This window comes from Rattus norvegicus, chromosome 16, assembly GCF_021556685.1.
Source record: "Rattus norvegicus strain SHRSP/BbbUtx chromosome 16, alternate assembly SHRSP_T2T, whole genome shotgun sequence".
Lineage (NCBI taxonomy): Eukaryota > Metazoa > Chordata > Mammalia > Rodentia > Muridae > Rattus > Rattus norvegicus.
The window spans coordinates 85,692,501-85,897,500 of NC_141549.1; the positions used below are offsets into that span (position 1 = coordinate 85,692,501).

The 205,000-nt window shown below is 49.5% G+C and overlaps 3 protein-coding genes across 14 annotated transcripts in view; all 3 read right to left on the bottom strand.

Moving 5' to 3' along the window:
• Nucleotides 1–19,389, bottom strand: part of LOC102553495 (uncharacterized) — a 510,601-nt gene extending 491,212 nt beyond the window's left edge. Inside the window, exon 1 of the mRNA XM_087589474.1 lies at nt 19,095–19,389. The gene's annotated coding sequence lies outside the window, so the exon portion shown is untranslated. The remainder of the gene's footprint in view (nt 1–19,094) is intronic.
• Nucleotides 19,390–58,594: 39,205 nt separating this feature from the next.
• On the bottom strand, nt 58,595–72,292 carry Tex29 (testis expressed 29). 2 transcript variants are annotated; one of them, NM_001415041.1, is made up of 7 exons: nt 72,149–72,292; nt 71,938–72,020; nt 71,733–71,826; nt 66,507–66,617; nt 60,784–60,853; nt 59,511–59,844; nt 58,595–58,694 (listed from the first exon to the last, which is right to left on the bottom strand). In NM_001415041.1, the coding sequence occupies exons 3-6, from the start codon at nt 71,788–71,790 to the stop codon at nt 59,535–59,537; spliced, it is 549 nt and encodes a 182-aa protein (NP_001401970.1). In that variant the 5' UTR covers nt 71,791–71,826; nt 71,938–72,020; nt 72,149–72,292; the 3' UTR covers nt 58,595–58,694; nt 59,511–59,534. The 2 variants fall into 2 exon arrangements, with proteins under 2 accessions (NP_001401970.1, NP_001017508.1); NM_001017508.3 differs by having other exon boundaries at nt 58,595–59,844.
• A 6,849-nt stretch (nt 72,293–79,141) lies between these two features.
• On the bottom strand, nt 79,142–190,626 carry Arhgef7 (Rho guanine nucleotide exchange factor 7). 11 transcript variants are annotated; one of them, NM_001113521.3, is given in 22 exon segments: nt 79,142–81,320; nt 82,225–82,279; nt 82,521–82,620; nt 89,269–89,445; nt 91,866–91,955; nt 94,656–94,749; nt 96,400–96,624; nt 99,204–99,343; nt 99,503–99,581; nt 102,513–102,599; nt 104,868–105,014; nt 105,577–105,636; nt 106,219–106,357; nt 110,370–110,492; nt 115,462–115,557; nt 115,782–115,876; nt 123,273–123,361; nt 131,750–131,951; nt 135,053–135,183; nt 136,531–136,615; nt 157,934–158,020; nt 190,058–190,416. In NM_001113521.3, coding segments are annotated over 22 exon segments (2,589 nt in total). In that variant the 5' UTR covers nt 190,223–190,416; the 3' UTR covers nt 79,142–81,197.
• Between the last annotated feature and the right edge of the window lie 14,374 nt (nt 190,627–205,000).

A 205,000-nucleotide genomic window follows, 5' to 3' on the forward strand; every position in this document is an offset into this window, starting at 1 on the left:
TCCTCACCAAACAAGTGGAATCTTCATTACTAACAAACGGTGGCGCTCATCAACATGGCACACTACCAAAGTCTAATGTTCTTTCCCTAACTCTGCCAAAAATAAATAAATAAATAAAGATGGAGGAAAGGTGGTGTGCATGCAAATTAAACAACACTACCATTGCTATGGAAACTCCAAATAAAACCAGAATGGGACATTACTTACCGCTGAGAAGATGCCAATCATTTAAAAAAAGTAACAGCCAGACAGAAAATGACACGCCCCGTCCTTGCCACCCATTCTCCATGACTTTCATCAGCTTGGGCAAATGGGTCTAGGGAGGAACAGCCAGATCTCCAGTGCCAGAGGGAAGAGAAGCCACTCATCCACTTACTCCTCTCCAAGGAGAGAACATCACCTCAGACCCCAGGAGACCAGGACCTCCGTGTGAGTTACTTTCAGTCACTGTCTCCTGTCTGAACCCTACCCAGTACACTGTGGGGAACATAAACCTGCCACTCTTCTCTGTCTGAGTGGATGGTGAGCCACCGTCCACCAAAGGGAAGCATAGGACAAAGGAAAGGACTCCTATTCAGACCAGGCGCTTCTTTAGAAGGACACCTTTGTCTGCTAACCACCAAGCAAGCGCAGTAAGAACCCCTGCCTCAGCTCTACCAGGACAGCACCTCTGCCAGCCCAGACACAGGCTGTAGATGTGTGGGGCCCTAGGAGCAGTGCCTGAGGGATGGCTTTCACTATCCTCCTTCAGGCCTCACTTGTACCAACCTGAGTGAGACCTTGTCCCTCATTAGGACACTGCGAAGCTTTGCTTGATCTTCTTGAGTCACACAGAGGACCCTTCCTCAGGCTTCCTGATGCTCTTCTTATGTCTTTGTGATTGCACTTCACTGTCGTGCCTGGAAAGGCTCATCCCCACTACCCCATCCCCTTCAAACTGAGTGCTGCAGTGGTTCCTTCCCACCAGGAATGAGCCCAACCTTTGCAAACTCACTGAAAATAACATCTATGCTAGACTTTCCGAGAGAGGTCAAATCACACCATTCTAACATAAAGAGATTGTCTGGAGCAGAGAGAGAGAGAGAGAGAGAGAGAGACAGAGAGAGACAGAGACAGAGACAGAGACAGAGACAGAGAGACAGAGAGAGACAGAGACAGAGATAGGAGAAAGAAAATGTGATAAAAATATGTATGCATGTGTCTGTGTGTGTGTGTGAGAGAGAGACAGAGACAGAGACAGAAACAGAGAGACAGAGACAGAGATAGGAGAAAGAAAATGTGAATAAAAATGTAAATGCGAGCATGTGTATGTGTGTGCGTGTGTATGTGTGTGTGTGTGTGTGTGTGTGTAAGAGAGAGAGAGAGAGAGAGAGAGAGAGAATTGGTAGAACACAAAGTCAAGGATTCAGTTCCTAGAGCCACACAAAACCAGAGTGGCGGTACATACCAATATCCCAGTGGCACTTAGGAGGTAAAAGCAGAAAGATAACAAAGTTCAAGTGGATTTGAGGCTAGCCTAGGCTACATCACACACACACACACACACACACACACACACACACACACACACCACATAATAGGTGCGAGTATCCGAAAGCACTGGGACACTTTGAAATTGGGCAAGCAGCAGCATTAGGTCCAGCTAGGAGAGAAGAACTTGGCCCCGATCTGCAGGTAGGTGACAGACACAAAACTTCCAGTAGACAAAGGGAGAGCAGCTCAGACAACACCAAGGAGGAAGCAGGAGAGAGGTGCCCTCTGGGCAGCAATGAGAGGTACAAACTATAAGACTGGGGAGCCCACCGTGTTCCCACACACAACCTGCCACACAGGACGCTTGGAAAGGTTTTCCCTCAGAGCAACAGAGAAGATATGTAGACATTCAAACAGGATCCCCATCAGCAAACCATAGTGGTCTGGTGAATGGGCTGGGCACAGCACTATGGGAGTCATGTGTGAGGCAAACAGAACTGTCCAATGCAGAGAGGAAGACAAGAAAAACCATAGGAGAGGAAGGCCAAGAGGGAGATGAAGGAGACCACGTTTGTGTGCAATGCTAAACTTGGACGTGTTTGTCTGTGTATCATGTGCCTGTCTGGCACTCAGGAAGCCAGAAGAGGGTGTTGGACCCCCCCTGGAACTGGAATTAACAGATGGTTGTGAGCCACCTGTGGCTGCTGGAAACTGAACCCCAGTCCTGTGGAAGAGCAGTCAGCGCTCTTAACTGCTAAGCCATCTCTGCTTCCCCAACTGACATGTTTTTCAGAAACAAAGGCAGGTCTCTAAAGATAAGGGAAGACAGAATGTTGGTCCAACCCCTGTGGGGAGAACTGAGGCAGAAGGGGGAGGAACAGAAGTGGTTCACAGCAGGCAGAGACAAGAGCTTACCACCACAAAGTCCATCAGAGAAAGCTACCTCTGCTGACAGTACTGATCTTACGTTTAAGTCAACTGTCTCCAACCACAAAACTCAAGAGAAATTAGTTTCTAAAGTGAGCCCTGGCTGTTCACACTTCTGCGTCTTGGAGCAATTCAGTCAAGGTAGTTTGGGTCCATTTTTGGTTCAAACATGGCTAATGTTAAGTAACAAGGACAAACAGTTTACTTTGACCCACAGACTGAACAGTCACTCCAAGCCTAGGTGAGGCCTTTGCAGCTACATCAGGACAAAGATGGCTTCCCGATGGCAGCTGGCATGCCAAAGCAGCAAGCAGCGGGCCAGAAGAGACCAACTCATGCCCTGGCCTTTCTCTACCACAACCTCACTGTTCCAGTCACTCCAGGCCTGCAAGGACTGCTGCATGGGTGGACATAAGCTCTCAGGGCAGCTCTGCTGATGACATAGCTCTCCCCATAGGACCCACTTATCAGCTCTCTCGCCTTCTCTGAGTAAGAGTCTAACTTCTAGCCTTGAACCTCTAGCTTGCCCAAATGACCTCAAAGACCCTTGCCAAAGGCAGGTACCTGGAGAAACACAATGCCAGGACAGACATGGGAATTATTGTTCAGAAATAAAATTTTATAGCTGGAGTATACTCACTGACGTGGTTTTATATATAGCCTTTGGCAAGGGCTCTGTCACCCCAGGACTACCTCCTACAAGGGTCTGGCACCCCAGACCTGTCCTTCAGAGCCGTATCTTCCTTTGTTTCAGTGACCTTTGTCATAGAATTATAATTTTAGCCACAGCAGATTAAAGTTCCTAGGACCTAGACTGAAATGTTAGCACATGCCAACCAAATGAGGGAAGACTAAACCACAGCTCTCAACCTTCCTCTTGACAGCCTTTGGCTGCTTCTAGGAATTTGGCATTTGTCACTGGGCTTGGACAAGGAAGTAGGCTCAGGTAAGAATATTAGAAACAGTGTCCATGGGCTTTGTTTACTGCTTTGCTGAATTCCTTCCTTACGCGATCTCTTTGCTGACTACTTTAGTCATTACCTTGTGTGATCTCTTCACTTACTGCTTTCTAGTATGGTCTCCTTGTTTACTTCTTCGCTTGATTGCTTTGTCTTTGATCTAAGAACTGACCTCATGTTTTGGATGTACCTAGAATGATATAAAAGCTGACTGGGAATAATGAACCCACTTCAGCCTCCATGGCTGGAGTCATGTTATAGTCTTATCTAATTGTCTTTGTCTTTTCAATCCTCACTCCTTCCCTGGAGGCCTGGCTGACTGACTGAGCTGGCTTGGTCACCTTCCTAATGTTGCAACTCTTTAATACAGTTACTTGTGTTGTGATGACCCCCACCCCCCAGCTATAAAATTATTTCATTGCTACTCCATAACTGTAATTTTGGAGTGTTATGAATCATAATATAAATATCTGATATGCAGGATATCTGATATGCGACCCCCAAAAGGAGCCGTAACCCACCGGTTGAGAACCACTGCTCTAGAAGTACGAGCTTCTTGTGTGAAAGGCCAGGTAAAATAGAGGCACCACTACCTGATACAGTGGGTAGGAGACTATCAAGCTGGGAGGGGAACCAGAAATTATTCACGTCCATCACTTATGGGTGTCAAGCGGAGAAGGGGAAAGACACTTTGATGCTGTCTCAGAAGGTGACAACTCCACTTCAAGCTGGCCTTTTGGGAGACATTAACCTGTAGCAGAAAGACCCACATGATGGGAGCAGGGGGTGGGGTGCAGGGTGAGCAGGCCAGCAGGGCAGAGGGCTGCCAGGCCCGGGGGCATCTTGTGCACTGAGAACAGCACTGGAGCACTGAGCTAGAGAGAATGACCCATGAGATCAACTGGGTCTGCGTACTTCAGAGTGGGGGACACAAGCAGGATGATTGGGAGTGTTTGGGGGAGCACAGCAACAGTAAAATGGCCTTCTGGTTAGGATGGCCTTCCCTAGGCTCAGCTTCAGGCATGGCCATCCAGATACAGCATGACAGCTCCAGTCACCTATGACAGAAGACCTCATAGTCATCTGGCCACACAGCTCAGGGTTACAGGTGAGTTTTGCAGCCAAATCTGAAACAACATGAATGTTGACCTGGGTGCTGTAAGGGACTGTTAAGTTTCTAGAGGAGAGAGAACTGGGCATCCATAGACATGAAAATATAAAGAATTTGGGGAGAGAATCAAGCTCTTCCCCACAAAGGACCGCTGCCTGTGTTTCTCTTATGCTCCATTATTCCCTATTGTGTTTTATCAACCACATCTGGAAGAGCATCTGGGAAATAGACCAAAAGAACGAATTGTTAGAAACATCGGCGGGATGCTGAGATGAGAGGTGAAAGTTGAAGGAGAAACACAATGTTTCCCCAGTCTTCAGTTGTGTCTCTACCAACAGTTTGCGACAGTAAAATGTCGCCTTAGAGCAAAGAAACCCGACAGAGCCTCCAACATACACAACCAAGGCTGACATTTCAGCATCAAGGCCATTGAATTCAGTGCTTTCCATCCAGGGACTGAGCAGATCCTGGCCTTCAGCCACAGCTCTGCCACTGCACAGACTAGAATATAGCGGACCATCCTCTCTCTAACATCATCCAGGTCAAGCAAGTCCACAGCTGAACAGCGGCCCCCAGGTGGGAGGACAGGAACATGACAACAGGATGAGAAGGGGTCCCCCCAGTACACCCGAGTGCTGTCATCAAAGCCACCAGATGACTTGGGGACTGGAAAACAGGCCCAATGGCCCTCCCCAGCTCCAGACATGAGGTCCACAGGTTACCAAGAGGTGCTGGATCCTGCTATCTTAGGAACCCACCTTCAGAAGCAGTGGTCTAGCCCACAGAACTGGGCCCCCAAAATTCCCCAAATCTAATCAATTATGTGTATGTAAAAAGATGTCTGGTTTCCCATTGAATCCCATATGTTTTGAATGTGAGTGTATGCATGTGTATATGTGCACGTGTGTATGTGTGTTTGCATACACATGTATGTATGTGTGTATATGTGTGTTTGCATGTGTATGTGCTTATGTGTGTGTTATGTGTGTGCTGTGTATGCATGTACATGTGTGCATGCACGTGTATACATGTGTGTATGTGTATTATGTGTGTTGGCATGTGTATGTGTTTATGTGTGTGCTATGTGTGTGCATGCACATGTATGCGTGTGTGTGTGTGTCTGTGATGAGATGGAAAAGATGGTAAACAGATTGTGTAAAACACAAGCAGCTGGTCAGCCCCCCTGAGGGCTATAGGGCGCCCGTGGTTTCTCCTCACAGCGTTAAGTTAGAATTCTAGCTCAATTAGAACTGCCAAAAATATCTCACAGTAAAGTGCTGCCCTCCCTACACTTCTCGTTAGTACTGAAACCGGTTGCCTTCCTGGACTCCGCAGCGTGTACGGGGTGGAGAGCTGGCTTGTACACCTCACCGTTCACAGAGAACTATATAATATGCAAGAAAGTCATTACATCTGTGAACAAAACGGAGCGCGCGAGTCCCTTTTCTGAGGTCACACTTCTGAAAGCCGTAGAAGCATTGGAGGAAATGGTAGAAATGTCTGTAGTACAGAAAATGCTGAGGAGTCCAAACAACACAGCCATCCTCACTCCTCTCCTGGGGTAGTAAGAGCTAGGCAGGAAGAGCTCAGAGAGCAGCTAGAATTGGGCAGGAAGAGCTCAGAACATCACTGGACCACACAGAGGTTCCCAGGAGCAGAAGTCCAATGAGCCAAGAGCAAGACACCATCAGAGGTTGGCATTCGTGAATATTAAGTTCACTGCTAAGACTCAGTACTTAGGATAGAACCAACCACATGTGCCTCTCTGTAAGGCACTACAGCCTTCTCAGGCTTGGGACATAGCACAGGTGCATAGGAACATGAGGTAAACAGAGAAGATTTTTAAGCTATGAAATTCCCACTTTAAAAAACTTGAGAGGCTTCTCAATGGTTAAGCACACTTGATTTTGTAGAGGTTGCCAGCACCCACATGAAGGCTCACAACCATCTGTGACTACAGTTGCAGGGGACCTGATGCCCTCTTCTGGTCTCCACTGGACTGCATACCCATGACATACACACATGCAGGCAAAAAAAAAGAAATTTAATACAATTTTAAAAGAAAAAATTCAACCCCACAAACATATGGGAAATGAGTGTTAGCTACTTATATTGCTATGTCCAAACACCTGATAGGAACAGCTTAAATGAGAAGCTGTATTTTGGCTCACGGTTTCAGGGGGATTGCAGCCAGCCACAGAGGTGGGGGCATAGAGTGAGGAATCTCACAAAGTGATGGACAGAAGCAGAGAGCAGAAGGCCAGCCTCCAGGGGTGGGCACAACTTTCAAAGGTCTGCCTTCCACCTGCTAGGTTTCTCCTACTCTAGTCCCACGACAAGCTGGGACTGGGAACTCTAAGCATGAGCATGTCAGTGTGCCAGAGATGTCCAGGCTCAAGCAAGGTCTTGATAGCAAAATGGCACCAAACAGATCACAAAGACAGAGTGTTAACCACACAGGAGCTAAATCAAGAAAGCAGGGGGCACTCTACCTTGATCTCAGCTAGATCACAGGACAGGAAGCTGGGGCTCCACTCCACCCACACTCTGAAAACCTACGAGTCTGGAAGTACTCACTTGGGAGCTACAAAACCACTTTAGAGAGCAGGAACATTTGCCAGTGCAGAATTCAAAACACTGAAGATCAGTCCTTTAGTATTAACACTAATACCTAAAATACAAACACTGAGAACCACGGGCTGGGGGTCCTTATGCAGAAGTATTCAGAGCACATGTTCCCATCACGTTTTTAAAGGAGGAAGAGAAAATGGCGTGAAACCATTGCCAAGACACCAAGAGGCTGAGTGAGGAAACACAACAGCTTGTTCAGTCTCCCTGCTCAAAGTTCACGCGAGTCTCCATATAACCAACATGGCCTCTGAGCCCCCATTCCTGGACCACGGAAGAGATAATCACTGAAAAAAGAAAGGAAACTACACCTCCCCTGCTGCCTGCCACCCTGACTCCAAGCCCAGGGACATGACCAGGTAAACACAATGTAGGGTCCAGTTAGAGCACCCTAGGGAGAGGGAGACTTCTAGACTCAGCTGCCAAAATCACCTTCCTAAACATTTCAGACACACAGAGTTCAGTCTCTTGGGTGAGGCATGAGTGGGGTGGGGGTGAGCATGGAAGCCCTCTCTACTACATTTCATCAGAGCGCTATTGTAGGGAATGGGGCCATTGGCATCAGACACTTCAAGTGCCACCTATGCCCATCAATGGTGTGGCATGTGAAGTTCCTCCTTCCCTAAAACTGACTAATCTCTACAGCTTTTCTGGCTTGTCCCTTTGCTCTTACTACAAATGCCCCTGTGGTATGCATAAGGGGGAAAAAGATAACACATACCACACACACACACACACACACACACACACACACACACACACCACACACCACACACCGCATACACCACACACACACCACATACACACACCACACCACACACACACACACCACACATACACACACCATATACCACACCACACACTCCCCCCCATGCACACACCATACACACATACCACACACTGCACACACACCACACACCACACACCACACACCACACACCAAACACACACTCACATACACACACACAAGCACACTCACACCACACACACACACATACACCACACACCACACACACACTCCCCCCAAATGCACACACCACACACCATAAAACACACACCACACACTGCACACACACACCACACACCAAACACACACATACCACACACCACACACACACTCACACGCACACTCACACACACCACACACACACATACACATACACCACACACACATACACACACCACACACACACATACACACACACCACACACACACCACACAAACCATACACACACACCACACACACACACCACACACACTCACATACACACACATACTCACACTCACACACACACCACAAACATATATACACACATACACATACACCACACACACACCACACACACACCACACACACCACACAAACCATATACACACACTCACATATACACACACACTCACACACACCACACACACACCACACAAACCATACACACACACCACACACACAGCACACACACACACACATACACACACATTCACACACACACTCACACACACCACACAAACCATACACACACACCACACATACAGCACACACACACACTCACACACACACTCACATACACACCACACACACACATACACCACATATACACCACACACACTCACACACATACACACCACACACACTCACATACACACACTCACACGCACACTCACACGCACACTCACACACACCACACACGCACACACCACACACACACTCACACACACACTCACACACACCACACACACGCCATACACACACACCAGACATACACACACTCACACACACACACACCACACACGCACACACCACACATGCACACACACACACTCCCATCTTCTGCTGTCTGCAGCAGAGTGTGGGCTTCCAGGAAGAAAGTGTGCAGACGACGCTGTTCACCTCAACAACAAAGGTGCTAGAAGGGCTCGGGTGATGCTTCTGCACATGTTCTTTGCTGTGAACTTACCACCTTCCATTTGCTTCCTCTCTGTCACTTCAGCTGTCAAACAAGCTAGGGCAAAGATTCTCTGGGGAGACAGAGCTGGGAGCCCCACAGGGAGAGGCGGTGCCACCTGAGGGTGCTGCCATCTTGTGGCAGGTGCCTGCTCCTCCCATCGGCTCTGCTCTGTTTACTGGGAGCTGCTCTGAGCAGCTGTAGGGATCCCTGGGCTCCCACAAGCACACTCACTCTCCATGGCTGAGACTCTTGGGAAGAGGGAAGTGGGGGCTCGAGGCAGGGTTGGAACATGTGGAGGAGCCAGCCATGCTGTCAGCTGTGACCATAGAGCACTGGAGCTGGCTACCTTAGGCTTACCAGATGTGCAGTTGTCTAGGGCTGTCAGCACGAATCCATCATCCCCTCAGACTTTCCAAATTGTTGTCTCCCACCCAGCGCCTTGGAGCACTTGCTCTATATCCATAAATATGTCCCCCTGGGTCCACATGCACCACTGTGGGACAGGCCAAGAGAGGCCCCACATGTAGAGCTTTGACAGTCCACGGACAGAACGCCTGTGAATAAAGGGTTAATGGGGGCTGGGGGTGGGAGTGGGGGTAGAACATTCCTCATGCCTCAGTCTCATAAAAGCCAGCTGTGGTTTTCTGTAACGGTCTCTGTCTGCTGCGAAGAGAAGTGTCCTTAGTGAGAAGTGAAGACTATATTTACCTGTGGGTGTGAGGACAGATGCAGTTATAGACTGTGCAATGGCTTTGTCCTTTTACCATGAAGTGACAGAACATATCCAAGCCGAGGCCAGGAGGTCCACTGTTACCTCACACAGCCTATTGTGTCCACAGGTACTGGTTACAAGCCCCAGTAGGATAGACAGGCAGCCTGCTATGGTGGCATTCAGTCCTGACCCTAAGGGCACGATCAGCTATTTGAGAAGCCTGTGGCCTTCCAGTGCAGCTTAAGTAAAGTTACTCACAGGGTGAGCATGGAGGGAAGCTTGCACACAATCAGCATGCCCACAATAAGCAGGCCTCACACCAGTGACAGGACAGTGTTGCAGACTAACCATGGTGACAATCCTTCAGTCCCAGAACTCAGGAGGCAGGGGAATTGAGAATTTGAGGCCAGCCTGGGTTACATAAGGAGATACTGTCTCAAAAAATAAAAGTAAAGGGGAAAATGAGGTGGAGAAAAACATCCAGTCCCTCTAGACCAAGGGAGAGCATGAATGTCACTCCCAATCAGGGACAGTGGGCACACAGACACAGAGACAGGATGTCCCTCCCCTCTCAGCAGCACTTGCCATTGGCTGTGTGTCTCTATAACTTGAGGCAAAGAGAGGACGACAGCTTAAAAAGTCCTAGGCAAGTCTCGTCCAAATGGAATATCTGCTTTTGGACTGGGATGAGTTGAGGGGTTTTCTTACTATTCTCATGCAAAAGCAAAGACATGTTTCTCAACACATGTATAAAATACATGTTGAAAGTAAGAAAGACTAGAGGCAGAGATAATCTTTGGGTGGTTTTCTCCCTCTCATCCTGGGATAGTCTAGGGCCTCACACATGCTAGGCAAACACTGCACCTCTTAACCACACGTTCCAGCCCTTGGGTGATCTTTATTATTAATTTTTCTACTTGTCTAATTTTAAAATTTATTACAATGAGCTCATAAAGAAAAATAAATTGTTGAAATTAAATGAGTGATTCTTATCTGGGAAACAAAAAGACGTTAATGGAAAATTACCAGCATCTAGAAACCATACAAAGCCACGCCTGGCAGAAATGAGATGCTGCCTCCCTCTGGCAGAGACAGCAGGCCACCCGCCACTTCTCTGCAAAGACACAGCACAGTCCTCAGAGCCTCGGCACCTGCAGCTCTGCTGGATCAGGGATGGACTTGGCAGTCTCCAGCAGCTCTTCCCAGCTGGTCCAGCTCATTGTGCAAGAGCCTTCCAGCCCTCTCACGGGCTTTCTCTAACCCTCCTAGCATCCTAGGGGGGTCGGGTTGGCTACATACATCCTTCTCTCCTGCCACCATTTTATCAATGAGTTTAGAAAGCCTGGAATCTGTGCCTATTTATTTATTTATTTATTTATTTATTTATTTATTTATTTATTTATGTGAGTACACTGTCACTGTCTTCAGACACACCAGAAGAGGGCATCAGTTCCCATTACAGATGGTTGTGAGTCACCATGTGGTTGCTGGGATTTGAACTCAGGACCTCTGGAAGAGCAGCCAGTGCTCTTAACCACTGAGCCATCTCTCCAGCCCTGCATGCCTCTTTCTAAATATCTGTTGTGGGGGACCATTTGTCCAATGGTCTCACCTTAGATAGCCTGATTCATCACCTGTGCCCACATGCCATTCTTCCCAATGTGACAAGGAGACTGCTACCTAATAATGTGCACACACATACATACACACACATACACATTCACATACACACCATACACACACATATACACATACACACACATGCACACACACACGACAAGGAGACTGCTACCTAGTAATGTGCACACACACACATACACACACACACACACACACACACACGCACACACACGCACGCACAGGCGCACAGGCGCACAGCCTTGACAGGCTCAGAGCCTTTGCTCTAATCCTGGTTGCTCACACTTTGTCATTCACAATGCCTTTTCACCCAAGAAACTTCTGGGCAACCCCAGATATGCAGTTGTATAAAATGTGTGCAGCACAAGTGCATGCACACAGTTGTATAAAAGGCACACAAGTCAAACAGTCATGGTAGCATGTCAAAAGGAACTTAAATTAGTCCCTTCATGTACATGTAATTTAGCCATTTATTGACGATGAAAGCAAATTTGCATAGTGATAGATTAATGTCTGTCTGTTTGCACAACACAATGCAGTTCAAGGATAAACTAACTTGATGAGAATCACAGGTTGAGGAACTGGAAAATGCTGTCTTTATTTCTCGTAACTAAACATATGTTTGTTCAGAAGCAGAAGAGTGCAAACATTCAGCAAAAACAGCATGCGGTCATCTTGAACGTGGCCTGAGCTGCTGCAAGCAACATTTGCAGCAGGGTGATATCATAGAAGAACACGTGTGTGTGTGTGTGTGTGTGTGTGTGTGTGTGTGTGTGTGTGATGTGTTCAGAACCCAAGCTGCAGTGAGGTTCCAGGATGCAACACAGGTGTGCAACACAGGTGTGCAACACAGGTGACCAACACAGGTGACCAACACAGGTGACCAACACAGGTGTGTGCTACCAGGAACACCTCAGATTCATCACACATTTGGTCTGAGAAATATTTTTTGGTACTTTCACATATAAAAATCCTTACTATTGCCAAATGTTTGGTGACTCCTCATTCAGTTACTATCTGAGGGTCATGACTCACAACAGAAGGAGCTTTCCTCTAGCCCGGGGTTGAGTGTACCTTACAATGGGGCATCAAGTGCTGTGTGCAGTGTGAAGAACACTGCACTGAGCCCGACTGGGGTGGATACAGTTTGTACCACTGTGAAGGCAGAACACACATGGAAGGCAGTTCACACATGGAACTGTCATGAGCCCAGTACCACAACACACATGGAAGGCAGTTCACACATAGAGCTGTCAAGAGCTGATTACCACAACACACATGGAAGGCAGTTCACACAAGGAACTGTCATGAACCGAGTGCCACCACACACATGGAAGGCAGTTCACACATGGAACTATCATGAGCTGAATACTACAATACACATGGAAGGCAGTTCACACAGGGAACTGTCATGAACCGAGTACCACAACACACATGGAAGGCAAACATTCCTCTGGTTCCTTCCCCAATGAAGTCCCAAGAAAATGGATTCTGGCTGGCAAGTTTTCAGCAATAACCAACCCAGCTACCTTTCCCTCCTCAAATTCCAAGGAATAATTTCAGTGTTGGTGAGTAGGCTAGATTAATACATTGAATCCAGGCTGTTTGATAAGAAAGGGAATCCTGATTTCCAAGATATCAACATAGCGAAGTTTGTATTAGGACCCATGGTGGCCAGCAGTTCCAACAGCCACCATTTAAGTACCAAGTACTACCTGTGGCTCTGACTCATTTACTCATTGTCTGGGCAGCTAGCTCCAGGGACTTAATGACCCTATCATGTGTCTCCACATCCATGAAGGGATGGGCACTCAAGGGCTGTACTCTGCCTCACTTCTGCATCTCCTTACTGAGCAACAGTGTCCAGCCACTTGTGAAGTTCAACAAATGCCATTTGAGGACCAAATGCCACAGGGAGAATGGAGAAGCTGTGAGTTAGATGAATAAACTGGGAAGAATGTAACGTCCAGAGAAGATGCAGTCCAGGAATCATGGGTTACTTGTCCTTGGATCTGAGAGGTGGAAGCTTCCATGACACCCTAAATTCACAACCTACTGTTCTGATGCCCTCCTGGCCCAGTGGGTGATGACCCAGGCTCCATGTTCTCAGATGGAGACCTTATAGCACATTACAGCACCCAGGACCTAGGATTCTCCACACAGACTGACAAGGACCCCTTTCTAGAGTTGTCCTGGGTATCTCCTGGGTTTATTTCAGCTGTCTATGAAGAAGACATGACTAAGATTCATATTCCAAAACTGGAGAACAGTGTAGGACTGGCTTCAGGGTCAAAGTCCTACATGGAGGTTCTGGAAGGCAAGACAGACACTTAGACCAGGCTATGGCAAGAGACAAAATCTTCACTAGTCAGCTTGTTTCAGGGGCTTGGGGCATTGGTGCTCACTCACTGGCCCCATGTGAGCTGTGCATGTGTTGACAACTGTCATGTGCTTCATGGTGTTGCTGGGCAAGGTATTGCCATGACAATGCACGTGTGTGGAGTTAAACAAGTCAGAGGCTCAGAGAAAATAACTTGTTTTCTTAGCACAAGGTCCCAGGAATGAGAAAAGAGGTGATTCCAGATAATGAACAAAACCCAAAAGAAGGAAGAAGGCCACACTTTCATGCAGAGGTAATGGCTGCTTTGAGAGAAAATGACCAAGGGGGAAGAGATAACCACACTGTAAGACACAGACCCAAGGAGGAAATTACATCTAATATCAACAGTGCTAAGTGTTGCCCATTGTAGGTGCTGAGAGGTTTTCTCTAAGTTAAGTCTTTTCCCCATAAACAGAGATTTCAAACTCTCTGCTATAAACCAAGAATGACAGCCAAGATACTTATAATAGAACTCAACTTCCATTGTTTTTAAGCAAAATAGCTGGAAAGGTGGTTCATATTCTATGCATTTCAGTGAGTAAACAACACAGAACAATGAGTGCATCCCAGAATTTACCTTGTGTCGGGTGTCATAAGTCACTAGAGAGGTCCGAAAGCATGCAGAATTCATGTGGAGGTCACTTGCAAACAGCACACCAGGCAGGGCCAGGGACTCAGCATCCATAGACTTTGGCATCTCCATGGGGCCTGGAACCCATTCCATAAGTGCCACACCCCATTAGAGCCAGTGTTGGTTTTCTAGAACCAACAGACTGTGTAATACAATGACTTGTGCAATCTTTAAAGATACAGCAACACTGAGGGGGGAAATGATGATAATTCCAACCATTGCCCCTAGAAATGAGTATGGTCATGAGGCATTAAACCACCATCACAGGGAACCTCAAGGACGATACATAATCATTAGTCTCCATATTGAAATTCAGGGCAGAGCCATACTTGTGGACACACACCTGTAATCCCAGCACTTGGGCTGGAGAGGATCTCAGTGAGCTCAAAGCCAAACTGGTCTACACAGGGTGTTTCAAACCAGACAAGCAAGTAAACACATGCACAAATGCACACATATACACACACACGTGCAAACACACATGTGCACACATGCACACATACATTGTGTGCACACACACCTGGACACATATGACACACACTTTGCACACACATGCACATGCACAGACATGTGCATGCACAGATGCACATACAGATACACATCAGTTGTCTCTAAAATGATTGAAAACACCCTTTGGACTGAATACTTTCTCCCAGGGGCCAAGATTTTTTATGGAACCATTGTATTCCCAAAAATATCACTTTTAACTTTCAAAAAGAAATCATATGTTAAGCATTGATCCAATACCTCCCACAGATACAGGAGTCACTCTTTCCTGCTTTCTAGATAAGTCCTGATTTAGAATACTTGCAACAAGCTCTGTGGAGCAAAACCAGAACTGTGATAAAGCCTTCCCTTCTGCATCTGGCCTCTGGGTAAGCTCTGTCCCTCAGAAGCAGCTGCAGAAAGCTCCAGCCATTGAGCAAACCAGGTGACCTCTATGAGTCTATGCTGGCCAGGATGGAGGCTCATAAGGGCTGATTTCCATCAAGGGGGCAGGGCAGTGGGAGTGGGGAATAGAAGGAGTGGTGGCCTGGAATCTCCAAGTGGTGACAGGTTTTGTTAGATCTTTGAACTTCTGGGATCCAATTTGCATACCACAGTGGAAAGGCATTTACCCTAGGCCTGAAGCTTCAGAATAGAGAGGTCAGGTGGGTCAGGATCAGAGGGTAAACAGTGGAACTTCACAGCTTTCTCGGGGGAATAAAAGGTCTGCAACCACCAGCATCACTGTCCTTGCTAGTGCGAAAGCTCGCCCCAGCTTCCACATCAGTGCCAAAGTCGCCTACAGCCTTCCAGCAGCCTAGTCCTTCCATAGTAAGCACATACTGGTAGACTGAGGAGGAGCAAGGGTTGGGTCGGGAGGGGATGGAAAGACAAATGCCACTGTGTCCACACTGACCTTAGTATAAAGTTACCACACTCTAGCCTCACTCTCCAAAGTCGGGCTAAACCAGGGGACCCTTACCTGTCAGAAATAGCAAAGTGACCTAGGCAAGTATGTGTCCCCTTTACAAGTATTAGTAGTAAAGCTACTATATGCCCAAAGATCATAGGACAGGACCCCCCATGGAAGGCACCACCACTTCGGTCCCAGAGCATGAGGTAGAAGCCTGTCAGAGACAATGTACCCTGACTGACTCCAGACCCTGAGTGTCGGGGAAAGTAAAGCTCTAGCCAGGTACAAGTGTGACCTCTTCACTCAGGATCATGGTGGGTACAGAGCCAGGAACCCATCAAGTTCTTTCACTGGATCACCTAGGACACCTAGCACCCTGCCTGTCAGCGTGCACCCCGACTTCCATGTTCTCAAGTCCTCCCTGTCTATGGTGGGATAGAATCTTCAGGAAGGCAAGTAGCCCTTTCCCGTGGAACAGCCTACCCAGGGGCACCCGCTGCGGGCCGCACTGGAGGGGCTTCCTCACAGCGCAGGGGCTTCCTCACAGTACACGTGAGGGGCAGACTGGAGCAAGGACACCAGTCTGAGCTGAAGAACTGACTCAGTAGGATGGGACCTGCAATCACGTTAAGATTTTAAAATTCGCTAACAATGACTGGAGTGGCAGCTCAGAGGTAACCACTTGCTTAGAATGTGCGAAGCCCTGGTGGCGTTTCATCCCAGCACCAGAGGTTTTAGCAGACATTTTAGTAGCAACAAGACCGTACCCATCTTGCTGGAAGATTCACTTCCCACTGGGAAGCCATCTTTAAAACCTCATCTGAAGGACCTTCGGATTGAGTAGTCCTCTCTCCTGAGGGATCCTGGGGGCGGGGCAGAGCTGTGCCCAGGGTATGTGAAGATCCACAGCAGCGCATGCTGCGGACCCTTTCGCCAAAGGATGGTCTGCCTCTGAGGAATGTATCAAGGGACACTTGGACATCCAGAAGTGGACAGGAGACTGGGGGTGTGGCTCCGTGGTGAAGGCTGCCAAACATGAGAAAAACCCTGGCATCCATCTTAGCACTAGGGGCTCGGGGGAGGAAAGAAAAGAAATCGCCAAGTCTTCAAGACAGAAGAGTGCGCACAGCTGCTTTTCTCTTCTTAGGAACTAGAGAAAGGCTTGGGCTTCCGGCCAGGGACCTCCAAATCACGTGATCTTTCCCAGACACTGCCACTGTGGCTCGAGGGCTGCCTGCCTGGCCTCTGCCATGGCACTCAGCTGTCCCCATCAGACATTGCCCTGAACCCCCTCTGTGTGGAAACACGCAGGCTTCAGATGAGAGCCGGCCCACGCACACCAGAGTCAAGATGACGAAATCACAATGTCCAGGTGGAGACTAAGTAACAGTTTTCTCTAACTAAAAACTGTTTTCCGCTGTTCCACAGGGAAACCGCTCCATGAACTTTCCTCCCTAGTTTCCATTACAACACACTGAAAGGTAATTCTGACAATTAGCAATCTTGCCTTTCACATTACAAGAATAAAAAGCTCGGTGCTTGCGGCTCTGCCAGCAGGAGAAGGAACTGGGAGGGGGAGGGGAGACGTTGACAAAGTGCAGAATGAAAGCCAAAAGAATTCTGGGTTTTCTCCCCCAAAATGAACTCGAGATTAAATTCAAAATCAGACCGCTTGAAGGGGATCATGGCCATGGCGGTGAAAAGCCCGGAATAACAAGAGCAGCAGGATAAAACGCATACAATTAGAACCTTTATTTCTGAAAGACTTTGATGAAAGTAATATTTGCTAAGATTTGAAAACACAGAGGTGTGTTAAGTACGGTATAAAAACAACCTTGTGTTAGCTAATTGGATAATGACACATGTTACCAAACTGTCAGCTTCCACTGTGTGCCTTTAAAAGTTCCGTTTATCAAGCGTGCAATTTCATTGTTCAAATACCCAAACCACACAGAAGTGCTCGATAACCAGTGTGAACCCAGCACACATCCCTTATGCAGCTGGGAACACGTAAGCCCTCCTGCTCTCAACTCCCGGGGTGGGGTGGAGGCAGGCTCACCCCTCGATGATCCAGCTCTGGTGGAAACTGTCAAAGTTTCTTGTCTTAAAACTGCACAGCCGGGGCTGGGGATTTAGCTCAGTGGTAGAGCGCTTACCTAGGAAGCGCAAGGCCCTGGGTTCGGTCCCCAGCTCCGAAAAAAAGAACCAAAAAAAAAAAAAAAAAAAAAAAACTGCACAGCCATAGATACCATGGCTCTCTCGTCAATGTCTCCAATTTTTAATTCAAGGAAGGAGTTTGATGAGACCTTAGGCTGAACCAGAAAGAAAAAGTAAAAATCACTCCTGGTTCCTCTGAAGCCTCAGAAAAAGGTGACGCAGGGTAAGACCTGAAGCAGCAGCTATGAAATCGCCAACCTTTACCCACCTGTGCTCCCTCGGCAGCTTGGGCAGACTCCGTCTGTCCCCACTGCCCCCCCCCCCAAATCCTACCTCAAGCTGAGTTCTTTTACTCTTTCTTATTTGTCCACCGAACCTAATTCAAAGCCAAAAATTTAAACAGCAACCGAAAAGTACTTTCAAAGTGGCAGTGTCTGTGGAATGGCTGCCCTTTCTGAGGCTGTGAGCCTCGGACGGCTACACACTCATTTATACTTCGAACGCCATGGACCCAGTAACAGAAAACGACCTCAAAAGATAGCTCCCCTTTATCTGCCTGCCCTGCCCTGGTGCTGGGTCTAGGAACACTGTGTCTGATTCCATGATCCGACCTACAGACAAGGATGTCACACATGTCTACAATCACCAAAGCACAACTTTCTGCCAACTTGAGAATCCAAGTCTGGGTGGCCCACATCCTGCACTGAGAGAGACATCTTCGGCACAGTAAAAGCTCCCCACAGAGAACTCCCAGATTGGGTCCAGCAAACACAGGTCTCATAAGGACACCATCTGCTCCCAACACCGTGGGTCTCTAAGGATCATTAGATCTAGGCTGTGAGAGCAAACACCTCCAGGGACCAGAAGACACAACCTTGGAGTCCCCTCAGGAGGGTCTGTCTCATCCAGAGCAACCCCACAGCACAACAACCTTGACCCACCTCTGATCTGGGTTCACAGCTACACACATGTTCCCCTTTGGTGACCCATGTCTGCCCCCCACCCTCAACTCCCAGAGAGGACTTAGCTAAAGACTCATAGCAAGTTGACCCTCAGCAGTCGCACACCCACATCAGGGCCAGTCGAGCCCTAGAACATCTTCTCAAAACTCCAGAGGAACCAGTCACCTTACCTGGTGCCAGCCCGCGTCTGCCCGTGGACTCCTCCATCCCTGTCAACGCAGAGTTGCTCCCTCAGAAAGCAGGTTGCCAACTACAGCCAACGGCAGCTTTCGCAGTGACGAGCGCAGCTTGGGGCCATCCACAATTAACCCGAATGCTGTGTGGTCACAGCGAATCAGCCACCGGAACCCAGCACACGCACAGAGAGCCAAGGAGGCTTTCAGAGGGACCCGGAGGTGCCGTCCCCAAATGCTACACTTCTTCTTCAAGATCGTTCCAGCCAGCCCCTTCTGCTATTTTTACTGTACCATAATGCACTAGGTCTGGCTTTTACCCTATTGAAAGAACATGAATATATTATTATCCACACAAAAGAGCAGGTTATTGTTTATGAATTACCAGCCTTCCCAGCAACAAAGGCTATTTTCATAAGAAAACTCAATTTCATTTTAGCTCCAATTTGATTACCAGCTGAAGAAAGGAGGCTCTGCTCTCAACCCTCAAAGGGTTTTTATTCATACCATTGAATGGGCTTTATTGCTTCCCTTTCAAAACTGACGTAGAAAGCTTTTAGAGTAAAACATTGACAAAAAATTATTGCGCTGCTATTTCATGCAATAACAGAGCTGAAGAGGGCAGTGATTTCTCAGCCATCCTTCACCGTACTTCAGAATGGTGCGGGCTGGAATTAATGACAGGGAAGGGAGAGGAGGCACGCTAAGGTCTCACAATGCTCGTCAAATCTAAATGATCACTATACATTGAAAAGCCCCCAAAACGCCCAGGCTGACTGATTCACGGCTTTCACCAGAAAGACAGGCTTGAAGAGTTTATTGCACCACAATTTGCTCAGAATTATCATAAAAATGAATGTGGAGGCTGAATGTCACCCAGCACGCTCCAAAAACACACACCCGGGGGACAAAGTTCACACAGGAATTAGCGCCGCGCTTGCAGGCTGCCAGGGGTCGGGGTGCAGGATGGGTCGGGGTGCTGAGTGGCAGTTATCTGGCTTCCCTCAGCCAGGCTCACCCAGGGCACGGAAGAGAACATTCCTGCCCTACCTAGCGTTCCCATTTACTGAAGCTTAAAGTAAAAAGAAAAGAAAAAAAAGCTACAGCCGCGGCCAGCGGTCCAGCCCAGAATGTAACCGGTGCCCAGTGCCCGCACCAGGGCTGCAAGGCTGGGTGTCGGGGGAAGAGCTCTTGGCTTGTTTGTTTTCCTCCCGCAAGGGAGAAGGAAGTTTGTGGGGACTCGAGTGCTCCCTGGAACAGTCCAGGGGCAAATGTTTAAATAATATGGATAGTCATTGTTAAAATGGCTCGCACCACATGCGCGTACGTCTCCTTTCATTAAAACCGGAGCAAAAACAGCTAAGCTCACGGGGTTGCCAAAGAAACCTGCACTTGATATTATGCAAATAGAGCCTACGGTAAAATGACTCGATGCTGGGGCCGACAGCCGGCCCGTTCCAGCGTGTCAGGCAAGATCAGACTGTCTCGGTCCAGCGAGGGCTGACAGCGTCTCCACACCCATTGGCGAAGTGTGATCTTCACTGATTCCTGCTAATGTTTATTTCTTGTTTTTTTTTTTAAGAAATAAAGCTCATCAAAGCAAAGATAAAGGTGCCCTGGTTCTAAAACTTAAAGTAACTGAGCTGGTTCTCTGTTAGGAGCCTGTCCTCTACTGTCTTCAAATGCACCTAACCAGACACAGGTGAGCCAGCCCTTTCCCGCAGCCCCAACAGATAGGATAAGTTACCTCAGATGGCCTTGAACTCAAACCTGACAGTGCCCCAGTAGTCCACCCATCACTCAAGACTTCCTTTGGGGCATCAGTTACCAGAGTAGCTCAAGTGATGTGAGAGCCAGTGTGTTCCTCGATCCACACTGTGTGTCTTCCTTGATCCACAGTGGGTGTGCTCCTTGAACCACACTGAATCTTCAGACAACATCTCTGAGGTCACTGTCAGTGACTTCCCTTCCCAGCTCTGAAATGGCAGCTGGTCATGGTCACCAACCTGGCCTCAGTAGTGTCAAGGCTCAAGTTTGGAAATCACTGTGACTGTTTAAGCACAAGAATGTGGTGCTATGCCTGGGAGACTAGGATGTGGAGGAGGGGGAGAGGGGAGAGTAGCCTGCATGGAGCATCCACACACTTCAAGCATGCAGTGTTCGTCACCGGTGTTATGGTACAGGCCATGTGGCTAAAGTAAAACCGACTTGGTTGGCTTTGCACACTCAGCCTGCTCCAGGGCGGAAAGGGCAGAGTCTGCAGCGGAACCACCGAAGACCATCATCACTAACTCAGCAAACCCCAGGCATTAGTCCCAGGAGAAAGATATCTGGTCCTGTTTTTGACAACCGACTAAATCCAAGACCTTGGCCTGTTTCTCTTAGATGGTTTGGTTTCCTTCACAGAAAACCACAGCTGCAAGCTCTCAAACCAAACTCATGCATGTATTCTCCACTGGCCACCGTGGCCTTCCTGAGTGTGGGACGCCAGACTGCATGGTCACATAGCAAACTGCAGGGAGCAGAAGCTTCTTCCCGCTCTGCTAGAACAACTCGCCGGACGCTACTCCTATTCTTCACTACTCCAAGCAAACCCTGCAAGAGGCCTCAGGGGTGTGATATTGATTCAGGGGTTAGAGATTAATTTTGGCAAGTGAGGGAGCTCACAAATACAGAAGCCCATGAATTCTGAGGACAACCTGTTTTCTGCTTACAGCTATTCGATGTGGCATCTAGAGTAGTGCTCTGGGGTGAACTATGGCCCAACTTCACATGTTAGAACCCAGAGCCCAGGTGATGTCTTTGGAGACAGCCTTTGGGAGTCATCGGGGTTAGATGTGGTCATAAGAGTAGGTTCTCATTCAACAGGATTGTGGTCTCAAGGGGAAGAAGAGACTAAGTCCATCCTCTAAGGACACAGTGAGAAGGTGGCCATCACAGACCAGGATGAGCTCTTTCCCGGAAAGTTTGGAAATCACTATGGCTGTTTAAGCACAAGAGTGTGGTGCTATGCCTGGGAGACTAGGATGTGGAGGGAGGGGAGAGGGTAGAATAGAGGTTCATGCCCCTCACCAGTGACCACCAAACCCCTAATGCCTGTCAGTTCATCACCAAGGACAGCACAGGAGCTGGTCAGAGCTGACCAGAGCATGAAGCACCGTGAACTCTGAGATATTATCATGAAATCTGGGGAAAAGTCTGAGTTCCAAGAGAAGCTGAAGGGAACTGGTTCTGAGGAAGGAAAAACACAAGTTCCCAGGCAGGTCTTGTCCCTGCCTAGGCGAGAGAGGAGCACAGGAAATATGGCCGCAGGGACACTGGCCAGGAAGTGGGCTACTTCTCCAGACGTGGCCTTGGATCCCAACTTCACGATCACCGGGAGGACGTCAGAGAAACAGATCCCAAATCCTGCATCGGTGAGATGAGAAACCTGTTTAGGGCCTAGGAATTTGCTTTCCTAACCTACTACCCCACAGAACTCCCCGAAAGTGCAAGTATCCTTAGCTGTAAGTCTTAACTTGGATAATACTTATGGCAGACAGGGAGTGCACTCCTGGGTCAATCAGTATATATGCAAAAGTGTCGGAACAAGATCCAAGAATGAACTCTTGGGACAGGAACTGGGTGCTTGGGAAAAAACTCCAAGAAACCAAGACAAGAGTCTTGTGACCTCAGTTTCCTCAAAACCACAGAATTGTTCTTGGACGGTGCTCTCAAGCCCCTCCCAGGTGTATCAGATAGGAGCGAGTTCTCTGGAGTTACTCATTACACCTGGTGATTATTTGTTTACACACTTCTGTGGAGAAACGTGGTTTTGCCACGTATGCACTACTGAGGAGATCTTTCTTAACCATCAGGGTATAAATTGTCTGATGCTCTGAATAAAGCTGGCTATCGCATGAGACTTTAGTCCTCCTCATTTCTAGGCTCCACTCTCCCAAGTCCAGAGAGTAGACTCTAGAGTAGTAAATACACAATAGAGAGGAAATTTCCGAGCTGTCATCGTTTCCAAAAAGCTAGTGAACTCAACTACGTTCATTCTGGTGACCCTCAGGGGCCTCTTCAGAACCTTTCTGTCTGTCTGTCTGTCTGTCTGTCTCTCTCTCTCTCTCTCTCTCTCTGTTCCTCATTATCTCTCTCTATGTCTCTCTACGTATCTCTGTCTTTCTGTCTGTGTCTCTCTCTGTGTCTGTCTGTGTCTCTTTCTATCTCTCTTTCTCTTCTGTCACACTCACGCACACACACAGGGCTAGGGACACCTGTAGTGCTTTTAGAACCCCAGATTGTGCAGCTTGCAAGTCAGAGCAGGCTAAGAGTGCTAGCACATGCCTTTGACATGCTGTACTTAGGAGGCAGAGATCTTCATGAGTTCCAGGCTAGCCCAGTTTACACGGCAAATTTCAGGTTACACAGTGAGTCCCTGGATAGATAGATAGATAGATAGATAGATAGATAGATAGATAGATAGATAGATAGATAGATCGATAGATCGATAGATACATAGACAGACAGATAGATACATAGATAGATACATAGATAGATACATAGATACATAGATAGATACATAGATAGATAGATAGATAGATAGATAGATAGATAGATAGATACATAGATACATAGATACATAGATAGATACATAGATAGATACATAGATAGATAGACAGACAGACATAGATACATAGTTACATAATAGATTATATATAGATATATTAGAAAATGGGACTGAGCAGTTCATGGGCCAGCCTGAGCTCTAAAACAGGAAATCCTGGGCATTGAAGCAAACAGCAGATGCTGACCCAGACAGGCTCGGTGCTACAAGTAAACAAGAACCCGTGAATGAATTCAAAAGTGTGTTTAACTGTACATATTAATGTTAAAAAGATAAGATGGTAATAAGATATTAGTGCAAGACTTCCATTTCCCAGCATCTTAGAAGTCAGCTCACAGACCCTTTGCTACACTCCTCCTGCTTCTCATCCACACACAGGACGATCTGGCCTCTGACGGCGGCTTCTGCCCAGACTTCCTGAATTTAGAAGCACAGACACAAAAGCATTGTCAGGCAAGAAAAGAGTGGATCCTGTGAGGGGCTCCATCTCCATTTTGAACTAGTGATTAAAGAACCTGGGTTCCAGAAAGCCAATGTAGCCTCCCAGGACTCCACAATCATAACTCTGCCCGTGCTCCACAAACGGAGAGGAGAAGCCTTCTCGGAGCTAAGTTTTGTGCAGATTCTGAGACTGAGAAGACACGAGAGTCACAGCGAGGCAAGCACCAGACTTTCCACAACCCACACTGAGGGGACGCAGGACCCTTTGGGAAAACAGCAATACTTTACCATGATACATCCAACATGGCAGCAAGTCTAGCTTCCCCAGGGGCCTCATTTCCTCAACAGTGACAGGAGGAGTTCCATCTACAGCAGGCAGGGTTGCCTTCCAAGCATCACAGAAGATGCACAGGACCAGTGAAAGGAGGTGAACCCACACCACCCCTCCCCCGAATAGGGAAACTGGCAGAAGCTTGCTTGTCTCCTGGGCAGCCTTGAGGTGAGTCAGCAGGGGGTGATACTGTCTGGTCTTAGCAGCAGGCAGAGTCCAGTCCTCCCACCGTGTTCTTCCAGCTCATTCTCTTACACTGTCACCCTACACATCTCAGGACATTAGACCTACAGCCCTGGGCTATGGCACCATCACCGTCTTGGCTCATGAGAGACACGGACACAGGACAGCTATATGACACTCCACAGTGGATATCGCAGGGAAGAGTCATATGACCAGCTGCCCCACAGACCCTTGCGTTCAGAATCTGACTCAGCAGTCACCACTCTGGTTGCACACAACCGCCATATCTGCCACCAGTGACTGCTCCACTCAGACCCTGTCTATCAACCTTTCCATGGTCCATCAGCTCCACTGGAGGACGTGACCTTGAGATCTCTGGTCACCAGCCCCTGTCAGACTTGGAAAGGTTACCCAGGGCCCCTCAGGCCCTGTAGTTGGAGTGGCCAAGCTGTTGGAGTGCGGTCCCAACCACCACCAGAGGGGAGGGCATCTGGTGGAGATAGAGAGGAGGCCATGATACTGAGAGCCTGGCAGGCCTGTCATCTGCTTTGGGGTTTAACTGCCCAGGTCACCGGCTTTTTCCAGAGCATAGTGGGTGGGGCATGGGCACTGAGACCAACAGAACGAGTCTTGAATCTGAGCTTTGAAGCTGATGAGGATGGCTCCAATAGGGCTGGGGAGGCAGCATCTTCCACAAGTCAAGGGCACCCTTCTTGTGGGAAGGGATTCCCTCTGCCCCCTCATCTTCCCTACATTGTCATTGCAACTAGACGATCTCAGTGCTTCTTGGCTCCTATGGGCACTCTAACCAGAAAAGATTTCAGCACCCCACCCCCGAGATATCCATTCTCACCAACCTTTCCTCGGAAATCGGAGCTCCGGAATGGCATGGGGCATACACCCTAATTCCTGTGTCACTTCTGAGTATTGGGATCTTCAGTCAGGACATCTGACAATGCTCAGTCATCACACATCATCTTCTTTTACAGACATTTGATCCAGGTGCAATGGCACATGACTTTAATCCTAACACTGGGGGGAGGGGGAGGGGGAGGGGGGCAAAGGCAGGTGCCCCTCAGTGAGTTCTGGTTCTAGGCCAGGCCATCCAAGTTTGCAAAGTGAGACCCTGTGTGGAAAGAAGAAAGAAAGAAAGAAAGAAAGAAAGAAAGAAAGAAAGAAAGAAAGGAGGAGGGAGGGAGGGAGAAAGGGAGGGAGGGAGAGAGGGAGGGAGGGAGGAAGGAAGGAAGGAAGAAAAAGAAAAATACATGAGCAAATCAAAAAGGATACGGATTTGGAAACACAAGCATTAAATGCCAGGTGAAAGTAGATGTTGATGTGTTCGAGAAAGGAACGCATACAGTCTAAGCAAGACAGGGGAGACAGAACAGGCACAAACACATGCAGTGTATGGCTAAGTGTGTGTGTGTGTGTGTGTGTGTGTGTGTGTGTGTGTGTGTGTGTGAATGCACATGCTCCAACACATGCACATATGTGGAGATCACAGGACAACTTAGGGCGTCTGTTCTCACCTTCTGCCTTGTTGAGATAGGTTCTTTTTTGTTTCTACACATTCCGGGTTAGCGGGCCCACAAACCTGCAGACTCCCTTGTCTCTGACTCTGCTCTGGGCATAGGAGCACTGGAGTTAAAGACACCTGTCAACACACTCGACTTTTTAATGTTTTCCAGGAATCAAACTTGGGTCATCAGACTTGAATGGCTGGCATGTTTACCCACTGAACAATATCACCAGTCCAGAAGGCCCTTCCACTGTGAGTAGGGTATGTCCTGATACCAGAGACAGATGAGCCTATACCCCCAGTGCTCTGATTTCCCCACCAGAAAGTAAGCAAAAAGCACCCAAAGTCATGATCACCATGCACTCAAGAAATCACATCGTGTTAGCCAGCGTGGAAATACCTGCAACTCGTATTGGTGTTAAGTTCACTTTCACGGCACACCTATAGGTACGAGAGAGAGAGAGAGAGAGAGAGAGAGAGAGAGAGAGAGAGAGAGAGAGAGAGAGAGAGAGCTCACTGTGCTTAGAAAGCAGTGGCAGAAGTACCCTGTGCAGCCAAGGCAAAAGCAAGGAGATAAATATGGTGGGTGGTGTTTTAACGTGAAGGTTTGGCTTTTGAAGAGTGTCACACATGGCAGAAGACAAAGTCCTTTCACAACTCGGACAGAGAGAGACCATCATGGGTCAGAGAATCCTAAAGACGAAGAGGGATGAACAGAGGTGCTCAGAAACCCAACCCAGACCATGGTGCATGTCCCCAGCAGGATGTGCACGCGGGGAGGTGTGCTGGTCTGAATGAGACTGCCCTCCACAGGCTCAAATGTTTAAATGGTTGGTCCTCAATTGATGGAACTGTTTTGGAAATATTAGGAGGTGTAACACTTGCGGTGGGCTTTGAGGTTTCAAAAGCTCACACCAAGCCCCGTCTCCCTCTCTCTGCCTGCTACTTGTGGATCAGATGAGAGCTCTCAGCTACTCCCTCAGTGCCATGCCTGCCCACCTGCCAGGGCCCCCACCATGATGATGATGGACTGCAGGCGAGCCGAGCTGACAATCAAATGCTTCCTTTTGTAAGTTGCCTCGGTCATGGTATCTTCTCACAATAGAATAGTGACTAAGACAGAAGGTATCTAAAGATGACAGACATAGGGGAGGCCTCCTGCCTAGGAGAGCTCAGCATGGGGCCAGAGAGGACCACAGAGTCCTCCTGTTACAGGGCTCAAAGACGATCAGAGAACCATTGTCATTGCAGGTCTACCCCAAAAAGGACCTCGGCCAACTCTCTGTGCCCTGGACTTCTGTCTATCGGTGCGACACTAGGGCCTGACTTTCCTCCCAGCTCTCTGTGTGAGCTCAGATGAGAGGCAGTAGTTATCTCTACCTAGGACCACACCCCATCCATGATCCTGCGTCTCTCCTTCTCAGGCTTTTCCTGAAACTTAACTGCACAACCCCAGCTCTGGGTCCCAGGCAGAGGCTCTCCTATGGAGCATGCCACTGTCTGACTGAGGGGCTTGGCAGCTACGGTGACCATTCCTTCCACCTCTAGGCTGGGACATAGTAGAGTCCTGAAAACAAACGGGACAGACACATATCCACATGACTGGGCACACGGGGTCATGGGAACCCTGACTGCAACGGCTGCCTCACAGCCTCAGAAGTCCTCTCCTGCAGGCCTCTATACTTGGCTCCTTTCCATTGTCCTTGAGTGCAGCTTCGAGAGGATTCGCAATGGATGTGTGTGGGAGAGAAAAGAACAGCACTGCAATAGTCCCCAAGAATCCCAACAGGTCTCCTTGCCACCCTGCAGTCCCTGGAGCTGAAGCAACAGGAGAAGTATTCACAGCCACTTAACATGGCTACTGCTTAACCAGAGTCGAGACATCTGAGTTAAGCAGGGCCTCTGAGAGTCCTGGTATTCTAGCTGTCTCCCCTGTGGCAGCTAACCCGACAGTCCCGGGTTTGTGGTGGTGGAAGACTGTGACGCTGGCTATGATCATGCCAGGTGGCAATGTTTGGACATCTTAACACCTGGCACCGCTGCCCTCAGTGATGGCCACACTGGGATGAGTCAGAAACCAGGCAAACCACTGGCTGCCCCCCACCTCGTGACTCAGAGGCTCAGATCTAAGCACAGTGCTGTCTGGACCACACTGCTCAGCCAGGCTCCAAATGCCTCACAAATCAGGGGCCAGAAGAAGAAGACTGGGCCCAGGATGCTCAGCCCCACCTGGCTAGTGTTGGGCTCCGTGGTCAGCAGCAGGACTGGAAGGGAGTAGAGGAGGGTCCTGTGCTGGACTAGAACAGCCGTAGCTCTACCACATTGTTAGACAGAGACACCCACCAAGAAGCAAGAGCTGGATGTACAGACCCAACTTTCGAGGCTGAGACCAAAAGAGGGGTCAAACAGGAGCTGGGGCCATTCTGCATTGGACCAAATAATGTGGCAGAGGCACCTTTTGTGAGGCTGCTTCCTCTATGGGACCGGAGAAAGAGCAGCAGCAGGGCTGGCTTTGAAAGGGCTTCCAGTTCTCAATGGTTTAGAGCTGGGAAGGGAGGTTCTTGCAGAAACCGTTGCTGGAAACCAAAATACAGCCAAGGACTAGGGAGATAACCCAGTCTACATGCAAGCACGAGTGTGGTCCCTAAAACCTAGGTAAAAATAACCAGGATAAATGGTGCATGCATGTCATCCCAGCTCTGGGGAGGTGGACGCAGAGGTCCCCGTGGGTAGCTAACAGCTTGGCCTAGCAGAGTTCTATGTTCGTGTGACACTGTCTCACCAACAGGTCAGAGGTTAGGAGAGGTCACTGCTCCTCCAGAAGATCGAGGTCTGGTCTTCAGCACCCACACCAGGAGACCCACAACCACCTGACTCCAGTTCCAAAGGATCCAATGCCTGCTGCCCTCCACTCTGTATGTGCTGGTTAGAGACTCATGGAGATATGCACATATACATAGATAATACGTTTCCTAAGTACACACACACACACACACACACACACACACACACACACACACACACACTTACCTTTCTTCCTTCTTGTTTATGAGATCAGCTGAGTAACACCAGGGCAGTTCTCATTCCTCTTTGCAGAGGCTTTGAAAGGCCACGCCCTGGAACTGAATTTCCCTGGTAACCTCCGCACACAGCCTCCTGGACAATATAGCAAATATGTATTTCTCCCAAATCCATCCCCTTTGTCGGGTATACGGGGACAGGCTTTCCCACAGAATGTAAGATTTGGTCTTCAAGACCAGAAGAGGCCTGGGTGGATAGGCTGGGAGGATAGAATGGCACTGGGGAATTCCCCAACATTCTTCAAGGGCAGGAGCCTCTCAGAGCCAAACCATGGTATTCTGTTGCTTTTGAATCCAACCTTCTGATGGCCGGAGCTCTCAAGAGTAGGGCAAGCTATTTTAGCCTCGGGTAAAACAATGCTCTTCATTCATTCCGCTTTGCATTCAATTTGAATAAACCGGATTCTATATGTATTCAGCCGGAGAGGAGGCGGGCTGTGGGGGTCCTGTTGGCATGCCACGGACAGTACCCACTCCCCATGTGTTAACGACACCCAACCAGAGATGTGGCCCTCCTAAATGTCAGAGTAAAATTACAAGCTAGTCAAGCCCTGTGGGTGCAAGAAAATATACCTGCGGGCCCTGGGCAAGAGTATAGGCTCCTTCCTCAACCTTCCGCCCTCTGCCACTGTCCTGGTTTGTCTCTGGACTATGCTCCTGGGCACTAGCAGGCTGCTTAGAAAAGCATCCCTGAGACTCATCCACTCCTCCTTCCAGATTTCTTCAGTAAAGTGATGATAGTAAAATTCTACACAAGCTGACCATGTCAGCATGCAGTTGAGGGGCTCATAATGCCAGAAACCAGCCCAGGTCTCTCTGCTGAAGCCCTTGGGGCCTCCCAGAAGGGACTCTGACCAGAGGGTAGCACAGCAGGCTCAGGGTCGTCCATCACAAGCTCAACCCTAGAAGGAGAGTCACCTCTCGCCGTCATCTCCCAACTGAGAAGAGATCATCAGGACCTGGGGTTTTCACCTGAGGACAGGCCATGGTGGTGCTGGAGGCCTGGCTAAGCCACTGGAGTCAGTAAACCCCCCAGCTTTCAAAAGTGTGTCCTGGGTCCTGGAGAACACAGGACTTAGGAGACAGCTTGTCAGTTCTCCACCATTTGTGAGGTTGTGCTGCGTTGACAGTGAAATAATCCAGTTTCTCAAAGGCCATGAGATCATCTGTCCCATCTGGACCAGACCCTCTTCACACCTAGCATGGGTTGAGAAGCCTCGGGAAGGGTCTCAGGTGTTCTTCCACTCCCCAGAAATGTCACTCAGACAGAGTGGAGCATCTACAGGCGTGAGGACTGTCTGACAGACCCTCACAGGGTGAAGGAGATGCAGAAGCGTGGGCCTGGGCTTGACATGATACAGAACGTGACTCCTTCTCTTCTTTCTGTTCCTAACCCCGCTCTGTCATTTGCGCGTGTGTGTGTGTGTGTGTGTGTGTGTGTGTGTGTGTGTGTGTGCACGCACACTCTCGGGTGATTACACACAAGTGTGGGTGTGCACAGGCCATGGCCTTGTTTAAGGTAACTCTCTTGCTCTTTGCAGCTGTGTCTGTCAGGCTCTCTGGCCCCAAGCTTCCAAGGAGTCCTATCTCCACTTCCCACCTCTCTTCGCAAGCACCGCAATTACAGGTGCACACCCTGCCTCTGGTCAGATGTGACTTCTAGAGATCCAAATGCTTCAACATCTAGCCCTTAGCACTGAGCAATCTCCCCAGCCCCGAAACTCTCTCTTTAAGCATACCTTGGAGTTGATGGCCACGGGAGTTTTGGGTATCTGTAGTCCTTCAGCACTTAGGCTGAGCGATGATCAGTCCAGAATAACAGCCACGGCACCTGATTCCCATGTTGGGAACATCCAACCTCTTCTCTACAAGCTATTGTGAGTTGGTTGGTGTTGTCAATCAGACATCAGCTTGCGGAGACCTCTCTCACTAAGCCCAGTGCCCATTGACCGTCCTCCTTCCATTCCTCCCTCCCCACCCTCCCAGGCCCCTTCGTCAGGATCCTAGCCGCTGTTTAAGATCAACTTCAGTTTCCTCATCTAGGCGGGAATGCACAGCCGTCGCCTTTCTGTACCTGGTCTATTTATTCAGCATGATGAACTGCAGTCCCTCCAGGCTTCTGTCAGTGACACATTCTCATCCGTTTTGTGGCTGAGTGATGCTCCACTGTGTGTGTGCGCCTTATGCTCATTACCATTCATTGGTGGGCCTCGTTGGCTACCAGACAGTACTACCAGGGACGAGCAGACACAACTCTTTGTGGCATACTGGTCTCAACGGCTTTGCCATATGTGCCTAGGCATGGTAGCACCATTGATCACATGGGGGTTCTTAATCCAGTTTTGTGAAGAATCTTCATACTGTTTTGCTGACACCACACTGACGCTGTGTGAGCATTCGTTCCCTTCCCTCACACCGTGGCCAACACATTGGCTTTGTCTTTTTGACGACCATCCTACCTTCAGTGAGGTAGCATTTGTTGTGGGGCTTGACGGGCATTCCCACAATGATTAGTAATGTCAAACATTTTTTCGTAGACTTGTTGACTACCGAATATCTTCTTTTGAAAACTCTCTACAGGCTTTTATCCTGTCCCCCCACCGGCCCTGCCACACCCCACCCCACTCCAGAAAGGCTTGTGAGATTTTCTAGTCAACGCTCTGTTCCTTCTGTGTTCTGGAACTTAATCACTTGAGCGCAGAGTGGTTTGAGGGTAACCTGTCCCATCCTGGAGGCCGTCTCTTCTCTGGTTGCTACTTCAGGTGTGCAGGGTGCTCTGGTTTGCTGTGTTCCCTGTCAGCCCTGTTGCTTTAGTCCTCTGTACTCTGGGAGTCCTGTCCAAAACACCTCAGCCCTAACTAATGTCTGGAAGTATTTTCCTTCATTTGTATCTAGTGGATTCACGGTCTCCAATCTTACATATAGGTCTATGCTGTTTCGGTTGACTTTTTACTGTAGGGAGAGGCAGGAGACTAATGTCTCTAGCACATGGGGATTTCAGTCTCCCCACTGCTGACTGAAGTCATTATTCCTTACCATTCTCGAAAGTCTGCGGTTTTATAGGTTTTCTGGGCCTTGGTTCTCCTTTGGCCCACGGGTCCATTTACACCCACACTGTGATGTTTGGGTGACAGTTGCCTCCTAATATGAAGTCAAGAGGTACTATAGGTGTGTTCTCACCACAAGAAGGAAAAACAGAGATGAGTCTCACACCAGGTGTGCTGGGCGGCGCTGAAGGTCGCAGCCCTCTGTACCGTGCCTGGGGTCTAGAAGGACGGTGGTCTTCTTTCCCCGACCTTTCTCGGTGGTAACTGAAGCTTATCCAGTGCTCCTCTAAAAAGAGATAAGGGAGAAATAATGGAAGATAGGGAGGGCTGGGGAGTGTGGCGTCTGAGGGGTCATCCCACCACTGTGCCAGCACTGCCCTAGCAATAGTAAGGGCTACCTCTCCATCCCTAGATACCCTGACTGTCACGTCCCAGGACCCACCCTGCTCTGTTCAGTGACTCCCAAGGCACCGCTGTTGATGCTGTTGATGAATTCTGGACAGTCCATCCTCTTTGGATGGAGATGAACAACACCCCTGTCTGTGCCTTTATGTTCCAAGTTGCCCATCTGTGGAAGAAATGCACTGCCAAACCCATCCTCCACAGCAGACCAAGCAGCTGGGCATTTGGAAGTGAAAGACATCACAAAAGCAGAAGGTGGTATTGGTCCTCGGGGTACTTGGGTTTCAGTTCTGTACTAGGACGGATGAGACCTGTGGGGGCGATGGGCATACTCTCATCCCAACAGGACAGTGGCTAACAGCTCCATTTCAATGGTCCTCTGTGTCGCTGGCATTTGCTCCTGCAGTACAGAGTGTTCAGAGCCACATGAGGCCACCTCTTGCACACAGAAAGAACTGCTCTAGCCATCCACAAACTCCAGGATCCCTGGTGTTTTCTGAAGTACACTCAGTACAAGGTCTATGAGGGTCTTGTTTAGACCTCCAGAAGATAGAAGGACTCCAGGAAGGGGCCTCACACGTGACTGGGAAGGGTTTTGGGTAAGCCTGGGAGCTCCAGGGTTGTCACCCTGCTTTTCAGGTCTGTGTGTGTGTGTGTGTGTGTGTGTGTGTGTTATGTATGTGTATATATGTGTGTATGTGTGTATGTGTGTGTTATGTATGTGTGTTATGTGTGTATGTGTATATGTGTGTATGTGTGTTATGTATGTGTATATATGTGTGTATATGTGTGTATGCGTGTGTATGTGTGTATGTGTATGTGTATGTGTGTATGTGTGTGCATGTGTGTGTGTGGTCTGTGTGATGTGCCTTTTGTATTTGTGTGGTGTGTATGTGTCATCTGTGTGAGTGTTGTACATATGATGTAGGTGTTGTGAGTCATGTGTGTGCACTGTATGAGTGCTGTATCATGTTCTGTGTGTATGTTATGTGTGTGATGTATCTGTGTTTTGTGTGTGGTATATGACCCGTAGAGGTTAGAGAACCTAATAAGCTCTCTCACACTGTGTACTCCAGTCTCGGCACCCTCTCCAGTTTCCAGGCGATTTCCTGTCTCCACCTCCCATCCCTCCACAGGAGTTCTAGGATTATAGAGAAATGTGCAGCATCACTCTGAGACAGTTGGGCTTGCTTGAAAAGCTCTTTTAGCAGCCAAGCCCCCTCACTGGCTCTGCACTTTAGATCTTTCTTACCTCTCTACCACCTGAGCCCTCTGGAGTCATGGAGAGACTCCCAAAAACTGGTATTTCTTTTTGGTGTTGATCTCCCATAAAATACTTGGAAGAAGTTACCCCTCCCTTGCCACCATTCCCCAAGAGCACACCACAGACCTACTCAGCAAACCTGGGGAGTCAGAACTGAGCCAATCAATACTTGAGGGAGTGGCAAACCTCAGCCTCATCCCGGCATTTCCCATGGACTCATCTCACCATGGCTTGTTGAACTCTTTCCCCTTTGAGTCCAAGAAACTTTTATGTAACCTGGGGTATATAAAATAGACATATAAATTAGACATCTACTTAATAAATCGTAACTTTGTTTAAAACAGTCCTTGTTGCAAATACAATTCAACCACTGACTAAAAGGCAAACAGGTTTGCACACTGATGAGACAGGTTTGATTATCTGCCTAGCACCACACAACTCCAAGTTACACTAATTTGATGCTGGGGAATGATGGCAGGAAATGTTAACAGTCCTGTTTGCTGTAATTTAGCAGCCGTGTTTCTATAGAAGCAGAAAACCTTGTGGGTAGGGTTAGAACACTGCCCTCCACAGCACAGCTGACCCTGAATCTGAGTCAGGTGTGTCACCAAATGTTTGTTTCTGTGCAGAGTGCACGTGTGCTCAGAACCCGGCTGTTGTGAGGTTACATTATAGCACACTGGCTAATGTTACCAGAAACACCTGGGGCTCACTATATGCTTGATTTGTAATTGGCTTTGGTTATTATGTATACAGAAACCTTTACTGTTACCAACTGTTCCTCAAATCCCCATACTCTGCATGGGTCTGGACCCATAGTTTACAAGAATGCTCACTGCTGGGAGGGGCAGGAGCTCAGGAGGCACTGAAGCCATTTAGAAATGGGGGAGGGGCACATGAGCAGAGCAGCTGGGTGTGAGTGACAGCTGTCACTTGCAGCTCATGACATAGCGACTCTGGACCCAAGCTTGAGCCCAGCAAATCCTAAGAGAAGCCTGACAACAAAGTCGAGCAGAAAGTAGGGGGATCCTCACCTTCCCCAACATGGGGTGTCTGAGCATACCTGGCACACTGAGACACCAGAGCCAATGGCTCACAGTGGCTTCTCGGAGCTGCACTGTCCCCACGTCTTGACAGATGTCCTTTTGTCACAGCTGCAAGCCTACATGGAATTCCTGCTCATCCCCCTGTCATCCCTACCCAACTCATCCTCCACCTGCTCATCCCACCATTCAGTTGCTCCCCTGGGGTGACCACGGGCGTTTTCTCCACGCCGTGGTATGACTGGAATCCTCCTGCAGGGCCTGCACACTGGCCTCTAGGTCTTAGAAACAGGCACCATGTGTGCACATCTCCCATGCAACCACTCATGGCTCAACACGCCTTCCTTTCACTCTGGCCCAGCATGTTGCTGTCTGGCTGCTCCTGAGACTGCGGCAAACCTCTCAAGGGACACATGGGCACAGAGGATTTTTGAAAAATCAACTATCTAGAGTCAAGCTTTATTTGTTTATCCCACTCCCACCTCCTCCCCATCCCCTGCGCACAACTGACCAGCTGGAGGGTGACCTTGAATTCAGGGTGGCTCACAAACTCTCCAGCTTCCCCTCTGCTCCTCCCAATTCAGGATTTTTCATCCCTCACTAGCTTTAAGAGACAAGCAGGCCTCCAGAGCAGAAGCCCACATCCTGGTGCCCCCGAAGGAATCTTAGTTGGACCACTGTGGTCACCAACATCATCACCTCACTGACTGACATTTCTATAGCATTGTACTGTGTTCTAGAGCCACTTGGGCCAGTTGTAGGCCAGCACAATCAGGTCCCTGACACCCATGAATGACAACGCCTGCACTGAGAACTGTGTGTAGGCCTTCGAGATTTAAGAAGAAACACATACTTGGGTCATTCGTGTTAAAAGAATGCCATCCAGGCTTTACTGAGATCTCCTTATATATCAGAGGCAAAAGCCATGGAAAAACAATAAAGCAGGTGAAAATCTCCAACCAGGAAAACAGGAAAAATCTGCATCGTGGAAAGTCCCAGGTCCAAAACAGGGGTGTAAACAACTTCTTAACAACAAGAAGCCAAAAGGCTCAAAGAGGGAGAAGGGAAACACCCCAAAGTAGGACCCAACACATGAGGAGATAATTAACCATGATCGTATTAGGGTAGGTATGGGACTGGTAGCAAAAACCAGTTCAAAGCCTACATGGCCTACCTGGAGCTCCAACTCTGAGAAGGGCACGGGGCACAAGGTCATCTGTTATGGAAGTGCTTGCTTGGAAGTTCTGGGTTCACTTGAGTTTGAGGACAGATTTTGTTGTTGTGAGTCTGGTCTCAGACTCTCAGTTCTGCCCCAGCTTCTCAGATGCACAACTGCAGTCGTGCTGCCACCTCTAGCCTATGTCGTTCATAGGGCAATTGCTGGTAACTGATCTGGTTTCCTATCGCTGTGGACAGTGGGAGTGAAGGGCTCTTCACTGAGCAGCTGTGTGTCCCTGGGCAGGTCACTTGTTTCTCTGTCTTTCTGTGGACATTCTGGATTGCTGGGGCTGACTAAGATGTGCGTGTGTGCACGTGTGCACACACACACACACATACACACACACACCCCACACACACATACACACCCCCCACACACACACACCACACCACACCACATACACATATACAGACACACAGACCACACATACATGCAAACACACATATTACACACACACACCTCACATGTACACACATACACACACAGATCACAAATACATCAAACACACATGCAAACACACCACACACACACCACACACCACACACACACACACACACACACACACACACACACACACCACCACCACCACCACCACCACCACCACCACCACTTGTTTTAAAAGATATGTTGCCATCCTCTGAGATATGAGCAGCCTGATGATGGGAGAGGCGTGGGAGAGCCACTGCCTGCCCCTCACCTGATATCCTTTCTTCCCAGAGCTATCCCTCCACTGATGAGGGGGTCTGTTTTGTTTTGTTTTGTTTTGTTTTGTTTTGTTTTGTTTTCTTGATGGAGCACCTTCTGTCCTTTCTTGTGTTTCTTACCAACTCCCTTCTGAAGGAGAGGCAGATGGTCACCAGCCCAACAAAAGGCACCCCTCTGTGACAGCCATCACTGGTGAGCACAGCTCAGCTTCAGCCTCTCTGAGGAACCCAGCCAGAGTCTGTGAGCTATGCAGGGCTCAGGTAAGCCGGATGCTACTCTGGCCATCACTTTCTCCAGAGTCCCTGAGCCTGCCACAGAGCCATGGGCACCCAGAGAGCGGGTACATGCCCCGTTGCCATCTCCACCCGGCGGCCCCCTAATTGATAATGTAATTATCAGGAGAGGTATATTGCTGCACACACAGCGTCTTCAACCATTTATCACAATGTTGATCTTTATTTTAAATATAAATCAGGCAATCATTTATGTCTTTTATGTTCTTTGTATTTATTCAAGAATATTTAACTGTAGACAAAAGGTGACTTACTCATTATTCATCCTGAACAAGGCGAGTGTGGCAATTTGAAAAGGCTGACATTTGAGCTTTTTGCCAACACTAGCGAAATTATACCCTTCCTATTGTAAATCAATGAAGTAGAATCATTGCGCACAAAGGAATTAAATTGCCTTGTCACGTTAATAAGGCCACCTTATATACAACCTTCAGCCAGAGCCATTGTGCCTGGAATCGCAGCTCCAGAGCCTGGCGCCTTGGATCTCAGCTGGCTTCCCAATTAAATGAGCATCCTCAGGCTCCTCCACGCCACCCTCTCCTTTTTGAGAGACAGTGTCAGAATGTCCCCGAGAAGCTCCATATCAGTGGCAGACACCCATCGCAGAGAGTTGGCACCCACAGCGGGGCCTGACTGCAGCTCTTCCCCACCCTGTTCCCTGGGTCTCTTCCGTGAGACCCTTGTGCCAGTCCAGAGTGCACACATAGACCTGTGGGTACCGCTCTCTCCTTGGGAGATGAGTTCATGGATTCGATTTGCTTCCTCTGAGAGGGAAAAGGACGAAGCCCCCAGAAGGAAAATTTGTGTAGCAGCCAATAACCCCTCTAGAATGCAATCATCTCAGGAGGGCGAGCTGCAAGGACAAGACAAGCATGCATGGCTAAGGGACGGGAGTGTGAGCGGAGACCAAGGGCAGCGGTGCACACAGTAGCTTTCACCCAGACCCAGCATGAAGGAGGTCCTTGCCTGTTCCCTCTGCCCTGCACTATCACAGTCGAGGAGAAAAGACAGAGAATGCAGCAAGAGTAACAGCAGGGAGGGGCATCTTGGGACATGTTGTATCATGGAGTCGGTTACAGTTGCAAACCAAAGGACGGTCATAAATCAACAAACGTGTTTGCCACTGGTGGGAACGTCAGGCGTGAGGCTACAGCAAGGCAGGGGAATCTCTGCTCCAGGCCTCAGATCTCAGGGGCTGAGGATATCCTTAGCTTTGGGGTTCAAGGGGTCTATCCCAAGCTAAGAAAAAAAATACATCACAAAGGTTTTCCCTGATAATAGGTCAGACAGAGGTGGGCAAGGAGCAGCTACAGAGAGGACTAAGAACAGCCTGAGACACTTTGTTTCTGAACCTGAGTGCTCCAGCCCTCTACCATCATCAGCCTTGTGGACTCTCACGCAATGGGTGTGGCTTCTGCTGGGAAGTATGGCTTACACTTGGAAAACAGAAAATATGAGAAAAAAACTATATTCCCTGTGGATGCTGCAGATGATAAAAATCATCAGAAAAAAATGAAAAGCAAAGACAGAAAACCACAGGGAATATTCTAGAATAATCCTAAGACATTCGCCAACTGCTTTTGAGAAGAGATGCTGTCTTTCCCCTTGAGCATCCTGGCTTTGCATCGCCATCCCAGGTGGAGCACTGATCCATTTGCAGCAGGCGCTGAAGCCACTTTGTACCCTGTTCGAGGACCCCCCCACCAGGTATCTCATGGCCTTCCAAGCCTTGTGTGCCAAGCTGGAAACTGACCTTTGACCTTGGCAACGAACAGAGACTTCCTATTGAAGTGGGGAGGTGGGAACTGAACAGATTCCTCTAAGAGTTATCATCTCCCTTGGAGACCAGGATCCGGCATTCTCAGAAAAAGCATAACTGGCCCAGGCCAGCCGTGATTCAAATAAGAGCCAAATCCTCACAGAACAGACAGATCGGAAGCCCAAATGCAACTGTATTTGTACAGCCCCAGGATATCTATCCCAATCCTACAAGGCTGCCTCTTTCTACAGCAGTGCCAGGAGACCACCCTGACTCCACAAGTCTGCCCTTTCCCACAGCAGCCCTAGAACAGCACTCTGTATAGAGTGCCCTGCTCAATATCCTCTTTACCTCATGGCTACACACTATGACTGTGCCAAACAAGCTTCCTTCTGCTTTGAACTGATTGTTTCATGGAAGGAAGGAGATGAAGGCCATGGGGCATACACCTCTCCTTATGTCGGTCAGGAAGCATGCATTGTTAGTGAGGATAGAGGGGCAGGGCATGATCAGCTGCCTCCACACCCTGCCATCTACAGCAGGCAGCTCTAAGGCTTACTCTGCAGGACCCTTGGGTCAATCATGTCTGACAAGATCAGATGAGGAGAGGAAAGAGGAGCAGCCATCTTCATTGGTTGGAGAGCCCTGCAGAGTTTCCTCGGGGAACAGCCTTGCCGTCCCTGTCCTGCTCACCATGCTACAGAGAAGACCAGGTACACATGGACTTCCCAGCCCAGAGAACTCAACAGGTCTAAGACTTCCAATCTCTCTGCTGTCTCTTTTTCTTCAGGGCTGCTTGAGATAGGAAAGCAAGACAAACAAATGATTATTGAAAGAACGTAATGATTATAAGCAACCAAGCCATGATCAAGAGACCCAGGTCTGATCAACTGCTGTGTGGCATGGATCAATGTCCATTCTTACTAAGTTCACAGAGTCTCCCATTACAGATAGTTTGTGTTAACACATATGTAATGGGAAACATTTAATGGGGGCTGGCTTACAGGTTCAGAGGTTCAGTCCATTATCATCAAGGTGGGAACATGGCAGCATCCAGGCAGGCATGGTGCAGGAGGAGCTGAGAGTTCTACATCTTCATCTGAAGGCTGCTATGAGAAGACTGGCTTCCAGGCAGCCAGGATGAGGGTCTTAAAGTCCACGCCCACAGTGACACATCCACTTCAACAAGGCCACACCCTCCAATAGTGCCACTCCCTGGGCCAAGCATGTTCAACCCACAGCATCTTTATATCTTTATTTTATTTTGTTGCCTGTTGTAGTTTGTTGTTATCAACACAGACGTTCTGGGTGCCTAGCTCTGGTATTCTTCCTGAGGACTCTTGCGAGCATCCAACGTCTTCTTCACTGTCCCCCTGCCTGTGTCCTTCCTTTCTACAACATTCCCACATTCTTCATCCTTGCTTCTAACCTGGGACCTGCTGTGTCTTCAAGAACCCTTGGGGTGGAGGATGGTATAGCGCAAGCTGGTACAGCCATTCTGGAAATCAGCCTGGAGATTCCTCACAAAATTGGACTTAGTACTACCTGAGGACCCAGCTATACCACTCCTGGGCATATACCCAAAAGATGCTCCAACATATAACAAGGATACATGTTCCACTATGTTCATAGTCACCTTATTTGTAATAGCCAGAAGCTGGAAAGAACCCAGATGTCCTTTAACAGAGGAATGTATACAGAAAATGTGGTACATTTACACAATGGACTACTACTCAGCTATTAAAAACAATGACTTCATGAAGTTCATAGGCAAATGGATGAAACTAAAAAATATCATCCTGAGTGAGGTAAACCAGTCACAAATAGCACACATGGTAGGCACTCACTGATAAGTGGATATTAGCCCAAAAGCTTGGAATAACTAGAAAAAAATTCACAGATCACATGAAGCTCAAGAAGAAGGAAGACCAAAATGTGGATGCTTCACTCCTTAGAAGGGAGAACAAAATACTCACAGGAGGAAATACACGGACAAAGAGTAGAGCAGAGATTGAAGAAAAGGTCATCCAGAGACTGCCCCACCTGGGGATCCATCCCATATGTAGTCACCAAACCCAGTCACTTTTGCTGATGCCAAGAAGTGCTTGCTGACAGGAGCCAGATATGGGCATCCCCTGAGAGGCTTTCCAGATCCCTGATGATACAGACGAGGATGCTTGCAGCTAACCAGTGGACTGAACAAGGAAACACCAATGGAGGAGTTAGAAAAAAAGACTGAAGGAGCTTTGCAACACCATAGGAAGAACAACAGTATCAACCAACCAGACCTCATCAGAGCTCCCAGGGACTAAACCACCAACCAATGAGTACACATGGATGGACCCGTGACTCTAGCCGCATATGTAACAGAGGATGGCATTGTCCAGCATCAATAGGAAGAAAAACCATTAGTTCTGTGAAGGCTCATTTCCCCAATGTATGCCAGGGTGTTAGGATGGGAGTGGGTGGGTGGGATTGGGTGGGTGGGAATGGGAGCATTGCCATAGAAGCGGGGGGGGGGGAGGAGGTATAGAAGAAGGGGGAAAGGGGGTAACATTTGAAATGTAAATACATAAAATATCCAAGAAAAATAAAATTTAAAAAAGAAAGAAATCTACAGTCTGGGAGTGGGATTTATAGATAATAGATACATAGATACATAGATACATAGATATATAGATACATAGATATATAGATATATAGATAATGGATACATAGATATATAGATAATAGATACATAGATAGATACATAGATATTAGATAATAGATACATAGATATATAGATAATAGATACATAGATACTAGTAGATACCAGTGATGAATCTACATAGCATTGCCCTTTTAAATGTATAGAGTTAAATAAGAAGCACACCTGTTTACATATGTACTTAGAAAGCAATTGGGGCTGGAGAGACGGGTCAGCAGACAACACTGGCTACTCTCACAGAGGACCTGGGTTCCATTCCAAGAATCAACACATGATGAAAACACACGAAATGCACTGATGCCAGACACCAAGAGCCTGAAAAAAGAGGAAATGAAGAGGTGAGAGGAGGAACTGGGCTTCTGTGGCACAGAATGGCACAGCACAGCCAATAAGCACACAGCACTGCCTGCTCAGACACCATCCACAGAAATAGCAGAAACCAGCACCCCAGGACCCCGGGACTTTTTGTAAGTTTATCCCTACTAATGACACCAGGGCTGTTCCTTCCAGGTCTCTGTGGGTCAGACGGAAAGAACTTCAGTAGGCTTTATGAGAGGAAGGGAAGCTTCAACCAGAGCTGAGGGCATCCCACTCCCCTCTTGTCACGCTGATTGAAGAGGCTCTGTGGGCTCTGGAGACAATTCCATCATCAGCAAGAACAATGTGTGAACTGGGGCATGAGCTGCAGTGGCAAGCCCTTGAATCTGTAATGAACTGTTTTGTTTTGCTTTGTTTTCAGAGTGGCAGGCGGTGTGGAGGGGAGGTATTCTTTCTTTCTCTTTTCCTTTTGTGAGAGAGGACCCAAGCTATGACCCTAAGCTTGCTGGGAACTTGCCGTATACCCCAAACTGGCCTCAAGCTCATCATCCTCCTACCTCAGCCTCCTGGGTGCGGGGATTGTTAATCTGCACCACCACACCCAGTGGAAAGGTCATTAATTGGGAAGTGATCAGATAACCCATGTGGCCAGACAGAAATAGAACAGCCTATTCTGCAGCCTTGAAGACTGCAATCTCTGACTGGGCTATCTCACAGTTCACCCCAGCATCCCACAGAGCCCTTGTTACTTCAAAAGAATAAACAGCTTCCCAGCAGAACTCTGTCCCCCATCTTACCCAAATGATCACATCTAGGAAGGAGGTCACATATCCTCAACACAGTGACACAGGGGTGCAAGACATCACCCATAAGGCGTCCTATAAGATTATCACCCCAAAGAACACAGGGCAAGTGACATGGTTCAGACCGCAAGGGAACCCCGTGCTGCTGATTGAGAAAAGGCAGCAGCACTCTGTTAGACCATGAATATGGAGACACATCTTAAAGCATGACATGGCTTTCAACCGCTCCTACATGGGACAGAGCATGAGGAAGGCATTTGGGGACCACAGAATAAGCTGAAATATGACATGCAGGGAGGGTTGAGGACAGTGACGGTGTGGTAGTAAACTTGGAGGTATTTGCAAATTGCTCGTGAATCATTTGTGTAACAGTGATAGAGCGGGGCAGATAGATAGACAGGGAGAGGAGGGGACAGAGAGGGAGAGAGGGGTTTACTGCTCTAGTTCACAGCAAGGACCTGTGAGAGTAGGGCCTCAAAATGATGAGGACTAAAGTCCCATGCAATAGCCAACGTATTCGGAGCATCAGACAATTTATACCCTAAAGGTTAAGAGGAGTTACCTAAGTAGCATGAACAATGAAAAGGGCAAGCCAACACAGCGAAAACATGTCCTCCCACAGAGGGTATAAACAAATAACAATAGTCTAAAGTGAACTCACTCACTCCCATCCACCACATGTGGGCAAGACCCAGAAGCATCATCTAAGAAAGCTGTGGTTTTGGAGAAACAGAGGTTACAAGACTCTTGTCTTGGTTTCTTGGAGTTTTCTCACATGCACTCAGAAATCTTATACAACTCCATTCTTGGACAATGTTCCAAAAGAGAGGGAGGCAAAGGCAGAGAGAGAAAGAGATGGGGAGGGGAGATGAAGAGGGGGAGAGAAAAAGAGAGGGAGAGAGGGAGGAGGAGAGGGAAAGAAGCAAAAGAGAGGGGGCAGAGAGGGAGGAAGAGAGGAGGAGGGAGAGGGAGGGAGGGGAGAGAGGCAAGAGAGAGAGAGAGAGGAGAGTGTGACTACACACAGCCCCATCCCCACCCTGCCCTGTCCCTCTAGGTGAGCACAGTGTGACTGCACACAGCCCCATCCCCACTCTGCCCTCTGTCCCTCTAGGTGAGTACAGTGTGACTGCACACAACCCCATTCTTACCCTGCCTTCTGTCCCTCTAGGTGAGCACAGTGTGACTGCACACAGCCCTATCCCCACCCTGCTCTCTGTCTCTCTGTTCTCTTTATAGGATCACAGTAGTGTTTGCAGTTTATGTCACAGCGTGGGCCTGTCCCACTCTGTCCCCAGTCTGCTCCACCTCATAGCTTCACCTGTGGCTCAGCTCCTCAGCCCTGATTCTCCTCGAGTAGCCACTGACTTGCTGCAATGTCTCTGGCTTCCACCTCAGGTCTAGGTTCTTCCAAGTGATGTGTGGGCTCTTCACTCTTAAAGATGGTGTCTTTCTTGCTGTCCAGGCTGGTCTCAAACTCCTGGGCTCAAACAGTCCTGCCTCAGTGTTGCTGACGTCTGGAGTCAGAGGTGAGCCACCACACCTGTCACTTTATGCTTGATCCTTAGTGCAGTACTGTGGGATTCTTACAACCCAGAGAGGAACCGAGCCCCAGAGAAGCCAGCAGGGAGAGGCAGGCACAGGGCCTGGGCCCAGGGAGCACAAGCACTGCCACCCACATCTCTGTCCTCCAGCCTCATAATCACTTCACCTGTGACACCTTCACTGTCACAGCAGCACCTGTGACATCTCATTGTACTGCTGTCTCCCTCCCCCCTCTTTCCCCTCTGTATCCCTCATCTCTGCCCTGCCCCTCCCTCTGACCTCTCTCTAACTTTCTGTCTCTCATTCTCCACCTCTCTCCATCTCTTCTCCTCTCTGCTCAGTGGCTACTCGAGGAGAATCAGGGCTGAGGAGCTGAGCCACAGGTGAAGCCATGAGGTGGAGCGGACTGGGGACAGGGTGGGACAGACACACTGTGACATAAACTGCAGACACTACTGTGATCCTATAAAGAGAACAGAGAGACAGAGGGCAGGGTGGGAATAGGGCTGTGTGCAGTCACACTGTGCTCACCTAGAGGGACAGAAGGCAGAGTAAGAATGGGGCTGTGTGCAGTCACACTGTGCTCACCTAGAGGAACAGAGGGCAGGGTAAGAATGGGGCTGTGTGCAGTCACACTGTGCTCACTTAGAGTGACAGAGGCCAGGGTGGGAATGGGGCTGTGTGCAGTCGCACTGTGCTCACCTAGAGGGACAGAGGGCAGGGTAAGAATGGGGCTGTGTGCAGTCACACTGTGCTCACCTAGAGGGACAGAGGCCAGGGTGGGAATGGGGCTGTGTGCAGTCACACTGTGTTCCCACAGAGATCAGAGTGAGGATGCAGCTGTGTGCAGTCACACTGTGCTCACACAGAGGGCAGGAGTGACACAGGGCAACTCTGTATAGAAGGGACCAGAGACACAGAAAAAGAGCCAGCATGCCTTGAGGCCTCTGCCTGTCCCCTGCCAAGCAGCTCAGGATTCCTCATTCTCAGACAGAACCCCACAGCCAGAGAGAGAGCCTGCCAGAGCCTGAGGTTCAAAGGAGAGAAAGAAAGGAAACATACCACCGTTGACCCCAGGAGGCCAGAGGCCCTCACACCCGTGGTCAGTGTGCCTGGAGCAGTGCTGTGTGAGCCAGGACCTCTGCAGCCTCTTGTCTTTGAAGTCTTGGAGGTCTTTGAGCTTCTGACCTCCATGACAACTGGGCATGACCATCTCATGTCCCACGGGGGACAGGCTGCCAGCCAGCACAGCCAGGAGCCACAAAGGCTTTCCCTGTGCAGACCACAGCCAAGACGGCCCTTTCCTTTCTCTCCGTCCCCTCTGGCATCAATCAGATTCTATTTCCAATACTTCACCATTTTGAGTCTCCTGAAATGACAGGAAACATGGACACAGAACGATGCTCAGTGCCGAGAGGCCTGGAACCAGGAACATGGCTGGCTTTTCTGGAGATGTTAGCACAGAATGACCGACCTCTCTCTGAAGGGTATTTTAAGGAGACAAAGCAATTCCCTGTAATGTGGTTTCCATAGTGATTGGCCCTTTAAGAAGGCGGGGCGAGAAGCAGCACACACCTGCCCTCAACACCGCAGCACAGGGTTTGATAAAGGAACATCAGGGGATTCGTTTGAAACAGAGGAGATAAATGAATGCTTTAAAAACCACTTGGGGGTGGGGGGGTTGGGGATTTAGCTCAGTGGTAGAGCACTTGCCTAGCAAGCGCAAGGCCCTGGGTTCGGTGCCCAGCTCCGAAAAAAAGAAAAGGAAAAAAAAAAACCACCTGGGGGCAAGGGAGACGCCCACAGAGCTGGGGCTGCGGTGATGGGCAAGGCCTTCCTCCAGGGTAGCTGGGTAGCATGTGAGGTGAGGTGTGTTCCCAGGGTTCTAACACCAAGTTCCAGCTGTGCCAAGAGTATTGTCACCAGGGAATTAGGAGAGAGCATCTATATTCCCAGACTGCTGAAGCGAGGCTCCAACTCAAGCATAAAGGTAGGTGGGTCAGCAAGATGGCTCAGTGAGTAAAGGCGTTTGCCACGGAAGCCTGGTGATGTGAGTACAATCTCTAGAACCCACATAAAGATGAAAGGAGAAAACCAGCTCCATAGTCTTCCTCTGATCTCCACATACATACCGTGTCGTGAATGGCCCCGATGATGATGGTGATGGTGATGGTGATGGTGGTGGTGGTGGTGGTGGTGGTGGTGGTGGTAGTGGTGGTGGTGAGAATGATGGTGGTGGTGGTGGTGAAGATGGTGATGGTGGTGGTGGTGGTGGTGGAGGTGATAGTGGTGGTGGTGAGGATGGTAATAGTGGTGGTGGTGGTGGTGGAGGTGGTAGTGGTGATAGTGGTGATGGTGGTGGTCGTGGTGATGGTGAGAATGATAGTGGTGGTGGTGATGGTGGTGGTCGTGGTAGTGATAAATGAGAAGACCAAGAAGACGAAAAAGAGAAAGAAGGAAAGAAACAAAAGAAGTTAGTAAGGAAAGAAGAAAGGGGAAGAAAGGAGAGAGGGAGGGAAGAGGAAGAAAGGGAGGGAGAAGGGAGAGAGGGAGGGAAGAGGAAGAAAGGGAGGGAGAAGGGAGAGAGGGAGGGAGGGAGAAGGGAGAGAGGGAGGGAAGAGGAAGAAAGGGAGGGAGAAGGGAGAGAGGGAGGGAGGGAGAAGGGAGAGAGGGAGGGAGGGAGGGAAGGAGGGAGGGAGGGAGGGAGGGAGGGAGGGAGGGAGGGAGGGAGGGAGGGAGGGAGAAGGGATACCAGCAACATGAGCCAGGGTCAACCTCAGAACTGAAGAAGTGAAGAAGCCAAAGGAGAAAGTAAAACATGACACAGACAAGGAGGCATGAACCAGAGACTCAAAGACTAGCTTGCCTGACTGAGAAGAGAAGCTCATTTTCAGTGGAAGTAAATAATACGACCAAGATATCTACTCTGCTCTGGAACGTGCAGGCTACTGGCTCCGGACAAACACCTCCTACCCGTTTCTCGAGCTTAGCTTGCCCGTGTGGCAGCCAGCTCACTTGATGTCTCACACTCTCACCCCGGCGACCTCTGGGGTGAACAGGAGCCGGAGTGAGCCACCTAGGCTGTGCCCAGTTGTTCATTTCCAACCCTGCGAGCACTGAGTGCCAGAACTTGGTGTGTTCGGGGCATTCATGGTGTTCCTGTGGTCCTCGATATGGTGGAATGTGGCAGTGAGCCTCAGGCTTTCACAAAGGGGCCCTCTGTGAGCTTGGTTGGGTACACAACGTACCATGTGGGAACTGGGAACCAGGCCCTGCCAACACCACATCTGCAAGTGCCATGATTATCAGCTTCTCAGACCGCAGACCATGAGAACGAACGGCTGGTGTTATAAGTCACCTAGATTGGGGTGTTTTGTTGTAGCCACTCAGGCAGATACCAACTCGGCTGTTAACACTCTGGAGAACCAGCAAAGGGTCTCCTGAAGCATCTCTACCATTTTACATTCCCGTCAGCAAGGAAGGGAGTTTTACCTCCTACATTCTCGCCAACATTTGCTATTGACTATTTTCTGGCATGGCCATGCCCTCGGGTGTAAATCATGTTTTAACTTGCATTCCCTTACTAAAGAAGACACACATACACATTGGTGAGCACAATGGCATGGGTACGTTGTCCCTCTGTATAATCTCCATTCAAGTCTTTAAACCTAGTAGTTTTGTGCCCAATATCCAAGAGCACATGGTGACCTTGCGCAACCGTACCCCTAATCTGGCCTTTTGGAGCTGGCTCCAATGGGTATATCACTGTTGCCAAAAGTCTCACAGTTCAGCATCTCCAGCATCCCAGAGACTCCACGTGACTTAAACTTGACCTGCAACAGTTCATACAAGCCCTCCAGGGGACCCAACAATGCCCTTACTTGCCTAAAGGTTTTGCTCAAAAATCTTCATGGATACCACTATGGCCTTATGACTTGTTTGTTCTCCGTGGCTGGAAAACCAACACCAAGCTGTGGCCGAGACCTTGGGTCGCAGATGCAGCGGCCTTTAAGGGCCTATGTGACAAAACCCAGGAAAATACTTCCTCCTGCAGCCTTGCGTGAACGGGTCACTCTCTTTTAAAGCCTTTCAGATAAATCTAATTTTACACCCTGTAGCTTGCAGTAGGCTGAGTCTTTCCGATTCCTTCCCTGTTTTCTGAGCTATGCTGCTCAGTTTCTTTGCGATGTGCTAACTCTTCTGTCCATGACCTTGACAGACTCTGTTACCAGTCAACTTGCACATTTTCCTGCTTCAGTTCAGCTCCCAACTCTTTTTTTTTCTTTTTCGTTTTTTCGGAGCTGGGGACCGAACCCAGGGCCTTGCACTTGCTAGGCAAGCGTTCTACCACTGAGCTAAATCCCCAACCCCTCAGCTCCCAACTCTTACTGTAAACCTGGCTAAATGCAGCTGGTGATGGTCGTACCTCGGCCTGAACGGTATGGTGTTCTGTAATTTCCTCTTGCCAAAGTAAGCGACCCCTTTCTTTTTCAAGTCAGCTTCACTTCGTTTTAAGAACATGGGCAAAGCAGATTCTTTCCCAGAATGCAACCCGGTGCCCAGTGTAGTCCCCGGTGAGGTCCATCTGAAAGCGCATGTGGGCGGGCTTCACCATCATGTTTGTACTGGCATCCCAGTCTCAACTCCTCACCAGGATTTACCACTCAATTCTGTTCACCACATTCTGTAGTTTCTCCTGTTCACACCACCAAACCCTCCCAGTTCCTCCATCCAACTGATTCCAAACACGTGAGACCCACGTCATCGATTTATCATGGCAGCTGCCCCTCTTTGCCGGCACTAACTCTTTGTCTTATTTATTCTGCATCACTGTCACCAGGATGCCTGACAGGAACAATTTAAAGGAAGAAAGATTTGCTTTGGCTCACAGTTTTGATCCCGTGATGTCCATTTTGAAATTCTTGACCTCGCTGCTCAGTTCACACGGTGGACATGTGTAGCAGGGGCAGACTGGTCACATCACAGCAGAGAACACAACTGGGTTGCTCTCAAAGAACCTCCACAGCGACCCACTGTGCAACTGGTTCTCCTCTTCCTACAGGGTCCACAGCAATCCTGTCCCAAGATGGCACCACCCGCAGAGACACTTTTTTGTTTCTTTTTTTCGGAGCTGGGGACTGAACCCAGGGCCTTGCGGTTGCTAGGCAAGCGCTCTACCACTGAGCTAAATCCCCAACCCCGCAGAGACACTTTTTATATCAAAGTAAATATCTCAGACTGAGGCTACAATAAACTCTGTCACAGCCACCACTCACTCAGATTAGTGTGAGATAGCCCACAGGTTGAGCCACAGATGACAAGGACATCATGTCCTATCACAGTGCTGTGCAGAGCCATGCAGTGGGCTCCAGAGCAGCCCAACGCAAGGAACAGGTCAGGCACAGTGTGTGCCTTGGTTAGGGTTCTAGCACTGTGAGGAAACACTGTGACCATGCCAACCCTTATAAAGGAAAGCATTTAATTGGGGCTGGCTAGCAGTTTCAGAGGTTTAGTCCTTTATCATCACGGTGGGAAACATGGCAGCATATAAGCCAACACGGTGCTGGAGGCAGAGCTGAGAGTTCTACATCTGAACCCACAGGCAGCAGAAGCGACTGTGCCACACTGATTGTAGCTGGAGCATAGAAACCTCGCAGCCCACCCTAACAATGACGCACTTCCTCCAACAAGGCCACACCTCCTGATGGTGCCACTCCCTATGGCCAGGCATTCAAACACATAAGTCCACGGGGGTCCATAACTAACCAAAAACACCACACTCCACTCCCTGGCTCCCATAGGCTTGTAGCCATAACATGGTTGTCTTAGTTAGGGTTTTACTGCTGCGAATAGACACCATGACCAAGACAACTCTTATAAGGACATTTCATTGGGGCTGGCTTACCAATTCAGAGTTTCAGTCCATTATCATCAAGGTGGGAACATGGCAGCATCCAGGCAGGCATGGTGCGAGAGGAGCTGAGAGTTCTACATCTTCATCTGAAGGGTGCTAGAAGAATACTCACTTCCAGACAGCTAGGATGAGGGTCTTAAGTCCACACCCACAGTGACACACCTCCTCCAACAGGACTACACCTTCTGATAGTGCCATTCCCTGGGCCAAGCATATACAAGCCATCACAATAGTCCTACTTCAAAAGTTCCCGTAGTCCATTACAATCTCAAACTTTAAAAGTCAAATGTTCAAAGTCTTTTCTGAGACTCATATAATTTCTTTTTTTAATTTATTTATTTTATGTATGTATAAATACACTGTAACTGTCTTCGGACACACCAGAAGAAGGCATCAAATCCCCCGTTACAGATGGTTATGAGCCACCATGTGGTTTCTGGGATTTGAACTCAGGACCTCTGGAAGAGCAGTCAGTGCTCCTAACCGCTGAGCCATGCTCCAGCACTCATATAATTTCTTAACTATAATCCCCTGTAAAATTAAAATCAAAAAGCAGATCACATACCCCCGGCATACAATAGCACAAGATACACATTACAAAGGAGGAGGAAAGGGGCATAGTGAGGAAATGCTGGACCAAAGCAAGACAGACACCCATCTGGGAAAACTCCAAACTCTGCATCTCCATATTTGATGTCAAAATTCTTTTCAGATCTCCAACTCTTTTCAGCTTTGTTGACTGTAACACACTTCTCTCTCTTGGGCTGGTTCCAGCCCCCATTAGAGGCTTTCCTCAGTAGGTAACCCATGGCTCTGGCATCTCCAACATCTTGGGATCTCTAAGACAGTCCAGGCTCCACCTTCACAGCCTTGCACAAGGGCCTGTCTGGGCCTCCATGCAGGGACATCTGGCCTCAGCAACTTTCCTTAGTTGCAGAGGGAGATTCCATAATCCCTTTCTTCTACCTTTGACTCTAAAGCCAGAACCACATGGCCAATGCTGCCGAGTTCTGCTGCTTGCAGGGGCTGGAACATGGCCCCCTTGTTCAATTATATTATCATCAGCTTCAATGATTTCCTTCACCGCCTAAGCTTGGCTGTCCTGCAACTTGCCTATAGACTGACCTTGAACTCAGATCTTCATGGCTCTGCCTCCTGAGTGCTGGTATTGAAGGTGTGGACCATCATTGCCTGGATCTAGGCTTTTTTTAACTACTTTTCACATGAAGAGAACTTAGCTGGGCAGGGTCTTCCCTCACCACTCCCTTTTCTCCATTTCTTTATCTGTTTGTCTCCTTGAACAGAGGACTTAGCTCCATTCCACTCTTGGTGCCTCCTTTCTCCCCAGTCTGAATATTTTGTATTTTTCCTTACTTAACTTACTCCTTTTCATCAAAACATTATCCATAAGGGTGAACCACACACCAGAGTCTATACCAAGCTGTTTTTAAATCTCCTTTTCCAGCTGTATTAATCTAAATCTCTTCACTTTAGAGTCAAGCAGTCTCTCTGGACATAGGCAAAAAGCAGCCACATTCTTCACCAAAATATCACAAGAACAATCTCTAGGCAACATACTGAAATTCTTCTCTGAAACCCTCTTGAGTGAGGTCCCCTCACAGTTCAAATGACCCTCAGGACCACTATCTTCCATGCTTCTTCTAGTGTGACCCATTAAGCTCTACTTAAAGCATTCCACTGCTTTCCTAATCCAAAGTTCAAAAATCCACCATTTCTCCAAACAAAAGCATGGTCAGGACTATCACAGTAACACCCCATTCCTGATACCAATTTCTAGTTAAGGTTTTTGTTTTGTTGTGTTTTGTTTTTCTTGCTGTGAGGAGACACCATTACCAAAGCAGCTCTTATGAAGGAAAACATTTCATTGCGGCTGGCTTTTGGCTTCAGAGGTTTAGTCTTTTACCATCATGGTGGGAAGCATGGCTACATGCAGGTAGACATAGTGCTGGATACATAGCTGAGAGTTCTACATCTTCATCTGAAGGCAAAAGGAGAGGCTGTTGCCACACTGAGTGTAGCTTGAGCATAGGAGACCTCAAAGCCCACTGCCATAGTGACACACTTCTTCCAAGGCCACACCTACTAACCGTGCCACTCCCTCTGGCCAATCATTTAAACACACGTGTCTAGATTCAAACCACCACAGTGTGAGAAGTCACCAGGCACTGTTTATGGGGGATTATAGAGACTGAAGATATAAAGCCGTGTCCCTTCTCGAAGAGACAAAGGTCTAAAGTGACAGGCACAATTCAGGCCTGGAGTTGCAGGTCCAAAGGCCAGGAGATCACGTTAACCACGTACCATCCTCATAGGATGGCCAAGACAAATCTAGCACCAGCAACCCTCATCTTCAACCTGCAGAGTTTTAAGTGCCACAGGCAAGTGAAGAGCAACACTTGGAAGTAGCCTTGAGCTTCTATAGGGCAGAATCTATCCCTCTGGTAGGTTGCTGCCATAGATGATCATTTGAGCATGGAGATCTAAGACTCTCAGAAAAGGTTGTGATGATGTAATATGGCCAGGATAACACAAGGAGACACGGACCAGTTAGTTGATGCAGACACATACTTTCCCTGTCTTTCTGGTCTTTTCTGTTCGCTCATTCCTGAAGTCACAGTGTCTTCATGCCTGGCTGAGTGAAGAGTTTGTGTGTGGGTCTTGGGGGTGGAGGCTGAGGTTCTGTTCTAGCTGCATGGCTCTGGTGATGGCCGTTAGTCTCTCTGACCTTGGGTTTCCTTACCCATGCCTCTGGCAAGCCCCAGCAAGTCTCTCATGGCCCTGACACTGCTAATCTGACTGTGCTTGGCCCTCTGGTGTCTTAGATAGAGGTGTCAGTTTAGCTCCACTCCCCGGTTTCATGGCATACCCTTCTGGCCCATTACAAATACCCATTGTCCGATTACAAATGTTCTTTACAGTGTAGAGGTTGAAGCCCTATTATACCATCAGAGTGCCTTTCCTTCAGAGACTCTAGGGGACAACCATTTCAGGTTAACTGGCAGTGGCTCACATAGCCTCCTTCTCTGGCTCTTTTTTAGGCTTGCCCACCCTCCTGCCCAGAGCATGAGGAGGGATCCTCTCTCAGAACCCCAGAGGTTGGCCCTAGCTGAAAGGCCCAAGATAATTACCTATCTCAAGGTCTTACACCATCTTAACTACAGAAGCAGAATAATTGCCACAGGCCATTCTCGCCCCATCCCTAGAGCTCTGCCCTCCTCCCCTGTTGGTGGCTTCCATACCATATATATATATATATATATATATATATATATATATATATATATATATATATATGTGTGTGTGTGTGTGTGTGTGTGTGTGTGTGTGTGTGTGTGTGTGTGTGTGGTGTGTATGTATATATAGTGTGTGTATGTATATATTATATGTGTGTGTATATATATATATATATATATATATATATATATATATATACTTGCTGATGGCTTTTCCTTTCTTCATCTAAAACAACTGCCCAGGTGTTGCCTAAACTTCCCTCAGTGACCAGACCAGAGCAAGACTCTGCTCCCTTCTTCAGACCCCAAGAGGCCACATGTCCTTGACCATGCCACTCACAATACCAGTTCCCTCTGTCATGATGGTATGCACTACACAAGCCTGTGGGAAAAGGATAAAGGATGGGGGGGGCAGTCACATGATGAATCCCAGGAATCAGACTCCAGAGACAAGCACCAGGGTGCAGATCTGAGTTTATTGTGCAGCACATAAGCTTATATATAGTGTTTGAGCAAAAGCCCAAGCTCCTAAAGCCTTGGCCAATCGCATCTCACCACATCATGGCCCTGCCCCAGTGAAAGCCCTGCCCAGTGAGGTCAATCAGAAGGAGTGGGGGAGGGGTGGGGGGGAGAGACTATTATCACTTGCTAGGACTTCCATGAAGACAGGGAAGCAGCGGCCACCTCACCTTGGTTCTTTTTGCTGTCTCACCCCTGTTCCGGGAGCCATCTTAGATCGACTGCTGTGTGTACAACAGAGCAGGACTCTGAGGAGCCACAGGAACCTGTGGTGCCTCCTCTCCATCCCATTTTTTCCTTCACAAAGTCGACCTCCACACATACACACTCACATACCTCTATCATGCAGCATACATCCACACTTTACTCACTTTCTTAAATCTCACAGATATTTCCCTGACAGAGTGACAGGGCCTCCATTCTGTATGGCCCAGGAAGAAAAAGCCATCAGGCATAGAGACTGTCATAGTTAGGGTTTTACTGCTGTGAACACATACCATGACCAAGGCAACTCTTATAAGAATAGCATTTAATTGGGTCCGGCTTACAGGTTCAGTCCATCATCATCAAGGGAGGGGAGCATGGCAGCATCCAGGAAGGCATGGTGCAGGAGGAGCTGAAAGGTCTACATCTTCATTTGAAGGCTCTAGAAGACTGGCTCCCACATGGTTAGGAGGAGGGTCTCATTACCCACCCTCAAAGTGACACACTTCCCACACCTCCCAAAAGGCCACACCTCCTAATAGTGCCACTCCCTGGCCAAGCGTATTCAAACCACCACAGTGACCTTCATGTACCTTTAACTCTAAGATCACTCCAAAGGCTGGAGGCCAGGGTACCTTTTTGTAATCCACCTGCTTGTAATCCTGAAAACCACCTAAGGAAGCAAAGGTCCTCAGATACCAATATCCCTAGACCACGAACCTAGAGCTTGCCACACTGTCCTGAGGCAGGTTCCACATCCCAGGCATGAATCCAGATGGATCAGCACGTTCGTTCATTATCTAAAAATAACCCAAGTTTCCTTCGCTTCATCAAAAGATAGGATTATAGTGTGTACCACCAGAATGAATGCCTTCATTCCCTGACAGGTAAGGACAACGAATCTGCCAGGTACTCTGTACCTGAAAGGATTCTTTCCTTACCTTGAGGGTTTTCCAGAACTTCCTTCACTGTGAAGCCTCAGCAGACGGCAGCAAGGGTCGAAACTTCACGTGGCACCAGGTTTTCTCCAGGTACTTGTGCTACTCATGCAGAAGAATGGGGCTGCTTCTGGGACAGAGTTCTTGGCCCCCTTGCCCTCTCCCTCCCCTGCCTACCCCGTCCATCAGTGCATAGTCATCCCTGCCCACCTTCCCAGTGCCTTCTCCTAAGGGAAACTCTGAGAATACAGGGGCCATGTCCTCTGGGAGCTGAGTAAGAGGCCTGATCACTTTGTGGTCTGGAACATTTTGTGCAGCGGGGAGAGGGGGGATATGAAGGAATTCAAAATCCAATTCATGCAGCATAAACGTCATCCTCGTATAGGGTTTGTACACTCAACACGCCGTGCCTCTGTCAACACTGATTTCAGAGCACTTCACAGAGAGAAACCCTGTACTCATTAGCAGTTTGTTCTGAGGCCAAGTCCTTTATTTCACAGCTCGAAATGTCACTAGGAAGAAGTCCCATCTGTGATTCCAGCGGTTTGTGTGCCCCCTCAACAACCTTGTTCATCATCTGGGAAGATGGCTTTGAAGGTAGTGTGCTTACTGTGCATGCATGAAGGCCCGAGTGTGGGTTCCCAGAGGGTTCCCCCAGAAAAACCCAGGCGAAGTGGAATATATGTGTAACCCTCACTGTCAAGGCACAGGTAGATCCTCAGGTGGATCTTTCTGGCTAGCCAAATCAGAAAGTCCAGGGTGAGTGAGAGATCTTGCCAGAATGTGGAGGGGTTGTGTGCTCAAGGCTATGCCATTTCCCAACCCATACACAGTGGTTAAGGTAACATGGCACCCTCCCATGTATATTGCTACACTAAACTTCCTAAGACTATTTAAATCAAACCACCTTCCTAAAATTATTTAAATAAAATCAGGAATTCCATAAAACCATTAATTCACCTAAACAACATTATTTCATAGGAGTTCTCCTTGATGTTGATCTGCAGGAAATAGAGAGGGAGACAGTGAGAACTCAGTCCCAGGTGTGCCTCTGTTGCACATGTAGGAGCTAACAGAGACAAAATTCTCATCACACATCCCTGCAACCTCTCTCTTCCCCCACCTACCCATCCACCTTCACTGGAGCCATCTCCTACACGGTGCCATTTCAGACTTCCCCTGAGGTTCCTGAGCAAAATGTCTCCCTGGGATTGCGAGTCACTAGAGGTAGACCTTTGAGAGTGATGGTCTGGTCTCACTTCTGGCCTGAGCTCTCAGATTGCTAACCTGTTCCTGAGGCCTAATTTGCAGCTACCAACTGCTGCTAACTTAGCCACCACTACTGTTATGACAGAAGAGTGGGCACCAAGACAAACACGCCCCATCTCCTGTACGGTAGTTCGTTTACAGCAAGGAAAAGAAAGCAACTACCGTGCTGATTTGGGGGATACACAAATGCTTCGTCATCACCTGGTGCAAGGCTAGCGTCTGTAAAAGTCCTTAGAATGTCTACAAAGGAATTACCCAGGAGTCCTGCTTGTTCTGAGTCGCCCGGGAATAATTTTGGAAAGAAGTCAAACCAGGAACTACTGGACTCATCAGAAAATGTCCTTATGGAAAAATAGGGATGATTCTCCTGGGAATATAGCTGAGAAGTAGGAAGGAAGGTGACATGCAAAGGGTGGGGCATGTTGGGGGACATGGGATGGGGCGAGGATGGGCATGGGGTAGAGCCTGGGGTCGGACATGGAGTGGGGATTGGGTCAGAAATGAGATAATTATGAGGTAGGGAAGAGGAAGAGATAGGATGGGGATGAAATGGGTCACGTGGTGAAGAACACTCCAGAGTTCATGACTGTGAGGTTTGCATATGCTTGGCCCGGGGAGTAACACCATTAGGAGGTGTGGCTCTGTTGGAGTGGATGTGTCATGTGTGTGTGGGCTTTAAGACAGTCACCCTAGCTGCCTGGAAGCCAGCATTCTGCCAGCAGCTTCGGATGAAGATGTGGAACTCGAAGCTCGTTCCCTACCATGCCATGTTCCCGCCTTGATGATAATGGACTGAACCTCTGAACCTGTAAGCCAGCCCCAATCAAATGTTGTCCTTACAAGAGTCGCCTTGGTCGTGGTGTCTGTTCACAGCAGTAAGACCCTAACCTAAGACAATGACTCAAAAGAAAAGAGAAGCGGGGACGGGAAGGAGTCTCGAGCATCCGCTAGAGTTTGCCGTTTTAATCATAAACCTGGTGAGAGCAGAGTGCAGCCCAGGAGGGACATGAATGTCATCCATCCGCCCAGAGATGCTATGGCAGTAAAATAGGCTTGGAAAGGAGAGATAAGATTCTTCAGTCCTTAGGGAGGAAGATTTGGGTTCCTTCAGCATTAATGAGCACACAGTGGAGAAAGGCCACAGAACAAAAGAATTTTTGCATAGGGGCCTCTGCTCTTTGATACGAGACTCTTAAATTTTTCTATTTTTATCAGCTCCGTCAATATGAAAAGATAGCATGAACGTAATTGGTGCAATAGTCGTAAATGTGCAAAGCTTTTTTTTTTTTTTGTTCAAAATTGGATCACCCTGAAAAGAAAGCACAAAGGGGAAGACGCAGGCTAATTAAAGGAGCCCGAACTACGGAAGGAGCCCAGTGTCTGCCTTGAGATCTCTTTGTCGATTTGGAGGGAGGGAAAAAATCACGTGGATAGGGTAAAAACAGAACACCACTCAGGAAACACAAAAGGCACATGCTAACCATCAAGTGCGTGCCAGCCATCACATGTGTCTGCATGATTTCCTGGAACAGAAACGTAGTGCAAACCCGCACTGGTCACAACACAGCAGTACTCCTACCACATAGGATAGTCTGAAAAGGGGACTGTATTGGCTGGTTTTGTGTGTGAACTTAACACAAGCTGGAGTTATCACATGATATCACATCTCCGTGAGACCCAGCTGTAAGGCATTTTCTCAATTAGTGATCAAGGGTGGGAGGGCCCATGGTGGGTGGTGCCATCCCTGGGCTGGTGGTCCTGGATTCTATAAGAAAGCAAGCTGAGCAAGCCAGGGGAAGCAAGCCAGTAAGTAACATCCCTCCATGGCCTCTGCAGCAGCTCCTGCTTCCTGCCCTGCTTGAGTTCCAGTCCTGACTTCCTTTGGTGATAAACAGCAATGTGGAAGTGTAAGCTGAATAAACCCTTTCCTCCCCAACTTGCTTCTTGGTCACAATGTTTTATGCTGTAATAGAAACCCTGACCAGGACAAGGACTATGTGTTCTGTCTGTGTCCTTGCCTCATGCCAGGCAGAACTGTAGAAACTAATTCTAGTTCCTGCCTGCACCCAAAGGCCCCCTCTCTCTCCTAAGTGGAAGCACAGCCAGGCACGGGGCAGCAAAGAGCGAGAAACACTCAAGAAAATGCTTTTATTTTTTTTCCTCACAGATGCTCTCTGTCTCACACACTGAAGGTGCTCACCGGGACGCGGCACTGCCACTGTTGGTCGTTGGGGCTAGATTACAAGGGGGGTGGAGGGATGGGTCTGAGTGTTTCTCTGATGAGACATGTAGCACCCTTAGGAGATGTTTGCAATGGCTCAGAGTAAAATAAACATATAACGAGCGTTTTCTTAGAAGTCAATTGGTGAGAGGCCTGTTGTTTCCCAATACATCAAGAGGACTGAAGCCTCAGGAGGAGGCCTTCGTATCCCCTGTCAACCCAGGAGGCACCAAGGAAAAGATAAGCTTGTGTCCTGCAGGAAGTCTTAGATCCCCAGACTAGCAGGAAAGGCTCCTCCAATCCCACTTGCCCTTGGGGCTTCCATGAAGCCAAAGGCTTGAGCATGAATGTTAAGACAAGACAGATCTTTCCCCATCCCACATCCCACAACAAGATGCCGCCTTTGGGACATCCTTTTCTCTAATCTGGACCTTGTTCTGGGCCAGGAAAAGCAGCAAGAGGGTCTGCACAGCCCTCTGGGAGTCACTGACAAGCAAATGACTTTGCCTCCCTTGAGCCAGAGCAGGCAGTGAACTGCTGTCGCTTCAGCCATTGCCTCAAATGACAACGGCCACACTCACTCTGCAGTGGCTTCAAGGGAGGACACCGATAAAAGTGAAGGTGTTACTGGACTGTTCCCAGGACTTGCACTGACCCAGCCAAGCAAGGTAGGAAAGGAAGGAGGAGTCTTCTTGTGGACCTGACCCTCCACAGTCGGGGACATTGGAATCCTAGTCTATAACAGTGTTTGCCATTCCTGTTGAGGGCCATCAAAGACAGTGAACATATGCCACAAGAATAGAAACAGACACCATTCACACCAGCCTACCTTCTACTTGCCCCTCAGTCTTCTTCATGGAGGGTTTTCAGAGGGGTCTGTAGGAGGGGCTGTAGCGGGGTCTGTAGCGGGGTCTGTAGCGGGGTCTGTAGCAGGGTCTGTAGCGGGGTCTGTAGCGGGGTCTGTAGCGGGGTCGGTAGTGGGGGCTGTAGTGGGTGCTGTAGTGGGGCTTCTAGAGGACAATGTAGAAGAAGTTCTAGAGGGGGATCTAGAGGGGGCTCTAGAGGGGTCTCTAGAGAAAGGCCTAAATGCCGATCGTTTCTTAGATGCCTTAGGGGTGGAGTTCATGGAGAGCTTCATCTGTCTTTTAATCTCCTGTACAATCCTGAGGAAGAAAGGCCTCGTCACAGCCAAGCAGCTAGGAGACAGAAGATCCTGGCCCTGATTGCCTCCTTCCCTGTGCTCTGTATACTACACAGACTCTGGAATGAGGCCCAGAGCCTGTTCCATGGTCTCAGCTCCATCTTGCTAAGGCAAAATCCAGGAACAAAGTTCACACTGTGCTGCAAGACAGGCTGTGTTGGCCACACTAAAGGCTGGAGCAGGTGCTAGGTGAGGTGTGTAAATCCTCTCCGTGGCTTTGTGCCAGTCACAGGACAGAGCTATAAGAGCATCGGGTACACCAGAGCTGGATGCTGAATTGAGTATCAGCCCTGCTCTGCAGACAGAACCCAGCATTGTGGTCTAAGGCTTCACTCTGTCCAGGACAATGACAGAAAGGGTGTCCCTCTGAGTGTGTCCTGAACACTGGCATGCCACACACAGTACACAGACTTCCTCGGCCCAGATTTTTGAGTGTTGTGTGGGGGCAGCCGACAAAGCATGTTGAACAGAACCTCAAGATTCGATTCATTGGGGCAACCAGACCAACCTTACCTGCCAGCAACACCATCCTTCAGGCTGAGAGGAAATACGCCCTTCCTCCTTTAGGTGGACTTTTTAGCCATTTTTGTCACAACAGTGCACAAGGATGAAGGACAAAGGGCCCAGCTGGCCCTTAGCATGAGCCATGGGACCTCCTAGGTACTGTTTTTTAACACCGTCACCATAGCAGACGATGGTCTCAGGACCCATGGCTGCAGAGACTGACAAAGCCATTGCACTAAACTCTTGGGGCCTCAGACAGCTAGCGAATGCTGGGGACTCACTTTTATCACTAAGGGAAGATGTACCCAGAGCAGCAGCAGATGCGTGAGGGAGGCAGCAGGGATCATCTGCCTGTCCAAAACCATTCCTCCTCCCACACAGAATTCAGAGCACCCACCTGTAAATGATGGTGATGATGATGATCCCGGTCACAAGCACAATCAGGGTGGAGAACATCTGCACGTAAACTGGGAGACAAGCCCTGGCTTAGAATCTGGACCCAAAGTAGTCGAGAGGGGCCAGTCCCACCCAGAGGGGTCCTGTGTATCCAGTACAGCTCACTGTCATCCCGCCAGTCCATTAACCCACTGGATCAGGAGAACATTGGTTGGACATGTCTCCAGAGGGGAAAATCAATGTTATAAAGTCTCACAGTCAGGAGGAGGCTCTCTAGCTCCCAGCATACCTTGCCTCCACAGAGTTGGGTGAGGTCAACGTTGGCAGCTCACGTGGGCACAAGAGTCATTGGTGCTTTAATGATTCTCTACCCTATTTCCCATTCATTCAAGGGCAAGACACTATCTTACTGGTAACATCCAACCCAAAGGATACAACTTGATTTGAGCCCCTACCCTTACCTCCCTCTGAATGATTTTTAGGTATCCCTAACTGAACGGTTTAAGAAAAAACAAAAAAGCAAAAACCCAAGTCTGCTGGATTTGATGTCCTTCAAGGACATTTCTGTAGCTCGGGCCCTACAGCAGAGCAGATGTTTGTTGCTATACGGGGTCTGGAACCACGAGTAAAAATGAAGTCACCTCCCAGACCTGATTCCCACCAAAGGCTTCTAGAATCTTCATCCTGCTTCATTATGGCTTCCGGTGGTTTCTGGATCTTTGGCTCCTCTCTATTTCCATGTCTTTTCTCTTTGAAGACATCTTGCCCCAGTGTGACATCCTCTTTACTAACCACACCTACAAAGACTCTTGCCCTAGTTAGCATTAACCATCAATTTGCATAGCCTAGACTCATCTGAAGCAAGAGTCTCAACCAGCTAACTGCCTCTATCAAGGTGGTCTGCGGGCCCAACCAACCATGGGTGGTTCTCTTCGCTAGGAAAGAGGTCCTGGGCTGTGTTAAAAAGCTAGTTGTGTGTAAGCCTGAATGAGCCGACAAGCAGTGTCCTTCCACAGTTCCAGCCTCTAGGTTCCTGCCTTGACTTCTCCAAATAACGGATAACAGCCTGGAAGTGTAAGTCAGATTGACCCTTTACTTCCCTATGTTGCTTTTGGAAGATGCTTCATCTCCTCAATAGAAAAAAGGACACTCGAACAGAAACTGGCACCAGGACTTAAGCAGTATGTTGCTGTAAAGGACCTGACCATGCAATTACGTATGTCTTTGGACTGGTTTGTTGGAGGATCGTAGGTGGTCTTGGAACTTTGGGCTACAAAATCCAGTGAGTGTTCAGAGCCTAATGAGCTGTCGCTGTGGGAGCTTGGAAAATAATGCTGAGACTAACACAGTGTCCACAGAGGAGGCCTGGCTCGGGAGGCTTCAAATACTCCATAGGCACAATTTGTGAGAAAATTTGGATCGGGAATCTGTGATCACTGGAAATCATTGGCGACAAATAAGAGATCGGCACCCCACTGAGGTGAAAATGTCCATGGTTCTTTGGTGCCATGGAAAGTAATTCCCCCGAGTCAACGCTTAGATGTTAACATCTAAGAAGACCAAGACCACATCTCACACAGGAGGATGAACTTGGCAACGGGTAAAAGTCACCCACATTCATGCTGTTTTGAGGGCATGAAAGACGCAAGACTGAGGGACTGGGGGAGACCAGCTGAGGTCTGGTACCACGCGGACAGGTCGGAGTCCCCGATGAGAAGGCAAGAGAGACCACTGCGGAAGGTGCATCCGTGGCAGTGAAGTCCCCAGGATATTGGAGATACCAGGACCATTTGGTGTCCACCAAGAACAGCAGCAAGTGTGGACTGTGACTGACTGGCCTGAACATTCAAGGCAACCTTCTGAAGATGACAGCGCTGGGGAGGTGTGGCCGCCCAAAGCTTTGGAAGCCAAAAGACACAAGTCCACAGTTAAGAGACCTCAGAGCCTTTAAGAAACCTGGGAGTCTTTTAGATTGTTTTTATAAGTGATTTGCCTACAAGTGTGAGTGTGTGTGTGTGTGTGTGTGTGTGTGTGTGTGTGTGTGTGTGTCCATTTGAGAAGAGGTGGACTGTCCTGGTTAGCTGTCAACTTGACAGATTAGAATCACCAAAAAAGAAGTCTCAACTGAGTAACTGTCACTGTCAAGTTGGTATTAGCATGACTGTGAGAGATTTTTCTTGATTGTTCATCAATACAAGGGAGCCCAGCCCACTGTGGGTGGTACCATCCCCTGGGCAAGTATCCTGGACTGTAAAAAGATGCTAGCTGAGAATACGCCTGAGTGAACCAGCAAGCAATATCCCTCCATGATTCCTCCCTCCATGATTCCTGCCTCTGGGTTCCTGCCTTGAGTTTCCTGGGTATGTGACCTGGTAGTGAAAGGCAAATATTCACCCTTAAGCTGCTTCTTGTTAGCATATTTTGTCACAATGACAGAAATAAAACTAGAGCAACTCTCTTGACAAGATAGAACACATACACCAGCCTCAAAAATCATGCTTTGGACAGACATAGAGTTCAATTCACAGCACAGCTAGAGAGCAAGTTGTCCCCCAGGCAATGAGCAGGATTCCAACAGGATCCACGAGCCCTAGACTACTTTGAGGTTCCCTAGGAGGTGGTAGAGGTACAGGAGGGTGGAGCTTGAGAGCTGAAGGAGGGTTGAACCCAGCAGCTCGTGATGTTAAGCGAAAGCCTTTCCATCTCATACTGATGTGAGCCCCAAGGCAGATACCAAAAACTGGCCATACCAGTCTCACCAGAACCAGAACCTTCCAACTGATAGAGACTATGACGACATAAGCCTGGCTGCTATGTTTGCCGTAGCACCCAACCGCAGCCCCAGGGAAGCCGATGAGCTGTCACTTTGAGCCACTGCACTTTGAGGGCAGCTTACTATAGCATAAAGTGATACAGCACAAAGTGTGTCACAAGGGGCCCCCTGTTCCAGATGTTGATCACACACAACCAAATGAAAAAAAAATGTGTTCGTGGCTGAGTTAGGGGCTTTCAAGTAAAACCCCACAAGTTCTTGAATCCCAGAGTCTTTGCATGTGATAAAATCAGAACCCTACGTGAGCATGATGCATATAATATTTTCATGTTTTATTACCAGCCCCTTCCACATGTGTTCTCTCAACCCTGCTGTCAAGGTAACAAAAGCAAGAGACAGGACTTTGTGTCCCTCTGCACAGCATCGGGCTGTGAGAAGCCGCCTGTGTGGTTTGTTGGGAGTCAACTATTAGGACTGCTCTTCCCCAGACAGAAGAAAGGGTTATTTTCCCAAGGGTAACGTCTCCCCAGCAGAGTTAACAAAAGTTTTGAAATCATCTCAGCAAGTCCCAAGAAGAAACTGAAGTCAAATACTTAGAAGAAATGACATATTAAATAACGTGCCCAAATCAAGACTGAGGAATGAAAGCAAGTCTTCCCCTTCTAGCTCCCAGTTCCTTTTTGAAACATCTAATGCTAATTCCCCAAGTTCATATTCTTAATAATACAGATTATGCCATAACACAATGTGCACTTCAAACCAGCCTATTTAAGAAGTTGGTGAAAGGTTTTCATAACATGGAATTATATGCACAAAGAACTCATAATACCCTGTCACTGAACCCTACAACTTACACAGCACAAAGCTTCATTTGCTGCCTTGAATGAGAAAGATGTCAAAGAAATGAGAAATAATTTGAGGGCACAGTGAGAACCCAAATGTAGGGCTCACTGCCCAGAATCTTCCTACAGATGGCCCCACCTCTTAACACCAAAGATGTCAGAAGTTAAGAAAAAGTAGCGCCCACGCATGTGTTTACTAACGGGGAAGATGGACAGAGGGTCAGTATCTGTTGCCATGACATAATGTTGTGATCCCTTGCCAACAGAAGCTCCTGAGAGTCTGTGCTGTTTTCTGGACTCCTGAAGGAACCCACAACTAAAATGCTACAGGGACCGTGGCTTGTTCTCAACTGAGTGGTTGGTTAGGGCCCCAGTGTAAGCCATGGGTGGCACACGCACTCACAAAAATGCTAGCGTCTTTTTAAAAATCACCAGAAGGTTGGTCCAGAGTACACCAGAGTGTGCCTCACACGCTCACGTGGAGATGACTGAAAAGTTCCTCTTAAGTGTCCTGCGGATGGTCCTTCCTCCTACTTCTCAAGAGCTCCGAATGCAGGGCTTCCCAGACACACTCAGTAGCAGAAGGACACTTAGCCACTCTCCTGCTGCTGGGACAAAACACCCCAACTATGCGACTTAAGGATTCATTTCCGCTCACAGCTCAAGGGTGTCGCCCACCATGGTGGGGAAGTCAAGAAGGCAGACGTGGTCAGGCTCCATCCACACCCAGGAAGCAGAGAGAGGTGAATGCCTGTGGTCAGCTCACTGTCACTGTCCCATGGTCCAGGACCCCACCTCGGGGAACAGTGCCACCCACTGTGGACAGGTCTCTCCATCTCAGTGAATGTAACCGAGATGACCCCCAGAAGCATACCCGGATGCTATCATCCGGACGAGTCTAGAGCTCATCAGGTTGACAACGGAGTGGCCTGTCACAACTGCACTTGTCAGCTCGATACCCAAACACATCACCCTAGACCTCACCTTCTGCTTCTTCTCCCCAACGTCTCGTTTCATCTCGGAATATAAAATACAATCCAACTTAAAAAGGCCCCATGGTCTTTAACAATCACAGAAGCTTAAAGTCTAAATAAAGACCGTCTCATTTCAAATTAAAGGCAATCTCTTAACTGTGAGCTCCTATAAAGTGAAAAAGTAAAATTACTTACTTCCAACATACAACAATGTCATTCAGAATAAACGTCACACAGAAAAAATACGTCCATTTTGAAATGGAAGAATCTGGGTATAACAAGACATGACTAGACCTAACCAAGATGAAATGCCAACAGGGCAAACACACAAATCTTGCAACTCCATGTGCAGCATCTGGGACTCGGGATGCAACTGGCTGGCTCTAGGGAATGGGATAGCCTCATCCTCCAGTTATGTTACCCAAAACATACATGGCCTCTCTTAGGCTACTTCTATTCTGTGCCTAGAGCTTCCCTTGGCCTCAGACCCACAATCCTGGCATCTCCGATATATACTAGGGTGTCTACTGTAACCTAAGCTTTGCCTGCAAAGCCAATAACCATGTGGCTGATGAAGGTTTGGAAGTGGCACTTTAGAAAATCCTAGAGAATCAGAAAGCCCAAGTCCCGACATGGAAAAACATCCCAGAAGCAGAATGGACACAGCTCTTCACTACAACAACCTGGTTCTCTATGGTCCCCCCCACTCCTTCCCACTCCTCACAGATATCTAGGATGTGTAGAAATGGCTCTTCAGGAACCAGGCAGGTGGGTGGGACACAGTAAACAGCCAACCCTGCAGATCCTTGGATATAGCCCAAGCCTGATCTCAGAACTGTATTGTGCTTTAGCGTGGTGCCAAAATGATCTCAGGAGAAAACCCAGTCACGTCATGTCCCCACGGTCCTCGGCTAGACACCACCGCCCGACCAGACTGCTTCAGCCGGCAGCACCCTTTGTCCAGCAGCCGTCTTGGTAGGGACAGTCTCATACCCAGGCTTCACCATCCCGACATTTTCCTGGAAGGAGAGTAGTGAGAAGCCCCTCCCACTCAGCCCAGAGCAGAGGTATGTGAGGTTGTGGCGGAAGGGACACGGCACAAACAATGGCCAAGGAGCAGGACTGGAGCACTCACTGGGGACAACCTTCTTGTAGCAGACGCCCTTGTAGAAACAGCATCCGAGCTCCTTGCACTGGTCCCTGGTGACGTTGTAGTCACAGATGTCATACAGAGAGATGTCACAAACTGCAAGGCACAGACACAGCACTGACTTGGCAGAAAACAAGGCAGGATGTGGGGGGTGGGGTGCGCCGGGAGTCTGCCAGGTTGAACCAAGGAGGTTTTATGCTTTATTAATTATTCATTATGAGAATCTCGCTCTGAAACAAGGACGAGAGATTAAAATTCTGAACAAAATAATATAAAGTTAATTACTGAGCACAATACAAGGGCCGCTGGGGAATAGGGCGATAAGGTATCTTAGCAGAGACAAGCCAGGCACGGGCTCCACCCAGGCATCAGAGGGGGCTAACACATAACCCGGGGTGGCCAGGTCACTTCGCACAAAGAATGGATTCTAAAGAAAACTATAAAAGATGGAACGGTGAGAGTTCTGCCCCCTCCCCACTGGAGGGGACATGGTGGACCAGTGCTATGAAGGAGATCAAAGACCCAGGAAAGACTATTCCCTCGCACTCTGATTCTGACCTGGGAAATGTGGTACTTCAGTGATGGTGGCGGCTGACTGGACCAAATGGTAAACAAGCCACACAGGTCCAACGTCCAGCCTGAAGCCAGAGGAGTGAGCCCTACTCTAGGGAAGACAAAGGAGGGGGAATCCTAGGGCTCACCAGCCAGGTCTGAACTGATAAGACCCAGGCACACGTGTGTGCTCACATGAACATACACTGCGGTGTCTCCTTCGTTAGAAGTCACGGACACAGGTGCCAGAGTCCGATTCCCCCAGAGACGTCATGTGTGTGAACCGCCCTCCTGGATGGACCTCCAAGGGCACAGAGCTGAGCTGCAAGGCCAAGCTGGACGCTCAGGGGACCGGGGACATGGAAGGTCACTGTGTTCTGTGTGTGTACACTGTGTCTCTCTGGCTCTGGACAAACCAGTTAGGTCCACTTTACTTACCACAGGCCTCCGATGGCATAGACAACAGTGTGCAGCCATTTATAGAGACAATTTCATTGTCATGGCAACATTAAAGGAAGCAGCATTAATTGAATATGCAGACCAACTTAACAGAAAGGTTAGACTCACCAGGCAGACAAAGGCTAAGCCGGAAAGAGGATGTCCATCCCTCTGCCTTGTCTCTGGTTGGCTTCCCTATATGAATGAGAGCTCTGGAGGCCCTCTCTGCCTGGCCTGTCTCAGGAATGCCTGGTCGCCACTCCCCAGTTTCCCCACTTTGGGCAGCCATGCACAGTGTAGCTGTAGGACCTTGTCACAGGACCCTGCCCTCAAGCACACAGAAAGCCCACCTGAGGACCACAAAATGCTGTGCCTGGACAAGGGGGTGGGACTTACACCCATCAGGGGCAGCGGGAAGATGCAGAGACCCCCCCCCAGGGGATCCATTCCTGGCCTTGCTCTAAGTTACTTCATGTTTTCTCAGACTCCCTTGCCCAGAGAGAGTCCATTTTACAAGTGACTTTTGACTCCACTTGGAGGAGGGGAGAGGATCACACCACTGGGCAGAGACACTCCACACACACAGTGTATACTGACTGACTAAGGACTTAGTCCTCAGAAGGGAAGGAGCGCCATTGGAAAGCTCACTGGGATGAATCTGAGACTGTAGGGACCCGTGTACATGTTAAAATCTTACCACAGAAACTAGGCCCCGAACTTACGGGACATGCTAGACCCAGGGAATGGCATTAACTTCCTTCCCTGCACCCCCAATGAGAGGGAGATGCTATACCCCAATGGCCTGTCAACTGATACCAGTACATGAGTTAGGACTGACTGGCAGGTCCTGTCCCCACACGAGGTCCTACTCAATTGCTGTCTGTCCATCCGCCTGTTTACCCAGGTGAGCTAGCTATGTACTCAGTGCCCAGTCTGTCATCCGGACAGGGTCTTCCCCTCTCGCCTCTGCAGCCAGACTCCACTCCACAGCTCAGCTCTCAAGTTCGTGACCCACAGTGATCTGACCCAGTGCAGCGGCTTCTTCCCTGAGACTTGGGTTTGTTATCCACATAGACTGTACCTACATTTCCATCGGGCACTCTGGAAACTTCTGGAAACTCTGCTACAGCCCCTTTAACCCTTAGTATCTATTCGGTGACCGCCCCCCTCATGCATGCCATACACAGAGGCACGGTGACGTATTTGCTGAGGAATGTGTGGTGTGAGGGGTGGCTCGGGAAAGCCGGATCTGGTAAACGGCTGCCATTGCAGCTACAACATAACCTTGTGGAATCGTCAACCGATTCATCTGACTTCGTGGAAAGACACCAGCGTGTGCGGCTGTTTCGAAACTCATCTTAACTCCTGACAGGGTGGTCTAAGAGCTGGCTAGCCTGTGCGTACTTGGCCTAGAAGATGCTTGGCATGCAAGGGTCTGTCTCACGATGCTGTGAGAGACAGGCAGGAGGCCAGGCTGGGCAAAGGTCTAGAAGAACACGTACAGGGCCAGTGTGGACTGGCTGGGTGCTTCCCTGCCAGCCTCTGTGCCTCCACCTGGGCTGACATCCGGCTCTGTCCAGCTCTGGGTTTGCCCTGCCCTGAGAGACTCCATGTTGAGGATGAAGGGAGACGATGAATCAGGGAGAACAGCAGAGCCAGATGGCAGGAGCCACCCAGGCTGGACAGACTGATTCACCCCTAAAAGTAGAAAGGACACTGTCCTGTTCATTTTTCAAAATAAACAAGATGAGACCGGGGGTGTCCAGGGTGCTGTGTGCAGCGACTATGGCAGAAACCAGGGTGAAAGGGATGCATGATGCTTGCGGATCAGACCAAGAGCTTACTGGACACACCACAGGGAAGGTGTAACACCACTCAAGGACACCTCACACTGTGGCAGCAGCAGAACCACTGGCCTGCTGCCTGACCACCCCAGCGTGCATCTGGACCAACGGAGAACTCCCAGCAGTCAGTCTCAGCGGCATTGGCTCAGCTGGGTGCCGACTGATGATGTCATCTCAGCTGTCAGGTGCCCGTTCAGTGTCACTTTTCTCTGTTCCAGTCTCCCCCATACCTTGTCTGCAGCTCAACTCTGCTGCTGTAGCTCAACTGTACCCCGGCCCGGAGCCTCTGCATCTCTCCCAGTAACCCAGATTCTGCTCTCATCCCTCTTCGGAGGTCCTCAAACTCTCCTGAGCCCCATGTAGCCCTCAGTTTCCCCCTTCTGCAATTTACATATTAGTATATATTAATGTATGTTATATTATTAATATGGTTATTTTTATTTTATAATTTATTATATAGTAATATAATTAGCATTATCAATATGTAATAACAAATATATAATATTCACAGAGATGTTTTACTGTGTGATGTTAATTTATAGATAATTTTATATAATTAATAGTAAATTAGCATATCAATATATAATAATAAATAATGTTATATAATATATTCAGAAATGTTTTACCATGTGGTGTTAATTTATAGATAATTTATTATATAATTAATGATAAAGTTAGCATTATCAATATATAATAATAAATATTATATAATATTTTCACAGAGATGTTTTCCTGTGTGATGTCAATTTATAATTTATTATATAATTAATAATGAAATTAGCGTATCAATATATGACCACAAATAATATATTATAGATTCACAGAGATGTTTTCCTGTGTGATGTGTGATCTGAAAACTGGTATTATAAGAACCTGTGCTCAATTAGCCGGGAAAGCGAAAGTACTGGACAAAGTCTGCCAGCAACTGTTGACATGTAAAGGTATCCCTATTCAAAAATTCCGACACTGCAGAAAGAAAGCCTACCTTCACCTCTCTCCATCTTCCCCAAAGCCTCTGAGGCTGAAAGGGGCAACAGGCATGTGGTCCCATTCACCTCTCATGGTCCAAGCTAGGTGGCCAGCGGACAGACAAAGCATGGGGCCACAGGTTGGGAACCACCAGGAAATCTGGACACCAAGTGGGGATCGTTTCCTGCCTCTAGGCTGCAGGTCAACAGTTCTAGATGCCTTACACACCCCTAAGACAGCCTCCTACCCCAGGACACAGCTTGCCTGCGTCCTGAGGTCTCCTCTCACCTGGCCCCTGAAACCTGGAGTGGGGCATCCCAGTGTCCAACAGCTCCCAGAAGCCTCCTGCAGAGGTAGGCGGGTACTGATGCCCACCCCATGAAGACAGTCCCCTGGGGCTCATGGCTGCAGACAGAGACCAAGAAGCTGCTCACAAGGACCTTAAGGACAGGGTTCCTCCACCTTTGTTGTAGCTTCTGTTTCCCACTGGGAGAGAACAGAGTCACTTGATCCTGGCCAAACGTACAGAGCATTGGCTCAGCAGTTTCTGCTCCTCTCTGTGGCCCCAATCCAACCACATCTCCATGTCTTGCTTGTTCTGAATTGGAAATTGCAACCAGTCCTTTTAAGAGTCTTTGTCCTGTGGAGGTGCCTGGGCCCAGCATGGCGTAGTGCCTCCCCAACCCCACCATGACTGAGCCTCTCCTCACACTCCCGGTCCCTGGGGGAGAAGTTGGCTTTCCTTCAGGGAATCCCATAGAAAAGCTCCTGGCCTGCCTTCCATGGGAGACAAACAAAGGATGGACGCGTTTCCTCTCTGCTCCTGCGCGCCATGCAGCACAACAGTAACGCATGAACGCCTCCTCCATGGAGGAAAAAGGAAGGTTCAAACAGTGATGCTTGGGAGGGAGGGGAGGGGACGGCCCCTTCTTATGAGTCCCCATTGGCCTAAGGCTCTTCCTGGGAAGCACGCATCTCTAGAAGGTTCTCCTACCTGACTTAAAGTAAATGTAATTATACCATGTACAGTCAGTGTGCCTTTGAGAAAATCATATTTTTTGTGTGGCTTCCATACCCAAGGGTCAAGTGTCTGATGCCTGCTTACAGACCTAGTGGGGAGGCAAGGTGTGCTTCTTTGTCGAAGACAGAACTTATTCTAGAAAAGCCACTTCTGAGATAAGAGTTTTAAAGTACTGAACAGTATAACCAACCGAAAACCCCGAACTCCCTGTTGTTTCTTAAGCTGATGTGAGAAACCCACATGAGCTGCTCAGTAAGGAGACTCAAGACTCAGAGATCTCACGGTAGCCCCCTGGGGTGACCTGGAAACACACTTCCCTGCCTCCCTCCGTCAGATAAGCCAGATGCCACCGAGGGTCAAACTCTCCATGAGCTTCTTCCATGTTACCTGCGAACGTCTTCAGGAGCTGTGGTGGGGACTTCTTGATGTCTGTGGTGTATCTCATGGTAGCAGCTGACAGGGATGTGAGGATCAAAAATGCCTGAAAGACAGTATACCTCAGCCCAAGGGGCCCCAAGAGCATCCACACCTGGAGGATGGGATAGCCCAGAATAGAGGGCCCTCCAACACCCAAACCTGAAAGACGGGATACCTCAGCACAGGGAGTACAGGATTTGTACATCTAGAAGATAGCGCAGGACTCCTCAGCACACGGGGGCCTCAGAGCGTTCACACCTAAAGACGGGGCAGGACACCTCAGCACAGGGTGGCAGTGTGGCCATCTTTTGGGTGTATTGTGTGGTACTAGAGAACGAACAGGTCAAGCTTTTCCTGGCCCCAGGGAAGAGGGTGTGGCCACCAACCTGTCCATCCTTTCCGGAGCTGAGTCCTCTGTACTGCCTCTCTGGTAGCCTCTAAGTAGGAACAATGTTTTGATTAAACATTAAACTGGCTACCTCCTCATCTATGGTTCACGGGTAGCTGTGAGGGAGGCAGGAGAAAAGCAGCCCCTGCCTATTGTGACATCATTTGGAAGGTCGAGGTCACGAAGGCGTGACAGCACCTCACTCTATGAGAAGTCCCAGCACATGAACAGGCCGGGGAAAGATACCCAGTACAAGGAACTGTTCCGAAGCCTAAAGTTAGAGTTCAACTCCCTCCTTCCTGCAAGCCGCACGCACAGAATCCTGACCTTGGCTGCAGGATCAGACTTTTAAATCTTGCCATGTTCCCCCCCCCTCCAGGAACGTGTTTTTGCAGACACTAGGAGGGTGCAATGGTGAACAAAACAAAGGCTCCCTCTGTCTGCAGGAGATAGAACAAGGCACTGTGGACCCTATGCCTACATCCCCAGAGTGGGTCCCTTCAGCTCGCCACTGGGCATCCATGTCCTTGGAAGGGAGCTGTGGACAGTGACCACTGGGTCACCTGATCCTTGCTGGAAACCTCCATGTTTCAGTATTGCCAGATGTTGTAAGAATCCTAAGTGGGTCAGGACCAGAAGTGAGTAGATGGCCTCCTTTCTAACTGCAGTGTTCGGCCAGGACCCCGCCTGCAGCGCACCTGAGAGCCAACACCGCGCTGCTCTAGTCTCTTGGTAACGTAGATGCGATATTTAATTAACTCGGTTTTGTTTGTAAACAAATGTGGTTGGCATTTAATAACCAAGAGGATGTACATAAGAAGTAGCTCTTGCAAACATGGCAACTTTACTGAATTAAAAGCAGGTGGTTGCACAATATGAGGGGAATTAATTATCCTGGGAGCTACTGCTCCCTGGGAAGAAGCTGTCACTTAAGAAGTGAGGGTGGCTAAGTGCAGAGGAACCATCAGTCTGCCTTGCCGTGTGTGGAAGGCGGGAAAGCAGGAGTTGCCTGGGTGGAAGGCGGGAAAGCAGGGGTTGCCTGGGCGGAGGGTGGGAAAGCAGGGATTGCCTGTGTGGAGGGCGGGAAAGCAGGGGTTGCCTGTGTGGAAGGCGGGAAAGCAGGGGTTGCCTGTGTGGAGGGCGGGAAAGCAGGGGTTGCCTGGGCTCCCCTTCTTTCAGTTTCTCAAATTCCCAAGAGCAGAACCCTGCCACAGAGCAGAGCTGAGCTGCAGGAACATCTGGACTCAGCAGAGGTGGGGACCCAAGTCCAAGACAGCCCAGGTCTCAGGTCCCTGGTGTGATTGGAGGGAAGGTGTGTGGATGCTCCCAGCCCGCAGTGCCACCAGCAGAATGAAGACCGTGTGCCCACAGAGCATCCTAGTCATCACTCAGACCAGGTCTGTCACCCATGTCTGCCCTTTGTTGGAGGCTCCTCCATGCCAGTGGGGACCAGCGTTGACAACTTCCTAGTGTGCCCCTCTTCATATGGTTCTTGCACACTCTTGCTAATTCCCATCCCCTCACAATCTGCGGAACTTCTTCTCTGACATGTAGAGCAGAAGCGACAAAACACAGGGCTTCCTAGGCAAGGCATGAAATAGCTTAGCGGAGTCAGACCCTTGTAGTCTGGAACTCCAAAACCAGCACCACAGTCATCTGCCTCAACCACCAACCGTCCCAACACCCTTCGGTCTTCAGGTCTTTCCTCTTCCACTTTATTTCTACTTAATGTTTTCTGTTATTAATAAAAATTGATTATCTTGTTCCTGACCTATTGAAAATTGATTTCTAGAGAAATATTCTATCTTGCACCATGATTTTGAATACACTTTTACATTTTTTTTTTTTTACACAAACAGTATTGCTGGCAGCAGTGAGTGTTCCATTGGGGTTTCTCTCTGCCATCACGTGCCAGGCAGACACTGGATCAGTGGTGAATGAGGCCCTCTTTACTTCTGGTCAGAGATGCTTGTCTCTCCATTGTCACTAATGTGTTGTATGTTAGCCCCAAACCCCAGAAGACAGCCACACACCCCTGCAGAGCTGAGCGGCTAGTTAGAGCAGTGAAGAGTTGGAATGTTTCAGATCTACATCCAAACAATCCAGGGCTGGTATCAGTCCTCTAACAGCCATTCATGCCCTATTTCTGAGTTAAACCTAACATTTCCCTGTATCTGAGGTAAAACCTTTTACATTAGCACCCACACAGCCAAGGGCTAAGGGTGTAATCTCATAGCATCTGAAACCTACGACGAAGCCCCCTGCTTCCTAGTTGCCCCATGCATGCTCCCATCAGTACCCCTAAGGGCATTAAGTTGTGATTGTCTCTTGGCTTGTGGCTGTGGATAGTTCCAGGTCACCCCTGTTTGTTTCTGGAGGTGGGGGCTGACACTTGCGTCTGCTGTGACCTCAACAGCTTCTGGAAGATGGGGGTGTCCAGACCACAGGTGTGTTAAGCAGTACACCGGCTTCATGCTCATCTGGCCGTCACAGGACCTCCCTTCCACACTCCTGCCCTCAGCACAAGTAATCTAGAGGACAGAACTGTCCCCATTTAAGGGGTGCCTAACGGCGAATTCTGACAGGGACCCCGAGGCCTGGCCTGGAATTGGTCACAACATGGACAGCCGAGGAGCCTCAACAGGCCAGAGCAAACCTTCCCCAACAGCACCCTGGGAGAAAGGCACCTGCCCCCCCACCCACAGTTCCCTTCTGGGAGGCAGCAGCTGCAGGCCCCAACTGTATCATAGGGAGCTTTGCACTTCCACAAAGCGACCATCTACTACTGTCACTGAGGGGTGAGTAAGGGCAAGGCAAGGGAGGGAAGGGCATGAGGACAGGCTGGGTCAGAGTCTGAGAACAGGACTCCTCACAGACCACGGACAAAGGCTCCCCAGTGTTGCTGCGGGGGCAGGTGCTGGGTGCTGGTGCAGACGCCAGGCTGGGAAATGGGGAAGCACTGAGAGGTGAGAAGAGGCAGGCTGGGGGCAGCAGCAGAGTGGGGAATTCAGGCAGATGCAGGTATTTACAGACCAGGGACTGCTGTGCAGAAGCCCCTCTATTGTACGCTATGGTTACTCATGTCCGGAGCTGTCCAAGTCCTGTTCAGAAAGCTGCTCTCCACTTGCCTCTCCGAGTATAAATAAGGTTTTAAAAGTGCTTGATCCATTTGGAGTTCTTTGAGCAGCTTCCTGGGTTCTAGGTCAGCACACCACGGACATAGCTGCTCATCCGTGTTCCCTGCTGCATGATCCGTGTTAAGAAAGTGAAGGAGTCAGTCTGGGTGTCCCTCAGCAGAGGAAGGAAGACCACATGCTACGTCTGCAGTGGCGTCTTCTTCAGCCATAAAGCACCAGCTACGTCACTGGCAGGGAGACATAGCATGGGAAACTAGCACGTTGGTGGACGAGAGACAAACAGGCCATGTTTTCTCTCACATGTGCAACCAAGGTTACATGTGTGTGCACACGTTACATCAAGGTAGAGGGGGGATGATATGGGGAGGAGAATAGCAGTTGAGGGAGGAGGGCAAAGGCAAGGCTAATGGGTGCGATGTGTTCACAATGGAAATACCAGTGTGAGAGTCATTGCCTCATAGAACACTATTAAAAAACACAGGAAGCCAAGGCTCCCGGCACTTAGGGACCAGGAGGAAGCCAAGGCTCCCAGCACTTAGGGACCAGGACAGGAATGCTGGCTGTGACTTTCAACACCCTGGATCTGGGCTGGGGCACAGGCAGTGACTCTCAGACAGATCCACACTGCAACCCTGGCTGCTGTCCTCCAGGGACCGTGCCTAGACAGCAATGACCTGGAGCGGCTGTTGTCCGCCCTCCTGCTTGTCGTCTGCTCAGTCTGCCATCAGGAGCGGATGGAGGAGGGCTGTGTGTTCAGGGATGAGGGAGGGATGGTTACAATGGGAACTCAGGGATGGGGTAGGAAGGAGAGGAGGGAACAGGGGTGGAGGAAAGGACGGGTGGACAGGCAGCAGGCCCTGGTTGTGAAGGCAGCTGCTCCTTCCCAGCACACACCTTCCCAGCCTCAAGCCGAGTGGGACTGAGACTTGAGGTCCCATCTGAGGGTCTGAGAAGCCTCATGTCTGGCCACCGCTCATCACCAGACTCACAAGCTTCGAGACGCTGTGGTTGTGCTGGGCGGCAGCTCTGTCTTGTAACCCACTTACCATCCATGATCTGATGGGAAGCTGGGTACAGGGCAGGGTCCCTGGCTCTGAGAAAAGCTGCAGGCCATGGGGACCATATTAATGACCTACACTGAGCTTCCAGCTGGTTCACTCTGTGTATGCCCTTTTCCTGGAGCCTGACTTTGCTACTGTGTTCTTTTAAAGAGAGTTCTCAAACCATGTGAAAAGCTGGCCCTGGGGGCTGACAGAGCAGCATCTACCCCAACCCCAAGAAGCACCCAGTGCTTTAGAGCACTGGAGAGGCTGAGACTGGAGAGGCTGTGCAAGGACTGACTGCACAGGCCCACAGCTGTCTTTTCCCTAGAGGGATGAGTGCTTCCTTCCACTCGGTAGACCAATCTGTGAGAGCTGCCCAGATACGGGAGCCAGATAGGGACAAATCACAGCGCCTGTGTGGCCCGCGGCATGGCAGTCCAGGGCACAGCTAAGAATGGAGAAAATGTTTTAGATAGCATCTACGCCTCTACTCCTAACAACCATGAAGGCTTACACCTGCTAATTCCGGCTCAGGAGGCAGAGGCAGGGGGAGTGCTATAAGTCTGAGGGCAGCCTGGGGCACAGAATCAAGCATCTGTAAAAGCCCCAAACCAAAAGGTCTATGCACACTAACTCCAGCCCCTGAGGGCAGAAGCAGAAAGACTGCTGCAAGCCAGAGGCCACCCTGAGTGACTCAATCCTGTGCGTGCACAGCAACATTAGGACTGCAACACTGCCTAGGGCCACGATACACACAGGAGAGCGGGAAGCCCCCACACCCTATTCTTGAGCATCTCTGAGAGCATGGCTACTTGCTAGCATGCTTTCACAACAGCAAGTGCCCCTACCCCAGGATGCCATCTGCATCCCTCAGGGAAGTCAATGAGCCAGACAGTGTGGTTTATTTGGGCAAAGAGATGGCACAAATGCACACCCCAGCCTTTGGCAGGGTGAGTAGAGCTCTCGTCCGTCTTGTCAATCTCTCTTGCAGGTGCCTATGACTTGTGTCCTGCCACACTGCTTGCATTTCCTTGAAAAGTAGGGATTCTAGAATTTAAAACCATTGCAAAAAAGGCAAAGGTGTAACATTTCTTAAACCAGGCCACTTCAAACAAGTGTGCAGAGCACGGGGCCAATGAGAACACAGATCTCTAGTCATTTTCTCTTGAAGTAACCAGAAACCCTTGAGAATCTAGGTTCTGACTTGCTCCAGGTTCTCTCACCAGAACGGTGGCTGTTCGGGTACTCCACATGGCTGCCTTGGCAACTGGTGGCACTGCCCACCAGATCAGAGTCCTGCACCGCCATGGAGCCTTTCCAGATTGGGCATCATCACTGTGTCCCAACAGAGTGCTCACTGGAGTAGCTGCTCCCCCCAAACCCAGCTCATACTCCTTCCTAATTGGGCTTGGACTGAGGTCTGCCTCAACCCGTGCGGGGTGCACGTCTGGCCTACTTCTGTATTCACGGCTTGCAGGCTCGCTTTCTGGATGACAGAGCAATCTTGTGGAAGATGCTGAAGACCATGGGGGTGGGGGTGGGGGCAAACCTAGGAAGGCCCGCTGTTGCTGCATCTCTGAAATCTGGCCCAAAATTCCTAACAGGTCTCCTGATCAACTCCTTCAGTCTACGTTCCTGAGGTGAGCAGCTCTAGTTTGAACAGGAGCGGTCCCCGCCAGTGCTCCCCCTCCCCCCCGTTGGTGGAACTGTTTAGGAAGGTGAGGTGAGGTGTACTTGGGGAAGTGCCACTGGGGGCATGCTCTGAGGTTTCAAAAGACTGGCTGCTCTGCGTGTGCCGCGTGTGCTCTCTGCCTCCCACTTGTGGTCGGACATGAGCTCTCAGCTATTCCTGTGATGGGACTGCCATCACGGATTCTGTCTGACACCACAAGCCCAGTTAAACACCTCCCTCTGTAAGTTGCCTTGGTTCTATCAGCAACAGATAAGTAAGCAACCTACCAGGTTAGCTCACTTTCCCTGGGCAAGAACAAGGTTTCTGAAAGAAAGCTGGCCCATGCTACAGTCTGGATCCTTAGTGACACCAAAGATCCTGGCGCTGAAGGCTTGGTAATACTGGCAGAAATGTGAGCCATCAAAGGTAGGTCAATTGGGTGTATCCTTGAAGGGGACTATTGGTCCCTGGCCCTCCCGTCTGCACCTGGCCTCCATAAGTGAACCCTTCACATCTACCACAGGCCCCATGTGACAGAGCTAAGCCACCTCTGAAACCATGTGCTAACACAAGCCCAAGGCCTGCCTCCTTCCCTGAGCGTCCAGGCACCATGTCATAAATGTAAGGCCAGAGTATCCCAGGCCCGTGCCTGCAGCTCCTAGCTTTGCAGTTCTGACTGGCAGCTTTTCCCAACGTTGAGGGTGTCTCCCAACCCTCTGGACTGGAGCAAGAGACACGCTCACCAGGGACACGCCCAGCCTCCAGGAAGTGTCAGAGAGCGCTCTGACCTAACGGCACACAGTAATACTCTTGTCACAAGGCGATTCTTGTGACACCAGATTCCTCCAGAACACGGAATCCACGCAATGGCCCACATCCTAACTGCAGTTGTTATTCCAACTTGATGGACCCTTAAATACTCCCACAAGATTTCAACAGTAAGGGGTTAGGGATTTAGCTCAGTGGTGGAGCGCTTGCCTAGCAAGCGCAAGGCCCTGGGTTCTGTCCCCAGCTTCAAAAAAAAAAAAAAAAAGATTTCAACAGTATTTTCCTGCATTGAACACATGAGGATTTTCAAACCTAAAAAGCCAAGATACACACACACAGGGAGAGCGTCTCAAGGAAGATGGAGCAACACATTGGTGAGATAGGAAAATAAGGAGTTTAATAATTGGAGGGGGCAGCACACACACTGCAGCAGTCACACCGGTGCGGTCTGCCAGCACCGGCTCCTGCAGTGTCGCAGGGAAGGAGGGGTTGGCATGAGGTGCACAGGGAGCGTGGGCAACAACTGGGAGGGAAGAGTGGAGCTTCAGAGGCTGCACGCAGCAGCATGGTTCAGAACGGAAAGTGCTTCACTAGAGGACAGGAAATGGCTTAATCCCCCTCATCCCTCACAGAGCGCGGAGGAGTTGGAGTTGGTGAGAGGCACCCTGTGCTGTGGGTGTCAGAGCTCCACCGCAGAGATGCAGGAGGAGAACGGGGTGTGTGCCAGCTTTAAAAAGGACTGCTCCGGGTGCAGATTCTCGCTCCCTGAGAGCCTGGAAGACACTGGATCTCAGAAGGACAGGGTGGCGTGCTGACACAACGCTACCACCCTGTCCAGGGTAGGGATACTCATGGAAGTCTCCAAGCGAATCATTAAGGCAGGTCTGTAAAAACTGTCCTTGGGGCCTGCACAGCCACCTCGGCGGGGTGAGGACCGCGTCAGAGATGGTCTTCGCTTGCTCTTGGCGGAGGAGCTGTCCAGCAACCCCAGGCACCAGTCGCCAGCAGTGGAGTTGCAAGGAGCGTTGTTCCTGAGGTGAGGTCCACTGTGACAGCGAACACACTGTCCTCTGCTGTAGTGTCTTTTGGGTCGGAGAGTGCTTGGGAAGCAGGGCTTACCAAAGAGAAAGAACACCTCAGCTTTTCTCACCCGGCACAGACTGGGCTGGTAAAATGCTAACAGGAGCGGGAGGCTCTGGTGGATCCTGACAGACGCTGCACCCAGCCAGAGTGTGGAGGAAGGAGAGCACAAAGGGCCTCCACACACCCACTCAGAAACCTGCACGGAGGACGAGCGGCCAGGAGCTGGGTCACAACCTAGGCTATGCTGAGGCCCCAGCCACACTGCTCCTCAGTGTTTAAAGACAAACACCTTTCTATGGGGAAGTATCTCTGACTTCAAAACAACCTCTTTGGAGAAAGGAAGGGGACAGCTAAGCTCCTGAGGTCACTGTCACTGTTGCCAAATCAAGGGCAAGCCTGGCCCAACAGAAGCAGGGCCTCTTGGAAGCCACCAGCCTTCCAGGGCCCATCTGGGCCTGGGGAGGCAGCAAGGGAGGGCGGGGGCACAGCACTGAGGCTCTCCGCGCTGCTCCAGTGCGGTGTGTATTGCTTTAGTCTTGCTCAGGGTTAAGAGGGCTCTCAGTGGCCTGGACAACGCTGGCTGCAGCCAAAGGCAGAGCAGAGGTTGTGGATGAAAACGGCCTGCAGCCAAACCCTGCCCGGCAGCACCGGCTAAAGAATATGGAATAAATAACACAACTATGTACAGGGCCAAGATACACCAGGCTAGCCCACTACTCCACACTGTGACCCAGGGCCCAGGCAGGACAGCGCAGCAGAGGCGGGCACCAGTCTCACCCTCCTAGAACCCATGGTGCCCTGGGTACTGCCGTAGCTCGGGACTGGAATACTGCAGTTAAAAGAGACACACAAATCCACTGTGCCTGAGTGCCTGCTCCTGATGGCACCAAGGAGCCTACACTGCACACGAGTCAGATGCTGCCCGGGCATCCCTTCACCTCTCTGCTTCCAACACTTTAGGAACACAACTTCAGATCCCTGTGGCCAGAAAGGCTGAGAAGGAAATCCTAGCAAGAGGGTTAGCCTAGTCACCTCTCAGGTACATGTTCATTCAGATCTCAGTATTTACAAGGAGTACACAGGTAAGCTATTTATAGATTCAACTCAAGTCCCAAAGCCGAGGACTCTGGTCAGTCACTGCAGGGAGAGGTGTACAGCGAGGTGCTCACTCAGCCCAGGCCTCGGTGTCTAGAACTCACATGTAGCTACTTCAGCAACAGCTCATCACTGCTGCTTGCCTTTTGAAGACCACCTCCTTAGTCCTGAATGTCACTGTGCTGGGGACCAAGGGCCCCAGCCTTGTCCAGGAGCTGCTGGTCTTCAGCCTATGAGAATGAAGTCAGCCTATAGATTGGTCTCATCCCAAGCAGGGTCGTTCATGTTCTTTAGAACCTTCCTCACCAGCTTCTCTAGGTCCTTGCGGGCCCTCTGTTCCTCCTCTAAGGATTTCTTCATCTTCTTGTTATCCTGTAAGGCAAGCAGACGAAAGCAGGCTCACTACCTCAGCACCCACGGCATCCCTCATCCTAGCTCAATCCTTAGGTCGCTAGGTTGGGGGGGGCGGGCTGGCCAACGAAACTGAACCGTGAATGTACTCTGAAGAGTAACGGCCATCTCCCACTTACACGCATGAAGACAACTTGATAAAACTGCCTGCCAGAAGGAAGGGGCTGGTAACAGTGTCAGGACAATGTTACTGTTACCATTTTTAATTCCTATCCAGCCAAAAGCAGAGCAGAAGCCCCAGCAACTGAATGAAGCAGGTCAGGAAGGAAGGACAGCACGCTGCCCCAAACGTGGGGAAGGACAGACAGGCACTGCCAAGTGTGTCCAGTTACCCCACCCTCAGGACATCGCTGCCCTGTCCCTCCAAAGCGCCTGCACTCCCACCAGCGTTGAACATACACATCACACAGTGGTTCAAGCAGTGAAGATGCTTGCAGGGCAAGTCTGACATCCTGAGTTTGATTCCAGAACCCACATAGAGTGAAGAGAACCAACTCCACATGTGCTATGCCACATGCTCCACCCATGTCATACATACAAAGGAATAAAGCACAACTTAAAGTTAGGCAAAAGACTGTCACACACATAGCTGGCTAGGTACCACAGTGGACAGCATCCTACATCACTCCAGCAAACCCAAAAGGCAGCAGTCGATACCCCAGGATTGGGGTGATAAGCTGCCCTGTGGATGTCAGCTGAGCTTGGACCTCACCCGCTGTACCGTCTCTGCAGCCCTCGCCCGTCACTGCTCGGAAAGGCAGTGGACTTTGTGGTTCCGTTTAGTACACAAAGAGTTCCGTGTTAAACAGTTCCCCTTTTCTCCTATTAAAACCAACTGATTAAAAGTAAAAACTGGTTGGCATACCTGTCGTAACTCTTGGACTTCATCCTTTAGTGCGTACACGGTATCCACGAGGCTCCTGGAACAGGAGAGTGAGTAAGCACACGAAAAAAGACAAAGGGGCAAAGACTGGCCGGGACCAGGGCCACCTCGGGCAGCAGAGAGCCCAAGCTCTGCCTACTGAGTCCCCTTGTCTAAATCTGTAACTTCAGAGAGGAGCCCACCTGGGTACCTCAGGCTAACCCCAAGCCTAGACGTCACCCATGGGATGGACTGGGGGCGTGGGGGGGGAGCCATAATGGAACAGAAAGCCATCTTACTTTTCCTCTATCACTGTCTGCCCGTTGCTTTTGGTTTCTTCGACTATAATTTTCTCTTCTTCTGGAAGCAACACTTGTGGAGCAGACTCTTTGCGTGAACCTGGGTCATTAAGAAGAGAAGTCCCATGTGAGTGCCACTGAGGAACAAGAAAGGGCACCTATGTCACTACACACCACTTACACAGCACCAGTGACTACAGTAAAGTTTCTGACCGCTTTCCCCCAGCTGTCTGCCTGTCGGGTGTGGCCAACCAAGACATCACAGAGCAAAGGAAACAGCAGAGGCGAGCTGAGTAAAAACGGCCTCTTTTGCCAACTTTTAACTTTTTAGATATGTTAATCTCCAACAGCAAGAACCAAAGGTCTGACCACACTGCACTCAGCACACCAAGTTTATTTAAACCATTCTAACACAGCAGCAGCGCTGGGAAGGCCAGACCGTCAAAGAATGCATAACTCTCGTGCTTATCAATGAAAAAAGTCTGGCAACTGAAGAAAGTTTCGGGGCTGGAGTGGTAGGTAGCTCAGGGTTAAGGGCTAAGATTCACAGCTAAAACATCAAGGACAGGCTGTAAGCGTACAGCAATGTCTTAAAAAAAAAATCGGTAACATTGTAACACACAGGTTTTTTACTGACTGATCACCCAGTGAAAACATTCTCAGGCCCCCTGATACACACAGGACACTACCCACATCATAGCAGGCATACATACGGTCCTGGCACAGAGGCTGACTGGTGACCACTTCATGTGGCAGACACTGGCCTTCGAATGGCAGATACCAGGAGGAATTGCATGGGTGATTATTCTTATTGGTTTTGAGCACCAGATATACACTGGAGCAAGGACGACGGGCTCTATGTGAACATGGACGCCTGCTGGGGCTGGGCTCGTCTCAGCTCTTCTGAGGAAAGCACATGGTGTGAGGTAAGATGAATGTGGAAAGGGGGTTAATTTGCTTTTGTGTTTCTGGGGTGCCCTTGGTATGTCTTTCTGAAAGCACATCAGATTTTAAGACGCACTTCTTGTGCACCCTCGTTGGCATGGAAACCCTGGAATAGTGTTGGAGAGACAGGGCTGTGAAGAGCAGCTTTGCATACGATTTAACCCAAGCCTGTGCTTCTCTGAATGAACTGAGGTTGAGCCCCTGCTGCCTAAGCTTATGATAAGTCCCTGGCATGTAGGGATGGATAGCTGTCCCCTGGGGCAACTATGGGGCCTGGAAGACTGGCCTCAGGTACATCTCCCCAGGTCGTCCTCTGAGTGTCTGCAAGCTGTGCACCGAAAAGAGCTCAATCAAGCCCAGAATGACAGTCTGGAAATACCTTGGGGAGTTCACAACTTTGCCAGTAAAAGGAGGGGTCTGTATATGGTGAGGCACTCCTGACTTGAATCCCATGTGAGTAGGCAGAAAGTTGTCAACATCCTAATTTGCTCGGGGTCTATTCCTTGTGAAAGACTGACCCACACAATGGGATCCCAGTCGGGAAGGGCTGCAGCTACGCGCTCTAGTGAGGACAAACCACCTATCTTCTCTCTGTCTCAAGTCCTAGGGAAGAACATGCTTTAAAACCCCCAGCATGCTGACAATATCAAACCCCTGCCTCAGCAGGGTGCAGCTGACAGCAGATGTCCTTTCTGGACAGCCTCCCTGAGTTAGCAGGAGCCCACTCTGAAGCTCCTCTCCTGTTGGGCACTGACAGACACACAGGTCACACAGGGAAACACAGAGAAAGCACCACGTGGGTCTGTGTGTGCCTCCAACATGGGGGCGGTGTCTTTAGGGGAAGTCAGTGCTGAAAGTGCCCAAACATGAGGATCCCAAAGACTGAGTGTTTGAGCTACGGACCCCAGCTCCTGGGTGAGGAGGTGGGACCAGGGGACAGCACTTGGGTTGGCTCTCCAGGCTTCCCACAGCTATTCAGCAGCCAAGTGCTCTGCTCAGGCTGACTGCTGATGTCTGTGTTAGCCCCAAATTAAAAAGTCTTGGTGACTAACTTCTGTCACATTAAACTTACTATGGGCTTGAGAAGGACCAGCAGGTGAGGCCCAGTGAGGCCTCGTGTCCTTACCAGACCAGCATGGTCCCGTGTACTTCCCCTCGGCTCTTTCAGACTTTTCTCCCTTGAAAATCTGCTTCTAGCATTAATGCTTCAGACTAGGTAACTGACGAGTGGGGCCCCAGACTCAGCACGGACACTTTGCTGAAGGCTGTCCTCTAGTTAACCATCAAGCAGCTAGTCAAAACTTGGAACCAAAGGGGCAACCTTCTCGACAGAGCTGTTCTGAGAGGGACAGAGTCTGGATTTGAGGAACTAAACTGTATGGCCCCAGTTGTCAGTGGAAAACACGTGACAGGGTCCTGGATGTGAAACTACTGTGTTGTGTGCAAAGGGCACCCAAGAATCCAATCGAAGTGTATGGTGGGACTGAGCTCTGGGTTGTCCCAGCTGAGACGGGCAGAGGGAACTGCTGTTGGAGCTGATGGTGGCTTACGGGTCTGATGGCAGACACCTGCCAGGCCACTACAAGCCACCCACCTTTCAACACAACGTGCATTTCTAAAATGACTGTACTTTAATGTGTAGTTGCCTTTCAACCAAACAACGAAGGACAGCAAGGCTGGGTTTGTAAGTTACTATTTTAAGAACAATAGTTTCTAACACACATACTTAACACTCTAACTGAAATATTACTATGCTTAGTGGTATCATAGAACTGTTTTCTTGAATACCTAGGTTGAGGGAAAACGTCATGTAACCACAGAACCAGAGAATATTCTAGTACTTTACATAAAGTCCCATCATGGGAGCTTAAATATGTTAGCACACTGCACAGTAGGGAACTGTCTTCCTCACACTGTGGTCCCTGGGGCGATGGAGTCAAGATCTGCTGCTGCTTTCCTGCAAGACTGCATGCAGCCTCCCCTGGATGTTCATAGCCCACTTCTAGAACACTACAGGCTTGGGGAAGGCAACATAGACGTACCCCTTTTATTATAATTCAGTCCATCCAAAGCCCCTCATCTAAACAGTGGACTTCTTAAACCTTAGGATGAATAGCAACTGTGGTTTCCATGGGTAACAGCATGAGAAGTGCCAGGTGGCCCCACAACCCCTACAAAAGCTATCAGTCTGCCCACACCCACCATATGACCTCCGTGTGCAAGTGGAGACACGTGAGTAAGACAGAGTCCAGTTTACAGTCAGCCCCAACCTGGCACTTCTCATGCATACTCTCCAAGAACAAACAAACCTACAGATGTGTCTTACCAACCTCAAGTCCTGCGTGACAATTTACAAGGTCATTCTTTGGGGTCACCGGCGGGCTGGGGATGCCCGCAGGCTCTAGCTCCTATGGTAACACCCACCCACTCACAGATGTGATTCACGACAGAGGACATGTCCACAGCAACAGAAACACGAGCCAAACACTAGCCGTCCGGGAACCCTGCCCGGCATTGTTGAAGGCCACCAGGCTGTGGGTCTCAGCTGAGAAACACAGATCTGCATAGGCTGCCATAGCCAAGGCTCTCCCGGGCTCCTCCCTCGGCCTGGGACCAGCAATAACCAAGTCCACTGCCCAACTCCTCATACCCTGTGTACGTAAGTATGTGGGCACACACATGTGTGTTTGTCTGTACCCAAAGCAGTAACTAAGTCTGTCACAAAAGAGCGTCAGCCCATCTGGCCAGTGGCCTGACACACTGTGACACGCTCCTACATTACCATTTATACACTGCTGATGCTACTCTCAGGACGAAACTAAGCCCTGCACTTAGAGAGCTCTTCAGGAGCATCCAAGTTTCACAGGCTACACTGTCTATGGCTCTGGGATTTGGATTGGATTTTCCGCCCTAGAAAAAGGAAGGGCTGTCACCAGGAAGGACTTTCTCTTCTGAATTAGGCACGTGCTTTGCAAAACAGAAGGGAAATTCTGACCCTGGTCCCAATGAAGGACTTAGAAGCTGAGTTTCTTTTCACCTGTGACAAGGGGATGCTGCTTCTGAGGACAAGCTTTTCAGTAACAGGGAAACAGGAAAAAAGCAGCTAGGCCTAGGGACACACACCTTCCATCCTCCCTTCCAGGGAAGAAGTGGGCAGTGCTCTGTGAGTTCCAGGCAGCTGGGACTACATAGAGACCCTGCTGCCTTGTACTATTTAGCATACATCCCACCTAAGAGAGTGCCAGGCCTCTATCATGGCAAACAGATGCTTGCCAGTGGACCATGCCAGCCTCAGAGAATTGGCCATGGGACACTTGGCTTCAAACTATGCTATGCCCTCCCCCATGTAACAAATATTAAAAGTCAAGGGCTAGCAAATGCAAAATTTATTTCAACTGTACAGAACAGATGTCTTTTAAATATAAAACAGACACTTCATTGCCATATGCAACCACAGACAGTAAGTAAGCATACTGTACAATACAATGCAACATTCAGATATACATCCACGTGAGCTTTCAAATGGGAGTCTTGTACTAAAATGGCTTTTCCCATTCACAGATAAAGAGCACAATATATAATTTCCCCAAGATCTTATACCACTATATACATATTATTGTGTTTTGGCAATTTTATGCCAAACACAGAGTTAGTGTAGCTTAATAAAGACTTCTGGCGAGTACCAGTGAGACAGGAACACTGTCGGGCCACCTACAGAAGGCCCAGGATGGCTTGGACCTACCTTCTCCATCAGTCTGCATCCTTCCGCTTAGCACTCACTGAGCACAGGCTGCACAACAGAGCGGCACAACTGTTAAGTGCTATCAGCACAACTACATCCCACAAATATAGGAACGACGGCCCCTCCAATGCTGTGTCCCCTCTGCCACATGAGGACCATCTCCTGTGCCTGTGGCACTGACAAAGTCCTAACCAGGTCAAAGAACTAACGTCAGACATCCAAAACAAGGGCAAAAAGGTTGAGCTGTTGTTTCACAGCGTTGGCCTCAACAGAAATTGCCACCCAAACAGCTCTGACTGGTAACCGAGAGCAAGGGCAAAGTGTCAGGACCAGCTCAGCAACGCCGACAGCAGCGTTCTTGAGACGGCAGTGCCATGTGACTTAAGTGTCAAGAGAAAACCCCAGTCCAGCAGTCCTGCCTCGCTGTTGGCCGCACAGCGTACGACAGGCAACCCACACTAAAGTGAGGCAGGAGCAAGAAGCCTGAGGCAGAGTCAGCAAAGACAGCCACCACTTGGGGTGGGACAACAGAGCTGCCTCTGTCACTGCAGGAGACTGAACAAAATACAGGTGATTCATGTTTTGTTTTGTTCTTCAAAGGTCCCATTTGCTATTTGGCTGAATCCATACAACCTTATTCCTACTGGAAATTAATACTGGGTGCAAGTTTTAAAGGCTTGCTCCTTGACTTTCTTATAAAAATACAAACTCTTCAAGGGCAAAGCCACTCCACAGCCACTGGGAACAGACAGACGGGTGAGAGCAGCTGTGCTGCCCCAGAAGTTCCAGGCCAACCCTCCCTCCATGCACATGCTCCTCTACTAGCAGCAGCAGGACCTCCCAGGAGAGGGAGCAAAGGGGTCAAAACACTGTATCCACTAGTTTGACAAGGGCCAGGGGTCAGAGGTCATGGCCACCAGAGCTCCACACCCTGAAGGATGGAAAGAGCATTATTCCCTATGGACACCTGGCACCGTTCCTAAGGCAGGTGTCCACTAACACTTAAAGTACAACCCTAAGGTTACATTGTAACACCACAGTGTGCAGGGCATGCTGCCCCCAAGCAGCCAGCTGTGCTTGTCTGCTCTAACTGATGCAACCTCGCATTCAGTTCTTCTCAGGGCCAGCAAAACTCCTTACAACAAACCCCAGGGAGCATGCTCAGTCTTCCAGACAGTGCTGTGCTGAGTACAGGGCTGCAGGGATAGCTTCACCGCAACTGGTGTTCAAAGACACAGGTGCTCATGGCTCTCACAGCACAGGGCGGATGTGAGGCAGCCAGGCTGCAGCCAAGCCAAGCACTCAATCAAACATCGCTGTGAATGCCTGGTGGTACCTCCCACCAGTCATCACTGTGGTTCAGGGAAGTGTGGTGCAACGGTAAATGTCTAAGCCTTCACAGTGAGAGTTCTCACCTCACAGCCATGCCACACACAGGAAAGGCACAGAGCAGTGGGTGGAGACAGACTCCAGACTGCTCTCAACACCCAGTGGAACCAGCCCCGGTGTGCATTTGCCCGGCACAGAGTCCATGCGGTCTTCTGCACCAGCACCAGAGCAGCTGTCAGCTGACTTGGTGCTTCAGTCACAGACAGTCCTCCCAATCTCTCCACAGCTACTTGGTCAAGTGCATTGTACATTAAAAAAAAATTAGATCCCTGTGTGTAAGGCTAGTCTTCTCCGCTGTGGCACTTGGACGCAAACCTATGCGGCTGCATAAAATAGAAAAGTGTCCATACGGCTCTATCCAAAAGGACGTGAAACAGCTGCTACACAGAGCTTGTAAAAAACGCTCCCTGCTGGGAAAAGCCCGTCAGGTACTCACTGGACTCACCACCTCCCTCCAACGGGCAACAGTTTAAATTCATTCTTAGATTGGCAATTAAGCCTCCACTAGGTACAATGGGAAATACCAAGACACTCTCCAGAGTTGTTAAATATCACATAAGAGAGACAAGGAACAGCAAGAAACGTCTAAGAAAAGCAGGCTGCAGTACAAGCATTGTTAGAAAGGCTCAGTGCGTTAGTTCTGGTGAGAGATAGATGAGCAGCAGCTCTTACGGGATGCAGAACCCATTCTGTAACTATGGGCTGTCCATAGACTGTCATACTCAGAGTCTTCCGAGAGGTCTGAGGGCTCCAAACGAGAAAGGCTACTGCGACGACCCAAGGAGTCTAGACTTGATTGGTCGTCATCAGCCAAGACGTGATTATGCATCAGGTCAGTGCCTTGCCATGCTAAGACGGGTGAAGTGACAGGTGCGACAGGCAGAGGGCAGGGGTGAGGAGGGACGGACAGGAGAGCCACAACCAAAACATGGAACAAAAGCAAAAGGTGATGGGAAGAGAAGGGAAAGAGAAAATATTGTTAAAAAATGGCAACATGTCTGCTTCTCCTTACTTATTGCTGGGCTTTCCTAATGAACTTAGCACAACCCTCAGAATAAACCCAATTCTTTCTAAGCCCAAAAGTCACTGTCCTGCTTCAAATAGCTACCTCTGAAGATACCTGGAGACCTGGATACCTGTACATCTCAGCTAAAAAATCTACACATTCACTCATGGCCAAAGCATGATTCTATAGACCCTTGGCAATTAACCAGTTCTAATGACAGTTTATTTGGGACACAATTTGTAAAAAGATACTATTCATGTTGCTTTAACACCATCTCCTATTTTGTCTCACTTCTTCAGTTACGTCTCTGCCAGGATAACACCCAGTGGCAGGTCCTAAACTTACCGTGTGGCCTCAAAGTCTGCGTGTGGAGAGAGGGACAGAGTGGTCCCGGGCTCCCCACCCCCAACCAGCCCTGGAAGGGTGTGTTCCTATGTCACCTCCCCGGATGTGGAACCTTTACCATCAGAGAGTGAGTACAGACTGGCAATGCCACTGTGTGGAAAGGGAGGTGACAGGAGGCAGGGGCAAGGGAATGGGGCAGAAGGAGCTGCATGCATAGTTAGCAATGTGAGCGTGAGCCAGCCAGTGGCTAGGAAGGCATGCAAGGCTGTGTGGGGCTCCTGTGGGGAGAAACCACAGGTAAAGCCTCAGCAACCAAAGAAGACTGTGTTCCACGTCTGTGAAGGCCACTCCTCCTCTGAGACAGAAAACAATGCCAACTGTGCTTAGCTTGCAAAGTTCTGTTGGCATCCAAACAGGTACTGGACAGAGTGAAGCTTTAGGTAACAATATAACAGCATTCTCAAAACATTTTGCCAGGCATTTATGTAGAAATGTGCTCACTACGAACCCATTTCCAAACGCCCGCATCAACTGCATCACCTGTATAGCACAAACTGTGCGTCTGTCCCGTTTCTCAGAGCTAAGAGAAAGCTATGTATGGCCGTAAGCTCCGAGGCCCCACGAGGCCAGCTGGGACATAGAGCATCAACTGAATGCAACACTCGGCACGCTGACGTGCTTTCTGCACGGAAGGAAAGGAGGAGAAAGCATGGGCCAGGCGAGGAACAAAGGCTCTGCAAAGACTACAGGCCACCCTAGTCCTGCACCACAGCTCACCCCAGGGCACTGCTTTTCACCCAGAGGGAATGATGGCCTGTGTCTGTCACATGCGGGAGTTCACAGAGCAGCCAAGGTCACCTGGGACTATAAGCTGGGGATTCTCATTTCCCTTCAAGCACTGAAGTGAGATGACTAATTAAACCACACATCTAAAATCCATGAAAGTGCTGGCTATGGCTACAACCTATCAGAATGCATCACATTTAATCATCCAAAGTTGTACTTATGAATCACTCTTCAACCATTACTCTGTGTGTGTGTGTGTATTGCACAGCTTGCTCAGGTACCCAGGCTTCCTTCCCCTGTCTCTCCTACTCCTCTCATCAGTTACAGCCCATTCTTCCTTAGTCCTTAGACATGGTAGGGACAAAAGCAGACTTCACTGGCCCTTAGCTCCATAAGCAGAAGGCAGTGCAGAGCTGCAGATGTGACGAGTGGAAGCAGAGGCCCTGCCACCTGTAAATGCCGCCTGGAGCTGAGCCTGCGTTTGAAACCTGCTGGCTAAGCTGTAGGCTCAAGTGGCTGGGAGTCCCTCCCACCTGGCCTGTCTGTTAAGACGGGCAGGATGTGAGCTGAGCCATCCATCACCCTGAAAGTGTTGTTAAAATGTGGAGGTATCTCTCCAAAAACTGGGGTGGAGGAGGAGACCGGGTAGGAGATCCACAGCAGCCAGTTTCTATGCCACCTCCAAAACAAACAGGGGAGGACTGCAGAGCCCCTGCCTGCAGGTCAAAAGGCAATGGCCTGAGTCAGGCGGTGCTCCTGGCTGCTACGATGCAGACTCCACCTGTGAGGAGTTAAGAGAATTTACCTGGCATCCACCAAAGAAACTATCATTGTTTATTAATGAATATTAAAAACAAAATAAATTCAAATATGGTAGAAAGATGGATCTAGATTTAAATTTTAGATGATTTTTAAAAAGGGGGGGGGGGAGTCCCAGTAACATCAAAAACAGCAAAGATAAAGACCCTCCACTGCCTTCTGCATGCAGCTGCACAGTTACAGCTTCATGGGGGATGCTGGCCCTCGCGCAGTACCAGGACACACCGCTATACTACTCGCTAAGCTCCAGAAACCTCCCCCTGAGGAGCAGCTGCTTGTAATCTGTGCCCACACAGAGTGAACTGACACTCACTTGAGTTCAGGGTCTGCCTCGTCTTTGCACTTGTGCAGTAAGCTTCAATAACCTTCAGGATCTGAGCGTCTTCCTCCAGAGCGGCTGTGCCTGTTGAAAACACATGAGCCCATCACCACTCAGCATACACAACAGAGCTACGCAGAACAGGTTAGATGCCACTCTTCCCTTCTGGTGGACTAATATTTAGGTTCTCTAAATAGTTATAAATAGGTACATTCAAGAGCTTTTAAGGTTTGAAATTTGCACACGACGAAGGGTTAGCGTCATAATGTAAAGTCCTAAGTGCCCCAGTCTCAACCCACACACCAGACAGCACAAGACTAGAATACGCCACCTACAGGAGACAGGAGCCGTAAAAGGACATCAAGTCTCACAAGAACAGGAAATGAGTGAGACTCAGCTCAGTGCCCCAAGTGTCACAGACTGGGCCTTGACAAGGTATGGTGGGAGAGCTGTGGGCCACAGCAGAAGACTTCTGGAAAGGCGCCCGATCACAGCCTTAAAGGGGCGAACCCTGACTCAGGGATTCTTAGACACTAACGTAACATATTTACCAGGCCAAGCACACAGTGCTTCAGAGCTCTGCCTTAAATGCTGCCCAGCCAGCTGGGTACAGGGTTCATCTCTAGGCAAAGGCCAGAAAAAGGGTCAGGCAGTGGGACAACTCACAGCCCTCAGCCCCTGTGACATGTGGAAATGAGCTACTTCTATAGTCTTCTATACTTTCTATACATTATAAAGATACTGTCGGGATGGAGGGATGGCTCAGCGGTTAAGAGCACTGACTGCTCTTCCAGAGGTCCTGAGTTCAAATCCCAGCAACCACATGGTGGCTCACAACCATCTGTAATGGGATCTGATACCCTATTCTGGTGTGTCTGAAGACAGTGACAATGTACTCATATATAATAAATAAAATCTTTAAAAAAAATAAAGATACTTTCTATATTCTCTACTTCTATAGTCTTCTATACTTTCTATATTACATTATAAAGATACTTTCTATATTCTCTACTTCTATAATCTTCTATACTTTCTATATTATATTATAAAGATGCTGTCTATATGCTCTACTTCTATAGTCTTCTATACTTTCTATATCACATTATAAAGATGCTGTCTATATGCTCTACTTCTATAGTCTTCTATACTTTCTATATTATATTATAAAGATGCTGTATATATTCTCTACTTCTATAGTCTTCTATACTTTCTATATCACGTTATAAAGATACTGTCTATATTCTCTACTTCTATAGTCTTCTATACTTTCTATATCACATTATAAAGATACTTTCTATATCCTCTTCTGGTTCTGCCTGAAGTTACTTAGCTGTATTTTTTCTTTTCTGTTTTAAGGCCACCTATTCTGAAACCATGAGAGAATAGAAGGCTGCTCTTCTCACAGCTATAAATAATTATGCCTCAGTCACTTTTATGATGTATTTATTTCACACAAGGTCTCACTATGTAGCCTTGATATTACTAGAACTTGCTATGTAGCCAGGCCGGCCTCTTCCCTTAGAGATGTCTGCCTCAGCCTCTGGGGTGCTGGGACTAACGGCAGGCACCACCATGTCCACTCTCAGCAGTATTTTAAGACAGTAAATGTATACAAGGCAAACCAAGTATGTACTTCAGGACAGAGGACTGCAGCCCTGAGAGCACCCAGCTCACCACCTGTAACCAGTCATTAGGCAGGTCCCACAGCATGTGGCTTCTTCAGATGGCAGGAGACTGCGAGAAAGGCTTCGCCCCTCTGGGCAGCGGCAGCTACCTTCACTCGGGGTGCTCTGTCTGGTGCCTAAGCAGCTGCTCTCCTCACACCGGGGTGAGCACGTGTGTACCACACAGGGTAGGGAGAGCCATGAAGCCAGCAGCACAGTGCAAGCTCGCTGTGTCCACAGGATGCCAGCTGCTCTCCTCACACTGCAGATGCTCTACTGCTCTCAGGGTGGACCCTCATGGACATATAATGGCCTCGCCTTCCAAGCTAACACAAGTCATCCAATTACAGAAGCCTTGGAGAGATCAGGTCTGCTGAGCGTCTGCCTGTCTGGCCCCCGCTGCTGAGTGGGGTCTGTAACATAACACTTCTCCTCATCCCTTGCCCTTGGTCTCGCAATCTCTCATCCCTAACCTGCTGGGACTTCTGGGTAAGGATGCAGTACTAGACTGCCTCTCCTGTGAGCTCTGAGTACACACAGCTTTCAGCTGGTGCAGACGTCTCTCATCAGAACCACAGGCCTCGTACCACTCAACCCTGCCTCCTGGCTTATGTCTCCCCAGTTCAGGCCCACCCCGCACCCATTAAGACAGCTGAGGCCCCCTCAACAAATGACCACCGTGTCTAGGAGGGGGTGCTACTGCTACCAGTGTCAGCCCTGACCAGGCTGCTCCATAGCGGCCTCCTCTCAGGGACCCAGGGACCCAGGCACCTGGAGCAATGCTTTTACACATTGCTCCGACTCCTGGGGTAAACATGCCCAGCCAAAGACCAGTGCTATGAACTTGGTCTCACAGTTGGACACAAAGCAGCATTAACGTCTGCCAGTTCTGAAGGTCTGGCCAACATTTGGGTTCCAGTACCCATCGGCCAGTCCTGTGGAAGGCACATGGTAAATGCTTGTTCTATCAGACCACCAGGCACACCTGAGCCCAGCCCTCAGCTCTCCTAACACACAAGCCAAGTGCAAGTGAGGAGTCTGGGTCTGACTCAGGTCATAGGTCTGCTGGGTGGAGTGAAGGCAACAGGAAACCACACCCCTCGGTGAGGTGGGCACTCACTCTTGCGCACAGCGAACTCCTCGTCTGAAGGCTTGCGCTCGGGCTTGCGTTTTGGCAGCAGCTTTTTCATGGTCTTGGGACTCCTGCTGAGATCCTAAGGAGACACCAATGAAGAAAAGTCTGACAGACTGGGTGACAACGCCAGCCGGCCACCACACACCTCTCACCCCAATCACCAGCTCTTCCGTGGTTCTCTGCCAATGCCAACACGAATATAAGCCAAGAGCCAAGCATTCCACCATCCCTCACCAACAGGCCTTGCTAACAAAACTAGACCCCACGAGCATACACGGCAATAAGGTCTGTGCTGAGAAGCTCACACGCTCCGCATAGCCAGGGCAGAGGCTGTCCATTCTGGGGTATGGGGGAAGGGAAATTAGTTTAATTTAAAGGAAGGAGAAGTAAAGATTCCTTCAGCAAAGTACACATCCCCAAAGCTAAAAGCAAAGGGAGCAGGTAGGGAACCTAGGGCTATGCAGACTCCTAGACAGGGCTTGCAGGCTACTCTGTGCAGGCCCATGTCCCAGCTCTGAGCAAGTAGAGACGGTGGCCAGCAACCATCTCGGCCTCTTCCTTGAAGGTAACAATGGAGTATGCACACAGCACGCTGCATGCAGCAGGCACAGGAACCTGCCTGCACACAGCTGTTATTACAGGGGGTGAGGCACTTCCACAGCTAGCTCAGAGATCCTCCTGTCTCCGCATCAAGGGTGATAGAAGTAAAGAAGGAGTTGGCCAGCACAAATGGGCTCTGTATTTTGTTGTCTTTAAATGTATGCTTGTTTTTTATTTGTCTTACTGGTTTTTGTTTGTTCTGACTTTTGTGTTTTTGTTTGAGAGTGAGAGAAAAAGAAGATGAAGTTGGTTAGGTAGGGAGGTGGGAAGGATCTTGGAGAAAGATGGGATCAAAATGCTGGACTTGGTTTCTGAAAGCTCTTTCCTGTGTTCCATGCTGGCCTCAAACTTCCTGTGCTATAGAGAACCTTGAGCAGAAATCAGCTCAAAAACATTGTACTGTGGGCTGGACAAAACACCCCTGAAACCCAGGAGCACCTACCCAAGGGACCCTGCTCCATCCACTCTTTCTCAGTGTGTGTCCCGGCCACCACGTTCAAGCGTACATCAACCGTAACCTGGCTTCTCACACTGAGCAATGCCGAGCGCCTCGGGTGGAAGCAGGGTTAGGTGAGACTTAGTGAAGATACAGCGCACTGTGGCTGCACTCATGCAGGAGAGCAGGAGCGGACTGAGGAAAGCTGCTGCACCTCCCCACAGGCCGAGGAGGCACTGCCTTCAGGGACTGCCTTTTCACTAGGGAGCCTGCTCTTTACTTCCAACAGCCTCAGGGCTGCGGGGCAGATCTGGGGCACAGCAGAAGGACATGCAGGAAAGGTGAGGCCCTCGCAGCCTGCATGTTCAGGAGCACCTCAGGCTCAGAGCCTCCTGGTACCACTCGTTAAGTGAGGGCAGAGTGCACAGAGGACTGGAGGGGTGCATGCTCACTCCATTATGTTTAAAGGTGACACCTGGTCCTTGCAGCAGAAGGGGATGACACAGAGTAAGGGCAGACCCTGTTGGTTCTGAAGACGTCATGCGGCAGGGTGGGATTTCAACCATAAACAGAAATACAAGACTCGCACTTCTGAAGCCACCACATTGACTACTGGGCTACGTGCAGACCCTCACACTCCCGACGTCAAGGCGTGCTCACTGTGCTGGCAGTCTGCGTGCTGCAGGACCTCACCTCCTTGTAGCAGAGAGCAGCTGAGGGCCGGAGGGGAGGGGCAGGCCGCAGGCAACTCAGGCTCCAAGGCTTGGGGGTCTTCGGAGGCTCCAGGGGTCCCCAGCTGATGGTGGTATGTGGGGTGCCATGGTGAGAGGGGTGGGGGAGTGTGTGGTACGCAGGCGTCAGTGCCACAGGCTTGCTGTCCGCGTGTTTGCTGGATGGAGTGAGAGGATGGGAAGGAAGCTGCCAGGCACAAAAGCAAGAGCAGAGAGCATGAGATGGGTAAGGCCGCAGAGACGGAAGGCCCTGACCACACGGCTTCCCTCTCGCTCGCTCACTGTGCCACGCTCCAAGGGATGGAGACTCAACTCTGCAGAGGTTCACCAAAAAACAAAACAAAAACAAACCTTAAAAAGCCACCAGTGGTCCCCGACTGGACTAAAGTGACTGAGATGGGGCATGCTCCCTGGACATACACTTCCACCTGTTCACACGAACTGTCCCTTGTCAGAGGGGGGAGGAGAAACCTCCCTCAGGCTGCTACAGCCAGGCCTATCCCACCCATCTACGCCCTTCCTGCGTGGGCAAACCCAGTTGCCAGAGCTGTGTGACGCTAGGAGTATAAAGCACTTGGCCTTTATGGGAAGATGTTAACATCTGAAATCAAGATATGTTTATCTTAAAACCTCAGCCTGTTCAGTAGAACAGAGTAATCTGAGATCTGATTCTTCAGTGGGGGATGTCACTAAGAAGGGTTGTATTCTAGAAATCCAAACGGATCACACTGACAACGAAATGAAAACGCTGATGATTCGGATGAGCTCCTCGGTGGCGAGCACCAGCCTGGGACTGGGGTGGTTGGTAGGCACCACACAGCCGAAACCAGGGCTCAAAGCTCCCGCTCACCCACTAGTGGCCGGCTCGTGGTATACTGCAAAACACTAGACTACAGAATAAACTTCCTCAAACCAAGCAGCCTACACGTGAGAAAGCTGTGTCCCGCAACCCTTGTAGCAGTTATCTGGTAATGATTAAACACTGGCTTGGTTCTCCTTCCTTGAAAAATAAGAGCTATGCCAATACTAAAATGAGAGTTAATTGATGTGGGACAGAACTGGGTCCCAGGCAGAAAGAACATATAAGCCACCGAGGAATTCCAGGGATCAGCAGGGCTTCTCACACTAACAGGGGGACTGCACGGCTGTCCCTGGCAGGCAGGGTCCCACTACAGAGATGGCAGCCCACGTACGCAGCAGTCTCTGTGACAGGTGAGGGAGCCTACCTTCAGATTGTTCTGCACATATGAGGCAGCCTGTGTCCCTGGGAGAAACTCAGTTCCACAGAAGCTAGGTTTTCCTTTTTATTACTTTGGTGGCACATAGATCAACCCCAGTACCTTGCACATCACGCAAATGCTCTACCACTGAGCCACAGCCCAGGTCTCCAGGACCCTCTGGAGTAAGCAGAAATTATGGCACACAGCCATGTAGACTGAGGTGGTGGGCAACAGTGCAAGACTGCAAGGCATCTGAAGCTCCAACTGTGAAGACAGCACAGCAAGACCAGAAAACTGGACCCACGCCGTGTGAGGCAGAGTGGACAGAGAACTGCATGGTAGAGGTGTGCTGCTGAGTAACTATGGTGACCCTTGCCATGACAGCACAGACGGGAAAAGTGACCTCCACAACAGAAAGTATCCCAAGAGGCACATGAAGAAGGCACATGAGGAAAATCTATAGCCACAAACTGTCATCAAAGTTTACTTCTAAAGGTCTAAGTCTTTATGTGAAAATGGTTAAGTTTTAAAATAATACTAACTTCTCGAGCACAACTGGAGTTCCCACACCAACGCTAACCTGTTGAAACCTATGTCTCTAAGAAACCAAAGTGCCCTGAGTTCTCACAGGTGAGAAATAAACAGTGCTCTGTTCTGCTTAAAGTCAGCTTCTCACACAGCCCAGGCTAGACCCAACATATAGCCACAGATAACCCTGAACTTCAAACTCTCCTGCCCATCTCCCACGTGCTGGGAGCACAGGTATGTGCCAGTGTACTCGGTTTATGCTGTGGGTCCTGGGTTTCCAACTCCGTGCTAAGGAAGAATCTACCACTTAAGACCCATCACTTCTTTTTTTTTGTTTTTTTTTTTGTTTTTTTTTTTTGTTTTTTTTTTTAAATGGATAAACATTACATCTTTACTAGACCATTTCTACCTCTAATCCTTCAGACGTGTAGAGATTTAGAGTGTTCTTACATTAATTGCAAGAAAAAGGAGAAGTTCCTTTGAGATCACAACTATGAAGTCATGTGGTTATACAAATCCTGCTGCATTGGTGTGCAAAACATGAAACACATTTACCTGTCCTGTCAGTCACTTAGCGAGACTTAACAGATATACCTTTCTGTGAAACAGACTAGATGTGTTTCTGTAACTTCAATAACCCCAGCACTACAGTAACAAGAGATGCAGTAACCTTTTGCTATGGTTCCAGACGAGACCCATCACTTCTTAAAAGTAAATTGGGAACTGTGTCGGACACCATTTCAATAGCCTTTACACTTCTCTCTTGCTTTTTCTGTTTATGAATGACATATGTAGAGTTTAAAGTTCTCAGAGAGAAAAATTCACTGACAGGGCTGGTGGCTTCTAGGGGTCAATGGGAACCCTCTGAAGTAGCTCAAAGCATCACTAAGATTGAGAGCAGACACAAAGTGTCTGGGGCAGTTTGCTCTGTGATGACACCTACAGGGGCAGGAGGCAAGGGTTTAACTCCTGTATCCACTGACAGTCCCAGCACAGGCCATGACTGTGAGAGCCTTACTGTGTGCGATGGCACCGAGTGGGGCTTGATGGTGGGGTTGCTCACAGACGTGACCTTCGTCTGCCTCTGCAGATGCTCCACCCATTCGTGCAAGTCCTGTTGGTTGTTGCAGGACACCAGGATGCGCTCGATCATGCTCCCTAGAGAGGAGCAGAGACACAGTGAGTGCACACAAGAATGTGTACACACCCAGAATCCAAAGCCACCTCACACGACCTCGGAAACACATATGGCTCTACCCGAGGACAGGCTGCCTCTCCTCCCACGACATGGCGCTGGTCCAAGTGTAAACGTATTACCTGATATCTCAAATGCATTCCTATGGTTCTCACTGTCCTCGAGTTTTGTGATTGTCATTCCTGTTGTTGGCAGCTTTCCCTACAAAAGACCCCAAAACAATGTTTTCCTAATAAAGAAGGTGCCACACATACTAAATGACTTTACACACAGCAGCAGAATTAAGTGTGCAAAAGAGCAACCACCTTAAACAACAATCAAACCAGATCAAGAACCCAAACTGAAGCAAAGCAGGGCCTTGATCCAGTGGGTGGTTCTAGGAGAAGACAGAAGACACAGCCAGGGTGCACAGTGGCTGCTTAAAAGGCATGAGAAAGAGCTCACTGCCTTACAGAAAAAGGCAGGGTTAGGGGGTGGAAGACCCAACTGATGAGAAACTGAGACAAGAGCACACACTGAGACCAGTGTGTAGAACTCCGTCAAACAGAAAATACACTGTGATGTCAGACGGATGCCACAGAGTGCCCAAGTGGCAGTCAATCTGTCTGTAAAATAGGAGGAATTCACAACAAAGCAAAACACATCAGCTGAGAACAACAGTAACATTTAAACAGTAAAACCCAACAGAAAACAGCTTTCCCTGGGCCACATAAATGGTGACAGCTGCTGGCCAAGGACCTCATCTTTACAGGCTATGGGTGTTTGGGGACCAGGAAACAGCCGAGGCAAAGGACGGGCTTTACCAGCAGGCAGGAGACAGTACGCATGCTGATGAATTTTTGTCCACATGACACAGCTAAAGACACCAGCAGGAGAAAACCTCCAGCCTCCGAGTGGCCACAGACAAACTTGCCCAGGCACTTTTGATTAGTGACTGATGCTGGAGTCCCAGCCCACCATGCAAAGTGCCACCTCAGGGCAGTCTGAGGAAGGCAGCAATCGGCAAGCAGCATTCCTTCCTATTCCCCTCTGCCTGCTCCTGCTTGTCCTGTACTTTCCCCAGGGATGGACTGTGACCTACACATGGGAGTCAAACAAACCCAACTCCTCACGGTTCTTTGCTTATGACGTGTAGACAGACAGCAGTCCAAAGCCAACCAGCACAACTGCTCACAATGCTTTCCCCATCATGTGCCCCACTCCAGGCAAAAACAAACAACAAAACAAGTCACCCAGTCCAAACAGCGGGCCAGGCTGGAAGCCTGGCAGACTGCCTCACACGCTCGCATGCCTGTAGCTGAGGATAAGAAGCTAAGCTCTGATGCTGAAATGCTAGTAGTAAGTGAAAAAGCTATGGCTGAATCCAGCGGACCCTGTTATCTCAGTGTTCTGAAATCCCCTGTTCACCACCCTTCTTCCTCACTCAGGACCCATCAGCTTAAAATTTAGCTGATAATACTTTGTCTAGTTAGCCAAAAACGTTGTACCACTTCACTGCTTGCCTTCAAATTTTGAACTTTTATTTTGTTATTTTATAAAGAGCTTTCCAAGGACAGACTGGTGTCACAATTCCTTTTTTCCTTTGGATGTCCAGTATTATGGTGTACATTTAGTAAACTATTCTTGTCAGACATGGTGGCGCATACCTTCAAACTCAGCACTCAAGAGGCAGAGGCAGGAGGATCTCTGTGAATTCCAGGAGAGCCTGGTCTACAGAGAAGCCCTGTTTCAAGGAAGGGAGGGAGGGAGGGAGGGAGGGAGGGAGGGAGGGAGGGAGGGAGGGAGGGAGGGAGGGAGGGAGTCAATAAACTTCTTGCTTAACTGAAAAAAGTCAAAAAAACAAAACAACAAAAAGAAGAAAAAGAGGAGGAGGAGGTGGAGGAAGAAGAGGAAGAGGAGGAGGAGGAAGAGGAGGAGGAAGAGGAGGAAGAGGAGGAAGAGGAGGAGGAGGAGGAGGAGGAGGAGGAAGAGGAGGAGGAAGAGAAGGAGGAGGAAGACGCTAAGCTCCCAGAAGTCCCACAGCGAGCAGAGTGTGTGCTCTCCCTGGAGCAGTTTATCTTCAGCTTTGGCACTGTGGTCCCACTGCTGCAGCAGGCGTCCTCAGAGCCAGCAGAGGATTCTTGCTGTGCAGCCCTCCCGGGCTGGGGCTGTGTGCACACAGCTTAGCAGTAAGTGCGCCCTCCACAGACAGAAACTAGCACTGGAGGTGATGAGCACCACGGGAACAAGACGGCCCTGGTACAGAGATGATGTCTCCAGGGCACACGGCAGCAACAGCAGACACAAGTACCAGCCTAGGTTGAGGCTCTGGGGTACGGAATGGAGCCAGGAACAGGCACCTCTCAACACTAGGCTGCCACTCTGGCAGCTCAGCCGCCCAGAAGACCTCACCAATGGAAGCCTCGGGCTTCTGAATCTTCCCATGCATGTTTGCTCTGTCATCTATCTATAAGGTTCCCTTGGGACAACTGCAGTGACCAGCCCTCCTAGGGGCAGACCAAGCCTCTACTTTCCACTAAGGGCTCTACACAGGACAAAGCAAAACACACATCAGAGAAGAGCCAGGTGCAAGTAAGCAGCAGCTTCCCCTAGAGCCGTATGTGGAGGCTGGCCAGTCCCTGAGAGGCTCCCTGAGAGCATCTCCCAGACCCTACCCAATGCCCCACCATCAGTCCCTACTGGTGGGGACTAACAGAAGAGTCCCTCACACTCTCTCCCACAACCAACTCTCAAACGTTCTTCAAGAAACGGTGACAAACCAAGACAGTAAACCAAAGTTTACTAACAGGTCAAACAATCAGGTTCTGTAAAGTTCTGCCTCTTACAGAAGATCTTAGCCCACAGCACCTAGCTGAACCTACCTTGGGCAAAACAGAACATGAAAGCCCAGGGAAGCAATGTGCTTTGCAGGGGACAACGCAGTCAATGAGAGATGGGCATGGGTTGCTCACTTCTCTCCAGTCACATCAAAAGAAGTGAACACACAGAGAAGAGCTCACAGCCATGACACGGGAGCCACATACAGCACATGAGCAGGTGAGTCCAATATTAATACATACATTCAAAGCATCCTGAAAACAACCCTCACCATCCACCACAGACAAAAGCTAAACTCAATTTAGCTGTGTTTACCTGATAGATGAAACCGCTCATCCTGGGACTGGCAGACAACATGAGCAGAAGGTTTGGGAAGAGCAGGAGGTACCTCTCATTCTTCTCCTAATAGTAAAAAGAATCTGTTCACAAATGTGTGCACAAATCTTTATAGAGACCCCATGGGACCTCTGACCCTATTTTCTATTTGAGATTTCTAGCAAACTATATCGGCAGTACTAAATGACTGGGGAATATAACCAAGTCCACATTAAACACTGGCATACAGTCCACACTGAACCTTAGCAGTCATAGAACCATAACTGGAAATAACCACAAATTACTAGACTTTTACAAAACACAAAGTACTCAATGATTCAAGAGTCCTGAGCTCACGAGCTCTTTGTAAGTTTTCTTTTCTAAAGGGTTATTTAGCCAGATATCATGTCGCAAGCCTTTAATCAAGGTAGGCAGATTGTCTGTCCATGCCTGTGTTCTATATATCGAGGGCTAACACAGTAAGAGCTATGTACCAGAGACTCTCTAGGAAGAGAGGGATAGAGGGAGGGAGGCAGGGAATGTAAAAGTTCAGGGTATATTTCTTTGTATTGCTTATATGTTTGAATGTCTTCCTGCATGTATGTCTGTCCACCACATGTGAACAGAGCCCAAACATACCATGAGAAAGTGTGGGACTCATGCCCTGGAACTAGAGTTATAGATGGCGTGAGCTGCCATGTGTGTGCTGATTGTCAAGCTCAGGTCCTTGGGAAGAACAGCCAGTGTTCTACCCACTGAGCATTCTCTCCGTCCCTATGTGGAGAATCTGTGACTACTACTTGGTAACTGTACGTGACCCAGAAGAAAGAACTTAGAAAATGTTAATGAGGGATGCAGACAGGTGGATTCTTCAAGCTACAAGGAAAGTAGGACAAAATGTTAACTAAATGTTGTTCTCATCTATCTAATAAACCTTCTTTAGCTTACATTAAAATATTTCTTATATTTTTGGTTGTGAGCCTAGCCTTTAACGGCTAAGCCATCTCTCCAGCCCTAAAATATTTCTTGTACATTAAAAAAAAACACCATTTGCTTTGGGCTGGAGAGAAGGCTCAATGGTTAAGAGCACTGAATGCTCTTACAGAGGTCCTGAGTTCAATTCCCAGCAACCGCATGGTGGCTCGCAATCTGTAATGGGATCCAATGCCCTCTTCTGGTGTGTCTGAAGGCAGATATAGTGTACTCATATACATAAAATAAATAAATCTTTAAAAAAAAAAGACTTTAATAAAAAAAAAAAAACAAAAAAAAAAAACATTTGCCTCAAAGTAACCAAGTCAAAGCGAACACAGAGATCTAAGAGGCGGAGTCCAGAGACTCTGAAGGACAGAGGCAGGCGTCCATCAGCATGAACCACTACCTTCAGATTCCCACGCACGCTCTTCACAACACCACATTCACTCAGAGGCTAGCCGGGATGAGGAAGGTGTGGATCCTAAGAAGCTGCTGAAACCTGCTGTGCTCTCTTGGAGGCACACAGGCATGGCAGCTCGGACTCTCTTTGGAGAGACGCCCACCACTGCTATGGAGACTCAGCACTTGGGAAGCGTCGCACAGTGATCTAATACAAAACTTAAGAGTCACTTATTAAGGGGCTGCAATGGCTCTGTGGTTAAGAGCACTGACTGATCTCCCAGAGGTCCCAAGTCTAATTCCCAGGACCACACAGCAGCTCACAACTGCCTGTAACTGCATTTCCAGGGGCCCAGACATCCTCTCCTGGTCTCTGTGGGCACTGCATGCACCTTGTACAAAAACATGCATGCAGATAAAACACCCACACACATAGAATCATTTGATTAAGGAACACGTTCTGAAAGGTTGTAGTGTTTCAGGTCAGTGTGATAACAGAATGGGACAATTTCTTCCAGTGCCCACACTATAATGTAGTGGGGGGTTGGGGAGAGGACTCTGAGCAAATTCTGTTTCTTCTTCAACCATTAAAAGCTAACATTTGGTGAAGAGGGATGTCACTTAACAAACCAGCAACAAAGCAGTGATCCCCATTAATAGACACCAGAATACACACAAGCTTTTCTGATAGGAAAAGCCTGAGCCAGGGCCATGCCAGTGTCTGTATAAGACACCTGGACACAATGAGAAACATACCAGTCTCTTCCGGTCTTGGGTGAACACGCTCTCAGTTCACACAGCTTTGGAACAAGCTGATCCTGGGGCATGGGACTGGCAACTGGCCCATGTGCTGTGAACTTTCTACCCATACCACAAGTTCCATGTTTGTCAGGGATAAAAAGTGGAGCACAAGTGACAGGCTCCTATATACACAGCCGCACGACACTCCTCTAGACCTGGACTGAAGGCGGGCCTCCATACCTCGCTTCCTGCACACTGAATTGTGACTTGGGACATGTATGTAACACTGCCCAACGTCTTTATGTCATCCCCCTCCCAGCTCCTGATGGGCTCTGTCAGGATCTGCAGCTCCAGCTCTTTCCTTTTTCGTACTTCTTGACACTGGGCCTGTGGGACACAGAACACAAGTGTTCAGAGATAGAAGCTTCCAGAACCTTGTTTTCACCACCCTGCTTCTGCTTATACAATTGTATTGTTCTGCACCAGCTGAATGTCTGCTAATTAAAGTCAGGCCAAGGGAGCGACACGTACTCCTGCTCTGGCTCCTTAGGCTTTACAGGCCTTTCTGTTAGGCTCGGGACAAGCAACACACAGTAAAGCAGGAGAGCACCTGCTCTGGTTCCATCAGGAACTGCCAGCAGAGAGGAAGGACAGCACGACTGGTGTCCTGGATGACTGAAGCACCCTGGACTTGGAGGCAAGGAGTCAAATGGGTTCACACATCTGCAGCACGAACTGCACTGTGTCCTCAGTTCTGGCTCTGGGGCCCGCAGTGCACTCGAGTGGGAGAGGTTCCTGCTTGAACGTTGCTATGCATGTCCTCATATCTCAGTAAACACTGCGCTTAACTCACAACTCACTCGTTACTGTGCATCCTTCCAGTTGGGTGCTAACCCAATATGCATTCATCATGAGAAGGTCAGAGAAAGTCATACGCTTAACCACTTACTGAAAGGTTTTTGAAGGCAGTCATAGATTTCTGAATATCTTGTCTATCAGGATGATAATCCTTTGGATAAAGAAAGATAGGATTAACTCTCACATCGAAAACACCCCACAGACATTTTGTTTCTCGGTGTGAGGCCTGTTTATCTTTTAAAGGATTACGGTGCCTAAAAGACTGGAGGGAAATTAATTTAAAACAGAACTTCCAAGAAGGGTCAGCGAGCCACGCTGTTTGGTAGGAGCCTCCCGAGGACATGGCCCCACAGTGCTTCCATCTCTGACAGCCCTGCCCTACAAGGCGGAGCTGAGAAACAGCATGAAGGCGTCTGCAGACACCCAGGAAAAGCAGCAGCAGACGTGCATGCTCTTAGCCCACACACAATCAGTGCCTCCCGTGTCACTCAGCATTCAGCCCTACTGCCTGTAACTAAATGCTGCGAGGACACCCAGCTCTATTTGAAAACTACGCTCTGCAGCTTTCTGGAGCCTTTACACGAGAAAGTAAAAAGACAGATCTTACTCCTAGGGCTGGAGGAGAAAATCTCCATGCTTAACAAAGTCCCCCTGAAACACCGCATTATGAACTCTGGACAAGCTCTAGGGTGGTTTCACAGACATAAGGGGTCAGATCAGAGAGCAGCTGAACCTCCATGTGTCTCTCCAGCTCCTTCAGCAGTGTGGGGTACTTGTCCAGGCGCATGAAGGGCTTGCTCAGGCCGGTAGTCAGCACCAGGATCCCAGGGCTGCTGGCACCTTTTGTCTCCATGAACTCTCCCAGGTCCTCACTGGGCAGCAGGGGCAAGGAGGGAGAGAGAAGAGGCTCCAGTTAGGAACACAGAGCAGAGCTCTGCTTCACAGCCAATTTCCTCTAAGATAAAATGGCCTGCTGTAATGGCTACAGCCAGATGTGCTGGTTACCATACAATGTGAAAAGTATCAAAATCACTCTCCCCTCAAGGCACATCTTTACCCTGGGCATGCCAGCTTCATGGAGACCATCACAAACTCAGAGGTCTCCAGAGAGCAAGCTGGTAAGAGCTGCAATAAACTGTCCCTGAGCCACAGAGACCTGTGTGAGGGTCGCCACACCCCAACGTGAAGCATGTGTGAGAGCTGGTGAACTGACACGTTCTCTGGGAGCAGCAGCAGCACACACAGAGCAGCACAGTACGACAGGGCTAGGCACACAGGCTCTGGCATGGGGAAGCCACGTCGCAGCACCACACCGTCTGCTCCGCACACAATGCACATGCCCAACATGTGGAGCATTAGTAAGTCTTCAACATTCTGCTCCCTTTTCACAGCCATCTTCAGGATTCAGCTGATGCTTTCTACAACAAGTTTCAACTGATAACCATTTCCCAGCATCCTTCATTTTTGCTGAACCCTTGACTGACGACATGTTTTCTCAGAGCTCACAATTGGGTTTGTTTTAGGTTTTGAGTCTTACTAAGACCGTTCTCTCCATCCCCATCCAGTCATCTTAAAGCACTGTGGGATGACTGAGATAAATACCTATTTACCAACTTCCTCTGAATGAGCAGCTGGTGGGGCACAGCCTAATAGAGGCTCTCCCTTTCAAGGGAGACACGTACCCAGCCATTACGTTATTCCAGGTTTACTGAAACGTCACAACCTGGTCACTGCAGGGAACTCACAGTACCCCGGCTCAGAACTCCTAAGAATGAGATGAAATTTAAAAGAGCCAAAGTAACTGCCTGGGATCTGCACACAGTGTTCTGGTGCCAGGAAAGCGAAAGTAACAAACCAGTGGAAAATATGTTCTAACAGAATAACTTATAAAATCCATACAGAACGGCTGGCCCCCAAGGCCATGCCTACTGTCCGTACAAGAAAGGAAAGGTCCCATGGGTGGACTCTTACACGCGCTGACTACACACGTAGGGAGATCCATCCTCAGGGGTACAGCACTTCTGACACCTAAGAATGCAGAACCAAACCAAACCCAGGGCTCGCATATTCTAAGCAAAACTTCCCATCAATAAACTACACCCGACTTGCAAAAGCAAAGCTTTCAGACTTGAATAAACAACCTTTTTTAGAAACTCAAAAACTAGGCTCAGGCATGAAAACAGACTCTACTGAGCAGGCACGGTGTGGCAGCACAATGGGTATCAGATCTAGGAAAGCAGCCGAGACTGGCAGCCTAGCATCTCAGTAGAGGAAGCTGCTTTAGGAAGTGACCAGGCACAAAGAACTCATGGCTCAAACCACCAACTTACGCCTCAGGAGAGGGACGGGATCTGTGGGAGGCTGAGGGGAAACCCTCACAGCTCAGGGACCTCAGAAGGGCACACAAACACCACATCCTGCTGTATCTGCTGGCTCGGAAGGATGCTCCTCTCTATGGCTCAGAACCACACACCAAGCTGCTCCTGGCTTTCAGAGCGGGCTCTAAAGTTCTCACTCCACATTTAAACATGCCACGTTGAGCAGGCAGCCCGGACACTCCCCACGTAATACCTCATCTGAGTCCTTCCCCTGAGTTATTTTAAGAAGTGCTTGCCTTTCAGACAGAACTCAAATAGTCCCTGGGGTAATAGCAGAGTGGAGATGAATGGACTGTACACGGTCATGTCCTCAGCTCTGCTGCTTCCCACAGAAGTTAGGCAGGCTCTGCCCAGGACTGCCCACCCTGCCACTCCTGTTCCCACTCCACCCTGTAGGACCAGGCACTCTCTCCACTGTGTGTGTATGTGTGTGTGTGTGTGTGTGTGTGTGTGTGTGTGTGTGTGTGTGTGTGTGTGTGTGTTGTGTATATCTGTGTGGAGGGGGATGGAACAGAACATATCACTTGCCCTTAAGCTCCGACACAAGCATAGTATCTGTGTTCTGTTTTTGTAGAATTTCATAACTTGCAATGAGTCAATCTGAAGTGTAAGCTTCATGCTAAAGAGAGGGAGAGGCTGACCCAGCCCAATCTCAGGTAGAAAGAAGGACCACAGTGTGCCAAGGTGCTGGCTTCTACTTCCTCTCTGACTGTGACGCCCGCTTCCCTGCACAGTGGTCCAAGTTTACTGACTCCACCCAGAATTGTAGGAGTTAGACAGAGGGTCAAAAACCTGAGTACACCGAGGAGCAGAAAATGCCTGGGGCCACTTACTTTTCTTACCAAAGTCAGACAACAAAATAATGGAGCTTTACTGTGTCTGCCCTTCGGTGTCTGCCCTTCGGTGACAAATGCATGCACGGTCTGCAATTGCTATCACAATCCTATGAGCAGGGACTGGCCACTCCACCTCTAGGTATTGCAACACTTCTAGGCAGGCAGGCAGGGTAGACTCATCCAAGGTATTTACTTGTGTCTCAGTAGTTTTACATGCCAGTGCTCAGTTAGGAAAATACTAGAGTCATTTAAGTCAAAAGCACAAGGACAAGTATCTTGATGCTGATGAATACTTTTCCATTAACAGCTCTGAATAATACTGAACTGCTGTTTATAAATGAAACCACATAATTTCTTCAATAGTAATAAAACTGGTGTGTTAATCAAGAGTGCTGGGCCTCTTTTGGCATCAGAAACCATTCCTGAGTTTGCTTGTCATTTGCTCAGTCACTTGACACAATGCCAGCTCTCAACTCCCAGCACACATCGTAAGGGGTCTCCCAAAATACCTGAAACAACCCAGCAATCTCTTTACCAAAGCAAAAGATATGGCTGGCAACACACAAAGCGAGTGAAATCCTGCACACTGATTTTGTTTCTGGTCGAGAGGCTCAAGCTAACAGTGTGCAGGTGAGCACTCTGCCTACAAAGCGCTGCTTCTCACCCCTGTCCCATGCTCTGAAGCCTCAACGTGGCTTACAGGACTCCCCTAAGCAGACGTCAGCTCCCTCCAGGCTCTCAACAAAGAAAAGGCCTCAGACTAAAGTTCAGAGGGATCCTCTTTTGTTCTGCCTTTTCCCCTTGTATTGGTGTGTGTGTGTGTGTGTGTGTGTGTGTGTGTGTGTGTGTGTGTGTGTGTGTGTCAGACAGACAGACAGACAGACAGACAGGCATGTCTGCTGTGGCACACATGAACCAGCGAGGGAAGGATATTGGGCGTCCTGCTCTATCCGACATAACCTGTGACACAAGATCTAAGCTAACGCCAGTCTAGCGGCCAGCAAGCTCTGGCACTCCTCCTGTCTCTGCCACTCAGAGAAGAGGTTACCATGCTCCGCATTTCCAATGTGGGTTCTGGGTCCAGACTCAAGCTCCCATGCTGCCCAGCAGGAGTAACCAATGAGCCATCCTTCCAGCCTGTAAGGCTCGAGTGAAAATGATCCCCACAGGATCATAGAGAGCAGCATTATGGGAGGGGTGTCTTTATTGGAGGAGTCTGTGTGTAGGGGTAGGGGGAGCTGAGCTTTGAGGTTTCAGAAGTACAGGTCAGACCCAGGGTCATTCTCTCTCTCTCCTGATGCCTGAGGATCCAGACATAGAACTCACAGTTACCTCTTCAGCACCAAGCTTGTCTGGGTGTCACCATGCTTCCCACCATGATGATAACGGACTGAGTCTCTGACCTGTAACCTAGCCCAGTTAAAGGCTTTCCTTTCTAAGAGGTGCTGCTGTGGTGTCTCTTCACAGCAGTAAAACCCTAACTAAGACACAGCCTCCTCAGAACCCTTTTCTTTCACAACCACATGGACCAGCTCGTGACTGATGTTCGGGCACTCATTTTGAGGAAAGCAAACTTACCCTTGCTATGTTTGAACACGCTCCATGAAATACCTAGAGGACAGAGATGCCCACCCTCCTTCCCTTCTGTCCCAGATGGCTTAGCCACAAACCTGTGCTCTGTGAGGACGCTCACAGCAGATGGGTGGTTGGCACAGTAGGCAAGGTACAGGGTCCTCATCTGCGGCATCAGGCTCAGGAAGCAGCCACCGACTCTCTGCTGGGCTTCAGGAGACCTGTACGCAGGACAGACACCATCAGACAGAAGACCAGCAAGTGGCAGGCGCTCCGTGATCTCTTCTGCCCGGTCTCTGTGCCTTTCTGACCCTGCCCCTCCTATAGGCTGACAGGCTAACCTTCTAGTGTGCAGAAGGCTAGGTCTGACATGCCACATGCCTGACCAACCTAGCCAAGTCCATGTCCTGAAGCCTCAAACGCTGTATACGAAGTTAGAAGACACCAAACACGACTGTCTCATTGCAGACACCAAACACGACTGTCTCACTGAAGGAAACAAACACGACTGTCTCACTGAAGGAAACAAACACGACTGTCTCACTGAAGACACAAGCACGACTGTCTCACTGCAGACACCAAACACGACTGTCTCACTGAAGGAAACAAACATGACTGTCTCACTGAAGACACAAGCACGACTGTCTCACTGACGACACCAAACATGACTGTCTCACTGAAGGAAACAAACACGACTGTCTCACTGCAGACACCAAACACGACTGTCTCACTGAAGACACAAGCACGACTGTCTCACTGAAGACACCAAACACGACTGTCTCACTGAAGACACAAGCACGACTGTCTCACTGAAGGTAACAAATGCTTCCTACCCACGTGGTAACGAGGGTGGCCAAGAGTAAGTGGCAGGCGCCTCCCACTGCAGGTCAAGAGCTGGAGGGGCAGCTCTTCCCACTCCCAGGCATTGGCAATGGGACACAGGAGTCTAAAGCTTAGAGAAGAAACAGTTAACCAGAACCCACTGTGGAGAGGGACAGTAGACCTCAGTGGTGAGAGTTGGGTGTGCCAGCTGGCTGGACACAAATAGGGTCACATTTGGGGTCACTGGGAGCCTGACGTGCTCTGCCTATCTCGCACAAGTGTAGGCTTGGGACAGGACACCATGCTACATGGGCTGAGGGGACACCCCACCTTCCTGTGCCCCGGTAGTGCACATCCACCAGATTCCTAGCACACAGAGAGCAAAGAGGACTTCCCGTGCCTTGGGGACTCTGACCCAGAGATCATAGAACCAAAGCTACTGATGCCAAAAGTCCTCCCCAGCGCCACTAGAGCATTTGCCATGTGCTATCTCCGCTCTAAGCAGCTGCTGGCCAGGCACAGGTCAGCGTAATATCAGCTAGAGACATCTGGAAGGAGAGAGCCTCACTGGGCTAACAAAACCCTCTTTAGGACTGGGCTCTAGAGTGGCCTATAGGGCACTTTCTCAGTTAGTGATCAGTTGTGAGTGGCCTCAACCCCTGGGCTGGTGGTCCTGGGTTCTAGAAAAAAAGCAAGATGCACAAACCAGCAAGCAGCACCCCTCCATGGCCTCTGCATCAGCTCCTACCTCCAGGTTCCCACCTGGTTTGAATTCCTGTCTTGACTTTGCTAAATGGACTGTGAATCAGGACATGTAAGCCAAATAAACCCTTTCTCCTTCCCAAGATGCTTTTGGCCACAGTGTTTCATCACTGCAACAGTAACTCTAATTAAGACAGTTGGCAAGGAAGACTGATGGACGGAGGAAAGAAGGAAGGAAGGAAGGAAGGGAGGAAGTAAAGGAGGGAGGGAGGCAGGGAGGCAGGGAGGCAGGCAGGCAGGCAAGGCAGGCAGGGGAAAAAAAGAAAAGAGCAAAAACAAACAAGATGAAATGGGGTTAGAAGGGCAGACCAGACTATGTTCAGAAAGCATCAAATCTGAGAAAAGGAACAAGACTACTGCCTATCTAAAATATATGACAACTGAGGACTTCAGCAGAGTATTTGTGACCTAGGCCATGGGCAGAGAGAGCATGCATTAGGCACACTTAAGGCTCTGAGATCAATCCCTGCAGTGCAAATAAAATACAACACAATGCAGTGACAGGAAAATAGAGGGTAGACAGTACGAGAATGGAGTGCTAGAAACCCAGAATAGAAAGCAGTGTACACGATCACGGCATGTACACCACTGTGCACACACCAATGTTCCAGAATGGAAAAGGCACATGCATAGGCAAATCAGGAAGAAGCAGGTGTCCGTACAGGAAGTGGTTCCTACACTGCCTGGGTAAGCCCTAACCCAGACAGCACAGCAGCGAATGTAGGAGGAGCTAGCAACAGCACCAGAAGCTGAAGCTAGCTTCACAGAGGGCTGAGCAGCTCAAGACTCCCTCAGGGCTACATGGACAACACAACAACATTAAGGTGGCACAAGCCTACCACTGGAGGCCAGACCTCGGCTGTCTGCCTGCCCAGAGTGCACACCCCTTTAGAAACAGTCAAACAGAAGAAGACAACAGGGCTGACCCAGAAGGAGGCAGATGGGCCCTGGGAAGAAGGCTGGGCCATCTTTGCTCTGCTACTCCCTCATGAACCAAGCCCAGGCCACTACAGAAGCAACGCGTGTTTTAACTACTGAACCACTTCTCCAGCCTTGGGTTTGCTTGCTTGCTTGTTTGTATGTGGAAGCCTTCACTGTCCTTGCTGCAGAGGAGGCCATGTACTCTTAGCCAGCATCCCGCTCTGGACAGGCCCTGGGTCTCATGTGATGGTGGAGAGCAGCAGGCATGTTTTAATCTTTCATCAGCCCCACGACAGTTATCTGGAGGAGGCTGGGCCGGGCCGCAGGGCCATCAGGAGATGTGGCTGAGGCTTGGTTTCCAGCACCATGGAGGCTCAGACCTCTGTACTCCCAGGTTCAGAGGCTCCAGAGCCTCTTCTACTCCCACTGACAACAGGCACATACCTAGAACACATACATACATACATGCAAGCAAAACACTCATACATGTAAGTAAAATCTACATTTCTTAACAAAATAGAAACCTAAAACAATAACCCGAGTTTTATTTACAAAACTCATTAGATCACTCAAAATTCATTCACTCTCTTCCTTCAACTGACTCAGGGCCAGATACCTGCCTGACAAGAGAAGAGGAGAAGGGAGAAACAGGTGGGAAGCTGCTCAACACAGACTTCCTGCAGGCAATATCTGGAGCAGAGGTGACACCCAGTGGTGACAGCCTGCAGGCAGAGGTAGCAGCACAGGAAGCACGGACCCTCCCAGGCCTGCAGCCAGCTGTCCGTCACTGACTTCATAAGCAGGCAAGGAGAGGAGACTGCAGGAGTGTGAGCACAGACCCAGACCCCACAGAGGGTCTGAGCGAGCACAGCCACAGTCCCCACAGAGGGTCTGAGTGAGCACACAGACCCAGTTCTACAAAACAGGATGGGGGAGGGGTGGCTCTAAAACTCCAACTCCAGACCCTGGTGTCTCTTCCAAGAGGCTGTCTCTACAGCCACCCTGCCTTAGGCCACACTCCAGGCCCAGCCAACAGCAGACTTGTCACCCTGCCTAAAGACAAAAACAGCTCAAAACTGGGCTTGGGACCTCACTCCAAATCTCTGCCTTGCCTTCCAAGGTAGCAGCATCATGAATTCACCTGATGCTACACACCTATGATCCCATTCACAAAAGCCACCGAGACAGCAGAGATAGCCTGGGCTACAGAGAGACTCAGCTCCGGCCTGGTACCTTGTCACGATCTTGTCTCTTGTTTTTCTGGGGTTTTTTTTAAATATATGTATGGGTGTTTTGCTGGCGTATATATGCTGCCTGTGGAGGCCAAAAATTAGGAGTTGGATCCCCTGGAATTGTGGCTACAGATGGTTGTGAGCTGCTGTGTGGATGCTGGGAACAGAACCCAGGTCCTCAGCAGGAGCAGCCTGTACTCTTCAGGGAACAAGAGCTGGTGAGCTGAGACAGCTTTCACATTAGGAACTCAAGCTATTACCACACCAAGTATTTTACCTCAGTAACGTTATCCCCAATCCCCAAAGTGAACAATCTTCGAGGTTCAATTTTAACAGAATGTGAAGTTGTTTTTCATAGTAAAATACAAGGAAATTCTAAACTTCTATACGTCTGATTTGAAGCCGTTTAAGACACAATGAAGATGCTCAGAATTTATTTAAAAATGTTTTCACACTTGCGCATACCCCAGCCCCTGTGGACAGAACTCAGGTCCTCTGACTTGGGTAAGCAGCTTTACCCACCTATTCTCCTCTGTGGCCCCAGAGCACATGTTTTTATAGATGCAACTGATAACCACAGCTAACATTCCCATACCAGTGTGGCTGGTACTGAACGAAAACCTCGTCCCCTCATCTAGCAGGAATACAGTGGCTCATCAGAAAGGAATCCTGTCAACTGAAACAATACGTAAAAGGAGAGCTTATGCCAAACCCACTCTCAGACGCTCAAACACCAAAACGGAGTGAGAAGCAGCTCCAGAGACTCTGGGGGTGGGAGGGGGTGGGGGGGGGATTGGAGTGGGGGTGGAGGATCGTCTCAGAATCAATGGACACTCCCTACTGTGGGGAGGGAGGGGGAAGAGGGAAGGAGGCAGGCCACTGGCCTTGCATTCTAGTCCACTACTCTCTGTCCCCGATTTTATCTTAAATCCCATCTCTCTCAATAGGTCACTTAAAGGAGTTGATGAATTAATACAACTGAACATGGAGATCACTGCCTGGCACACGGGGTTAGGAACTCAGTAAACAGCGGGCACATATGAAAGTGACCCTGTGGTTACTCTGTAAGCCCAAGGCATGCTGGCCACTGTGGTCATTTGCAGGCCAGAGGAAGATGACTACAAGGGCACACTGTTGAAGAAGCTGCCCTCCACAGCGCACAGCATGCAAACAGCTCCATCACTGGTCGGTCACCTCTGTACCCGCCTCCATTGTCAGCTTAACCCTCCATCTCCTGAAGTCTTTCCCAGGCTAAAAACTGTGTCATAAAACCCAGCCAGCCTAATTCACAGCTTTTACTACCAAACCACCTAAAGGAGAAGAAGACAAACCACCAGCTTCTACCTTCAGCACTGTTGACTCACATTATTGTAAACTCACATTATTGTAAACTTGGTGCTTTTGATACCAACTGAACACATTTATATTTGTAAGCTCTCAGTCGTCTACTTACTTTGTGCATTCTTCTAGGGACTGTACAAGCACTTGCTGGAAGGAAGATATTTCCTCTAGATTTCCCATTAAATATGAAGTGTTTGCTGAACTCAACCTAAGGCCAAGAAAAACCAAAACAGAGGACTGTCAGTGGACTGACTTCAGTCCCGACTCCTACCACAGAGCTTACTGAGGCCCGATGCACTGCTGTGCTTGCAGCAAGCAGGCACGCCGACCTCCACCCACCACCTCAGTCTCCCCCTCTGCAAACACAAGTACAGACTGAGGGGACCAGCCAGCAGGAAGTCAACACACGCACACACGTTCTGGCCAACTTACTTCTCGCTGGTCTGCAGCGGCCGCAGGTAGGTTGACAGCACAGACTGCAGCTCCTTGGAATACTCATGCTCTGTTTCCAGGATGTTCTGTAGCACCTGTGGTGAGTAACACACGGTCACTCACATGGCAAGAGGCATCTGACACAGGGTATAAGCCAGGAAGCCCATCCCCACGGATCACGTCACCCCTTGTTGCTGACATGCAATACTAATGCACTCACTGGCGTTACTCTTGTGCGGTATAAATCACTAACCCTAGATGATGAGTTATGAAGGCCGAGGTCTGACTTTGTCTTACTGACAACAGACATGCCTAGGTTTTGTGAAAGCACAGTCCATCCTTGGACAAGCAAGGCCAGGTCTACTTAAATCACAAAGGACAGATGCAGTCTCAAATCACCTATGTGCTTCTAGAAGATGTGCCTCTAAAACGCTGTGTGGTACAGAAAAAGCCACCAAGTACCACACACAAAAATCACCCAGTTAGTCTAAGAGCAGGAAACTAACCTACAATGACAGGCAGAGGAGAATGGGGACCAGAGTGGCTCTGAATTCTAACTTGGGTATAAGGTACCCAGGTCAACACACTTGCTGAAGCTCACTGAACTTCCCTAAGCAAAACAGCCCAAACCCAAAGTGATCAGGAGTCTTAAACTGTCTGAGCACTCCCACAATGCTGTAGGGTTTACGCTTTGGACCATTTCAGTATTTGAGTTTAGGAATGTTTGACCAGTGAAGTCTACACAGATATCCCCCAAACTCCAGAATCCGACAGAATTCTGGTTCTAAGCACTGAGGTTATGGACACGTAACCTGCATGTAAGACATCTCCCAATTTAATACATGAACATTATCCTTGACTGACTCTAAAACACAGGAATAAACGCGTGGGAACAGACTTTCATTAGACAGAGTGATATCCTGGATCATCCCCCACACAACATTCATTGACGATAAAAAAGGCCCACAAAAGCAAAAACTTCCTTAAACAGACATTATTCTTACCAAGGATAGTGAAGTAAGTATAAACTAACTCTAAAACTTAAAAAGTTCCAAACAGCATGTCAGTATAATACATTTAGCAAAAACTACTAAAATTCTCAAAGTTCCAAACACACGAACTTAAACAAATGCTTCCCCCAGAAACCGTCAATCGCATAGGCACCTGGCCAGGCAGGACGGAAGGGACAAGAGCCACAAGCTCTGACACCCAGGCAGCAGACACCTGTCCTTGCACCTAGCCATTGACTTAGGTACAGTAGGCTTCTACCCCAAAGCATGTCCTTTATCTAGGCCTGGTGCACACACCTATCTCTCAGCCCCTTAGGAGGCTAGTGCAGGGCAATTACAAAGGTAAGGGTTGCCCTACTCTGAAGCAAGTTCAAAGCCAGCATGAGTAACAATGGGCAAACAGCATATACTGTTCCCAAATAAACGAGAGAGAGAGAGAGAGAGAGAGAGAGAGAGAGAGAGAGAGAGAGAGAGAGAGAGAATATGAGAATATGAGAATATGAGAATATGAGAATATGAATATGTGTAGAGAGAGATGGGGGCAGGGGGAAGCAAGAACTAGGAACACAGTCTCTGGTAGCCACAGACCCTGAAATCAAGATCCAGGACACCTCCCCAACTCACTCCCATACGTACACACAGTTTCCTTTTCAGAGCAGTAAGCTCCTTTCATGTTCAACACCCAGTGAACTGCAGAGCCACAAAGTGGCAGTGGGTCTGACCTTGCCACTGGTCCCATAGGCATTCAGGGCTACAGGGCAGAGCTCAGAGATAGATCTACACACAGGGCTAGATCTACATACCCAGCCCCCCACCAGAGAGGGAGACCCTTTGCATCCCACCCTCTGGACAGCCAGGGCTGTTTAACCAGGTCACACAGTGAGCACTTTCCGAGCACTTCCTGAATCATGTGCCTCACAAAGCCCACACTTGCCTCGACTCATCACAGGCTGCAAAGGGTAGTCAAGGTGCCACCACTTCCCTTTCTGACCAGGACTGGATGAGCTGACTGGGTTTAAACACTTGAGCTGAACTTCACTTGCACCATCGGACTGCTCTTCAGCTCAGTGCTGTCCCTGCAGACTCTAAGGAGCCCTAAGCAGATGAAGCGTACAAGCAACTTACACACTCAACCCCAAGATGAAACACCACAGGCTCTGTCTCCGTGGATGCCCAAGCCTGGCTTCCTCCTGAATGGACTTATTCATGGAGAGAGCTTGGGAGACAGCCAGGAGGGGGAGGGACCACGCAGGGAGTTCATTCCTTTGTGGGGAAATCTAGATGGTACACCCAAATTGACAATGTCCTGCTATGACACTCGCTGAATCCAAGTGTCAAAGGTCTGGTGACAGACCTGCAGACTGCAGACACTGCTCCAGAGATAGTCATGTAAGCCAGATGCAGTTCTCCAAAAGTGACAGAACAAGAGGACAGCCACCAGCAGCCTAGGGTCTGAAGAAAAAGGATTGTCCCAGGATGCTTAAGGGAAGCTCTAAGCCAATGCTGCAGCACAGGGAGGAGGGACGGCTGGAGACCTGAGCAAGGCACACCCTCAGAACCTAACCTTCCCAAGGTGATGAGCAAAGGAAGAACAATGCTAGAGAGCCCTGGTGCAGAGACCCCAGGACTCTGCGCCGTCCTCAGCCACAGCCTGGACACAGCTGTGCACATGCAAGGCTTCCCAAGGGAATGTCACAAAGCTCCCCACAGCCCCACAGAAGCAAGTTCACCCTGCCGCTCCACTCCAGCTCATGACCAGTGCCACATACTCCGTTCAGACACCTACTGAGTTTTCAACACTCCCCAGAAGACAAGGCAAGACATGCTGGTGTCTGCACAGGAACACACACCACATGCCGTCACCGGCCTACAACAGTGCCACCAACCCCTCGCCCAGGGGGCTTAAGTGCTTTCTGACCTAAGTAGCCTCGTCACCCTACCTGGCCTGAGTCTGCCAGTCACTAGCCTCACCTCTCCTCCTCTCTGCGCCTCAGACACATGCTGGCTGCTGCAGGACCCCATGGACCTCACCCCAGTGGACACGGCTCCATCACACCATGCCTGGGAACCCAGAATATAGCAGTGTTCAGGGAGATGCAGACTTTGTGACCCACAATGCTGAAGGCCAAAGGAAAAACCCCAGGCAGCATGGCTGGCTCTGAGTCACGAGACACAGAGCTATCCAGTCACATAATAGTGCCACCCAGGAGGGCGGGCACCCTCAGCAGCCACACAGACGTTCCTAAGACCTTCTGCCTTGAAACAAGCCAACTCCCACACTGTGCAGACACAGACGCTGGCTTCATGGGGATCGGTTAAAGGAATACTTGGCATCTCAGACTTGAGATGTCCTGTGTGTCCCTTAAAAATAGCCAAGCTACAGGGCTGGAGGTGTAGCTCAGTGACAGATGCCTCCTAGCATGTGTGGGGCCCTGGGCTCCCTCCTCAGCACTGTGAAAAAGTTGAAACATCTATAAAGTAACTGACTTACATATAAGAACACAAGGCATTAGGTCATTGCTTTAAGATTCCCCCAAAGATCACCATACACCAAACCCAAATGTTCACAGTACAAGCCTAGTTCACGCACGGGGCAAGTAAAACGGTACACCTATCCTATCCTGAGCAGTCTCCACTCTGCCAACCGTCCCAACTGCATGCCGCCACGGAGTTTGGCCTTTTGTGTTTGTGTGAGTGAGTGTGCATGTGTGCACATGCATGAGTTTTCCTCAATCACTTTCCATTTTATGTTTTTGAGATCGGGAAGGAACCTGGAACTCAGGCAGGGAGACTAGCTCATTGGTGAGCTCACAGGAGCAACTGTCTGACCTCCTGGGCACTCCACTCCCTGGCTTCTCCATGGATGCTGGGATCCAGACTCAGAGGCTCAGGCTCCCACAGAGTTTTCCTGCCTTTAACAACCTCCTGACATCTAGAGTCAACTTGACTGTTAGACAAGTGCACTTTAATATCGACAATGCCAGTCCAGTCTATCTGAATTTTCAAATGTGAATTCCCAAGTTGGACTCTAGTCACAATTTAGCATTTGACAAGCAGTCTGTGTGCAGTGTGAGCAACAAAGTGGTGGGGAAATAAGCAACTGCAAAGGCTCCTCTGGCTCTGTAATTCTCGGGGGACAGCAGGGACCCCATTCTGACATTACTGACTGAACAGTGTGAGGGTTACTCTCAACTGTCAATCTTGACAGAATGTAGCATCCTGGGAAATAAGCTTCTGGGCTTGACAGAGGGTGATTATCATGACCGGGCTAACGAAGTGGGAAGACCTGCCCACTGTGGGTGGTATCAATCCCTGAGCTGTGATCTTAGGCTGTACATGAAGAAAAAATGAGATAAGCACAGGCATTCATTGTTCTTCCCTGAGAGCACAGTAGGCTGAGCTGCTTTCTGACTCCCCACCAAGGCAGGCTGTAGGCTGACACTGTGAGCCAAAATAAGCCTTTCCTTGTGCTTTTGTCCGGCATTTTACCACAAGAACAGGGAAAGAAACTGAGACAATATCCTGATTTACACTTGCCTGACATTGCGACCCACTTAACTGACAGACAAGTGTGTTAATGTCTACCTTTTAATGTCTACCTTTTAAAGCGAATAGTTGTGCTACTGTATCCCTAACTCAGGACTCTGCTAGGTTTGGGAGAGACATTTCTTGTAAATGTTAAAGTTTGACTAGATTGAATGGGCTGAGAGATACAGCTCAGAGACTACAGCACTGGCTGTCCATCCAGAGGACCTGGGTTCAAGTCTCAGCATCCATCACAATTGTCTGTAACTCTGGGTCAAGGGAATCCAACGCCCTCACACAGACACACATGCAGACAAATAAAAGAATATGCTTATAAAATAAAAATAAATAATTTTAAATAAGGAAAATAACATTAAAAAAATTTACCAGACAAAGTGGGTCCAAAGAATCCATGTTAAAAGAGTAGTGATCAGGGACACAGCTACCCACGCCCACGCCGACGCCCACACAACCTCTGCCCTGCTCAGTTAGGCACTAGTTATGCGGGCTCATGCACAGCTGTGCTCCAGCCCTGGCTAGGCAGCTTATAGCTCTAGCTAGATACCCGGTCTCCTGCTCCTTCTTTCACACAATGCAATCTTCTGGGTTAGGTAGTAGGAAATGCTGACTACCCATCACCTAACACACGCAGCCACCAACACTATCACAAGAGGCTTCTCTTTGAGGGACTTTTTAATGTCTCTGGCATTCCCTGGGGTTAGGTTAACTCACTCACTCCCTCACTCACCATGCTGGGCTCCTGCTGCCACCTGAAACTTCAGTCTGTGTCATCCTGGCCCACATAACACAAGCAATTACATAGAAACAGCAGGGAGAAAATATACCGGAGGAGCTGAAGATGTCCCACTTCCACAGAAACTGTGGCTAGGACATAATAAGTGAGGCACTCCTAGGAGAGGCAGGGAGTCATGCTGCAGGTCTCCCAAAGCTCACCTGTCAGACTCCCAAGGTATATTATTGGGGGCAGGCAGGCTTTGAGGTTCCAGAAGGCCATGCCAGTTAATGTGAGCCTTCCCCACTTCCCCCCTCTTCCCCTCTCTCCTTCTTGAGGATCAGAGGTAAACACTCAGCTGCTGCTCCAGTGCCATGCCTGCCTGGCTGCCTGCCACCATGCTCCTCGTCATGATCATCACAGACTCTAGCCCTCTGGAGCTAGGAACCCAGTAAAGAGCTCCCTTTGTAAGCTGCCTCAGTCAGTGTCTTTTCAAAGAAACAGAAAAGTAACTAGAGATGTGGGATACAAAAGAAATCTTAATCAATGTGAAAGGCAAAAGAACAGATGAAGCAAGCCCTGGGCTAGCAGTGTGTGCACCAGCCTCTCTCTCTTCTTTGGCCCTAGCACTCAAGAGGCTGCAGAGAAGCCCAAGGCCACTGGGGAACATAGGACAAAGCACAGGAGTGTCTCGTGTCTGACAGCTGCATAACGCATGTCTGCTTCCTATCACTCAGCCTGCATTAAGTGTGTCAAGCGAAAGCACCCTGTGTTTTCTTTTTTTTTTTTTTTTTTGGTTCTTTTTTTTCGGAGCTGGGGACCGAACCCAGGGCCTTGCGCTTCCTAGGCAAGCGCTCTACCACTGAGCTAAATCCCCAACCCCCACCCTGCGTTTTCTACACTAGACATTAGTCACTTCCTTTGGCAACACACGTGCTCAGAAGGAAAGCCTGCTAGGTGAGCAGACCCCAGTGATGAATGGGAACACCAAAGACTGGCAAGGGTCTGGAGTAGGACATCCAAGTCCTTACTGGATCCTAATGGGAAAATGCCTGTCATCACGCTATGGGTGGAGCCAACAGTTTCACTGTCAGGATACATCGAGTTTAGACATAGGTCTTGTCACAGGCATGCCTCTTCTAACTGCATGACCTGGTCACTAGGATCTCATGAGCATCCTTAGAGACAACCAGGACACCTGCTTGCAAACAGAACAGTTCCGTGACATCTGCCATGCATTTTTATTCAGGGTTTCTACATGTGCTGCCCGTACCATGGAAACCGCTACAGGTCCTCAGAAGGCACCCAGAGGCTAATCGCAAGCTCTCTTCACATTACCTGACCAATGCTAGCAGTGTCACATCATACTGCAGTCGTCACTGCTCCAGTCGCCAGAAGTTCATCCCAACTACTCCATGGCTAACAACAAGGGCAATTAGAGCCAGAGCATGCGCCTTCCCACTGCACACCAGCAGCAGCAGGTAAGGGTGCTCAGGCAGCCAGCTAGGCCAGCTCAGCTAAGCTGCCAGCATCGGGACATGCAGTGAAGAGCTGAGTGCATGGGGACAGGCTTCAGGTGCAGGACATGTCAGGACAGGACCCTGACATGACAGCAGACAGCACTTATCACATGTCAGCCCGGGCAGCTGAAGGCCAGCAAAACCAGAGCAGGAGAGTCAAGGGCACCACGTTATACATAACACCTGTCTTTACTGTTCAGAGACTCTAGAGCAGGGTCCTCAACCCTGTAACACAGTTCCTCATGATGTGGTGATCCAACCATAAAATTATTTTGTTGCTACTTCATAACCAGTTTTGCTGTTATGAATTTAATGTAGGCATCTGTTTTCCAATGGTCTTAGGTGACCCCTGTGAAAGGGTCACAACTCACAAACCGAGAACCACTGGTCTAGGTGATGCCTAACTCCATGTATGTTGATACAGACACAGTAATCTAGAGAAAGACAAGAGCAAAGAATGAAACAAACCCATAACACTAAAGGCTATCTACTCCATCCCACGCAGTCCTGGTGGCACCTCAAGTGCGGAAGGACTTTAAATCTGGCACTACACCTTTTCAACACTGAACAGTCATAGCCCCAGACTGTGACAAGAGGCGGGAAATCCCGACTCCGTAGACGCCCCTTCAGGACAGCAGACCTGTGTGCCTGCAGCCCTTGCCTTCCTGGTCTAGGACGTGTGAGACATTGCTGCGCTACTCACCACATTGTAATAGCTCTTGTTGATGGCAGTCGTATCGAACCCTTTGGGAGGGCTCTTCAAGGTCCCTGATTTGGGTGACACAGGCTTCTCTGCAATTAAAAAAATAAAGGACACTTTATTGGTCAAAGCCAAGGTAAGAATCACACCAGGCCTACATGCCAAAGCCTCACCTAAAACCAACCCAAGAAGGTAAAGGAAGGGCCTTGCACAGCCCTGAGGAGCAGACCACTTCCTCACACTGGAACCCAAGGCCACGGGGTCAGGGGCTCAGTCACTGCACACCTCCACCCGCCCATTCTCCCAGGCGGGGAGAAAGCGTCTGAGAAACTACACTTGGCAGGGCCAGGAAAAGTTCAGTTACAACTACAGCTTCACAGGGTCATAAATATAAAATGTTCCCAAAAAGAATTAGACAAGTGTTAGCAGGCATAAAAGGGTCTCAAAACACCAAGACCCACAGCTCTGGGAATTCCACGTGTAAAACAGCGGCCGGTGATGGGCTTCTGAACAACCAACACGAGTGCAGACACAGAGGGAAGAAAAGATACACTCAGCAAGAGACCCTGCTGGGGCTGCAGCACAGCTCTGAATGGTCTGCTTAGGGTGCTACCCCGACACCATCCACAGATCTCCACTCTACTGGGAGAAGGCAGGCAAGCATCAGTGTTCCGTGCCGTCCACTTGTCTGTATCTAGCAGGGTTTCCATGTGCATGTCCCTTACTTGCTCTGTGGGATGGGTGGTGGGTCTACCTGCCACTGTTTCTATTGGGGTTGATGGGCTGTGGTGGATGGTCTGCCTGTTGTGGGCTCTTTGGGGTAGCCAGACAGCACATGCAGTCCAACACTGGCTCTGAGGTCCATCTCTCCATCGACTCTCCGGGTCAGGATTTTCACCGCAAACACTAAGATTACTGCTGCCCTGTAATAATCCTGCTGTGTGAACTGTGGTCACTAGGCAGAGGGTTCTTTCCCTGAGTGTGAGGAGGCACCTGTCCAATCCTCCGATGGCTCTCTTATTCTCTCCCACACCTCTTCCCACTACCATCTCATCGCACCAGGCTCTCAAGACTATTTCCAGACCCAACATTCCCAGGCTACAGACCCTAAAACCAACTGCCTCCCTGGTACCCCAAGTATCTTTTCAACCACAACAGTAACCCAAATGCCCAAAGGGAACTTGCGAGCTTTGACTTTAGGCTCCCCACCATGGGGCTGCTTGCCCAATGTACATGCACTACCTCGTTGTCAAGTTTTCCCAAATAGTGGAAAGAAACAACAAAGCGGGTGTCCTCTAGTTGAAGGAGCTCGATCTACAGGACGGAAACCCACCCAAGAGAAGCGAATCACTTCCTATGTGTACGTAAACAACAAAGGGGAGCCCCGGGACTTCTGGCAGAGACTTGTTCTTTCCGCCTGCAGACTCAGACATAGACTGGGAGTCTCAGCTGTGAGACTCCTTGTGTCCATGGTAGCAGTGATTTAAACTCCTGGAAAACCTGGAGTTTGGGGCGAGGACACAAAGTGGTAACATGCAGCCTCTGATCCTGAACCTTCAAAGACAGCACAGCTGTGTGTGAGCGCATGGAGCAGCACAGAGCCTACAAACTGAACAGCAAAGCAAACAACTTCTAAATTCTCTTCTCTTCTTTTATTTAAACCTCAGAAGGCATCACCTAGTCAATAAAATTCAGTATTTACTACAAGAACCAAGAGAAAGTTCTTCAGAATGAAGTTTCAGGCTATACTGTTAAGGAACAAGAACCACAGCAGGTTGGCTGTCTTCTCCCTCTGAGGAGTGCTACAGAGCACAGGTGGATGGGAAGTCTGTGACCATGTGCCCTAACACATCTTACTAACAGCTCTCAAAGGCCATTTCCATGGAGCCCCCATGGCCAGAGACTGCAGCCAACCTCACAAAGCCTCTGCTAAAAGCAAGCAGGTCTACAGCAAAAGAACAGAGCCACTCCTCACTCCAAACACAAGTGTCTGCACACTCAGTATCAGCAGGGATGGATGTGTGAAAGGACACGGAGGGAGAGTCCCAGCCAGTAGAGTTCACAGCATTCCTGGGAGAGGGAAGGGCAGACCCATCCTGGACCCAGTACAATAAGCAAAAAGGGCCTTCTGATGGCAGCAATCATGAAAGGCAGCCTTGATGCTTCTACCAACTGGCCACTGAGCACACGCCCACTACACAGGGACAGAATCCCCTTAAAGCAGCTCAGCTGCACAAAATGCCACCTAACACTAGACCTCTAAGCACCTGACCACTGATGTGTGTCTTAGCAGCCCACAGAGCCCCTAGGATGGTCATCTGTGGCCACAAGCACAGAATGATGCTGACTACACATGACTTGTGCCTCCACATTCATTCGGCAACAGCAAACCCAGTACCACTGGCCCCCAGAACCTCCTGTCCCTCCTCCCTTCTCCCTGAACTGACGGATGTATGTGTTAATCACACACTGCCTGTATGGGTAATGCACAGTAGAAATCCATACACATTACACATCCCCAAGCAGTGCACATGAAAGCTGCACAACAACTATGCACTGTACTCTGGAGCACTGTGCTCTGGAGCACTGTGCTCTGTGACACTGTACTCTGTGACACTGTGCTCTGGAGCACTGTGCTCTGGGGCACTGTGCTCTGTGACACTGTGCTCTGGAGCACTGTGCTCTGGGGCACTGTACTCTGGGGCACTGTACTCTGGGACACTGTACTGTATGACACTGTACTCTGTGACACTGTACTCTGGGGCACTGTACTCTGGGGCACTGTACTCTGGGGCACTGTACTCTGGGGCACTGTGCTCTGGGGCACTGTGCTCTGGGGCACTGTGCTCTGGGGCACTGTGCTCTGTGACACTGTGCTCTGGAGCACTGTGCTCTGGGGCACTGTACTCTGGGGCACTGTACTCTATGACACTGTACTGTATGACACTGTACTCTGTGACACTGTACTCTGGGGCACTGTACTCTGTGACACTGTGCTCTGGAGCACTGTGCTCTGGGACACTGTACTGTGTGACACTGTACTCTGTGACACTGTACTCTGGGGCACTGTACTCTGGGGCACTGTACTCTGGGGCACTGTACTCTGTGACACTGTACTCTGGGGCACTGTACTCTGGGATACTGTACTCTGTGACACTGTACTGTGTGACACTGTACTCTGGGACACTGTACTCTGGGGCACTGTACTCTGGGGCACTGTACTCTGGGACACTGTACTCTGGGGCACTGTACTCTGGGGCACTGTACTCTGGGGCACTGTACTCTGTGACACTGTGCTCTGGAGCAGTGTGCTCTGGAGCACTGTGCTCTGGGACACTGTACTGTGTGACACTGTACTCTGGGGCACTGTACTCTGGGACACTGTACTCTGGGGCACTGTACTCTGGGGCACTGTACTCTGGGGCACTGTACTCTGGGGCACTGTACTCTGGGGCACTGTGCTCTGGGGCACTGTGCTCTGGGACACTGTGCTCTGGGGCACTGTGCTCTGGGGCACTGTGCTCTGGGACACTGTGCTCTGGGACACTGTACTCTGTGACACTGTACTCTGGGGCACTGTACTCTGGGGCACTGTACTCTGTGACACTGTACTCTGGGGCACTGTGCTCTGGGGCACTGTGCTCTGGGACACTGTGCTCTGGGGCACTGTACTCTGTGACACTGTGCTCTGGAGCACTGTGCTCTGGGGCACTGTACTCTGGGGCACTGTACTCTGGGACACTGTACTGTATGACACTGTACTCTGTGACACTGTACTCTGGGATACTGTACTGTGTGACACTGTACTGTGTGACACTGTACTCTGGGACACTGTACTCTGGGGCACTGTACTCTGGGACACTGTACTCTGGGGCACTGTACTCTGGGACACTGTACTCTGGGGCACTGTGCTGTGTGACACTGTACTCTGGGGCACTGTACTCTGTGACACTGTGCTCTGGAGCACTGTGCTCTGGGACACTGTACTGTGTGACACTGTACTCTGTGACACTGTACTCTGGGGCACTGTACTCTGGGACACTGTACTCTGGGGCACTGTACTCTGGGGCACTGTACTCTGGGGCACTGTACTCTGGGGCACTGTACTCTGTGACACTGTACTCTGGGGCACTGTGCTCTGGGGCACTGTGCTCTGGGGCACTGTACTCTGGGGCACTGTGCTCTGGGGCACTGTGCTCTGGGACACTGTACTCTGGGGCACTGTACTCTGTGACACTGTACTCTGGGGCACTGTACTCTGGGGCACTGTGCTCTGGGACACTGTACTCTGGGGCACTGTACTCTGGGACACTGTACTCTGGGGCACTGTACTCTTGGGCACTGTACTCTTGGGCACTGTACTGTGTGACACTGTACTCTGTGACACTGTACTCTGGGGCACTGTGCTCTGGGGCACTGTACTCTGGGGCACTGTACTCTGGGGCACTGTACTCTGGGACACTGTACTCTGGGGCACTGTACTCTTGGGCACTGTACTCTTGGGCACTGTACTGTGTGACACTGTACTCTGTGACACTGTACTCTGGGGCACTGTGCTCTGGGGCACTGTACTCTGGGGCACTGTGCTCTGGGGCACTGTGCTCTGGGACACTGTACTCTGGGGCACTGTACTCTGGGACACTGTACTCTGGGGCACTGTACTCTGGGGCACTGTGCTCTGGGACACTGTACTCTGGGGCACTGTACTCTGGGACACTGTACTCTTGGGCACTGTACTCTTGGGCACTGTACTCTTGGGCACTGTACTGTGTGACACTGTACTCTGTGACACTGTACTCTGGGGCACTGTGCTCTGGGACACTGTACTCTGGGGCACTGTACTCTTGGGCACTGTACTGTGTGACACTGTACTCTGGGACACTGTACTCTGGGGCACTGTACTCTGGGGCACTGTGCTCTGTGACACTGTACTCTGGGGCACTGTGCTCTGGGGCACTGTGCTCTGGGACACTGTACTCTGGGGCACTGTACTCTGGGGCACTGTGCTGTGTGACACTGTACTCTGGGGCACTGTACTCTGTGACACTGTGCTCTGGAGCACTGTGCTCTGGGACACTGTACTGTGTGACACTGTACTCTGTGACACTGTACTCTGGGGCACTGTACTCTGGGACACTGTACTCTGGGGCACTGTACTCTGGGGCACTGTACTCTGTGACACTGTACTCTGGGGCACTGTACTCTGTGACACTGTACTCTGGGGCACTGTGCTCTGGGGCACTGTGCTCTGGGGCACTGTACTCTGGGGCACTGTGCTCTGGGACACTGTACTCTGGGGCACTGTACTCTGGGACACTGTACTCTGGGGCACTGTACTCTGGGGCACTGTGCTCTGGGACACTGTACTCTGGGGCACTGTACTCTGGGACACTGTACTCTGTGACACTGTACTCTGGGGCACTGTGCTCTGTGACACTGTACTCTGGGGCACTGTACTCTGGGACACTGTACTCTGGGGCACTGTACTCTTGGGCACTGTACTCTTGGGCACTGTACTGTGTGACACTGTACTCTGTGACACTGTACTCTGGGGCACTGTGCTCTGGGGCACTGTGCTCTGGGACACTGTACTCTGGGGCACTGTACTCTGGGGCACTGTACTCTGGGGCACTGTACTCTGGGGCACTGTGCTCTGGGGCACTGTACTCTGGGGCACTGTACTCTTGGGCACTGTACTCTGACACTGTACTCTGGGACACTGTACTCTGGGGCACTGTGCTCTGGGGCACTGTACTCTGTGACACTGTACTCTGGGGCACTGTGCTCTGTGACACTGTACTCTGGGACACTGTGCTCTGGGGCACTGTACTCTGGGGCACTGTACTCTGGGGCACTGTACTCTGGGGCACTGTGCTCTGTGACACTGTACTCTGGGACACTGTGCTCTGGGGCACTGTACTCTGGGGCACTGTACTCTGGGGCACTGTACTCTGTGACACTGTGCTCTGGGGCACTGTACTCTGGGGCACTGTGCTCTGTGACACTGTACTCTGGGGCACTGTATGTACCAGAAGCTACAGACACTATGTCCTGACAATTAAAGATTCTTGCAGACTCCTGAACAGGCGTGTGCTAGAAAGTTGGTCAACCTGACACAAGCTAAAGCCTCTGGAAGAAGTTCTCATTAAAGAAACCTCCATCTGCTGAGTAAGCGGACCCCTCCGTGGCCTCCAGGTTCCTTCCCTGTTTGAGATCCTGCCCTAAGTTTTCTCTGATGGACTATGGTTAGAACACAGCACAACAGTCCTTTACTTTTGGTCTTGATCAGTGTGACCTGGGTTCAAAGAGAAACTACTGAAAACAAGCCAGGCGTGGGCGCCTCCCACACCAGGAGACAGTCGGTGGTTGGCATCCTTTCCCAGAGAGGCAGAAGAGCTGAGGGTGAGGGAGAAAACTTCTTTCAGAAGTAGCCTTTGGCTTTTTTGTTTGCACAAAAGCTGTAAATCAATCCAAAACAGGATACAAAAGAAAAAGGTTCAGCTGAGGAAATGGACTCAGGCTTTTGTTTAGTGAGGAATGGCCCTCATGAGCTTCAGGCAGGGGGACTTTCAAACTGACAGCTTTGTGCTCAGAACACTAAGCAATAACTATAAATTACAAAAGGAATCCAATCCCATAATTACAACACCAAGTAAACTACTGGAAAATACAATACCAAAATGTGACTGTTTAACTCTGAGATTCAACTACTGGCTACAAAGACGTTGTTGAAATGTTTTTTATAATGTGTTTTCACACCATTCTGCCTGAACTACCAATATTTGGAATCAGACTGGCTTAACTTTTCTTACAATCAACTCATACTAAGAGAATACTGTATGCAGGAGCTATTCCCAAACGAGGCTACTCTCCTGTCTTATTGTCAAGTAGAGAACATTCAGCATAGCACTAATATACAAAACTGTGGTATTTCTTATATTTAAAAAAAAAAAAGGAAAAAAAGAACCTGTAGGTTTTTGGCACAAAAACTATGAATTCATCTTGCCTCCCTGAAGAAGAGTACTCCTGAAGAGGGTGACTGTGGGTCAAACCCAGCGGTCACACATTAGGTATGTGCTCCAGCACAGAGCCTCATCCTCAGTGCCCAGAAGATGTACGTGTAAGGACGGAGGGCAGAGCGAAGGAGTTGGCACTTACACAGCACACTGGCCCTTCCTGAAGCGCACTCCTTCCCCTCCCCACACCCAAAGTGCAACAGTAACCTCACATACAAGGAACCCTCTAGGGCACGCTGCCAAGAGACACCACTAAATTTATATCTATGTCAAATATTTCCAGAAGACATGTGACGAAGACTCTGGGACCTCCATGCCCACGTACTGGCATTTCTTATGCTAGGTAAACTAAAAATTCTGCAAGAAGAAAATCTGAGAAGTAAAAAATGTCACGAGACACTCCTGCGACAGGAGTGTAGAAGCAGTTCAAACTAGAGACTGCAGAGACGGCCACATGACTCAAGGCGAACCAGGCTGAACGACTACCTCGCCTGAGCAGGTCTCTCCTCCCAAGGGACCCTGCTTACAGCGTGGATGACTCTCACTTATGACATCTGTTTACTTGTTTTGCATTTTAACAAGAAAATCTTAACCAAGTGTAACAAGAAACAAGATCGCACGCGTGCTGTACAGCCCTTGAAAATGAGTAGCCGTCTTTCCTAGGCTTCTTCCTGACATAAGCAGTGGCCTGCTACGAGAGAATAAGCAAGGAATGCCTGTATCAGGAAGGACAGCCCTGAGGCTCAGGAACAACGAGACTCGGTACTGCTGCCCAAGCCGCTGAACTCCAGGACTTTCCCAGCCTTGCACTGATGACAAGTATGCAATTAAACCATTAGCTCCAGAGGGCGTTCAACTCCAAGACACAAACCACAGCTAAGCAGCAATGGAAGCCGGCTGAAAGCTGCTATTGCTCCTGAAAGATTTGTCATGAACACATTGTCGATAACAGGGAACAAGAAAATCAATACATTTTCATAGAAAAAGAAAATGGCAGAAATTACCTGCCTGTGACCAACTGGCAGTAATAAAACACAGCCTGGTGCAGGCCATTAGAAAGCACCACACCAGTTAAAACAACGCAGACTGGTGACAACAAAAGCAAGCAGTGGGGGCTGCAGAAGCACAAACCTGTGAACCTGGTGACTCAAAAGGCTGAGGCAGGAGAATCACTTGAGCTCAGGAGTTCCAAGATTACCTGGACATCATGTCCATAGACTCTGTCTCAAAAAGCAAGAGACAATAATTAATAGACCTAAGAGGTTTTTCTTTGGAAAAAATCTGGGAAATGCCATGATCTAATGCAAAGCCAGTTTATAATTATGGGGGCTTTATCAAGCATCCTAAGAAACAGAACTGAAGACACCATTGAAGACCAGATGCTTTCTCTGCACTTAATGGAGAACAGGCACTCAAGAACATTCACGTCTTTGGCTTCTCTCACAGTCAGGTTTAGCCACTCACCACTTGGCTTGATCTCTCGTACGTAGTTGCTGGGGAACCAGCCGGTCCTGCCATTGTGTGTGCCTTCCCACCAGCCTCCTTCCTCCACTCGAGTGACATGGATGACGTCACCCTTCGAGAAGGAGAGCTCATCTTCATTGGTCTGCTGGAAGTTAAACTTGGCTCGTACTACCAGTTGGCTGTTGGCGTTATCAGTCATGTCCTAGAAGACAGGTGGGAAGGAGCGAGAAAAATTTCCATCAAGTGTAGTTTACTTTCCTATAAAAGTTACACTTTACCGTCATAGATGGCCAACACATTCATATAAATGCTCCAAATTCCATCAGCAGGAAAGCACCAGGCATGGGGGTGCACGCCTTTAATCCCAGCACAACGAGACAGGGCAGAGCTGGGGCAGAGCTGGGGCAGAGCTGAGGCAGGTGCATCGGAGTTCCAGGACAGCCAGCGCTGCAGAGTAAGACCCTACCTCAAAAATAAGCGAGCAGCAGGAACGTGTCTTTAAGATGCTTAAAGCTCCTGGTCTCCCTGCACACCTTGACCTGTCAGACTGCAGCAGTCCAGGAAGGAAGAGACCCTATACTACCACTCCTGCAGGCAGGCAGCAGGCAGGCGGGCAGGCAGGCAGCAGGCAGGCGGGCAGGCAGGCAGCAGGCGGGCATAGACCTCTTGCACTCACTCCCTCCCTCCCCTCCTCCCTCCCTCCCTCTCTCATCACTTTGACTATCTCTACCTTGAAAACTAATCTCTACACTGTGGGCAAGCCTCCAACAGTGTCCACTTGAGCCACTAGTGTTTAGGTTATTCCCAGTGTTTGTCTGTGTACTCCACACAGTGTTTCTTGTATCTTACAAATGGCTCCGTTAAAAATATTCATACATCCATTTCTCATTGCAAATGTAAGTCTTTATGTTAAATTCTAGTACTGGAACATTCATAAAACATTTAAACTTTAACGATATTTCTAAACTGATCTCCAAAACAGTTGTACAAACTTACCCCAAGTGACATGCCCATCAAGACAAAGACCCTTATTTCATCAGACTCGCACCTATGCGCTAAGATTCTAACAAGCATTTACTCTGGACACAGTAACAGAGAAGTAACACCTCACATCCTGGATAGTGCAGTGCTCAGAGACTGCACTTGCAGGTCTCTGAACAGAGAAGGTCCGGTTAGCAGGGGTGGGGGTGGGGATGGGGTAAAGCAATCACCTCTTCTTCACCCAGGTTGGTGAGGCGCTGGAGAGGCTGAGAAATATAAACCTACCATCAAGGGACCAAAGCGACAAAATCCTAGACCGGCCTCTCCCCACCACCACAGAAACAGTCAATCCACAAACTCTGCATCTACATTTCTAGGACCAGATAGCATACACCGTCTACTACACTGTGGGCTGGTTTTACCTGCATCTTGGGATGAGCCAAGGCCAGGACTCCTGGTCACCTCCCCACTGAATAGCAGCAGGTGGCCCCAGGTGAGCACACTGGTGTTTTCTGGCCCTCCACCCACCCGGACAGCAGACTGACACAGGACTTCGCAGGAACCCTTGCCACAGTGTCAAAGACACAACAGAAGATGTCCCCCATTGCACAGCAGACTTCATTCCATTCAGGAAACTCTTGACAAACAGAAAAGGGTGCTCATGGATGACGATCAGTGATGAGCAACTCCAGACGAAAGGAAGCAGACAGAGCAGAAAGAGCATTTGACTCTCGGATGTCCCAAGTGGTCTGAAAACGGCCCAGGGGGATGAAATCTAACGCACTGAAGCAGCTTGGCCATCTTCCACGGATGCTGTACTAATAAAACATTGTGAGAGGCTTTGGCATAATTTCCTACAGCCCAGCTTGTCAACTTGGAGACTGTTACCAGAGCAGTGTTAGGGAAACACCGGAGTCTAGGGTCCCCAGCTCCAAGGAGAAAATATCATTACAATCTAGTCATTCCTCCCAGAGATGAGGAAACATTGGGAGCTATGCTCACACTAACCCTGCCAATGCTGAGAGCCAAACTGAGGACAGCCACACTTAGGTATCAGTGGACGGACACTCAGACCCAGACATTCAACAGCATCAGTAGAGTTCAAAAGACAAAGCACAATAGTGCATCTTGCACGTAGGGAGACCCACAGCACACGCACAGCCAATGCTGAGAGGAGCCTACACAGAATAAACTGGCTTTTAAAAGCATAAGAGGGAACATGTCAGAAATCCACACTTAGATTCTGAGCAAGAAACACCTGTTGTCCCTTTCACCATGACAATGGTGGGTCTTCTTTTTCTGAGACGTTTTGTATCTCCTCTTGGGGAACGAGGGCTGCCATCCCCACCAGCAGCACTGGGACAGGTTAGGGGCTGCAATCTCCCCCATATACCTGCTGTCAGCCTCCCTGGCTTCCTCCACACTCTAGCTTTTACTCACAAGTTTTCCTCCGAGGAGGGGGAGGGAGGGAAGGGGAGCGGGAGGAAGGGGAGGGGAAAGGGAGGGGGTGTCGCCATTCTCAGGTCCAGGGCAGCCAGAGCTGACTGAGGAAGACTTAGGGGGCAGGCTTTAGGCAGAGGAAGAGCTACCTTTAGTCTTCTGCTCTAAGGGAGTTGCACCCATTAACAGGTGTCCCCATCATGCAATCTTTCCAGCCAGTGGGATGGCAGTCCTGATACCCCAAGAGTCTCCATGAAACTGGAAGCTTCCTGCTGTAAGTCAGATGAGCAAGTCCTTCCAGAGACTTAACAGGACCTCGGTTTTCCACGTGCTCTCACTCTCAAAGGAAGTTGTAGGTTTGCTAACGGACTGAGGGTCCGGTGGCTTCACAGGAATGTTAAAAACAGAGGCAGGGACCCAGGTAAACACCCTGAGCGTTCCTGAGCAAGCGATGTGGTCCTCAGTGCAGTGCCTGCCCCACCTGCTCTCCCGGCAGCACCCCTGCTCTCCGGGCGGCAGGCTCCTGCATCATCCCTCGTGTAGCCGGGCTTGGGCATGTGTGTGCTGTTTATTCTCCAACTCTCGTGCACAGTGGCTTGTGACTGCCTGAGGGCTGGACGTCAAAGCACTCACCGCTCTACGTGAGCAGCTGCAGCCCTCGAGATAAACCCAAACAAACAAGTGTCCAGAAGCACTCGGCCCAGTATCAGGGAATCCAGAGAAAAGCATGTGCTACCACACACAGCAGGAGCCACCCAGCAATGCCAGGACCCCACGGTGTTCCACATTCCGTCTGCACAGGCTCAAGCATCCTCCCAAGCTCTTTTGCAGACCCTCGTGCCCAAAATGCCGTTGAATCAAATAATAAGACATCTTACTTACCAAGCTTCGGTACTGGCTCTGCAGCAATTTTGAAGTCCTACTGTGTGAAGACTGGGATCCCAGGGAATCAAAAGACTTTATCCTATGTGACGAGGGCCGGGCACACACAGAATCACTTCCTAGTCCAATGTCTGAAAAGGTGATGCACACAGAGAAAATGCTGAAGACCCCGAGTACCACGCGCCCTCAACCCGCTGGGTCTAACACTGGGCCAGGATGGAGGGACACACCATAACAAAGCCAGCCATTTACACGTAACAAAGAGCAGATTCTTCTACTCCACAAATGATGTATTCATTCCCCAATCAGCTCTCCAGGAACAATGTGGAGACGACTCACTGGTTCTCTAGAGCAGTCCTCAACAGTTAGCAAACCGTTCTAGAGAAACGGGCTCTTCATCTGGAGAGCAGTAACTGCTCAGCAGGGAACGGCCAGGCACTCAAGTCTCCAGCACACAGCACACAGCACACAGCACACAGCACACATGCCCTTATCCAAGACCGCATGCCTCGGCACGGAGGCAGGGATGGACAGCCACGGGTCATATAATGGTAAGCTAGTACTTTCTGAAGACCAACAGCACTGAGACTGTGTCAGGTGCAACAGCACACACAGAAGCAGCTGGCAGAGCCTACCAGAGTCCAGCCCACCACTGACCAGTCATGGTGGGACTCAAGGTCACACTAAACAAGGAGCTTGCAAACCAACTGTACTGGCTGGTTTTGTGTGTCAACCTCACACAACTGGAATCATCACAGAGGAAGGAGCCTCCCTTGAGGAAATGCCTCCATGAGACCCAGCTGTAAGGCATTTTCTCAATCAGCGATCAAGGGGGGAGGACCCAGCACCTTGTGGGTGGTGCCATCCCCGGGCTGGTGGTCTTGGTTTCTATAAGAGAGCAAGCTGAGCAAGCCAGGGGAAGCAAGCCAGTAAGTAACATCCCTCCATGGCCTCTGCATCAGCTCCTGCTTCCTGACCTGCTTGAGTTCCAGTCCTGACTTCCTTTGGTGATGAACATCGATGTGGAAGTGTAAGCTGAATAAACCCTTTCCTCCCCAGCTTGCTTCTTGGTCATGATGTTTGTGCAGGAATAGAAACCCTGACTAAGACACCACCATAGTGAGTGGTGAGGAGTGGGAACCTACTACATCCTCTAAATCTTAACCCTGTACCATGAAGACACAGCCACACTCCAGCAGTGGCACACCCCAGTGTTCTGAACCAACAGCCCCCACTCCTGCTCTCAAGTCAGAAGGCAGGAGATGTGGGGCTCAGGTAAAGGGCAGTCAGCGTGTTGAAGGCTCCCTGCACCGGGGATTGGTGCACTCACAACCCCAGACTCACAGAACAGCATCAGCAAAGGGGGCAATGCCAAAGGAGCCTCTCTCTCGATGCAGTAATGCTCATTTACCTTGAGGTCAGAAAACCAAAGACATGAACCTTCACATCCTCACCTTGAGGACACTTAAGAGTCTTACCTGCTGTCACTTTATTTAGTGTCACCAAGGAGCTGAGGACCTTGTTAAAGTTCTGCCCCTGATACAAATCATTTGCATCAAAAGTCTGAAAGAAGATAAAACAAGAAAATTAGTACCAAGTTCTATGCTAGCACAGAATAAACAAAACTCTCCCAACAATATGAGGTTTCACATGGTCAGCACACATGGTCTGAAACACCCAAGAGACAGCACAGCCTCCCGGAAGTTCCCTGAAAAAGGAGCCCATTGGAATTCCCTTGTGAGGCATTCCTTATGGGGTATCAAGCCCTTGGGAGAGCTCCAAACACAACTCTGCTCCCTTTTCTACCCAGGTAGGCAAAAGCCAGGATGTGAGCCAGGAGTCAACAGTTAAAAGTACCAGTAAAGGTTCACACTGGCTTGTAATCTCCCTCCTTAAAAAGACTATAAAAGGCCATGGACATGCCAAGGATGTTCTCCTCTAGCATGGAAGGATGGTAAAGTAAATGCACCCCATTGCACACAAGGCACATGCAGACACAGGAAAGCACAGAGAACAGTTGGGAGATAAAGTGAATCCCAGAAGAGAGACAGAGGAAAGGCCTCTGCACAGAGTTCTGAAGAACTCAGACTGTAAGCAGCGCACACTGATCCAGAGCTCCCTAACCACTATGACCTCAAGTCAGTCACAGCACGAGATTAAGACAGGAGAGAAAACACATGAGTTAGCCTGGGTATAAGACATCTGAAAACCAAATGTGTGAACATAGTGTATGTGTACCAGTGTGTGAGCATTTGTGCATGTGTATCAGTGTGTGAATATATGTGCATGTGTATCAGTGTATGAACATATGTGTATGCATATCAATGTGTGAGCATTTGTGTATGTGTACCAGTGTGTAGACATATGTGCATGTGTACCAGTGTGTGAGCATTTGTGTATGTGTACCAGTGTGTGAGCATTTGTGTATGTGTACCAGTGTGTGAGCATTTGTGTATGTGTACCAGTGTGTGAGCATTTGTATATGTGTACCAGTGTGTGAGCATTTGTATATGTGTACCAGTGTGTGAGCATTTGTGTATGTGTACCAGTGTGTAGACATATGTGCATGTGTACCAGTGTATAGACATATGTGCATGTGTACCAGTGTATAGACATATGTGCATGTGTACCAGTGTGTGAGCATTTGTATATGTGTACCAGTGTGTGAGCATTTGTGTATGTGTACCAGTGTGTGAGCATTTGTGTATGTGTACCACTGTGTGAGCTTGTGTGTGTGTGTGTACCAGTGTATGAGCACTTGTGTGTTATGTGGATGTACCACCCACCTAAACCTAGGAGAGAAAATGTACAAAAGATCACCCGGTTGAACACATCAGGCTTTTGTTTTAAGGAGTGTGTGCACGCAAGTGCCTGCTTACAGATATGCTGAAACACAATTCTTATACAAATTAAGTTTGATAGCCAAATCATTTAATATTGTATCCTTGAAAAACCTCACTGGTGCAAAGTATAGGGAAAAAAAGCTTAAGATACCAAAATGTATACCATGTTGTTTCTCTCTTGACTCTGCCCTGGGATAAGCACCTATGGGCTGGCCCTGCACCTCTGCCCTCCTCCCTCCTTCTGCAGCCTTTCTCAGACAGTGCCAGGAACTCCCTCCTCCGCCCCTTCCTGCCTTCCCACACCCTCCCCCCTTCCTGCTGAGCCTTACTCATCTTCCTTCCTGAAGGAGCGTGCCTGAGCCTCACTGAGCTCCCAGAAATCCCCCAAGTACATTTATCACTAGGAAAACTTCAAGGGCCAGTGTTGATGTGCGTTCCTCCCTAGAGCGTCCAGCCCAAGGAGGCTGGCCAGACCACACATCTCACACTGCCTAGTTATGTATACTGGACCAGGACTGAAGGGATCTGTGGGTCACCCATCCAGAGTCAGATGTATCGGAAGAAAGAGGCTGAGAGTCAGAGCAGTTCAAAAACAGATGTTGCTGAAAGCTCCAAGAACCAAACAAAGCATAAAGCCCTACAGGCTAAAGTGATGTCTGCCCCAAGGTCTCCTCGGGACAGTCTTTCTCTGACCCTCCCACAGAGCCCTCAGAACTTTCATGGCTACGGTTTGATGCTCAGGCTGTAACACCTGTGCCTGACAGAATGCCAGCCCAAATGGGAACTCCAAGCTCACCTCCAGGCTCCAGTTTTTAAGGGTCACATATGGGTTAAGTTATATCTTTTAAAGAGTGAGATTGTGCTGCCTAGGCCTGTTTCCTCCTGCAAATGTGAAGCTCCCTTAGTTTTACATGTGGCACTGGTGAGCACCCTTCAGCTCTGCTCTAGCCCTGCGCCCGGGAAATTCAAGCTGCAGCATACTCCCCAAGAAACAGACACAAACGTCCACTCTCCTTCATTATGGCTGCAGCATACTCCCCAAGAAACAGACACAAACGTCCACTCACCTTCATTATGGCAAGACAGCAAGTCGCAAACCCCAGAACAACAGGATGTGAAACATGGGAGCTTCCTGTCATTCCCGGACTATATAGCTCTCCTACCCGGATGCCACAGAGCACCTGACTGACTGCATCTGCTGCCAATGAATGGGCTTCGGCATGATGTCAGAACTCAGTGGGCCCACCGCTCACTACCTTCCTGCTCAGGAAACCCAACAATGAGATGAGACAAACCAGAAGGCACACTCTAAGCCTGAGAGCGTTCAGACAGGACTGCTTTTCCAGGGAGCAGAACAGATTACTTTCCCAAACAGCAATCTAGACAACAAAAAGCAAAAGTCCTTTAATGCAAAGAGTGTTCGTGCCAAAGGAACTAGGAGAGAGGCCCTGGAGCTTCCCTGAAACACCTCTCACAAGCCAGTCAGTGACACGTGGAAACTGCGCCCAGAGCCATGAGGTGTCTAGGACAGAATGCACACCTTAGACACACTCTGGGCTTCACCAAGAAGCCAACCCCCCAGGCTGGCGGGGAGGTTGGCTTTTACAGTACTCGGAAGGAGTAGGCCACTGTTGCCATGCAGACCAGAGGTACATCTGCTTCAGGAAGGTCTGCCTGCCCATCTCCTACCATGACGGTCCTTCTATCCAGGAGTAGCAGAAGCCTGGGACCATGGCTCCTCAAGCCACCGAAGACTCTACAATGCCACTTCCTGCCACACCTTCTTCTATATCTCTAAAGTACTCTGCCTGGGCATACTCCTTATTTTATGGTTGTTAATGGTATGCAAATGCAGTGTCAGGCTTAGCTCTTTTACAAATACATGAAACAGGAAAAATTTGGTATCAACTGCCCAGTGTCTGCCTAACAAATTGTCACCATCAAGGTGATCCTGTGAGCGGGCACGAAGGTACCTGGTCACCTGTGGCCCCGGATACAATGTTACAGTTCTGAACAAACTGTAACATTGTCTCAATCAAAAGAACAGAAGGACAAACAAAAGCCTACCTAGCATAGTTGCTAAAAACCAATCTTACCCAGAACTTTCCTATCAGGACAACTACTACAGCCAGAAGTGGTCAGAGAAGCCTCTGCTTAAAGACGGGGGTGGGGGAGGGGGTGTACACAAGCAGTGTCAGTCAGCAAGGTGAGACCTTCCAACTCCAAACACAAAAAAAACTTTCAGAAACATCAGACCACCTAGATCAAAAGAACTTTAACATAGTGTCTCCTACTCTCAAGACGCTGTGACTCAAAATAAAGGTGATTTTGAGTAAGTGCTTGTCAAACAAGGGTCCCCTTCCACCGCAAATCTAAAACACAGTACTTATATAGTGTTGGCAGCTAAGGCTTCACAGACATTCAGAGGATACTAATCTGCTGTGAGGAGCATTCCTACCCAGAGGACCCCACTGTGTCCTTCAGTAGGTGACAGATTGTGAGGCAGAAGAGGACAAACAACCCAGGTGGACTCTTCTACCCTGGCCTATACTGAGCCTCTCCACGGTGTCAGCCCTGGGCAGCTGAGGAAGCACACGTGCCCACAGCCACTCTCTACACTCAGGGCATGAAGAGCAGAGCCCCACAGTGTCACATCTGTCAGCTTCCAGAAGCAGCTTGCTGCATGAATGTGGGTCACAAGGGAACACCACTGCAAGGGAGCAAGCGAGGAAGCCTGGACTCCCTGTGTCCTCACTGCAACCATAAAGCTCCCTGGTGCAAGCAACAGGAAGCCAGGGCCGCCTTTGGAAGCCATTGTGCCATGTATTTATTAGGAGTCACCAGTGACGTCCACACCAGCAGACAAGAGGACATTCCTCCTTCTTCTTGAGGGACAACAGTGCCTCAAGACTACCAAGATACGAGCCAAGCTAGACAGAGGAAGGAGAGCCATAAAGGAGCCAACACCTACACACAGCATATAATTTAGAATTCAGAAGATTCAGCAGCAGCAGCAGCAGCAGCAGCACATGCAAACAGAGCCCGTCCAGACTGTCGTGCGCGGATATCCTGACCACACAAACATAAACACCACTGGCCACGAAACTGATGCAATGCACCTTGAGATACTGAACTAAAAGCAAACAAAGCAGTGACTCAGACCTAATGACGAAATGGTGTCATTATCTGGCTACACCTAGAAAGTGCCAGGGAGAGGAGCCTCTCCCCCCACCATCTCAATAGGAAGGAAGACCCTGTTACAGGACACTACCCCAACACCTTGACATCAACCAGTTCCACTACAAGGGTTTTATGAGGAAGCTATATTTTCTCACACTTACACACACACACATCATGAGTCTTGGCAGATATTTCTGGAGTGTTGCTTGCAAGGTTTAAAAATACATTCTTGTCCCATCATATTGTCAAGTAGTGTCTGATTTCAGAACAAGAATGACTGATGGTGAATGGTAAGTGAGTGCGCTATTTAAAGCGCACTGCAAATGTCCACACTAATCCGTGACATCCATCCCTGCTCCTGCAGATTCTGAACTCAACTCCACCTACTGCTCCTCAGGGATAAAAATAGGGCTTCACAGGGCTTTAGCAATCACAACACTTTCACCTAAGACGCCCCTAAACAAGCTACTTCCCTTTAAGATAAGAATCAACTCTTACTCCGTTTGTGGATCTACTTCATCAACAAGTCAACATGCAAACACCATAGCAGAGAGGACTCATCTACACTTTGCTGGCTTTGCACCCTTCCCAAGCCTAGAAGAAACCTTCATAAAGCACAGCTAGGGCAGTGACAGCATCCAGTCAAGGCAGAGTGGAAATAAACTTGCTGAGGATAAATGTCACACCAGTGCATGCACAGCCTAGACCTTCCTGTTCAAACCGTCTTACACACAGGGGAAATAAAATCTGACTCAGACTCCTTGAACTCTGCCCGGAACAGTAAAGGAGAGGAGTGCGATGCTTCAGACACCAGGAGACTGCAGCCACACAGGCACCCACACAGCTGGCTCTCAGTCTTTACCTCTACTTGGCAAGGCACAGCCTGCCTATCACTAGACCTAAACCCAACCACAGCAGAACCTGAACAGAGACATGAACACCTGCCTGGGCTAAACCCAAGGGAACTGACACCATCTACAGCTCTACAAGGCAGTAAGAGCATTGCATTAACAACCAAACTAACAGCAAGTAAAGACTGCAAACACCTCTCCTTCCTCCTCCAGCACACTCAAGTGAGAAGTGAGCTAAGTGGGGGAGGGAGGGAGTCGGGCAGGAGGGAGCAGGGAGGGGCTGCAAGCAGTAGGCATCAGATTTTAGAAGACTACTGGGGGAAGCAGATGGATTCTTAAAATACTAACGGAGTTGGGAACAGTCCCACGAAGCCATGTGATATCAAGAACCACAAGCAGCTGCACCTGAACCCAGAGCCCTTTTCCAGAAGGTGAGCAGCACCTGACCCCTCTTTACACTGGCTCCTACGAGCAGATCAGCCTCAGGTGTCCCTGAGCTCATGGGAAAGACACTGAGAGGAAGAGGGGATGGTAATCCCATCCCGGTGAGCAGAGCCAGCAGAGCCGAAGCGCAGGAGCACTGATTCAGGAAGGAGGAGAGGGTGTGAGAAGCTCTAGCCAAGGCCCTGCTCCTAGACAGCCCTCTAGACTCTCCACCAGCTCTTTCTGCCCCTACATGATGGCACAGACATGCAGGCTAGTCACAGGGTTGAGCCACAGAGGGCTGAGGATGTGGCTCAGTGGTGGAGTGTGTGTCTGTCAGACCAGGGCTGGATCACCAGTACCACATAGAAAATGAATTGACCAAGGCTCACCTGTGAGAAGCAACTGACAAGAGTACAGCTAAAAGGCACTGTCAGCATGAGGCTCAGAAGGCAGGAGGAGGCCAACTGGCCAAGGTCTTGATCTGAAAGCAGTCCACCTGCACTGGTGTTTATGCCTTAGATGAAACCAGGTGCTAAAGCAGCCATGATCCCAAATAAAGCCTGTTCTTCCAATGTACCAGGAAAGGGTGGGAGGTGAGGTGGGAGCACTGACGGGGGCAATGCAGCCCTACCCCTCCAGTAAAGTGAACCAGGGAGCTGGGACAGCCACAGTAGGCCCTGCAGCTAGCTCCCCAGGAGCAACTACAGTAGTGATGTCCTTACCCTTAAATCAAGAAATACAGGTTTCTGGCCTGGCATAGTGCCACACAACCATAACCCCAGCTACACAGAAAGCTGACACAGGAGGAAGGAAGGGTCACAAGTTCAAAGCCAACGCGGGCTCTATTGTAGAATGAAACTATATCTCAAAAAAGTAAATAAAATGACAATGATCAAGGAAGCAGATCCGTGGGAGAGCACTTGCCTGTCAATGTTTAAAGAGGCCCTGAGTTCAAACCTTGGTTTGGGACGGGGGGTTAAGTGGGGGAAAAACCCACAGACCACAAAACACAAGATTGTCTAGTATTGCCACAGAACCGTACAGATGGAGCAAAGAGACTGTGGAGAGGAGAAGCTCAAATGTCTGTGAGATCTAAGGAGACGGTGGTAAGGAAGGAGTGTGCAAGTAGAGCTCACAGGCTTCCTGACAACTGGACACAGCAGTGATAAATAACTCAAATATCACTTTAACCAGACTCCACACAAACTCCAAGGGAAGCCTGTGAGCGGAAGAGTAACACATAAGTCAAAGGGAGCATTTCCGTGCAGCACTCTGTAAGCCTTGCTGTCCTGCGCCAGCCACCTGGTCTCCAGTCCCAATCTGTGCACACCTCACCGTGCTCACCAGCAGGGCTGAGCACAAGGTCTGAGGACAACAGACCCTAGCAAGCAGCCTTCAAAAGGACACGGATCAGTAAGAGAAGCCAGCAGCTGTGAGTGGGGGCTTGGATGACCCTCGAGGATGACTAGGAGATCCTCATGTACATCAGCTTTTATCTGTCTCAGACCCCAAGCCCGGGAACCAACCTGTCCCTCCCCCTCACTTCTGCCCAGCCCAGACTGGATCTTTATCACCTAGTCAGGGATAACTTGGGGCGGGGGGGTTATACAACAAAAGCTGGGGTACATGAGGAGATCCTCATCCTTGAGAGGGCAACCAGTTCTTGGAGGAACAGAATTTAGCATTTGAATACAAGCAGCACCAGACCAAACCCCTAAAATTCAGCACTTCCAAAGACAGAGGGGTGGACACTAAGTGTCCTCTCACAAAATGCTACGGGAAATTAGAATACCTACATGCAGAATCCTTGCCAAAACTGTTTAACTAGAATCAAACTATGACCAGGTGCATATGTCACAGACACACACCTACCATGCCAGCACCTGCAGGAGGGAGAGTGACAGACAGGAGCATCTCACACTGGAGGCCAGCACGGACTGGCAAAGGAACTCAAAAGAAAACGGCCTAGAGACAAGCAGCAGCTATGCGTGGAGTTGCCCTCCTCCTGGCTGGTTTCACAGAGATGCTCTCTCATCTGGTGATGGAGAAAAGCGCCAACAGTCTGACCCAGGCGTAGACCTTGCTAGCTACAATACCAACCTGCCCACACAGTAACGACCAATTGTTTTCTGCCTGGGTTTTAGCCCCCTTCCAGGGGGAAGAAATATGCCTGGTAGTGTAAACCTGGTCAAAAGTTTATGGCTGGATGGTCACAATGAACTACTGTTGTCTTGCTTTAAGACCATGGCATGAACCTGCCTTCTAAATATGTCTGTACCCAAGGACAGCACTCCTCAGCCTTGTCTGTAGCCGCCTCGGCTGTGTACAGTAGGGACCACTCGCATAGAGCCTGGTAACTGGCTGCAGTGCTAAGAATAAATGGCTGAGTGCTCAGCCCTAAACAGAAGCCCCACATCATCCCCCAGGGCTCAGGGAGCACTCAGGAGGAAGGAGAGCTGTGAACACATCTTCTGGACACGGCAAGGCTGTCTATATGCATGAGCTCACAGCAGGCAGCTATGTGTACAAGCCTGGACCCCCGACAGACACTGCGTCATGGGGAGGAGAGATGCATGTGGGCCAGCCCTCCTGGAGGAGTTATCAGCAGTAATGTCTGCTAGGGGAGGGTGGTACAGTACAAGTGACGCCTGCTCACATAATGCTTTGGCCACGGTAAGTCACACCTGCCCACTTAACTCCCCACAAGGGCATAAATTTGTAAGGAATAAAAGTCAACGATCCCAAGTCATAGATGCTGACGGTGAGGGAGCAGATCTTTGTGAGGCACTGACGAGGCCTGACAGTGAATGAGCATTCCTCCACTAAGACGGCTCAGAAGAGGAATGCCGCATGTCACTCAGAGCACATCTGAACACCGACTAAACAGGCAGTAACAGGTTTCCATGCTAAGAGCCTTGAGAAAGTATGAACGCTAACATCTGTATGCTAACATAGGCACGGAAGTATTCAGAATTATTACGAGGTCTATAAAGTAGTTTAAATGCTTAGCAAAATATAATTTAAACAAAGTATAAAGATTTGCAGAGATAAAACTCGGTGCAGAGTATCAGTCCTGGACCCAAGGTGTTTTCTATGGTGGTCTTTCAGACAGTTTCCCATATAAGGAAACTCCAGGCAGAACAGGTCAGGGAGCTCTCTGGCACCTACTCTCCTCCCCTAACCTTGGGGTGGGAAAATGAAGGCACCCATTCTTCAGCTACAGGAGGCGGTGAGCAATTCTATTAGGCCCTATGGCCCTTTCCAGAGAGCGCAACTTCAAAGCTCACAACCCTACAATTTACACAGCTGGGCAGGCGGCAGGTAGGCCCAGTTCTGTGGAACTATGGCTGGAGAGAGGCGGGTTCCTCATACCTGCTCTTGGCTACCAAGTCTTCCCATTCTTCTGTGCTCCTGGAACTCAGCTGTCCCCTCCCCAGCTGGGTAACAGGCGCCACCTGCCATCCGTGTCCTTCAGCAAACCAAGTTCAACAGAGAAGCTGGCCAGCTCCAAACACCAAGTCATCCGCTGTTCCCAAGACCCAAGAGTGTCTCTGTAATGTTCCCACACACTGACACCCACAGGGGTGAGCCCCCTTACTTGTAAGCATCTACAGAGGGCAAGACCATCATCCCTGGGGGCAGAAGAGTACAGGCCACAGGAATGAGTCAAAGGCACAGAATGGAAAAGGAATGGTTATGAGAGGAAGGAAACACCAATTCAACCTAATACAAACTTGGGCAGAAATGCTTACTCTGGGTAATTTTACTTCTAACACACACTCAGTATATATAGACTTCACATCCAAACACAGCGCAAGGACTTGGGTTTTGTTTTACTTATTCAGTGGGAACCTGTCCCCCGCTGGTTCCCAGAACACAAGGGACACTCAGAGACACAAAGATGCAGGACAAACAGCTGTCAAGAGAAGAGAGGAATTTGCCATCCAAGCAGACAATGGCCTCCATTTCTGGATCTGTTTTCAAAGGAAATCAGAAAGATGACTAAAGGACAGCCAGAAAGAAACCTGTTGCACTAGACATAGGAGGGGAGGGAAAGGGACCTAATTCAGCAACACAGCATCCACCTAGCTGGTGCAAAGCTCTGGGCTCCATCCCAGATGTGTGTGGTGTGGTGTGTGTGTGTGTGTGTGTGAGGGGGGGGGGGGGGAGGACAGAGACAGAGAGATTAGTAAGCGGAGGGAGGCGAACGGTTACTCTGAGTCACTGCAGGATCTCCACAGAGACAGCAGTCCCTCTGTCCTGTCCCACACTCTCAACCACGCCTGTACATTTCAACCTTCACTCCACACTACTCATCTGTCGTGGCTGTCACTGTTTCATTTTCCACAAGGACTGAGAAGAAAATACAGCACAAACGTGTGACATTCTAGCCCTGAGCACAGGACAAAGCGCTCTGGATACAGAACAACTGGAGGCAGGTAAAGCGCACGTCACACACTGGGCCTGCTCCTCTTCCTGCTCTGGCCGGGTGGCACTGAGACTAAGGCTTCCCAGCAAGCTTCCCAGATGCACATGTCAAATCAGTCAGGTCATACAAGCCACCCTGTCAGAAGCAATGTCACCTAGGGTGACAACCACTGCCTGGCCTGGAATCTGCACTCTCGCCTGGAGGTTCAGAGGACACCCCGTCCTGTCTCTTCCACAGTACACATCTACTCAAACCCACCAAACGCCACATGTCCATCCACTAGACACCAAACTGAACTCGGCGGGCTCCCTGCAGGATGCAGACACAGGATGGCAGTGTAGAGCTCTTCTCAGACGCCTTCACCTTCACAAACCACCCTTCCCAGGATCCCTCAAGCCTCCCACTGTTAGGACTAAAGGACAACTTGCCCCTGCACAGGACCTGAAACGGCTCTGGGCATTCTCGTCACCCCAGAGCAGAAACACACAGGCCAGAGAAAACGGATGCACAGTATGTGGCCCTCCGCCCTGTGGCTGCCCCCAGATGGCCTCAGTTTTTCTTCCCCTAGAACTGAAGAGACATGCCAGGTACCATTCCTAACTAAGCACAGGGTCCTATGATTCTGAAACTTCTACCATGACCAAGTCTCTAGGAGCTGGGCATCCTTCCACTGAGCACTGCCACAGGAAGTCAGCACCAAACCAGAAGTCAACACCAGTCAGCAAGTGGCCCAGAGCCATCTACCAACCATCTGTCCTCTCAAACTGATGCCCATATGTCAGGGCTAACAGCACCCACTGGCTACAAGTCAGAGTTCATATAAGCCATCTGACATAGAGACACAAAGGCTATGCATCCTACTACACTGGATCTGCAACAGCTCATGCAGCAAGGTTTTGAAAGGGCCAAACAAAAAGTTCTGAGGATGAAATAAAGGTATGTATGGGGAGGGAAGAAGAGAGAAGCTTGGGGTCTTAGGTAGGGACCATGAGGAGAGCCAGGAGAGGAGAAAGGAGGAGTAGCCATGGGGCAGCATGGACCGTGAGCATATGGCAAGTTGTATCTCAGGAATTTTGACAGGGAAACAGACAGAGTCGATATCTGCTCAGCTCTAGTGTTATATGGCTTGTGATAAAGTTTAAAGGCTCTGTCTTTTATTTTGGAAATGCTGTCTAAAAAGCTAACTAATTAGTAACAACAGAATATTTAAATCATGTTATATCTACTATTTGTCTTGGATAACAACCTAAGGCCCTAAATGGGCCCCATAGTTCCTGAAGGAAGCCTAAGGTCTCTGACAAGTCGCCTGGTTGGACACCCCACCATCCACCTAGGGGTTCCACAAAGCCTCTGGACAGACACTTTGGGGAGTTTTTCTAGTGCAACAAATGTCTACTTGGTGATCCACAAGCATGACAGATGATCAAGGAGTCACAGCCAAGCAGACAGTCCAAAGCACCCAGAGTGAAGGGAGGCGTGGCACTGGAGACAGTTTTCACTGGCCCAGATGACAACTCTGAAAATGAGACAGAACAAGGCACATTCTCCAAGCACAGGTCAGTCACTCACGGAAAGTCAGTCAGTTACCATTAGAGCATCTCCAGCAGTTGGACATACTAGAAGTACAAGCACAAGGCACAGAAGTCAAGACAAGGAGATGCTGTTACAGAGACCAGCCCTCTAAGGCTTGGATAGGCACATTTCCCTGGGTCACAGTTGGCCAGGAGAGTGGCAGAAGTGACAGGTCCAGGCCAGCAGAGCACTGGACCAGAGTCCATGCGAGCCGGTCATCCCATCATGAGCATAATGAGGAGGCAGGAAGCAAGCTGTGGGAGAAGAGCCCATTGAATACGCACGCCTTTCCCAGGACAGACACTGTCCTTCAGACTTCAGAAACAAAAGGCAGAGTTACAGCAGCACAGGTATCACCCAGCACCAAGACAGAAGGCCAAGAACTAAACTCTAAAGGGGCCAGGGGCAGCAAAAGCCAATCCGTGGACCAGACCACAGCATGCCCATCAGTTAGAATAAAATTCATACTTCCAACCCTGGCTTGGCCCTTAGGAAAGAGGAAGGAGTCCTAAGAGCAAAGCTTCAAGGCCAGCCTCTACCTGGCCTGGACACGCTCAGGGCCTCGATGCCTCATGCCTCATCCAGGCAGGGACAGCACCCTGAAAAAGGCTGCTCTGAGCACTGAGACAACTGGGTGCAGAGAGCCCAGATCAAGCATTCTGCACAGGAACAGTCAATGGACCAGGAGAAGCCCACACAGGGCTCACCCCCAGCCCTCCCAGACACACTCACTCCCTCTCCTCTAGCACTTAGCCCTTCCCTTTAAGGCAAAGGTTATGGGGAAAGTCCCAGGCCTAGGCCCTTACCTAGCACCTAGCCACTCCCCAAATCTTCTGCCACCCCTCTGCTCCCCACTGTTTCTCCTGCCAACTCCTATCATCATTGGGCTCTCCCTGCTAGTTCTGTTGAGCAGCAGCTTGCTCTTGGAGGGAGATTTATTAAGGCATGGGCATACAAAGAAAGTGAAACACCAGGATGTTTAGGACAGAAGGATTACAGGGAAACAACAGGCTCTTCTAAGGGGAAAAGAATCACTCCAGCCTGCAGGGAAGGTCAACTAAAACAGGAAGTAAACAGCTGTAAATAGCTTCAGGAAGTCCCTAAAATTGACCACATTCACCAGGCTAAAGGTATATTAGCAGTAAAGCAGGTTATGAGTCATTCTCAGACCAACTAAGCAGCCTGGAAGAAGCAGAGACCAACTGAACTGCCCGGAAGAAACAAAGACCAGGCGAGCTTTCTGAAGAGGCTAAGGTCAACTGAACCACCCAGAAGGGACTCTACCTGTTGAGCTGTGTGACTATGCACTGTGCTTTACATCCCCAGCTCTCATGACAGTCACTTCTGCTCCTGCAAGTCACCCCTTGCCCACACTCCTGTAAGTAACCGGAGTAAAATTACTGCTTCACCAACCTACACTTACTTGGTCGTGATCTCTGTATCTGCGATGAGTACCCACCTGTGTGTGTTGTATCTGTCCAGGAAAAGTCTGTCACACACAGTTTTGTTTACTCTGAATACCCCATCAGTGATGACTTTGTAAAGCTGCTAAGACAACCAGCACTCAGAACAAGTAAATGATAAAGTACACAGAACACAATGGCTCTCCCTTAACCTCTTAATTCTAAGTTTACCAATGTCTGACCTGAATATTGCCTATACAACACATGTATAGTGTCCCAGGAGGCCATAAGAGGATGTCAGATCCCCTGAACTGGGGTCACAGTGGTTATGAGCCACCATGTGAGTGCTGGGAAACAAACCTGGGTCCTCCACCACAGCACCCAGGGCTCTTAACTTCTGAGCCTTTGTCTCTCCAGCTCCTATCCACAGGCCAGCAGCAGTCCCAGAGTGCTAGCTTTACTTCTGGTGCAAAGATAAAGACAGCCTGACAAAAGCACCTGAGGGGAGTGTGGTAGTTTGGCTAGGAATGAGCCCTCAGGCTCACAGATCTGAATGTGCCTCTTTCTCCCCTACTGGCCTCCTGCGGCCTGAAGATCCAGAACTCTCAAGCTACTTCCCCAGCACCAGGTCCGCCTGCCATGAATGACAATGGACTTAATATCTGAACTGTAAGCCAGCCCCAACTAAAAGTTTTCCTTTCTGAGAGTTTGCCTTGGTCACAGTGTCTCTTTACAGCAATAGAACCCTAAGTAACAGAGAGAGCCACATCACATACACAATCACCAGCAGAGAGAAAAAACAGAACTCGCTTGGTGCTGTGCTACGCCAGCTTTCTTCAGTCACAGTTCAGGGTCCACATTCAACTGGCTCTCCTGATTTCTATTAATAACCCAATACCCCCAGAGTCACACTCCAGGCCAACCGAACCTAGGGAATCCCCACTGACTCTTCTCAGATGATTTTAGGTTGTGGGATGTTGATGTCTAAACCCAACCAACCATCACACCAAGGAAGACCCAAATACTCTGTGCAGAGCCACAATCTAGTAACACCACAAGCTCACACTGTGAGGATAACACAGAAGGACAGCTTGGGAGGGGATACATGGGCTCTAGAAACCCACAGACAAGAGATTTAAATTCCACCAGAAATGTACACGTGCATGCTGGGCAAAGCCATCTCAGAACTGTCACTGTCAGAGACCAGGTCCATGGTGGAGCTGAGGCACAGCAAAAGAACAGATGAGACTCACAGAGTGACCCACACGAAGGAGTTGAGAGAGGGAACACACTGCAATCCAGCAAGGTTCTTGTTTTGTGGTTTTGTTTTGTTTGGGTGTTTTTGTCTTTTCCAGACAGGGTTCGAGCCCTGGCTGTCTTTCTCTGTGAACCAAGCTGGCCTCAAACTCACAGCTCTACCTGTCTCTGCCTCCCAAGTGCTGGGACTAAAGGTGTGAGTTTTTTGAAACCTCAAAGCCCACTTTTGGTAGCATTCTTCTTCCAACAAAGCCACACCTCATAATCCTTCCCAAACAAGAGTTCCACCAATTGGGGACCAAGTATACAAACATAGGAGCCCATGGAGGAGAGTCCCACTCACGCCATCGTTGGCAGCAGTGTAGGAAGTTCACAGAAACACACACTTCCTGCTCTGTCCAGAGTCCCAAGCATTCTCACCCTCCCAGAGAACAGTTGAAAAGTGCAGGGCTGCCTCTGGCCAGAAAGTCTGGGCCCCTTCTCCATTCTCCCCACCACCAAACACTCATAAAACAACCTGCGGGCACCTCAAGTTCTTCATGTTCAGTCTAGACTTACTGTAGGCCAAGGATGAGCTTACTCTTAAGGAAAAAATGTTTAGACAGAGATGAGCAATTTCCTTTCTAAAACCTCACTTTAACTACCTAAGTCACCCTGGCTCATTTCAACACTGGAGACTGAAGTCTTCTGGAACTCTCTCCACACTTAGGCAGGAATTAAAGCCTCACTCAAAGGAAGCTCAGCCTTCTCTCTCCCTTTCAAGCAGCTGCAAGCCTGCTTTCAGCAGGAGCTCACCCTGTGCAAAGTGCTTCTGCCCTAGTTACAGGTACCAGGCTGGAAGGAAGCGCTACAGATACCCGGCCCGCACAGTGTACCAGCCAAGGCTGCTCTTTCAGCCTCACAAGCTCTTTCCACCCCACCTCAGGGAACTGGGAATGCCTCACTCCTACCTCAGATCACTGCACCCAGAAAAGGAGCACATCAAGCAGGACACATAAGGATAAGAAACACTGTATTGTGGAGGTCTGAGGGAAAAAGACTTCTAACAGGTACAAGCAGTTGCAGGGCAGCCCAGGAAGATACCTTATGTACTGTTGCTAACAGACCATGACATAAGTCAACAGAGAAGGTGGAGGCAGCTGTTCAAAGCCTGTATGAACTCACACCTTTAGCCTTGCTGTGGCCTTCACTGTTTACAGCAGAGGAAACTGAATCCCATGTCCACATTCCACAGGATTTACTGGCCTCCAAGAGGCAGTCACTGAATCAAGAGACAAACACGGGGCATGAAGAGATGGTGGCACTGCTACTGTACTGTGCCAAGCTAAGGTATGTTACAGAAGTATATGCTACGGTGTCACAGGTATCTACATACGTGCAATGGGAAAAAGATTAAACCACTGACATGGACATCTAGCCACAATATCTCTAGATGGCAGTGTCATGTAGTTTTTTTCTCCTACATGTCTCTACTTTCTGAGCTTTATGTAGCAAACACAAACCACCAGGCAACTGAAAAGCAGAATAAGCACCGTGGTTTAACACTAGTGGTTTCAACAGGAGCTGCCTGGCACTCGCTGTGGTGTTTGTTGCCAACCCGTGTTTCTTACAGCACATACAAAACGCAAGCATCAAAACACCCACTTGCCAACTGACAGAGAGGCTGGGAGAGAGGGAGGGAGGGGGGAGGGATGGATGGAGGGAAGGAGGGAGGGAGAGAGAGAGAGAGAGAGAGAGAGAGAGAGAGAGAGAGAGATAACCATGCATCTGGAAAGAAGCTGATGTCCAGAACAAACCAGGAAGTTAGGCCACTGCCTAAAACCTTTATTCTGTAGCCACTTCTCAAAAGGCCTAAGAATAACCAAGAGCTATTTTTCATAAAGTTCAATATCACTAATATCAAAGTGTAAAGCACAATGAACTATGGCCCCGACCCCTTAGCATGTCTACTGTCAAAACCACAAGAGACACCTGCAGGTAGGATGTGAGGAAATGGAGTCCTCCAACACCGATGGGTGGGATATAAGCTGGTCTATACATCACAGAACTTATAGAGTGGTGACTAAAATTAATCGCCCTGTGCTCCAGCAATCCCACTAACAGGTGTATAGCCAAAGAAATTCAGACAATGCTGAAGAAACACATGTTCCCCATATATTGCAAGAGTGTTCACAACAGTCTCAAAATGGAGACAACCTGAGATGACAATGTCAGAAAACACGACACACGGAAGCACCGGGTCACAATGAGTGTGAAAAGGAGGACTGAGGCCATCAGCACTGGCAGCTCGAGTGAACCTAGAGAACCAGCAGGTAGCGTAAGCCAAAAAACCAACAGCACACAGCCTCCCTCACAGCCCAACAGGAACTGGTGAGCGGCAGTCACTGGGGCTGGGAGAAGGACAGGACAATAGGAGATGCCCGGTCACAGGGGACAGTGTCAAGGTAGCCAGTGGGCACTGCACAGTGGCAGCTACAGCTGGCATCATGCGTGTGAAGGTGCTATAAAAGAACCTGGCGTGTTCTCATTGCAGAAGTCTATGATGGCAACAGATGGAGACTAGCTCGATATAATCATCCCACAATACAGTCACACGTCTGATACGCCACACTAGGCCATATTAAGAAACTAGGTTGTGAAGCAAACGTTACGTGGACAGTTAATATCTTAATCTCTACTGAACTGGAAGACCAAAAGTACAAGCCAAAAATGCCCAAGAACAAGGAAGGGCAAAATACATTTCTGTTCTGAATCACCAAGACCTTTGGATGATGGCTTCTTCACAAGACAGTGAATATTTTAATTACTGTTTTTGACTAAAGCAGAAGACGATGTTGATACTATCTGGTGTATGAGACGGCAAGTGGGAAGACTGTAGCCCTGGGTCATCATCCCTTCCGGGTCCCACATGTGTACCAGAGCCAGCTGGCTGGGAAAAAAAGAGCTGTGGTTTGCGTCATTTGACAAAATCCCAGAAATCATCTTGGCAACCATGAGAAATCACATCCGAATCTTGTTTTCCTTCCCAGAGCAGAGATGCTATATTGGAAGCAACATTAGTTCTTCAGCAGGAGAGCCATGGTGCCACGCTGCTCTGCCAGTTCCTCTCTTGCCTTGGAAAGGCCAGTGCCATCTGGGCAGAGGACTCTGCCAGGATCGCTCAAAGCCAACATGGCTCCCACTTCATAATTTCAACTGGGACTTTTGAAAATGACCTGAAGTACACCCATCTGTAATAGTGCTAAATTCCAACTTTTCAAAATTCATGACAAAAAGAATGTGCATTATTACATTTGCAAATATGTAATAAATAAAAACACTTAGAACAACAGATATTTCTCTGAGGAATCAAAGTTCACTGTGCATTTCATAACTTTGCTGCTAATGTCCCTGATGCTGTATGTCATGACATGGGCTAAGCTTCGTACGACACCAATGGAACTAGATTCATATGGCCTTAATTTAAGGGGTCTTGTTCTATTACTATTTCATGTTATTGGGCGCCTTGCCTGCATGCATGTCTGTGCACCAGGTGTGCGTGCCTGCAGAGGCCAGCATCGGACCTGGAAGTGGAGTTAGGGATGCTTGTGAACCACCATATAGGTGCCAACACTTGAACCAGGCTCCTCTGGAGAGCAGGCAGTGCTTTTAACCACTGAGCCATTTCTCTAATACCAAGTTTAGATTCTGAATAGAGCTACTACAAGCACCATGGGAGTGACAGGAAAAACCAGTTTTTTCAAGGAAGGCAGTCTCTGCTCTGGATAGCTGCAGTTTGAGTTTCATTCATACAGGTGCTTAATTAACATTACTGGGTAAGAAAATCTTGACAGTTAATATATTGTGACCATCAATAAATATATCTAATATAATTTGAGAACAGAACAGCAACAAATAAGAAAACACACTGTCCCCAGCTGTTTCACCTGAGGCACTGCAGACAGAGGACTTCATGACTTGTCTCTCAGTTCACTAAGGTACTTATGTTTGCAAACAATACTGCCAACATCATCATCATCACTTCCTTTCTTAGATACAAATGGATAGAGACTGGCACTGCTGTGCCCAGTTTTCTACACAAATCAGAAAATAAAAATGCATGTGTATATATGCATGTGAGAGCATGTTAATGTATACGAGTTCACATACACACATGTACACGTGTGGGCATGCATGTGGAGGTCAAAAGTAAACCCTGGTTGTTTTTATCAGTCACTTTCCACTTTTTTTTTTTTCTTTTGAGGCAAAGTCTCTACTTGAACTTGGAGCTTGCCTGACTGGCTAGCCTCTCTAGGCGGCAAGCCCCAGGGAATCCGACCATCTGAACCACATCACTAAGATTCTGAGCACCACGCTTGGCTCTTTCTCCGGTCCTCATGCTTGCACACCAAGCATTTTACCGAATAAACCATCTCCCTGGCACCTACTCCAAATATTTCAAGGCAAACAGTTGGTTGAAAAATAAGTTGTAAAAAAATAAAGAGGCCAGCAAGATGGCACAGCAGGTAAAGTCTACTGCTGTTAAGGCTAAAAAAATTCCATCCCTGGAACCTACATAGTCTGGGAGACAACCGTCAGTTTCTCTGACCTCTGAGCAAGTACTGTGCACACTGGCACACACACAAACACATTCGATAGAAGCTTAAAAATAACTGATATACATGGTGACAGTGATGGTGAGTTCTTTTCTTTAAAGAAATCATGAGGAGCTGAAGTGGAGCAGGCCAGTCTTTTTTACTAACACAATTCAGTCTGAAGCAACACCCTGGGAAAAGCCCCTTGGTATTAAGTACTAAGAACAAAAGCTAAGTTAGAATTTAGGCTGTTTTGTTTCCCCATCAATTTTAAAATGTCTTCGGCCTCCCATTGTAGGGAGCGGCTAAAGATGGCGCCGACATCCGGTGGTCGTTTGTGGTAAACACCTACAGCACATGTGTTGGCAGACCCCCAGCACCTACAAGGCCAGGGTGATATTCATGCTAAATAGGTATTTCATGCTCCACCAATCCCCAGTGGACAAATTTACAGCCACAGCCTGTCTTGTATTTAAGGCGAGTGCCTTTGTTCCCCGGGGTCCCCGTACTATCAATTAGGTGTTCCTGCAATAAAGGCTGATTGAGAAAGATTCAACGGTGTTGCGTCTTCCTTGCCGGTTGAGGTGGGCGCGACATCCCATCTTTTGAGAAGTTGGTGACTAAATAAATGTGTCAGTCCTACTGTTGCTTAGAGGTCCAAGGCCCTTCCCTCAGGGCTTCTGTCTGTGGAAGACTCAGTCTTCCCCTGAACATGACTCTGATCTGACACAGTTACAGACTGATGGATGAGTTAAAGCCATTCCTTTCTCCAGGAACTTCCTAAAACATGATGGCTGAACAAACTGGGGGTTTAAGTATGGTATACTAACCTTGAGAAAAATGTTGTACTTTCCCCCACTGTACTTTTAAGTAACTGGAAGAGATATTTACTCTTTAAAATCAGCACAAAATAGGACGCAATTGGTCTTTTTTTTTTTTTCAAGGGGAAACCTATTTGCTATCACAAGTGTAACTTCAGACTTGTCCTCTTAGTAACCAATCCTTAGCAAGGACCTGCTTGTGTGGAGGGCTGCTCTAGGTGCCCAGGACAGGTCCATGTTGGGCTCTGACAGCATCTCTGGCAGACTCAGTGCCATAGAAGCCATTGCTGTATGAAACGGCAGCCGGCACTGCGACCTTTGCAAAGCTGCAAAGGGGCAACTTTCACTTTCCTTTAAAGCAACTTCTTACAACAGTCAGTTCCCTTAATGTGTAGGGTAAGTCTGAAAGAATACTGTAATGTAAAACCCAGGTGTATGAGAGTGGACTCCTATGACAAAAGTCAGACAAAGTAAATCTCCCAGTCACTAAAACCGCAAGGCTGGTGCCACCAAGGCAAGTCAATACCCCATTTTTTTAAAGAGCTGTGAGACTTTCTGAAATCACCCAGCCATTCTCCAATTATCTGCATCAATTTCCTTTAAGTCATCAAATAAATTAACAAAGAGACGGTAACACTTAGATCACTACAAACCACTGTCTGTCCAATTTCAATTAAATACACTTACGCAAACAACTGGGTTGGATGGCTTCTACAATTAATTCATCTCAAGAAACACAAAGTCAGACTGTCCTACCAGGACTGAAGTGGGTGTGACATTTCCAACCCTTCACAGGGTGAGGAAGTGACTTCGAAGCTCATCCACCTGAGCTCATTCCCAAAAAGCAAAGCCAGTTTTCTAGATCTGCAACACTGCCCCAGGAATAACAAAAGGAAACAGCGACATCCCTGGGGAACTGACACTGAAGGACCACAAAGGGTCCATGCACCAAGGAAAAGACAATCCCGCGGAGTTGTCCCCAGAAGCAGGTTTTACAAACCCCGTTTTCAGGCTCGTGAGTTTTCTAACGTAAGCATTATGGGTGGAGGATCCAGCCACACCGCCGAATTTCGGGCCTGCAGAAGCAGCATATGAGGACCAAGAGGGGGTTGGCCCTCGACATTTCAGCTTGGACCTTGCCTGACCACCTGCTGAGGGCTGGGTCCGACCTGAATATGATACTGGGGAATCCCAAAGGGCGGTTTTCAGGAGTGGACAGATGTCCCCGAGCAACGGGGACTACCAACGTGCCACCTGCACAGGAGCTCGAGAACCACAGGGTTCTCGTGGAGCCAGCACAAGGTGTGGGGTCCACACGCCGGCCGCGAGGAGACGTCGAGTGGCTTCTTGTCCCGGGATGAGAAGCCCCGCTCCACAGAGGCGGCGGTGAGGAGCGGTCGCCCCAGACAGCGTCAGCTCCGGCGACCCCGACCCGACTCCGGGCCACCCTCGACCCCGGCCCTGCCTCCCCCAGCCCCACCAGACCTCCCGCATCCCTGCCCGGCCCGGCCCCGCGCTCACCCACCTCCAGGCGCAGGGACGCCCCGCAGGCGCGCAGGAACTCGCGGATGTTGCTCAGGCACTCGCTCTCGTTCCGCGGCTCCGGGTAGACCTGCAACACACAGCGGCGCTGAGCGGGCCTGACGCTTCATCCGCTCCCCTTCCTCGGGGCTGCACCAATCTCCGCCCCTGCCCGCACCCGGAAGCGCGTCCAGAACCGGAAGTGACGTCGTCAAACCGCGCCCCCGCGGTCTCTTCCCGCGGGTGCTGCGTCTTCAGCTGCGGGTGCTTCTTCCCATCCCTGCTCCAACCCTGCTAGTGCTCGTCCCGGCTCCCCTCACCACGTACTCCATGGCTGGGGTCCCTCTACACGCACTCCACTTCCTGGCCTTGCTCCGGCCCTGCCTCCTGCAGACCTCCGCTTCAAGCCACCTCCTCCAGGCCCTGATCTGGGCTCCCATCCCGCGCGCGCCGCCTCCTGACCTGCATTCTGCTGGCCGCACCTCACTAATACACAGAACTCTGCCTCTGCTGCTCGAACAGTCCCAAGAAGGTTCGAGAGAACTTCCCTTCTTCCTCACCTAGGTTCCTGCAAAGTGCAGTTTTAGTTCTAAAGCCATGAACTAATTAAATTAATGAGCAGCTTAAATTCTGCAGGTCGGCATGAAAGTGCCCAGATTTCTTTTCCCAAACACAGGCTGTGTGCTTTGTGATTGATTGTGGGTAAGTAAAGCCTCACTATGAGCAGCGAAGGAAGATCTGACCTACCACCCAGTGCTTCCGTGAGGCATCCTGCCACACTTGCCACATGTTATGCACCCGACCGCACCAGACATTAAGTGAAACAACAGAATGCGTGACTGGAACACTGTAAGAAAGACCCTGGTATATCAGGGGGAAAAAATTATTTAATTCTTAAAGTTTCTTAACCTAGACGTTTATAAAGAACAGATTTTCTAATATGGATTGGACGAACTAAATGTTGGCGTTTAAATCGTCACCCAGAAACACTGAAAACATTCAAGATTTTTTTTTTAAACAAGGAGAAATCTCAGCAAACATCTACTACGCTCAGGAATCCAGGTGGTCTCTGCAAAGTGCTTGGGTCTCTAAAACTGGCAAATGTTCAGAAACGCTGAGAGAAATGAGCCTCCTCCCTCAGCTGAAATGTCCTTAAGCTTATTGTCCCTCCACATTGTCTTTCTTTTGCAAAAGACCCGTTCATAAGGTCATCACAGGTTTATTTGTAAACTTCCCCACTTAACCCCAGGATAGATATAGCACATTCCCTTTACATGTGCGGCCTGTGCTCTAAATGAGCAAAAGCCACGCTCAACTGCTTTAGTTCTCAAAGCTATAAGCAGGTTCCATCTCTCATACTTAGTACCGTGTTTGCCTGCCACGTAATTTTAGTTGGTGGTTTTACTGTTTGGATGTCCTCCGAATATGCTATAGTTCCTAAGGGCAAGGAGGTAGTGATGTGTCCTACAGAAAAGAAAAACCTTGATGTTAGATAAGCTTCACTGGGCCATGCATTACAGTGCTGTTAGCTCTGTGTGAACAGTACAATATATCCACAAGAAAAAAAGATTCATCAGTGATCCAGGCTGCTCCAGAAAATTGCTAAGGCAACACCGAATCCCTCGTGAAACTGTGGAGAAGATGGGAAAGCAGCAAAATGTGTATTCATGAGATGGTGACCAATAAAGGAGTTGACAGCATTTCTAGTCTGAAAGCAAGTGTAATTTACAGTTATATTATTACCTGGGGTCAGAAACACAAAGTTTCCTCAGCTGGTTGTTAAAAGACTGATTGCATCACGAAAGTGTCAACTTTAGGACAGACTTTGTTATCTATAGCTAGTTCTGTGTTGAAGAACAAAACGAAACAGCATGTTTTCCATGAGCATCAGAAAACAAAACTTCGTGATGGAAACAACTTCTCAGACTCTGGGAGATGCTTCAGAGACCACGCAACCTTGCTACTGTGTGTCGATACCAAGGGTGAATTATAAATATAAGCTGCCCCTAATGGGGTACAGAAACCAAACCCAGGGCCACTTAGGACAAAACACCTCAACTGCATGCTAGGTCACAGGAGATGACAATAATGGATGATAGCATCCAGAATGTTTTAGGATTGGTTCCACAATTGCTTCATCCCAATCCATGAATACTCTTCCAGGACAAAACCTACCTCCTGGGTTATTAACTAATGTCCCTATTCATTTCTGTGAAGAACCTGAAAATGTTCGCCCCTGCACAAATTCTTCTTGTGTCCCCAAACCATCATCTCTGTCATCCAACCCCCTAGTCAGGGCACAGTACAAGCTTTTAAGGCACGGTGCCTAGGTAAGCTGTTCAGTAAACCTTTAACACTCAAAGGCCCCCTGAGGAAACTTCCAGTGAGACTACTGGAAACCCATCACCATGTGCAATGTCAGCTATATTGGCAAGCCTGAGGCAGCAGCAAGTAACTGGCTATCATCAGTTAACTATCGGAAAAGGGTTCAGCCAAGTTCCCTTAACGACTTTGAAAGTATGACCAAATATAAGTAATAGCATCAAAACTATAATGAATACTGCCCAGCAAATGAATGGAGAATGTTTGGCAAAAGGAAGGAAAACTAGAGGAAATTTGGGCTGGGAGGGCAGTAGAAACCACTGGCCAAGTCCTGGAACTGATTAAACATGGCATCAGAGTAAATACCATCAGTAAGACAACACAGTGTCCTCAGGGCAGCTAACGTAACAATCCAAGTCTGCCTTGGAAAAAATATCCTACAACACTGAGATGTGAGCTGGTGCTTAAGCACAGCCTTGATTCCACTGCATTTGTCCCTTAAGTCAAAGACTGGATTGGTAACAAGCCAAACAGACAAGACTAGGCAATGTTTCAAGCCTTAAGCCAGTCTGATGGAGTCTATTAAAAAAAAAAACAAAAACCGCCAGTCTTGTAAAGGAGAGCCATCTTTATCTACATCTTCCCCTTCTGCTGAACAAATTTCAATCCCTCGCAAGGTCAGAGGTCAAAGCACATTCATCTTGCAGCTAGCTCCCTCTACAGTGCGACTGTAACATTTTCATGAAGCCAACCCCATGACCTTTGCATAGTACTTTTCTCAAGACTTGCTTTGCACTCCTACTACACAGCGCCCAGTATATGTGCGTGGTGCCGTGTTTACTGTCTGGTTATGAATATTATGTGTATGTGACAAACCAGTATAGCCGTAGTATGATATATTACACAGTGCTGTATTTGAGAGGGTGTCTTACTGTAACGTTTATAGCATCCATTCTCCCAAAATGCCCATAACGTAAGGTCACGTATTCACCGGTTGACAGACTCTTGTGACCAGCCATGTGCACACACGCTCACATCCACAGGTACATGTAAATTAGAAATAAGAGATCTGCGCTATGACCAGGGCCTTTTGGTTTCCTAGTCCTGTATTTCCCCAAGGACATTGTTGCTGTTCATAGAATGTAACTACATCTCTCCTTCTTCTCTACATTTGATTATGAAACCACAGGCTAATTGTTATCTGCTTTCCGTGTATGGTGAGTGTATAAAATAATGGAAACAGCACACATTAATCTTGATAATCGTTAACTATAAAAAGCAGAGCTACTCGGGGATCTATATCTTAATGAGAAATGTGATATTTAACTTACACTTACTTGTGTGGGAATGTGTGGGATCAAAAGGACAAGTGTGGCAGTCAATTCCCTTCTCTCACCATGTGGATCCCAGGAATCAAACTCAGGTCATCAGACTTGGTGACAGACACCATTACCCACTGAGCTCTCTCCCTGGGCCCAGACTGTTTTTCATCTGTGGATTCTATCACTTTGCTAGGATGAGATGTCCACCTCCAACTCTCTTCCAGACTGTTCTCTCCGTGCATGTGCTGGTCAGGCATCCATAAGGATGAGCACAAGGAAATGAGTTTTCTAATGGGATTATCCTTTGACACCTTATGAGTGACAAGAGCCAAACTCCAAACGTGGTCAATTACACATTCTGACACTTTGAAATGTTAAACGCTTCATTAGAGCCGCCTATAATCTATGAAAACAAGGAATTAGAAAACATAGAGTCACAGAGTCCCTGCCACTGGGGTCACTGAACCCAGAGTCACAGAATTGCTGCCACTGGAGTCACTGAAGTCTTAACACCCTGGGTGTATTGCTTCATTCATTCTTGTTTTCTTTCTTATAAAGCATGTTTGTGATTGTGTTTAAGTAACAAAGACTTTCATCTTTTAGCAGTATGTCTGAGGAAGACAGAAAATGAGTGGCGTAAGCAAGGAATGTTATGAAGAGGAGTAGGGACAGCTAAACTGGCTATGTGGCCTATGGTCACAGGCTCCTTTCTATGGACACACAAGTTGAGGCTCTTTCCATGGGTTACCTTAAAATATCCTTGCCCACATAACTCTTAAGTCAGGTTCCTGTACATGGGTGCATGTAACTAGAACATCAATAAACAAAGCTAATCAGAAAACTGTAATGGGTCAACATACAAGTGAGTAGCTCTAACTATAACAAACATGTCACTAGGGGAGTCGCTTGACCCCTCTACACCTATTTCCTTATCTCCAGTTGAAGGCCAATAGCCTAGCTGAGTTGTTGGATCAAATAGATAATAAATTAATCCAGCAACATTTACTGGGCCTCAAGTTCACAGCAGATCATATCATTTAGAAGTGCAGTCCCAGCTACTTGAGAGGGGGACAGGTATATCACTTGAGCTGATAAGTTGATGTCCAGGCACACAGCAAGACAGCATCTCAGGGCAGAGGGGAAACACCTGTGGCATTTCAGAAGTCCATGGTGTTTTCTAAAATGTACATCATCAAGGACAACAGAGATTATGGTGTGATTCTAGGATTATTATAAGGTGAAACCACATAGAAAAGTCCTTCATGATTCTCTAAAGTCGGTCTGCATGTAGTCAATGAATAAGTGAAAAACTGACATCATCAGGTGTCAGGGTACACACACACACACACACACACACACACACGCGCGCGCGCGCGCGCATGCATGCACATGAGAACATGTTAAAAGTCCAGCTAACATGGCATGCCTATCAGAAGGAGAACAAGGAGAATGCTCAAAATGTCAGAGTCAACAAGGCTGCAAAGCAACCATGAGCCTGACTTGGGAACCAGTGCAACAGGAAAATGAGCAGTTTCTTCCACAGTAAAACTTGTTTCTACCCTAGGACCCAGCCGTTGTTTGCCCAGGAGAAATCATAGTCACCAGAAGCCCTGTGTTCACGGCTGCTTGCTTTTGATTAGCGAGGCCACCAAGCAGAGGGCTCTGCATGAACTCCAGAATGAAAGCAGTGGCCTGATGACTTCCTCTGCCCAGGCCATGTCACAGCAATGATGCAAAAGGTCCTCCACAATAGTAACTTTCAAGCTTTCACCAGGAGCTAATCAGGACTAGAAATCATCTCATAAACCTTCCTGGTTTCCATAGAAATAGCTTTTATGCTTGATAATTGATCAAAGTGCAACTGACAGAAAATTAACCGCCAAGTAATGCTGACACCAGAGTCCAGGACCTTCACAGCTGTCCAGTTTCTCCTCCATTCTTTACCAGCTGCTCCTGGCTGGGGCAGTGAGTCCCCTCCCCAACAGGCTCAACAAAGTGCCAGTGAAGGCAGCTGTCTCAGACAGACAGCTGGACAGCTTTTAAGGAGTCTGCAGACCAGCTGTTTGTGAAGAAGGCAGGGTGTGTGAGTCAGCAGGGCTGTGAGCAGGCAGGGCATTGCCACCTGAGCAAAGGAGAGAGCTGTTCACGCTGCAGCAGCATGAACCCACCGCCCAGCATCTCTAGGTTCTCACTGCACAAAGCCTGAAACCCCACCTGGCTTGGACATAAGAACTGTCAGAGGCTGACAGAGTGAGTGGATGAAATAGGGAAGTGAGCTGTTGGGGAAAGAATATTCCTGTTCTCTCCCACAGGGAGAGTCTCTCAAGCTCCCAACTCCAGAACAAAGGTCCCACTCTGTCAACAATAATCTTGCCACCCACTGGGGAGGATCACTGTGTGTCCTGAGCCCTGTGCCTCTCTGTGCCATCCACTACATGGCAGGACCTACTCGAGCACACCTCAGCCCCGGTGGATATCAGCCCTAATGGCAACCCACTGGTGCGGCACAGTAAGCAGCCAAGCTAAGTGGGCACCATGCACCTGGAAATGTGGCTGTGTGGGCTGAGGCTTCCCCAGGCACGGCTGCGGAGAACAGCAGAGGGAGCTCTTATTTTACTCAAAGAGGTGCCAAGACTTGTCCCAAACTATGCTGTGAGCTTCATCAGCCAGCTGTGTCTGCAGAGACATGGTCTCTCAGGCTGCCCATTCTCTAGCCTTGAGGGGGTTCAGCCTGTAAGACACCCTGGCAGGAAATAGGGAGACCCTTCCCTCTGGACACTGGTGGTACTGGCTACATGGTGTGCTGGCACTATGTCACAGAGCTGTGAGCATCTCACCCCAGCTCCGCACTTAGTGACATCACACTGGTACCCAGGAATCAACAAACACCAGAACTCAGGGACTCCACCCAAGAAGCCAGTTGTTAAACAGTCACACCACACACTAGATTTTTCTTTGAAGCCCAGCTTCTACTGGAAGTCCCCTCTCAATGACAACAGCTCTGGAATCTATTTTCAGGCTTACTCCAGGAGTCCTGCACACACACACACACACACACACACACACACACACACACACACACTCAGGCTTACTCCAGGACTCTTGCACACACACACATGCACACCCACACTCAGGCTTACTCCAAGACTCTTGCACACACACACACACACACACACACACACACACACACACAGGCCTATGGGGAATAATGATCTTGTGAGCACAGCCTCATCTCTCAGCTCACAATTGGGCTCTTTCAGCCTCGCCCGCCCATTTAATGTTATCTGTTCTCTACAGCAACCGACCATAGCCTGGAGAGCTTCCCAGGGACAGCTGGAATCAGATAACTGGAAAAGAAATCAGTAAAAACTATGATGCTTCCCCAAGATGGACCACCACCGCTCAGCACCTAAGAGTCTTGCTGTGATGGTGTGGGCCAGTAATGGCCGGACTCATGAGGTAAAGGCAGAAGGATATTTAGTTTAGGGTGAGATAGGTGTATACAACGAGGTCCTGCTCCCCCTAAGCCCCTGGCTTTCTTTATATAACTGACCAGAAATATGGAGTACAGTGTGGCTTTTCTAATAAGGGGGAGGACAATAACTATCCCCAACCCGTCACCCTTCCCACAGCTCAATATGTCTTGCCTAGTGCACAGCCCCTCATGTAGGGGTCCCTGCAGTACACGCCTTATTAAACCACCACAGCCAGCCCAGTGATCCAGCATCCCACTTCTCCCAGGCATGCTGTGCTTACTGTGCAGCACGGCACAGAGTGAGCGTGTGTGAGCGGGGCTCCCAGCCGGTCTGCAGACAATTCTCCCCAATCCACTGGACAGCAAAAGAGGCAGCGAGCAAAAGTCACCAAGGTTTGCTGCCAACTGTTAAATAAAGTCCTTCTCAAAGACACATGGCTTAGTAAGAAAACTTACCGGGGGAAAAAATGTAAGCCTTTAATAATGTCTATTTTTCTTTTGCTTTTCTTGTTCCCAACATCCAGCTCCCAGACAGAATGCCACGGCCACCAGGAGGAAGACTAGACATTTTCTGATTGGATAAAACTGGTCAGACTAAAATGAGCAACGGCAGACAGAAACATACAGCCGCCACTCCCACCACAGTTCAGAAACACTAGAGTCATGACCCAGGCTAAGCTTAACTTAACCCACATCCTCCGGGACCTGGTTCCCACCAACTCTACAAGCATGTCCAGCCCAGCAGAGAGGAGGCCAGCATCCCAAAGGCATGCCAGTGCCTAAAGTGGATAAGAAAATATTTAGAGAGAAATCATGTGAACCAGAAGAGCATTTTCCCAGGAGCGCCACATAAACAGGCCATGGAGTGGGAACTACCGAATGAAAGCGACTTGGAAAGGGCAGGTATCCTACTCTAATACCCAACAGCGTGGGCAGAGTAAGTCACTCCACCCCTCCGAGGAAGCCACTCGTGTAGCTTTAGACAGAAAACCTGATGAGAGTCATAGCTCAAACTGAGTCTGTGTCTGGTGGCTTCCCTTGAAGGTTTAATGGCTCATGTTGAATTTTGTCATCTCTCTTTGTGGGTTTGGCTTAGTGAATGCCCATCAATGGTGGGATGGTATCTTGGGAGCCTAACTGGCTGACTGCTTCCTCTGTTTAAAAGGAGACGTGTGTTTTCACATGCACATGACGTGTATGTGTTTACATGCATGTATTTACATGCATGTGTTTATATGCACCCTGCCTGTATAGGTGCCTTCGGAGGACGGAGGGTGTCAGATCCCTCAGAACTAGAGCTTCGGGTGGTCATGAGCTGCCTGGTGTGGGTGCTAAAAATGAAATCCGGGTGCTCTGCAAGAGCAGTCAGTGCTCTCAACCTCGGAGCCACCTCTGCAGGCCTTGCTGCTTCCTCCACCTCTGTGACATTTGGGTCCTTTAGCGTCTGTTTCTTCTGTTGCGCATCGTATCTTAAACTGGCACTGACAACATTTTCAGCTCTCTGACTGATGGTACAGAAAGAAAGCCTCTGCTTTTATTATCATTATTATGATGTATACGAGAGGGGTGTGAGGGGGAAAGAGAGATGGAGAGGGAGGTTTTGCGTGTGTTCTGAAATTGCTCAAGAAGCTTCATTCGTAGCTGATAGACATCGGAAAGCCACACCCAAGGAGGCGACCTCACTGTGCCTTTGCTTATGGGGACCTGGGAGGAGCAGTACACAGAGAGGGCAGGCATGCAGTGGGCAAGAGACAGCGAAACCCACAGAGCCCCTCAGGAAGCTGGCTGGCCATGAGTTGGGAACAGCTGAGGGCGTGCAGGGCAAAGTGCAGCTCTATAAATAGCGGACGGCACCCATGCTCAAGGAAGGCAGGACAAGAAGGGTGGAGTGACACTGGCCTGCATGCTTGCAAACTAAACCCCTGTAGGACATCATTGAGGCCAGCGGGGATCTACTAGTGTCAGGGGTGACAAAGAGATAAAAGGCCCCTGGCTCCTGAACTCAGCACAGTGTAGCTGAAATAAAACAGGCACAGCTGAGAGAGAGCTCGGTGTGCAGGGCAGCGTCCTAGAGAAATACTTTTTTTCTTTTTGAAGCACACTTTGAAAATTTGACCTTCGGTGGTTAAAAATAAGGTTCCAAACACACACATGAGCTATTTCTTGCGTCCATGTTTCCATGACTGAGACATCCCGTGGCTTATAACTTGATGTCGCCCTCGCTCCTCTACTCAAAGTCTTTTAAGGCTCCCACAGCTCTTGAAGAAAAAGCCAGAATCCTTTGAGAGAGTGAAAGACAAGCCACAGACTGGGGAAAGATATTTGCAAGACCCCAAAGACCTCTATTCTGGGGTTGGAGAGCATTTTAAGAGTACTGACTGCTCTTGAAGAGGATCCAGGTTCGATTCCCAGCACTTAGAACCATCTGCGGTGGCTCACGACCACCTGTAACTCTGGTTCCAAGGGATCCAACACCTGAGATTTCCTGCCTGTAGGTTCCTGCCCTGACTTCCCCCAGTAATGGAGTGACCTGAGAGCTGTAAGACAAATAAACCCACGTTGTAGATCACAGCAACAGGATCAAAGTAAGAGTCCGCCCTGGAAGACAACAGGGAAAAACCACCATGCATCCATCTAGGCCATGTCCACAGACACGATGGGAACTACTATAGGAGGATGGCTTCGAAGCTGTGCCCTTTGATGCTGTGGAGTGGACGTACACCATCACACACTTGTCAAGACTCAAGCTGAGAGGAGCCTAGGAAACTGGACCTGGGTGACTAATCACTATTATCTAAATGTCCCTGCAGCTCATGGTGATATCCGACCTCTTGAAAAGCTAACAGCCACAGCAGGAGGGGTGTCTAATGAAAAGGGGGAGCCTGGCCTGCTTCTCTCTGCCCCTTAAGTGCTCACGTGCCCTTCTGCCGTGCTATGACGTGACACCAAAGCTCTTCCCGAGGGTGGCTCTGGTATCTCCACCTTTGTGGCCTCTATCCCTGGGGTCAGCAAGCTCTGATCTCTGATCTCTGCTGCAGCAGAGGGAAACCGAGACAATAATCACATATCAATATTCACCATTATTTGTACCGAGCACATCATGCCTATAGGGATGCTGGCACAGGGAGGCTGTGGGGGACAGAGGGGTACGATACAGGAACTGGTTGCACTTTGTGCTCAATGTTTCCGGGAACCTCAAACAGTTCTGATCACGGCCATCTGCTTCGGCCTCCTCAGTCACTTCAGGCTCCCACCCTAACACCATCAAGCCAGCTGCTGTCTCACTCGTGTGAGCCCTGCTCTTCCTGGGCCTGGTCAGGCCTCTCCTACCTTAAGACCTTTACACTTGCTATCCTCCCAGCCAGATCATTCTCCTCCAGGGTGTTTGGACGGGTTTCTGTTCAGCTGACACACCTCAGGAACAGCCACCCTGACTTCCTGGTGTAAGCTGCCCCACTCCCCACGCTCCTCCTCCCCCTCCCCCTCCCTCTCTCCTGTTAGGCCTGTTTCCTTGCCTGCTTCTTCCTAAGGGTGAAATCTCATCCGCATCCTCTGGTCTTGGGACTCCTCATCCCAACCACCAGGACGATGGGCCTAAAACTTTCAAATGTACATCTCAGATTAAAAGATTTTTTTTCTCTAAACTCCTTAACTTTACCTCTGTCTCTGTCTGTCCCACCAGACTTCAGATCAACTACAGACTGCTCCAACAATTCCAGGGCCAATCACCAATCGTCTCCTCAGAATCTACATCCGGGGCCCACCCTCACGGAGTGCACTTCCCTAACCTCAGATGGTCCCATGGAACCTGGATATCGACTGAAACAGCCTGTTCTTCCCGGCCTTGACCAGCTGCAGAAAGCAGCCAGAGAGAATGACGCCCACTTGCCCAATACCTAATTATAAAACTCAATAATAAAACAAAAGATGGGTCGGAGGGGCTCCAGCAGGGACGGGCACACTCTGGTAAGCCTTGCCCTTCCCCCACTCTCTGTGCCTGGCTAAACTGTTGGATTCCATTCCTAAAGCTACTCACCAAGGTCTGTTCCCTTATTTGGCTACTGCCTCCTCCTGAGACTGACCACCAGGTCCAGCTGTCAAAGCATTGAAGCCTAGCAATCAACTCCCCCCCATTGGCTCACCTGATTAACATGCCTAATGAAATTAAATACCTCATACTAACACAAGTTTCCCCTTTCACCCTCATAGCATCGGCCATTTTCCCATAGGCATGTCTGTCTCCTCTCTATCCAGAGGCAGTCCTTTGTCCCTCCTGGGCAAACATCCCTTTCCCCTTTCCTTTGTTCCCTTCCCCTTCTCCTTTATCCTCCATCTCCTGTCTTTGTCTCTTACTCCCTACCCCTCTGGGGTAGATAAATCTTGTGCTGAGAACCTGGGGTGTCTTGTGATGATTCTGTCCCTTCATTTATCCCCCTGAGCTCTTCGGTAATAAACGGCTTGGGAACTCTCTTCCTTATTGTTCTACTGCCGTGCAGAGACACCAAGACCAAGGCCATTTATAGAAGGTATTTGATTGGAGACTTGCCTACAGTTCCAGAGGGTTACAGTCCATGGACATCATGGTGGGGACCATGGTGCTGGAGCAGTAGCTGAGAGCTCAGTCAAAGCCCACGCCTCCTCTAACAAGGACGCACCTTCTAATTCTCCCTAAACCGTCCACCACTGGGAGCAAAATAAAGACAGAAGAGTGGAGACCGGTCTCATTCAAACCATCAGAGGGACAAATTTAAGCAAATATGATATGTCTAGGCGCTTGATACTTTTTTCAGTGAATTAGTAAATTAAGGACCCATGTCTAAAAACCTCTAACTGCCAATGTTGCCTTGACTGTAGCCCCAAATATGATGCTGATGGCAGTTATAACGTCTGGTTCCAAAAAGTCAACAGTCCTGGCCCGTAGCCTGCGACACACCTCCCGTGACTCTGTCCTTGTCTGGGCACCAGTGTGCACTTGCACCAGACAGCCATGAAGGGACGAAGCAATGGATGCTCACCCCAGGGCCGCTGGGATGCATGGTCCATTATCCACCCAAACTGAAGCTTAGGACAGACCATTCTGATGTAAGACTTAAAACAACCTTAAACCGTCTCCTTGGAAACAGAGAGCAAATGTTACAGGAAAGAACCATCCTCTTGGCTTTACCTAAAGACCACAACTCTTCTGGGTGCCCCTGGCCTGTTTCTGCTTCAGGCTGCTGCCCTAGGGCTCCCCTGCTCTTGGCATGCTGCTGTGTGACAGTTGCCTCTGAGATTGCAACACTCCATCCGGCAGGGAAGCTCCTTAAGCAGGAAGGTGATCGACTCAGAATAGCTTCAGGAAGTCCCTTAAACTGACCAGATTCAGCAGGCCTGCAAGAGTAAGTACTAGAAGCTGGGAGTCCCCCTCAGACAGGTGCAGTTAATCTGCAAAGGAGACTCTGAGGCCAGACCAGCAGTCTGGAAGAAACTAACGCTGCCAGGAGGAGGTTTTGAGGAACCAAGGCACCTGGGAAGGACACTCTCCAACCTGTCGAGCTGCCTGAAGGCTGTGCACACAGCTCCAGGTTCCTAGCTTGTGAACTCCCACCCATATGAGGTGGGCACCAGTGATGTCACCGGTGATGTCACCGGTCAGTCATTTCTGCATCTGCATCCCTTCATCCATATTCCTGTATCAAAACTCACTGCCCCACCAAATTGGGTTTTAGTGGTATCCATACTTCTGTCTGTTTTGGGCTCCCTATCTGGGGTGGGGGGGGACAGATGCATATGTGTGTCTCCCCAGGAAAAGTTTTGTCACACAACACATGCGCACACTGGGTCTGGGGGATCCACTTCCTGCAGGTGTATCAGGGCATCGACGTAGCCTCTGCTGCCAAAGAGGCTCTGGTTTCAAAGCTCGCCCCTCTATCACTGAGGGAAATCGCTGGCCCCTTCACCTGCCTTGATGTGGCCGCCCCTGAGATCTGCGTGTTTCCTTGGGCTGTGTTACATGGTCTCCTAAGTTTCATGTGAGGACTCTATGTAGACCTCAACAACTCTGACTTTTCAGGAGAAACCGACTTTAAAGAGCAATGAGGAACCACAGAGCCAGGCTGGACCGGAGGCTGACACAGACAGAGGGGAAGGGGCGAGCAGGGCGGCTGCCCACGCTGACCTAGGCACCAGCTCACAAGCGCTGGCTCAGCTCAAGGTAGCTCCAGGGGAGGGGGACAGCCTGGCTACTCTCTCAACTTCCCTCCTGCTGGGCATATTTGCAGACGTGTCCTTGGTTTAGCACCTCTGCCTCCTCCATCATCCCTGCTTACTTTTTGTCTATTTAAGAAGAGTTTTACTGGGGGCTGGGGATTTAGCTCAGTGGTAGAGCGCTTACCTAGGAAGCGCAAGGCCCTGGGTTCGGTCCCCAGCTCCGAAAAAAAGAACCAAAAAAAAAAAAAGAAGAAGAGTTTTACTAATGTGTTAATATTTTGGCAACATTATTGCAACGAGTTTAAAAGGCAGACAGACTAGTCTAGACTTTAAAGGAACAAATGAGGGTTGTACAATTAAATTATTACACAGAGCTAAGGAGTTTACTGAATCACTACAAGGCCCAGAAAACAAATTAAATCTGAAACATTAAATCCAGTATTAGCACCTACAATATCTCTAAAAATTCAACTTGTAACTGCTTTGTTCATTCCTTATGTCTCTTAACTTCTCCCAAACATGGTGCTCTCAAACTCCTAAAAGAAAGGACATAAGAAATTCCAATACAGAGAGGACAGAGATAAAGAAGAGCTGGGAAAATTAACTTGGGTCAGTTCCCTAGGTGGCTTTATAATTCCACAAGTAGTATCTTAGCTCAGTTCTTCCCCAGATTAGCAACAGGCTTCGAGGGTGTGTTATGCCTGTGGTCCCGCTAACCCGCTGCCCGGATTCCCCGTGCTACCAGCCTTGGTGCTCCAGCTCTTAAGACTGATTCCTACCGTTCAGTGTCAGAAGCTCCTTGAGAGAATAATCCGTACTTGTTTCAGTATTGCGGTCATTATTAAAGCAGTATTTAATATAGTTCTGGTTATTTCTTTGAAGCCATTTCTGTTAATGTGCATTACCTCGAAATGTTGGGGAGATATTGTGTGTGTTGCTTGTTCATAAGATACATAACAGAGGACTGGAGAGATGGCTCAGAGGTTAAGAGCACTGACTGCTCTTCCCAGCAACCACATGGTGGCTCACAACCATCTATAATGGGATCTGATGCCCTCTTCTGGTGAGTCTGAAGATAGCTACATTGTATTCATATATGATAAATCTTTAAAGATTCATAACAGATACATAAGCCAGACACCCGGCCACCAGATACCCTGCCCCAGCTCCGCCCCAGTGTGTGATGAGCAGGCACCTTAAACACCTAATTCTAGTTTTGTTACAGATGTAACTTAGGAGAAAAAAGTGATAGGAATAACACTGTATGTTGCTAATTTGTAACCTACTGTGAACTCTGATTCATAGCCTCCTCACATACAGTACTTGGGGCACAGAAATCTTTCCATTGACTGGGGTAAGTTTTGGCTTCCCTGCTTACTTCTGAGCCCCTGCCAGGAGATTGACCTTGGTGGTTCTTTTCTCAGACCTGAGCCATCCACCGGTCTCTCTTTCTGCAGTCTGGTTTTCTGTGGAGATGTTCTTTCTCTTCCATTGCTGTTTCTCAAAGCTTCCTCATGATGGCTCTCTCAGGATTCCCCGGGGCATGGCTCTAGAATCATCTCAATAGACAAAAGTTGACCACAGGACTTCCACAAAGCCCCTTAAGACTGTGTGTGTTGACCGGAGCTAAGACTCGAGGGCCCCAGAGGGTCCTATGCATTTCAGTGGTCTGTGGTCTGCTGGGACAAGTACTGTTGGTTCTCAGCAGAGGCTGACCTATAGCCTACGAGGAGCTAACGTGACTACCAGCTAGTCTCAGTCTGTGTGGAAATGGGAAGTCTAGCTTAAACCAGGCCCCACTAGCTTCCTCAGACAGAGGACTGGGATAGCCCAGAGCAAGGACAACCATTCTCATGTCCCTAGAGGCAGTGTGGGAGCACAGGAAGCCTGCCTATGCATCACAAAGAAAAACACGTCAAAAGGAGGCCAGTAGACTGGTACAGTGGACAAGCCACAGCCACACCCAGGAGTTTGTTTATGATCCCCCACAAAGCCTTGCTAGGAGAGAATCCAGGTAGACAGATTCTGTTGTTTGTTTGGGGGCACTTCTAGAGGGCCTTGTCTCTCTTGGTCCCTTGGCCCTGAATGCTGAGTAGACTCCATCACAGACCCCTGGACCAGCGTCCCGAGTGTGGTCTCTCAGCAGATGGTACACCTCCCATTCCAGAGGAAGTTTTTAGATGCACAGACACATATAGGGACTCCTCTTCTTAAACAAGTTCAAAACCCCTATCCAACCCAAACAGGATTTCTTTCCCCTCTTCCTGCCTCCACATCCCAATGCAGCAGAAGTCAACCCAGGCAGACACTGGGATTCCACTGTCTAAGCACAAAAGACACTAGGAAGGAACTTCTGGGCATTGAGGAGCCCCTCTAGGGTGGCCATGCAGTCTATTCACCTGGGCAAGAGTCCCTATGGCACATAGTCCTGGTACTTCACGATTTTTTCAGTAGGCTGCTCATGGCTCTCAACTGAGGGCCCCCAGAGCATCAGCCTTCTTTCTGACCTTGGTGAGAATGCAGGTTCTCAGGCCTGGCCCCAGCCTGTGAGATCTGGAATTCTGTCGGTGAGAACCAACAGTCGAAGATTTCATGAGCCAATGTTGGGGTTTTTAACCCAGAACCAACTTGAGCCAAAGGTAACAGAAGTGACCAACCATGACAGAGGAAATGCAAACCCCGTGATTCCTAAGTGACACTGGAGACTGCTGACATTTTAATATGCTAGGCCACCTCTGTGGAGAGGAGAGGACGAGCCGGCCAGCCAGGAACCCAGTAATGAGATACCTCTGCCATGCCCACTGTGACTCTCCTCGAGGCCTCTCGCGAGAAGGTGGAAAGCAGCGAAACTCGAGGCATTTGTTTCCTCAGTCATGGAAACGGAGCTGGACTGGGTTGGATCAAGCTGGTTTTAATGCTTCAAGTTGGAAAAATAATCCCCGAGAGACTCGCTCACATCGATCGCATGGTATTCAGCGGTGCTGATCCGACAAAACAACTTGTTGGTTTGCTCCCCTCCCTGGTTGCCATGGTTATGTGACACGCTGTGAGCCCTTACTACGTGGAGAAAGAAACAAAGCCCAGGGGTCCACGGAGAGATGGAATTGTAACAAATGACCTTCACCTTCAACATGAGCTTGACAGAAACTCTACACTGGCATCCATGAAATGCTTGACGTCTCCCAGACCCAGACTCTGACGTGTCGACTACAAGACACACACTGCAGACAGCGTTTTTAGAGCAGGGTCAGTCTTCCCTTAAAAGCCACCCACTGCCTAATGACACAGCACGGGTATATTCGTGAGCTGAAGGTGACCATCTTGGAAGTTCTCAGGGCATAACTGTTTACAATCAGCACAGCACATGCTGGACTTAACCCAAGGACTCTTCACTGTGAAGAAAAAGGGACAGACTTTAAAAGATGGGACACAAAAGAAACATACCCTAGGCATATGTCCCTGGAGCTGCTGGGGCAGAGTACAGTTTGGTAGAGCACCTACCTGGAGAAAAACGTACCCGAGGGTCCACTCCTGCTGACGAATTCCCTACACGGTTTATGAAGGCGGGGCTTCCAGTTGAGTCCGCCACAAATGCTGTAAGTTCCCGCACCTGCTTTCTGCAGGCATTCAGATATTTGAACTCTTGCTCAGTGAGACCAACATACTCTTGCACCTCCATTTCCGCCCGCCATGCCCTGCTAGCTCCAGGCTCTCTCCTTCAACCCATCTCCTCAACACAGGGCCTTTGCCAAGGTCACCAAGATAAGTGCGGCCCTAGCCAGTCTGACTGAGCCTGAGGACATTGAGTGAACACAGGTGGGGCACCCTTCCCTCATGGTGATGAGTCTTTCGGTGACACGCCTCAACCTCCCAGCAGCATTCGGCTCTGTTGCCCTCCACCTTCCAGCCATTGGCCTTTGCCTGACTGCCCTGGGCACGGTCCTTGGTCTCCTGGTCTCCTAGGTACTCTCTGGCCGTCATTCATTTCTGTCGTGGCCTTGGGCCTTCCCACACCTGCAGTGTATAATGGCCCCTGTGAAATCTCATCTGCCTACAGCTCCAAGCCTTGTCTCTAAACTGTCACTCCCAGACTTATAACTGGCCATTGCCCCCGTCCCCGATGCCACAGCTCTGCAGACACTGCTACCAAATGCCCCATATCACACTCATGACCCCACGGAGCAGCCAGGGCTCTCGTGGCTGGTCCTGCTGAGCTTCCACAGATCAATAGGGACTGGAAAGGCCTTTCCCAGGTAGCCTGCATCAAGGCCACTACCGTCTTCTCTTGTTGCCCTCTCACCCTGCCCCTCCTCTGTTTTCTACCCTATGATAGGAGTACTGCTGTCTAAACACTTAGCCAATCGTGATTCGAAGCCTTGAGAACGCCTGGCCCAGCAGGCCCTCTGCTGTCTTCCCTCTCTATCCCTCAGAGAACACTCTGTTTCAGGCCTGGACCATCCGACACAGGTCTAGAGAACCAGGTCACCCTGGGCCAACCAGGGCCTCTATCTAGTGCATGTGTCCCCTGCTCCACATAGCCACCATCTGCCAGGGCTCATTGTGAGGCTGCAGCCTTCCCTAAGCCACACCTCGGTCCCATCTGCCAAGGGTCAGCCGGGTCCTGCTCCTGTGCATACTTGGAAATCTGCCTCCTGCGGTCCGAGCACATAGCTCCTTCCTAGAACAGCCAGCTCACACCGTTTCTTCAGTTATTCACACACACACCCCGCCCCCACGGCTCTTGGAACATAGTAAACACTCACACAAGATTTCGTGAGAAAGACACAAATGAACGGGGAGCCTCTCTGCCTCAACTCCCCACCCCCAACATAATGCAAGTACGGTAGTCACCTTGGCCTTTAAAACTATGCACGTCTTCTGCATTCCCAAGGAGACTCAAACGTACAGAACAGCCAGAGTGGTGAGCCAAAGTCCCATTCCCCCTACAGAAGCGGGTGATGGATACTGTCCCGTGCCACTCATTGTGACATCCATGGGCAGTGTGATGGTTTGCATATGCTTGGCCCAGGAGTGGCACTGTTAGAAGGTGTGGCCTTATTGGAGGGAGTGTGTCACTGTGGGGTGGGCTTGGAGACCCTCCTCCTGGCTGCCTGAGGATGCTCAGTCTGTTCCTGGCTTCCTTCAAAGGAAGATGTAGAACTCTCAGCTCCTCCTGCACCATGCCTGCCTGGACGCTGCCATGCTCCTGCCTTGATGATAATGGACTGAACCTCTGAACCTGTGAGCCAGCCCCAATTAAATGTTGTCCTTATAAGAGTTGCATTGGTCATGGTTTCTCTTCACTAAGACAGGCAGTATCGATGAAGACAGATCTTTGCCTTCTCGGGTTTATCGGTAAGGTTCTCCCCGACTCCAACTTTGGTTTTCCTTGTCCTTTCGCTGTGGATGGCAACTGACACTTTTTATTTCAGATTCAAACCGTTTTTTGCTGAATACATTTTGCAGGAATACAATTGTGTTTTGTGTATACGTCCTGCTAAACTCCCTTGTTGGTTCTTCTGGCTGTTTTATGGTACACATCCAACTTTCTATACAGGCAACTACGTGGTGTGGTGTCTATGTAGAAAGGAAACCTTACCTCCTTTCCAGATGGGCACTGAGGCCTCTTTCCTTCTCAGACATCATGGCAGGGTTAAGCAGGGGGGAAGCAGCTCATCCCCTGATTACACCAGTGGCTGTGGATCCCACAGCAGCCCCTTCTGCAGGCCAGGTCACCTCTCTTCCTCACCCGAGTAGCCAGCAGGTTGTCTCAGAAATGGATGATGGATGACTCTGGATGCTTTTCTGCATCTATGGACATAATCCTGTGGTTTTTCTTTTGTAGATTATTAACATGGTCAATTATATTGATGGGTTTCCAGCTGTGGAACATGATTCCCAAGACTGGTCCCTCGTGGTAATGAACATACATAATGCTTAGAGGCTTTTTTTTTTTTTAATGAACATGGTGTTTTGCCTGCATGTGTGTGTACCATGTGCATCCAATGCCTACAGGGGTTAGAAGAAAGCACCGGACTCCTGGGGCTACATTATAACCAGTGCTCCTAACCACTGCACCAGCTCTCCAGTGCTCCTAACCACTGCGCTATCTCTCCAGTGCTCCTAACCACTGCGCCATCTCTCCAGTGCTCCTAACCACTGCACCAGCTCTCCAGTGCTCCTAACCACTGCACCAGCTCTCCAGCGCTCCTAACCACTGCACCAGCTCTCCAGCGCTCCTAACCACTGCACCAGCTCTCCAGCGCTCCTAACCACTGCACCAGCTCTCCAGCGCTCCTAACCACTGCACCAGCTCTCCAGCGCTCCTAACCACTGCACCAGCTCTCCAGCGCTCCTAACCACTGCACCAGCTCTCCAGTGCTCCTAACCACTGCACCAGCTCTCCAGCGCTCCTAACCACTGCACCAGCTCTCCAGTGCTCCTAACCACTGCACCGGCCCCCACTAGATTCATTTTTTTAAGCTTTACCCTTAAGTTTATGAAGGTCATAGGTTGATGATATCTATCCTTACGATATCTTTGTCAAGTTTGTCCTTAGGGTGAGGTTCACTGCTTAGGATAATGCAGGAAATATTCTTTACCTGGAAGTTTTGGAAGACTTTATGAAGAAAAACTGGCTTTGTTTTCCCCCAAAACACTCGGTAAATCATCCAGGGACATTATCTCACCCGGAATTTTCTTTATGGGAGGTGTTTTCCTCTCCAAACCTGATTTCCAGACAAAATGTAGGACTATTTGGGTCATTGGCTTCCTCTCGAGTAAGCTTGGGACGTTCGTGCTTTCCAGGGGCCTTGTGCACTTTGTCTAAGCTGTGGAATTTACTGGCAAAGGAGCAGTACCTACTGGCACAGCTTCCCTCCTGAAGCAACGCCCACCATGAGCCCTCTTACCAGTGGGCTCTGCCCACGCCGCTGGCTGTGTCTTCTCTCCTTTGTTCTCCATCAGGTGCAGCTTCTCTAGGACTTGTTCTTCTGTAGGACTTTTATATTCCATGATTTCCTTTCTGCTCTTTTTTTTTTTTAAGGGCAATCTAATAAATACTTCTCTATGACTGCACACGGGGTAAGGCCGCGCGGGGGTTCAGAAAGATCATGGCGATGGTGTTTTCCCGTGTACTCTTTGGTAGTGACCGGAGTGACATGTATGAAGTCACTGCCATGCCAGCAAGACCGCATTTATGCACCTGTTGTGGTAACTTGGGCACACTTTCCCCAAACCACCCTTCCTCCTGTGTCACGAGGCCCAACTCACATTCCCTTAGTCCCTGCGCCTTTGGTCATCACGCCCAGAGTTGTATATGATGGGGACAACGGACTCTTGTTCACACCACGCAAAAGGTGGCCTTCAGCTCAGGGTGTGTGACACGGGCTTCTTTGGAAATGCAGGCCCACTGGCCTAATGAACCTTTCGTATTTAGGTGGTTTCCGTGTCAAACCATCACCAACAGGGCAGACTTTAGTAACTGTCCTCTTCCAAGCCTTCTTCTCTCTTTTTCCTGTTTTAATAACTTTCAATACTTCTGTTTCTCCCTGGGCATGAACTTTGGGTAGAGGGACCTCCATTTTCCCGCCTTCTCTTCTCATTTCTTCTTAATCCTGTTGGAAAGTACTTTTGCTCTCTGTCCAGCAGATAGGCAGGGACTGCTCCCTGTGGGATCTTCTCGTCATTCCTCTGCTTGGTGTTTCTCTTTCCATGCGTCTTTTAATAGTCTTTTTCATTTGGTTTTGAGTCATTTGTTTTGTTATTTCATGGTGGGCGGGCTTTTTTGAATGTTCACAGGCCTTCTGACTTTCTTCCTCTTTTTCTCATCGTAGTCTCCAAATGAAATCCATATCATTTATGCTGGGACTCAATATATTCACGACACGATGACAGTCAGGGAGCAGGCGTCCAAGACCTCCCAGGTGCCAAGAACCTCTCAACGTCTGGGTCTCGCTGGCCCACAAGCTAACTTCATGAAGCCATTCTGGTCTTTCTCACCCTTGTTCCCTCCCTTGGTGTAAGTAAGTTCGCTTATTCTAGTCTCCTCAAACCGAAGCCCCCTCAGACCGCAGGAGACCATCCTGTGTGTTGGGCACCTCAATATCTCCCCAAGTATAACCTCACATGATGAAGCTGTGGTCACTCCTGGGAGAGCTTCCTCCACGAGGCTAAGTCCATGGATAAGTTCGCCCGTGTACTTGTCAGCAGCTGATAGTGTCTGAGGACGCTAATCCCATTCTCCTGTCCAGGAGCAATGTGGCATCTGTGACATGGCCTAGAAGTCCACCCTTTGACACGAGTCTATCCCTGTGGCCATATGCTTGTTTTCAAATCACTGTACCCGGAAAGCATGTTTCTGTGTGGGAAAAGCCTGTGACCCACACTGGTGTTTCCTGAGATTAATTATACATCACAGATCTTAAGTAAAGCAAGCTCTTCAACACCACCGGGAGATGGCTCAGGAGAAATCAGGGCAGCGGGGATGAAGTGTCCTGAGTGTCTCCCTCCTCCTGTGAGCCTGCAGCACAGGCGATCAGACCTAAAGCCTGTTTCCCAATCCCTTCCTTTTCTGTCACAATCACTGTGACGTCCTTACTCCAAGTAACCGACGAAGTCACTCTTTAGCCATGTGTCCAAAAAAAAGCAACCGGCATTTTCTGAAAACCTGTACTCCTAACCAAAGAGCTTTTTTATTTTTAAATGTTTATTAACTTTTTGTTTTTTAAGAAAGGAGTTGCTGCAGCTTAAGCAGGCTTCACGCTTGCTGTGTGGCTGAGAATGACCTTGCATTTCTGAGCATCCTGCTTCCGCCTTCCTCCTGCGGACACCACAGGTCTACACTCCACACCTAGTTTCATGGGGTGCTAAGGATGGACCCCAGGGCTAGGGCAGTCCATCGCCCAACTGAGCCACTTCCCTGGCCTGCAGCTCATAGTCTTCACAGCCTTACACACATGCAGGTGTGTTCCGGCTCTGACTGATCAGCCTGGGATGGCCCAGATGAGGACCACTGGGCTCTTCTCCATGTGACCCCCAGCCCCCAGCCACTGTCCTGTGCTCGTCTTCTCGGTGGGCCAGAGTCTCTGGGGAGCAGAGGAGCACAGACCTAAGACAACCAAGCAAAGAGCCAGCAGCAGATGTTACTGCCCTCCCACAGGCCAGGCCCCATCTAGACGGACTCATGTTCAGATGAAGAAGTCGGTTTCACCTCTTGACCTAAGTAAAGTCGTCTTGGCTTAAAAAGTCTGGAACTCCTGACGACAGGAGTGGGAGTTTCTCTCTTCTCCTGCTCTCGGGACTCTTTTCTCCTGTTGGGCTCCCTTGTCCAGTTTCCACAGGAGGCTTTTGCTTTGTCTCACTGTATCTGGTTTTGTCCTGTTTGGTTGTTGTCTCTGGGAGGCCTGTTCTTTTCTGAAGAGGAAACAGAGGTGGGGCAGGTGGATCTGGGGGAACGGGGAAAGAGGCAAAACTGTGGTTGGGATGTGTTGTATGAGAGGAGAATCTATTTTCAATAAAAACAAGTAACTAAAAAGAAAAGCTGCGGTGGTAGAGAGGCCGGAGACTTGGGGTCATTTCCTGAATCCCCCACACCCATCCTTGCTTGGCGTCCTGAGCTAACGTCCTCCCAGATCTTTACACGAGAGCGACTTATAGCACAGTCCTGTGGGCGCCATTTACTTAAGACTCCAGTGTGAGAGCAGTTCTCCTGAAACTGAAATTTTCCCAATGTACACAGTTCTCTCTGCCTACCCTCAGTTAGCCTGACTGTGTAAGGAGACATCTGGGCTGCATGACTTCTGCATCCTTGACACAGTGGGCTCAAACACTCCACACCTAAGACCGAAGCAGGTCGCCCATGATGTCCTCGAAGAGGCGGTCCTCTGTTGCTAGCATGCCTGTAATAGAAGCCTGACAAACACATTATGTTTGAATAATTCTCTCTCTCTCTCTCTCTCTCTCTCTCTCTCTCTCTCTCTCTCTCTCTCTCTCTCTCCCCCTCTCTCTCCCTCCCTCCCTCCGTGTGTGTGTGTGTGTGTGTGTGTGTGTGTGTGTGTGTGTGTGTATGTGTGTGTACAGGCACACACAGGTATGTGGAGGTCAGTCAGAGGTCAACATTGGGTGTCTTCCTCAATCACTATTTTTTGGGATAGGGTTTCTCATTGACTGTGGAACTCACTGATTGAGCTAAGGCCCCTCCAGGTATCCTCTGGTCTCCAGCCCCCATCCAGACCTTGGATTACAAGTAAGTGCCACCGTGCCCAGTTTTCACTGTAGGGCTTGCAGATCAGAACCCTTTGGGCACGGCAAGCACGTTACCCACTGAGCCACTCCCCCACCCAGATTAACTGAGCCAGTCCATTTGGGAGGGGTTCTGTCGATGTCCTGTGTGAACACCTCACTGCCCTGGCTGTGGGACTGCAGCACAGTGGGTTAGCAGCATCAGCCCGGCTGGGGAGGCCACAGCTTAGGGCAGAGGCTGAGAACACAGTTTCTTAAGCTGACTGGCAGTGAGGGAGGACAGCAGGAAGCCACAGCAGCCCAGAGCCCTCTCTCTGTGGCACAGACAGAGCTGCCTGCCTTCCTTCCAACCATGACTTATGGCCTTTAGCCTGCGTGAAGCTCGATCCGGGAAGCCTGAACTGCAGCAGCTGGGCATCCAGCAGCAGCTGCACAGGGGCCTAGAGTTGAATCTTGTGCCCTTCCCCAAAATGACAGTGGTCTATCCAGGAAAGGCAGGGAGGCAACCCCCATCCTCCAAAAGATAAAGTTACCAGAATCCGACCCTTAAGAGAATAAAGCATTGTTTCTGGATTTGGGTGGTTCTGTGGTTACACCCTAGATTCTAGCTTCAGGGACAGAACAGCAGTTTCTCAACACCCAGCATGTCTTCTCACTAGCCCTGGGGACACTCTGCTGGCCCCAAAGGCCACTCCTGCCCATAAGGGCTGTGCAAACTGACACACAGTAAAGGCGGACAGAGGACCTAAAGTCATGCAGCCCAAGAACTACAGCATGAATCCAAGTCTCCCTGGCCCTGGAAGACCTACAAGAACAGACCTTACAGATCTCCAGGAAGGGACAAGAGACCCGGGGAGCGGCAGTATCTGGCTTCCATGTGGCAGAGTTGCATACACAGAGCGACAGTGAGCCCTCCCCTCCAGCAATCTTCCATGGAATCCTGGTTCAGAAGCTAAAAGTGACGAAGGACACACAGCCCTGCCCAGCCCCACACTGCATCGCACAGGGACCAGTTATGTGTGAGCAAATAAACTGCTCACCCTCACGCCACTCCAGCCTCCCCTCGGTTGCTCACACCCATGTGTACACTCGTGGTGGTGCAGAGACTCAAGAGCCGCTGACACGATGTGCAAGCTTCACAGCAAGACTCAGACTACAGAGTCACTGCAGAGCCCACCCTCCTGGAGTCCATGGGAAGGGGAGCCTGAGAGGACTGACACAGGCCTGCTGCCGAGGAGACACAGCCAAAGGATGTACCCAGCAGGGCACCCCTACCATCAGGCTAGGGCTGCGTGCAAACTGCACGAGAAGCCATGACGCTGGCCACTGCTGCCACGGTCCTTCTGTAGGCCTACAGTGTTGCCCTTCCCTCCCCTGACCTCACCTGAACGGGACAGTGCCACAGGACCTAATTCTTAGGTCAGACCCAAGGCACTCTATGGTGTTCCAATCTGGGTTGCAAGTTCCTGAAGGCCGTGACTATTGATCTCCCCTGAGACCGGGCAGACTCTCCCTTCTTCTTTGAAGCTGGGTGACCCGGGGGAAGATGCCTGCCATGCCAGTGTCCCCTTCTACAAAGTGAGCCCTCTCAAAGGTGCACTGAGGAAGTAAACGAGACACTGCGATTATGGGCAGGTGCTTTCTTAGCCGTAACGAAAGTTAAGCAGTTCTTGCAGACAGAGTACAGCAGGAAAGCTCTGGTCATTCCTGATGATGGAAGGAAGGATCCTACCAGGACAGCACACGAGGGACCCAGGCTCAGAGCTCTCTCAGCGACACCCCTGGGGGCACCAGTAGCCATGATTCCCACTCGCTTGTCCCAAGCTGGCTGTGTGTCCACATGTGTCCACATGAGTGTTCACACCTAGTGAGCATGCATGCACCTTTATGCGTATGTGCATATGTACATGTGTGTGCTGCAGCAAGCTCACCTGCACACTCATGTGCACATGTGTGTGTGCACCTACACGAACATACACACGTCCAGTGAAACACACACACCTTTGTACATGTACATTTATGTGCGCTGCTGTGTGTACTGAGTTTGCACATGCATGTATGCATCCCACGTGGGTGTGCTTGGTGTGCTAGTGCGCATACATATACCTTTATGCATGTATTCTGTGTGTGTGCGTGCTTCTGTGTGGACCTATGTGTGAACATCCTTGTGTGCATCTGTGTGTATATACATGCACATGCACACCAGCAAGTGTGCATATAGCTTTGCGTATGTGCACATGCATGTGCGGCTGCCCATTCACATGTAGGTGGGTGTGCACAGCACATGCCAATACAAACACTTCTTTGTTTTCAGTCAGGAAATCTCTCCAGAGTTCCAGAGTTAAACTGAATTTAAGTGTTTTGGTTTGGTGTGATTTTTTTTTTTTTTTTTTTTGGTAGAACAGGGCAGTTCCAGTTCACTCATCCCCAGGCCTGAAACCCAAAACCACCTGCTATGTTTGCTGGTTCTGGGCTAAGGCAGCACCCTGAAGTCACGTGCTGTTAAAGGAAACAGTGTGAGCTATTGCAAAGTTCAGCATGCAAGACTCTACTCCAGGCCAACTTGTGGCTGAGCTCTCATTAATGATGGTCTGGATGAAGTCTGTTTCCTAACTTTCCCCGAACGAACAGCCAGTCAACTGACGTGACTTCATGAGAGTCACCGTGCTCCTTGTCTTCGTGAGAGCGACCATGCTTCCCGGCTCCATGAGAGCCACCGTGCTCCCCATCTCCATGAGAGTCACCGTGCTCCCCATCTCCATGAGAGCGCCCATGTTCTCCGTTCTACACAACCTGCTCTGAGTGATCAAGTCATTAATAATGTCACCACAGCCACCACTGAGCATGTGCTTGCTCGGTGACCATGCCCAGAGGGAGTGCCACTCTTGAGTGGCCATTTCTATTGTCTGCTCACATACCACAGAGACTTTCTCTTCCTAGCCCAAGGGAGATAGCCTATCTCTTCCTACCAGCTCCCAAGGCTGACCCAAAAGCAAATCTTGCATCAAACGAAAGAGCAGGCCTTTGAGAGGGTTCCTGGCTGCTGTAGGAACAGGAAGCACACACAGTCCAAGTCACGTGTCGGGAAGGTCAGGCCAGATGTCCATCTCGCCCAACAAAACCTGTCTTTCTGCCTCATACTGTTCTTCCATTTAGCGGTGCCTCCTCTTGTTCTAGACCCTTAAGGAAAACCTGCTATTTCAGATGTCGAGCCTGGTGCCTACATAAAGCCTTCACCCCTAAGTTCCAGAGTCTCTGGTACCAAAGAGATATGTGAACGAACCAGCCATGAACACGCCCCTTACAACGGTACCCTGCAAGATGGGCTAGGGCAATGCTGGCGCCACAAAGCTTGTGTGTGTAACCAACCAACGTCTGATCTGATTTAAGGCCCACGCCAGGAGATGGAGCTCAAACTGCTTGGGTGACCAAGAACCTGAGACTAGACGGCCCAGGGGCCTAGGGTAAAAACCAAACACTACTGGTCTAAACAAAGAGGGGGGAAATGTAGCCATTGATAAAATGACGCCTGGCGATACTTTTGTCGTATCCATAGATCGGATTTCTTGTTGAACCAACGCTAGAGAAGCTTCCTCCTGCAGCAGAAGGGAATGAAGAGAGAGCACCTCATCCTGCCATGATGCAAGGACTCTGGAACACTCATCTCTCGGTAGCTGGAATGTCTCCATCCAATCCCTCTCCCTCTCAGGGCTCAGGGAACCCTGCAGAAGAAGATGGCGAAGACATGGGGAAGACAGGAATGGAGGACACCAAGAAAACACAGTCCTCTAGGTCAACATAAGCAAAGCTCAAATGAACTCAATACTGGCGCTGCATGCGTGGGGCCCATGCCAGCCTACACCAGGTCCCTCCTCTGCTTCTGTATTATAGCTTTTCCTGTCATCTTCATGGGGCTCCGGGGTGCTGGGATGGGCAGGTCTCTGGCACGGGACTCTTTTCCTTCTGTTGATTTGTCTTCTCCAACTTTGATGTGGCAGCTTTTGCTTTATCTAATTTTAGTCTATATTTTAAGGGAATGAATTAATGAATGGATGAAAGCCTAGCAAGTAGGGTAAAGGCTAATTAATTAATGAAAACCTAGCCAGAGCTGGAGAGATGGCTCAGCAGTTAAGAGCGCTGACTGCTCTTCCAGAGGTCCTGAGTTCAATTCCCAGCAACCACATGGTGGCTCACAACCGTCTGTAATGGGATCTGATGCCCTCTTTTGGTGTGGCTGAAGACAGCGACAGTGTATTTACAAACATAAAATAAATAAATCTTTTAAAAAAGTAAAATCTCACATGAAAGCTCAAGGAAAAAACAGATACAAATAATAAATTTAAAAAAATAAAAGCCTAGCCGCTGGAGTAAAGGTTAACAACTGAGCTGCTAGGAAAGGGGAAGTCAGTTCTCTCCAATGGAGTGACACCAGGTACATCAACCTCTCAGGGCAGGTCGCATGTCCAGGAGTAGCCGACCAACATATAACAGACTCTACCGTTTTACTGTCTGGAGCCCGTTATTTTGTTTGGTTACAGTTTGTGGGGTTGCCCTGCCTTTGAGATATTGTTTAATTTTGTTTTCTTAGTTTTTTGAGGGGAAGGTGAAGTTGTTGTGCTGGGGTTTTGCTCTTGGAGAAAGGTTTTAAAGTTGGGGGTGAGGATCTAGAAGGACTGGGGAGAGGGAAAGGGTATAATTAACATATATCTAAATTTAAAAACTGTTTTAGGTAATTAAAAATGCCAAAAGTTAGCTCCCACAATGTGAAGTAGGTAAGAAAGTTCTTCACAGGTTGATTGAGGTAGACTGTGGTTTTCTACCTCATACATGGGGGGTCCCAGCCCCCAGGACCACAGAATGTGGTTTTATCTGGTGATGGTCATTCCGGATGTAATTGAGGAGATGCCCTCATACTGGGTAGGGTACCTAGAGTAGATCTGGACAGAACAGATTTGGCCACAGAGAGAACTTCATCAAGCAGTTGTGTTTCCAGAAACTAGAGATCTCTGGCCATGTGAGGAAGGCCTGGGCAGGTGCCCCAGCACATGCAGGAAGCACACGCCACACCTTGATCACAAACTTCTGGCCTCCAGACCATGAGACAAATGCATATCCCGGGGGGGACCCCTGATTTCAAACACACTCTCAAATCCTGGTGACTCCAGATCTCCCACAGAGAACACCATGTGCCCTGCATACAGTTTCCCTAACCCACTCAGGGTCACACAGTAGGAACAAAGTTCCCTGGAGGTTTTCATGGCAATTAAGTAACTTTGCACACTGCATTCACAGCAGAATTAAAAGAGCATCTTAGCATATGCTTGGTGGCTTTCTCTCCTCTAAAATCCCTGCATCTAGGGTGTGCCTCCTTTGACAAGATAACCCAGAAATGTCTGAAGGGCGGGGGGGGGGGTGTTGCCAGGATGGTGCTGCTGGGGCTCAGGGACATGGTAGCTAAGGCAGGATTGGGATCAGAAGAGGGAGGGAACGGGATGTGGGACCAGCTCAGGGTCTGGTTCTCCCCAGAACAATCAAAGAGCAAGACCTTGATCCCCAGAGTTGAGGTGACTTGCCAATCCCAGCTTTCCTCTTTCCTGCAACCAAGAGCTAAGGCAGGCAGCAGCAAGCAGCCTCTTACCGCCAGTCTGGAGCTCTCCCCCCGCCCCATCTCCAAAGAGAAGAAGAAACGCAGAGGCTTCCAGGAAAGGGACCCTGACCCACCATTTTCTTTGCCTGAGCTGGAGCCTAAAGAATGTCCCGTCCCCGCTAGCCAACCCCATTGTGAAACAGAACAGGACGTGCTCTTAATAAAAGACACATGGAAAGTCTTCATTCTGCACGCGTTCCCAGGCCTGAACCTCATTTTAAACTTATGAACTTGCAAAAAGGAAGTCCCACACTGCTCACAATCTGCCGGTGTCAGCATGTCCGAGTAGCAATGGGTCCAGCTAAGACCCTTGGAGTGCCACACCAACGTTCAGCTCCATCTCCTTTTTAAGGAGAGAGGCCCTTCCTCTTGGCATTCCGCCCTGCGAGCGAAAGCTGCCCCACGCATGTGCTTTGAGACAAATGTGATTACACAGGCACTGCTAAACGCAGATGACTTCATGGCAGATGCAAGCTCATGGAGTCCAGTACTTCAGACACTTTACTCCCTCACCCCAGAGCCAGGGAGTATCTGTACGGGGTCATCAGCCTTCACAAAAGGAGACAAAACACCAACCCAAGAAATTCCCACTCGGCTGTAGTCTCAGAGTGTTTGGGGCCACCGGTCTGGCTGCCGGAGGCTAACCTCTTTTATTCATCTCTCTGTCTCTCTCTGTCTCTGTCTCTGTCTCTGTCTCTGTGTCTCTGTCTCTCTGTCTCTTTGTCTCTCTCTGTCTTTCTGTCTCTCTGTCTCTTTGTCTCTCTCTGTCTTTCTCTCTGTCTCTGTCTCTGTGTCTCTGTCTCTCTCTGTCTCTCTCTGTCTTTCTCTCTGTCTCTGTCTCTCTGTGTCTCTCTGTGTCTCTCTCTGTCTCTGTGTTTCTCTCTGTGTCTCTCTCTGTCTCTGTCTCTGTGTCTCTCTATCTGTCTCTGTCTGTCTCTGTCTGTCTCTCTCTGTCTCTCTCTGTCTTTCTCTCTGTCTCTGTCTCTGTGTCTCTGTCTCTCTCTGTCTCTCTGTCTCTCTCTGTCTTTCTCTCTGTCTCTGTCTCTCTCTGTCTCTGTGTCTCTCTCTGTGTCTCTCTGTGTCTCTCTGTCTCTCTGTCTCTCTCTGTCTCTCTCTGTCTCTCTCTCTGTCTCTCTCTGTCTCTCTGTCTCTCTCTGTCTCTCTCTCTCGTCAGAAATGAAAGAGCCACTACAGCTTCCTTAGGAAACCTTCCTAGAATTTAAAACAGAATATGAATCTTGAAGTTTGCCCGACCATATTAATGCTGCAAACACGGCAAGTGCGGTGCGGAGTGACGGGGACATGTCTGTTGACATGGCCCAGGAATCTTGTTACAGCTTCACCTCGGAAACGGAGCAGGGCTTTCTTTAAGCCTGTTTTGGAGAACCTTAGCATGTATCTCACTCAGACATCTGTCTTTTATTATCAAGGGGCACCAACAGCCAGATGACAGCAGCCGGGTTTTCTCGGTGCCTGGAAAGTCAGACCCTTGCTCTTCAGTCTTCCCATCTTAACTCAGTGATCTGCCTCATTGATAAACAGCTTTTCCCACATCAGTTAGTCCTTCTTAGATGCATGTCCTTTTCATAATAATGTTCAGGAAAATACCTAAAACCTGTGGTACCCATGCAGAACTCATGTTAAATGTTTTCTGACTGACACTGCAGCATGCCAATTTATGAATAAAATTACGATGTCTGCTTTTTCAGGTCACTTAATACACACTAACAAATTGTCCTGCCTAGGGCCTGGGCGTGTGCATGTGTGTCTGTGTGTGTGCGTGCGCGCATGCGTGTGTGCGTGTGTGCATGCATGCGTGTGTGTGCGTGTGCATGTGTGTGCGTGTGCATATATGTGTGTGTGTCTGTGCGTGTGTGTGCATGTGTGTGCGTGTGTGTATATGCATGTGTGCGTGCGTGCGCGTGCGTGCGTGTGTGTGCGTGTGTGTGTGTGTGTGTGTGCGCGCACGCGCGCTCCATTAAGGAATGCTACTTCTTCCTAATTATGGGGAACTTCCATTTCTGTATTCAACATCTTTTAAGTTACTAAGGATCTCAAGTTTTCTTGTAAACTGTGTATTGGCATAATCTTGGACACGGGACTTTAGTATTTTTTTTTACTTTGACCTATAAAAGCTGGCTGTTCTTAGAAGCGCTCCCAACCCCTGACCCTGCCTGCTCTGTGAGCTTGCAGATGAAAACAAACTTTGGTCACCCAGAGCTGCGGTCAAGGTTCACACTGCAGCGCCAGGGAGCCACCAGCCTGCAGCAGCAAGTAGACTGCTCCAAACATAGCAGGCACTGAAGATGAAAATTCCGATCCATCCCCCAAAAAGTCCGGGCTTTAATACCCTGTGTGCGCTGTTCTGCAGGCTTGAATGAGTGAGGAATCCCCTTGATAGGGAAAGCGGTAAGTCATTTAATAGCTCGGCCCTCGCTTGGCTTTTGATGCATCCTTTAAACATGCCCAGCCACCGGTCCATTCAACGCAAGGGTGAGACTGCAAAGCCAGCGACGAAAACCGTTCAAACAAAGCCATCGCAGAAAGCTTCGCGGCACAGAGATGAGGTTTTCTGATCGGTGTTGGCGAGGGGCGAAGCCGACCTCCCAACTTCACATTAGGGTGGAGCAGAACCCTACCGCCGCCCGCACAGCCAACTCTCCTTCTCGTGACCCCGAGCCGGCCCCGAGCGTCACCGCGGCCCCCTCTGCTGTCTGTGCTCACAGGGCGGGTCCCCTTCCCGGATCCCCGCACACAATGGCGCCCCGAACTCCCGCCGCCGGTCCCCGCGCCTGGCGCGCCGCCGGGTCCGCGCACAAAGGAGGGCGCGCGGGCCCCGAGCCGGCGCGCGCCAGGTGCTCCCGCGCGCCCCGCCGCCCGCCGCCCGCCCGGGCCGGGGACCCACCCGAAGACCGCGCCATGGCCACTTACTTTCTCGATGGTCCCGGGCAGCAAGCGCTCCAGCAGCCGGCATAGGACCACCCCGTCCTTGAGCGACGCCTGCAAGAAGACCTCCGGGTCCGAAATGGTTTTCTTGGGCGACTCCAGCACGCCCAGGGTGATGAGCCACGTAACGGTCTGCTCGGCAGAATTCATCGCTGCGGCGGCTCGGGCTGCGCGCACAGAGGGGGCGCCGCGCGCGATCACCTCGGAGCGGCCCGGGCCGCGGCCACCCGCGCCCCCGCCGCCTCCGCGCCCATGGGCGGCCGCGCGCCGGCGATTGGCCCGGCCGGCCCAGCAGGTCCCGCTCGGCTCCGCGGGCTCGCGCGCGCCCTGGCCCGCTGTCAAGTGCCTTTTCATTAGCGGCGCAGGAACCTGCGGGCGCCCGGCACCGCCCCCGCCGCCGCCCCCCGGCCGCGGCCGCCGTCGCCCGATGACATCACCGGAGAAGAAAGACGCGGCGGCCGCCCGCGCGCACCCCGCGCCAGCCCGGGCGCACGACAGCTGGCGCGCCCCCCGCTCACCTGCGCCGCCCGCGCGCCCCGGGGCTGCGCGCCTTTGTGGGTAGGGCGGCGCGCGATTAGTAAGCGCTTCCCAGAATGCTCTCTTGAGCTTGCCCGCCGACTGCGGGGCGCGGGCGTCTCTTCGCCACCTCGCCAGCCGGCGGGGATGGCACGCACATGCTCGTTAGATCTGTGACCAGATGGGTCTCACTCTGGCAGGAGCGAGCGTCGGGGACGCGGACGCGGTGCTGCGCCGCTGGGTGCAAGGCCACTGACGGCGGGGTGGGGGTGGGGTGGGGGTGGGGATGGGGGTACGGGGAGGAGCGGGGACGGGGGACGCGGGCGACCTCGGTAGCCAAAAGCCTTTCATGATTCCTCGTGAAATTGACGGTGACGTGTCCAGCGATCAAGAGCACACCGCAACCTCGGGTGGGTGTGCGTGGAAAGGGGGAGCAGCGTCTGCTGGAGAGCGTGCTGGCCACGCTTAGGCCCGGAACTTGGGCATCCTCTTCCAGCGCAAAGGATGTGACAGGAGCCTGGGGGTAGGTGGGAGCTCACCGTCAAACGATATGATATGGATTCCCATTTACTCCAGCCCATGGCCCTATGCTTTCCCTGCTGGCTGGCACTCCTCCATAGTTTAAAATAGAGCTTGCAATGTCCCAGGAGACCTTTCCCCTTGAGCCAGGCACTCACCCTGTAACTTCACAAGGCTAGAAGCCAGGCGATGCTGTCAGAAAAGGATCGCAGGTTCGACCCTCTCCTCTGTATTTTCCCAGGTGCATCCATCACCACCATCGATTGCACCTAATAGCATCTTCTGGCTAAGTGACTATGTTTCTGTTCCAGACCCAAACAAAGCATTAAAATGGTGTGATGTTTGTTGAGGGCCAGCTTCTCTGTGATGGCAGCGGCCTTCAGTGGAGTGCTGGCCAGCCCTAACCAAACACTGTTGTCATTTCGGTGTCTTTACCACCGACAGACCCAAGCCTCACTTTTTGTCCATTTTCCTCGTTACATATGACACAGACAACAACCCTGAGTCTGTCAACCAGAGCTGATCAACCCCGAAGAAACATTCCTTAGTGCTGAATTTGAAAATTAGCTCTCGGGCTGGAGAGATGGCTCAGCGGTTAAGAGCACTGACTGCTCTCCCAGAGGTCCTGAGTTCAATTCCCAGCAACCACATGGTGGCTCACAACCATCTGTAATAGGATGCTCTCTTCTGAAGTGTCTAAAGAGAACTACAGTGTACTAACATATAAATAAAATAAATAAGTCTTTAAAAAAAAGAAAAAAGAAAATTAACTCGTTACCAATTTTAAATCCTGTTAAACGAGGTAGGGCCTTAACATGCAGTACAAAAGATAGCTCCGTATATTGACCGTCAAGTGGCCCTAAGGAAGCCAGGTCGAAGCCGACTTAACAGACAGGAAGCTGGGAGCCAATGGTCAGAGTGGACCACTGACTACACCCACTCATTTTGGTAAAAAGCCCCTATGCTGCTAAATGATATAGCCTTACAGATTGCCTCCTCTTAACCCGAGTACATGCTAATCTCAAACCATGATCTGGAGGAGATCCTAGAGAGTAGCACTGCTCACAACTGAATGTTTTTGAGGTGCTTCACTGAGCACTTCTGGTGTCCAAGGTGAGCACTTGGTCAAATTTCCTCTACATTTGCTAAGTCCCTGCCCCAAGACCGAGGAGAGGAGATGTCCCCTGCATGAGTAGAGAAACACCAACTGGAACGTCAGCAGCCCTCACTCCAGCCTGAGCCACCTGGGGGAATGGATTAGCCACCTTCCCTACACACCTGAGCCAGTGCCCCATAATGACTCTCTCCTTAGACAAGCAGCTGATTGGCTGGTAATAGATGATTGACAGACAGGTGGCAGATGACGGGTTGATGACTGTTAGCTATGGACACGTAAGCCTGGACAAAGACCCTTCACTACTGTGAGATACTCTGTGGCTCCATTTCTTTGGAGAACCCTAACACAGTCCGTGATACAGCACAGCACGGAGTCTGCTGACGAGAGTTGTGGCTTCAGGCTCCTTTCTTGTGTGGCTGCTCCCCAGGGTTCCCTCCGACATGCCTGCCTCAGTCCAGATTCACAGAGCGTCAATGCTGGCTAAACAAGGACATGGGAGGGTAGGATGTGGCTGCGGTGATAAGCAGCCATCGGTAATATCATAGCTTTTGCTCCTCACCCGCCCATCAACCCCTGGGTGTTGGTGTGACCCCAGTGGGTCCTGGGCTATTTCCTGAGATTATCATAATCTTTAGGAAACGGAGTAGCTCAAAACAACAACAGGAAGAGTTCTATCGTAGTTCAGAGGCTAAAAAACGCTGAGGGGGAGCATCTGTGTTGCTGGTCCCTCACAGAGGTGAGGGGGGAATCTGTCCAGATCCCGCCCCCTCTGATCCAGGATGACTCCATCTTGATGACACATAGAGACCCTCAAATAAAGTCCCACACATGGGTACTGGGAGTTATGGCTTGTTGGGGTATACCAACCCCAAATCAGTTTCTCTGAGTTGCCTCCAGCACCCCACCTCAGGGGCATTCCACTGGAGGAAGGGACCGAGCTTCCCACCAGCCCTCAAAAGGCTATGGTGCCTAAGGACACTCTGATATGTGTCTGGCTCTATAGGCTCTGACCTGGAATCCTTCAGAAAGGTGGCTCCTTTGGGAATCCAGCCATCACCATCTGCGACTCAGGGAGTCCCCATGAGGCCCTTGTGTTGTGGTTCCAACAGAGAGATCAAGGTGAGACCGCACCTCCTCCTGTTGTGCCTTAGTTTCAGCATCATGAGCTGCGGAGGAACATCCTGGACTCGAGGACTCTGAGGGACCCATGTGTCTGCCCTTATTCCCTCTTGCTTTCATCTTTTCTGTTTGTTCCCTGAGACAGGGTTTCTCTGTGTGGTCCTGGCTGTCCTAGAACTTGCTCCGTAGTCAAGCACCACCACCATCACTGCCACCTGGCTTCCTTCCGTCCTTCATTTGTTCATTCATTCACTGAGACGGGGTCTCATGGAGTCCAGGCTGCCCCAGAACTCCCTATAAAGCTGAGAACAACCACGAACTTATCCTCCTGCCTGTTTTTCTAGTGCTGGAATCGCAGGTGTGTGCCACTATCCCCAGTTTCCTGCGGTGCTGAGAATTGAACCCAGGGCTTTGTGCATGCTAGGCAAACGCTTTACCAAGTGAGCCACATCCCCAGCTTGCTTTTCAATGCCTGCTGCAGGACGCTTACTCACAGTTATGGGCCTCTCATCAGTGACATCGCAGCTTTTGCCTCTCGCCTGCCAATCAAAAAGTATTTCCCTTGTGGACATGAACCTGTAATCCTACCTACTACTTACTTGGGAGGAAGAGACAAGAAGATCAGGAGTTCAAAGGCAGCTTGGCTACCGACACAGCAAGGACATCTCTCCTCAACACCTCCCCCAAAAATGTTTAATAGCACAGCATCTGCTGACCCTACTCCAGCTCTGAAGACACTGGAGGGAGGGGCAAGATGCAAATCTGAAGCTCCCGACACCTACAGAGAATGACTCTGAGGTCCTCTATCTGAAACCCAGGAGTCACGCTGATCCTGCCAGCAACCAGACTCCTGGGTAACTGCCCTGCCTGGACAGGAAGCTGAACTCTCAGCCCCCTGCAGGTCCTCAGGATACCTCACTTGTTCCAAGACTAACACTCCACCCTTTTCCCCTCCCATTTCTGCTCCCACTCCCTCTGGAGAGAACCCTCACTGTGTCCCACGAGTTCTATAAGAGAACACTTCCTTTCTCACTGCTTCCAAAGGGAGTTATAATTTCCCTCCGACTCTCTCCTTCACCGCCAAGCTGCAGAAGAATGCGCTTCTTAATAGCCCAGAACTCGAGGCTGCTAGCCACTCCCGTGATGAGCCAACTGAGCCTGTAAACACCGCTTTCCAAAACAGGACCGTGAGCACACGAATGCGTGTCCACTGTTCGAGCGAATGTGCGTTACATAAACCTCTGTGCCCAAAGAAGAAAAAAAAAAGTCCATGAAACACTTGTGCACTCACAGTATGTATCAAGAATAGTTCCCCACACCCGGGATGCTCAACCATAACCACCCACACAACCGGAGAGCATTTTCAATACAAGCCTCTTAACTAAAAGTGGGAATCGAGTAATGAAACCAGATGTAGGATGTGGCTCTCCTCAAATTTTTACAATGTATGTAAGGGACAACGTATGTAACGGGGGAGGAGAGAGGGGGAAGGTTGGTAGGTATGTACAGTGGGTGCTGTATGCGTGGTGTGTATGGGGGAGCTGTGGTATGGTGTATGGTGGATATGTGCTTGAAAGGATATGTGCTTGTAGAGGTATTGGATGTGTGGGCATGGTGTGTTATCTGTGTGTGGTATGTTGTGTGTGAGCCAGGTTATCTGTTCTATGGGTACACTCAACTCCACAATGTGGCTGTTGCCTTGTTCCATCACCACAGAACCTGGAGCTATACTCTATGGCCATGCTCTGCCTACTGGGTTTGTTTCTAAGTCCTTTCTGGTACCCTGGAGGCTGCCATTCCAGGCACTGTGAGCTCCCTAACATGGCTGCTGGTAACCGAACTCCCGTCTTCTACAAGAAGAGCCATGTCCCATAACGGCCGAGTCATCTCTCCGGCCTCATGCAACGACCATGTCTATCCTCTGCCCTCGGAGGTAAAGTTGGTCCTGCGTGGGAAGTTCCTCTGCAGAAGCATCCTCATTGTTGTGGAAGATGATGTATGATGATGTATGAAGATGTATGATTTCACAGTGAGAAGCGTGCTCAAATGGCCGTGTTCTGTCTCTTTGGCACATTCTCGAAAGAAGCTACAGCTAATGATTAGGCTTGGAAGGTTGGAACTCGACGTTAGAACTGATAACTTAAGGAGGATCCAGCACTCCGTTAAGAAACACGGCTTCCTAGGCTTGTCCAAGAACTAAATTTAATTTCAAGTCTGTCTAGACAGCATTAGCAAATGCGTGTGTAGAGGGAGCCCTGCCCTACCTTCACCGGTCCAGAACAGAGCTCTGGGCGGAACTCCCTCAGCTCAGGGACCAGGGGTCACGATTCAAAGAAGAGACAGGAAACAGGGAGTGTTGGCTTAAGATAAGGTCTTGCTACATAGTTCAAGACTCTCCCTGCTCTCACGTGTTGGGATTGTAAGCATGAATCACCAGACCAGGTTTACCTAGTGCTGGGGCTAGAACTCGGGACTCTGTGTGTACTCGGCACACGCTCAGCTGACTAAGCACACCCCCAGCCTGTTACCTGCTATTCTAAAACCTGGTACAGAAACCCAGATAATCTTTCCAGAAGGCCTCTGTGCCTTCAGGGTCCTCCGGCCTAGGTAAGAAGCTGAGGGAGAATAAGGCCACCCATACATTCCCGAATCCATTGAAACCCAAGATGTACAAGGAAATGGTGGACAGCCTGTCCTCAATATGCAGAATCCCAGCCCTGAACCTGGTCAGGACCCCGAGACTGAAGCACCAGGGCAAGGTCAGCTGTTCCACTCTTGCGTCCTCGGTGTTAGCGCCTGTTAAGTCTACAGGCCGCCCTCTCTCTAATTCCTATTAGCACCATGTTGCTTAGGGACCCACCTTCTAAACCAGGAAGCTACACATGAGTCTCTGCCAGCTTCATCTGTACTGAGCTCCCAACCAAACAGGAACCCAGAGAGCCAAGACGGCCTACATCCAAGGGTCTGCATGTCCACCGTATGTCCCTCCTTCCATGTCGGTGATTCGCTCTGTTGAACCAGGGGTGGGCAGTAGGACCCACCCCAAGAACTGGTTCCTATGGGGTACCATGACAGGTATCTTAGCTGTCTCAGAAACAGGGCACACCAAGGAAGGTGACTCAGCTGGGATGGGGGTAGTCATGTACCTGAGGCCTTGACTTGACCCTGTAGAGGATTCTAAGAATTGCCTCTGAGGCAACTTCGGGGGAGTTGACCTCCTGAAGGGGAACTGGAGCATCTCTGATGCCCAGAGGCTTCGGAATTCATCTCCATATGACAGGAAGAGCCCACCAATGAGCAGAGCAAATGGCTCAGTTAGTAGACCATTCTGACAGAACCGGAAGACAGTATGCAGCTGAAAGAGGAGGCTCACTCACATGTGGACTTGGATTCCAGGGCTGGCTTCAGCTTCTGGAGACCCCAGTAAGGGACACTATATGATGTCTGCTGAAGACAGATCTTATACTAGCCAGTGCTGGCCCAACGGAAGCCCCTCTCCTGAGGACACATCACAACGTCTCCACCCAAGGGGGCAGCTGTGCTGGGAGAAGGCTTCAGGGGCCAAGCTCTGCATCCTGAGTTCTCTACATAGGTTGGTGATCTGATGATCTTGATGGCACAGCAGCCTCTTACTGATTTGGTGCACAGAGCCCGCCTGTTCCTGTGCACTGTCAAGTTCGAATCTGCACCCTTGCAAAACTGATGCAAAGCTTGGAAAATGTTTCTATAGTAGGTTACCACTTGTGTTGGGTTGGTTGTTTGGCTGGTTGTTTGGTTGATTGGTTGATTGGTTGGTTGTTTGGTTGGTTGGCTGGTTGTTTGGTTGGTTGGTTGGTTGACTGGTTGGTTTGTTTGTTTGGTTGGTTGGTTGGTTGATTGGTTGGTTGGCTGATTGGTTGACTGGTTGGTTGGCTGGTTGGTTGGTTGGTTGGTTGGTTGGCTGGCTGGTTGTTTGTTGACTGGTTGTTTGTTTGTTTGTTTGGTTGGTTGGTTTGTTGATTGGTTGGTTGACTGGTTGGTTGGTTGGTTGGTTGGTTGTTTGGTTGGTTGGTTGGTTGGTTGGCTGGCTGGTTGACTGGTTTGTTGGTTGGTTGTTTGGTTGGTTGACTGGTTGGTTGGCTGGCTGGTTGACTGGTTTGTTGGTTGGTTGGTTGGTTGGCTGGTTGATTGGTTGGTTGGTTGGTTGGTTGGTTGGTTGGTGGGTTGGTTGGTGGGTTGGTTGGCTGGTTGTTTGGTTGGTTGACTGGCTGGCTGGTTGGTTGGTTGGTTGGTTGGTTGACTGGTTGGTTGGTTGTTTGGTTGGTTGGCTGGTTGTTTGTTTGGTTGGTTGGTTGACTGGTTGGTTTGTTTGTTTGTTTGGTTGGTTGGTTGATTGGTTGGTTGGCTGATTGGTTGACTGGTTGGTTGGCTGGTTGGTTGGTTGGTTGGTTGGTTGGTTGGCTGGCTGGTTGTTTGTTGACTGGTTGTTTGTTTGTTTGTTTGGTTGGTTGGTTGGTTTGTTGATTGGTTGGTTGACTGGTTGGTTGGTTGGTTGGTTGGTTGTTTGGTTGGTTGGTTGGTTGGTTGGTTGGCTGGCTGGTTGACTGGTTTGTTGGTTGGTTGTTTGGTTGGTTGACTGGTTGGTTGGCTGGCTGGTTGACTGGTTTGTTGGTTGGTTGGTTGGTTGGCTGGTTGATTGGTTGGTTGGTTGGTTGGTTGGTTGGTGGGTTGGTTGGTGGGTTGGTTGGCTGGTTGATTGGTTGGTTGGCTGGCTGGCTGGTTGGTTGGTTGGTTGGTTGACTGGTTGGTTGGTTGGTTGGTTGGTTGGTTAGTTGACTGGTTTGTTGGTTGGTTAGTTGGTTGGCTGGCTGGCTGGTTGTTTGGTTGTTTGGTTGATTGTTTGTTTGACTGGTTGGTTGGTTGGTTGGTTGGCTGGTTGGTTGGTTGGTTGGCTGGTTGGTTGGTTGGTTGGCTGGCTGGTTGGTTGGTTGGCTGGTTGGTTGGTTGGTTGACTGGTTGGTTGGTTGGTTGGCTGGCTGGCTGGTTGGTTGACTGGTTGGTTGGTTGGTTGGTTGGCTGGCTGGTTGGTTGGCTGGTTGGTTGGTTGGCTGGTTGGTTGGTTGGTTGATTGGCTGGTTGGTTGGTTGGTTGGTTGGTTGGTTGGTTGGTTGGTTGACTGGTTGGTTGGCTGGCTGGCTGGCTGGTTGGTTGGTTGGTTGGTTGGTTGGTTGGCTGGTTGGCTGGTTGGTTGGTTGACTGCTTGGTTGGTTGATTGGCTGGTTGGTTGGTTGTTTGCTTGTTTGGTTGACTGGTTGGTTGGTTGGTGAGTGGGTTGGTTGGTGGGTGGGTAGGTGATATGCTACAGATGGAGGAGCTTAAACAACACGTTTTTATTTCACAAAGTCCTGGAGTGGGAGTTCAGGTAAGATCATATCTGGGTGTACCTGGTACCTTCACATTGTGTCTTCCTAGGGTGAGCATCAAGCTGCAGATCTGGGTTATGGCCCAGCACTTACAACAACCACCAAGAAGCACAGTTCCAGTCTCTGTGGTCTGAAACAGTCCCACTCCTTTCTGCTCCATCAGCTCAGCGCCCTCCTGCATGGATGGAGTGGCCATAAGATGACCCTGTGCTATGTCTGGTGGCCATTAATGAGGTCAAGATGTACCAAACAGGGGTTGGGGATTTGGCTCAGTGGTAGAGCGCTCGCCTAGGAAGCGCAAGGCCCTGGGTTCGGTCCCCAGCTCAGAAAAAAAGAAATTAAAAAAAAAAAAGAAAGATGTACCAAACATTGCCCTGTGGGGTTTTGGCTGCTTCCGATGTTTCCTCAGAGCATTAGGGACTCAGTCTTATTCTCAAGTGCCATACACAGATACAAGCGGGGACCGGCAGCCGTGCCCACATCTCCATCTCTCCAGGTTGATGATCACTGGGAAGAGAACGTGTAGCCAGAGACACTGAACCTAGTGGGCTTCATGACTGTTATTGTTAAGTGGACAGAAGTGACGTCCTCAAATCCCTACTGACAACTGCCCAGAGGTCAGGCATATCCACAAGTGGGAAATATTACCTTGTGACTAAGATAAAATGCTCACTGTGGGGAACTGTATCCCACAGCAGTAAGGGATTATGGGTAAAATCCCGGGAATTAAAGGCATAAAAATGCAAAAGGAAGAAGCCAATGCTAATTGTTGGTGTGGAAGTATATCCTCCCACAAAAGAAAAGAAAAAGAAAACAACAGAATGGCAGGTAAATCCAGACTCTCCGTGAAGGGAAAACCATAAAGTAACAATCAACCTCACTAAACACCAATAAGCACAAACCAAAAATGTCATCATTAAAATAAAAACAAGTATAAGATATGAAAACATTATCAAAACTATAACACAAACAAGTGGAAATTAATTTTAATTTATTTTTGTGTATGAGTGTTTTGTCAGTGGGTATGTTTGTGTCATGGTGTCCTCAGAGGCCAGGATAGGGTATCGAGGTGCCCTGAAGCTGGAATTAGACTACTGAGCTGCGTGTAGGTGCTGGGAACTGAACCTGGGCCTTTTGCAAGAGCAGCCTGTGTTCTTAACTGCTGAGTCACAGCTCCAACCAACTCCACAACTTAAACTTAAAATGTCCCTCAGGATCAACGAGATAATTCAGTAGGTGAAGGTGCTTGTGGACAAGCCTGGTGATCTGAGTTCAAAGTCCTGGAACCACACAGGGGAAGGAGAAAAGTGACGCCTGAAAGATGCCTCTGTGGCACGGGTATGCACAAGCACACACCCAGAGAAGGACAGAGAAACAGAGTCAGACAGAGACAGAGACACAGAGACAGAGACACAGAAAGGCAGAGACAGAGAGAGACAGAGAAACAGAGAGAGACAGAGAAACAGCGAGAGACACAGAGACAGAGAAAAGGAGACAGGGAGAGGCAGAGAGAACACAGAGGAGAAAGGATTGAGAATAAACTTTAAAAAGATGACTCAATAGAGACTCAATAGAGACCTGCTGTCACTATCTGTCCTCAGACTGGCTCACAAAATCACTTTTCCAGTTGGTACACTGTAAGAGTTGTGTTGACTAGAAGGGCAGCATGTCCAAGGGAGACCATGGCAGGTCAAGAACTGACTCAGGGCTGTGATTTCTAGTGGAGTAGGACTCAAGACAAACTCAGATCGATGGGACTTGATGGAGGTCTAAGAACCACATCCATGAGTGATCCCTGGCTTACTGCAGAGCCACAATCCCAGGTCAGCAAAAGAGGGACATCCCCATGCTCAGCACACGATGACCAACAATGATGTTCTATATGCAATCAAGCCCCGCCGAATTCTTTATACAAAACCCGCAATTCCTGATGGTTTGGGGAACACCGGAGATGAGCAAATCTGAAACTCGGAAAGTAAAATCAACTGCAGAAAACAGGTGTGTGTGTGTGTGTGTGTGTGTGTGTGTGTGTGTGTGTGTGTGAGAGAGAGAGAGAGAGAGAGAATGTGTGTGTGTGCGCGCACGTGTGCACACATGCGTGTATATATGTAACAATATTTGGAATATAAATTCCAGAGAATTTGAATATGAAAAATACATTATGTAGTGTTACTGAATTAAAAAAATTCTCATTCTCATAATGGTATAATTGTCACACAGATGAATATCCTCAGGAAGGAGTAGTATTAGAAAACACGCCCCTGGAGTGTGTCATAGAGCTGTGGGTGCTCCTATGCACTTTGAGAACCATCTCCAGGGGTCAGGCATTAGGTGGTTTCAGAATCTAGGTGGAGGACGCATGTTGTTCATTGTAAAATTCTTTTAACTTTTCCCTACCTTTAAAAGTTTTTGCCTCATGCCTTTAATCCCAGAATTCAGGAGGCACAAGTAGACAGATCTCTATGAATTCGAGACTAGCTTGATCTACAAAGCAAGTTCCAGGACAGCCAGGGCTACACAGAGATACCTTGTCTTAAACACACACACACACACACACACACACACACACGAAACAAGGGAGGGAGGAAGGAGGGAGGGAAGGGAGGAAGGAAGAAGGAGAGGGAAATGATGGGCCAGACAGCTGGATGTGACTCTGGGCAAGTTGCTCAATACGGAACAGAAGGACACTGCTCACTAACAGATCTGCCACACCAAAACCTATCGAGGCTGCAGCTCACTTTGCAGACATCCCTGGCCCCAGGCTTCGTGCAGCCCAGCTGTGATGACTGTTCATTGCTGTCCCTTAGGGGTGAGCCCAACAGACACCACACTTTCCTGGATTGTTTAGTCATGGTCATCCAGGCTTGGAGGCTACAAAGAGCTGCAACCTGCTTCATTTGCCCCATCAGAAGAACACCCAGAGACCAGAGGTGCCCCATCAGAACACCCAGAGACCAGAGGTGCCCCATCAGAAGAACACCCAGAGCCCAGAGGTGCTCCATAACAAGGATGTAACAGAGACCAAGCCTACTGTGGTCATTGGAGCTGTTCACTGAACAATTCTTTTAACTTTCCTCTACTTTTAAAGGTTTTTTTGCCAGGTGGTAGTGCCTGACTTCAGACTTCAGGGACTCCCATGAGATCAGCAGAGGCACAGGGAGGGGCTTCTGTATTGTTCCTTCTCCATCCTTCCTAACATTCTGAGAAGCCTCCACACAGAGTATGCGTGTCCACAAACACACACACACACACACACACACACACACACACACACACACACACACGGAGGAGGTACTTCCCCTAAGTTGCCAGCCTGCCTTAGTGACTGGGCCTGGCACCTTGACTGGCACTGTGACAGCCTGCTCCCTCCCAGATGCTCTGGTCACTGGGGCAGAGTCAGCTGCCTCTGCCACCCTGGCCTACGTTATATCACAAGAAAGCAAGAGAAACTGTGACCTCTAAGTGGCCAAGCCTGATAACAGCCTTTGAGTCCTTGGTCTGAAAGACCCTATGGATTATTTAATGGCTTTTGAGAGAACCCTGACTTTTACAAACTAACACTTGGACCCCAGAATGGAAGTCCTGGGAAAAAGACCTTGAGGCAGTAGACTGGTGATGGGGCTGATTGGGAATTACTTCCGAGTGACTCAAAGATCTCAGCAAAGATCCTTGCCTTAAGCACACTTAAGGCTGCTGGACCAGACACACCAGAGAGACTGGACTGGGGGAAAATTTAGAGGCATGTGTCAAGGACGGTTTGGAAAAACAGGACTCTGGAGGAGAGCTGGGGAGGTCTTGCTTCCTGTAGTTCTGTCTTAGAAAGTGCCAGCTCCTTCAGACATGGAAGTGACTCCCTGTCTATGCTGGGGCTCTCCTTCCTGCCCCTAGAGTTTGGTACAGGAGGAATGTGACTCTGGCAGAACAAGAAAGCTGAAATCTAGTAGCTCAAATGCTGACCTGAATTGCTAGGTAAAGCCTTTCTTGAGACCCAGTGGTTTCTGGGTAGAACGCAACATCCATCTTTTTTTTAAAAAAAATCAAAGTTCCTTGGGACTAGGGGAATGGCTTAATCTGAGAAGTACTTGTCAGACAAGCTTAGGGACAAGAGTTCAACCAGGCAAAAAAGGGTGAGCACGGAGGCACACACATGTAATCCCAGCACTAGGAAGGCAGAGGCAGGCCCACCAGCCTGGCCTACCTGAGTTCCAAACTGATGACAGACCTTGCCTAAAAAGCAAGATAGATGCTGACCTGAGGAATAATATCCAAGGCTGACTTCTGGCTTCCACGAGTGCATCCATAGACACACATATGGACTCTGGACTCTCTCTCTCTCTCTCTCTCTCTCTCTCTCTCTCTCTCTCTCTCTCTCCCTCCCTGGCAGCACACTCACTTGTGCACGTGCTCAAACACACACACACACACACACACACACACACACACACACACACACACACACACAGAGTCCATTTTGGTTCAGTCACACAACAAGAAGACAACAGTTATTCGCTCCAGCATTCACCTAAAACCACGAATTCAGACAGTATGACTTCCAGTCAATTAACTCATGGCTTGATTATCTCCTCCAAACTCCACATAATGAGCTTTTGGAGACACTGAGGGGCGAGAGGGGCACAGCCTCAGAGAGTAAGTGGTCATGCGTGTCCCTCGTGAATGGACTGAGGCCCTTCAGGAGGTCTTTGTGGCACTGCACCCACTCTTCCTGCCCTCTACCCTGTGAGGACAAGGCTTCAGCAGGCCCACTTGTCCAGTGAGGACTCAGTCTTGCTCAGGTGGCCTGTTGAAGCCTTGATCTCAGCTCCTCAGCCTACAGAGCAGGGGGTACTGTCTGTTCTTTGTTGATTACCCATCTGTTCTATTTTGTCGTGGTGGCACAGACAGACTGAGGCAAAGTAGATGCTTGATTTCAGAACAGATGGCAGACTGGCTGCCTAGCATCCACAAAGCCCTTGGTCCCAGCTCTGTCACTGTGTAGACTAAACATAGTGACACGTGCCAGTAATCCCAGTACTCAAGAGGTACAGACAGAAGGATCCAGAGTTCAAAGTCATCCTCAGACACGAAACAAGTCAACTTTGCTCCGCAGAGATCAGCAAACACTGGGTAACTCTGGAGAGTTTCAGTTAATTAAAAAAAACCTCTAATATCTATTTATAAAATTATGTTAGAGAACACTTAACTTCTTCATAAAATGTGTATAATTTCTTAGAACAGTTCTTGCTGATAAACATAACCCTTGATCAAGTGTTCACCTCCTTGGCAGTCAAGACAGACTGGAGGGAGGCCTGAGGGAAACCAGCGTCAGACAGGCACAGGACACCACAAGGGGCTGGGGAGGGCTTGACTCACACGACCCTTAGCTTCAGTAGCCTGGCTGGGTCTCTCCTCCTACCTCTCCAGAGTCTCACTGGGAGGAGCTGAAGAGAGCTCTGTCCCAGCTAAAGACGGTTCCTGAAGGTTCTCACTAGAGACCCTGCAAAGAGTTCCATACAGATTTACTAAATAAAATGGGGGACTGGTACATCTAAAACAAATACACTTAAAAAAATAAAAACAAAAATCCTTTCCACAGGGGGCTGGGGCTCAGTGTGGTGCTGTCCTTGCCAAGAACCCAACTCTGGTTCTCAGCATCCATGCCTGATGGCTCACAACAATCCCAACTCCAGTTCCGGGGAATCCAACACCCGTTGCTGTGCTCCACAGAAGCCACCTCCTGCCACATACACACAAGTAAAAGCAAATCTCTAAAAACCAAGCAAGCATACAAATGTGAAGCCTGCAAAGATGGCTGTCACCAAGGTTGATGGCCTGAGTTTCAACCCCAAGACCAACGTAGTACAAGGAAACATCACATCCCACAAGTTGTCCTCTGCCTACACACACGCACACACATGCACACACATATACACACATACACATACACTCACACACATACACACATATACACATACACACACATACACACATATGCACACACACATATATACACACACATACACATACATACACACACATACACACATATGCACACACACATATATACACACACATACACATACATACACACACATGCACACACACATACACACACATATATATACACACATACACACACATACTCATACACACACATACACACATACACAAACATACACACATACATACACACACACATACACACACATACTCATACACACACATATTCATACACACACATACACATACACACATATA

Bases quoted from the DNA above. Each gene is read 5' to 3' on its own strand.
- Tex29 (NM_001415041.1), bottom strand. From the start codon at position 71,790: ATGAGATACACCACAGACATCAAGAAGTCCCCACCACAGCTCCTGAAG. The intron at 66,618-71,732 runs GTAACATGGAAG...TGTGCCTTGCAG, and splicing joins GCTCCTGAAGACGTTCGCAG to TTTGTGACATCTCTCTGTAT. The intron at 59,845-60,783 runs GTGGGTGCTCTG...TTTCTTCCTCAG, and splicing joins ATCATCACCATCATTTACAG to GATTGTACAGGAGATTAAAA.
- Arhgef7 (XM_087587324.1), bottom strand. From the start codon at position 190,426: ATGAAAAGGCACTTGACAGCGGGCCAGGGCGCGCGCGAGCCCGCGGAG. The intron at 99,582-102,512 runs GTAAACACAGCT...GGTCTTTTGTAG, and splicing joins TGAGCGGTTTCATCTATCAG to GGAAAGCTGCCAACAACAGG. The intron at 94,750-96,399 runs GTGAGGTCCTGC...GTGTCTCCTTAG, and splicing joins CTGCTCTCTGCTACAAGGAG to GATCTCAGCAGGAGTCCCAA.